At 41.1% G+C, this 240,085-nt stretch overlaps 2 protein-coding genes and 1 long non-coding RNA gene across 4 annotated transcripts; 2 read left to right on the top strand and 1 right to left on the bottom strand.

The window, feature by feature from the left end:
- The first annotated feature begins 35,969 nt into the window (after positions 1-35,969).
- On the top strand, positions 35,970-83,341 carry LOC145358869 (G-protein coupled receptor 54-like). Its single transcript, XM_080213222.1, has 5 exons — positions 35,970-36,210; positions 37,162-37,286; positions 77,609-77,744; positions 81,790-82,028; positions 82,930-83,341. Exons 1-5 carry the CDS (start codon positions 35,970-35,972, stop codon positions 83,284-83,286), a joined length of 1,098 nt encoding a protein of 365 aa, XP_080069348.1. The 3' UTR covers positions 83,287-83,341.
- Positions 83,342-122,844: 39,503 nt separating this feature from the next.
- Positions 122,845-129,468, bottom strand: LOC145358474 (uncharacterized). The gene is made up of 3 exons (XR_013889488.1): positions 129,188-129,468; positions 127,832-127,963; positions 122,845-124,914 (listed from the first exon to the last, which is right to left on the bottom strand). It is a non-coding gene; the product is annotated as an uncharacterized LOC145358474 (long non-coding RNA).
- A 3,843-nt stretch (positions 129,469-133,311) lies between these two features.
- On the top strand, positions 133,312-238,906 carry arid3a (AT-rich interactive domain 3A). Of its 2 annotated transcripts, none has more exons than XM_080212556.1 (7): positions 133,312-134,114; positions 183,239-183,311; positions 196,580-196,763; positions 198,105-198,349; positions 203,738-204,019; positions 222,977-223,066; positions 228,359-238,906. In XM_080212556.1, the coding sequence occupies exons 1-7, from the start codon at positions 133,422-133,424 to the stop codon at positions 228,511-228,513; spliced, it is 1,722 nt and encodes a 573-aa protein (XP_080068682.1). In that variant the 5' UTR covers positions 133,312-133,421; the 3' UTR covers positions 228,514-238,906. The 2 variants fall into 2 exon arrangements, with proteins under 2 accessions (XP_080068682.1, XP_080068680.1); XM_080212554.1 differs by having other exon boundaries at positions 133,340-134,114; positions 222,980-223,066.
- Positions 238,907-240,085: the final 1,179 nt, after the last annotated feature.

The following is a 240,085-nucleotide window of genomic DNA, read 5'->3' on the forward strand; positions in this document are numbered from 1 at the left end:
ACATTGATAGGATGCAAGACTGGGCGGAGAAGTGGCAGATGGACTTCAACCCAGATAAGTGTGTGGTGATTCATTTTGGCAGGTCAAATAGGATGACAGAATATTAAGGGTAAGACTCTTGGCAGTGTGGAAGATCAGAAGGATCTTGGGGTCTGAGTTCATAGGACTCTCAAATCAGCTTTGCAGGTAAAGGATGTGGTTAAGAAGGCGTATGGTACACTGGCCTTCATCAATCGAGGAATTAAGTTTAGGAGTCGGGAGATAATGCTGCAGCTGTATAAGACCCTGGTCAGACCCCACTTGGAGTACTGTGCTCAGTTTTGGTCACCTCATTACAGGAAGGATGTGGAAGCCATATAAAGGGTGCAGAGGAGATTTACAAGGACGTTGCCTGAATTAGGTTGCATGCCTTATGAGGATAGGTTGAGAGAGATCGATCTTTTCCCCTTACAGAGACGAAGGATGAGAGGTGACCTGATAGAGGTGTATAAGATGTTGAGAGGTATTAATCGAGTGGATTCTCAGAGGCTTTTCCCAGGGCTGAAATGGCTGCCACAAGAGGACACAGGTTTAGGGTGCTGGGGAGTAGGTACAGAAGAGAAGTCAGTGGTAAGTTTTTCACTCAGAAGGTGCTGGGTGCGTGGAATCGGCTGCCAGCAGTGGTAGTGGAGACAGATTCGATAGGGTCTTTTAAGAGACTTTTGGATAATTACATGGGACTTAGTAAGATAGAGGGTGATAGGTAAGCCTAGTAGGTAGGGACGTGCTCGGCGCAACTTGTGGGTCAAAGGACCTGTTGGTGCTGTACTTTTTCTATGTTCTATGTTCTATGACATTCTGCACCAAGGCCTTCATTGCATCATCTGAGAAATTCAGGGAGAATTCTTTGGCCTGTTACTTCATGTCTGCAGCTTCCTCCTGGACATTATTCTTCAAACAGTTTCATCCCTTCCCCTTTAAGAGGTGCAGTCTGGAATTAGTAGAGCAAGCTAACTTTAAAAGTACCAGCATTGCAGAAACTTGCGACCCACTTTGCATGCTGCCTGCATCCACTTTGAATTAGTGTGGGGTAATTGCACAACTTCATCCCCAGTTTCTTGGGTTGCTCAATTTAGTCCCTAGTCTCTCTCTATATTCGAGATATTGAGAGTGTTTAATGAACTACTACAACCTATATTATGTGGGAAGCCATCTACACCCATCAGATACAAATATTCCACTAGATATTAACCCAGAATTTTAACTTCCATTTGCTGGGAACATCTGAAATTTTTGACTGAGACAGGAATGTCCCCAGTAAACCAAAGGCAGGTTCTTCCATCACAATAATTAATTGTGTATGAATATTTTTTGATGTTTTAACCAAAGCACTATTTTTTAAAATTTTCTTTTTCATTTAAAAATATGTTCCACTAATCATGATATACTTGTTTAGAACTTGAGCAGCATGCAGTGCTGGACCTGCTGAGTACATACAGTACTTCAAAAATAGATTCAACTTTGATGTAACAGTGCAAGTGGGGGGCACATCAATGAAGTGATGCTTCACATCAGAAGAGAATTTTCTTTTATATGTGCCTAAAGGAGAAGTTTAATATAAACAAGTCTCACAGAATGGCATGATTTGAAGATGAATTAATCTGTGTTATTGTAAAATTCTTATGATTGAAGAGTGGGGAAGGCTACATTTCGTAGGGTAGGAATCTAAAAGTGAGTTCACAACAGCTCTTGGCTCACATTGCCTGGTCATTGTCACAGCTTGTTTATTTGCCCTCCAGGTGATGTATAGCAGCTCTGAGTTAACACCCTTATTGATTCTAATATATTAACTGATCTCTGCTGAAGACTTTTGCTGCAACACTGATTCCCTCTCATGATCCCGCACAAAAAGATCTCAATCCCACGAGGCTGCTCCTGACATCCAACAGTTGACCACTTCACATAGTTTTCCCACTGGAGAAACATCAAGAAGTGTCTCTGGAATAGGTTGGAGAGGCTGCATGTAGTACATTGTTTTCAAGGAGAAGCACTGGAATAAAACAGTAGGCACTTTACTAAGCATTTTTAGTGTAATCAGTTTGTTCCAACTTTGTTACCACCGTGCTCAGAATTTGTTTTTCATAGTGTAAAATCAGTCAATGCTCATGGCCGTATAGAAGCCAGTATTGTGTAGGTGGCCCATTATTTTGTGCACATACAGCTAGGACTGTTAATTCTGTGGGTGGCTCAAGTAAACAGGTCAAGAGTTTTTCTGAGCATCGTTGCTATTATAAGCTACAAAGATATTTCCATGGTAACATCCTCTGGATCTTTATCTGTCTCATGATATAGCCTCATTTATGATAGTTCTTCTCCTCACCTATTCCTTATGATCATTTTGTCTGAGGAAGCTGTGGAATGAAATTTAATGCCCTCCCCCTAAACTGTGTTTGGAGGTAGGAGGAAATTTAATTAGTTGGGTAGACAGATGTGGGCCCCACCGCCTTCCAGCCTCTACTCTAGATATAAGGCTCATGAATAGCCTTCATGCCCTGCCCCCAATTGAGGCCCTTAAGTGGGCAGTTAATGCTGTGGATAGGGCATACTCCATGCTGGAAGCGAGAAACAATTTTTGGTTTTGCTCCCGGCATTGTTCCTGGATAGGCCTAGACATAAAGACCATGTCTGCAGCAGTACCTCGGGATGGTTGGAACCACACTGGGTTTCTGGGAGGATCTCCTCAGTGACAGGACAAAGGTGGTTTAGGAAGATGTGGGGCAAGATCTTATCTGCAATGGACAAGAAGGAAATGCCCCAGTAATTTTTGCAATTAGATTTATCCCTCTTATTATAGATAGTAATAAGGATTGCATTCTTGAGATCCTGGCGGGGGGGGAGTACTCCTTGTTTCAGAAGCAGAGGATAAACATAAGGTTGTGACACAAGCTGGTAGCACTGTCATGGTAGACCTCTGCAGATATACCATCAAGCCCCAAGCTTTGTTAGCTTTTACCTGTTTGGCATGCTTAAGCTCATTGATGGTTGGTGGATCACCAAGGAAATCCTCCACAGGGTGTTTTTGATAGCTTAGATGGTTCCCTCTGATACAGTGGACCAAGAATTGTTCTTTGCCTTTATCAACTCAACCAATGTGTTAAATTGTAAAGTTCTTTGAATTGTCCTCCAAAGCAAGAGTGTGACAATATAATTGCCACTATCCTGAGTGGAGGATTTGAAACTGACACCTTTAGGATTAAACAAGATTGTGTGATTGTCCCAACTTTGTTCACCATTGACCATCATTCTCCATCTCATCTGATGGACAACATCCAGTATCATCTAAATGGAAAACTTTTCAACCTTGGTCACATACTGGCAAAAACAAAATTCATCACCCTGGACTTCCGTGATCTTCAGTTTGCTGATGACTGCTGCATGATGACTCATTTTGTACAGGAAATGTAAAGGATGCTTGGCTTCTTCAACACCTCCTCTAAGAGCCTTGGCCGATCTTTAAACATTACCAAGACAAAGGTCCTTATCAACCTTCCCCAGCCAGATAAGCAACTGCCATGCCACCCATATAGAGAGAGCTCTGGAAAATGCGCAGCACTTCCCATTTCTTGGCAGCCACTTCTCCCAAAGGGCTACTGTTGATGATGAAGTTCAGCACTGTGTCAACTCTGCCAGCCTTTGTACTAAAGTGAGACTTAGACAGTCTGTCAACTCCACATTGAGGTCCTTGAGATCTTCCATTAGTGATGCTTGGATCGAATCCTGGGGATCAAATGGGAACAATATTGGACCAGTGATAGTGTACTCCAAATCTCTCATCAAAGCCCTGCTCCTGTGGAATCAACTCCAATGGGCAGACCAGTGCATCAGGATGCTTGGAAACCACCTCCCTCTGCAGATTCTCCCAGCGCTCCATTGGCCAATGCTTTAAGGGTATAAAACAAAGGTATAAGAATACACTCAAGTTCACCCTAAAGCAAAGAGACATTAATACCACTGACGGGAAGGAGAAGGCTGCAAACTGCTCAGCATGGCTCCACCTGGTTCATCAAAGCTTAAGTCGCTTTGAGGCTCAGCAACTAGACAGTAAGGCAGAACAGCAGTGGCAGAGGAAGGAGCCAACCCAAAGCTGAGGATTCCTCTACCCCCACACAAGAATATGCTCCCACTGTGGAAGAACTTGTGGTTCAATAACTGGGCACCTCAGTCATCTGAAGTCTCACCAAGCCCAACGGACATCATCCTCAATTTCAAGGCATTGTTAATGCTGGAGGGCTAAAATCGAATCCTGTCAGGTTTCCATGTGAACTTCCAGAAGAAGGGGGCACACTGACTGTCACCTGCTGACACCTCACCCCTCCCGTCCTTTTACCACTCTATGACCCCGCAATTCTGAAATACTCAGGCAGTTACCGACCAATGCTCAGGCGTCGGGATTACAGAAAGGTCCTCCCAGTGGCCAATAAGATGCTGAAAGGCATTTAATGCTGGTGGAGCTTCCCAAATGAAGCTGACACCAGGCTGTTGTCAGCTCTTCAATCAGTGGATGAGACTCCATTGCCTGCATTAAATGCCATCTCCGATATGAATCAGAGCTATTAATAATTTGCACCATCATCACCCTGCTAGATGAATAAACCTTCAGTTAGATCCTGTCCATGACTCCTACCAGAATGCAATGGCCGAGGTGAAAATCTTATTATTTTTATATGAAAAGATGATTTAAAGAAAACAATTAGACACTACAATGAAGGGAGCATAGCATCTTTCTGATGAATGGACTACAACCCTCAGCTGCAGAATTTTACATCCTAAAATTTGAAGATTCCACTTCACAACATAAACAGCATTAGGCAGCATTGTGGCACAGTGGTTAGCACTGCTGCCTCAGCGCCAGGGCCCTGGATTCAATTCTGGCCTTGGGTGACTATCTGTGTGGTTAGCGTGTTCTCCTTGTTTCTTTTTTTTATTCATTCATGGGGCACGGGCTTCATTGGCTGGCCTGCCTTTATTGCCCATCTCTATTTGCCCTTGAGAAGATGATGATGAGCTGCCTTTTTGAAACACTGCAGTCCATGTGCTGTGGGTTGACCAACAATGCCACTAGGGTGGGAATTCCAGGATTTTGACCCAACTACTGCGAAGGAACGGTGATATATTTCCAAGTCAGAATGGTGAGTGGCTTGGAGGGAAATTTGCAGGTAGTGTGTTCCCATGTATTTGTTACCCTTGTCCTTCTAGATGGAAGTGGTCGTGGGTTTCCTCCAGTTTCCTCCCAGAGTCCAAAGATGTGCAGGGTAGGTTGTTTGGTCATGCTAAGTTGTCCCTTAATGTCCAAAAGACATGCAGGTTAGGGGGAATTAGCAAGATAATTATGTGGAGTTATGGGGAATAGGGTCTGGGTAAACTGCTCTGTCGGCGAGTCAGTGCAGATCTGGTGGGCCGAATCACCGCCTTCTGCAATGTAGAGATTGTACTGTCTAAAAGTTGATCTCAATGTTTAAACATTCCAATTAAGTCTGGCATATTTTTGACTCTGGACTCCATCTCCCACATGCTGTTTTGGATTGTTGAATATGAATTGCATGGAACAAAATGAACTACCAGAATTGCATAGAATAGAATTGCATTAAGGATTTTTGAAAGTATCTCACATAGATGCAAAAATGTTTTGAATCACTGAAGGAACAAGGATATTGCAGGAAGACTTGTTGAACTTATCTTCCTTCTCTGATGTAATGACACAATTGATTGTGGCCCTGCTAATCTACTGAAAGCTACTTACTGTCAAATTGCCGAGCAATGAAAATGCAAAGTAATGAAAATGAATGCAGTCACTGTTTCAACACAGTAGTGTATAATAAATATAACAGTATTTGCTTATTTTACACCAAATGATCTACATACAAAGTACATTACTGACAGACTAATGGTGAACAGAGCACAATACATTAGTATTGATGAATGTTAGGCAAAATGCATTAGCTGGCTTCTATTTATGAATTCTCGGAATTACTAATACACTTGTTTACTGTTTAAATTATACAGCTAAATAAGATTAAATTATCACCAACATCTATAAGCCAGTCAATTTAATATTGGTGGTGGAGAAACCACAAACTAGGACAAAATTAATTGTCACTTGGAAAACACGAGCAGCCAACAATTTGTTAGAGGCAATAAAAGTAGAAAGTGCTGGAAGTATGTATTGACAATGAGCATTTACAACATTTTCTGTTATTTCAAATTTCCATCATCTGTTTATTTTGCTTTTATTTTGTTAGAGGAAATTGCTGTGTATAAAGGCTTTCACAAATGTTCAATAAACTGCCACATATTCAGCTTTTTAGTAAATTGAAACTGTTGGGTAGATATAAAATTCGCCATGTGACAGAAAGCAGAGAGCAGTGATGAAGAATTGTTTGTCAATGTATGACCTCCAAAGGTCACTATTGGGGAAACAGCTTTTTTTTAGATATGCTTCTGACATGGACTTGGATATAGGGAAGGGAGCTGGTTACCTTAGTTGGCTAGATGGCTAGCATTTGGTTCAGAATAATGCCAGCAGTTTGTTTCCTGTTCTGGCTGAGAGTAGAAAGCAATGGCACTGACAAAAGCTGCTTAAAAAAAAAGGCTCATGGTGAAATATCAGCCTTTGGAAAAAGTACACACATCTTGCCACTCTTACCCAAAACAAGCATGACTCTGCTGGAAGCCTGTTCCTGTTGCCATTTCTTTACTTGCTGAAAGGAACTGGGAGAATTGACTACTTACCCAAAAGAGGCTCTCTATCACACTTGGATATATATAGAGCATAATTCCAAAGTTTGTAAATAACATAAAACTCAGAGATGCAGTGAGGGGGATAGTAGCAGACCTTTTGAGGACATATGTCAGCTGAAATTTAATGCAGAGAAGTGATATATTTTTGAAGATAGAAGAAATTCAATATAAATGTTGCAATTTTAAAGAAGGTGCAGAAACGGAAAGAACTGTGGTTCATTTATGCAAACCATTGAAGGTGGCAGGACAGGTTGACAATACTATTAAAAACATTGGATAGAATGACTTTATGAATAGATGAATAAAGTACTAAAACAATGAAGTTATGCTTAACAAAGTAGTGGCACCCCAAGTGGATTAAGGTGGATTCAAAGCAGTACACTTTCGGAACAATGTCTGGGCTTTGGACATGGTGCATGGAGGTTAAATATAATTTCAGTTAGGTGGAGGGATAGGGAAAAATAGGATTGTTCTCTTTACAGCAGAATTGGTTAATGGAAGATTTAAAAGGTGTTCATATTTGTAAAGTGTACTGGCAACAGGACAGTAACTAGAGGAAACAGATTTGAGTGAAAATGACCCAGCATATTGTTATCAAGTGAAATATACTGCTGAAAGCGTAGTGTGAGCAGATTCAATAGGAAATTGGATAAATACTTGAAGAGAAACCACTTGCAGTACTATGATTCAGGAACGTGTTGGTGGGACTAATCTTTCTAAAAGTCACCACAAGCTGTTGAATTTAATTCATTGAGCTCATGGTGACGGATGAACTCAGGATCCTCTTAGCATGAAGGTGGATCTTGACACCCTTTTGCATTGTTCCAGGTCACAGTTGGTTTGGTAGAGTCTTCACTGGAGTTTACCTTGAATATGACTGTTTTTATCCCCCCTTCCTTCTTCAAATGTTCGCTGTTTTTTGGCTAATAGGGTGATAGGGTAGGGGGTCACAACACCCAATGCAGTTAGGCCAGATCATCTAAGTTGTACATCTCTCTAATAGCAGGGAGTCTGGCTGAAACTAGTAAACACACAATCATAATGTCTTCTGGCTGAGTGCCTCCTGATTGGTTTCAGATCATGATGACTTCCCTTTTGTTAAGGGGAAGTGCCCCTGTTCGATATGTGGGCAGTTCTGGTATGTGTCCCTGTTGGCTTTTGACCTGTAGTAACCTCATAGAAGCAGTTTTTAGCTGTATTAATTTAAAATGGGCTTAATTTCTCAAGCCTTGTCCATTTGACCACAACCTGATATTGATGTAACTAAGATGCAATGACACATGAAGTAGCAGAGACCTTGTGCAGAATTCCTGAGATATACTTTTAGAGCTGCAAATAAATAATGGTTTTAACAAACTACAGTCTTGAGTGGCGTACTTAGGAAAAATAGACAATTTCCAAAGAACTCCAGCTAGATCTTGAACACATGACAAAATAGAAAGGGTCTGCCAAATCATCATCAACATTTACAACTAATTGTTGATTAATTTCTTCTAATTGTTTTAGTCATCACAGGAAACCAAAGGGTGGCTATTGGCTTGTATGAGCTGTCAACTGACCACATGACTTCAGTTTGCAACTCATGAACGAATGCATTGCATTCATACCTTGAAAACAATAAGAAATTTTATAGAGCAGACAATTGGTGTGCTGGAGAAATGATTCCGTTCTGGACTACTCTGGAAGAGCCCTGCAATATCTGCTGCATGCTGCACAACATTACAACATTGTCACTGAGAAGATACCCTTACTTCTATCTGTCAGACAAGATGCTGAGGAACAAGAGCACATGGAGGAGAAAACTGAAGAGGAGGAGGGTGAAGAGAGATGGCAACTTACAGTGCTTCTTTGTACTATGTTAAACATGAAGAACTCTTTTGAGGGCAATACCAATCACCATACCCATAATTCCCCATTCACCAACCATCCCATACTCACTATCATCCCTCTGACACAGATTATTACATTGTCTATTTGACCACAAAAGATAAGAGCCACACAAAAATAAATATTTGAAACAAAATGTAAAAGCAAAACTTTGTCATATTGCCTACAAAGATATGCAGGTTCGGTTGATTGGCCATGCTAAATTGCCCTTAATGTCGGGGATTAGTAGGGTATGTTACAGGGATAGGGCTTGCTTGTTGTCAATGCAGGCTCGATGGGCTGAATGGCTGCCTGTATTGTCGGGATTCTGTTCTACAAATGTCGATTAATTACCGCTGTGCATTCCCTTTGGTGCCTGTCTTGTGTGTGCCTTTGCTTGTCATGGTGCTTCTCAGCCAGGAGTTGGTAATCTGTGGCATTGAATTTGCATGCAGCTCTTTCACATCGTATTTGAAAATTGAATCACATTATCATGAAAGAAAACCTAAAATAAATTAAGTCTAGAAAATGACAAATCAAAGAACTAGAAGGCAAACCCATTTTCCTTCTTGAATTATTTATTTGCTTAGTCAAAAAATTAGTTTCTATGCTGTTGGGCTTCAAAAGTGGTATTGCACTTCAACAGCTTTAACAATTCATATTTTAAAAAATTAATATTTAATCACATTTGTGTTTTAATCTGTAGATACTTATGATTTTCAAGAAAGATTTGCATATGTCAGTTATGGGATAAAATATTTAATGTTAACAAAAAATTGAATTCTACCTGACAGTTGCCAAATTTATGCCATTGTTGCTACCCAGGAAAAAGCTGATGAAGCTAAATTTAAGATTTGGGTAGCATCAAGATTAAAGTTTGAAAACAAAAAAAGTGGTTTTTACCTATTCCTGGGATGTAGAAATTACATAGACTCCTCAGCCAGCACCTTCCAAACCCACGACTGCCATCATCTAGAAGAACAAAGGCAACAGACATATGGGAACACCACCACCTGGAAATTTTCCTCCAAGTCACTCACTATCCTGACTTGGAAATATATCACTGTTCCTTCACTGTCACCGGGTCAAATTCCTGGAACTCTTTCCCTAACATCACTGTGGGTATACCCATACCACATGGACTGCAGTGATTCAAGAAGACAGCTCATCACTACCTTCTCAAGGGCAATTAGGGATGGGCAATAAATACTGGCCTAGCCAGTGGCACCCACATCCCATAAATGAATAAAAGAAAACAAAACTGAAATTCAGTGAAAACCAGAGAAATTAAAGCAAATAACTTTTTACAGCATCAAATATGCATATGATATTCCTGGAATTCTTAATAAACATACTTTTCCTTTTATGGTATGCTTATGCCTTTATTCCTTAATTTTCCTTTGTCTTGCAATTCAGGCAAAAGAATGTTGCTAGTTCTTGTCCTATAGGTAGTGCTTCCGGTGGTTGTAATATGGTTCATGGAAGGCAACAGACTTTTAGTGGAGGAGACTGCAGATGGTCTTGTAAGGTGACTTCAAGCAGCTCTGGACCTAAAAGGTGCAGCTTCAGACTGCGCTTTCTTGGCATGGGCAGCAGCAGTGGAAAGAATGGACTTGAGTTCTGCACACCATCCTGTGCCAAGTTTGTGTTGGACTTCCCCATTCTCTTTGACATTGAATACAGGCTTTATGGCAGATGCGCCAAGCATTTTGGGTTTTTTTTCGTTCACGGGATTTGGGCATCTCCGGCTGGGCCAGCATTTATTGCTCATCCCTCCCTGATTGCCTTTGAACTGAATGGTTTGTTAGGCTATTTCAGAGGGTAATTAAGAGTCACATGTAAGCCAGACTGGGTAAGGATGACAGATTTGCTTCCTTGAAGGACATGAGTCACCAGATGGGTTTCTATGACAATCAACATTGACTAATTAGACATCATTAAACTTTTAATTCCAAATTTTTATTGACTTCAAATTTGACCATCTGCTGTATTGGGATTTGAACCCAGGTCTCCAAAACTTTATCCAGGATCTCTGGACTATTTGTCCAGTGACTAGAACATTACATCATTACCTCATGCAGGACATTCCTCCATACTCTGTCCCATTGAAATGTTCTTCTGAGTCCTCTGCAGCAGAGCTTGTATTTGAACCAGATCTCTGGTCAGCTGGTATCTTTGCTATCCTTACCTCATGTCCTGGCTGCAGAAATCTTGTGCCCAGCTTCTCACCAATTGCAGATCCTGCCTCCAATCTATCTTTTAAGTGCAGTGTCAACATCAGAGTTGGTGATTGCAAATGTGAAAATGACTGACAGTGCTCTCTTGGTGTTTTTCTTCTGGGTTGCATTTCTTGGGATCTGAAAGAAAAAAGCCATGGGGTAATGATGGGTTGAGAGGAGGGGTGGTGGGATGAGGTAAGGAATAAGGATACTGTGATCTTCAGTGATTTCAGTCCTGCTGCTAGGCACAACTTCATCAACGAGGTTCTGATAATTTTGAGCGCTATCTCCTCCATTGGAGCTCAAGCACCTCTCCTCCTCTGATTAGTATCTGTTGCCTTCGCATGTGTGCCGCTATCTCCTAAAAAGAGAGGGAATGCATCAGTGAGTATTATGCAATATATTTGGGTAATGTTGACTAATTGCAAACTGAGATGTGAATGTGAGGCTTGCAGCAGTGCTAAGTGCTAAAGTTGAATAAAGCACATGAATACGAGGATGAGTTTTGGTCGATAGAAGTTGCTGTTACGTCAATGAAGATGACATGATGAGATGAGTGGTGCAATGGTAAGATATAACATTTAAAAATGCATTGATGCTGACCACTTGTGTGAGGCCATTAAACTTCTGTCGCATTGTTTTCAATTTTGATTAACCACCTTCAGTGCAGTGTAAGAAAACCTGAGGATCTGTACTCTCCCATGTTCAGCCATTCTACTGACTTTTCCATGTCATCTGCTTCCACAGGATTCCCAACACTTGCTTCAGCCATAAAGAACTTTTTCTTTAAGCAATGCAGAATAGCTTCAAGTGGTTCTTGTAACTATCAGTTTTGAGGTGCCTGCTGAGTTGTGCAGTTAATCAACAGTATATTTAGCACCGGCTGCCTACACAAATCATTTAAGCGAGCAGGCAGCAGAAGATGGCCTGGATTGCATCCAATGAATGTGAGTTAATTGCAATGTTTTGGAGGGGCTATTCAATTTATCCCTCAATTTTTCTGAATTCTTGGTGCAAGCCTCTGGATTGCTAGTCGATGAGCATGTCCTCAACACTACTGTTCCCTATAATTTTAACTCTCTGTGAGGAAGCTGCCACGCTTACCATTCTCTGCATTTTGCTGAGCATTCGGGCAGTTTTAATCAGATGTACCTTTAGATTACTGATTTTAATTTGTTTTATACATAAGTTGAAAGAAATGTACTTTTTTGTTACTGTAACTCTAGGATTGACAATTTTGACAATGATAAAATTTTGTGAATGCTGAAGAAGATAGGAAGGCCGCAATGGGATAACTACGTATTACTACCTTCCCTTATTTGGACCAGATCAATAAACTAACAATTAGAATGCTAAACAAGTAAAAGTACTGCGCTACTTAGCACTATGCCATTGAGATTTTAGGGGACCTACGCTTTGTTTCTAATCTGTTTTCAATTGGTTTATCGTAACCAAGGTTAGGTGCTACAACTAGGTGTCCATGAATGGAAGGGAGAAAATGAGGTAGGATTTCTGTTCTGTTCTGATCATTATCCAATGATCTTTAATGATAAATTGGTATCACATGAGGATACAATTCAGTTTGTCTGTGATGTGCCACGGGGCAGAAATGTTTGCGTGCATTGCTTTGATCCATACATAGCCACTTGGATGATACGGTGGGGATTTTCCAGTGCCCACTGAATATATCCTAGTACTTTCATGAGAGTAGCGCGTGATAAAATTGACCAAAAAGAAGCATAATTCACCTTCCTTTGGTCGAGTTAAAGATGATAATACCCATGTAGAAAGATTTTAATGAAGCAGTGTCTGACTTAATTAAGAGCATCATCCAGCCGTGACCTATTAAAGCTGCAGTAATCACTTTCCAATGATCCAAAACACAAACAATAAAAGACAAACCAACACAGAACATCAAACCATTTCTAAAAAAGAACTATTTGCTAAAAACTTGTCACCAAGCCATAGCAACAAAGGTTTACATTCTTCTGAGTCAGATTGTCAGGAAACTTGTCAAACGTGCTTGTGTTTCAGTATAAAATAATTACCATCCAAAAGTGTAACAAAAAATTCACAAGCACAACATAATAACATTTAAAGTTTCAACTGGAAATTATAGGGGACATGCATCAATTTTCTATCAAAAGTCACTTTACATTCTACACCTGTTTCATTATGTTGAAAATGATGGAAATTTCTGAAGAAAATTATAGTTGTAAAATAATTATGAAACAAAATGTTACTTGTGCTTTATTGTGTCGTGCTAACTATTAACTTAATCTGATTTTGCACAGGGAATCTGTAAGCGTGGAAAGTTGAAAACATTCTTATACTGCCTGAAATCCAGATGAAAAATATATTTCAATTCAAAATATATTCAATGGCAATTTTCTATTCTTCTGATTAAATCAGCGCTGATAACATAGCTCATAACTTCCTTTTTGTTCCATGAGATGTCAGTATCACTGACAAAAGCAACATTTGATCCCTAATCGTAATTGCCCCAAAACTGATTGGCTTGCCATTTTAAAGGACAGTTAAGTCTAACCACAATGCTGTAGGTCTAGAGACATATGTGGGTCAGACCAGAAGGATAGCAGATATTAGTGAGCTAGAAGGATTTTCTTTAAGAATAATCAATGATAATTTAATGTTTGCATTACTGAGACTGACTTTATATTCCAGATATTTATTAACAAAATGAATTTCAATTCCACTTGTAGACATGATGGGATTTGAACCCATGTTCTCAGAACATGAGCAGAGGCCTCTGGATTACTAGCCTAGTCATTTTCACAACTAAACAGTGTATGACTGATTCTGACATTGCTTTTTATCCTTGCCAATTTCTCTGACCTGAAATGAAAATGGCCTCTTGCTGGTTTCAAGAGAGCTGAGTTTCTCTGGTTCATTAACCAGATACTTGTTCTTTGTGCATGGAGCTTGACAGAGAATGTCAGCTGGCAATTCAACAGCAGGAATCTCAATGCAAAGCTCAATTCTGTCATCATGATAAAATTCTCACATGGCCACTTTCTAGCTCTCTTCTCCAATCCTGAGACACTGAGACTCTGAATTGCCCTAATACTGCCACTAGATTTGCCAACTCTAATTGGAGGTGTAGTTTTAGAGTGTTCAGGGCTGAAAGAGTTAATGTGACGGACTGAAGAAACAGTACCACCCACATGCTGATGCAAGAGGGACTCATATGACCAGGAGTCTAGTTGGAAAAAGCTAATGACTTAGACTTGTAGTCTTGTACATCTATAAATAGTAACATTCTTTTAATAAACCAGTTATTGTCCAGACAGCTATGTCTCTGAATCTATTCCTTTGCCAATCACAATATGGTGGCAGCATTGAAGGACCCCAATCTCTGAAAGTCAACTTTGAAAAAGTTGGCAGTCTGACCTGAAAAAAGCATGAAAAACTGAAAATGGGAAGGCAATAGAAAATTGCCAGAAAAGCTCCTTAGAAGATGTGGCAGTTGAGAAGCAGGGAAGAAATGAACTGTTTTTACTAAGGCTACACCCCAGCATGTGATAGTCCTTGAACAATCCAGACCAGCAGCATCATAGATTATAGAATTCCTACAGTGCAGAAGGAGACCATTTGGCCATCTTGCCTGCACCAACCATAGTTCTATCCAGGCCCTATCCCCCTAACCCTGCTAATCCCCCTAACACAAAGGGCAATTTAGTATGGCCAATCAACCTAACCCACACATTTTTGGCCTGTGGGAGGAAACCAGAGCAGCTGAAGGAAACCCACACAGACATGGGGAGAATGTGCAAACTCCACATGGACAGTGACCTAAACGGGGGATCAAACCCAGGTCCCTAGAGCTGAGATTCAGCAGTGCTAACCACTGTGCCAGCATTTCACCTAATTCTGTGACAGTATTTGATTGTCTTTGAACCTCCGACTTTCGTTTTCAATTAGTGAAAACATTCTTGGCAAATGCTTTAGCTTTTGTTCATCTTGCACCGGTCCGTGTACAAAGGGCAGGAACTTAATCAACGTGAGTTTATGACCCACACTTACTGGGAATTCCTCATTCAAGGGAAATAATTGCAATTCCCTATCCCCATCACGAATGAGGTTCAACAGGTTACCTGCACCTGACGACGTAGAGTATACACATGCTGGTCCATTTAGTGTAATGTGTATGCAGCCCTAGACATCTAACGGCATCACAGACCTATTATTGCTCAATCTCGTGTGACTGTTCGCTACTTATCCTTCTAAAAAGTTGAATGTGGACCACTTGGGGGTCGCATAACTATTTAGCATGAAGAAGTCTCATAAGCAGAGTCAAAGAACTTGGTGATGATCAAAGAAGTCTAAACAAATCTGAAAAAAAACTTTCAAAGCTTTGAAGTTATGGCACATTGAGCAGGCAGCACTGGGAGAAATTCCATTTTAATGAGCGTGGGTCAATCCACCTCGCAGCTGGAGTCTAAGGTCAGTGCCATTACACATGGCAACCACTTGGCAGCAATTGAAAAAAATGGCTGCTCAAAATGATTCCCCAAAGGGAAGAAAGCAGTGAACTGGCCTAAATAATTACTTCCAGTGATTAATTTATAAATCCAGCAAAGTTAGGAACGACGCCAAAAAATGAACGACAGCGGGTTTCCATAAGAGCTTGTCCAGCGTGGAGAAACTCCATTACTGCAACAGAAGATATATAAATCAAGGCAAGCCTCCTAAGAGCTGAAAATTGCTACGGATTCCAAATTTACCTTGTCAATACGATTTGGACATATAGAAGAGACAGACCAGACACAGAGTTGGACATTATGAGTGAAATCTTGCTGAAAAATGGCAGAGTGGCCATGAAGAACTGATAGTTGCACGCTGACGGCACCGGCAATTTTTGGCCCAAATCTTATGGCTCATTGGTATTAATTTTATTCCCACAAGTTTCTGGTGTGTCCCCTCTGATTCACCGGTTGTGTAACAGCTTAGCTGCTGCAAGCACTGGGGAGCTCCATATAAACGGCTCCCCGGCACTTGTTCTGAAACAACTGCAGGGGATTGCAGTCACAAAGGCAGCACTGCGCTTCACAGAGGGAGCCCTCACCTGAGTGCTCGATGGAATGGCACAGCAGCAGGAATCCCTATACCATGCTCCTGGACACAGTCATCCAATAGGGTGACCACCTTTGCCGGAGACACTGTGGAAACCTTGTTCTATGCTTGTGCACAACAGAATAGGATGGGGTAGCAGTATCAGAAGATAATGATCTTCACTCAGTCATGACAAGTGAACCCCCACAGTTTCCCACTGGATCCCCTTGTACCCCCAATCCCTTCTCGCACTCAGCTACTTTGGTCTCTGCCAACACCAAGCATCAGTCCCCCCTTCCCTCCCATAATCACTATGTTCCCCCAGTAGCTGCTATGCTTCTCACAATTCAACTCCCACCCAAACCTCATGTGTGCCACATCTCATCACCCTCTTAAATGTCCACACTCCCATCTACAATCTTCCTCTCTGTGTCATTGCAAACAAACTAGAGCACAAAAGGTATCAGTGGGCAGAGCCGGCTGGAATCATGCCCAAGCTGAGAACCCTTTCATGCTTCGAGGAGTGAGCTCTGACTGGGCTGGGGAAGAGCATGGCTGTGCTGCTGGTGAAGTGGGGCTAGCAGAGGAACGTGAGAATCCTTGGCACAAATGCTGTCATTCCTCAAGTCTCAAGTGAGCAATGGTGTCAATGTTCCCTCCGTATCCCCTGTAATGGCATGTCCCTCCTCTTGCAAGTCGCCAACCGGAACAGGCCAGAGTATCCTGGTGCCCTTTGGCATCATTGGACTCCAGCACTTTGGAGAGGTTTTCTCCAACCCCATTGTGGAAAATGTCCCATAGCTGTTACCTACACTTAGCACCAGCGCAGATACTCACATCATGGAAGGTCCAATACTTAGGCAGGCTTCTGGGTCACTCACTAGTGCGCACCTCATAGCTTATGATACACAGCAGGTGGAAGTAGGGCATCCCACGGAACTGGCACTCAGAGGGTTGCCAGAGCCTAGGACTGTACTGAGCCCCAGGCTGATGATGTGCCCCTGAGCCCAGTCATCCCACAGCTGCTGGAGCTGCAAAGATCACAAGTCTCAGGAAGAGATGACAGTAGCCTTTGTCAGGGTGCAAGGCCAATTGGAGGACATTCATTGCCTTCAATCCAAGGAGGTGGTGCCATCACTGCAGCAAACCGAGGCCAACATTGCGAGGTTGCCGTCCACAGTGAAGACCTTGGTGCAGGATATGCATTCAATGGCAGGAGATGTCCACACCATGGTCAACGTTTTGACTGCAGTAGGCAGGCACTGATGGGAATGTACAAGCATCAGCGCCAGAGAACAGCAGGCCTTCTGGATCCTATTCCAGCTGCCCATTGATCCTATGGAGAATTTAGGGGCCCCCAAGAACCCAAAGGATAGAAGATTGGCAGGAGTTACAGCCTGGGCCCTCCAGCTAGGGGAGTCTGCATGTCTCTGGCCCATCTGACACCATAGCCCCCCCCCATGAGCAACATGCCTTCAGCCCCGAACACTAGGGAGGGCAGCAGTCCACTTGTGCTGCCCGAAAGCAGGCCTGGACCCTCAAGGTCTCGGACTTCGCAGGGGACGCCCATCAAAGTAATCTCAGGCAAAAGGGTGTGGACGTCAGCAGGTCACTTCAACTTCAGCTGTGGATCGTGCGTAGACCTAAACATAGTGGGAGGATGAGGAAGATTAAGAAACTGTAGGCACTTAGTGGGCACAGATAAATATAGGCACAGGTGAAGATAGGTCACCATTTTGTTCTGAATATTCATCAATAAATTTCACATAGTTCTCCCAAGAAGACTTGGCCCTGTCTGGTCATGCCACGAAGCTTGGGAAAAGCATTGTGCTTATCCAGCGCCTCATTCCTTTGGAGTATGAGAATGGCAGTGCAAGTAAGGCCTGCAAATGACCTACCCGACCCCTGTCTGTGAAGTGGCAATTCTGGGTCCCTGACTCCTGGCCCCACACTGAAACTATCCATGTCCCCCGAGTCCTCCCTGGTGCAGCCTGAGCAGTGCACACCATGAATGGTGCAAGCTGCCTGAGCGCTCCTCTCCAAAATCTACCTCGGAGGTGAAGGTGCCAGGTTAATGCTTCTGTTGTAAATAGCGCCTGCCCCTGCTGCATATCCGGTGTGGGGGCACATCCTGGACAGAGTGGTCACTAGTGATATGGTAATATATTACAATGAGCAGTCTCTGGTCCCTTGGCATATTTCAGGTCACTCCACTGGTGAGGAGTTGGGAACATTGAAACTCGGAAACTCACCAGTACGAGTCATGCTCTCTGGATTTTAAGCACAGGCTGCCATTCCTGCAGACAGTGTGTGGGCTCAAAATCACTTCCAAAGGAGGAAGTGATTTTTCAGATTCAGAATTGCATCTGGATTACATAATAAATCAGAGGCTGAAGAAACCAATACATTTATTGTACTCCATTGGTGCAATTGTTGATGATGTGATAGAAGGCCAAGGCATTAATGAAACATCACACAAATTCAGAGAGGTCTCAAAAACTTTTGATTTTTTTTTAACCTACGGAGTAATAAGATATGAGAGCCAAGTTTTGCAAATGAGTCCGGAAACCTTGCGAACCGGTGGATACCTTTACCAATGACCTATGTCGATTGGTTGAACTTTATGAATATAGTGAGTACTCTTAAAAATGAGCTGATACAGAACCACATCATTAACTAATGATACACTTTCTGACCCACTGCAATTCAAAGAAGATATAACTTTAGAGAAGGCAATATAGGTAGTCAGACAATTAGACATCCATCAGCAAAATAGGGCCATACCAAGAGGAAAGACAAATTCTAGTTCAGAATACCCCCCAGTGAGGGTCTAATTTATTAAGCAAAACATGCCAAAGACACTCTGGAGCTAAAAAGACCTTATGGAACAAAATCTAAACATGTCAATAAACTACGTCAGTGCTGTAACCACAAAAAGGCTCATAGGCACGAACAGTGTCCTGCAAATACTATGGGTAGTAAGGAGTAGTGATAGGCTAAATAAAGAGAAACTATTTTCATTGGTTAGGAAGTCTAGGTCTTCTGGGACATAGTGCAAAAATTAAAGCCAGATCTTTTGGAAGTGAAGTTTCGAAACACTTCAGCATACAAAGAGTGGTAGAACTTGAAACTCTCTTCTGAAAATGACAGTTAATGCTTGATCAGTTCTTAACATTAAAAACAAAGATTGATAGATTTTTGTTAACCAAAGGTATTAAGGAACATTCAGCAAATGTGGTTAGGTCACAGATAGACTCAAGAAGCTAAATCGCTCTGCTCCTATGTTATGAATCCCATTCCATTAGATCCTTTTATATTCCTCCCCCTTAAACATTTATCCCATTCCCTTTTAAATGATGGCCTTGTTTGCCTCGTTAGCTACTTATAGAGAACTATTCCATGGTCTAATAGCTCTGAATTGAAGACCATTTATTCTTCTTTTCTCTTGAACCTTTCAGTCAAACTCATCCCTATGTATTCAAGGTAATGTCCCCAAGTTTCATACCCCTTTATTGGTTGCTCATTACTTGATGCTGTCATCTCACTACACAGCTGCTGTTCCCAGAATATATTCACCTCCTATGTACAATGCAGTCAGTCCCCTTTAACAAGACCCAATCTCCTGATCTTTCAGGTCAAACCAAGTAAACAAACTTAAATTACGTTCGGACAAAGAAAAAGGGGGCAGCTCCCTAAAAAGAGGGGGAACAGCCTGAACAGAAACAAAAGGTACAAAGGAAACTTAAGACACGTCAAATCAAAATGTGATTATCGGGGTCTATAAGGCACCCCAGCCCCTGCGGTGCCCAACGGGCACGGGATCCAATCTCCTGGCCCCCAGTCTCCCCACCACCTCATTTCCCAAAGCCTCTCTCGCATCAAGTCTCAAAGCCTGCAACTCCAGAGAACCCCCACAACTCTCAAGGAACCATCACCCCACCCTCACCCGCACTTCTGATTCTTGACCTGCAATTGTTTCCATTGTTCCCAAGACACTGATCCTGACTCTGCCATCAATTATGATATGAAGCTAGATCTGAGAAACTTACATTGTGAAAATCCTCTGTTCTGCAAGCTACAATATCTGGAGACTTGGCATCCCTAATGACTAATTGGCTGAAACCAATTAATCTAACCATTTTTTATTATTTTATTTATTTATTAGTCACAAGTAGGTTTACATTAACACTGCAATGAAATTATTGTGAAAATCTTCTTGCTCATTCTTAGTCTATGTACCCACTAATGGGGAGTTGCAGTGTAGCTTCTGCAATTAATTTAGACCCGATATCTACCTAGTGTAACGCTAGTATACTTTGAAGAAATGTTTTTTTTTATCATGTTCTCTGCAGTGGTAAGCAGGACTTTTTAGAATTTTTTTTTAAATTGTTGCCGGTCTGTCTGCTAGGAGTCCTTTTATTGCTACTTTAGTAGCTTGAATGGGGTTTTGTTTATTTTTACTCTGGGATCTTTTATGAACTTGCATTATAAGGGGGAAGATTGACAAGTCAAAGTCAGGTGATTCCTCCCCAGGAAAAAAATAAGGATTCATTTTTCAAGTTTAGTTTAGACGGAAATGCACATCAATCTGAAAAGCAGTATTTCTCTCTCTCGCAACGTTCTTGGTCTTCCTGGAATAGAAAATCTACTATTGGTGGTTGGTGCCCAGAGTTGCTCTCTCTCCCTGGTGTTTTGGGAAATGAGGGTTTCAATTCTCCAAACAAAGGATTGAAGATATTCTGACTCCAAGCCTCAAGCTGTGTGTGCCTCAAGAGGACTGCAGAATTCAGCCAAGAACTAAATCCCAGTATCAAGTGAGCATTAATCTTTGCTGTGTTAAACATGCGGAAAGGGTTTTGTTTATGGGATTGGTTTGACTGGACAGTTCCTATATTCATTAAGAGTTTTAGTACATCATGATAATTTTTTTTTCTTGTTTATAATTGGTAAAGTTTATTGCCAATTTTATTTCTATACATGTTAATTGTAATGTTAAATAAATTGTTTGATAAAAGCTCCCTAGCGGGTCACTATAATCATACCTGAAATTAAAGATCTGATGCTCAACCTAGCTAAATTCAAAGTGCAAAACTTATGTTCCAGATGGACTTCATAGAACACTTTGGAGTTTCTGATCTGAATTATAACATTTGTGTATATTGTGAGATTGCTTGGCAGATTTTGTGATTTTTGACTTCTTTTCAAAAGAAACAACTTGGCAAAGGTTTACATTTAAAGCAAAGTGTATTCATATGAGTTAAAACAAAACTAGTGTAGATGGAGAAAGAACGACTACAACAATGATTTTAACAACAATAATGGCAATTAAGGGGATATTCTGGCTAAGAGTCAAGCATGCCAGTATTTTTGGTCAACTTATAATTACAAACAGATGCAGGTCGTAAGGTTGCTATGAGTCGTGACCTGGTCTGGGAACTGTGAGCTGAAGCTTCCTTGTTGACCAAATATGGGAAGTTGTTTATGTTGAGCTAGATACAATGGCATCGAGTTTTATTGGCTTTATATGGGCTACATGCAATTTAAACCAAGTATACTGACATTGTTTACAAGTAATTTCATTGGATGTTCAGTCATGTGATTGTTTTCCAGTTACACAATTGGTTGAATGCCAGAGAATCTTCTGGAAGCATGTGAAAAAATATGGATTAAAGATGTGCAGTCCATTGTCTCTCGTAATAATTGTAGAGATTTACCAGCACAGAAGTGTGCCCTGAGGAATATCTTCAGAGAAGACTACGAGGATAGATTCTGCACCAGGAACAGACCTGGCCAGTTATTCCTAAAAGCTCATAGTATCTATTTTCAGTTAACTAATTAGAAGTAATGTTCAATGAAGTGTTAAAGTTCAGTAAAAGAGTGTAAGTGTTGCAACTGTTTAAGTTTGAGTTGGTTATAAAGTGTTAAATAAAGGGAGATTGCTGAATGAATTAAAAGTCAACTTCTGTCTTTGTTTCTCTGGAAAGCTTGGATGGTATTTAATTAGTAGTCAAATAATCCTAAGGATTGAAGTAGGTCCCCACAGACTGCAAATAATGATGAATTTGTTCCTCTATCTTGATAATTGATAAACTCTCACATCTTTCAGGGGAATTTTCAGTGGCTGGTTGCCTGTTTCTTGCCTGAAAACAAGAAGATTGGGGACTTCCATTTGCTCATTTGATTCCATTTTCAACCAGAAAAATGGTCACTCCATGCTCCTCCCAAAACAGGTAGGATATTATTTAAAAATGCAAATTGGAGCCCTATGCCTGTTGCAATATTCCAATTGCAATGTTCATGTAGAAATGGGTGGAACGTGCAAATGCATTCTTTTCCCAGGCGTTGGGTGCTCCAATCAGGTCTCCTGAAGGCTCGAGGTCATTCAGAAAAGGTAAGTTTTTTGGGGAGCTCTTTGTGGAGCGAGGAACATTCTGCTGATTGAGCCTGGATGGTCTTTGTGGAGTGAGAAGGAGCAGACTGCTCCAGTTTCCAAAAAAATTTCCAGGCTACTTAAGGTTCAGTCACACTGCTACAAACCACAGGACTGGTGTCGGGGATTTGTACAGCTGCAGAAAGTTGTAAAGATAGAGTGGAAGTGGCTGTAAAGGGATTGAAACACAAGGATTAGAATTTTTGATTGGAGGCATTGGTGGGCTGGGAGCCACTGTATGTCTGAGGACATTCACCCTAGACAGTGAAAGAGGATGAGTGAATGGGACTGGGATATGAGATAAAATATTCCCAACAGAGGTTCAGGTAAGTTGACTTTTGCAGAAGTTGGAGTATGGATGTGCACCAAAAGAACTTCTACAAAGACCAATTTTTTTTGCAACCAAACCAGAAAATCAAGTTGCAATTAAAATCCTTTTTTTTTAATTCATTCATGGGATATGGGCATTGCTGGCTAGGCCATATTTATAGCTCATCCCTACTTGCCCTTAGAAGGCAGTGGTGAGCTACCGTCTTGAACCACTGTAATTCCTGAGGAGTAGGTATACCCACACTGCTTTAGAGAGAGAGTTCCAGGATTTTGACCCAGTGGCAATGAAGGAACAGCGATATATTTCCAAGTCAGGGTGGTCAACAATGATAATGCCATTTAATGTCAAGGTGCAATAGTTAGATCTTCTCTTGTTGGAGATAGTTATTATCTGGCACTTGTGTAGAATGAATGTTATTTGCCATGTGTCAGTCCAGGCTTGATATTGTCCATGTCTTGCTGCATTTGGCCATGGACTGCTTCAGTATCTGAGGGGCCACGAATGGTACTGAACATTGTGCTGTCATCAGCAAACATGACGTTATGATGGAAGAAAGGTCATTGATGTAACAGCTGAAGATGATTGGGCCTAGGACAAACACTACCCTGAAGAAGTCCTGCAGTGATGTCCTAGAACTGAGATTATTGTCCAACTACCACAACCATCTCCCTTTGTGCCAGATATGACTCCAACTGGTTGAGGTTTTCCCCTGCTTCCCATTGACTTCAGTTTTACTCGGATGCCTTGACATCATGCTTGGTAAAATGCTGTTTTGTTGTCAAGGACAGTCACTCTCACCTCTCCTCTAGAATTCACCGCTTTGGTCCTTTTTGAACCAATGCTGTAATGAAGTCAGGAATTGAGAGTGACCCTTGCAGAACCCAAACTCAGCAAGTTATTGCTGGGTAAGTACCACTTGATAGTATAGTTGATGACCCCTTCCATCACTTTACTGATAATTGGTAATTGGCCAGATTCGATTTGTCCTGTTTCTTGTGTGTAGAACATACCTGGTCAATTTTCCACATTGCTGGGTAGATGCCAATGTTGTAGCTGTATTGAAGCAACTTGGCTAGGGGACTAGCAAGTTCTGGAGCATAAGCTTAAGTGCTATTGCTGGAATATGGCATAGACGCAAGGCCTTTGTAGTATCCAGTGCCTTCAGCCATTACTTGATTTCATGTGGCGTGAATCAAATTTGATGAAGACTGACAACCATGATGTTGGGGACCTTTGGAAGCGGCTGAGAAGAATCAGCAAAGCTATTTAATTATCAAATCAAGTCAAAATTAATATCAGCAAAACTATTTAACCAACTTGAGTGAATGTGATTCAGCAAGTAGGATCTATTAGAGCAAAGCATTGTAAGATGTCATTGTAAATTATTGTTTCAGATAATTGGATCTTTCATTTGAATAGAAAAGTGAATACAAATTGTATAATTTCTGTTGTAACTCCCTGCTGGCTCTAGTCTTCTCAAATGCCAAAGTGAACATTAAAAATCAGAAAAGCAGTATTAAAAGTATTGCATCGTTACCATGGTAACTTGTTTCTAATTTTAAAATAATTGTTTAATCTGAGGTCACGTTAGTCTGGAGAATTTCTCCACCCACTTGGAGTTTTATTAAGCGTGCAACTTCTTATATTTCATCTTTCTCCACTTCCCACTCAGTTTTATATTTCATCCTTCGCTTTCAGCTTTCTTCGTGCTGTGAGGCTATAAACCCCGAACAAGAGGGCAGAGGTTTGCTATCTTCCTTCATTTTACTCATAAAGAAGGTCTCCAGATGATGCTTAAGTGCTTCCTCAGTATGTTTTGCAAAGAAACAAAAATGCAGTGTTAACATCAATTGCTGAACCATGGCTGATTTGGATTAGATTGAGGGAATCGCAGGCATGCCTTTGCAGTGCACCTGCATAATCTACCAGATCTTTCTCTGTGCTCAGCAATCATCAGAGTTCAATTTACATATTTGTCATTATTACAGTAGACACGATGACTGTCCTGTCACACTCTATAATGTATGTTCTTGATAGTTGGTAATATACCTGCTCTTATTAGTACTAATAACATATTCATTCTTGGAACAAAGAACAGTACAGCAAAGGAACTGGCCCTTTGGCCCACCAAGCCTGCGCTGATAACATTGTACTATCTAGTCCAATCGTCTGTATCCCTCGATTCCCTGCCTGTTTGTGTCTATCCAGATGAGTCTTAAATGTTGCTAATGTGTCTGCCTCAATCATCTCACTTGGCAGTGCATTCCAGGCCCCCATCACCTTTGTGTAAAAAAAAACTTCTCCTGCACATCTCCACTGAACCTTTTTCCCTCCCTTACCTTGAACTTGTGCCCCCTTGTAATTGTCATTTCTGCCTGGGAAAAAGCTTCCAACTGTTCTCCTTATCTATGTCCTTCATAATTTTAAAACTTCTATCAGGTCGCCCTCCTCAGCCTCCGTCTTTCCAAAGAAAGCAATCCCAGTTCATCCAATTTCTCCTCACAGCTAATACCCCCCATACCAAGCAACATCCTGATAAATCTTTTCTGTATTCCCTCCAAAGCCTCCACGTCCTTCTGGCAGTGTGGTGACCAGAATTGGACAGACTATTCCGAATGTGGCCTAACCAGTGTTTTATATACTGTAACATAATTTGCCAACTTTTATACTCGATGCCCCAACCGATGAAGGCAAGCATACCATATATTTTCTTCACCACCTTTTCCATTTGTGCTGCCACTTTTAAGGATCTGTGGACCTGTATTCCCAGATGTGTGTGTGTGTTTATGCTCCTGATGGTCCTGCCATTTATTTTATAGCTCCCACCTGAATTAGAAATACCAAAATGCATCAACTTGTATTTGTCCAGATTAAATTCCATCTGCCATTTCTCCCCCCATTTTTCCAATCTGTCTATATCCTGCAGTATTTTCTGACAATCTTCATCACTATCCGCAACTCCGGCAATCTTAGTATCATCTGCAAACTTATTAACCAGATCAGCTATGTTTTCTTCCAAATCATTTGTATATATTATAAACTACAGAAGTCCCAGCTCTGATCCCTGTGGAACACCACTAGTTACAGACTTCTATTCAGAAAAACACCCTTCTACCCCTACCCTCTATTTTCTATGACCAAGCCAGTTACTACTTCTTACATTTGGTATCATACCTATCCCTATTATAGTTAATAAAACATTTGACCTTGTTCTAGTTGATCATATAAATATTTTTGTTTTTTGTTTATTTATTAGTCACAAGTAAGGTTTACATTAACATTGCAATGAAGTACTGTGAAATTCCTCTCGTTGATAATAGTTGGTAATATAACCGTCCTTGTTACTTTTCAATAATGTGTCTGTGCTATAGTTGCTAATAAACTTGTCCTTGTTGCACTGATAATATATTTGTTCATATTACAATTGATTATATACTTGTCACAATTAATACCATATTTGTCATTATTACAGTCAATAACATACCATTCCCTTTTTTAGTTGATAATATTCACGTCCTTGTTAAGTTGATAACATTTTCATTGATATCTACCCCTTGACAGTTAATAATGATGTTCCTGTTAGTTAGTAATATACTTACCCTCATTACAACTGATAATATAATTGTCCTTATTACAGTTGTTATCACGCCTGCCTTTATGTTACAGTGGATACCATGCATGTATTTGGATTTAAGGAAAAGTTCTTTCTAACTTATTTGAAAATTTTGAGGAAGTACTAAGTAGGGTTAATGAGGTGGTGCATTTGATGTAATCTTCATGACTGTTAGCAATGCTCTTGAAAAGTTTCAGTGGAGCAGATTGGTTACTGAAATAAAAATTAATGGGATAAATGGTAAAATGATAAGTCGGATCCAAAATTAACTCGATGGCAGGAAGCAACAGTCGACATTTGTTTTTGTGATTGGAAGGTTGTTTCCAGCGGGTCCACAATGCTGAGTACTGGATCCCTTGCTTTTTGTGCTATATATCAATGATTTAGATTTAAATGTAGGATGTATGATTAAGATGATTGCAGATGATACATAATTAGACATGTGAATGATAATGAGGAAGAAAACTGTAACTACAGGAAGATACCAAGTTGACAAAAGAAATGGCAAATAGAATTCAATCTAGAGATTTATGAGGTAATGCATTTAAGAAGGGAAAATTAGGCAAGAGGACACACAATAAATGATAGGTTACTGACAAGTGCAGAGGTACAGAGGGACTTCAGAGTGTATGTCTGCAGATCCTTGAAAGCAGCAGGACAAGTTGTTATGAACTCTGTTGATGTTGCATGTGAGGGTGTCCCAAAACCCAGAAGAGTAACTTGGAACACCAGTTCTTTGTGATGTATATATTTTTATTAGTATAATGTGAGGAAAAATGTGTAACATAATGAGGAACAGGCCAATCATTGTGTGAACAATTAATAAAGAATATTTATTAACTTAAAAGAAAAACAAAAACACAAGACAATGACTATAATATAGTATGACACCTAATACTATACACATTTTACATGAACCTAACCCGTGATCCCCAAACTACCACGTTACCTGAACTCGGAGATACCCCTTTTTTCCCCAAACAATATCCAATATTAAATAATTATGAGCTAAATCTAGCAAAATAATTACCACACACAGGTTAAGGTGGCGAAGTCTGGGAAACAATCTTCTGGTTCAGTGAAGGTGGAAAATGGCTACTTCTTTTGGGAAATTATATCTTCAACTGCTGCAGTTCTAATGTTAGCTATTTCCACGCACCCCCGCTCCCCGCCAGTCGCCCCCAGTTAATGTTCTACAGTCATACTATTTATTTCCCCTAGATGTTATCCACCCTGTGGAGTTGTCTTTTGGCAGATATTTGTCAATTTCTTTATCTCTCCACTTTGAAGTTACCCCTTCCATAACTCCATTATTTTCTCTAGTCACGTATGTAGACGCTTGTTTTTCCACTGAGAGACTAATTCACATCTCATCATTTCTTCAGACATCTGCCTCTAATCAACTCCCTGTTTTATATTTGTTTATTCCTTGTTTCATTTTGTTTTTAAACTTATTTTTCCCCAACTCTTAACAAGATAGAAAAGATAGTTAGGAAGCCATATTAGATAATTTATGAGCTGGGACATAGAATGTAAGAGCAGGGAGGTCATGCCTGAATTGTACAAAACACTAGTTAGGCCACAACTAGTGTTCTGCTTACTGTTCTGGTCACCAAATAGTGGAGAGTATGTGATTGGGGATAAGAGGAAACAGATACAATTTAAAAGGATGTTGCGATAAACTGAAAAACTTCAGGCATGAGAAAAGAATGGATGGGCTGGTGTTTTATTTGGAACAATGATGGCTGAGGGAAGATTTAGTAAAGATGAATAAAGCTGTGAGAAGTCTTGATAGAGCAGATAGGAAGGATCTATTCCTCCTACTAGGCAGGTCAATAACCAGGGGACACAGATTTAAAGTAGTTGATAGAAAGGTTACAGGAGATTGAGGAGAAATATTTCAGGATGCTGAGGGTCTGGAACTTACTACCTGAAAAGCTGGCAAAGGAATAAGCCCTCATCACGTGTAAGCAAAGACTTGGATATACACTTGAAATACCATTACCTACAAGATTACATAAGGACCAAGAGATGCAAAATGGAATTAGGCTGGATAGCTTTTCTTGGTTGGCACAAAGATGATGGGCTGAATGCCCTCCTTCTGTGCTGTTAACTTGTATCATCAGCACATGAATGAAAGCAAGTACACTACAAATAACATAGGAAACACTGTGTAGTCAGTAAGAACATGCAGAATATAGGTTGCAAACAAAGGGATCAGCAAGCAATGGAATGAGGTAATTGCTCATGCATTGAAATTCTGGAGGTTAATCTACTAAACCATTCACCATAACATTATCTGTTTTTTATCATACCTATTACTCTTGTTTTTTCACAGACTCTATTTGCAATCACAGCATTTTATAATCAAGAGAAATCTGTTTATTTGTCATGTGTTAACCAACATCACATCTCAGTCGTATAGCAAAAAATAAAATATGCAGCAGACATTAGAAATGAATAATGACGTAAAATGACAGAGGATAGGAATGAGGAAAATACATCAGGAAAATAAATTAGCAATGCTTGCTCGTGATTCACAATCAGCTTGTACTTGTTTCTGTCAGGGAAAATGCCACACAAACTTTGGTGTGTCACATGTCCATGATTTGTGTGTGCTGCCCTGTGTGACTGCACTGTTGGCTGGCTGGCTGTATGCACAACAGGGGGCTCAGCAGAGTAAAAGGTTAGCAAGTGTTCCAGCCAGATCTCAGCACTTATAGGCTGTCCATTCCTCTTAAAGGCGAAGAGCAAAGAACCAAAGTGAGCTGGTCTGGACTGTCAGTGCTGGAAATGGAGAGAAGGAAATCCAGCAGCATGACAGAGAGAGAGAAAGAGCAACACCATGGTTCATGGATAGCGCTCCAAAGGGTGAGCAGGTGGTCAGTGAAGTGAATTCCTGGAGTTTGGCACGAGAACCTTAATGGAGTGCCAGAAACATTTAATGATCTTTTAATGATATATATTTTATGTATGTGGTGAAAAGTCAATGAATGAATATTTACATCACATCTCATACCACTGTTTCATCAACCTCTCATGTTACTCAATGCAGCACCTGCTCCACCATCACCCATTAATAGTTCCAAGTGCTCAGCACTCATGCCTAACATTTTAAGTCTCCAGAGCTTCTGCAGTACTGACACCTACGGTGCTATGGAGCCCAGTTTCACAGCATCAATCTGTGCAGTTCACTTTGTCAATGGCCCAAACATTGTAATCGGGTCATTTTCATTTTCGATGTTATGAAACAGCTATTTTTAAACATGTCACTTAATGTTTCTTCCCATTGTCACATGAGATCTTGTCATAAACAATGGCTAACATGCTGTGCAGTAGATTTGGGACTTCAGCAGTCTGCCGACTCAGTGGGCATATTTGCAGCCTTGTCTGTGCTGCTGTTGATGTGGGGCTGAGGGAGGCAATTAAGTGCAAATTGCACATGTTGTCAAACAGAGAAAGAATTGGTCTTGCATACATTCTTCCAGTTAACTCCAAAGCAAAGCAGGTAGAGACCTTGAAGCAATGCAACAAAATAATGAACACCATTAACAAAAGTTCTGAAAACCCTAAAATGTTTTTGGCCATTGAAGATTTAAAGCAGCTGCACATCTAATTACACTTGTGATGTCACAGGTCACTTACCTTTGCTTCTTTTACTTGTTATTTAAAATTAATTACAAGCTGCAGTAGTGGTTTTACTTCATTAATGTTGTATGCCTTTTGCTTTAAGATTGGACTATTGTGATTTGCTTCCATGAGTTTTAAATCATTTTTTATATTCCATTGTGATATGGTTGTTATCCATTTTAGAATTTGCAGCAGGAGCAACACAAACATAGAAGTTGCATTCCATTATTCTCATGGCTCACAGTGCTAGTGTGAAATGTACATTTGTAAAGATCTGCTGGGAAGACAGACTGATAGATGAATTCCACCACTGTCACTTAGATAAATGTATTGGCCAAGCTACCAACTGCTTTAAATGCTTTGAGGATCTTAAATGTTTTAAACATTTGGAATGAGATTTGATTATTTATACTTATGCTTTATTAAAATGAAATTTCATAATGAATGTTTTGAAATATAGTATTTACTATTTTACCCCAATTTCCTTTCCCCCTCTCCTCTTATCAGTATGCAAAAATTGGCTGCATACGTCTATCTCACCCTACAGTTCCATGATTGGCATTATTGGCGACCTCATAAATAGGCTCGAGCCATTTGTTCATCATGAAAGCTTGATGATGAAATAAGGCATATCAAAGACACGACGTGGGATAATTTCTACCGTGATCAGATTGACATTCGTTGTGTATCATGAAAATTCATTAATGGGCCTAAGACCATCATTTTCAGTCCATCTACCACATATTACCCTGGAAAGGTAAGGTCTCTCAAACATTTTGAGCAACAGGTGACACTAGCCGTTGCATGCTGTTACCACTTGTGTTGCCATTGCATGGTGTTCTCCACAAACAGGATGTTGCCGTCAAGCCAAAGAAACACTCTGCTGATTGCAGAAATGAGTAATGTGGTATTTGAATTTCAATGCTGGTGTGATTCCAGGTATGTAGGCCATATGTTCCAATGACTGGTGGATTGTATCAAACAGCATGTCCCTTTGGCTGTTCACCACATGCAAAGTACTGACCATACCCAACCAATTCATGCTTATAAAACTCAAAACATAGTGTCCGATATTAGATGTGATTATGTGATTGGATAACACTTGTTAAAAAATCCTCATTGTGCTAAAAATTACACTAGAAGTCAATTTAAAATCATTAGTCAAGTTGGCAGTGTGGCTCACTTACTCATGTTAGAAACTACAAATATTCACACACAGGGCTTGTGTTTTGCAAACAGAAAAAGCATGTCCTTGCATTGTGTCTTTCCAACTAAACAAAAACTGGGTAGGCAGCTATTCCCTGGTTCATTCTCCTTGATTAAGCATAGTTGACCTGCCTGTTTTGAATTTGAACAAAAGCTTGGAGTTAACTGTTCCCTGGTGCATTCTCCATGACAATGTGTTTGCCATTTACAGTCCACTTCCCAACTGATCAACACTGTTTTCATGCAGTATAAATTATTGTTCCCCTTACTATTGGCATTCCTGTGAAGTGTCCTGATGAGTGTGTTACGACTGGGATGGGTTAAAATGCACACATTATCCAGTCCCACTACTCCACAGATCATACCATTAGTTAAAAAGTTTAATTTACTCATCAAAATGGCCAGTTGTTTATCTTCACTTCTGTTACCCAGAATAAAAGAGACTTTAACAGGCTTTTTTCAAAACGAATGATGTTTTGTAAAACAAAACCTCTTTTTAATAAGTTGCAAGAACTGGTTAACACACATTTGTAATCTGGAAATATAATAATTAATCTCTTCTTAAAAACTCCCCAGCACAAAGAGACAAATAAATGACACATAAGTTGTCTCTGCAGAGGTGGATGGTTAGAAAACAACTTTAAAATGAAGATAAAATTCCCAGAGGTTCAACATTGTTGATCTGGAATTTCCTCATATGAAGATGGCTGCTGCTCCCAGTAGATGTTTGGAGCTTCTTACTAACAGACATGGAGGGGAATAGACAGTTGATCAATCCTTCTCGTCTTAGCTTTTCAGGTTTCCGAATGTAGACAGGTTATACCCAGATGAGGATTCTCTGGCTACAGGTTGATAGCTAGACATAGAACTTCAGGCAATGCAGGAAAACAAGCTAAGCAATTTTTTACTTTCTCACTTCAGTCCCAACTGAGCTCAGAAACCAGACTGATTTCAAAAAAGGTAGGTCCAAAAGTTAAAGCTCGTTTCTGTCACTGTAAATTCCAGTAAGTCACTGTGTTGTCAGTTTTTTCCCCCATCAATTAAAGTGATTGCAGTCCAAGTAGCATGCTGGTCAGGTAATTGCTATTGCCCCCAGTCCAAAGGTGAACTTACGACATTTTTGTAAAAAACACTCCAGATCAGCAAATGTCCAAACAATGCAATGTCCTCCCAAATTTTAAAAGAAAAATCCAGTTCATGAAGATATAGTTCCCCAACAAGTACAAGATGAAAAGCTTTGACATCATGTTTCTTCTTTCAGCCATTTTTTTATTATTTCATGGGATGTGGACATCATTGGCCAGGCCAACACTTATCACCCATCCCTAATTACGCTTGAGAAGATGGTAAACTGTTGTCTTGAACAGTTGTAGTTAGTTTAAGGTACTCCTACATAGTTGTTAGGGAAGAAATTTCAGGCTTTTGACCTAGCAATAGTATTGGAAAGCTTTTATAGTTCCAAATGAAAATGGTGTGCGACTTGCCTGTCACAAATGGTGGCGTTGCCACAAATCTACTATCCTTGTCTTTTTGGATGACTGAGGTCATTTGTCTTACTGAAACAAAAAATCCTCTCTTTGTCCTGGCTGTGAGACAGTTATGGCCTCCAGATGAGAATAGGCTCCGCCCCCTGAAATTTAATATTCTCACTGGTGGCCTCTGCAGTGCAGAGTGTGGGAAATTCTTGTCTGAACTCCCATTGAAGAAAACAGTGTGAATTACTCCAGTTTTCATGCAAATTTGACACAAAATTTTTTGGGGATAATTTTCCCCAAATATTTGGACTATGGCAGGGTGGGGCCCAGGAGATTTTAACTCCAGACACTTCAAGAATCAGGCAAATGATTGCTAAGCGTGGCCTCAGGATAATGACGAGTTGGAGGGGAAGCTCATTCCATGGGGCTCTTACTTGTTTTGGAGTTCAGAACAGTACTCCTGCTCCTCAGTTTACACAAGGAAAATGAAAAAAAGAGAAAATCTACATTTTTTTTAGGCTTCTTCTGGTCTGCCTGGTCTTCCAGTTAAGTTGGTCTAGTGGGGAACTTTGAATGCAAGTTTCCGATTAAAATTTCAGTCAGGCCTGATGAAGTTATCAGACCTGAATTGTATATTTAAAGACAGATCCCCAAAGGACAGGAGTCCCTCTTACCTGCTCAGAAGAACTAGTTAAAGTTGAAACCCATTGAAAGATAACATGATTGGTGCAGGTAAATCCCACAGACCACTATAGTTGCTCACCCATCTGGTTTCTGCCAGTCTAGGGTTAAAAATCAACCTGACTGATTTATTTGCAACAACCCACAAAACTGAGATGATTACAAATCTTTTTTAAAAACATTTTCTATGTATGTATTAAATTACAGTTTTAGTAAGACAATATTTCAAGAGTAAAATCATTAAACAAATGATGCAAAAAGCTAATTTGGCTTTTATGGCATTTCCCCAGGTTCTTCAAGTCACCCAGCATCCTTATGCACCTTAAGCTTTCCTAACCTCTTTGATTCCATTACTTCGCTGCTAGACAATTTCAGATATTCAGCATGCTCTGATTTTTTTTCTGGTCACCATCATAGCTGGAGCTACTGGGAGGATACAGAAAAGAGCAACCTGAATCTTTCAGGGGATAGAGGGATTGGATTATGATGAATAATTGTGTAAATTGGGCATATCCTCATGGTAAAGAGAAGTTTGAGAGCCGGTATGATCATTTTTCAGTTTTAAGGGGAACCATGATGTTAGAAGGTGAACTGGATGGTCCAGAATATTTTTTCTTTGTGCAATGCCCATATTCTTAAGGACTGTTTTAATTTCCGTTTTCACTTCTTAATATTGAAATGCAGGCTTACTGAATATGTGATTTTTGATACATAAACTGTCTTTGTGCGGTTCTAATCTTAACTTGACCTTCTGTACAAATAAGAGGGACACCTGTCAGAAGCATTGAATTCTTGGAAAATTGTTAGCCTTAACCTGATGGTCTGTTGTAAACCCACATCTCCATTAGTCTATGATGTTTGAGAATTGGGGTATTTACACCATGGAGGACAGCTGACAGAGAATCATAGAATCTCTACAGGGCAGAAGGAAGACATTTGGCCCATTGAGTCTGCATCAACTACAATTCCAACCAGGCCCTATCCCTGTTAACCCTACTTATTTATCCTGCTAATCCCCCCCACCCTCTGCCACCGCCCCCCCCCGCCCCCCGACACTAAGAGGCAATTTAGCATGGCCAAACCGCCTAACTTGCACATCTTTGGACTGTGGGACGAAACTGGAGCACCCGGAGGAAACCCACACTGACACAGGGAGAATGTGCTAACACTACACAGTGACATGAGGTCAGAATTGAACCTGGGTCCCTGGGACTATACTCATTTGAATTCAGAAGAATGAGGGGAGATCTTATAGAAACATATAAGCTTATGAAGGGAATAGGTAAGATAGCAGCAGGGACCCTGTTTCCATTGGCAGGTGAAACTAGAACTAGGGGGCATGGCCTCAAAATAAGGGGGAGCAGATTTAGGACTGAGTTGAGGCAGAACTTCTTCACCTAAAGGGTTGTGAACTTGTGGAATTCTCTGTCCAGGGAAACCACTTCTAATATTTTTAAGGCAAAGATAGATAATTTTTTGAACAGTATAGAAATTAAGGGTTATGGTGAGCAGGTGGGTAAGTGGAGCTGAGCCCACTAAAAGATCAGCCATGATCTTATTGAATAGCAGAGCAGGCTCAAGGGACCAGATTCCTAGCTCTTATGTACTTACGTGAGGCAGTAGCGCTAACCACTATGCCACTATGCTGCCCGAAAGGACCTGCTATGGATCGAGTCCTCCCCAGTACACTGGATTATTAATTAATTCCATAATCCTTGCTTAACCTTTCCAGGAAAAAAAGAATGTGTAAAGTCCAAAACAATATAATGTAAATTCAAATCTATAAATCCTAACACTAACCCCAAAATTACTGCAGGGATTTTGTTCCCTCTGGTCACACACCCATGTATGTGGAATTTCTTTGTAGTTACTGACTGAGTTATTAAAACAGTGCGATGAGATAATTGTAAGTGAAGGTATAACGCAGTGGAATCCCAAAAAGGCCAGCCTTACTGTCGATAACACATATCCTATAGGCATGGGTACTTAGATCTTTTTACTTTGTAAAGGGGCTGGGATAATTTGATAACAATTTGTGAATTTGGATTAATATAAAAGCAATGGGCAGATTTTTGAATAATTATGAAATAGCTCATAAGATACATTTATATAAAACGCGGATGAAAATAATATTGTACAGATTAAACAGATTCGTGAAAAAGATAGAAGAACTCCAGTAGCTTATTATTATTCGATTTTAAAGAAAGAGTTCTTTCTTTGCATTAGGGTTTGAGCGATGGCAGTTTAGATTCATCATCAGGGACTGAGCTTATATTTCTGAAGAGCGCGCCTCAAATCCTGCCCCTCCGCTTTGATTTCAAAGACACATCATCAATCGCGTCAAAAGCCCTATGTAAGAAAAACAACGGGTGCACTCGTCTGGCAGCGAGCCGGCCTTCCTTTCCTCCGATTCTTCCTGCCAGTGAGTTCTCAGTGAGATCGCAGATAATGTAAACATTGCACTGAACTGGTTCGGTTCCGTCAGTAAAGATGTCATTGACCAAGTGCTAAAGTCAGGGTAGCATCTGGACAGGTACCATCACCTACTGGACAGGTACCTCACCAACTGGAGAGGAAAATCTGTTAATCTCTCGGGAGAGGTTCATGATACTGATTGTTTTGTATGTGAGGTGGTTTTAATTACATCGCTTTTAATTCTCTCAGGAAGATGTTGGGCACCTCTGTGCTCCCCTCCACGAATGAGTCTTTCCAATATCTGAACATTTCATGTTTGGGGAATGTCTGTAGTAACACAACAGCCGCTCCGAGTCCCCCAGTGCTGATGGATGCTTGGTTGGTACCTCTCTTCTTCGGGATTTTGATGGTGGTCGGACTGGCTGGAAACTCGTTGGTGATTTATGTGGTAACAAAGCACAAGCAGATGCGAACAGTTACCAACTTTTACATAGGTAAAATCGACGAGTAAATTATCTCTTCTTCCTCTTCCGACTTTCCCCATATTACACGGGGTCGCCCTTCAAATCCACCATCGTTTTGTGATACATTTAGCGAGTGATTTTACAGTCAGTTACCCTTCCTGCCCTAATCCTCCCCATTTATTCGGTTTGGAGGGATCGGCATAGTTACACGCTGATTTGCCTGCACCTGGGTTGAGTTCTATATATAATCCATTTGGATTAATTTATAAAGGATAGTTTGTACTGTGAAATAAGAAGATTTATGTATGAGTGATGAAACAAATCTACCAAACTAATCTCTGCAGTCAGAGCTACTCTGATTTTAATGTAAATCTGGTGAGAAAGAAAAGGTATATTTTATTTCCAAGTAAATTAGGTAACCAGCTTCTGTAATAAAGACGAATTTAGTTTTGTAACTGTAAAATTTCCAAGGTAATGTTTTTTAAATTAAATCCGTAGACAAAAAATCAGAAAACGATGTTACATTTATAAATCTGAAAGAAAGAAATTTGAATAAATATCGCTTTTGATATGTAGGGACAGAGTCAAGACCAATCCTTCAATCTTGCTTAAAACCCAGCATGCAGTGCTCTGAGAAATAAATTCTAATTTATTTATCTAAATATGGTAATAATGAATATTCAACATTAATTTTTTCATATAAAGAAAGCCTTTTTTAAATCTTATATCAAAAATGTTATATAAAACAGCTGTTTATCTGACGTTAAATTGATTCCTATAATTAAATGCTAATCTACCTAGTCCCTTCTACTGTTAAATCCCATCTGCATTAAATATGATATAAGCTCAAATATTTAATGCCTCTCAATTATAATGACAATTCACAGAATGACTCAAGGCAGCTGTTTGGTCTGCAACTTGATTGATTTCTCAATCCTCTTTTAAATTGAAATTGCCCTGAGCCTTTGTCTCTTTTTACAGCAAACCTGGCTACAACTGATATTATATTTCTGGTGTGCTGTGTCCCTTTCACTGCAGTTCTATACCCACTTCCCAGCTGGATTTTTGGGGAGTTCATGTGCAAATTTGTCAATTACATACAACAGGTAAGTCTTCCTGTGCTTTGTCTGTTGTTCCTGACTGACCGAATATAGCTACATTTATTGGACCATGTAAAGTCCAAATTTTACTTGTCACAATTCTGGCATTTATTGATTTGGTGTATGCATCTTGACACATTTCAGTCATTTTCAAGTATTGTCATCACCAACATGTAAAGGTTATAGGGTTAGCTTCTTGAATGATGTGAGACACGATTTGCATCCATCCTCAAGAACATTTATCATCATCATGAAGGTGTAATTGATGAAAATTTTCTGCGTGTCATACCAGTTCTAGCAGTCCGGGGTACAGTTGTGATGTTTACACTTTGTCTTTACTCGGTTCATCCCCTTAAAGCTACTGTTTAAGTATTCCTTGTGGGGCAGTGGTTTAAAATCAGCAAATCCAAGTAATGGCAGTTGCTTGTTAGCCTTTAAAGGTGGATTCGACAAACTGAGTGAAATTAATGACATGTTTTGCATCTGTAACAAGGTGTACCACTTTGATATGTTATATCTATAGTCTTTCAGATATGCACTAAACAATAGGTAATGGATGGAACTCTCCCAAAAAAGTTCTACGTGTCGAATTTGCAGAAAAACTGGAGTAAATTATGCTTTTTTTCAGTGGGAGTTCACACTAGAATATCCACACTCTGTGCAATGCAGAAGTATCAGTGTGAATCTCATTAAATTTCAGGGGACGGGGCCTATTCACTCTGGAGAAGCTGAAGTCAGCGGGCCTCTGGGTATGCACAGTGGTGGTTTGCTGGCCAGCCCCCATCCCAGGTGGCCTCAATCTCCAGCAACCACCCCCGGTAGGTAACACATCCAGCCCACCCCAAACTACAGAACCTCTCAAACAGATATGCCTGCCCAATCACTGGCCTCCCTCCTCCTCACATCGATCCCCATGCAGAGTAAGAAGTCTCACAACACCCATGCAGAGAGGCATTGAGAACTCATACCCCCACTGATTATCCCAAGCCCTTCCCTCTATAGGCTCCATTCCCTTGGCACTGCTCGATGCCCCTGGGAATGGGCACTTTGCCCTTTGGACAGTGCCATGAGGCACAAGTTGGCACTGCCAGAGTGCCTATGCCCAGGGGCATCACCTCCCCACCACCTGACCTCCAGGGGGGCCTGATTGCTCCCCTTTCACTCCAGCAGGGTCAGGCTGTGAGTTCGCTGAAAGTGGGGAGCTAGTCTGATCTCTGTTGGACTGAAATACTCCTGGTGGAACGGGAGATGCTAGCGGGCTCACTAATCACATTAAAATCACATTAAAATAAGATGTAAAGTACTTAACTGGTGTTCCCACCAGTTTCCAGCACGAATCAGATGGCGCAAGGAGATGTGCGCACGACAGGAACGCATGTACAAATCATGCGCATTCATAGATGCGAGATTCTCCCATCATGTTGCACAAGAAAATTAGTGTGGCAGGATGCGAGAATCGGCTTCAATGTTTTGTAATGGATTCCAGGAAAAATACATTTTATATAGAAAATTTCCATGATCTGCACAAAAATTGTCAAAATTACAAAGGAGCAAAATGCTTTATTGATCTAATCAATTTTACTTAAGGATCTTATCTGAACACAAATTGCCTTTATCTCCAGCCTTTTGGCTAAAATCAAGCAGCAGATCAAGCCCAAGATCAGGTGCAATGCCTTTTCTTGTCAGCTTGGATCTTATATATTTCTATTGTGGAGACCATGGATTAGATTCACTTCAAATTTAAATTAGTTTTTGAAGCAAGCAAGAAAATGAAATAAGGATTTGCTCTGTCTACTCTGCGCATTAGCTTTGTAACTAGAAGAAAGGAATAATTTTTTAAACATTGTTACAAATTAGTTCAGTGATGCCATATGCTTCGTTAAGTGATATGGTTTTCTGATTCATACAGGAGTTGCCTCCACTGTCCTGTATCTATAAGGGTGTTCCAGAATATAACAGCAAATCACAAAGCATCCTGGTTCAGATTTCCACATCCTTCTTTCTCAGCCATAGGATACGGACATCACTGGCCAGGCCAGCATGTATTAATTATCCCTAATTGCCATTGAGAAGATGCTGGTGAGCAGCCTTCTTGAAACCACTTCAGTTGGTTGAAGGTACTCCCACAGTGCTGCTTGGTAGGGAATCCCAAGGCTATAACCCAGCAACAATGAAGGAATAGTGATATATTTCCATGTTGCGTTGATGTGTGACTTGGAGTGAAACTTTCGGGTTATGGTGTTCCTGTGCATATGCTGTCCTTCAACCTTCAAGGTGGTAAGGTTTCAGGCTTGGAAGGTGCTGTCAGAGAAGATGAGGTGTTCTTAAAGTACATCTCACAGATGGTACACATTCCAGAGGTAGTTAGATTTTCCCTAGATGGGGATGTCCATTGCCTGATACTTGTTTGGCATGAATGTTACTTGTCATTTATCAATCCATGCTTGGATGCTGTTCAGGTCTTGCTGCCTACAGGCATGAACTGCTACATTATCTGAGGAGTCATAAATAGAACTGAGCACTGTGCAATCATCCCAACTTCTGACCTTATGATGGTTATTGATCAATCAGCTCAAGATAGGTTGGACATATCACATTAAACTAAGGAACTCCTGCCCCAGTGTCCTGAGATGGTGAGTCTCCAACAATCACCATTCCATTGTGCTGGGTATTATGGTAACCAGTGAAGTATTTTCCTCTTGACTCCCACTGACTTCAATTTTTGCATACTCAATGCAATGTTGCCTTGTCACTCTCACATCACCATTGGAATTCAGCTCTTTTATCTATTTTTGGACTAAGACAGTAATGAGATCTAGAGCCAAGTGGTCCTGACTGAATCCAAGCTGAGCATCAGTGAGATCATTTTTAAAAAAATTCTTTCATGGAACGTGGGCAATGATGGCTGGGACAGCTTTTATTGTCCAACCCTAATTTTCTTTGAGGAGTCACATATATACCGGACCAGGTAAGGATGTCCCCAAAGGACATTAGTAAACCAAATAGGTTTTCATGGTCATTACTTAACTTTGAATTCCAGATTTTTAAAAAAATTTAAATGTCACTATCTTCCATGGTGGGATTCAAATTCGGGTCCCCAGAGATTACTCTGGGTCTCCGGAGTACTGGTCTGGTGACGACACCATTGTGCCATTCCCTCCCCATTATTGGTGAGTAAATGCTGCTTGATATCACTATTGATGTCACCTTCCATCATTTTGCCAATGATTAAGAGGAGGCTGATGGGTGGTACTTGGCCAAATTAGATTTTTCCTGGGAAATCTTCTATGTTGTCAAGTAGATGTCAGTGTTGTAGTTTTACTGGAACAGTTTGACTTGGGCGTTAACTATCCTGGAGCACAACCCTTCAGCACTGAAACTGGGATATTGTTGTGTGCGTAGCCTATAATGTAACTGGTGTGTTCATCTGTTTCTTGATACCACTTGGAGTGAACTCGTTAGGCTAAAAACTGACTTCTGTGCTGTGAGGATTTCAGGATGAGGCTGAGATGGATTATCCAATTGACATTTCTGGTTTAAGATGGTTATAAATACTTAAGCCTTGTCTTTTGCACTCACTGGTGCTGGGTTCCACCATTCTTGAGGATGATATGTTTATGCAGCCTCCTTCTCCAATTATTTGCTTAATTGTCCACTACCATGCATGGTTTGATGTAGCAGGATTGCAGAGCTTTGAGCTGATCCATTGGTTATGGGATTACTTAGCTCTGTGAATAGCATGCTGCTTAGCATGCATGTAGTCCTGTGTTGCAGTTTCACCAGGATATCTCACTTTTAAGTAGGGTAGACCATGAGGGCAAAGTCAAATATGTTTTTTCAAGGTCTGGTTTTCCTGCTGCAGATCCAGACTGGCACTTTTTCTTTCAGATCTTTGCCTGTTTGGTTAATATTGGTGCTATGCACCATTCTTGGTGATGGGCATTGAAGTCCCCCACCTGACTGAGTTCTGTGCCCTTGATGTTCAACCTGGAGGAGCATTGATTCATCTGTTGATGCAGAGTGGTAACTGGTAATCAGCAGGTACTTCTCTTGTCGAAATTTTACCTGATGCAATGGGATTTCATGGGTCTGGAGTCAATTTTGAGGGCTCCCAGGGTCATTTTGTCTTGACTATATCCTATAAAGTTGCCACTTCTGGGAAAGGGCCTATCCAGGAATATTAATATAGGTGTCTGGAATGTTGCGTGAAAGATATGATTATGTGAGTTTGATAATGTTAGATGGTTGCTTGACTAGTCTGTGGGATAACTCTCCCAATTTGGGCGTAAGTCCTAGATGTTCCTACAGTGAATAATGGAGGGGCATATGATGTGTTGTTTCTGTATGATGTGGGAACTTCCCGGTGACCATGCCTGCAGTAAGTGCAGGTTGCTGGAGGAGCTCCAGCTCAAGGTAGACGAGCTGGCCTCTGAGCTACAGACACTGAGGCTCATCAGGGGGAGAGAGGGTGCCATTGTCAATGGGGTGCAAGTGACATCCACCCCCCCTAGACTGGCTAACTCTAAGGGTCAGGAACAAGAGGGGGCTGCTGAGAGGAGGAAGGGGGGTGGGGAGCGGAGGCCTCAGCCTCTCAAACTGCATAACAGGTTTGAGGTTCTTGCTTCCAGTGTGGACGAGGACGAGGGAGGTGAGGTCGGTGAGCAAACTGCACACGGTACAGTGATGCAGCAAGACATAGGCAAAGGGAAGGTGAAAAGGAACGTAATAGTAGTTGGGGATAGTGGGGTGAAGGGTATTGACACTGTCCTTTGTCACAATGACAAAGTGCACAGAAGGGTGTGTTGTCTGCCTGGTGCTCGGGTCCGGGATGTCACATCTGGGCTGCAGAGGAACCTGGAATGGGAGGGTGAGAATCCGGTCGTTGTGGTACATGTGGGTGCCAGCGACATAGGCAAAATGCAAACTGAGGATCTGGGGAGGGAGTATGAAAAGCTGGGAATGGAATTAAAAAGTAGAACCGACAAGGTGGTTATCTCTGGGCTATTGCCTGAACCGAGTGCAGACGGGTGTAGGGTTGACAGGATTAAGGAAGTGAATGGATGGCTCAGAGATTGGTGTGGGAGGAATGGGTTTGAATTTATGGGGCATTGGCATCAGTATTGGGGTAGGTGGGACCTGTTCGGGCGGGATGGGGTGGGTCTGAACCGTGCTGGGACCAGTGTCCTGGCGAATCGTGTAAAGAGGACTGTAGACAGGGCTTTAAACTAATTGGGGGGGGAGGGTACAGGTAAGGGTAGAGGCCGAGGATGTCCCAATAATAAAGGGAGTGGGGGGCGTGAGTATGGTTGGTGGCGTTCCGGGAAATAGGGTCCAGGTGAAGGCTGGGATGAAGGCACTTTATCTGAATGCACGAAGCATTCGGAATAAAGTGGATGAGCTGGTGGCGCAGATCAGCACAAATGGATATGATCTGGTGGCCATTACAGAGACGTGGCTGCAAGGTGACAGGGACTGGGAGCTGAATGTCCAGGGGTATCAAGTGTTTAGGAAGGGTAGGCGGGAGGAAAAAGGGGGGGGCGTAGCTCTGCTGATTAAGGATAGCATCAGGGTGGTAGCAAGGGATGATATTGGAGCCAAAGAGCAGAAAGTGGAATCGTTGTGGGTAGAGATTAGGAACAGCAAAGGGAGGAAGACGCTGGTGGGTGTCGTCTATAGGCCCCCGAATAATGATCTGGAGGTGGGGCGGGCTGTTAACGCGCAAATAAGTGCAGTGTGCAGGAATGGGACAGTCGTAATTATGGGGGATTTCAATCTGCATATTGATTGGTCGACCCATGTTGGACGGGTGGGCTCGAGGAGGAGTTCTTGGAATGCTGCCGGGATAGTTTCCTTGAACAGTGTGTGTTGGAGCCGATGAGGGAGCGAGCTATCTTGGATCTGGTGTTATGTAATGAGGCGGGTGGAATTAGGGACCTTGCGGTGAAGGATCCTCTTGGGGAGAGTGATCATTGTATGGTGGAGTTTCTGGTGCAGATGGAGGAGGACAAAGTGGGTTCCCGGACACGCGTCCTTTGTTTGAACAGAGGGGAGTACGGTAGGATGAGAGAGGAATTGGCGAATGTGGACTGGGGGAGCGCGTTGGAAGGTAGGTCTGCTGAGGAGCAGTGGAGGATCTTTAAGGAGATCTTTCTTGGTGCTCAGCAGAAATTTATTCCGATGGTCAAAAAGGACCGTAGGAGGAGAGGTAATAAGCCGTGGATAACGAAGGAGGTGAAGGAAAGTGTTAAATTAAAAGCGGAGGAGTTTAGAGTAGCTAAGAGTAGTGGGCGAGAAGAGGATTGGGAGAGGTTTAAATGTCAACAAAGATTGACAAAGAAATTGATAAAGAAGGGTAGGAGAAACTATGAAGCTGGGCTAGTGCTTAATATAAAAAAGGATAGCAAGAGTTTTTATAAGTATATAAAAAGGAAGAGGCTGGCTAGGGTGAACGTTGGACCCTTAGAGGATGAGAAGGGGGACTTAGTGGTAGGGGATGGGGAAATGGCTGATGTCTTGAATAACTTTTTTGTTTCGGTCTTCACGGAGGAGGACGTGAATAATTTGCCGGGTGTTAGAGATGGAAAGGTGGTAGGACTGGAGGGTCTTGATGACATTACTGTTACTAGAGAGGCGGTGCTCGACAGACTGGAGGGGCTGATTGTGGACAAGTCCCCAGGACCGGATGGAATGCATCCGAGGGTTCTGAAAGAAATGGCGGAGGTGATAGTGGATGCCTTGGTGGTTATTTTCCAGACGTCGCTGGATTCTGGGGAAGCGCCGGAAGATTGGAAAGCGGCTAATGTTACGCCGTTGTTTAAGAAGGGCGCCAGGCAAAAGGCAAGGAATTATAGGCCGGTTAGTTTAACGTCTGTTGTAAGTAAAATGTTAGAATCCATCATCAAGGAGGAAATAGCGAGGCATCTTGAGGGGAATTGCTTGATAGAGCAGACGCAGCATGGTTTCGTTAAGGGGAAGTCGTGTCTGACAAATTTACTGGAGTTCTATGAGGATGTGTCTAGGGCGGTGGATAGAGGAGAGCCGGTGGATGTGGTCTTTCTTGATTTTCAGAAGGCGTTTGACAAGGTACCTCACAAGAGGTTATTGCAGAAGGTCAGGGGACATGGAGTTGGGGGTAGGGTGTTAGCGTGGATAGAGGACTGGTTGTCAAATAGGAAGCAGAGAGTGGGGGTCAATGGGTGCTATTCGGATTGGCAGTTGGTGACTAGTGGAGTGCCCCAGGAGTGCTGGGGCCTCAGCTATTTATCATTTATATAGATGATCTGGAGGAGGGAACCGAGTGTATGGTGTCGAAATTTGCTGATGACACCAAGATTGGTGGAACGGCAAATTGCATGGAGGGTGTGGAGAATCTGCAGAAGGATCTAGATAGGCTGGGCGAATGGGCCAGGAACTGGCAAATGGAATTTAATGTTGGCAAGTGCGAGGTGGTCCACTTTGGTAGGAAGAATGGTAGGAAGGATTATTACTTACGTGGAGAAAAACTGCAGCAGGCGACGGTGCAGAGGGACCTCGGGGTCCTTGTGCATGAGTCGCAAAAACCCAGCTTGCAGGTGCAGCAGGTGGTCAGTAAGGCGAATGGGATGCTGGCCTTCATAGTGAGGGGGATTGAATATAAAAGTAGGGAGGTCTTGCTGCGGCTATATAGGGCATTGGTGAGGCCGCAGCTGGAGTACTGTGTGCAGTTTTGGGTGCCGTACTTACGCAAGGATATTTTGGCCTTGGAGGGAGTGCAGAGGAGGTTTACTAGGCTGATGCCGGAGTTGAGGGGGTTGAGCTATGAGGAGAGGCTGAATAAACTAGGCTTGTACTCGTTAGAGTTTATAAGAATGAGGGGAGATCTCATTGAGACGTATAAGATGATGAATGGGATGGATAGGATAGAGGTGGAGAGACTCTTCCCGCTCAGAAAGGACAGTAGGACTAGGGGACACAGCCTCAAGATAAAGGGGGGGGCGGTTTAGAACGGAGTTGAGGAAGAATTTCTTCACTCAAAGGAGGTGAATCTCTGGAATTCTCTGCCCGTTGAAGTGGTGGAGGCTACCTCGCTAAATATTTTTAAGACGCGGGTTGATGGGTTTTTGATAAGAGAGGGGATTAAGGGTTATGGGGAGAGGGTGGGAATGTGGAACTGAGCCACGACAGATCAGCCATGATCTCATTGAATGGCGGGGCAGGCTCGAAGGGCCAGATGGCCTACTCCTGCTCCTATTTCTTATGTTCTTATGTTCCTAGAACTATACAGGGTATTGATATGTCACCACCTAGTGCAGTCTTAGTCTCCTTTATCTAAGGAAAGACATACTTGACCAAGAGAGAATGCAACCAAGGTTCACCAGACCAGTAGTTCTCAAACTTCTTTGTCCACATATCACTTTGTTGGGGTAAACTAGCTCATGGACCAGTCCTATCTCATTTTCCATCATCTGCCACTGCAAAATAATTAATCAATATTCATGAGAACTTACGGAAATGATAAATATGTTGCTGCTTTTTCACAAATTAATACATTTATGTGAAATGATTTTTTAAAAAATCAATATCATAATTATTAATGCATACCAGAAACAAAACTATAGAGATTTTAAGCTTGCCATTACATGTAGTAAGTATTCCTTCTTACATAGCATCTGTTGACTAAACAATATATGAACTACATTACTTCATATGTCATTACAAAGTTGATAATTATTGCTGTATAATAAGAGCTCTAATGCATTCAAATAATTGAACACACTCTTAGTTTTGAACATCTTATGTGGCCAATCCAGACGTCCAAGCACAAGATAACCCAAAACAACACCTAAAACCCATTGACCACATGGCTACTCAGTAATTAAACTAGGCTATTTTGAACATTTAGACTTAATTCCGGGTACCCAGATGTCTCGACCACCACTGAAAGAATCAATCAAGATGTCCTAAGAGGAAGGGGGACATGCAGCATTGAATTGCCATGAAAATATAAATGCTAAAAGATGAAAAGCTAGTCCACAGATTCACATTTAACAAATCCATCTTTAGTGACCCCGAGTGTGAACAACAATGGCCAGGTATTGAAAGGCAGAATTTCCAGTCATTACTTCCATAGAATCTACCGAGGCATCAAAAACTTACCGAGGCAAGAATAAAGTATGCGCCGCTGAAGGAAAGCATCTGCCTCACTTCATGTGTCAAAAGAAGTGATCTTCTCCGTTAAGTGTGATGTGAAAACAGGCAGGGTGAATCAGCCTGAAACGTACTCCTTTCTTGTATAGCGTGGATTTGGTTGTTAAATGCTGCTTGCATCCTTGCCAGATTTGCTCTCAAATCCCAGTAAGTTCTGATTGGATGGTCTTGGTAAGTGACATCATGGTGCTCCCTCATCCACTGAAGAACAAGCTCCTTCTCTTTCTAATGATGGAACCATACTACAATGGCTGATGGTGGGGTTGTCTGAGTGAGATTTCAGTCAAAAGGTACGGTGGGGTCTTTCAGGCTCCAGGAGTTTGGGGAAAGTCTTCTCGCCCACCACCTTTTGGAATAAATTTGACATAAACTGTGTGGGTTTTGGCCCGCGGTCCCTTCTGGTAGTCCAACAATGCATACTTTTTGTCATCTAGATCTGCTTTCCAGGTCATCAACATTCACCCATAGCAAGATGCTCTCCTTAATCACCACCTTGATGTCAGCTTGGGCTGCAGCATAAAGATCCTGTTGCTGTGGTCTGAGATGGCTATCTTGATGTTGATAAGGGTGCTGGTATAAGAGCTAACAGCTAGATGAATGGTATCAAGAAAGGACTGAATTAGACCTAATGACTCCTCCAGAGTCAAACTCTGTCGGGATTTATTGACCTCTGCATCAAGGATTTTGCTTCGGGTGTCAGTCGTCAAAGGCATGAGGGAGCTGGTTGCCAGCTTATCTGAAACCATCTCGGCAGGTGTGTCCTTATCAACTGAGTTTTTGCTGCCTGCGAGCTTTAAATTCCGAGGCATATTTGGATAAACTTGGTACCAGAGTGTTTAGATTAGTTTTGCAGCAGCAAATAAAAGATATAAAGGTAAAGTCACCAGGACCATAAGCTGCTCTTCCTTCTGAGGGGGAGAGCTGAAAGGTGTTGATTTAACCTGAAGATCATCATATCTCAGGGGGAGGGGCAAGGTTGAGAAGGCAGGCCTTCATGAATAACCTCAGCGGTACTAACCAGCTGTCCAGCTAACTGAGTTAACTGACCCCCAAATAAAGCTGAATAAAAAATTAATCAGCATAGTGAAAAGTAATTTGAAAAAAATCGTTGGGAGAAACATCATGTATACTTCCTCTACTTCGCTCAGCCAAAAATCTGATATTTATTTTTACAGGTCAGCAGCTCCATCAGACAGCATGGCAGTATCTGTCCCCCTGAGGGAGCACACTGGAAATGCCCACCATAGTCATTCTTGAATTTTGAACATTCATACTGCAACAGAATATGTTTATTTGAAACATTCTAATATATGTTACAAAGTCAACATTATATCTTCTGAGAAATTAATACTTACCTTACATCTACATTAATCCAACAAGATCAACAATTACATGAATCTTATTTGTGGAATTATATTGTTGCTGATCACACTAATGACAACTTACGCACGCAAGCTGGTGCTGATCTAGTTGTGTAACATCACATGAGTGGTCTGGATAAGGATTCAGGCCTGTTTTCCTGAACGGTCTCAGCCATGGCATTGTGTGCCACTAACTTGGCATTTTGAACCAGCCTGTGACCATCTGAAGAAATCCTTGTAGAACACCAGTGATCTGCAGACCACATTTTAAGAATTACCACACTGGACTTGTTTCTGGAGTGAGGGAATTATTCTATCAGGAGAGATCGAGTATACTGCACCCATATTCCCTTGGAGTTTTGAAGAATTTTGAAGAGTTTCAAAACATATGAAATCCTTAAGGTGCTTGACAGAATAGCTGCTGAAAGAAACATTTCCCTGGCCAGTAGATCTATAACACAGGGTCGCAATCTCAGAATAAGAGATGAACCATCAAGTAATGAGATGAGGAGAAATTTATTCACTCAAATGGTTGAGAATCTTTGGACTTCTCTACCCTGGAGAGCTGTGGATGCTGAGTTATTTAGTATATTTAAGACAGAGGAATTCAGATTTTTGGGTACTAATAAAATTAAGGCATATGGGGATAGTGCAGGAAAGTGGAGTTGAGGTAAACAATCAACCATAATCTTACTAAAAGGTAGATCAGGCTCAAAGTGCCAAATGGTCTCCTGCTCCTATTTCTGTCGTTTCTATGCAAGAGGACTAAATATTTAATTCCACAAAGTTATGCCTTACACAACCAAAAGCACCTAACATAGAAACAAGAAGCAGGAGCAAGCAATTTAGCCCTTCAAGCCTGCTCCACCATTCATTTTGATCATGGCTAATCATCAAATTTAATATCCTGATCCCTCCTCCACCACCACCCCCCCATATCTCTTGATCCCTTTAGCCCCAAGAATTGTATTGAATTTGTTTTTGAAATTAGACAATGTTTTGGCCTCAATTACATTCTGTTGTAGTGAACATTCACCAGCCTCTGTTTGGAACCTCAGTTCTAAAAAGTTTATCCCTTATCGCCAAACTCTGACCCCTCGTTCTGGACTCCCCCACCATCGGGAACATTCTTTCTAAATCTACCCTGTCTAATCCTGTTAGAATTTTATAAGTTTCTATGAGATTCCCTCTCACTCTTCCAAACTCCAGTGATTATAATCCTAACTGACTTAGTCTCTCTTCATATGATAAACCTGTCATCCCAGGAATTAGCCTGGGAAACATTCACTGTACTCCCTCCATAGCAAGGACATCCTTCCTCAGATAATACTCCTGCATACAATACTCCAATACCGTCTCACCAATATACACAGTTGCAGTAAAACATCCTATCCCTATACTCAAATCCTCTCACTATGAAGGCCAACATACCATTTGCCTCCTTTATTCCCTACTGTACCTGTGCGCTTTCAGCAACTGATGCGTGAAGACACCAAGATCTCAATGAGTATCTACCTCTCTCAAATTACACCTATTAAGATAATAATCTGTCTTCCTATTATTGCTATCAAAGTGGATAATGTCACATTTATCCACATTATACTGCATCTGCCATGCATATGCCTACACACTCAGCCTGTTCAAATCACACTGAAACATCTCTGCATCTTCCTCACAGTTCACCCTCCCACCCAACTTTGTATCATCTGCAAATTTGGAGTTAATATGTTCAGTTCCTGCTTATAAATTATTAATTTATAATGCGAATAGTTGGGGTCCTAACAGAGATCCCTGCGGAACTCCACTAGCCACTGATTGCCAATCAGAAAAAGACCCATTTACTTCCCATCTGCTAACCATCTCAAGATATTAACTGCAATCCCATGTACTTTAACTTTACACAGTAGTCTGTCATGTGAGACCTTGTCAAAAGCCTTCTGAAAGTCTACATAAATTACATTCACTGGTTCACCTCAGTCAACTTCACTAGTTACATCCTCAAAGAATTCCAATAGATTCATCAAGCATGATTTCCCTTTTGTAAATCCATGCTGACTTTGTCTGATTATACCACTGCCTTCCAAATGCTGAGATATGAAATCCTTGATAATGGACTCTAACAATTTCCCAGTACTAGTTAGGCTCACTGGTCTATAGTTCCCTGTTTTCTCTCTGCCTCCCTTTTTGAATAGTGGGCATACATTAGGTACATGACTATTGGCACTGCCTGATCCCCACCAAGTTGAAGGGACAGCGATGGGAGGTCATGGGATTGGCCAGCAATTGGGAGGCTGGCAGTGCAGGGCCACTGCTCACATGCTGATCTCGGCACATGCGCAGTGGCCTGCTCAGTGCTGACATTGGGAGAATTTTCCTGATTTATTTTGAATAATATTTTGAAATCTTTTAAGTCAATCTATGAGGATGTTCAGGGCCTTAGTTTAGTTTTATTTATCTAAAAAGACTTTGTTGTTAAAAGCATAAAGTCTCCTTGGCCAGGGCAGAGGTTCACTCTTTTCAGTCTGACGTGACATGCTTTTATAGCATCTGTCTGTTTTAAAAAAACATAACTGTCTGATGTTCAGAGATCAAAACAGTTTGCTAGCACCAAGGTCTAGATACCTTCCTGAATAACCAGAGATGTTTAATGAATAGCCTATTGTGTGATCTCTGAAAGAAACCACTTCTCATTTTGCACATTAAGTACTCCTAGTTTGCCTACAGATTCACAACACAGCATTTGAAGATGATCAGGCAGTATTTGCACAAAACACATTTTAAAAATATTAGGGCAAAGTCTTCTCCATCAGGAATTTGTTTTGTCTAAGTTGCATCTTGTCTGTGATATGAAGGGCAGTATCATGAGCCTGTGTTCTCCATCCATGCAAATGATGACAGGGACTCAAGATCCCAATGACTGGATGTTGTAATGGACATGAATCTGATTTACATGCATTTTCATGTATTTTAATATAATAGACGCCCCTCCCCTCCGTATTTTGACCCTTACCATATCTTCAAACCATGCCAACAGGTTGGTTCTATGCACCCTTGATTTTGTTTGACGCAGTGTGGTAAAATTTGGAGGGAAAACTTATTGGTTTCTTTGGAGAGAAACATGCTGGTTTTCTTGCCAGAAACAACATTCTGCCATTTTGTGGAAAAACTTCACCCTATGTGCCCAATTTTACCATTGCGTTGCACATGATTTTGGACGTGAAAACTTGGCAAAATCAGGTGTGAGGCGAGTAGCACGATCCGCACGTGCTTCCGCACCGGTTCCCCCTTTACAAAAGCTCCAAAATGACCACGATCGGGACCATGCCTGAAACAGGTGTGACAGTCGTTTAAATGCACTTGCATGAATTTAATGACTTAATTGCTGCACGCCGAACTTTACTGGCACATCCCCCTTTACTTATCAAAGCATTCTTTTTTGATAAGATTTAGCCCAATGTAAATACCTACATTATTGAATAGGTATGCATACAAATACATACATATGATGCTGAAATCATTTTTGGGTCCTGATTCCACTAAAATATCCCTCTGATACCAATTGAGAAGCACTTGTAAAGGCTACTTTAGCTGTAGCTGATAGTTAAGTTTCAATTATTGATGCTTTGAATCATCATCATGCTGGAGACAGTGAAAAAGGTGATGCAAGGAAAGAATATGGCATTCTGCAGCAGGAAAAGGAGGGAATTAGAATCTGTATTCGTGTTATAATTTTGGAATTATGCATTAGATCAGTTTCTCAAAACCATCAATAAGTTGTACAAATAGCCCTTAGTACAACTTCAAAACTTTACACATCACTCTCTCACTTCTTGGAAGAATCCCAAAAGAGTTTTAATGAAACTGAATTCAAAGCAAAAGGAGAGCTGCCTGATGTAGACTACAGTGCATAAATAAACACAAAAGGGTTAGAAAAGAAATCAATGCTGATTTAAGCAATTAATGCCTTCTCCAAGAGACAAATTTTGGGCAAAATTCTTTATCCCTATGATAAGAGCAAATTACTGAGTATGGTGGAATCTGAAATAAAAACAGAAAATGCTGCAAAGTCTCAGTAGGTCTGACGGTATCTTGAGAGATAGAATAGAGCCCAACGTTTCAGGTCTGGATGACCGTTTGTTCGAGCTTTGTCAGCTCTGATGAAGAGTCATCCAGACTTGAAACATTAACTCTGTGCTGTCTCACAGATACTGTCGGACCTGCTGAAATTTTCCAGCATTTTCTGCTTTTGTTCCTTTATCCCTGTGATGGATGTACTTCAAACAAATTTGAAGAAAAAAGCAATCATATATAAAAAGTTGCAAACAGTTTTTTGTTTTTAGTTCATTTACATGTTGGAGAAGAAGTGCTATGTGAAAGTGCAAAACTTCTGATAGAAGCCTATGCAGAACATAAGAACATAAGAACATAAGAACATAAGAAATAGGAGCAGGAGTAGGCCATCTAGCCCTTCGAGCCTGCCCCGCCATTCAATAAGATCATGGCTGATCTGTCGTGGCTCAGTTCCACTTTCCCGCCCTCTCCCCATAACCCTTAATCCCCTCTCTTATCAAGAACCCATCAACCCGCTTCTTAAAAATATTTAGCGAGGCAGCCTCCACCACTTCAACGGGCAGAGAATTCCAGAGATTCACCACCCTTTGAGTGAAGAAGTTCCTCCTCAACTCCGTTCTAAACCGCCTCCCCTTTATCTTGAGGCTGTGCCCCCTAGTCCTACTGTCTTTTTTGAGCGGGAAGAGTCTCTCCACCTCTATCCTATCCATCCCATTCATCATCTTATACGTCTCAATGAGATCTCCCCTCATTCTTCTAAACTCTAACGAGTACAAGCCTAGTTTATTCAGCCTCTCCTCATAGCTCAATCCCCTCAACTCCGGTATCAGCCTAGTAAACCTCCTCTGCACTCCCTCCAGGGCCAAAACATCCTTGTATTATGATGTTAACCTCACTGGGGAAATGAAACACTTGCATGATTATGTTAAGGAAACTTATGCAGATAAAGGTTATTTAAGCCATCAGGGCTTATATCAAGTCATCATCCAAGATAAGATTCAGTTGACATTCCTTAATATAGAAACAACATTGCAACTATTTCTGAGTCAAATGTTCAGAGGAAAAGTCATTTTCATGACTGAAAAACATCAAAAATGAACTATGGACAACAATGCCCCAAGGAAAGCCACCTTATGTATTGAAAAACTCATAGCTTATCAATTGACATCATCAATGACTTTGCTGTCTAAAACCATGAAATAAAATGTTTAAAATGTTTTACCTAATGTGATGTACAGACACACTGCAGGTTGTATTACTGCTTCCAGTTAGTAATTTGCTGATTTATGTTACAGCTTTTTACTTGGTGTCAATAAAAGAAATTCATGTGTAGTAATTAAGAAAACATGAACATTTTTTAATTTGGAAGTATATAATGCAAAGGGATATTTTGTAAGACATATTTTAGTTAAATTATAATTTATTCTTTATGCTTTTGCCTTTGATCAGATTCATGTAAAACACCTTCATATTTATATTTTTAGTGTCCTTTCTGTGAGAACAATAAAGCATTATTTTTATTGTAAGGAGCCTCTTAAACTTGACATAATTTAGGGCCTCAGCATATCATTATCTGGGTGCCAATCAAATGGGCTGCTTTGTCCTGGATGGTATCGAGCTTATTGAGTGTTGTTGGAGCTGCATATATTCAGACAAATGGAGAGAACAAAGAACAAAGAACAAAAAACAACCCAGCACGGGAAACAGGCCCTTCGGCCCAACGAGCCCGCGCCGCCGCATCACCCTACACCTATTTTACCCTGCGTGTCTACGAATGGAACCCCTAACTTAGCCAGATTCAGGGGAGAATAGTGTCAATTTGGTAAACCAATCAGCCTGAGAGCACATCTTTGGGGTGTGTTCAATCACACTCCTGACTTGTGCCTTGTAGATAGTTGATGAGCTTTGAGGAGTCAGGAAGTGAGTTAATCACCACAGTATTCCTAGTCTTTGACCTACTCTTGTTGTCGCTGTATTAATACGGCTGGTCCAGTTCACTTACTGGTCAATAGTAACCTGAAGAATGATAGTGGGAAATTTAATGATGATAGATGATCTTATTGAATGGTGGGGCAGGCTCGAAGGGCTGGATGGCCTACTCCTGCTCCTATTTCTTATGTTCTTATGTTCTTATATTGCCATTTTAAATGTATTTATGTCATCACTCTTCCCATCATTCAATATCATATTTATTTGTTCCATCACCTTGATAAATACCAAAGCAAATTAATTATTCAATATTTCTCCCATTTCCATCCCAGCCTTTTTTATTGATGTGCCTGTAAAATATTTTCAATTTTTGTGTTCCTTGACAATTTAACTTCTTAATCCGCTGTGTCTTACTCAATGTTTTTTGATTTCTCTCCTAATCTCTTCATATTCACTTTTATCATATCCTCTGTTGCTAACTATATGTTTAATATATTTATATGCCTCTTTCCTAATGCTCAGTTGGTCCTTTATATGTTTATTCATCTACGGTGTCCCAGAATTATGTAGAACCAAATGAAGAACCGAATATTTTGATATCAAAGGTAAAGAATACTTTGAAATTGATGAGTACAGGAAAAGCTCCAACCATAGAAGAAGTAATAACAGAACATCTAAAAGCCCTTGGCTTTCGAGGTGACAACAGAAATTTATGATCAAATCTATACCAAAGCATACATACAATGGGGGCAATTCAGCAGCGGTGCAGGCCAGGAAACTCAAGCGGAGGTTGCATAGTTGGCTTCTCACTGGGCGAGTCTCCAGTCGCCAGATTTTTGGCACTGTTAGCTCCAAACGTTTTAATATCACTAGCAGGCCAGGGCCTCTCCCCCCACCCCCACCCCCACCAGGAGTATTTCACTCCAATGGGATTTATCATAGCTCCACACTAGCAGGGAGCTGGTGGCCCAATCCTGCTGGAGTGTAGGAAGCCCATCGAGGATCACCAGGAAGTTGGGCAGCTTGGCCCCCTAGCACTGCCTAAGGGGCAAAGTGGCAATGCCCAGGAGGCACTTTGCACTGCCCACCAGGCATTGGGTAGTGCAAGAGGGCAGAGCCAGAGGGGTGGGACCTAGTGGGAGCCTCCTAGGAGTAGCGATCGGTAGGTGTGGAGAGTCCTGGTCCCACTCTGCACTCATCTGTGATGGGGAGGGAGGCCAGCAATTGGGGGTGGCCATAGGGGTGGGGTTGAAGCTGAGGAGGGGAGGGGAAGGGGGAGGGACTGCGGGGTGGAGGGTAGGGGCAGGGGTTAATCAGGAGATTGGGACAGCTGAGGGGGTGATGGAGGGGTAATTGAGATGGGCTGGGGTCGAGCCTGTCCCTGACACATCTGGGGAGACAGCGATCGGGGCTTGGGGGGACCCATGGGGCAGTAAATCCCTGGGGGTCATGGGGCTGGCCAGCGATCGGGAGACCAGCAGTGTGGGGCCACTGCACAAGCGCTAATTCCAGCACTGACAGATTGGCACATGCGCAGTGGCCCACTCAGCGCGATGCTGCCGGCCTCACCTACAGGAATAGGCCCTGCCCACAGCTTTTTAATGCGTGCACGGTGTGGTGCGTAGTGTGTAGGAGATTCATTTTGATAGTCCTGCTGAAAAAACCAGCAGGATTTACTCCAGTTTTTACACAAATTCAACACTTAGGGTGGGATTCTCCCAAAAAAATTCTATGTCTCATTCTTCCCAACACTTGATTGCCTCCAGCTTTCCTGTTCAAATGTTGACCTTTAGATCCTCAGTCTTTGTCACCAGTCTTCTACCAGTGCTGCCATGTTATCAGTTTATGGTAGTGGATAAGTGGATATGTAAGAGTGGTATAATTGATTATTTCTCTATCTTCAATAAAGTGCATTCTCTCTAATCACATGATTTAAGTTGGAAATTTGTCACCCGTCATATTTGCATCCAATTTGTAGGAGGGGACATTGTGCCCTATTTATCAATAGATTTGGACTGCAATTTTTGAAAGAAAATGAGAAAAACCTTTTCAATCTTAGTGGCATGGTGGTCACTGGTTAGCACTGATGTCTCACAGAGCCAGGGACCCAGGTTCAATTCCAGCATCTGGTCACTGTCTGGGCAGAGTCTGCACGTGTCTGCATGCGATCCTGCCTGTGTCTGCATGGGTTTCCTCCGGGTGCTCTGGTTTCCTCCCACAGTCCAAATATATGTGTGAGTTAGGTTGTCAGGGGATTAGCAAGGTAAATATATGGGGTTACGGAATAGGGCCTGGGTGGGGTTGTGGTCAGTCCAGACTCAATGGGTCAAATGGCCTCCTTCTGCATTGTAGGGATTCTATGATTCTATGTTCCAAAGTGCTTTCTAGTCAAATATTACTGAAGTACAGTACTAACACAACAGCCAAATTGCACACAGTGAAATCCCACAAACAGTAATGTGATAATTATCAGATAGATAGTCTGTCTTTTAGTAATGGCAATTGTGGGATAAATATTATCCAGGACACCAGGGGGAACTCTCCTGCTGTTCTTTGAATAGTGTCATGAGACCTTTTATGTCCATTTGAGAGGGAAGCAGAACTCAGGTTCTCGTTTCAGCCAGTTATATGACACCTCTGCTAGCATATTGGAGTGACAGCCTAGATTTCATGCTCAGTTCTCTGGTTGCCACATGAACCCATAATCTCTTGACTCTAAGGCAAAAGTGCTCCCACTCAGCCACAGCTGCTGCAGTATTCACAGGACAGAATGAATGGTAATGGATCAGTTGTTTATTTTAAATACTATCCCTTGCTTTGGCGCAAACAATAATCAAACAGGGTGTAAAATGGACCCAGTTTTTGCTGACCTTAAAAATGCAAATTCATCTTCCATGATTGGTAAGGACTGAGTTCTGCTTAAAAGGTAATTTTTTTAAAAATTCAATAATTAATTCAGAATGACAAATCTTTTGTGAGTGTTCTGAAGCTTTTTCTGTTGCTTTGGAAATTTAAAACATTTTCTTTGACAGATATCCTATTGCTACTTCTGCCTGTTTAAGACAAAAGCCTAATTTTGATTTTACATAGAATTCAGCCTCATAAAAAAGCTTTTAAACCATGTAAGTGGCTTTTTTAAAACAGTGAATACCCAGTGGATTTTTAACACCTCTGAAAAATTCTCCCTCCCACTAGCTTACTCTCAGACAGAGTGAGACAAAGTATGAGCCATTTTCAGCCCCCATGCCCTGGCAATCCAGCCATTGAAGCTCAGACAACTCCTCCTCTACACGGTAAATCAGTTGTTATATTCAGGTCGGGTACAGAAATCCAAAGAACTTGTCAGTCACATAGTTTCCATTATTGTATGGTGTTTTTTTGCTTAGACATTTGATAAAGTCCTTCATAAGAGATTTGAAACTCATGGAATTGAAGACAGGTTATTGACCTGGTTAGGAAATTGGCTGAGTGGCAGGAAGTGGAAATGAGGGATAATGGACAAAAATTCTAATTGACAGGACATAACAAGTGGCATCCCATAGGGATCTGTATTGCTGTCTTAGCTATTTTTCTGTATTTATTAATTGAATATTGGTATAAAGAGTCATGTATTCAGGCAGTGTTGATAGAGGCAAATGCCCTTCCATATGGTTTTTTTTTGGTTGGGATTATTCATCAGCTACCAAGATAAAGATGTTCAGCCATACTGCATGTGCATCATGTTCAATAAATTTTTTCTTAGTATGCTCTGTTAATGCATGCTTTCCTAAAATTCTACTTTAGGTACAGACACAAAGTAATTATTCACAGTTAACAATCTTGTTTGCCTTTTTCTTCTTTGCATTTACAGTTTACGGTTACCTATTTTCAAGGAGGACAAATTATGCCAGATCACCTCTTTTTTGCAAAGTCCTTTTTGTTGATTTTGATATCTCTTGCAAGTTTATTTTGACATTCTTTTTTGTAGCTCTTATTATCTATTGATACCTTTTTAATGTTATTGGTATCATTCCCATTCACCATGATCTGTGCAATGTTTTGCATTTTCCTTTGTTTTTGTCCCTAAATTTGTTTGTTACTTATGGCTCTTTTGTTTTGGCAAAAAGAGCAAATAAGAATTTAAACTGGTCTTGTATCATGTTAAAAACTTACTTGGACATCTCCCACTGACCATCTGTTGATTGGCCCATTGACAGATTTGTCCATTTTAGGGTGGCCAGTCTTTGTCTTATCCTGTTGAAGTCAGCCTTCCTAAAGCTAGAGTCTTAGTAGTCACCTCGTGTTTCTGCCTTTGAAACTCTGCATTGAAATCAGTCATATTATAATCACTATTAGATAAATCTCCATGCATTATTAACTTGTCAACCAATCTGTCTCATTACTTATTAAATCTAATATAGTCTAACCCATTATTGGTTCTGGAGCATATTGTTACAGAAGCTAAAGAATTTTGCTTTTTTGTGACACAAGCTTTTCTGCTTACCCCAATCTATATGCAGTTAAAATTCTCCCATTAAAATCACTGCCTCTGCTACATGCTAATGGCTTAGACAACATAAAAACATAAAAACTTTCTTTAAGTGCTATATTTTTATCATCTGTGAGGATTGTTATGAATTCATTTCTTTTCTATGTCCCTGTGTGCTTAGTTAGCAGGCTATGGAGATTCTAACATTTAAGGTACAGGATGTTTCATTGCATGTTACATTTGATTCCTGCCTAGCAACAAAGGTGGGACCCTCTTGGAGTGTTTTAATAGGTCACCAGATCAGTCCAATGGGTCAATGGGCAGTCAGGTTTTTAGTCAGTTAGCAAGCAAGTGTCCCAGGTGAGGGATAAAGACAGGGACAGCAACGTGTCCCAGTTAAGTTAAAAGAAAGGAGCAGAGGAACTGGCTCCAAGTTAGAGAAAAGTTTCAGGGAGCAGACTTTAAGTGAAGTGGGTTGGAGAGAAGTTCAGAGGATCCACAATGGCAGTTGAAGGCTGGTGACTCTGTACTGTGGACCATTGAGGTAAAGGACCCCTTTTGGAGCAGTGGTGTTCTGTTTGGCACGAAGGGCTAAACCTGTTATTGTAAGCTAGTGTTTCAGCACACTTTGGAATTGAGAGAAACTGGGGAGGTGGGGTTTCTGGCTGTGCTCACCCCAAAAGTGGAAAATCCTGCCCAAGTTCCATGGACCTTTTCATGGTCCACCCACCTTCGCCCAGTACGATTCCTGCGGTGGGCAGGATGGGAAAGTTCCCCCCTGGCTCTCAGAAGACAAGACTGAAACCCAGCAAGGTTGACCATTGTTGAAGCTCTCCAAGCTGGAGTGAATTTTGAAGAGAATTCCAAGGCAAGATCGTGAGTTCCAGAGTTTCAGTGAGATTGATTGATGTAGCATGGTGTGATTGACCACAGTTGGTTTCTTAATTGTGTAAAAGCTGAGGGTTGAAGTATAAAACTCTTCTAATTAAAAACTTTTAAGTTCAATCTTGTATTTTTTAACACAAGGGTCCTCAATTATGCTTGACGTAACAAGGTATGAGAAACTAATATTGATAAGTCAAGTAAAAAAATTAAGAAAGATCTTACTCATGCAAAGCAGTGAAGAAAGCATTGAGGTTTCTTATCTCTCAAGATCTTAGGAATTTTGTTAAGATGCTGGCGCGGGCTCATTGGGCCGAAGGGCCTGTTTCCCGTGCTGTGTTGTTCTTTGTTCTTTGAGTTCTTGAGGTTGCCAGCAAAGATGATGACCAGAATTTTCCAACCCACTGCAAGTGAGGGCAGACAATCTGGCACTCAGCCAAATCTTAGCTCACTGCACTGGACCAGAAAATCCCACTGACCTGAACGTCTAGAAAATTCCACCTGATGTCTTTCTCTTTTCTTTCTTTAGAATGATGTTGAACTGTGACTAGAAGTGTCATACTCCAGAACCATGGTAACACTGTACCAACAAAGACTATGATTTCCTGACTTTTATCCCCCAGTATCATTGTTCCTCCTACCTTATTTGGAAATTGTCCAAATTCACCTCTTCCATTAGCTTAGGATGCAAATCACCTTATGTTACCCCGTGTCTGTAACTGGAGCTATGTAAACTGAAGACTAAAGTTCAATTCTTGTTTCTTTGGGCCCATCAGTTTAAATTCCATTGCAAACAAATGATGCATTTCCTCTTGATACAGGGCACCTACAAACAAAGTCACATCTTCTGATCAACATATTTCAACCCAACCCACAAATGTAAAAACCATTAAGAATAAATGTTAAATATACTTCCTAACATATCATATTATCAGAAAATAAAGGTTTCCTTCTGGTATATATCAATTAAAGCAATGCATGGTCTGTTTAAACATAAGGCGCTATTCTAAGAACAAACTATTTTTAGCCATTTCTTCAAACAGAGCTCTTGATACAAACTTTTCGGCATCTTAAATCATAAAATGTTGGACGCCATTCTCGCAAAAAAATTCTAAGTGTCGAATTCACTTAAAAGCTAGAATGAATCACATTGTTTTCTCAGTGGAAGTTTAAAAAACACTCTCCCACATTCTGTGCATTGCAAAGTGCCTCTGTGCAAATTCTGCTGAAATTCAGTGGGTGGGGCCTATCCCCACAGAAAAGGCTGACAGCATATGCGCTGAATGGGTCATTGTGCATGTGCCAATCTGTCAGTGCCGAGATCGACAAAACTGCAGTGTTCCTGCACGGCTGGTCTCCCAAATACTGGGCCCCACAACACCGCAACATTGGCCCTCTCAACCCCCACCCCCCTCCACCCCCAATCCATCGTTGGCATCCCCAGCTCCCACATTCACTTTCGGCCACTACTACAGACTAATCAATCCCCTCACTTATCCCCCATGAGGCTCCCACTGGGGTCCACCCCTAGCACTGCCCTGGCACAGGTTAGCACTGCCAGGTTAGCAGAAATGCCCCAGACACAAGGTCTGATATTCTACATCCAGGTGGCTCTTAAGTCAACATGGCTGCAAACAGCACCATTTGGGAAGTGCAAGGTTCCACTTCCTCAACGTCCAACTCGTCTGCGACCACAAAATCTGCATCATGCAGGTGTGTGCCTGTTTCCCGGGGATTGGCCTTAACAGTTACATCGTGCAAATCCCAGCTGTCTTTGGGAGAGAGTGGCGGCTGAAGGGTTGGCTCCTCGGGGACAAAGGGTACCCATTCAAAGGTGGCTAATGTCGCCAGTGTAGAGGCCATAAACACCTGCAGAGACTCGATACAATGACGCTCATGTTTCAACATGCATGTTGGTGGAGCAGGCAGCCAGACTGTTGAAGATGTGATTCTCGTGCTTCGACCGGTCAGGGGGTGCCCTACAATACAGGCCCCAGAAGGTCTCCTGCACTATTGTGATCTGCTGTGCTCTCCACAACCTAGTGCTGCAGAGGGGAGACAACCCATACTTGGAGGAAGGAGATGGGCAAGTGTTAGATATCCTCGATGAAGATGATATTGAGGAGTGCAGAGGGCCTGATGATGCTGAGGTGGAGGAGGAAGTTTGTTGGACAGTGGAAATGGCCAGAATTGGCCATGGAGCAAGGGATGGCCTGATCACCTCTCATTTCGGGAATGAGAGGGAGTAGCAAGTGGAGAGGGCTCCCACAATAAGTGTAAGGTCCAGCTAATGATATAGTGCCACCACTATCTAACCGTTTGGTTACACATTTTCAATGGCAGGGAGCTCCAGCAGAGGATAGAAACACAAATAATAAACAAAGTATCTCAGCAGCTCACTCAATCTCGAAACTTCTAGCTTTCATATTATTTTGTCATGAACTTCCCTGCCACATGGTACCCTTTTTTGTAGCCTCTGCAGATGCCTGAGCAACATCCTGATGCTCATCATCACCACCCCCTTCTCCTTTTTCATCATCAGAGGAGATATCTAGATCCCCCATATCTCCTTCAGCCCAAACATCCTCCTTGTAGTGCAAGTTGTGTAGGGAAAGGCAGATAATGATCATCTGGGACATATTTACTGCACATTCACAGATGATGGCCAGTGCTTAAACATGCGCATGTGGAATTAATACTGTGAGAGAATTGAATTTATTGGAATTCATTATTGGACTCTAATGGGTGCCCAAATTCCACACCCTTAAATGCCCAAGGCCACTGAAGTAACTAGCAGCAAGATGGAATCCAGGATGCTTCCAAACTGTAAAAATGAACATAGATTTATAAGTGCCAAAAGTTTATAGAATGGTTGTACGTCCATGCCACCCATGTGACTTCATTACTTCTCTATCTTTTTCTATTACTATGTCTGAGTGCAACCCTGACAACCACAGCTGAGGTGGAGGCAGCCTGCTTGCTGACTGGGATGCCCTGTTGATTGATGACTTTAGCAGGCATCCTCTGATGGCCCGAGGCCTAGAGGGCACTGGCCTGCTAAGGGTGATGTGGAGATGCTGGCGTTGGACTGGGGTAAACACAGTAAGAAGTCTCACAACACCAGGTTAAAGTCCAACAGGTTTATTTGATAGTAAATGCCACTAGTTTTCAGAGTGCTGCTCCTTCGTCAGGTGAGTGGGGAGTTCTGATCACAAACAGGGCATATAAAGATTTACACAGTTTACAGAATACTGATTAGAATGTGAGTCTGTACAGCTAATCAGATAATCAAGTCTTAAAGGTGCAGACAATGTGAGTGGAGATAGCATTAAGCATAGGTTAAAGAGATGTGTATTGTCTCCAGACCGGACAGTAAGTGAGATGTTGCAAGCCTAGGCAAGTCATGACGGTTACAGATAGTGTGACATGAACCCAACATCCCGGGTGAGGCCGTCCTCATGTGTGCGGAACTTGGCTATCAGTTTCTGCTCAGCAACTCTGCGCTGTCATATATCATAAGAACATAAGAACATAAGAAATAGGAGCAGGAGTAGGTCATCTAGCCCTTCGAGCCTGCCCCGCCATTCAATAAGATCATGGCTGATCTGTCGTGGCTCAGTTCCACATTCCCGCCCTCTCCCCATAACCCTTAATCCCCTCTCTTATCAAAAACCCATCAACCCGCGTCTTAAAAATATTTAGCGAGGCAGCCTCCACCACCTCAATGGGCAGAGAATTCCAGAGATTCACCACCCTTTGAGTGAAGAAGTTCCTCCTCAACTCCGTTCTAAACCGCCCCCCCTTTATCTTGAGGCTGTGCCCCCTAGTCCTACTGTCCTTTCTGAGCGGGAAGAGTCTCTCCACCTCTATCCTATCCATCCCATTCATCATCTTATACATCTCAATGAGATCTCCCCTCATTCGTCTAAACTCTAACGAGTACAAGCCTAGTTTATCCAGCCTCTCCTCATAGCTCAACCCCCTCAACTCCGGTATCAGCCTAGTAAACCTCCTCTGCACTCCCTCCAAGGCCAAAATATCCTTGCGTAAGTACGGCAACCAAAACTGCACACAGTACTCCAGCTGCGGCCTGACCAATGCCCTATACAGCCGCAGCTAGACCTCCTTACTTTTATATTCAATCCCCCTCGCTATGAAGGCCAGCATCCCATTAGCCTTCCTGACCACCTGCTGCACCTGCAGGCTGGGTTTTTGCGACTCATGCACAAGGACCCCGAGGTCCCTCTGCACCGTCGCCTGCTGCAGTTTTTCGCCACGTAAGTAATAGTCCTTCCTACCATTATTCCTACCAAAGTGGACCACCTCGCACTTGCCAACATTAAATTCCATTTGCCAGTTCTTGGCCCATTCGCCCAGCCTATCTAGATCCTTCTGCAGACTCTCCACACCCTCCGCGCAATTTGTTGTTCCACCAATCTTGGTGTCATCAGCAAATTTCAACACCATACACTTGGTTCCCTCCTCCAGATCATCTATATTAATGGTAAATAGCTGATCATGAAGGCTGCCTTGAAGAACGATTACCCGAAGATCAGAGGCCAAATACCCACGACCACTGAAGTGTTCGCCAACAGGAAGGGAACAGTCCAAGGCAGCCTTCATGACATACGACAGCACAGAGTTGCTGAGCAGAAACTGATAGCCAAGTTCTGCACACATGAGGATGGCCTCAACCAGGATCTTGGGTTCATGTCACACTATCTGTCACCCCCATGACTTGCCAGGGCTTGCAACATCTCACTTACTGTCCTGTCTGGAGACAATCCACATCTCTTTAACCTATGCTTAATGCTATCTCCACTCACGTTGTCTGCACCTTTAAGACTTGATTAAATGATTAGCTGTAAAGACTCGCATTCTAATCAGTATTCAGTAAACTGTGTGTGCCTTTATATGGCCTGTTTGTGATCAGAACTCCCCACTCACCTGACAAAGGAGCAGCGCTCCAAAAAGCTAGTGGTGTTTACTACCAAATAAACCTGTTGGACTTTAACCTGGTGTTGTGAGACTTCTTACTGCTAAGGGTGCAACAGGTTGCCTGACTTGCTGGATGTGATGGGGTCACTGGTAACGGTGAGGTTAAGTGACAGGGTGTTCTTAGGATGGCCTGGGCTGAAGCCCGGGGAACACCTGGCGAGCTCACACTCCTCCTCCCTGTGAATTTCTGGTGGCAAGTCAATGACTCCTGGAGGAGAAGGGGCATCTGGAGAGAGGTCGAGAACTCTGTTTCCCTCTTGCTTAGCCATTGCTGCACTGCACCCACAGAAAGATCCATGGAGTGCCAGTCCGAGTGCGTATTTGGCAGTCACTGTACATTCTGCTGGACCCGGATCTCCAGGGCAACCTCCATTCTTTCCATTGAGACAGCTAAGTGCTCAAGTGTCATAGCCACAACAGCAGACAGAACATGAAAGGACACCTCCAGCCTTTGGACCAGTTTGCACAGGGCCTCTGACAGCTCAGCCTGATTGTTTTTTTACTTGCCTCTGCATCTCCATTAGGTTTCTTATGGCTGGGTGCAGAACCTCATCATCTGTATGGAATTGAACGGGGACCTGATCTCCAGCAATCCTCCAAGTCTCAAAGATCTTGGCGTCACCTTCTCTCCCAGCTGTGGACCTGTGTCAGTGATGCGATCACTGGATTGTAACCCCAAGTCTATTCTAGAATGCGCACCCACTGAATTGAATGTCTCTGTGCTGGTGGAGGGTACAGGTGAACACAGTGATGGTGCATCCTCTGAGGCTTTTGAGATATCATCCTCAGAGGGTTGAGGCTGGTTCTCCTGCTCCTGGAGCTCCATCCAGACCACTGGATGATTAGATAACAAGGCCTCCTGTTGCCATCCCTAGGAAACAGCACCTCCACCTTTCCTGGACAGTCTGGGGGATGGCATGCAGGGAAGTTTTGCTGAACTGTGGGACTATACGTTGTCTTCTCTGTGACATTCTGGTCTTGGCAGAGTTTTGAATAACAGCCAAACCGATGTTCCTGACTCGTAGTAAATAATTGACTGTTCAAGTGCCCTTTGAATATGGCACCTGGATCTTCAACCCCATGAGGTAACAGTGGAGATGGTGACTTTCTGCTCTCCCCCGTCATCTGTGAGCTTCCACCGATGCATGTCCAATGATGCTGAACAGAGCAAGATCAAGTCTGGTCAACTGTCCCTTCCAACCCAAATCATTCTCACTTCTGTGCCCGCTGCCAAACCTGGAGTCCAAAGTGAAATATTCCAGTCATGGGAATTGCAGCAGGCAAGTGATGGACCATGGGAAGGTCTGTTGACCTCGGGTGGAATTTTCCAGCTTAAGGGTGAGTGCGGCCAGAAAATCCCGCTAATGTAAGTGAGCTTGTTTGTTACAAAAATAACAACTACCACAAAAATAACAATTACTAAATCCTTCAATCCAGTAATGTTAAATGGAATATGTTTACCAGCAGATTTTTCCACCCTTTGTCGAGATTCTAGTTCTTGTGAGTAGTTTCTGACTGTAAAATTTTCCAATTAAAGTAAGTCTCAAAACAGCTCAAAGAAAAAATAAGAACGGTTTTGAGCTGTAGTGGTCTGCTTGATGTGATATACATTCTATTCTTCTACCTCTTTGTGAAACCATTATTAGCGAATGAAGGTGTACAAGAGGAAAGATGCATCATAACAGATAATTATACAGGTATTTTAAACATTATGCTTAATTGCAGCTGCTAAAAATATGTTTTAAAGCCCAACAACTGAAAATGAACGTTAAACTGACCCATTAATATGTGAATATATGTACATGTGTGATGCAGTAACAATGATTTATCTACCATTGCTAGTCTACTTTTGGATTAACAGCAGATCCTTTTGAACCTTCAGCACCTTTCCGAACAGTGGTAGATCTAGCTTAGCATGCACTGAACAAAATCTGCACATTAAATTGTGACATACAATTGGTTAATTTTCCTTTTGTGTCTGTTGTCTTGTTAATCCTTACTGAGCACAGTAGCTAATTTATTTAGTATGAGTTGGTCAGTATTGGAATGATTAATTAATATCCTGACAGACATGGTGGTTAAACAGTCTGACAAAAGAATAAAGGACTTATAATAAATGGATGTCAAATTATGATTCTAACTCTTATCAGTCAATTTGATATGAATTCTTATCTCACTCACTTATATATATGTATTATATACATATATATTACGTGTGTATGAAAACCATAAAGACAAAGGAAGTGTCATGTACAGTATTATGCACACTGTTGATACAGTATTCAATTTTGTCTTCCAGCATTGTGGTTAATATGTTTCAGCAAGCTGTCTTAATGCTGGAGAGAAACGTTTGGTATATTATTTAAGTGATGAACAGTGACAGACACTGTTTACACAATGTCTATTCCTCAGTGATTCTTCTGCAATCTCAAAAGATTTATGTGGAGTATCAACCTAAAAGAGCTGTTATTTTTACATCAACAACCTCTGCTTCACCATCTGTGAAAAGATGGTTTCAATTCTGCAGTGTTCACAATTTCATTCAGAGAAAATACATAAATATGACTGCAGAAATGTTGCCATGTAAGGTTCTAAGACCATTTTCTAGACAGTCTATTTGACAGTAGAATTAAATATTACTTTAAGTTCCTAGAATTCCAATTTTTAACTTGAAAAATGCCATTAATTACATTGCTTTACGTGTTTACAGTAAGATGCAGCTTTTCATCCAGTTGAACTAGCAACAATTGTGTCTATTAATCATATCTTATTTACTAATCTATTAGCCACATCTGGATTTCCCATTATTCTAGTGACAAATATACTGGATAATACTGCATTGCATTTTTAATGCTAAGATAAAGAGTAACTGCATGGGAAAACTCATAGGTTTTCATAACTAGGCTATGATTTCTTAGGACTATCTGTGCTCTCAACCAAAACCTGCTGGTACGTAAGACATTCTCCAGTACATCAACCAGACATGTGTTAAGTAAAATTAATCATATTGTTAAGGATATCTCTAATGGTAAATGCCAAGTTATGCAAATTCCAGAAGGGAAATTTGAAACAGCTACCCTCAACTGTGTTTGCAATTCATATAAAATGAAGCAAGGTTTGAAAGTGATGTCCCTGGCTCTTTGTGATGATTTTAACAGAATAAATACTTATTAAGAAATAAAATAAAAAACAATAAAGTAAAATAGAAGTACACAATGGCTTTAAACAGTATCACTAATTCAAACAGTTCCAACTGTCTTGACTTAACCATCTTCAGAGCCAGCTCTCCCCAATCTGTTCCAAAACACCTTCTAGATTTTAGGATCTATAAAAGTCAGTAACTTTACCATACAGTGCTTTTACATCTCTTGGGATTGCTTCTGAGGTAAACCAGCAGCTTGCTTTTCAAATCAGACTTCCTCACTTGCTGCGAGACAAACAACTATTCCTGTTGTTGGCTGAGATCTAAAAAAAAGTTCAGTATCTTCTTAAATACATTTTCCTTTGAACGCTCCCTTCTCTGACCTAATTTCTTTAGAAACATGCTCTTGCAAACTTAATTACCTTCAACTCTCTAATTTAGCTTTTAGAGTTAGAAGGGAAGAAAACTTTCTCCATCCATCTTCCTGACAACACCTTTCCTTCACACCTTCCATTTTTTCCTTTGAATCCTTAACAACCTATTCATATTTTGTTCATGTTCTGCACCCATTCTTACTCTATTGCCTTCAGTAAACATCTTTTTGCAGTGTTGCTAGGCTCATTTAAATACCAAATGCACTAGTTCCATTCTGTCATTCTGTCCATGCCTTAATTATCTGACTCGCTTTTTCTCACAGTTTAAAATATATAACCATATTGTAATCTACAGAAAATATTCCAATTTCCTGGATTTCCCTGATATGTTTCCACAGCATTATTTACTGAAAATATTTTCCTCAGAGCAGCAATGCTGCAAATCTTTCTCCCAAAGAGTAATATTTGAAACTGGCCATGGGAACTGTAATGCACAGTTGACCTCTGCCCATTCATTGTTAGGCAGATAACACAGTATATTTCTGCTGCTTGGTGGTTTACATTTGTGCTGTGTGCAGCCAGTGTCACCCATACAGTTCAATAACTGCATGCATCAACAGGGGCTGTTAGAACATAAGAACATAAGATTAACATGCATGCGTGGCACTACTTAAAGGCAGCAAAACCCCTTAAGGAAGTGCTGCCTTATGACTGCAGGAAGCGGTGGGAGTAATTTGAAAGTTGAATCTGTGCTCTGATATTTTGAGGAATGGTTAAACATGTGAGACAGCAAAAAACAAAATTTTCAAACTCTATATTGGAGGTCTTGATAGAAGAGGTGGAAAGGAGGAAACATGCCCTTTATCCATATGGCATGGGGTTGTGAGCAGGAAGTCCTCCAGACAGAAGCTCAGAAGGCATGGGAAGAAGGGACAGAGATCAATGCCAGGAATGTTTTCCAACATGAATGGAGTGCAAGAGTTTAATGAACTCATTTATCAAGGTGAGTACCTCATCTTCAAATGCCATATCCTGCCAATTGCTTCAGCTGCTCATCCATTGCTTAATTCATCATCAGCAATCCCTAGCAATCAGTACACAACCCTACAATTAATATGTTTTACCTCACCCTCACAGTCTTAACACTCTTGCAAGCCTTCACTCTCACCCACATCTCACACATTCTGGTAGATACTGAACCACATCACTCAAGCACATTGCAGAACATTCACTTCTTTCTGTTGTGTCAAAAATTCTCCCTTGTTGCTAATCCATGCAGATTGTGGAAATCTGGGTGGCAGAAAGTTGGGTGTGCCATTATAGAAAGAATTGTAAGCTACACAAAGACTGACAGGGACAGAGATGTGTATGCTCTTTCTGTGGCCCCTAAAGGACACTCATGAACAACTTCCTTCTTTCTTGTGGGAGAAGCTGGTAGTAAAGAACAAGAGATATGCAAGTATATTTCAAACCCCATGGAGGAGATGGTGCACACCATCTAAAACTGTGGAACCTGAAATGATCAATGATGAAGGTATTGACAGAATTAATTCCCCTGTTCTCAACACAATCCTGTCTCATCTCTTCGTGTTTTCAAACATAGAAGCTGCAGATGGCATAAGCACGAATTTCTTACTTTGTCCTTGGCCCTCACCACAATGTAACTCTTGTCCCTTTTCCAAATACTCAAGAAGTGGAGCTTTCCCAGTGAGTGGAAGAAGAAGAAAACAATGAAGAGCAAGACACTCTGTCAGTCAGTCTTACAGTTACAGTCACCAGCTCAACTATTGACCCTGCATCTATTTTAGAGATTAGGATAAAGATGGGATCTGCTTGTGCTGAGACACTGGGGAAAATGTGGACAGGAGTCAGAAAGGATAGTGCAGGTGCAAGCTGACTAGACAGTGAGGTCGTACCCTCATTCTTCTACAGAGGAATCAGATTAGGACTTTGATGGGTCAGGTTGCAGATGGAGAATGTAGGAAAATTCTTGGTGCACTGGAAAACCCACCAAGTATGCAGATAATGGATTGGATTTCACTGCACGGTAAATTGCACACTCCCTGGAAGGAAAGTTGGTCCTGAATGGACAAACTTTTAAAAAGCCTTTCTCACAATGATAGCAATGCTGGCAGGCTAAACAGTGGAAGGAAGTGTCACTGTAGAGACCAGCAGTTCAGCATGGCCAGAATCAGTATTGACTGCTGCCAGAACTGCAAACTTCTCCAGGAAGAACGGCAATGAAGACCTAAAAAGTTACCTTTGCACTCTGGTCCACCTACCACTGTTCAACATTGTATGGCTGTGGAGACAGATTGAGCAGCTTAATTGCCACTTAACTGGGCACTTAAGGGCCTCAAGAATCTTAAGGATGGGCACCTATTGGGCACCTTAACTATCTCTGACTCCACCCCACCAGGGGGTCCTTCACGGGCCAATGAAGAGTGTCTGAAAGAAGGCTCTCCACATCTCTGGTGCCTACATGGAAACTGCCAGGGTCTTTTTCTCATTTTCTCCATGAATTAGAAGATCACCCTATGGCTGACAAAATGCCAGTGGAGACAAGCAGAGGCCCTTACTTGGGTACTTCAGAGACTTAACTGGCCTCTTGGCAAGAGGGATGTTAGCCACCTTCCTGACTACTGGCAAGATGACATAGCAGCAGAAAGATGAAAGGCATTTCCCCCCCACCCCCCCTGCCCCCCACCCCACAGATCAGCCATGATCTTATTGAATGGCGGGGCAGGCTCGAAGGGCTAGTTGGCCTACTCCTGCTCCTATTTCTTATGTTCATTGCCTGCCTTCGCCATTTTACAGCTCTCCTACCTTCTGGTCCACTCTCAGAATCAATGGCCATCCCTGTGGGAGGAAGGGTGCCATGACACCTGCCCTCATCAACATACTCCCCACACCCCCTGACTGGTCCTGCCTGATGGCTCCAGACTGCCCCAGAGGCCGCTTATCAGACTGTGAGACGCACATTCATTGCTGGAACTTCCTTCTCCAGGTGCAGCCCCAGCGTTGGCCATCTCCTTCAGTGGTGCTGCTGAGATGTTAGCCCTTGGTCAAGAGATCTTGAGAATGGGCAGTTATCCTTAACAGAGGTTTAATTGGCTGCTGCTGACAAAGTGCAGCCCCTGGTCCTATTCAGTAACGGAAAGGAGGGGTGTCACCTCTCTGTCCCCACTTTTTGGCTTGCTGGCAGGATCCCTGCATCTGGACTAAGTTCAATTCTTTACTGCTTCAGAAAATTTCTACCTTGATCACATTTAGAATATTTTGGCATGAAGTATTCTTTAATGAACTTGTTTATTTTTGACATAACCAATTGCAAGGAGGTTTTTTAGGCTATGGACACACCTGGGCTTAGCAAAACTTTTTATTTATCTAAAGATGCTAGGAAATGGCTAATTACTCATCTCACTTAATTTTCCAGAACTAATTAATTGCTGTCCAAATTGTAATTTTGTGAACATATTGCTGGAGTATCTGCCAACAATGTAATAGTATCTGAAATTTAACCAACAGACCTAAAGAGAAAGACAAGAATCTGGATGACTAGATAAGTCTTCAGTAGATGTCATGGTATACATGGGGCCAGCTACCAACATAATCATATAAATTGAGTAATGTGATAATCAACTTTTAATCTGTTCAACTGCTTTGCTTTATATGTGTCACATTTTTTATGAGCAACTGTGAGGAACAGACCCTGAGAAATTAGACTGTACTTTACGGAATCCAAATGATCTATAAAAGAGATCGACGTGAAGCATACATATAGAACATAGAGCAGTACAGCACAGTACAGGCCCTTCGGCCCTCAATGTTGTGCCGAGCTATGTCCAAACCCAAGATCAAGCTATCCCACTCCCTACCATTCTGGTGTGCTTCATGTGCCTATCCAATAACCACTTGAAAGTTCCTAAAGTGTCCGACTCCACTATCACAGCAGGCAATCCATTCCACACCCCAACCACACTCTGAGTGAAGAACCTACCTCTGACATCCTTCCTATATCTCCTACCATGAACCTTATAGTTATGTCCACTAGTAACAGCTACATCTACCCGAGGAAATAGTCTCTGCACGTTCACTCTATCTATCCCCCTCATCAACTTATAAACCTCTATTAAGTCGTCTCTCCTCCTCCTCCACTCTATAGAGAAAAATCCCAGCTCCCTCAACCTTTCCTCATAAGACCTACCCTCCAAACCAGGCAGCATCCTGATAAATCTCCTCTGCACTCTCTCCAATGCTTCCACATCCTTCTTACAGTGAGGTGATCAGAACTGAACACAATATTCCAAATGTAGTCTCACCATCGTCTGGTATAGTTGCCTCATAACCCCACGGCTCTTAAACTCAAACCCCTGTTAATAAACGCTAACACATTATAAGCCTTCTTCATGGCTCTATCCGCTTGAGTGGCAACCTTCAGAGATCTGTGGATATGAACTCCAAGATCTCTCTGTTCCTCCACATTCCTCAGAACCCTGCCGTTGACCCTGTAATCCGCATTCAAGTTTGTCCTACCAAAATGAATCACCTCGCACTTATCAGGGTTAAATTCCATCTGCCACTTTTTGACCTAGCTCTGCATCCTATCAATTCCTCTTTGAAGCCTGCAAGAGCCCTCCACCTCATCCACTACTCCACCAATCTTGGTGTCATCAGCAAATGTAATTAGTTAATACTGTCCATTTAATTTTCACAAATACAGCATACTTATGCTCTAAAAGATCTTGTGGCTTGTCTTTTATTTGTAATTCCAGCCTTTCGTGGAACGATAATCAAGCCCAGAGTATAGCGATTCTCAAATCAATAGGTTGTGAACTCTATTCCATAGTTTCTAACCTCAGTTGGATTTGTGAAAGGAAGACCTATGCGCATTGCAACAGCATCCTCTACAGCTTATCTGGAGAACAGCACTGGATAGAGACCAATGAAAATAGCTGTAGTAATTTTCCCACTGAATCAGTGAACAGCTGAAACATATGGAGAAGGAAAATTTAAGATCTAGCTGACCTCAGTGAAGTAGTACTGTGGTAACTACAATTTTCCTGAATAAGGAGGGAAAAATTAACTAACCGGTCCTACTTCAGATCTTTATCTTGCAATCACCAGCTACAAAGAGGATGTTAGATGAGGAGAGGGTTGGGCTTTCTTTTGATGCCCACCATGATTGAAGAGCTCTATCAATATTCACTGTCATGGTACACATAAGTAATATGTATATTCCTGGCAAATGGGAGAAACATGGATTTAATTGTTATCAGTGACTTGGTTAGAACTAAGTTTGGATATGAGTTCCTCAATCCACCAGGGGGACAGATGAATACACTGTTGACTAACATATAAGGGTTTCCTCTTTGGTAGTAAAGCGAATATGTGAGAAACCTGCTAATTTTGTAGAATATTTTATCCCTTCAGTGGAGCTGTGAAGATGCATTGACCCCAAATTTTCACTCCTGAATCGAGAGTGAGAAATGGGAAAATTTTCAACTCTACAAACCTCACTTGGGGGAAAGTGCTCTGAATGGTTTGAATTTTGTTCCAACAGGAGTTAGGCTTTCTGTTTCCAGAAAGAGTTTGGAGGCAGTTGCAGGGATTGTGTGGTGCAAAGTGGACTTTGCGAAAAGGCCTGTTTGACGATCCAGAACTTCATTCCAGTTGTAAAAAAAGAAATAAAACAAAAATCAGTCCTCTAGCCCACACCACCACCTTCACCCCCATGCCTCATCCATGTCAACCCATGCCTCTTCATGCCCCTGACACAGCACCATGGCTCCTCCTACCCTACATACCACCTTATGCCAACTAAGTTAGGGGTCATGGGTTTTAAACGAAAGGAAAAGATGTGGGGAGGGTTTTCCCAGAAAAAAATTGTGTGTCCAATGGGCGGGAAAACAGGCGACATTCCAGCCGTTTTTTGGGCGTACTCAGTTGAATGAATTTCCAGCAGCTTGTGCTTCACAGAGTCTGCTGGGGGATTCACTCTGATAAGGGAGGAGGGGCCTAATCCCACCTGAGAGGCTGGATGGCATCAGTGCACTGAACAGACCACTGTGCATGTGCCCATCTGTCAGTAAGGAGATTGGTGCATGACACAGGACACTCCCATCACTGGCCTCCCGATTGCTGGCCCCCTGATGTCATCTCCCAATCCCCCACCTCAATCGCTGGTTTCCCAATGTCATCTTCCACCCTCCCACCCCCACCGATTGCCAGCTTCCCTGAACCCTCATGATCGCCGGCCTCCCCAACTCCCCCACCATGGCCAGCCCCAAGATCCCCTTCCCACGGACAACCCTTGTTGCCTCCTCCCTCACCCACCAATCCATTATGTAGAGTGGGTCTCCCCCCCCACCACTGATCAGGCCTACACCCCTCAGGCTCCAACCCTTTGGCACTGCCCAGTGGCCAGTGCCAGGGTGCCCAGTGGGCACTACCAGGGTGCCGGGCTGGCACTGACCAAGGGTCAACCCCTCTACCCCTGACCTCATGGAGCGGCTTCAATAACCTTTGCCCCAGTAGCGAGATGGTCACATCTGGGATGGGGACCAGCTTTAATTCTCACTGGTGGCAACCTCTCCTGGTGGGGGAGAGGGGGACAAACATTAGCAAGCCTGGATGATATAGTCCCAGGCTCGCTAATGAGATAGAAATTGAGATTTCTACATTGTAATCAGCCTAGCGCTGATTTCCAATTACGTTTAAAAAAGCAGTCAGCTGGACGCCAGTTGCAACCCCTGCTACAGGCCCCCCACTGACATTTCCCGGACCACTGCACTACTCAAGCAGTGCAGCAGGTGGGAAAATTGCACCCGATCTACACTTAGATTCAACCCAGCAACAACATATTTATTCTAGGAGCTCTGGCCTGTACAGAGTAAAAACTGAAACTAAAAGTAGGAACCTCTGAAACAACCTAATGACAGCACCATCAAATCATGTGACCTCTCTTAAAGCAATCATGCATCTATTTAAATATATAACAACCCTCCCCCTTTACTTCTACCGTCATGACAACAAATTACTACAATGTTATACATATTCTAGATACAGTAATATGCATTATTATTCAATAAGAAAGTCATCAGGAAGATGGCTATTTCTCTTTGGTTGCACATGATGTTCTGGAATTTGGCTGTCCTTGACCCTAGAAATATGATTTGGAACTTCCGTAAATACTTCTACTCTTAGAACTAATTCTACATCATTCTCAAGTGATAAAGGAACAAATACAAAGTCATCAGACGACTCAGATTCAACAAAGTCTTCTGTAGAAGTATTCACTCACTAAAGGGACTAAAGAATTTGTTACTTTCGGAGATGATTCTGAAAAATAATTTTCAGATAACAACAATGGGTAAAACAATTGTCAAACTAGTTCACCTTCACTTTGAACCATGGTAAGAAGTCTCACAACACCAAATTAAAGTCCAATTTATTTGGTATCACGAGTTTTTGGAGCACTTCATCATGATACCAAATAAACCTGTTGGACTTTAACTTGGCATGGTGAGACTTATTACTGTGCCCATCCCAGCATCTCCACACTTTGAACCATGTAAGAAATTGGACCTGTTTTTGCTAAAACTATATGCTTTGATGAAGGGTCATCTGGAAGCAAAAGATCAGCTCTTTTCTCTTCTTACCAATGCAGTCTGCTGAGATTTTCCAGCATTTTCTCTTTTGGTTTGCTAAAACTATGGCTGGTACCCATTTCTCAGTTGTGGCACAATTACCTGCTCAATCTCCTTGTCGAAATGAGTGTTGTTTTACTTTCACGTCTTGTCAATCAACTTGAGATTGCTGTTGACTCTCTACTATCTCTGATGTTTTTGAAGTTAATAACAAATTAAACATAGTTCTCAACTTAAGATGACAAAATTACTGCGGATGCTGGAATCTGAAATAAAAGCAGAAAATGCTGGAAAATCTCAGCCGGTCTGACAGCGTCTTTGGAGAGAGAACAGAGCTAATGTTTCAAGTCTGGATGATTCTTACTCAGTTGTTACAGTTTTCAACTTTTTGTCTAAGAATAGGAACATAGATGAACTTTCGATCGTCACAAGAACAGTGTTTCTATAAGATTCCAAAAAACTATTCACACCAAATGATAATGAAACTTGCTGTTTTGAAGCTTTTAAAAATGTTTAAAGGATTGTACAAATCTTTCAGCTAATTCACTAGTAGACGGATGATAAGGTGTGGATTTGATATGCTGAAAACCATTTACTTTGAGAGAATCTTCCAACTCTTGTGAAATAAACCGTGAACCATTATCGCTAACAATCTGTTCTGGTTTACCAAATCTTACAAAACTTTTGTCCAGTTCTTCAAAGGTTTGTTCATGTGTAATAGATCTCATGATAGCAACTTCTGGTCTTTTGGACTCTGCATCAATTATGACAAAGAACATGTAACCTTCAAACAGACCAACAAAATCTACATGCAATTGTTGCATGGCATTTTAGAGCATAAACGAGACAATGGTGGTATATTTCTTATTCGTGTGCAGGATTGACACTGTCCCACTTCTCCTCTGATCTGAGCATCCAGACCTGGCCACCAAAAATAGCAACATGCTAATTCCTTCAATTGGACTATACCAGAATGAAGGACATTCCATGCAGATTAGGAGGAATGATCACACTGGCCCTGCCAAAGCTGGGACAGTGCCCAGGCGTCACCAGGAGATAGTGCCTGAGTAGTCCTCGGGCACCACCCTCTCCTTCCTGAATGATGCACTAACATGAGCTCCTCTAGGAGGTCTGCCCACCAGATTCATGTCATGGGAAACCAATCGTAACTCATGCTGTTTTGCCGATGTAAATAGATCTTCTTATGGGGGCGCGATGATCCAAGCATAGAGGCCTGATTTGACTTGTAAATACAATATAATGATGCTTCCAATGTTGAACATTGGGATCCCTATTAGGTCACTAGCAGGCATGGGGACAATTGTGTCACGCTTTTAAGTCAACATAGATTTGGGGCTCTTGTGAGATTTTACATACCTGTCGCCAACCCCACCGAAGAAGGACAGGAGCGGAATATCCCCACTATGTTTTGGTTATATTAGTCTGGCCCCACCAAAGATGTGACCTTATGTTTTGGATTTCCTTCACTAACCCCATGCATATCTCCAAATTACTCTCCTTCTTTAAGGCAGTCTATAAAGCTCACCTCTGTGAACAAACTTTCAATACCATATACATCACCTTCCCACTTGCAAGATGATTTCAGGCCGGTTTTCACAACTGGTGCCATTTACAAGCACTGGATTTCTGGTGTGATCAGCCTCTTGCTGGAAATGATGGAGACCTTTTTCTACAGAGGCTGCAGAGTAGTTAGTTTTACATTCCATAGACAATGCCTGGAACTTTCTGGCTGTTCACACCAGCAGGATCTTTGGTTCTGTCAACAGAGCACCCTCGCTGTAGGTTTCCCGATGGCATGGGATGGAGTCAATGGGCAATCCCATTGACAGTGGTGGGACCAGAAGATCCTGCAGCAAGCCAAAGATGAGAAAGACTCCACGGGGAGGTCATAGAATTATGCCCAGCAACTCTCAATTCTTGAGGTCAAGACACCCCCAGGAAGGCACAAAGTTAATTTATTAGGAACAGCCACTCTGTTTCCTAATCTGCCCCTTGATAGCATCCCTTGTGCCTGCTGCTACTCGTAGTTGTGTTGCTCCAAGAGCCAATGCTGATGAGAGCTGTAATTCCAGATTTGGGGATTGTAAATTTTGGATGCAGTACTGAATTATGGGTTTGGACAAATGATTACCATTCAAGTTTGTTTAGACTCATTCACTCACTGCCTTTATTCGCTCAGCATTGCACAGTTCACATCTTAGACCCATTGGTATAAATATTTTCTGTTTTTCAACTGTGTCATTGCAGGTATCAGTACAAGCAACATGTGTTACGTTGACTGCAATGAGCGTAGACAGGTGGTATGTAACAGTATATCCACTCAGATCCTTGAGACAGAGAACGCCCCGGGTCGCTATGGCTGTTAGTCTTGGAATATGGATCGGTAAGTGAAAAAGCCAAGGACGAAATTGCTTAAAGGGCATTTATTAATGGGAGTATTTAGTTAGTGTTTTTTTCAGAAGAATGTACATTCAGTCCTCATACACTAAGAAATATTTTCATTACAGAAAAGGATACTATGACAACAATAACAACAAGTTCATTAATGTACCTCAGAGAAGTGTAACTGGTTTTCCAACATTTTAAGTTTACTAATTTAAGAGTTAAAATGTAACTTAATTTTTTACAGCTACCACAAACAAAAACGGAAGATAAATCAATCTTTTCTCAAGTTAAACAGCCTAACACAATTTTGTCTTCATTCTTGACAGTCCTCACTCTACACCTTCTAGATGCAGGTTAATCTAGATAAAATGTCACAGAATCATAGAATCTACAGTGCAGAAGGAGGGCATTGAATCTACACTGACCACAATCCCACCCAGGCCCTGTCCCCATAATCCAATGCATTTTATCCTAGCTCATTTCCCTGACAAAGAACAAAGAACAAAATCAGCCCAGGAAACAGGCCCTTCGGCCCAACGAGCCCGTGCCACCATCTCAACACCACCAGTCCCCCTCTCCACCCATGACCCCTGTCTAATGTTTTATGGCCATCCAGATTGAGGGAATCTGATTTACGGACAATTTATTCCTGCCAATCAGCCTAACAGCACATCTTTGGGGTGTGGGAGGAAACCGGAGCACCCGGAGAAAACCCACGCAAGCACGGGGAGAATGCGCAAACTCCCACAGACACCGGCCCAAATCCATGTGTCTGCACAGCAATCAGCGATAGTCACTGAGCTGTCGTCTTGCCCAGTATCTGGTCCAGTTTAGGCACACACTAACGACAAGAAGCACTAGGCCAATCTCGAACAACCAAGAGCAGCCCCAGTACGACCCATCGCGTGTATGCCCCTCATTGGACACGAGGCGGACCGACTTAAAACCTGTGAATGAAAAGAGAAAAAACATTATTATCTTACCATATCCATTTACATTACCAGGGACGCCCCAATGCTAATGACCCTTATTTAAAACAATCTCCTATATCCACCCATCTCCAACCCACTCATGTGCCTGTCTAAGTTACTCTTAAATGACTCTAGTGTGTTTGCCTCCACCACCTTACTTGGCACAGCATTCCATACCCCCACTAACCTCTGTGTGAAAAACCACCCTCTAATATCTGTGTTGTACCTCTCCCCCCTCACCTTAAGTCCATGGCCCCTTGTCCTACGTGTCTCTATCATAGGAAATAGCTTACCTCTGTTTACTCTATCTATGCCCTTCATAATCTTATATACCTCTATTAGATCCCCCCTCAGTCGGCGTCTTTCAAGGGAAAAGAACCCCAATTTCGTCAATCTTTCCTCATACCCCAGTCCTTCCATACCAGGCAACATCCTGGTAAACCTCCTCTGCACTCTCTCCAGAGTCTCCACGTCCTTCCGGTAGTAAGGCGACCCAGTGGCACATCGGTTAGCACTGCTGCCTACACAGCGCCAGGGACCTGGGTTCAACTCCTGGCTTGGGTGACTGTCTGTGTGGTGTTTGTGAGTTCTCCCTATGTCTACATGGGTTTCCTCTGGATGCTCCAGTTTCCTCCCACAATCCAAAGATGCGCTGGTTAGGTTAATTGGCCATGCTAAATTACCCCAAGCGGAATTAGAAGGATAAATATGTGGGTTTATGAGGGTAGGATCTGGATGGGATTGTTGTCAGTGCAGGCTCAATGGGCCAAACAACTGCCTTCTGCACTGTAGGGATTCTATGATTCAGGTGCTATAAAAATGGGACTAAAAGAATTTAAATTGAAAAGTTAGATTATGGTAGGAATTTAACTTGTATTTGGTCGAGTGCAACAGGAGGCAGGGAAAGCAACATTGACCAGTGGCTTTCTTCGCTGTACCATTGGGAACATTAAAACTTAAAGGGCATCACACTGGTTGGGTGAGCTCTGATTGAGCCCATCACACCAACAATTTAGGGGGGAATTTTCTGCTCTCGTTTTCAGGAGGTGGGAACAGTGGCAGGGGCGGAGAAATCTGTAAGAGTCCCAAAATGATTTTTATGCTGGCAAGAGTTCCCCAATTGATTATTCCCACCAACCCAACAGTGATAATTTAAATCCATTTAAATTTCATTATCAGGCCTTTTTGTCTAACTGTTCCCCTCCCCCACTGCCCCCATTGGATTGTCCATCACGTCAGTGTGAGGGCTGTCAAAAAGCTCCAGGGACCAGACGCTAAACTCAATAAGCCAACTCAGTATGCCGAAAGATACCTGCAGATTAAAGAAACATATTATGCTCCTGTGTGACAGATTGAGCAAAGGAGGTCGGCTGTCTTTAACTGCAGACAGTGCACAGCAGGCAGCCACCATCTCAGGATATCAAGCTATTCCGGAGTCAGACCTAGAAGAGAGAATGGCAGACCCTGCAGCAGGCAGAATGTCCCCTAACCGCACATACATAACGCAGAAACAAAAAGACCCTGCTTACAGCTCTTGCTGATGCTACGGAAGAGAATCAGGCCAACTTGTACCAAGCTTTCACCTGGCTCAAAAGTGGCGTCTAGCTGTTGATCCAGTTGATTAGACTGTGGCAAGACTTGAGCAAAGATCAGATGATGTGGAGATGCCAGCATTGGACTGGATTGCGCACAGTAAGAAGTCTCACAACACCAGGTTAAAGTCCAACAGATTTATTTAGGATCAGAAGCTTTCGAAGCGCTGACTCACCTGAGGAAGGAGCAGCGCTCCTTTGTGATTCCAAATAAACCTGTTGGACTTTAACCTGGTGCAGTAAATCTTGACAGGTCCCCACAACGTGCACCTGGTGAGCAGAACCCGCTGGAGTCAGACAGGTGTGTACAACCCCCAGACTAGACAGACTAGGGGGTTCTGCTTCAGTGTCCACACCACCATGGTATCGTGGGATCCTTGCTTTTTTTATCTAAGAGGCTCAAAATATTACAAAAAAAGCTGCTCTTGGGTCTGGCAGTTTCCACCCCGTTTTCCTGCCTGCTATGCCACTCGGCCAAATAATTAGAAAATTCCGCCCTTTAATTCTTCAAAGCTCAGGGCACTATTTTTAAGGGCCACTCCAGTGCACAAAAGTTCACCAGGGACCCCCGCCCCTCCCATGATACTGCTTGAGAACTGGCAGTGGCCCCATCACTACCTGGACACTGCCCCGGCACTGCACTATGGCCCTGCCAGTGCTGGGAGAGTGCCCTGGCATTACCAGGAGATAGTGCCCAGGTACTGCTTAGGCACCACCCTCTCCTTCCTGAATGATGCACTCATCTGAGCTCCTCTGGGAAGTCTGCCCACCAGGTTCATGTCATGGAAGACCAGTTGTATTCATGCTGTTCTGCCCTTATGCCAATGTAAATAGACCTTGTTATGGGGATGCGATGATCCAGGCACAGAAGCTTGATTTGACATGTAAACATAATATAATGATGCTCCCAATATTGAACGTTGGGATTCCTGTTACATCACTGGCAGACATGGGGACAATTGCGTCACGCTTTTCAGTCAATGTGGATTTGGGGCTCTTGTGAAATTTTACACACCTGTCACCAATCCTACAGAAAAAGAATGGGAGCAGAATATCCCACCTATATGTTGATTATATAAGTCTGGCCCCCTCATAGGCATCTGTGCATTAAGCTGCCTGACGTTATGTTCTGGATTTCCTTCACTAACTCCATGCATATCTCCAAATTACTCTCCTTCTTTAAGGCAGTCTATAAAGCTCATCTCTGTAAACAAACTTTCAGTCAACCCTTCCTAATCTTTCCTTCTGTGGCTTGGATTTCACTTTTTGTTTTGCCAGATAAGCACCTTGGGATATTCCATGTTAACGTAACTATAAATGTAAACTGCTGTTCAATTGATTCCATTGGCTTTTATTGACAATCAGTTAAAGTAATAATGGATTCACCTCTGGAAATGGCAAAATAACAATTGTAAACTCTATAAATGTGGTATAAATTATATGTTTATATGAAATAGTGGCTTCTTGTAATCTATTGCAGGGTCCTTCATTGTATCCATACCAGTGGCTATGTATCAGAAGATTCAAAATGGATACTGGTTTGGGCCCCAGGTCTATTGCAGCGAATCCTTCCCTTCAGCTTCTCATGAGAAGGTTTTCATTCTACATAACTTTTTAGCTGTCTATCTTCTCCCATTGGTCACAATCTGTGTGTCTTACACTGCCATGCTGCATCAGATGGGGCGACCAGCTGTGGAACCCATTGACAATAACTACCAGGTAGACTTTATTTGTGTGTACTATTAATTAAAAGGGAGCCCCTGTGCTTCAAATTGCTTACCAATAGTGCCAGAGGAAATCCAACTGGTTGAACTAAATTACATTTTTTGATTAAATCTTCACTTGCAAATAGTTCCCTGAGTGATCAAATGAATAAATATGCCAATATATGATGCCATAAAGAAAAAAACCATTGGTTAAAGTCTGTGATGCAGTGTATAGAAGATTCTTGCTTTTCACTTACACAACAATTTTTCTGCATCAAGAGCAAGAGGAAAAATCAGAGAGATAGAAAAGAATTAAAAGGAAAGAGGGGAAATTAGAAAGCGTGAAATATTGCATGGGATGGAGGAAGAAAGGAAAAGTCAACAAAATAATTTCCTTTTTTCACATAATGCTCACAGAAAATATATTCTTTAAACTCACACTGATAAATATTATTTTTAATTCAGTTGGAGAAATAGTGTAATTATGGCCTAGATTTGCAATTAATTTGACACTTACTGTAACTAATTAGAATAAATGATCAAAATCAACCATGAAATATGTCTATCAGAACATCTACACTAAAGATTCTTGAGTCCTACCCTATTCTAAAATTAAGTTCTAAAGTTAAGTTTTTACTGCAGAACCCAAAGGGTCAGTTTTGACTAAGGATAAGGCCAAAGGGACATGTAAGAATGAATGAACATCCTAAAGTTTTGCTGGGCTGCCGTTGAGAGATCAGTGAATATTTACGCAGAACTTTCCATTAGAATGAATTACTGGAGTGTAATACCTGATCATGTTGATTATACAGAGTCTGTGGAAGCATACGTTTGATGGATTGATTGGTCTGTTCTCATCCTATGCTTTCATATGTTTTCATGTTCTTATCACAGACTACAACTGTATTTTGCAGGTGCAACTTCTTGCTGAAAGGTCAGAAGCCATGCGCACAAAGATCTCCAGGATGTTGGCAGTTATGGTCCTTCTCTTTGCTCTCTGCTGGGGTCCCATCCAGTTATACATCCTTTTCCAATCTTTTCTTCCAAACTTTAACAGGAATTACTACACATACAAAGTCAAGATTTGGGCCCATTGCATGTCCTACACAAATTCCTCCATAAATCCCATAATATATGCATTCATGGGAGACAACTTCAGAAAATCATTCAAGAAGGCATTCCCATTCATCTTCAAACAGCGAGTTGGGAACACAAATAGTGGAAATGCTGCTGGCAATACAGAGATGCATTTTGTTTCATCTGGAACATAAGAAAATTGCACATCTTGGAATATGTTACTTAAACATTTGAGACTATTTTAATTGATTCTGGAGGATATGATAGGGAGACTTCATATCAAATGTATGTTAAAAATCTATTCTCTTTGATTAAGTGCCAGGCACCCATGAATTGAGTCTTTCACATTTTAGTTTATGTAGGTAAACTAAGTAGTTGGGCCTACACAGCCTGGAATGCTAGTAACATCAGTCTGTTTACATATAGAAAGACCTTAGGCAGAATTCTCTCATAATTGCAAGAGTAACGGAGTGATCCAAGCCATTCTCCCAGGCTCCACACCGGAATCCTCCCAAACTCAGTCACTTTTTCGGAGAGTTGGAAGTTCTGCGCTGGCTGTTGGGGGGGTGTGTGACGTGGGGGGTGGGGGCATGGGAAGGTGGGCAGGCACTAACCAGTGAACCCAGCTTCAGAGTACTCGGGCACTGTTTCACCAGGGCACCCCAATCTCAGTGCTATAGGAAACTCCTTCCCTCCCCCCATGGACATTGGGATCCCCACCCCTCCTTCCTGATATGGGTTGCCAGCATAAGGGTCCTCCCAATGGGTCCTCCTGTCTGACCCTTGACATGCGCCTCTCATCATGAACCCCAACTTAATCCACCCATGCATGACTGCTCCACCCTGCGTTGCCCCCACCCACATCGCCCCCACTCTGGCCCCACCCCCTTGGCAATGCAACTGCCACACTGGTGGTGCTCAACTGGCACCACCAGGGTGTCCAGTAACTACCGCCAGTATACCAGGTGGGCCCTGGCAAATGGGCACTGCCCAGTGAGCACTGTCCAGCTATTCCCCCAACCACAGGAGGGCTTCAATGGCCTCCAAGATTCCGGTATGACCACTGCGACAGGTCTCTGGTAGTGGAGGCCAGTAGTGATTCTCGTCATTATTGTACTGCACCCGAAGGGTGGAGACTTCTATGCACTGGGAGTTGAACTTCTGTGCGCTGGGACTACGCATATTTAAATATTACGATCCAGTTTGTGCCATTAAGAAGGGGCCAGGAGAATCAGAAACTGTTTGATGCCATGTGGCGTGAAACCGATTTTAGACCTGCATGCTGTTCTCTAGGATTGGTGTGATCCATGCTGACATTGAGGTCAGAGGATTTTGAAAAACATTTTATTGTATTGATCCTTGCAGTCTGGCATCCCTGATGGCTTAGGGAGTAAATGTGCCTCGCCATGTGTAACTAAGGTATTAAATCCAGGAAGGCCACTGAATTAATTCCTGGACTTTGCTGAGATTGATGGTATCTGACAAGTTCATCATGAGATGTTACAGTTTGCTCAGGACTGCTCGTCTCAGAATTCTTTACTGCTACCCTGATGTAAATTGTGCATGTTTACAGATATCCATTGAATAAGGATTAGGCATGTGTCCCTTGGAAAAGGAAATCCCCCTCTGCCCCACCGCCCTCAAAGACAAGGGCCTCTCCCAATGGAGCTCCCCAGAGGGATCCCCTGCCACTCCAACTGGCACTGCCTCCAGCACTCTGATATTGCCCCCAACATTGCCCTAGCAGTGTCAGGGTGCAAGCGGATAATGCCATGCTACTGCCTCTGGGTATCCTTCTCCCCTGGGGAGCTTTACTTACCTGTGCACCCCTGGCACAGTCTCTTCGGCTAGTTCCTCTTTTTGTCTACTTGATGTAGTTCCCAATGTAGGGGAACGATACAGCTGGGAAGCCCTTTAATTATATTATAATTTATTTAAATGAGGCTCCCAACCTTTATGGGTGAAAAACTTATTATGTCACTAGCAGGGATGGGGAAATTCTGAAAACTAGATCTTGCTGGCAGGATTCTTGTTTTTTTCACTCTTGCAGGATTTTGGACCCAGGTCATCATTTCAGGTGTAAAATCCTGGCTCATACCTTTTTCAGTCCCAGATCTTTAATATCCATTAAACACAAACCACTCCGCACTAATGGAGGGATCTTCCAGTCCCACCAATATCCAAGGAGTTTTGCGTGACCTGCACCCTATGCCAACGGGGAACACGCCACGAGGGATCACTATCATTGGGACTGGATGATCCTGCTAACGGGAAGGGCCAGAAAATTTAGCACTAGTGGAGGGCTATGTGTTGCACAGTTTATCCCTACACTGTCCCAAATAGATAATTCAAGAAACAACTGAAAGATTTGAAGAGAAAGTTTCTTTGCAGGTCAAGAAGAAAGAAGGATCTTGAACTTATGTACAACTTTTATGACCTTAGAACATCCAAAGCACTCTCAGAAAATTAAATACTTTAAAGTATAGTCACAGTTCTGTGAATTAAAAAATATTTCCTCTCCTGATCTCTACCCATTGTATGTATCATTTTGTGTACAGAAAGGTCCAACAAACAGCAGTGTGATAATCGCCTGAACATCTGACTTAGTGATGCTGTTAAGGATAATTATTGCTCAGAACACCAGAAATCCCTGCCTTTCTTAAAATACTGTCAGCGGATCTTTTGCATCTGCCTGAGAGGATAGACAGACCCTCAGTTTAGTTCCTCACTTGCTCCCTTGCTACTAAAGTATCAGCTTGGTCAAGTGTTCAAAAGTCTCAAACTTTCTGTCTCAGGCAAGAATGCGACCTATCCTCTGAGCCACACCTACCATGTACATAACACTGTGTCCTTTGGAGAGTTCTCTGTTCTAACCTGTCTTAGTGACAGAAAATTACTAGTTGTATTTATTATCTGTGTATCTTGGTATACATTGTGTTATGTACAATAATAGACATGAAGTATGTTTTGTATGTTAATCTTTCAAATATATTCATTAGATGTTTTGCTGCATAATGTAATTCAGAAATTAAAATAGAATTTTAAGTCTCTGGTTGAATGTTCAATCCATTCTATCATGAAGCAAATTACGGCTCAAATAAAAATTAGCTGTCATTATTGATCTATGAAAGATTCAAAATTCCATTATTTAAAACTGTTGAGTTATCTAACCCAATTCAAGCTGGCAGCAAGATTCTCTAAAGGGGCAAATTCAGAAAGTGTTTCCTCTCCTGATTGTTTGTGGATGTTAGAAGGGGCAAGAATCAGATTTAATATGTTACTCTTGTGCACATGGTCAAATAGACTTTGGGTCATGAGCAGGGAATTTAGGAAAGGAATCACCACAGAGTTAGATTGCATTTGATTATTGATAATTCTAATGCGCATTGCTCAAATTCTTAGAGAATCATAAGCACAGAAGGAAATGATGTTACCTGTTGTGCCTGTGCAATTTCTTTAAAACAATTATTCATTTAGTCCACTCCCCAACTCTCACCCTTTTCAAATTTGGACTTAAAGAATACATAGGCAAATAATTACATTGGCAGCACTGAATGATGGATATCTTTGAGGTGGAAAACCTGCAGCTGGAATGATTGTCTTTGTGACTGAAATAATAATAATGACATTACTGTGATGATAGTTTCAATCTGTTCTTTGTTATTGTTTTCCATTTATCAAACAGGAAGTAGCATTATAAGTCTTTATCATATGGAAACTTATTTTTGCACTGCATGCAATTGACTCAATTAACTTCTCATGTTCTGTTGATATATTGTAATTTTGGCTACCTGGGCTGCTTTTTTCTTGTTTGATTATAATTTTAATGATTGTGCAAGTTATGCATTGTGAGAGAAATCTGGCTTTTAATTTGTTCAGTGCAGTAACAGCCTTTTATTAATCAATTTAGATAGTGAATAAACTCATATACTTCCATCTGTTTTACAATTTTATATGTTTATATATGTACCATTGCTGACAGTTTATTTATGTACTAGCATGGTGGCACAGTGGTTAGCATTGCTGCCTCACAACTCCAGGGACCCAGGTTCGATCCCTGGCTTGGGTTACTGTCTATGAGGATTCTGCGTGTTCTCCCCATGTCTGCATGGATTTCCTTCGGGTGCACCAGTTTCTTCCCTCAGTCCAAAAGATGTGCTGCTTAGATGCATTGGCCATGCTAAAATTCTCCCCCAGTGTACCCAAACTGGTTCTCCAGTGTGGCAGCTAGGGATTTTCACTGTAACTTCATTGCAGTGTTAATGTAAGCCTACTTGTGACTAATAAATAAACAAAATATCCATGGAGTGAAAAAATATATTTGTGATTTATGATGCCCAGGCTCACCCCACTAAATTAGTAAAGGACATTGAGCTAGAATTATTTGTGCCATGGAGAGACTATGGATTCAGATGATGCAAAAAGTTTAAAGGGTCATCTTGGTTGAGGTCTAACGCACTTAAAAAATCAGGAAGGGATTACATTATCATTTTTTACATTGCATTTTTACATTGCTTAGAAAGGATAGCAGAACTAGAGGGCACAGCCTCAAAATAAGGGCGGGGCAGTTTAGATCAGAGTTGAGGAGGAACTTCTTCACTCAAAGTGTGGTGAGTCTCTGGAATTCTCTGCCCATTGAAGTGGTGGAGGCTACCTCGCTGAATATATTTAAGTCACGGGTAGATAGGTTTCTGATAGACAAGGGAATTAAGGGTTATGGGGAGAAAGTGGGAAAGTGGAACTGAACCACTTCAGATCAGCCATGATCTTGTTGAATGGCAGGGCAGGCTCGAAGCGCTAGATGGCCTATTCCTGCTCCTATTTCTTATGTTCTTAAGTGCCTCATGTAAATATCTGACACAAAAATAGTTGTGTTAAGTGAATAGTAATGGAAAATTAAAATTTTATCTGAGGTCTATTTTGAATATGTCAACATCTCTGATAAAAATAACAGAAATATTTTATGAATATGTTAGGTCTGTGTTCACTAATATGGACAACACTAATCTCTAGGCTAAGATTTTTTATTACTGTTTAAGATGTGAAACACCTTCACAAGATGACAAGACAATAATGGACAAAGAAGACCTTGTGGTCCATCTTACTTTCTCCAACCAGAACAACCTCAAACTACCACCATTGCACTATCAAATCACTTCTTCAGTGACACTGGTGGTTTTGTCTCCACCACTAAGTTTACACTGAAGTGTACTATGTTAGATCAATATTTATTTAAGAATGGGATTGAAAGTTATTAGGAAAGGCATAGATAAGCAAATATAATGTGAAACATAGAGATGAATTTTCCAGGCTCTATGGTTGTGGGCTTGGAGGTTGGACTGGAGTCTGGGAAAATATTATTGAGCCGCTTCGGGATGGCTCCCAATGCATTCCTACTGTCAGGGAACTTGCCCTGGGCAGGCTGGATAGTGGATCAGCCGCCTGTTACACAAGGGCAGGCAGCCAATTAACATTGTTAATGCCCCAATTAGGGGAGATCTCATAGCCACATAAAACAGTTGTCCTCTTTGTGAAGGCAGGGGAACCATCTGTCCCAGAGACTCGATGCCCCAATTACAAGACCACAGATCAGAAAGACCGCTCCTATCACCCAAATGAACTACCCAGAGGGTCTCCATCCAATTCATGGAGTCCATTAGCTTTGCCCCTGAAGAGTTTTTAATTTAAATATACACTGCTGAAGATGCCTCCATGATGGTCGATTGCCCACTTGGTGAGGCTGCTGAGGTGCTAGAATTGCCAGTCCTCTGGTTGGGCCTGCTGCATTGAAAGCCCTTAGTAGAATGGCGAACATATTGGCAGACAATCAGGAGGCCATCTCCTGGAAAATTGCTGAGCCTGTCACTGGAATTAAGGATGAATCACTTGTGAAATGCAACGTTAAAATTTATATGTGATTTAGACTTTGGACTGAAACACTGAGGCAATTCTCCCAAAAGTGCTAAATTGGTAGGACAACTGTTCTAGACCACAACTGTTTTCTCAGTTCAACTCCACACTTGAATCTTCCCACTCTGTGCACTGCACAGATCACAATTGTGAATATCATTGAAAATCCAGGGGGGGCAGGCCTATTCACACTGGAGTCTGACAGTTCTGGAACTCTGCATGCGCAGTGGTCCTGATATGTCAGTCTCCCCATTTGCTGACCAGCTTGATTGCTGGCCAGCCTGGGACCCCTGCAGTGCTGCCCCTCCAGCCCTCCGCACCTCCCCCCCTCCCCCCAACAATCCCCACCGCCACAGCCTAATCACAGTCCCCACAACAATTCCCAGGCCAGCCCTGACCCTCCCTACCCCAAAGCGCCCTGATGTCCAGCCCGCCCACCCCCAGAAGTGGTGATCCCCCACCCCCCTCAGCCCAAGCAGATTCCACCCGCCCCCAACTCAACCCCTGGACATGGGCACTTTGTCCCTTGGATGCCCATGCCCATGGGGCACCAACCCCTGCCACCCAATCCCCTGGCAGATCCCGATTGCCCCACTTCATTCCGGCATGGTGTTCCAGCTAGTTCCCCGAATGTGGGGAGCTACTTTAAACCCCGCCAGATTGAAGTACTCCTGGGGGGGTGGGAGATTCAGTCGGGCCTGGCAGGTTCCCTATAATCACATGCAAAACATATTTGGCATTTACGTGTGACAGCATGAAATACACCCCCTTGATTTTTTTCTTAGCTTATTGTAAGATCTGGAGGGAAAACTGAAAAGTTTCTCTGGAGAGAAATAAATTGGTTTTCTAGTCGGAAACAACACTCTTGTCATTTTTTGGTAACATTTCACCCATATTATCCTTCTTTACCCTATCAAAATTGTTCATAATTTTGAACACCTCAATAAGGTCATTTCTTATTCTTCTCTACTCCAAGGAGAATAAACCCAGTTTCTCTAATCTTTCCTCGTATCTAAAATTCCTCATTCCTGGTATCATTCCAGTAAATCTTCTTTGCACTCTCTCTTGGCCTTTAACATCATTTCTTAAATAAGGTGCCCAGAACTAGACACTCCAAATATGGTCTGTTCAATGATTTGTAGAGTTGTAGCATCACTTCCTTGCTTTTATAGTCTGTGCCTTTATTTATAAATCCAAAGATCCTATAAGCCTTCTTAACAACTATTTCAACTTGCCTGGTCACCTTCAGAGAATTATGCACTTGAATCATGAGGTCCCTTTGCTATTCTCCTCAAAGTTGTACCACTGAACATGTATAATCTCCCCATGTTTCTTCAACCAAAATAATTTGCCTGTTAATTCATGTTTAACTCATATTAATTCTGGATTTTTGAGTATCAGGTAATATTTATCGTTGACTTTGTTGACTCTTGTATAGTAGAAGTTCTTGGGTTCTAAATGGAATCTTTAAGCTTCATTCCTTTAAGAAATAACTGGAACTTCATATTTCTTCTATCTAAAAATACTTACTGGCCTCTACTGGGGTTACAACAAAATCTTGAGTGAAGAAGCGGATTTATTTTAAACCTTCACTTATTTGAAACTCAGAGCAAAGAAACATTTATTTTATTTCCATGAAATTGAAATTCAGAGGCCATCTCTAGTTATAAAGTTGTTAGGAAACAAGATCTCAACTGATAAAATTGACTGCCTTATATGGAACTGAGCCAAGATAACCAGGATGCTTTCAGTCTATCACATCTGAGGATTGTACTTGGGGTAGTAAAATTGTTTAGCACCCACTGCTATGAGAAAAAGAGATCACCTGTTCTTTGTTTCTCATCATTGACTCACAGTTCAGAATTTTAATGCCCTGATCAGTACAGGAATCAGAGCAGGCAAGGGGCAACAATGGGGAGGTCTGTTGACCTCGGGTGGGATTTTATGGTGTTGGGACAAGCGAGGCCATAAAATCCCGCTTGTAATTTCTGTTGGAAAGTGGGCATATTAGGCATTGGATAGGAGCAATTTATATTTTTCCCTCCATAACGTATCTTCTTCTAAAATTTAAGTGTGTATTTTTTGATTGCTGTTACTGAGAACATTAAAATAACACCACTGAGAAAAACTAAGCTTCACTGATAGATACTAGAAGATGCCCAGAACCTGTGCAATATACATAACAAGTGTAAACAGATTCTGGAAATGAGGAAGCAAAAACTGGATAGAGAATGAGGTTAATAAAATATTTTTATAAAGGACAGAATTAAGGGTAAATACATACCATTCACTGTAGCTATCCATTAACTCTGTGGTTTTCAATTATTTGTGTGTTGTAGAGCTTCTGCAAGTATTGACAAACCCCCAGATACCTGTTCTTTTAACTTCCAAAAGTTAGGGCCAGATGCCCAAAAGAAAACTTTGCTGTGATTGCTGAAAATTATCCTGTTATGTTTAAACAGGAATATTTGAAACAATGATTGAGCTGGCCAGCAAACGAGAAGATAGCATGTTCAGTGAGTTGGTCACATTGTGCATGTGCAGAGGCCCACTTATTTCAGCCTCTCCTGCATGAATAGGCCCTGCCCCCTGAAATGTAATGGTATTCACCCTGGTGACCTCTGCAGTGCACAGAGTGTAGGAGATTCTTCCCTGAACTCCCACTGAAAAAAAGTGTGAATTAGTCCAAGTTTTCAATGAATTCAACACTTAGAATTTTTGTGGGAGAATCACTCTCTTGATTCCAGATTTTGTTTTATTGAATTCAAATTCCACCATCTGCCTTGGCAGGATTCCAACGTGGGTCCCCAGAAGATTAGCTGAGTTTCTGGATTAATAGCCTAGCGATAATACTATTTGGCCACTGCTTCCCCTCTGAAGATTATTCATGGTCCAGAAACCTCAGTTTGAAAACTCAGAATGGGATTCTCTGGCCTTCCATCAGTATTTTTCTCGGTAGTGAGTGGTGGTCCACCGTTCACTGATGGCGGGATCAATAGGTACTGCCTCATCTTCAGGAGGAGGGATACTTGAGGGCAAATGAGAGGTAGAAAGAAATCAAACTGGGATGTCACAGCCAGCAGGTGAGTGATTGGCTGGTGACTAGTAATTAGTTTTTCTTTTCCTTTTTCTCTTTGCATTGTAGTAGTTGTTGTAAGTTAACTTAAGGGTTAAGTCATGACAGGAGATCCCAAACCCACGTCATGCTCCTCTTATGCAATGTAGGATTCAGGGACCCTTCCTGTGTCTCTGGCTCCTTCATGTCCAGGAAGTGGGTCCAACTGCAGTTCCTGTTAGACCACTTGACGGCTCTGGAGCTATGAATGGATTCACTTTGATGCATCCCCGATGCTGAGGAACTCGTGGATAGCACTTTCAGTGAGTTGGTCACACTGCAGATAAAAATTACTGAGGGAGACTACCAGACAGAGGAAGAGTAGCAAGCCAGTGCAAGGGTCCCCTGCGGTCAGCTCCCTCCAAAACAGATATACCGTTTTGGATATTGTTGGGGGAGATGGCTCACCAGGGGAAGGTGGCAGTAACCAGGTTCATGGCACTGTGACTGGCTTTGCTGCACAGGAGGGCAGGAAAAAGAGTGGCAGAGCTATTGTGATTCAACTGTAAGGAAAATAGGCATTTTCTGAGGACATAAACAAGACTCTATTGATGGTGTGTTGCCTCCCTGGTGCAAGGATCAATGATGTCTCGGAGCGGCTGCAGGGCATTCTGGAGGGGGAGGGTGAACAGCAGCTGTTGTGATGCATATAGGCATCAATAATGTGCTGCTTAGGTGCAATGAATCAAATAGGCACCAGAGTGTGGCAACTATGGGAATTTCACAGTAACTTCATTGTAGTGTTAATGTAAGCCTTATTTGTGACTAGTAAGTAAACTTGTAAAACTTTACGATATAGCTAAAAAATGGGATAAGATCCTACAAGCTGAATTTAGGGAGTTAGCAGTTAAAAAAGTAGGACCTCAAAGGTAGTAATCTCAGGATTGAAACCAGTACCATATGTTGGTCAGAGTAGGAATATCAGGATAGCTAAGATGAATATATGGCTTGAGGTATGGTGCAAGAGGGAGGAATTCAAATTCTTGGGACATTGGAACCGGTTCTGGGGGAGGTGGGACCAGTCAAATCAGATGGTCTGTGCCTGGGTAGGACAGGAACCAATGTTCTAGGGGGAGAGTGCTTGTGCTGTTGTGGAGGATTTAAATTAATGTGGCAGGGGGATGGGAACTGATGCAGGATGTCAGAGGGAAGTAAAGTGGGGACAGAAACAAAAGGCAGTAAAGGGAAAATTGGAAGGCAGAAAACCAAAGACAAAAAACAAAAAGGGCCACAGTACAGTACAGAAACTGTGGACAACTCAGTGAATGGGTCCAGTATGGCTAAAAGAAATAAAACACAGGGAGAGTGTACAAAACATGACAGGACAGATGGCCTGAGGTGTGTTTGCTTTAACACAAGGAGCATGACAGGTAAGACATGACCTTAAAGCTTAGATTACTACATGGAATGATGGTGTTGTGGCAATCGCAGAGACTTGGATGAAAGAAGGGCAGGACTGGCAGCTTAGCATTCCAGGATTTAGATGCGTTAGGTGAGATGGCGAGGGTGATAAGAGATGGGTGTTTGATTGATTAGTGAGAATGTCACAGCTATACAGAGGGAGGTCACCTTGGTGGGATCATGCAGTGAGGCCATATGGGTAGAACTCAGGAACAGGAGCAGTGCAATCACACTTTTGGGGTCGTACTATAGCCTTCCAAGAGCCAGCATGAAGTGGGGGAATTGATATGTCACAGCCCTCGATATACACAGGATCTGCTCAGATGAGAAGGATCGTAACAGACATCTCCAGATGTTGAAAGACGCCCTCATAAGAACAGGATATGATGCTTGACTCATCAATCGACAGTTCCGATGCACCACAGCCAAAAACCGCACCAACCTTCTCAGAAGACAAACACGGGACATGGACCTTTTGTTGTCCAGTACTTCCCTGGAGTGGAGAGGCTATGACATCTTCTCCAGAGCCTTCAACATGTCATTGATGAAGATGAACATCTCGCTAAGGCCATTCCCACACCCCCACTTCTTGCCTTCAAACAACCGCACAACCTCAAACAGACCATTGTCTGCAGCAAACTACCCAGCCTTCAGGAGAATAGTGACCACAACACTACACAACCCTGCTACAGCAACATTTGTAAGATGTGCCGGATCATCGACATGGATGCCATCATGTCACATGAGAACACCATCCATCAGGTACACAGTACATACTCTTGCAAATCAGCCATTGTTGTCTACCTGATACACTGCAGGAAAGGATGTCCCGAGGCATGGTACATTGGGGAGACCATACAGATGCTACGACAGTGGATGAATGAACATCATTTGACAATCACCAGACAAGACTATTCTGTTCCTGTTGGGGAACACTACAGTGGTCATGGGCATTCGGTCTCTGATCTTCGGGTAAGCATTCTCCAAGGTGGCCTTCACGACACATGACAGCACGCAGTCACTGAGCAGAGACTGATAGCCAAGTTCTGCACACATGAGGATGGCCTCAACTGGGATCTTGGGTTCATGTCACACTATCTGTAACCCCCACAACTTGCCTGGACTTGCAAAATCTCACTAACTTTCCTGTCTGGAAACAATACACATCCTTTTAACCTGTGCTTAATGCTCTTTCCACTCACTTTGTCTGTACCTTTAAGACTTGATTAGCTGTAAAGGCTCACATTCCAATCATTATGCACATTTGCATCTTTGTGCCCTATTTGTGATCAGAACTCCCACCCACTTGATAAAGTGACAGCCTGTTCCAAAAGGTTGTGGCATTTGCTACAAATAAACCTGTTGGACTTTAAGTTGGTGTTGTGAAACTTCTTTCAAGATGTAAAAACAACAGGGTTGTTGTGATGATTGATTTTAACTTCTCAGACATAGTCTGGAAGCTTGGATGGGCCAGGGTTTGTTCAGTGTATCCAAGAGTGCTGCTTGAGGCAATATGTAGATAGTCCAACTCAGGAATGGGCTATCTTAGACCTGGTTCTGGGAAACAAGCCCAGACAGGTGATTGATATCTCAATGGGGACCATTTTGGGAACAGTGATTACAATTGTATAAGTTTCAAGATACTTGTAGAAAAGGATCAAAGTAGACCCTGAGTGAAAGTACTAAACTGGGGGAATGCTAACTCCGACAGTATAAGGCAGGAGCTAGAGAATGTAGACTGGAAGAGGTTGTTTGAGGATAACTCCACATCCGATATGTGGAGTCTTTTAAAAGTCAGTTGATAACAATTCAGGACAAGTATGTCCCAGTAAAAATGAAGAATAAAGATGGCAAGATTCAAGAACTTTGGATGACAAGCGAGATTGTGAGCTTAGTGAAAAAGAAGGGGGCATATGTAAATTTCAGGAAATTGATAACAGGCAAGGCTTTTGAGGAATAGAAAGAAAAGGTGCTTAAACAGGGGCTTAGGAGGGCTAAAAGGGGCCATGAAATGTCTTTGACAGGCAGATTAAAGAGAATCCTAAGGCTTTTTACATGTATATAAGGATGACGAGACTAGCTAAGGAAAGGGTAGATCCACTCAAGGACAGTGGAGGGAATTTGTGTTTGAAGCCAGGCTTGGATAAAGTGGATAGTCAGTCTTTTTCCCAGGGTCAAAGGGTCAATTACTCAGGGACATGGGTTGAGAGTGAGAGGGAGTAAGTTTAAAAGAGATAATAAGGAGCAAGTTTTTCATACAAAGGGTGGTGAATGCCTGGAACAGGCTGCCAGAGGAGGTGGTGGAAGCAGATTCTATAACAATGTTCAAGGGACATCTGGATAGATACATGAATTGGCAGGAAATAAAAGGATATGGACCATGTAGAGGCAAGAAAATATTAGATTAGAGAGGCATCTGTGTCGGCATAGACCTGGTGGGCCAAAGGGCCTGTTCCAGTGCTGTCCAGTTCTTTGTTCTTTGCCCTTGTCAACGGAAGTTCCCATTAAAGCTATCTCACTCACACTACCAGGAAACCCACAGTAGGGGAAGGACCAGAGAACCCTGCTGGCATGAATGGCCAGAGAATTCTGGCCATTTGCTTTAATCATTACAATAGAGCTTTATCTTATTTGCAGGTTGTTGCAATTTAGCTAATTACCAAACCTTATTTTATATCTCAGAAGGTGACGTTTCTGAAATATCACGGCTATGTTGTCATCTCATATGCAAAATTACAATGCATGCATGCATATACTCAAGAGGCATTATAAATTGGGATGAACTTGCGAAGTTTCTCACTAACCTGAAAAACATTTTGTATACTAATAGCTTGCATTTAAATAGCATCTATAATGTAACAAAATGTCCAAAGATGCTTCATAGGAACATAATCAAATGAAATTTGACAGAGTTGCATAAGGAAATATTTGGGCTTAGAGCTAGGTTTCATGGAATATCTTAAAGGAGAAAAGAGATGTAAAGAGACTTAGGGAGGGAACTTCAGAGCTTAATGCCTCAACATCTTAACTGCAAAGGGTGGAGAAATTAAAATTTGGGACGCACAATAACTTTAGTTCCTGGTAAGTAGAAGTATTACTTCACCAATATACTTATCATATGTTCCAGTCCTAACTGTCACCATGAGAGTCTGTTATCAGTTACTGCATCATCATGCAATCTCACACTGCGTATGTGATTGCAACAATTGCCTATCTTGATTATCTCACTTAAATTTTAAGATTTATTACTGGGAGCATCTTGTAAAAAATAGATCCAGGATATGTAATACTGAACTATTTTTTATATAATGACTTTATTAATTTTTTTAAAATTTATTCATGGGACATGGGCATCGCTGACTAGCCAGCATTTATTGCTTATCCCGAATTGCCTTTGAGAAAGTGGTAGTGAGCTGCCATCTTGAAACACTGCAGTCCACATTCTGTGGGTTGACCCACAATGCCATTAAAGAGGGTATTCCAGGATTTTAATTCAGCAAATGCAAAGGAACGGTGATATATTTCCAAGTCAGGATGGTAAGTGGCTTGGAAGGGAGCTTACAAGTGGTGGTGTTCCTATGTATTTGTTGCCCCTGTCCTTCTAGATGGAAGTGGTCATAGGTTTGGAAGGTGTTCTCTAAGGATTTTTGGTGAATTTCTGCAGTGCATCTAGTAGATAGTACACATAGCTGAGACTGAGTATCGGTGATAGAGAGAATGGATGTTTATGGATGAGGTGCCAATCAAGTGAGGCTGCTTTGTCCTAGATAGTGTCAAGCTTCTTAAGTGCTGTTGGAGCTGCACCCATCCAAGCAAGTGGGGCATATTTCATCACACTTCTGACTTGTGCCTTATAGATGGTGGGTAGGTTTTGGGGAGTCAGGGGTGAGCTACTCACCTCAGTATTCCTAGCTTGTGACCTGCTCTTGTAGCCACTGTGTTTATGTGGTGAGTCTCTGATCAATTGTAACTCCAAGGATGTTAACAGTGGGGATTCAGTGATGGTAACACCATTGAACGTAAAGAGTGGTGGTTAGATTGCCTCTTATTGCTGATGGTCATTGCCTGGCATTTGTGTGGTACGAATGTTACTACTTATAAGTATTTTGTAATGTATAGCTGGAATATTCAAGGTAAGTGACCTTTTGTTTTTCATTTTACTTTGACAATCAAAAAATTTGTGATAATACACAAGAATTTCCAGTCTTGTCAGTGGCAGCCATCATGGAGAGTGCGAATTGAAAACGTGGAGTTTGGCCCAAAGCCTGTTTCCCCATTCGGCCATATTGGGAACTGCATTTATATTGATTTGAATATCATGAATGTTCATTAAAAAGGGAGCTTGCCAAAATCACACCACCATTCCAGGTCAAATGGCCACACTGGTGGCAAATTAGACTGGCATAATTCACAACCAAATATAAGTGACATACAGGTGGCAAGTACCACTTTACTCGTGACCTTGAGATATGTTTGTCTACTTTTCATTGCGCTGTGCTCACAACTGCTCCTACGCTATGCCAAGTCTTTGCAGATAAGACCTATGGGAACTTAAGCGGAGGTCAGAGCCAAGGCTTATGTTATAATTCAGGTCAGAAACCTCAATGTCCTATGAAGTCAGCCTCAATCATGTTTTGCACTTTGAATTTGGCTAGGGTGAGCATGAGATTTCACTTCAGGTATGATTCAACTGATCCATTACGGAGCTTTTATTTAAGTATCGAGTCAAAATTAGCAGAAAATTAGCAATAACTTTTATTAATTACAAACAAGAAAAATAAACAATCATGAAATTGTGTAAACCTGAACAACTAAACACCACTCCAATGAATCAAGTCCCATGAACAAAACCTTTGCTACAGGTTTAACACAGCAAAGACTAATGCTCTTGTGCTACTGGAATTTAGTCATTTGGTTGAACACTGCAGTTCTCTTGAAGCAAAAACAAACAAGCTTGGAGTCAGAACAGTTTCCAAAACATTGGGGAGAGACTCTAGTCAAGTGAACCACCAGCAGTAGATATTCTACTCCAGGAATGCCAGGAACCTTGCATCCAGCGAATAGTAGGATTTCCAAAATGAGAGACAGAGAGAGAGAGAGAGAAAAAAACATTGCTTTCCAGGCTGATGGTTACCCCCTTCTAAACTAAACTGAACAAATGAATCCTTAGATTTTTTCCTGGGGGGATCCACCTTACACTGACTTGTCAATCAATCTTTCCCCTCACAATGCAAAGTCATAAAATTTGATTTGATTTATTATTGTCACATGTATTAGCATACAGTGAAAAGTATTGATTTTTGCATGCTCTGCAGACAAAGCATATCGTTGTGGAAATTAAAAAGTTCAGATTGAAGGTTCATAGTTTGGAAGTTAAATTGTGTGGAAGTTAAAGTGTTCAAATTAAAAAAATCATGCTTTCTCTGTAAAGTAGTGGAAAATGTTTATCAGCTTACTGACATTCAAAAGGAGTCAGTGTCTGCTATTTCTTCACAAGCCCCATAACATTTTCCTTTTTTGGCCTTCACCAGAGGGTGAACAAGACCAGATTCTTTTCTTAACAAAAACCAAAGGCAAGATACGAGGATATGCTATGCAAATGAAGGATTAGCAGAAGTCAATTTTTTATCAAGTGAGAAAGGGAGAAAGGCCGGCATTTAATTGGTAAATATGTACATCTATGAAAGATGTGAAAAGTCTCTTGTTCCTGATTTGCTGTATTTGACAATAATTGCTGAGCTGTTTCTCTGTAACCTCAGAACTGCTCTGGTCATCCAGTATTGGCCATTCTCTGGTCATCCGGTATTGGAGTTCTCCTTGTGCACAAGTAATTAAAGACCTTGCATTGGATGCATGGTGTCCAGCGCTGTTTGTGTTAAGAGTCGACTGTGTGCCTTTAGATTGCTAATACCAAAGAGAACACTAACACTGTTCATAGAGAAGGAAACCAGAGAGTGCAGAATGTAGTGTTACAGTCACAATTAGGGTGTAGAGAAAGATCAACTTAATGCAACGTATGTCTATTCTTCCCAACTGTTTTCCATTCCCTGACATTCTTAAAGGACATTGTTGTAAAGAGAGATTGAAGATGACTGCAAATACCCCTGCAAGCTGATCTGTGCAGGATCTGAGTGCTCGTCCGGGTACCCCATCTGGGCCAGTCATTTTCCATGGTTGACCTTTGAGAAAGTTGCTGCAATGTGATCCCAGATACAGGTTCATCCAGGGCTTCCAGGGTGGAGAGCATGCTCGAAACAGGCATAGAATGCATTGAACTCATCAGGGAGGGGTGCGTTGGAGCTGGCAATTTTACATGCCTTCATCTTGTAGCCTGTTATGTCTTGCAGATCTTGCCATAGGTGATAGGGCTCTGTGTGGCTAGCCTGGGACTCTAAAGTAGTCCAGTACTGTCTTTTGGCATCCTCAATGGATTTTCTTGTATAGGTCAGGGTTGCCTGAATTGAATGCCTCAGACCTGGTCTTCAGCAAGCAGTGGATATCTCTGTTCATCCATGGTTTCCAGTTGGGGAACATGCAGATTTGCTTCTTTGGCACACAGTCTTCTAAACACTTACTAATGAAGTCAGTTACTGAAATGGCCTTGTTCAGACTGGTCGCAGAGTTTTTAAATACTGACCAGTCCATTGACTCCAAGCAGTCCCATAGAAGATTATCCGATTCCTCAGATCAATATTGCATGACTTTCTTTGATGGATAAGAACCCTACTTTCTCATCCTCCATCTGCATCAGAAATTCAATCATACTATGATCACTCGTCCCAAGAGGATCCCTCACAAGAAGATCCCTCATTCTACCTGCCTCGTTACACAGCACCAGATCTAAGATAGCTCGCTCCCTCGTAGGTTCCATTACATACTGTTCAAGGAAACTATCCCAACAGCATTCCAAGAACTCTTCCTCAAGCCCACTTCGTCCGACTTGGGTCATCCAATCAATATGCAGATTAAAATCCCCCATAATTATCACTGTTCCGTTTCTGCACGCATCAATTATTTGCCTGTTTGTAGCCCACCCCACCTCAAAGTTATTATTTGGGGGCCTACAGACAACACCCACCATCGTCTTCCTCCCCTTACTATTCCTTATCTCCAAGTGCTTTGAAAGGTTAGTCATAGCACAAATCAATTCTGGCCTCCCAGATTGCCTGGATCCACTATAGTTCACCTATGGCTGCAACAGATCCACAGCAAATGCCACCTCCCTGGTCCTGCACTCAATCCTGGAACACCTAGATAACAAAGACACCTATGTCAGATTCCTATTTATTGACCACTGCTCAGCCTTCAACACCATTATTCCTATGAAACTCTTCTCCAAACTCTGTAGTCTGGAGCCTGGCTCCTTCCCCTGTGACTGGACCCTGAACTTCCTAACCCACAGACTGTAATCAGTGAGGATAGGCAACGACACCTCCTCCATGATCATCCTTAACACTAATGCCCCACGAGGCTGTGTCCTCAGCCCCTTACTATGTTCCTTATACATGTATGACTGTATGCCAAATTCCTCTTCAACTAGATTTTCAATTTTGCTGACAACACCATCTTAGTGGGTTCGATCTCAAACAATGACGAGATGGAGTACAGGAAAGAGATAGAAAATTTGGTAAACTGGTGCAAGGACAATAATATCTCCCTCAATGTCAACAAAATAAAGAAGATTGTCATCAACTTGAGGAAGTGTAGCAGAGGATATACTCCTGTTTACACCAATGGGGACGAAGTAGAAATAGTGGACAGCTTCAAGTTTTTAGGTGTCCAGATCACCGAAGCATATCAATGCCTCTATGGCAGCACAGTGGCATGGTAATTAGCACTGCTGCCTCACAACACCAGAGATCCAGGTTGAATTCCTAGCTTGGGTCACTGTGCAGAATCTGCACATTCACTTCATGTCTGTGTGGGTTTCCTCTGGGTATTCTGGTTTCCTCCCACAGTCCGAAAGATGCACTGGTTTGGTTCATTGGCCGTGCTAAATTCTCCCTCGTTCTACCTGAATAGGTGCCTGAGTGTGGTGACTAGAGGAGTTGCACAGTAACTTGATTGCAGTATTAATGTAAGCCTACTTGTGACACGAATAAATAAACCTTCTCAGAAGATTAAGGAAATATGGCATGTCCGCTATGACTCGCACCAACTTTTACAGATGCACCATAGAAAGACTTCTTTCTGGTTGTATCAACCTTGGCATCGCTCCTGCTCTGTACAAGACTGCAAGAAACTACAAAGAGTCATGAACAAAGCCCAGTCGATCACTCAAACCAGCTTCCCACCCATTGACACTGTCTACACATCCTGCTGCCTCGGAAAAGCAGACCCCACGCACCCCAGACATTCTCTCTTCCACCTTCTTCCACCAGGAAAAAGATTCAAAAGTTTGAGGGAATGTACCAACCATCTCAAGAACAGCTTCTTCCCTGCTGCCATCAGATTTTTGAATGGACCTACCTCGCATTAAATTGATCTTTCTCTAAACCCTAGTTATGACTGTGATACTACATTCTGCTCTCTCTCCTTTCTTTCTCTATATACAGTATTCATTGTTTGTATAGTGCGCAAGAAACAATACATTTCACTGTATGTTAATGCATGTGACAATAATAAATCAAATCAAAGCTTTCAGTTGAGGAAAGCCAGCTTTCACCTCTCCAGGAAGAATTAATTTTTGTCAGCATCAATTTAAGAACATAAGAAATAGGAGCAGGAGTAGGCCATCCAGCCCTTCGAGCCTGCCCCGCCATTCAATAAGATCATGGCTGATCTGTCGCTGCTCAGTTCCACTTTCCCGCCCTCTCCCTATAACCCTTAATCCCCTCTCCTATCAAAAACCCATCAACCCGCTTCTTAAAAATATTTAGCGAGGCAGCCTCCACCACTTCAATGGGCAGAGAATTCCAGAGATTCACCACCCTTTGAGTGAAGAAGTTCCTCCTCAACTCCGTTCTAAACCGCCCCCCTTTATCTTGAGGCTGTGCCCCCTAGTCCTACTGTCTTTTTTGAGCGGGAAGAGTGTTTCCACCTCTATCCTATCCATCCCATTCATCATCTTATACGTCTCAAAGAGTTTAGAAGAATGAGGGGAGATCTCAAACGAGTACAAGCCCAGTTTATTCAGCCTCTCCTCATAGCTCAACCCCCTCAACTCCGGTATCAGCCTAGTAAACCTCCTCTGCACTCCCTCCAAGGCCAAAATATCTTTGTGCAGGTGCGGCGCCCAAAACTGCACACAGTACTCCAGCTGCGGCCTCACCAATGCCCTATACAGCTGCAGCAAGACCTCCCTACTTTTATATTCAATCCCCCTCGCTATGAAGGCCAGCATCCCATTCGCCTTCCTGACCACCTGCTGCACCTGCAAGCTGGGTTTTTGCGACTCATGCACAAGGACCCCGAGGTCCCTCTGCACCGTCGCCTGCTGCAGTTTTTCGCCCCGTAAGTAATAGTCCTTCCTACCATTATTCCTACCAAAGTGGACCACCTCACACTTGCCAACATTAAATTCCATTTGCCATTTCCTGGCCCATTCACCCAGCCCATCTAGATCCTTCTGTAGACTCTCCACACCCTCCGCACAATTTGCCGTTCCCCCAATCTTGGTGTCATCAGCAAATTTCGACACCCTACACTCGGTTCCCTCCTCCAGATCACCTATATAAATGGTAAAAAGCTGAGGCCCCAGCACCGACCCCTGGGGCACTCCACTAGTCACCATCCGCCAATCCGAATAGCACCCGTTGACCCCCACTCTCTGCCTCCTATTTGACAACCAATCCTCTATCCACGCTAACACCCTACCCCCAACTCTATGTCCCTCGACCTTCTGCAATAACCTCTTGTGAGGTACTCTAGCCTCAAAAGATTGTTTTAGTTGTCAACTGGCATCAAACTTTATTATTGAAACTTAAACTGACCCTCCTTATTTTGTCCATGATAAATCTCAAGAGCATAAATACTTGTATTATTGTCAAGTTAATTTTTTAAACTCCTAGTTTGACAAATCTGAAAAGTAACAAAAATATATTAACGATTAATAAAAAAAGGAAATTGGGAGCAGAATGTGCATTTAAACTGCAGAGTCCAGGCTAATGAGTTTAAAAACCCTCATTCTGAAAGTAATGAACCTTGAGGAAGACTCCAGAAGTCACTTGTCCATACAAAATATAAATGTATTCTTTCAGAACAGTCTATCCTTTAAAATGGAATATTGGAGATTTATTCCCAAGTATGGTATAGACAGCTGGCTTTAAGAATTCAATCAGATTTTCCAGGGAAATTCATTTCAAGGAATGAGAAATGAAAATGCCTAACAGCATCAGAGACCCAGGTTCCATTTTGGCACTGTTTGTATGGAATTTGCATGTTCTCCACAGGCCATGGAAGGTGCACTGCCCCACAGCAGCAGACTCAAAGCAGGCTGTGGCCCTCCAGAGGACGCCTCTCAAGGTAATCGTAGACAACAGGGCATAGTAGTCAGCAGGCTGCTTCCATCTCTTGTGTGGATGTTGGGGCTACACTGAGATGTAGTTGTAGGGTACAGAAAATTAAGAGGTACAAAGAGCACAAAAGTAGCACAGGTATCCACAATCTAGAAAATGTGTAAAAATATAAATAGATTTTGACTCATTCAACTTCTGTGCTGTATATGCCTCCCTCGTTAATCAAGTGTCACAGATGCCCCCTTCCTCTGAGATGGCCCATCGTCTGCTTCAGTTCTAGGGTATTTTGAACCATCTCATTACTGTCTCTAACCATTTTCTGCACAGTATCAACATGTGTGCAGAGTCTGTCTAAGGACGTTGTGGCTGGCCAAGGCATCTGAAACCTGCTTCAAAAATTAATATAATATTGCCTCATGAGTTGAGAACCTGGAGGTTGCTTTAGTTCCCCGATGCTTTTGTGTTGTAGAGTGCTCAGTGCTGATCTTACAGAATTGCATGGCAACACACTTGGAATTGAAGCATCATTCATTAGCCTCCACGTACTTCTTGTCAGCCTTGAGTGTGCTTTACATATGAACACAAACTTGGAGCTCTTCTGCCTTCCTATCATGCCCACATGCACTTCTGAACATCATCCCAATATTAGTCCACTGAAAAGTGTTATTGATTATTGCTCATTTTTTTACTACCAGATCAGCTTCAAGCCACTTCGGTGACCGTCAAAGTCCCTCCTTTTTGTGCTGCAGGAGCATCATGTGCAAGCTTACTCTCTTCAATCCCACTCTCCGTCCTCCTCCTTGATCCCATCATTATAGTAATTGCAGCCCCTGCCTTTCCATTGAACCATTTGATGTTGATGTCCTCATGCCCCATGTAGATACAACCCCTCCCCATCTTGAGGGCTATTGTACTGTGCTTGTAGAGATCCCCACCCATCATGAGACACCCTACAATCATCCCCTACAATCTCTCCTCATTTACTGGCTGCAGTTTCCTCCACTCTCTGCGACTATGTCATCTAAGGCCCAGTATCAAGCCACCAACCCCCAGGACCAACGTGTGTGAGGGCCTGAGCATGTCTTGTACTCCATTCCAGAACTAAATGACACAGGAATGACAGACCTTTCCCCTCCCTGGACTGGGAGTGAAACAAGCATGCCAAACATAGTCCTAAAAATTGTGGCACAGATCTACAGGACTAACTATGTTTTGCGGCCCTGACTACCCATGGCTATATTGCCTAAGACTGACTATGCGTTCTGGACCTGATAATTCCAAACCTCCCCCCCCACCCTACTTGTGTCAGTGTTCTCTCTTTTCCAGTTATTCCCTTATTTCCCCCCCATCCCGCAAACCCTGCCTCCCGTTAGGTTTCATTGTTCTTTCTTCCCCAGTCATTGTCCTGTCTACCCCCTCTCTTTGCTTCTGCCTTGTCTCAGCGACACCCCGCTCCCAGTCGTGCCTTTGCCTTCCAGCCCCTTCCACCCTTCCTTCCTTACACACGCCCCCAAACCTTAAGGCTGGTCTTGCATGGCAAGTGTGACATTAGTGCACCTTTAAGAATTTTCTTTAAATCAGGTTCTCTGCAGTTGTAAGCAGACCTTTTAGACCATAAGACATAGGAATAGCATTAGGCCATTTGGCCCATTGAGTCTGCTCAGCATTCAATCATAGATGATATTTTTCTCATCCCCATTTTCATGCCTTTTCCCCATAACCCCTGATCCCCTTATTAAACAAGAACATATCTATCTCTGTCTTAAAGACACTCAATGACCCGGCCTCCACAGCCTTCTGCAGTAAAGAGTTCTGCAGATTCACCACTCTCTGCTTGAAGAAGTTCCTCCTCATCTCTGTTTTAAAGGATCGTCTCTTTAGCCTAAGGTTGTGCCCTCTGGTTCTAGTTTTCCTACTAGTGGAGACATCCTCTCTGCGTCCACCCTATCCAGGCCTCGAAGTATCCTCTAAGTTTCAATAAGATCCCCCTTCATTCTTCTAAACTCCAATGAGTACAAACCCAAAGTCCTCAATTGTTCCTCATACAATAAGCTCTTCATTCTTGTGAACCTCCTCTGTACCCTTTCCAAGGTCAGCACAGCTTTCCTAAAATATGAGGCCCAAAACTGCTCACAATATTCCAAATGGGATTGACCAGAGCTTTAGATAGCCTCAGAGGTACATTCCTGCTCTTGTATTCTAGCCCTCTCGACATGAGTGCTAACATTGCATTTGTCTTCCTAACTGCAGACTGAACCTGCACGTTAACCTTAAGAGAATCTTGAACAATGTCTTTTTGTGTTTCTGATTTCCTAAGCATTTTCCCATTGAGAAAATAGTCCATCCCTCCATCCGTCCTTCCAAAATGCATAACGTCACACTTTTCCACATTATATTCCATCTGCCACTTCCTTGCTCACTCTCCTAACCTGTCCAAGTCCTTCTGCAACCCCCCTGCTTCCTCAATACTACCTGTCCCTCTACATATCTTTGTGTCATCTGCAAACTTAGCAATGGTGCCTTCAGATCCTTCCTCCAAATCATGAATGGTATATTGCGAAAAGTTGTGGTCTCAGCACTGACCTCTGAGGTACACCAGCAGCCTTCCTGAGAATGACCCCTTTATCCCCACTCTCTGCCTTCTGCCAGTCAACCAATCTTCTATCCATGATAGGATCTTACCTTTACACCATGGGCTCTTAACTTATTTAACAGTCTCCTATGCAGCACCTTGTCACAGGCCTTCTGGAAATCTAAGTAAATCACATCCTCTGGTTCTCCTTTATCTAACTTCCTTGTTACCAAAGAACTCTAACAGATTTTTCAGACATGACCTCCCCTTGACAAAACCATGCTGACTCAGTCCTACTTTATCATGCACTTCCAAGAACTCTGCGATTTCGTCTTTAATAATGGACTCTAAAATCTTGCCAATAACTGAAGTCAGGCTAACTGGCCTATAATTTCCCATCTGCTGCCTCCTTCCCTTCTTAAATATAGTGTTACATTAGCTACTTTCCAGTCCTCTGGTTCCCTCCCTGTCCCCAGTGATTCCTGAAAGATCACCACGAATGCCGCCACAATTTCCTCAGCTATCTCTTTTAGCACCCTGGAGCGTAGTCCATCCAGTCCAGATGATTTATCCACCTTCAGCCCTTTCAGTTTCCCTAGAACCTTCTCCATAGTGATGGTCACTACATTTACCTGTATCCCCTGATTCTCCTGGAGCTCTGGCATCCCACTGGTGTCTTCCACTGTGAAGACTGATGCAAAGTAACTGTTCAGTTCCTCTACCATTTCTTTGTTTCCTATTAATACTTCTCCAGCCTCATTTTCTAGTGGCATAATGTCTAATTTTGCCTCTCTTACCTTTTATATATTGAAAAAAACTCTTTCTATCTTCTTTTGTAGCTAGCTAGCTTACACTCATATTTCATCTTCTCTCCCCTTAATGCTTTTTTAGTTATCCTCTGCTCTCTTTTAAAGGCTTCCCAATCCTCTGGCTTCCCACTAATCCTTGCCACTTTGTATGCTTCCTCTTTTGCTTTTATGCTGTCCTTAACTTCCCTTATCAGCCATGGATGCCTCGTCCTCCCCTTAGCATGTTTCCTCCTCTTGAGTTGAATTTCTGTTGTGCCTCCCAAATAACTCTCAAAAACTCCTGCCATTGCTATTCCACTGTCTTCCCTGCTAGGCTCCCTTTCCAATCAACTCTGGCCAGCTCCTCCCTCATGTCTTTGTTGTTATCTTTATTTAATTGTAATACCATTATATCAGATTCCAACTTCTCCCTCTCAAACTGCAGGGTAAATTCTATCATATTGTGGTCACTGCTACCTAAGGGTTCCTTCACTTTAAGCTCTCCAAAAAAAATCTTAGACATTCCACAAATTCCTAATCATGGCATCCACTACTTACCTGATTTTCCTAGTCCACCTGCATATTGAAGTCCCCCATGATTATTGTAATATTGTGTTTTTATATGCCTTTTCTATCTCCTGATTTATTTTCTGCCCCACACGCTGACTACTGCTAGGAGGCCTGTATATAACTCCCATCAGGGTCTTTTTACCTTTGCGATTCCTCAACTCTACCCACGGGGATTCTATGCCTTCTAATCCTATATTGCTTCTTGCTATCGATTTAACCTCATTCCTCACTAACAATGCAACCCTGCCCCCTTTGCCCATTTGCCTGTCCTTTTGATAGGACACATATCCTTGGATATTTAGATCCCAGCCCTGATCCCCTTGCAGCCACGTCTCTGAGATGCCCACAACATCGTACTGGCCAATTTCAATGTGCGCAACAAGTTCATTTATCTTGTTCCATATACTGTGCGCATTTAGCTACAACACCCTCAGTGTTGCATTGACCACCTACCTTCTCATACTTGTCACCATTTTGCTCTGCCTGAGGTTAGATTCTTGCCACCTTCTATACTCTCTGTTCTATTACATGGTATGGAAATTTTACTAACCTCTCCTGAGCCCTCAGCTTCATTTCTGCTCTTCTACCCTCTTCTTTAACTTTGATTTTCCAATTCTCCTTACAACTGAGTCCGCCTCCCGTGCTAATTATACAATTCACCAGGACTCTGGTCCCAGCATGATTTAGATAAAGAATGTTCTATTGGAACAGGTCTTCTTCCCCAATACTTTACAGTTTTTTTTCTCTCATTGTTGCTGGGCCATCTGCTAGAAGTCCTTCTATTGCTACTTTAATAACTTAAATGGGGTTTTGTTTATCTTTACTCTGGGACCTTTCATGCATGGAAGTGTGGAAAATGTGCAGGCCTGCAGGTGAGAGTGAAACAACATGATTCCAAGGCTCCCCTCCCCAGCATACTGCTTGCAAATGTCCAATCTCTGGAAAACAAGCTGGATGAACTTAGAGCCAGACTCACTTTCCAAAGAGAACTGAGAGACTGCTGAGTACTGTTTCATGGAGACATGCTCACTCTTGCTTCAACAGACTGCGCCCTACAACCACAGGGCTTCTCAATCCATCGAATGGACTGGACAGCAGCCTCAGGCAAGGTTAGGGGTGGTGCAGTCTGCTTCCTAATCAACAACATCGTGGTGTCTAGATGTAGCAACACAGGCAAGTTTCTGCTCCCCAGACCTAGAATTCCTGACGCTAAAATGCCGCCCCTACTACCTTCCATGGGAGTTCATCTGTTATCCTGACGGCAGTTCACATCCCACTCCATGCAGATGTGAAGATCGTGCTGCATGAAACATACACAACTGTAAATAGGCTTGAGACAAGATATCCTGAGGCCCTGTTCATCATGGCCGGGGACTTCAGTCAGCCAAGCTCAAGAGCGTACTACCAAGTTACCACCAACGTGTTTTCTGTTCCATCAGAGACGCAGGTATCTTAGACCACTGCTACATAACTATCACAGTAAAAAGTCTGACAACACCAGGTTTTAGTCCAACCTATTTATTTGATAATATTCTCACTAGCTTTCAAGGGGACAGCCTCTTCGTCAGGTGAATGGAGAGTTCTGGCCTCAGACAGAGCATATAAAGCACAGACAGTTTAGAGATTACTGATTAAAATGCGAATCCTTACACCTAACCTGCTGTTCAAGACCTGAAGTGGCTGACAATGTGAGTGGTAGGAGCACTGATCACAGTTTAAAGAGATGTGTATTGTCTCCAGACAGTACAGTAAGTGAGGTTTTGCAAACCCAGGCAAGTCACGGGGGTTACAGATAGTGCGACATGAACCCAAGATCCCTGTTGAGACCGTCCTCATGTGTGCGGAACTTGGCTATCAGTCTCTGCTCAGCGACTCTGCGCTGTCGTGTGTTGTGAAGGCCGCCTTGGAGAATGCTTACCCGAAGGTCAGAGGCTGAATGCCCGTGACCACTGAAGTGTTCGCCAACAGGAAGGGAACAGTCTTGCCTGGTGACTGTCGAGCGATGTTCATTCATCCGTTGTCGTAGCGTCTGCATGGTCTCCCCAATGTACCATGCTTCGGGACATCCTTTCTTGCAACGTATCAGGTAGACAATGTTGGCCGAGTTGCATGAGTATTTACCATGTACCTGGTGGATGGTATTCTCACGTGTGATGATGGTGTCCATGTCGATGATCCGGCATGTCTTGCAGAGGTTGCTGTGACAGGGTTGTGTGGTATTGTGGTCACTGTTCTCCTGAAGGCTGGGTAGTTTGCTGCGAACAATGGTCTGCACATAACTATCAAACATGCCTATGCTCTATTGTCACCCACACTTTGGTAAATCAGATCACAAGGCTACGCTCCTGCTCCCAGCTTACAAGCAGAAGCTAAAGCAGGAGAATATTTAAGTCATGGGTACATAGGTTTCTGATAGACAAGGGAATTAAGGGTTATGGGGAGAAAGCGGGAAAGAGGAACTGATCCACTTCTGATCAGCCACGATCTTATTGAATGGCGGGGCAGGCTCGAAGGGCTAGATGGCCTACTCCTGCTCCTACTTCTTATGTTCTTATATAAGCACTTCATAACGTTGGATGTCAGAGCCACTGAACAATAGTCATTAAAGCACACTGCTTGGCTTTCCTTTAGTACTGGGATGATAGTTGTCTTCTTGAAGCAGATAGGAACCTCAGATTGTTGAAAAGAGAGGTTAAAGATGTCAGCGAATAGCCCCATTAGCTGGTCTGCGCAAGATCTAAGTGCTTGTCCAGGTACCCCATCTGGGCCTGTCGCTCCCTGTGGTTGACCTTCAAAAGACTGCTCTGACTTCTGCAGTAGTGACTTGGATACAGGTTCGTCCGAGGCTTCCAAACTGGAGGGTTGCTCTCACTGACCTCTTGCTCAAAACAGGCACAGAATGCATTGAGCTCATCAGGGACAGGTGTATTTGTACTGGCAATTTTACATGCCTTCATCATGTCGCATGTTATGTGTTGCAGACCTTGCCATAGTCCGTGGGGGTCCATGTGGCTAGCCTGGGACTCTAGCTTGATCTGGTACTATCTTTTGGCATCTTTGATGGATCTCCTTAAATTTATATCTGGTTTCTTATGTAGGTCAGGGTCGCCTGACTTAAACACCTCAGTCGATAGCCCTGTTCATCCATGGTTGGTAAACATGTGGATTTGCTTCTTTGCTGCACAGTATATCAGATTTTCTTTGTATGGATGTTAGGGAACACTGGTATACACAGAAAATCCCTTGCAGCTGTAGAGCTGTGCGTGGTTTAAAGCTTCATTAGTTGAATTTAATAGGTATACGGATATGATATTCTGGGAAGAAGATACTCAAAGGATAAAGCAGAAGTTGGATGAAATGCTAAAAATCACTAAAATTATGTTACCATTCAATGGAATCGTGTATTTTATGTTTGTTTGTTCTGTACTCAGGAGTCTTTGTTGCAAAATAAAAGGGCAGAGACTATCATGCACGCTCTACAAAGGAACAATAATGAACACAAAAGCTGACACTCAATATTAACTAACTAGTCATTTATATTATATGAAAGTGCTTGCATTTATATAGCATCTTTCACACCCTCAAGGTGTAAAATAAGCTCTTCACAGCTGGTGGACAATTTTGAATTGTATGCACTGTTGTCATGTAGACAAATGTGGCAACCTATTTAATTACTGCAAGATCTCAAACATATGAGTATCCAATTTCTTTGATGGTGGAACTGAAAGAGGAATATTAACCAGCATACTAGGTGAATTATCTACTCTTCTATTTCTGTTCTACATGCTGATAGTTGATGACATCATTCAAAAACTCGGGCCTGAATTTTACCACCCTCCTGGAGATCAGAAGGAGACACGTTTGAACCTGTAAAATTGGGGGGAACCATGTCAGATCAATTCCCCAACTACATCCCATCATTGGGGAATTTTATAAGTAGTGACATCGCCTATGGACCTATGTAAAAGATTACAGTCTCCATAGAGGCAGCTAACTTTAAAAAGGTAATTTGAACTTCCAGTGCTGAACAGATGACAAGATTTCACTTTTTAAGATGTTACAGTAACAGAGACCAAGGGCCCAATTTTACCAATAAGCACGCCCATTTTCAGGTGCGAGAACTTGATAAAGTCAGGTGTGAGGCAAGTAGCGTGATCCGCACCCACCTCCATCCCTGTTCCCCCTTTACCAAGCGGCTAAAATGACTGCGATCGGCACAGCACCCAAAATGGGCGCGATGTCAGTTTAAATGCATTCGCATGCATTTAGATTGACTTAATGGGCTGCACGCCCAAACTTACCTGCATTTCCCCTTTCACCACCATGTTCACACATCCAGATTCAAAACAGACATGGTCTGCAAAAGTCTGTTTCAGATGCTCCGGCTTCTGAGGAGATCAGTTCAGAGCTTCCAGCAGTTGTCTAATTCAGGTCGATGGTGGTGGGAGGAGGTGGGACTGATCACTGTCAGGTGGGAGTAACGGAGGGACGAGGAAGGAGGCAGGTCAGATGGATCTCTGGTTGGGGGTGGGGAGGCTGGCCAGATGGATCTGTGGTGAGGGAGGAAGGGGGGGGGGCATGTCAGATGGATCTCTGGTAGGGAGGGGGGAGGAGGAAGGAGGTGAGTCAGATGGATCTCTGAGGGGGGAGGAGGAGGAGGAGGAGGAGGGAAGCAGGTCAGATGGATCCCTGGTGAGGAGGAGGAGAAGGAAGGAGGTGAGTCAGATTGTTCTCTGGTGGGAGAGTAAGGAAGGCAGGTCAGATTGCTGTATGGTGGGGAGGGAAGGGAGGCAGGCCAGGTGGATCTCTGGTGGGGGAGGAGGAGGAGGAGAAGGCACTCAGATGGATCTCTGGTGGGGCGGGAAGAGGAGGGAGAATGATCAGATCGTTCTCCGGTGGTGGTGGTGGTGGTGTGGGGTCATCAGCTACGACTCTGAGTGCGATCAGTGGGGAGCAAGTGGGGCAGAGGACTGCAAACGGTCTGGGTAAGGGGGGAGATGGCTGGATAAAGGGGGGCATTTATGTTGTGGAGGTGAGGCAATGTCTGTGGGGGCCGATGTGGCAGGGGAATGCTTTTAAATTTTTTTTACTGCACAGTTGAAGATGCAGTTTTTTGGGCATGATACGCCCCGCCTACAGGCTCCTGGAGCGCGATTCAGGATAGCTGCTTTTTTTTCGGGCAGAGTGTGTATGGGGACACCGGAGAACAGGTTTACAAGTCGGATCTGGATCACTCCCAGATTCAGCACTTAGAATCAAAATGGTAAAACTGGGCCCCTAAAGTACCATTTTTGTAGGCAATTTACTCTTTAAGCTATAGAACACAATTTTTAAAAACTGTAAAATCCCTCTATTAGGTATATGTTACCCTGTTCTTTAATTAGACAATCAATTCTCTTAGAAATTGTCTAAAATAATTCTTGCTTCCAGAATGCTTACTTCTAAACTTTTCCTTTCCTAACCTGGAAACCTTAAATTCCAAAACTGTCTTTCATGGTGTGAATTTTCCGAGAGACTTCTCCCTCTTGTTAAAGCTTCCATTTTCATTTAAACTCCTCACAAATTTGGCATTTCCAATCCGAGCATGAGCCCTCTCCTTGCATTCCTGCATGGTGAAGCACAAACATTTGGTCTCGAGTAGCTCACTCTCAGCTAGGTCCTGTCAGTCTAACTTTGTGAGTGAGTTTTCAGGAATATCTTGGATCCTTCTCTTCTCAGACCTAATCTCTATAGAGTGTGAATTACAGGAAACTCATATCTAGAGAGAAATGTTAATTATCTTCTTTATCTTGGAAGTAAATAGACAGTTTAAAGCACAACTGTTTACAGCCCAAAATTCCAGGATTTTGGAAATTCATAGTTTATTGACTGTTAACACACAAGCTGCTGTCATTGTCTCCAAATGTAAACAACTTTCATCTTCTTTTCTGTCAAAAATCGGGTCCTTTTTAATCTCAAACAATCAAACCACTCAGGCTTTTGGTTGGGTAGTCTTTAGAACAGGTCATGTGACACCTTTCATTTTACCTTAAATTGAAAACACAGGGGGCAATCTGTGAGCCAGTAAGATTGTGAGAGAGCTGAGCAATCGGGTTCGCCCATGATAGATGCTGAATATATGCAAAAACATAATTTTTGGGGCTGAAAAAAATGTTGACTTATGCATCAGGTTGATATATTCACTGTAATCTATGGTATATATTTTGGAGAAAGGGAAAAAAGGCATATTGATAAAATGCGATGGATGGTACATATTCAGGAAATGTTTGACACTCTGCTGGTGATACGGCGCTATTTTCCTACCCATAGGTGGCTCGTAAAATTCAGCCCCATGTAATTGTGATATAAAAGTAGATTGAGATATCTGAGCCCTATGATAATCACATTGTCCCAGAATTGTAATTCCAGATTTAATCATAATAGTTGAACAGAAAAGGGTTCAGAGGTAAACATAGGGAAGGTTTTATCATTTGAAAAAAAGAAAATGTTTTAGCAGGAAAATTTATCAGAATTAATAACATTAAGAATTAGTAAGAAAAATTGATAACTTCTAAAAACATAATTGTAGTAACTATATATATTGCATGTTGCCCCTGGCAGTTAACCACAGGAACCAAAGTATTATCTACATTTACAGGCAGTTTATCAAACCACAAAACTACAATTTGCATCTCAGAGGAGCAGGCTTACAAAACGTCAGAGATAGCATTTGGGCTATTTCATCATATTACATACAGATATTATAACGTCTAGAGGGATTTGGCAAGTTATTTATTTGCAATAATATCAACCTAACAATCATAGGCCTATTTGTGAGATTAATTTTTAGGTAGTTGTTTTGGTGACTAGACACAAAAACATATTATGGTATTTACATTTGGATATTGTACTAATTGGCTGTTTTTTTGAAATTTACTTATTGTTGGAAAATGTGGCAAGTAGGACATATGAGTTGCAAGTTATCCTGATGGAAGTGGACACCCATGCCAGTTTGATGGAGTTTGAAGACCGCCACTTGAGTGCAGATGATGGCATTGCCTCCCTCAGGATATATGAGAATACAAGTAAACCCAGATCTGCCTGCAATACAGCCCTAAAGCAAAGCCAAACTTTGACTAGACGGTCAACAGTCCCTTCAGAATCCCTCCTGGTGAGACATTGTAATTGTTGTCAGTATTCAGAGTCGGAGCAGCAAACTAAGCTTTCAAGACCTAGATTTAGGAAATCGACACACAGGCGAACCCACATCCGAAGTAGAAAAGTTAAACTGCATAGCAATGTCCAAATTTGATCCAATTAAGATAATCATAAGATTAAATAGGTACAGCACAGTCGTACCAGTGGTCAAAGAATCAGTGTTCAGTAAAATTCATACCCTTATCTTAACTTTAATCAAGACTGAGAACTTGCACAGGGGAACCTTGGAGTCGTTGGCACAATCTTTGTTCTGTCCTTTACAAAAGGCAACTGGTTCGGAGCCTAATGAGGTGAAACTGGTCAACAGAAATCCACCTGGACTGAGTAAACATCTTCCAGTTAGAAAATGGTCGCTTGAGTGAAGTCCTGCTCAAATACTCAGATGTTTTCCGAGAAGGGCTAGGAACAATAAAAGGAGCCAAAGCAAAATTACATGTTGACCAGGACACAGTCCTGTGATTTTGTAAGGCCCACCCAGTACCATTTGTTTTAAGAGAAAAAGTGGAAACAGAAATTAGAAGACTGGGGCAAGAGGATATCATAACACCTGTCCAGTTTGCAGAATGGTCAGCACCGATGATGCTTATTTTGAAGCCAGATGGTGCAGTGATCTTTGAGGGGACTTTAAAATACCCAATTTCCCTGGATTGAGGATTTATATCCAAAGTTGGCAGGGGGACTCATTCTCAAAATTATATATCAGTACGTTTATTTGCATTTGTAGCTGGGTGAGGATTTGCAGAGATATCCCATAATCAATGCCCTAAAGAGCCTCTATCACCACTCAAGGTTATCTTCAGAGGTATTGTCAGTCTGCTCAATCTTCCAGAGAATATATTACTAGGTTTATCTAGCCTTTTACCCAGTTTTCATTATGGTAAAATAAAGTGGAACACACCTACAAAACATGGAGGAAGTCCTTACTCATTTTTCAAGAGCCAGTGTTTGCTTGAGGAGGGAGAAATGCATCTTCCTGGTTCCTCAAGTGACCTATCTGGGTTACAAAGTGGACAAGTCAGGTCTACATCCTTTGGAGAACCGGGTGCCGGCAATTAAAGATGCCTCAGCTGCTACCTCCATCCTGGAGTTAGGATTGTTTCAAGGGCTGGTGACGTACTATGGAAAATTCACACCAAACCTCGCCTCCATCTTGGTTCTATTACATCAATTGCTTAATAAAAGGATCAAGCTTGGGAATGGTCTGCTCATCAAGACCTTGCTTTTAAGAAAATAAAGCAACAGCTTGTCAAATGTCTTAGCACATTACAATCCTAGAAAAGAGCTATTGTTAATCTGCAATGTGTCTCCATAAAGCATTGGGGCAGCATTTGCACATAAATGACCAAATGGAGAGGAAAGCCCAATAACACATGTCTCCAGGACCCTGGCTATAGCAGAAAGAAAGTATGCCAGCATTGAAAAAGAATTGGTGATAATATTTGGAGTGCACAGATTTCATCAATACCATAATGAGCAGAAATGTAAGATTGTCACTGATCACAAGCTGCTACTTGTTCTCATTATGGGACGTGTAAGAGAGGATAAAGCAATACCACTGATAGTATTGGCTCGGATCCAGCGGTGGGCATTATTGTTGGCAGCTTACAACTATCAGTTGGAGCACCTGCTGGCAGGCGGCCTTTAGCAGACACCTCACTGATGGTACCCCAAGTAGAAGAATCATAGAATCCCTCATTGAGCCTGCACCGATAACAATTCCACCCAGGCCCTATCTCTGTAACCCCACATATTTACCCTGCTAATCCCCCGACACTAAGGGGCAATTTAGCACGTCAACCTAACTTGCACATCTTTGGACTGGCAGAGGAAACCGAAGCACCCAAGGAAATGCATGCAGACACATGGGGAATGTGCAAACTCCATACAGTCATCTGAGGCTGGAATTGAACCTGGGTCCCTGGCACAGTGAGGCAGCAGAGCAGCGACAGTAATGACTATGAACTTTCTGGATACCCTCCCAGTGGCCACACAATATATCTCTTTGGGTGCAAAAGAACCCTGTCCTCAAAAGTTATTGACAGGTGAAACAGAAAGGTCAGTACAGCCCCATTTTCACCCTTACTGGAGTAGAAGAGAGCAGCTCATGGGAGAAAATGGAATACTGATATGAGGGACATGAATGGTTGTTCCGAGTCAGGGTTGCCGTCCATACAGGTTGAAGTACATCACAGCCCAGGAGTGTCCAAAATGAAGATGCTGGCCAGGAGCTATGTTTGGTGGCCTGGAATGGATGCAGTCATAGCCAGTGTCATTGCCCAAAATTCCAGCAAGGACAAAAGTTGCCTCCAGCAGCCCCCCTATACCCATGGGAATGGTAAAGTAGACCATGGACTTGGCTGCATGTGGATTATGCAGGTGCATTCATGGCCTGATGTTCTTGGTCATTGTGGACGCCCATTCAAAATGGTTGGACAGACATAATGAATTCTGAGAGTACAACAATAACGGTAGAGAGGCCTCGCACCTCATTTGCAATGAATGGGATCCCAGAGGTGCCAGTCTCTGACAATGGACCGTCTTTTGCCAACCAGCAGTTCACCCAGTTCATGAAATCGAATGGGATTCAACATATCAAGATGGTACCATACCATCCATTGTCAAATGGCCTCACGGAGAAAGCGGTCCAGGCATTAAAAGCTATTTAAAAAAAAACAGCCAGCAGCATCAATGGACACCAGGTTTTCCCATTGGTTATTTGATTATAGGGCAACCTTCCCAGGGCACTACAGGAACAGCACTTGCAAAATTTCTCATGGGCAGACGGCTCACCACCAGATTAAGTTTACTTTTCCCAAACCTGGGGTGGGAAGGTGAAAAAGCAATAAGAAGCCCAAAGCAAATGCCAGGACAATAGCAACTGGGGGAGACAGTTGGAGGCTGGTGAAAAAGTGTAGGTAAAGAATTACACAAATGGTCCCATCTAGTTACCTGGAATGTTTGAGTCTAGGATGGAGCCGGTATCCTACAGAATATATGTAGGTAAGGCTTTCCTGAAAAAACATCTGAATCAGGTGTGGACCTTAATCACAGTTCATCCCAGGGCCAACTATGGCCAGTGGTTCGGGAACCGAGGAGAGTCCTTCCAGACCAGCCAGCCCCCACCTCTGTTGCCTGTAATTAGGACCTTGGTCTCCGAAATGGACACTGCAGATGAAGCTATGCCTACTCCTCTGCTACCTGAGAAAGGGGGTGAACTATAATTCCGGTGCTCATGCCATAAAAGATGGGTGCCAGTTAGGTACACTTCTCCCATGTTGGATGAGACAGGCCCCGTTAGATACACTTCTCCCATGTCAGGTGCCAAGTTGGGGGATCTGGATCCAGCACTGAAATGTTGCAAGAAGCCCATGTGAGTAACACCAAAAGCCTCTGACCTCGTCCACGCTGGGATTCTCTGGTGCTGCTGAAATGAATGGAGTTTTGCTTGTGCGCCAAATTCTCCTGGCAGCAGAGTACAGACAAGATCGGAGAATCCCGTCCTAAATAAGTAGTGTGGAAATCATGATAGAGTAGATTTCAAAAGAATAAACTGCAGCAGATGCTGGAAATATGAAAGCAAAAACAAAAAACATTGGTAATATTCAACAGTCTGACAGCGTCTGAGGAGGGAGAAAAGCCTGACAATTTCAGGATGGTTATCTTTTATTGTGGAGTTAAGAGGACTGGGTTAATGTTTCAGATTTGAGATACCTGCAAAATGTCGTAATGTTTAACCCCACCAGCCTCTTGCCATAAATGTTGCCTAACCTGCTGAAGTTTGTCATCATTTTCTTTTTTTATAATAAAGGTAGACAAAACACCATTTGGTGATCTCATATAGTTTGATATCATATTTAGATAGCAAGGAACTCTGGTCAATTTTTGTGCTACCTGATTCATCAATGCATGTTAAAATAACATTTTAAAGCAGATAAATTGGTTCAGTAATTTGAAATTTCATACTTCGCTGCTAAGAAATAGGTTCAGATACTGCTGGTGGAATGAAATTCTTCTGTCTCTGCTGGCTGTGGAGTTACATGAAATATTTCCAACCCAAATGATCCCCATAATTTAGCAGAAAATTGGAAGTTAATCTGAGGGCAGGCCAAGCATGGGGTGAAAATTCATAATACTGCATTTGGGGTGTTTTTCTTATTTTGAGTTTGAAACACAGTGTTGGGTCGGAGTACAAAATTTTTTTTTCCTATATCTAAAGTGTTACTTTCTAAATTGCGAGCATTTGATATGGCAATTTGTATAAAAAATGTGTTCTATTCTTCTTTGTGGTAAGGACAAAGTAATTGCCCTCTTCAAATATCTCGTTCAATCAAGTTAAATATTGCAATTCTGATTTTACTCTCGTGTTCCATGCTGAATTTGTCAGGATGTCTGAAAAGCAAGCCATATAAACGATAATAACATTACTCTGAAGATCTGTTTGATTATCTTATCAGGTATGCCAGGTTAGGAATTCTCACTTTAATTGAGGTGCATGATCTTGCCTCAATGTATTCTAAAAGTATTTTGAAATCCTTCAATTACTTATTACTAATGAGCAAGAAATCTTTGCCTTATCTTTTTGCATTAAAGTTCTGTTAACATTGCTCTTCCTCCTGACAATTCCTTCTATCTATTGGAACAGGTGTCAGTTTCAAATCTTCAATTATGTTGCTGACATTATTCTGCTCGCTACAGGAGTTGGTGGATCATCTTCCTCAAGTTAACTGGAAATACAGTCTCCTGGTCAATGTTGATCAGACAAAAGGTGATGTAGATGGGTGAAAAGATCTACAAGATTCTGATTAACAGAGCTCAGTTTGAACTGCTATCTTGGGTCACTCATTACACAAGGTGCAAAGATTACCAAAGAAGTTTGGGCTAGACTTAACAAGGGTCATGACATTTGAACACGGTCAAAAGCTGCACAATTAAAACAAAAACTTGTCTTCTGAAAGTCTTTGTGTGGCTGGTGACAACGTATGATTGTGAAAGCTGGCTCACCAGGTAGCGAGATAAGGCTTAAATAAGAGTAATTGAAATTAAAGCACTCAAATGGGTATTACATGTGTCATGGATGGCCAAACCATCAAACAAATGGTTTGGTATTCAAAAAAGCTAGTGTTAAGTGGAACTTGTTTGAGGAAGTAATATCAAGGAAGCTCACGTATTTTGAAAATGTGATACAAATAGGAATGGGGTATTTGAAAATAACATCTGGGAAATAGGCATAAGGAAGAACCAAGATGGCATGGTTGGATAACATCAAAACGTGGACTGGCCTCTCTATGGGTCATAGAAAACAGGAAGCAGTGGAGAAAATTTGTTCACAGTGCAGTCTACCATCAGAATGAAGACAAATGAAAGGCAAGAGAAAACTGGAACAGCATGTAACTTATTCCTATAATTGTATAATCTACGGGCAACAAAACACATGGTTATGATTAAATATCTCCTCACCAATGCCAATAATTGAACTTCTTGCAGGAGGAGACTGCTCATAAGAGACAGACAAACTGAACAGGAGGAGGACCCTCAAATTCCAACACTTTTCTGGATGCTCAAAACAGAGAATTTGGAGTAGAAGGAAATGACTACACATTGCAGAAAATGCATAGTGCTAAGTTGGGTCTTGCCTGCAATTGAGTTGTCTTAGCCCAAGCTTATGAAGGTTCCTGTCACAATTTTCTTGAACAAGCAACAATTTAGGAGCAGAGTGCAACAGTTAGCCTGTAGAAGGAAATACTGGGATGATTACCAGTCGTACAAAACTCGACAGACTGGAGGGGCTGATTGTGGACAAGTCCCCAGGACCAGATGGAATGCATCCGAGGGTTCTGAAAGAAATGGCGGAGGTGATAGTGGATGCCTTGGTGGTTATTTTCCAGACGTCGCTGGATTCTGGGGAAGTGCTGGAAGATTGGAAAACGGCTAATGTTACACCGTTGTTTAAGAAGGGTGCCAGGCAAAAGGCAGGGAATTATAGGCCGGTTAGTTTAATGTCTGTTGTAGGTAAAATGTTAGAATCCGTCATCAGGGAGGAAATAGCGAGGCATCTTGAGGGGAATTGCTTGATAGAGCAGACGCAGCACGGTTTCGTTAACGGGAAGTCATGTCTGACAAATTTACTGGAGTTCTATGAGGATGTGTCTAGGGTGGTGGATAGAGGAGAGCCGGTGGATGTGGTCTTTCTTGATTTTCAGAAGGCGTTTGACAAGGTACCTCACAAGAGGTTATTGCAGAAGGTCAGGGGACATGGAGTTGGGGGTAGGGTGTTAGCGTGGATAGAGGATTGGTTGTCAAATAGGAGGCAGAGAGTGGAGGTCAATGGGTGCTATTCGGATTGGCGGTTGGTGACTAGTGGAGTGCCCCAGGGGTCGGTGCTGGGGCCTCAGCTATTTACCATTTATATAGATGATCTGGAGGAGGGAACCGAGTGTACGGTGTCGAAATTTGCTGATGACACCAAGATTGGTGGAACGGCAAATTGTGCGGAGGGTGTGGAGAGTCTGCAGAAGGATCTAGATAGGCTGGGCGAATGGGCCAGGAACTGGCAAATGGAATTTAATGTTGGCAAGTGTGAGGTGGTCCACTTTGGTAGGAATAATGGTAGGAAGGATTATTACTTACGTGGCGAAAAACTGCAGCAGGCGATGGTGCAAAGGGACCTCGGGGTCCTTGTGCATGAGTCGCAAAAACCCAGCTTGCAGGTGCAGCAGGTGGTCAGGAAGGCAAATGGGATGCTGGCCTTCATAGCGAGGGGGATTGAATATAAAAGTAGGGAGGTCTTGCTGCGGCTGTATAGGGCATTGGTGAGGCCGCAGCTGGAGTACTGTGTGCAGTTTTGGGCGCCGTACTTACGCAAGGATATTTTGGCCTTGGAGGGAGTGCAGAGGAGGTTTACTAGGCTGATGCTGGAGTTGAGGGGGTTGAGCTATGAGGAGAGGCTGAATAAACTAGGCTTGTACTCGTTAGAGGTTAGAAGAATGAGGGGAGATCTCATTGAGACGTATAAGATGATGAATGGGATGGATAGGATAGAGGTGGAGAGACTCTTCCCGCTCAGAAAGGACAGTAGGACTAGGGGGCACAGCCTCAAGATAAAGGGGGGGCGGTTTAGAACGGAGTTGAGGAGGAACTTCTTCACTCAAAGGGTGGTGAATCTCTGGAATTCTCTGCCCGTTGAAGTGGTGGAGGCTACCTCGCTAAATAGTTTTAAGACGCGGGTTGATGGGTTTTTGATAAGAGAGGGGATTAAGGGTTATGGGGAGAGGGCGGGAATGTGGAACTGAGCCACGACAGATCAGCCATGATCTTATTGAATGGCGGGGCAGGCTCGAAGGGCTAGATGGCCTACTCCTGCTCCTATTTCTTATGTTCTTGTGTTCTTACAAAACAACATTTCATCTGCATTACATCCAGAGTGCTTGTGTAATGTTATTGCATATTGCAATATTAGGCGAGAGAAATTATCTGGTTGACAGTTGGTAAACAACAAGTCCATTTGGAGTCTTCAAATAATGTTATCCTGTTTCATATCATACAAATTGAACTAATTAAATTATCAAAGGAACAAACAATGCTTATCAGTGATGCTATTTATTCAGATTTGCCTCCTTTTTTTAATGACATTTTTTGTCTACATTACCTGATCTCTTCCAACATACATATACATTTTTTGAGCTTTTATTGTTATCCCGTCACTATGGTTCATTCTTAACAAGTAGATGTTATAAATTCCAGGTTTCCAAAGATATCAGCAATAAAATTTATGAACAAATTTTTAAAGTTAATTTTATATCAAAGTATGAGGAGCCCAGCATTTTACTGATGGATGCAGATGATCTCTGAATAGTTTTTACTTGATATAAAATACAGGCTTTGACAGGTAATATGATCAACATGCAAATAATGTTCAATTGTTATGTATCATTAATTTACATGCATCTTTTATAAATATTGTGCAGCAGATAATTGTCAATTGATAAACAGTGATAAAGCATCAGGAGATTATGTTATCTAAAGTTTTTTTCCCTTGATTAATTGTGAACTGTGATAAAAATCACGATTGATAAAAAGGAAAGGATTTAAGGCTTGCCTTAATCAAAGTTATATTGAGGGCAATTCAACAATATCATGATTATCAAAATGACTTGGTAACTTTTGTAACGATTATATCTACATTTGCTAATATGAAACTCTATTACAGCTAACCACAGTGCCCAGACCTTTATCAGAATTTGTAAGCAGTTATTTCTTATCTAACCACCAAACATTTTGCACATCAAATGATAAAATTTATGAAATATCACTGATATCTTTTGATCCAAACACAAGGATGTCATCATCCTTGGTAGACCTTTTCTAATATTTATCAGTTCCATGTAAATTCTTTGTAAATAATAAAATGAATTCCTAAGATTAATGTATTAATTAGTCTTACATTTTAGTTCGAATATCAAGTTTATTGCATTTGCAACAGCTTTTGAGTCTTTTTATATTTATTACATAACCTGCTCTTAAGTATCACCTTGCATTTCAATAATAAATAACATTTTTGCTATATCATATTAAACTCATCAACTGATCCCATATCTACATTTACAGTCACAAATATTAACAAAAGAAAATTGCAAGAACTCAGCAATTTGAAAATTGTATGTAATTAGGACCATAGTCATAAAAGCATAGAATGAGAACATTCAGCCCAATGTAACCATGCCAGTTCTCTGCGGAGAAATCCATTCAGTTCCACTTCCCCACAAAATCCTTATAGTTTTCCAAGTTTATTCCTTCAAATGCCATTCAATTTCTTTTTGAAATCATTCAGTGTTTCTGCTTCCACTGCCCTTATCAGCAATCATTACCACAGTAGTAGTACACAGGGTGAGTCTCCTCACACTCCCCCTGCATCTTTTGCCCAAGATTTTAAATCTGTGCCTCCTAGTCCTTGCACAATTAGCTATTGGGAAGAGTTTTTCTTCCTTGTCTACTTTTTGTAAGCCTGTCATAATAATGGACACCTCCATCAAATCTCTTCTCGGTCTCCTTTGCTTCCAACAAGAACAAACAGCCTAGCCAACCTACCCTTGTAACTAAAATCACCCATCCTTGGAACCTTTCTGGTAAACCTCCTTTGCACTCTCTCAAGATATTCACATTTTTCCTAAAGTGTGGTGACCTGAACTGGGTGCAATACTCTAGTCGGGGCCGAAATAGAATTTTCAAAATGTTCAGCATAACTCGTCTGCTTTTGTATTCTCAGGCTGGAATCTTACCACCATTCACACCAGCTGGCCACCAAATTCTCTGAACTCACTGCAGCGGAAGCGTACCATGAATGGCAGGTAAGACCATGCCCAATGTCTCTATTTATGAAGACCAAGATCCCATACGCTTTGTTAGCTACTCTCATATGTCCTTACCTTCAAAGATCAATGTATACGCACTCCCATTAATTATAGAAAAATGGTTATGTGCCTACAAATGGGGGACATTAATTGTACAGATATAAACAGGCTTTCCAGAACCAACATTTTAATTTAATTTTGATAAATTTTCTTTGCAGTTTTGTTTAAGATACAATACCCTTTTTAATGTGCTCATGCGGAGGGAACATGGATTACTCACTTGAGACTTGAAGAATGACAGCATGTGTTGAGGACTGTCTCTGCTGGCCCCACTTCACCAGCAGCACAGGCAAGCTTTTCCTCCTCCCTGGCCATGTTGAGGACTCGCTCTTCAAACGTGTGAGGGTTCTCAGCTCAGGCATGATTCCAGCTGGCTTTATACGCTGATGCTTGTAGTTGTTTGTCCTGCAATGATACAGAGGAAAATGGGAGTGTTGACATTTAAGATGATGATGAGGTGTGGCAGGCATGGGGCTTGGGTGGAAGCTGGAATGTGAGGAGCATAACAGTTACTGGGGAACATGGTGCTTGTTGTTGGCAAAGGCCATTGTGGCTAAGTGAGAGAAAGGGTTGGAAGTGTGAAGAGCACTGCTACCCCAGTGCTTGCAACAGTCAAGGCATTGCAGGGCAGGTGAATCAGAGGGAACACATTGTTGTAGCAGCATGAAAAATCATCAATAGTAAGGTATAAGATTCAGCCCGAAAACACACTGCTACAATTGGTGAGAAACACTCTGGGCGGGATTTTCCGGCTGCGCTTGCCCCAGGACTAGAGGGCACAGCCTCAAGATAAGGGGGGAGCAGTTTAGAACAGAGTTGAGGAAGAACTTCTTCACTCAAAGGGTAGTGAATCTCTGGAATTCTCTGCCCATTGAAGTGGTGGAGGCTACCTCACTAAATATATTTAAGACGTGGGTAGATAGGTTTTTGGTAGGCAAGGGGATTAAGGGTTATGGGGAGAAAGCGGAAAAGTGGAACTGAGCCACTTCACATCAGCCATGATCTTATTGAATGGCGGGGCAGGCTCGAGGGGCTAGATGGCCTACTCCTGCTCCTATTTCTTATGTTCTTATCTTCTTATGTAAGACCAGGACCTCCCTCCCACCTGAGGTCAACAGACTTTTGTACGGTCTGCTGAATTTTATGTTTTTCCCACTACAATTCCCATGGCGGGCAGGATGGGAAAATTACACCCTCTTTTCCATGCCAGAACTAATACTCTGCTGTCTTTTTGGTAAGATTTTGCCCATGGGCTCTCATACACAACATGCCTTATCTGTGTGTATACTGCAATATGAAATCCTATTACCACGTATAGGATTTGAATTCTGATACTGTGTCACTCTTAGCATGGTGAGAATCTTTTTTTTTATGAACAGTTTGGTGGCATGGGCTCCTCATTTACAGTCACTGGCCTTCATGTGAGGAAGTCAGGCTGTGAGTGACTTTGCACAACATTTGTTTCCAATGCAAGACACATGATTATGATGGTGAGGGTTTCAGTCATGAGTGTGACTGCATCCAAGTCATTGATGTTAATTTTCTCCCTTCTGGGAGATGGGTTGCCCCTTGTGAAATTGAGGAGTCAATGTACAAGGTTGTACTTGTGCTCCCAGGTGCCAGAAAGAAATTTGTGCTAGATAAGGGTATATAACACTTGAACAAGACGACAACTATCATTCATGTATCAAAGAAAAGCTGAGCAGCTTGCCTTAATAACTCACGCCCGGTGGCTCCGACATACATCATTATGAAGTGCTTCGAAATGTTAGTCATGTCACAAATCAATTCTGGCCTCCCTGTTGCCGTAACAGGTCCACAGCAGATGCCGACTCCCTAGCCCTACATTCAACCCCTTGAGAATTGAGGAATGACAGCAAGCACATGTGTTGAGGATTCTCACATATCTCTAACTCCCCTTCGCTGCAACAGGTCCACAACAATGCCATCTTCTTGGCCCTACATTCAACCCTGGAACACCTGGATAACAAAGACACTTATGTCAGACTCCTTTTTATTGACTACAGCTCAGCCTTCAATACCATTATTTCTACAAAACCATCTCCAAACTCCTTGGCCTAGGGCTCAACTTCTCCCTCTGTGACTGGATCTGGACTTCCTAACCCTCAGACTGCAATCAGTAAGGATAGGCAACAATACCTTCTCCTCAACACCAGTGCCCCACAAGGCTGTTTCTTCAGCTCTTTAATGTACTCCTTATTCAGTTATGACCTTGTGGCCAAATTCAGCTCCAAGTTTCAAGTTTGCTGATGACACCACCATAGTGGGTCAGATCTCAAACAATGATGAGACAGAGTACCAGAAAGAGGTACAGAATTTGGTGAATTGGTGCGACGACAATAATCTCTCCCTCAATGTCAGTAAAACAACTTCAGAGGAGTAGAGGAGGACATGCCCCTGTCTACATTAATAGGGATGAGGTGGATGTGGTCAACAGCTTCAAGTTTCTAGGTGTCCAGATCACCAACAACCTGTTCTGGTCCCTCCACACTGACGCAATAGTTAAGAGAGCCTACCAAAGCCTCTACTTTCTCAGGAGGCTAAGGAAGTTTGGCATGTCCGCTATGACTCTCTCCAACTTTTACCATAGAAAACATCCTTTCTGGATGTATCATAGCTTGGTATGGCTCCTGCTCTGTCCAAGACTGCAAAAAACTACAAAGGATCGTGAACATAACCCAGTCAATTACACAGAGCAGCATCCCATCCACTGACTCCACCTACACTTCCTGGTGCCTTGGAAAAGCAGTCAGCATAATCAAGAACCCCATCACCCTGGACATATATCTCTTTCCCAACAGAAGAGAGTAAAAGTCTGAGATCACGTGCCAACTGACTCAAGAACAGCTTCTCTCCTACAGCCAACAGACTTCTAAATGGATCTACCTTATATTAAGTTGATTTTTCTCTGCATCCTAGCTATGACTATAACACTACATTCTGCACCCTCTCTCCTATGTACTCTATGAATGGTATGCTTTGACTGTAGAGAGCACAAGAAACAATACTTTTCACTGTATATCAATACAGGTGACAATAAATCAAATAAAAAACAAAAAAAAATCAAAAATCAACACTTTGTGCAAAGGAACACAGGCGATAGGCATGGTACCCTCACAAATTGAAGCCACAGAGGCCAGAGGGAGGGCAGAAGATCAGGAGGGAAGGTGAAGGTTCTTTAGACGGAAATACTTCACCAGAGACTGGCTGAAGGCAATTGTGATATTATCAGACCTTATGAGAATCAATTTTGCGACCATTTGGCGACGATCCCCTCCTGCACTGTCAGTCCTGGCCATACCTCCCAGCTGCTCTGTCATTAGCAGCCTCCTCATTCTCATCCGTTTTGGAATCTTCTGAAAGGACATTATCTTCCTCTCCTCCTCATCTATCTCTTCCTCAGGAGGTTAGAGCTCTGCCCATGACCCATCATCTACAAGGTACAAATCAGGAATGTGTCAAAACAGTCTGCATATATCGAGAGTATGGCTTAAACAACACTCAAGAAACTTGACACAATCTAGGGTAAAGTAGCCTGCTTGATGAGCACCCCATCTGCCATCTTAAACATTAATTCCCTTGACCACTGATACATGGTGGCAGGAGTGTACCATATACAAAATGTACAGCAGCTATTCAACACCACCTAGAAAGCCAAGTGAACACCACCAACTACAAGTTCCCCCTCCAAGTCACACAATATCTCAACTTGGAATGACATTGTCAGTCTGTCAATGCTGCTGGGTCAAAATCCTGGAACTCTTCCCAACAGCAATGTTGGTGGGATATCCACACAAGCTACAGCAGTTCGAGCGGGTGGCCCACCAACATCATCTCAAGGACAATCAAGTGTGAGCAACAATGCTAGCCTGGTCAGCAACACCTCATGAAGGAAGTAAAAAAAAAATGTTCACTGATGTAATTTATGGTTTCTCAGTTGCTGCTTCTACTGAGATTAAATACAGTCCTCATCTGGAGGCCTCCTACACCTCAGCTGGACGACTATGTCTGATTCTGAATGCTTCCTCCCTGGTGTGAAGGAGAATGACAGCCCTTGACATCAAGGCCACATTCAACCAAGTAAGGCATTAAGGAACCCTAGCAAAACCAGAATCAATGGGTATCAGGGAGCAAACTCTTCGCTGGTTGGAGTCATAGTTGGTACATTGGAGGATGGTTGTGGTGTTGGAAACCATTTACCTCAACTCCAATGACATCTCTGCAGGAGTCCCTCAGGATAGTGTCTGAGGCCCAACCATCTTCAGTTGCTTCATCAGTGACCTTCCCTCCACCATAAAGTCAGAAGTGGGGATGTTTGCCAATGATTGCACAATGTTCAGGACTCCTCATGTATTGAAACAGTTCAAGTTCAAATGCAACAAGATCTGGACAATATCCAGGCTTGGACTGACAAATGGCAAGCAACATTTGCACCACACAAATGCCAGGCAACGACCATCACCAATAAGAGACAATTTAACCACTGCACCTTGACATTCAATGGCATTACCATCACTGAGTCCCCCACTGTCAACATCCTACGGGTTCCCATTGACCAGAAACTCAACTGGACTTGCCACATAAATAGACCAGAAACTCAACTGGACTTGCTACAAGAGCAGGCCAGAGGGTAGTAATACTGCAGTGAGTAACTCACCTCCTGACTCATTTAGCTGTTCCTTCACAGTCGCTGGATCAAAATCCTGGAATTCCATCCCTAAAGGCACTGTGGATCAACCCACATGGACTGCAGCTCAACGTCATCTTCTCAAGGGCAGCTAGGGATGGGCAATAAACGCTGGCCGCGCAGTGACGCCCATGTCCCACGATTGAACGAGAAAAGGCATTGGAGAGTGTACAGAGGAGATTTACAAAATTGATTCCAGAGATAAGGAACTATAGCTATGAGGTTAGATTAGTGAGGTTGGGGCTGTTTTCCTTGGAGATAAGGCAATTGAAAGCAGACTTGATTGAAGTATTCAAGATACTGACGGGTATGGACAGGGTAAATAGTGAGAAACTGTTCCCATTTAAGGCCACTTAAGGTACAGATTCAAAATAACTGGCAAAAGAAGTAAAAGCGATGCAAGAAAGTTTTATTCACCTTCTTGATAGGCTGGAGGTAGGTTCAATTGAGGTGTTCAAAAAGGGAATTGGACTGTGATCTGAAGAAAAAAATGTGCAAGGTTATGGGGATAAGGCAGGGGAGTGAGATTACACAAAATGTTCTTTCTGAGAGACAGTGCAGACTTGATGAGTCAAATGACTTTCTTCAGCACTGGAAAGATTCTGTGATTCTCCTCATCAAATCAAAGTTGTTTAATTCAAATATTCTAATAATTCCATGCTTTAAGCGTTCAATGTCCTGTTGTTGTATAATTTACATTGCTTAAATGATTTGTTGCATAATTCACACTTTATCAGGAGTAAATTTATCACAGTCCAGGACTGGGGTAAATGGATGCCTCCGATTCCTGAATAATGAGTTCCTATTTTCAGTAAGGAACAAACAGTTCAAGGAGGTCACTTTCATAATAACTTCTACCCAGTCATTCTACAGGAGCGTTTGAAGTCTGGGAGCAGTCTGACAGGCTGGTGTGTTGAGACCTAAAGAAGGAATGTGAAAACAGTACAAAAGCTCTTTTAACAAAAACAAATGCTAACGATCATTTAGTCATTGCTTGAGTGAACAGAGTGGAAACTACCTTATTTTTCCTTCTTTATTTCCTTCACTGTTGTCATACATTTTTATCCAGGAAGAGAGAACCATCTTTGTCACTCAATAATTCTGTTGATCCATTGCAGGAGGATGTATCTCACCACAATGCAAATCTTTCACCTCGTGATCACAGTGATCTGCTGCTGTATGATGCCATCTAGTGATTTAATTAAGAATTGTTGCTATTTACTTTGAGGACTGGGTGGTTAGTGTGAGACAGAAATTCATACCAATATTGTTGACTTAAACATTGTCATAGAAAGAATTAACCTATATTATTATTTATTGATGATGGTTCAACATTTAGTTTAATTGTCCAAAGTATTAACTTTCTGTTGAGAACTACATAGCTTCAAGAAAGGGAAAGGGAGAAAATAAGAATCTGATCATTACTGAGAGCTCTTTCAATTAATTCTTAATTTTAAAGCACCGATGAAATTGTCAGTTTTATTGTGCCATAATATGTCTGGCACAATATGAACATGTTACTTACTAAACACAAGACAGCATTTCAGATTTCCCCCATCAATATTTTTCCCTACTTTTCCTGAAGGTTCTGACTGATGCAGCAGTATTGTTCTATTGATACTGATTGCCCTCATGAAAGTGCCCGTTTTCCATATGAAACCTGACAGAGTGTTTTAGCGCAATATTTGATCATGGAAAGATCCCTAGCCAATATGGGAAAAGATGTCAAGAGACTTACAAGTCAGCAATGAAAGGTCAATGGAAAATAAACAACTTATGAGTTACATGTCAGTGTCACTCCAGACATTTGAGCCTTACACTCATTCTACCACTTACAGTGAACTGCTGATGAGTGTTGTACTGTCAGAAGTAACATATTTTGGTCTCTTCTCACGTGGACACGAGAAATAGAATGGCTCTGTTCTTCGAAAAAGTTAGAATAACCAAAACATTATACTCAATTTTTAAGGCCATGATGTCTGTTGGAAAGTTTATTCTATTTGTTCTAACGGAAGACTTTTATCTGCTGTGCTTTTTGTCAACAAAATGTTAAAATATCTTAATTAACTTCACATGACGGGGGATTGGGGTGTCACTTTGCACTTGCTGATATAATTACAAAGAGAACCAATAAACCTACGCGTATGTTGCCTTTATCTAAAATGAGACAATCTCTCTCTTTTATTACATTATCTTCCCATGGTACACGCAATGAATGTTGAGAAAAATTGGGATTGTAATGTCTGTGAAAAAAATGTTCACGTTGATTCATATTTCATGAGTTATACATTTAGTGTTCCTAAGTAATTAATTTTCTCTAAACAATTTTCAATGGCTTATTTATAAACCATTAGGTTCATTCATATTTCATGTGCATGGGCCAAAAATGATCAACTAACTGCTCAGAGAAACAGATGATTTTTGACACTTCAGATTGATCATTGCTTTTAGATGAGATAGCACAACCAAACTACTAAGGAAGAAAGTATTTGGCTTTACTTAGTTGCCCGAAACATTAGTTCATTTTAAAAACAAGACTGGCATTTACATAGTGAAAGAATTCTCCAACATCATAACCCCATTGCCAGTGAGACTGGAGAACTTGGTACTCAGCCAAGCCTCCATTCACTGGGGACCGGAGAACCCTAGACGTGGGAGAGGTGAGAGAATTCCAGCCAGTGTCTTTTACAACTTTAGGACATTGCAAAGCATTTTACAACAAATTAAGTAGTTTTGAATTGTATTTACTATTGCAAAATAGGAAATACTGCAGCACATTTGTGCACGGAAACTTCCCACAAACAGCAATGTGATAGTGACCAGATAAACTGTTTTATTTAGTGATGTGAATGAGGGATAGATATTGGGTAGGACAATGGGAATAACTCCCCGCCCTTCTTTCAAATAGTGTGATGGGAACTTTTACATGCACTTGAGAGAGCAGAGCAGGCCTTAGTTTAACATCTTATCTGAAAAAAAAGTACCTCCAACCAAAGTGTAATTGGAGATTTTTAAGTTCAAGACTCTGGAGCGGAACATGAACCCGCAAGCATCTGACTCAGGTGACAGAGCTACTCACTGAACCATGGCTGACAATTCTGGAGGCACAAAATTGGGTTTACTATTCCTGGGCAAAGCTCCACTGTGTCTGATCCTGAAGGCTCTGGAATTACCCCCTTTCTGTGAAAATGTGCCAAACTACTGCGGATGCCGGAAATCTGAAATAAAAACATCTGCGAAGAGAAATAATTAATGTTTCAGGTCAAGGTGATCTTTTGTTTTTATTTATGATAGAAACTGGTCTTTGGTTGTAGCATAAAATCAGACAATAGCAAACTGACAACCCATTTTACACCATGACCATTTGTTTCTTCAGTTAAAGGAAAACAGAATCAAGCATATTGGAAAAAAGGCTGCAGATTTGCTACCACCCGCTTTCATGCTACTGGCGCAGGCTTATCTTGCTCCATACAAGAATGATCATTTGGGCAAAGTATTAGAGGTTGACAGTAAAACTGTTCATTGTTCAGGCAAAAATTAGTAGAAGGGAAAATGACCAAAATAAAGAACTCAAGGTATAGAGCAAAATGAGGAAATGCTAAAAATATGTAATATTTAGAAATCTTAAAGGGAAGGTAGGTTAAATGTCCTTTGCTTTCTTTTCCCTATTCTGATAAGGGAATTTACCTTTTATGTTGACAATCTATTCAATCTTAATTTTATTTTTCACCAGTTGCAGTTTTTCCCCCATTGCATTTGCTGTCATCTATAATTTGTGTTGTTTACTGCTTTCAAGGTTATGTGGTACAGGCAATCATCTCAAGATGCAGAATATAATTGTGTACCTTTTCCCAAGACACTTTGAATTCCTTGCCACCCAGCCATTTGCAAAAAAAAACCGGTTTACATTTATCTCTACCACGGATGTGAAATGTCTTACAACATTATTTCTAACGGCTTTTTCCGCCTCAGGGAGAGTCGAACACCTGAAAGCTAATCTATATGAAAAGTTGCGGAATCTCTAACCCAACACCCCTCCCCCTTCCAGCGTTAGAGACTCTTAAGTAGTGACTGAGTCAGTCAACCCGCTCGTTGATTATTACTCCATATCAACATCACTCCCTCGCAAACCGTTTGACAGAACGAAAGCAAAGGATACTTACCAGCGGTCAGAGGGAGGGAGAGAGAGAGAGAGAGAGGGGCCATGAAGTTGCAGGCGGTGATGGAAAACCTGCAGAGGCAGCAGCGTGCGCGGCTCGAGCTCGAGGCCCGGCGGCAGCAGCAGCACGAACAGCATCACTATCAGCAGCAGTCTCCGCGCGCGCGGCTCCAGGCCCGGCAACTGCAGCAGCAAATTCAAATGGAGCAGCGCGAGCCCCGCAGACCAACGGTCGAGACTTCCAACGACAACAAGACCCTGGCAAATGCGCAGCAGCAAATCGCTGCACAACAAACCGCAGCGCTGGCCGCCATGAGAGCGGCGGCGGCCGCCGCAGGGGCTGACGCTTCGGCCCAACGCGGCAACGACGAAGAAGACGAGGAGGAACTGGGGATGGAACGGGGCGAAAGCCCGAGGCTTTCCGAGAGTAGCGAGGCCTTGTCTGGGGGAGAGGAGATGGAGCGGGGTGAGGAGGAGGCTTCGGAGCAACGCTATCCCGATCCTCTAGGGTCCGAGGAAGACATGGCTGCTGAGGAAGAAGAGGAAGAGTTCGAGGACGAAATGGCCGAGGAAGGGGGTAGTGGAATCAAAGAGGAGCCGGGGGAACATCACTGCAGTGAGGTGCATCGTCTGCCCGGGCAGCGGCGCCCTGTAACCGGGCTCCCTTATCAGCCACACCCGCAGATGCAGCAAATCCAGGATCAGGCCGAGTGGACGTATGAGGAACAGTTTAAGCAGGTATTTACAAAATTAATGTATTTTTAAAAATATATATTGTATTTTAATTCGGTAACAGCATAACGATTATGGTCTTAAGTCCACATATGTATTTTTTTAAAAGCGAACACTTTGATTATCAAAATTAGATTCTTGCATTAATAAAATGATTCAAAGTTGTATTTAATTTGAATTTAACTATATAAGCATCCTGTGGATCTTTAAATGTTGAAAACGGGGGGAAGGGAAATCAGAAGGAGGAGTTGGCAAATTGTGTTTGGCCCCAGACGTTGAATGTTAAGCCTGTGCAATAAATGCATACACGACCACATCCAGTATGCAATCCCTGGATGGCATTTAGTAATATACTGGATGGCAACTGCTTTCTTTCCCTTGTTTGGATGAAATATTTAGGACACAAGATGAGCGCAAATGATTTAGTTTGCCGAAACTTAGGGGAGAAAATATTTAGGCGCGTGATAATTGCTGAGGTGACAAGTTGATATATTTACATAGAATGGTTTTTAAGGCTTGTCATGCAGGTAATCATGAAAAACATATTTTGTGAAAATAATTTGATGTGTGGCTAATTATCATGTCTTTTAAAAAATATTTTTCTCCAGTTTTTGCAAGCTGAAGATTTTATTCATAAATTCTATTAGGTTGTGTAATTAGGGTAATTTGATTAATGCATTCCACTTGATTTATGAAATCTGTTGTTGGTTTGTCCTCTTAACTAAACCAAAACAAACCTTTTGCTGCAGTGTGTTTGGTAAGTGCTATATATTCAGTTTTTTTCTTGATTAATGCTGTTAAAATCCATTTATTTTTCATATTTTGTACACAGAAAGTTGTTAACATTGTACTACTTAAGTAAGTAATTGTATTGAAGTATTATGTCATTTTTAGCTTCTGCATACTGTAGAAAATTTCAAAAGCAGATGGTTTTTGGCAAAAGATCAAAAGTTGAGTTTGCCAGGTTTTCTTTGGAAACCATCCAAACCATTTAGTGGTTTGTATGTTTGGTAGTATTTAAGCAAATGTTATGGAATAAATTTAAGGTTTAGGAGATTATTTTAATGGCTGCAGCAAGAATGTAAATACAAGGTGGATCCTTGCCAAATATTCAATACAGTTTGCCCTGTTTCATAGCGCAAATTGTAAAAGCTTTAGCAAAAATATGACTGACTCTGTGATGATTTCAAGAATGTCCAGTGGACTTTAAGTTAAATTGTTATATTTGCATCTGTAATTCTGGGTAAACACTGCGAACCTAGGCAGTTTGTGATTTGTGACTAATGTGCTTTGTAATGTAGACCTTTTCACATCATAATGATTCCAAATAGATATTTGAATGTTGATCACAAGCAATTATACAACTGCTGATAAATTGAGATTTTAAAAAGAGAACTGAATTGTCATTTAATACATAAAATTGAATTATTGTCAAACTCACTTGAAATCTTACCAGAAATTTGAACTTTTGAATTCATTCATTAGCTTTGTTATTTTGGTTAAATGTCAGGACTACTGTACAAATGAAAACAGGAGCGTACAGTTAAGTTGTATGATAGTGTTGTGGGATGTTTTTTTTTTCACTCAACTAATTTCCAGACTGGCTTTGAATTTGTTCCCTATCACTCCATAATCTAAGACAGGAAAGAGGAAGAAATCAAGAAACTATATTTCTTGGTCTGTTCAATACCAGTTGTGAAGGATTATTTGAATTCATCATTGAGGCTAGAGTAACTAGTATTTGAACAAGTATGAACTGATCAAAGAGAGATGTCATGGATTTGTAACAGTTCATATTGATTTTCTTGAGGAGGTCACTAACAAGCTGGCCAGTCTGTTGGTGTTGCCATTAAGGACTTCCAGAAGACATTTGATGTGGATTCCATACTAGAAAGTATTACAAAAATAAATGTGCCTGGAACTGATGGTAATCTTGGGACTAAGATTTGTTTCTAATGAGAGACTGGAAACTATTGAAGAGCAAATTGAATTGAAGGTTTGACACAAGTTTTTTTTTAAAAAAGTCAAAAAAACTAATAAAATGTTGGCCTTAATGTCTTGGAATGCAAAAAGGAGAAAGTGACACTTCAGTTGTGAAGTTCTTTGGTCAATCAATATCTGGAATATTATGATTAGTTTAGCACACTGCATCTCAGGATAAGTTGGCATTTGAAGGAGGATGCAGCATGAAATTTTTTCTAAAGTTAAATAATGAGAACAGGCTTCATAAGAGTTGTATTTCCTTGAGTTTAGATGATTGAAAGTGCTCGGTTTTATTTGTGAAGTTATATATGGTGCAATGGCAGTGTGGGATGTTGTGGCTGCTCTGTGGCTATTGTTCAGTATCACAAGGAATTTGAGTGAGGTTGGCTATTTAGCCAATCTTAATTAATTCACATAGGAAGAAGTTACAGTTCTTCTATCTTACTTTTAAAATTATTTCTTGTGCTTTTGCCACTGTACCACATGTTGACCATGTTTTGTGTGAAAGATGTTTTGACGTTAGTCTTGCCTTTAGCTAGTCAGCACTCATGTCCTCTTGTCCTAATCTCAGTTGAATTTGTAGTATTCCTTTAGCTGCCTTTGAAAAGTTACCACATGGATGCCCATTTACTAGCCTGTTAAGCTTGAGTGTCTAGCTGAATCCCTTGCTTGAGTGTTTCCCCTGTTTCTCAATGACCAGAGCTGCACACTATAGTTGAGGTGTGGTCTGACCAGAGTGCTGTATAGTTTGAACATAGTTTCCTCTGACTTGTATTTTGTTATTTTAACTATGGCTCAGATTCTGTTAGTTTTGCTAGGTCGAGAGCTTCACGATTTTAGGTGCCCAGGTCACCAACAACCTGTCCTGGTACCCACTGCCAACTCTATAGTTAAGAATGCCCACCAACCCCTCTATGTTCTCAGAAGACTAAGGAAATTTGGTATGTTGGCTACGACTCACTAACTTTTATAGATGCCCAATGGAAAGCATTTCTGGTTGTATCACAGCTGGTTGTAAGACAGCAAGAAACCACAAAAGGTTGTGAACGAAGCCCAGTTCATCATGTAAACCAGCCTCCCATCTATTGACTCGGTCGACACTTCCTGCTACCTTGGAAAAGCAGCCAGCATAAGTAAGGATCTCATGCATCCCGGACATCCTCTCTTCTGTCGGGGAAAACATACAAAAGTTTGAGGACACTTACCAACCAACTCGAACAGTTTCTTCCCTGCTGCTGTCAGACTTTTGAATGGACTTGCCTTGCATTAAGTTGGTCTTTCTCTACACCCTAACTGCACTCTCTCGTTTCCTTCTCTATGAATGATATGCCTTGTCTGTATAGCACGCAAGAAGCAATACATGTGACGATAATAAATCAAAATCACAATAGATTGGGCTACATTCAGGATCTTTTGTAGTTTCGTGCGGTCTTGAGCAGAGTAGAAGTCATATCAAACTGTGATGCAACCAGAAAGAATGCTTTCTATGGTGCACCTGTAAAAGTTGGTGAGAGTCGTCGCTGCCATGCCAAATTTCCTTCGTCTTCTGAGAAAGCAGAGGTGTTGGTGGGCTTTCTTAACTATAGTGTCAGCATGAGGGGATCTGGAGACCTTAAAAACTTGAAGCTTTCAACCATTTCTATTTTGTCCCTGTTGATGTAGACAGGGGCATGTTTGCCACTACGCTTCACCAGTTCACCAGATTCTCTATTTCGACACTATTCATGAGTTGCTATTTCTCCTTCCTATTTTGTATTTATTTTGTATTTATTTTGTATTTATTTTGTATTTATTTTGTATTTATTTTGTATCTATTTTGTATTGTTTTACTGATTTGCACATTTTGTTAAACCTATTTCACTGTCTTTTGCAAGTTTGACTAGTTTACTTTGTGCGAGTCCAAGTCAACGATGTAAAATATTGATCCCCACACTGAGTCTTGGTACATCCTACTCAGTCCTGTACCTATCCCACATGGTCCTACAGCCAGTTTCTTATCCACTTCCAAATTTTATTCTCGAACCCCACAATTTGGTACATAAATAGTAACCTTTCATGTGGAACTTAATCAAAGGCATTTTAGAAGCCTACTGACATTATGTTTTACTTAAAGAAATTGATGAGGTAAGATAGGAATGGTTTTCTCCTCTTGATGTTTAGTTAATTTTGCAAAGTTAAAATGAGGGGGAGTGTATATTTTTATAATTTCTGAATATGGGCACCATAACCAGTCCATTAATGGCTCCCCAGTGACTCCCTCTTAATTTAGTTACTCTGTTCCCCGGCATGCTGAATAAATAATATCAAAACCTGGTAATTAATTAAGTTTAGACTCTTTCAGCTCTTGAATATGTATCTTATTTGTGTTGAAGTTATGAATTTTGCCTTGGTAGTATTTTTGGAGATGGGCATATTGTTCCTGTATTCCCTTCTGAATACTTTGCAGAATCAATTATTCAGAATATTTTTAGTGTTTCATGCTCACCATTAAGTTTCAGGCCTGTTACATCTTTTATTGCCCTCTTTACTAATAGCCTTTTATCTTATTGCAATTCTGAAGTTACATTTTGGCTCTGTAGCTATGCTTTTTTTTCAAGGTTTACTTACACCTCTGATCAATGTTATTGCACGTTTCTGCATGTTTCTTTATATATCACAGTGAACTCATTTTCCCTGAAAGATTTGGAGAGTCAATTTTGCCTTTAATTTTTAACTTACTGCTTAATTTATTGTTAGGATCATAGCAATGTATTATTCCAACATGCTCAGCATTGTTCCTTTTTAACGATGTTCCATTTGTCCTTTTATTGAAGAATTAGTGAGCATCCCCTTCCAATCCACTTACTTTAGGCACTCTCTAATTTTATTTTAAAATTAACCCTTTTAAACAGCTCTTCTGACTTGTGATCTTTGTCATTGTGACAATGTTATATTTTAACATTGGTCACTGTCCCAAGGGTTACTACAATTTTCATTTCCTATAAGAACTAAGAAATAGGAGCAGGAGTAGGCCATCTAGCCCTTCGAGCCTGCCTCACCATTCAATAAGATCATGGCTGATCTGAAGTGGATCAGTTCCACTTTCCCGCTTTCTCCTCATAACCCTTAATTCCCCTGTCTATCAGAAACCTATCTACCCGTGACTTAAATATATTCAGCAAGGTAGCCTCCACCACTTCAACGGGCAGAGAATTCCAGAGATTCACCATCCTTTGAGTGAAGAACTTCCTCCTCAACTCTGATCTAAACTGCCTGCCTGCCTTCCTCCTCATCCTCATCCTCATCCTCATCCTCATCCTCATCCTCATCCTCATCCTCATCCTCATCCTCATCATCTTGAGGCTGGGCCCTCTAGTCCTGCTGTACTTTCTAAGCAGGAAGAATCTCTCTACCTCTACCCTATCTATCCCCTTCATTATCTTATATGTCTGTTTGTGTCATCAGCAAATTTCATCACCCTACACTCAGCCCCCTCCTCCAGATCATCTATATAAATGGTAAAAAGTTGAGGCCCCCGCACCGATCCCTGCGGCACTCGACTAGTCACCAACTGCCAACCAGAATAGCACCCATTGATACCAACTCTCTGCTTCCTATTAGACAGCCAATCCTCTATCCATGCTAGTACCTTACCTCCAACTCCATGCATCCTAACCTTCTGTAGCAAACTTTTGTGAGGCACCTTATCGAACGCCTTTTCGAAATCTAAAAGCACCACATCCACCAGCTCCCCTCTGTCTACCGCACTAGTCACATCCTCATAGAAATCAAATAAATTTGTCAAACACGACTTCCCCTTAACAAATCCGTGCTGCGTCTGCTCGATCAAACTATTCTTTTCTAGGTGCCTCACTATTTCTTCTTTGACAGATTCCAGCATTTTTCTAACTAGAGACGTTAAACTAACTGGCCTATAATTCCCTGCCTTTTGTCTGCTACCTTTTTTAAACAGCGGCGTAACATTAGCTGTTTTCCAATCTTCCGGCAGTTCCCCGCAGTTCAGCGAATTTTGATAAATAATTACTAAGGTATCCGCTATCACCTCTGCCATTTCTTTCAGAACCCTGGGATGCATTCCATCCATTCCGGGGACTTGTCTACCTTCAGTTCCATTAGTCTATCAAGCACTACCTCTCAAATGACAGTGATTGCATTCAGGCCCTCATCTCCTACCATCCTTCTATCTTTAATATCCGGTAAACTATTTGTGTCCTCCCCCGTGAAGACCGAGGCAAAAAACTTATTTAAAGCCTCAGCCATTTCCTCATCACCCACCGCTAAATCCCCCCTCATCCTCCAAGGGTCCAACATTCACTCTAGCCAGTCTCCTTAATATATTTGTAAAAACTTTTACTGTCATTTTTTATATTTAGAGCTAGTTTAGCTTCATACTCTATCTTTCCTTTCTTTATTACCTTCTTAGTCGTTCTTTGATTTTTAAATATTTCCCAATCTTCTAATCGCTCACTATTTTTAGCTGCTCTGAAAGCATCAGCTTTTACTTTAATACTCTCCTTTATTTCCTTAGATAACCACGGCTGGTTATCCCTTCTCCTACAGTCCTTCTTTATCATCAGAATATATTTCTGCTGAGTACCAAAAAAGATCTCCTTAAAAATCCTCCACTGTTCCTCAGCTGTCCTACCTACCAACCAATCTGTGCCCCCAATCTACATTCGCCAATTCCGCTCTCATCCTATCATACTCTCCTCTGTTCAAACAGAGGACACAGGTTCGGGACCCTACTTTCTCATCCTCCATCTGCATCAGAAATTCAATCATACTACGATCATTCGTCCCAAGAGGATCCCTAATTCTACCTGCCTCATTACACAGCACCTGTAGATTATTCATCTTTGGACAATACGCCTGTATAAATTAACTGTGCATTTTCTACATTTATAGTAGTGCCTACACTTAAAAAGTACTTGCGTGGCTTTGGTATGTCCTGAGTTAGTAAAAAAAAATGAAACAAATGCAACTCATCATGCCTTCCAAACAAAGAAAAATGAATCATGCTGGACCTTTCTCTTTCAGTCAGATTGGAATTGCATCCAGGTTCAATCATGTCTATCTTTCTGCAGTCCCTCAAAAAACTGATATATGACTGAGGGTTTGATCAGTTCAAAGCACAATTTTTATCTCTACTTGAAACTTCTATTAATCCATAATTAGATTTGCTAAAAATAACGTTATCAATAAGAAACAAAGGCATCTGTCTTGGTGCTCTTCCAATATTTAGAACTTGAACTATCTCCACTACTTTCTGTGGCTCTTTCTTTCTCACCCTCTTCATTCGTGACTGCGTATTTTAAAGGTCTCTCAGAGAAAAATTAATTTTTGTTTCACTTTCCTTTCATACTTTAAGATTGATACTGGTTTGAAGAATATTCTCTGCATTGTTCATTTTGTTCAAGTATTAAGATTGACATCTTACTCCTAGTTCACCATTCCTTCTCTTTGCAAATTTGTTGTAAATACCCAATTCTTCGAGAAGATAGTCATAGAATCCCTACAGTGCAAAAGGTAGCCCTTTGAGTCTGCACTGACCATAATCCCACCCTATCCCCATAACCCTATGCATTTACCCTAGCTAGTCCCCCTAATACTAAGGGGCAATTTAGCATGGCCAAATTACCTAACTTGTACATCTTTTGAATTGTGGGAGGAAACTGGAGCATCCAGAGAAAACCCATGCAGACGCTCCACACAGGGAATCGAACCTGGCAGCAGTAATAACCACTGTGTTACTGTGCTGCCCCAGTCCACCTTACACTATCAACTGTAGCCTAATTAAAATTTCATCACTATATGTGAAAGATGTGAAAATGAAATGCTCAAGTTATCCATTGCTTTGAAAGTTATGGCTTAAATGATGATTGCCAGTTATGGTTTGGATATAGTAATTCCATTGACGATCTTGTTACCTTTGTTACTCTGTATATTTCAGTGAATTATCTGCGATCATTGTAGATTTTTAAAAATTTTCTGACAATGCAGGAGGATGTATATATCTAAACAAATTGCCATTGTTAACTAGTGAACTTAAAATGGTGGAATTTTCTGGCTGTGCTCGCCCCAAAACTGGAAAATCCTGAATGAGGTCAATAAACCTTTTGCATGGTCTGCCCCCTGCCTATTGTGAATCCTGTGGCGGGCTGGATGGGAAAATTCCACCATGTATGTTTACATGCAAATGTCCATTTATTCAACGTCCACTTGAAGCAATGTAAAGTACTCCCAACCAAGCAAGCCTAGTTGGGGAAACAGTGTCCCTTGTTATAATTTTTAGGTTCATGCCAAATGACTGTATGCTTACCATTCCATAAAAGACATAAGAACATAAGAAATAGGCGCAGGAATAGACCATCTCGCCCCTCGAGCCTGCCTCGCCATTCAATAAGATCACGGCTGATCTGATAGTGGTTCAGTTCTTTTTACCCGCCTGCTCCCCATAACCCTTATTGATAAGAATAAGTCTCTTATGAAAATATCCTTTTATGATGCATCCAGCATAACCTGATGTGCTAGTATACATGCAACTTTACATTTTTTTTAGCTACAATGTATATGATACAATGTTCCTATTCAAATGAATGAAGCTGACTCAACCTTCAGCCATCCAACTTTATACACATTTGAACTTGTGAAGTCAGAAGTTCCTTTTTCTTTTGAGGGCTCCAAGTCATTGTTTATTTGCATTTTAATGAAGTTAGAAACATGTACCACATGCGGATGTTTTTGGAGTTCAGAAAATAAGGTGGAATTTGCATTTCACTATTGATGATTAGGAAGATAATTTAATCTTCTGTCTCCGTTTATCTGCTGTTTGTTCTATTTGAGTAAAAAAGTCTGACAACAGGTTTAAGTCCAACCGATTTATTTGATAGTAAACTCACTAGCTTTTGAGGTTTCCCTCTTCTCCAGGTGAATGGAGAGTTCTGACCTCAGACAGAGCATATAAAGCACAGACAGTTTACAGATTACTGATTAGAATGCGAATCTTTACACCTAACCTGCTGTTCGTGTCCTAAAGTGGCCAACAATGTGAGTGGAAGGAGCACTGATCACAGGTTAAAGAGATGTGTGTTGTCTCCAGACAGTACAGTAAGTGAGGCTTTGCAAACCCAGGCAAGTCACGGGGGTTACAGATAGTGCGACATGAACCCAAGATCCCTGTTGAGACCGTCCTCATTGTGCGCGGAACTTGGCTATCAGTCTCTGCTCAGTGAGTCTGCGCTGTCGTGTGTCGTGAAGGCCGCCTCGGAGAATGCCTACCCGAAGGTCAGAGGCTGAATGCCCACGACCACTGAAGTGTTCGCCAACAGGAAGGGAACAGTCTTGCCTGGTGATTGTTGAGCGATGTTCATTCATCCGTTGTCGTAGCGTCTGCATGGTCTCCCCAATGTACCATGCTTCGGGACGGATGTCCTTTAGGAAGGATGTCCCCAAGCATGGTACATTGGGGAGACCATGCAGACGCTACGACAATGGATGAATGAACATCGCTCGACAATCACCAGGCAAGACTGTTCCCTTCCTGTTGGCGAACACTTCAGTGGTCGTGGGCATTCAGCCTCTGACCTTCGGGTAGGCATTCTCCGAGGCGGCCTTCACGACACACGACAGCGCAGACTCGCTGAGCAGAGACTGATAGCCAAGTTCAGCGCACATGAGGACGGTCTCAACAGGGATCTTGGGTTCATGTCGCACTATCTGTAACCCCCGTGACTTGCCTGGGTTTGCAAAACCTCACTTACTGTACTGTCTGGAGACAGTACACATCTCTTTAACCTGTGATCAGTGCTCCTTCCACTCACATTGTTGGCCACTTCAGGACAAGAACAGCAGGTTAGGTGTAAAGATTTGCATTCTAATCAGTAATCTGTAAACTGTCTGTGCTTTATATGCTCTGTCTGAGGCCAGAACACTCCATTCACCTGAAGAGGGAAACCTCAAAAGCTAGCGAGTTTATTATCAAATAAATCGGTTGGACTTAAACCTGGTGTTGTCAGACTTTTTACTGTGTTTTCCCCAGCCAGCATATCCACATCATGTTCTATTCGAATCAGCATTCGACATTTTAACGCTTCTCACCCATGTCATCGTCCTGAAGCTATGTTCAGGGTTTTATACTTCCTCAGTAGCTCTATTTGTATTGCAATAAACCCTTTAGCTCATTCCATTCACTTCAAAATAGATTTTTCTCACTCTCTCTTTTACAGATTAATGACTTCCTTCACTAATCATCCAATGCTGCCCACTTTTTTTCTTTTTTTTTGGGATTAACTTTCTCCAGGTTGCTCCTCTGACAAATTTTACAGTCCTTTCAAAGTGCAGTGGCTGAATCTTTACCTATTGAACCTCTTTGTAGCTTTCAATGAGCCTTTGAAAATCCTGCTTTCTCACTTGCTTGAATATATAGTTTCTTCATGCCTTTTAAAAATACGACAAAAAGCTACCTTTTGCGCTTGCCTTTGATTTTACTCTTTGTTTTTCAACTTTGTTCATGGGATGTGAAGTTGGCAAGGCCAATCTTTATTGCCTATCTCTAATTGTTCTTGAGAAGGTGGTGGTGATCTACCTCCTTGAACTGCTGCAGTCCCTCCAAATGTGCTATCAGGAAGGGAATTCCAAGATTTTCACCCAGTGACAGTGAAGGAGAAGCTTGGATGGTGTGTGAATTGGAGGGAGCTTGCAGTTGTTGGTGTTCCCATGAATGCTGTCCTTGTCCTTCTAAGTGCAGAGTTGCTGGTCTGGAAGGAGCCTTCGTGTTTTGCAAATTGGAGATGGTACACTGCACTGGTGGTGGGGTGAATGTTGAAGGTAGTGTATGGGATGCTGATTAAACTGGTTGCTTTGTCCTGGTTGGATTTGAGCTGCCTGAGTATTGTTGGAACTACACTCATTCAGGCAAGTGAAAAATATCACATACCTGAGCTGTGCCCTTATAGTTGGGCAGTCTTTGAGAATCAGCAGAGATATTACTTACCACTTATCAACACAAGCCTGAATGTTGTCCAACTCTTGATACATGTGGACATGGACTGCTTCAATATCTGAGGAGTTGTGAATGGTACTGAACACTGCAATCATTAATGAACATCCCCACTTATGGAGGGAAACTGTTAAAGCAGCTGAAGATAGTTGGTCCCAGAATACCTACTTGAGGAACTCCTGCAGTTGATGTCCTGTGGCTGAGATGGTAGATTCCCAACAACTATCATATTTTGTGCAATTTATGACTACAGCCAGTGGACAGTTTCCCCTGGTTCCCATTGACTTCAATTTTACAATGACACTTCAATGCTAAGCTTCTACAAAAGCTGTTTTGTATACAAAAGTGGTCAGTCTCATTTCAGTTCTGGAATTCAGCTCTTTGGCCATGGTTGGATCAAAACTGTAACATTTGTGGCCAGTGGCCCTGGCAGAACCCAAACTGAGCATCAATGAACAGTTTTTTTTGCTGAATAAATGCAGCTTGATAGCACTGTTGACTCTTTTCATTTGCCAATATTTATGGTCCCGCTATCTCCTCTGACACATTGAACTCCTTGAACCATTTAGCTACAGCTGTTGCCAATTATCTTGGTTTGTTATTTTAACAACTCTTAACTCTCTTTAAATCCGAAGTCTATCCAGCATTTAAATATCGAAACTGATCTACTATATTTCTGGTCAGGATAAGTTTTTTTTAAACGTTGATAAACACCCCTTTTATATATCCATTTTATGGTTTTGCTATGGTGTTGGATGATCTGTTTCTATAAAGTTAGGGCATTATAGTAAATGAACACCATATTGTGCGCTCAGAAAGAAACTGTCTCCCTTTGATCACCAATCTTTTTTCTATCATGCAATTTCAGCATCATCCAGGCACTTGTTGCCCATCCCTAATTGTCCTTGAAGGTGGTAATGTATCACCCTTTTGAACTGCTGTAATTCATGTGGTATAGGGACACCCACAATGCTGTTAGGAAGGGAGTTCCAGTATATTGGTACAGTGAAGGAATGGTAATTTTACTTCCAAGTCAGGATGGTGTATGGCTTAGAGGGAATTTGCAGGTGGTGCAATTCCGATTTGCCAGATGCTTCAGGTTGTAGATGTGGAAAGTGCTGTCAAAGGAATGAGCAAGGTTTTCAGAACCTAGGTATGATTGTTTTATTATTATTAGTGTATGTTCACACTTTTTTTTCCGTTTTTGAGGGTGGTGGGGAAGTGGTGGAAGAATTCATGAGCTGATTATCAGCCTGTTGAACTGCAATATGAGTGCTCCTTTCATGGTCAACAAGTCCTGCCATTAGACTTGAACCCAGGGCTTCAGGTCTAGAGGCAGGGATCTACCAGTGTACTACAAGACCTCCTGTGAAGATTTGTTAAAGCTGCAGATATTTTGACCCTGTTATTAGTCTTGTCTGCCGCATGGAAAGTTGTCAAGAGTTTTGATTGTCCCAATAAAGTGTGAAACAAATTTGCCTCTATCGTGGAAAATATTAATAAAGAACAACACAGCGCGGGAAACAGGCCCTTTGGCCCAACGAGCCCGTGCCGCTATTAATCATAGAATGGTTACTACACAGAAAGAGGCCATTGAGTCTGCACCAGCTCTGTTGAAGAACAATCCAGTTCAGTCCACTGCTATTTTTCCTATTCAAATGTTTATCTAATTCCTTTGTGAAGGCTCCTGTTGAATCTATATTCACTGCATTATCAGACTGTCCTTTCAAAATCCTAACTACTACTTCTTAAGAAGTATTTCCTCATTTCATGGATGCCCTATTTCAACTGGGGCTGAGTAAGTGTCTTATATAAGTTTATCATAACCTCGTGGCTTTCATATTCTCTGTCTCTATAAAGTCTTTAACGTCTCCTACTGCCTTAGGATTTTTGATGTAGCTGAGGCCCTAGCAGCAAAATTCCAAGAAAAAAAATTCTAATTGCTGCACATACATAAGAACATAAGAAATAGGAGCAGGAGTAGGCCATCTAGCCCTTCGAGCCTGCCCCGCCATTCAATAAGATCATGGCTGATCTGTCATGGCTCAGTTCCACATTCCCGCCCTCTCCCCATAACCCTTAATCCCCTCTCTTATCAAAAACCCATCAACCCGCGTCTTAAAACTATTTAGCGAGGTAGCCTCCACCACTTCAACGGGCAGAGAATTCCAGAGATTCACCACCCTTTGAGTGAAGAAGTTCCTCCTCAACTCCGTTCTAAACCGCCCCCCCTTTATCTTGAGGCTGTGCCCCCTAGTCCTATTATCCTTTCTGAGCGGGAAGAGTCTCTCCGCCTCTCTCCTATCCATCCCATTCATCACCTTATACGTCTCAGTGAGATCTCCCCTCATTCTTCTAAACTCTAATGAGTACAAGCCTAGTTTATTCAGCCTCTCCTCATAGCTCAACCCCCTCAACTCCGGCATCAGCCTAGTAAACCTCCTCTGCACTCCCTCCAAGGCCAAAATATCCTTGCGTAAGCACGGCGCCCAAAACTGCACACAGTACTCCAGCTACGGCCTCACCAATGCCCTATACAGCCGCAGCAAGACCTCCCTACTTTTATATTCAATCCCCCTCGCTATGAAGGCCAGCATCCCATTAGCCTTCCTGACCACCTGCTGCACCTGCAGGCTGGGTTTTCGCGACTCATGCACAAGGACCCCGAGGTCCCTCTGCACCGTCGCATGCTGCAGTTTTTCGCCACGTAAGTGATAATCCTTCCTACCATTATTCCTACCAAAGTGGACCACCTCACACTTGCCAACATTAAATTCCATTTGCCATTTCCTGGCCCATTCGCCCAGCCTATCTAGATCCTTCTGTGGACTCTCCACACCCTCCGCACAATTTGCCTTTCCTCTAATCTTGGTGTCATCAGCAAAAAAAAATCCAAAATTCTATCAAATTAATCAAAACAACAGTTTTTCTTTGAACCATTTCAACCTTTGTCAACATTCCCTGCTGTTTTATTTTAAAGCTTCTGAGTTTTAATGGCCGTCCTGTCATTTATCTATATTTTCAGGTTGCGGCTTTGAGAGAGAGAGTTGTCAGCCTGCCTTCAAGTGTCCAAATACACGAGATTGAGCAAATAGGGTGGCAACCAAACTGATTTTGAGTCCACACAAAATTCCTCTCATCACCAAGCAGCTGCAACTCTGATTTTTGGTAAAGAATTTTAAGCCCTGTCCTTTCACTTTTTTTTCTATCACAGTTTTTCTTTAGCTGGGGGCCCTGACAAGTAGAAATCCTTGTCCAGACTTAATTTCAATGCACCTATTGTTGTATAGGAACAATCCTTCAAACAGAACTAAGCAAGAGTTAATAGTCCTTTTAGCATATTCTATGGAAAGTACAGCCTGAATAGTTTGAGTACATTAGTTTGAGTACAAATAACTTTCCTAATTTAAAATAAATTCATAATTTCAAAGTCATGTCACACTCTTTCCTATCGTTTTTAAAATATGTTAATGAAATTTAAAATCCATCCCTGGTTAGATAATGCATTTCTAAGACATAATACCAGAAAAATAACAATAGTTTATGAATTGTCAATGACATGCTTGGATTTGGAGCCTGTATAAACTATTACAAGTTTCATTTTTAATTAAAATGTGGAAAATATACTATTTGTTGAAGGAAGTTTGAACGCCATTTGTAATGAAGTGAATTCTTGTATCCCACTGGGCAAGAGCATTTGTACGAATTTTCTGATTGGTCATGCTTGATTAAGGGAGCCAAATTAAATGGGGTAAGAGTACCATAGTTTATACTTAATAAAAATTGTATATGTGTACAATTTATGTGATAATGAATTTCCAGTGGTACTGGTTATGATAAGGCATGTATCAAAAGCACAATATATTATTCTGCTGCTAAAGTATTAGCCTGTAAAGTTTGTTATGTAAACTCCAGGTAAACGAGTAAGAGTATAGACATCTTGTGGTAGCTTGGGCGTTTTGGAGTTCTTTAGAGCTCCTTTATTTCTTCACGATATTCTTTGTGTGACACAGAAGTGTGATGGGTAGGAAATACATGAAAAATCATGTTTACAATAATTGTAGATAAATATGGCTTTTTTTTTAAAAAAGTTCTGTAACCCCGTTTTTACTATTGAAATTTTCACAAGTTTTGTTTTGAGCTTGAAATTTCCTGTTTTATAATCTCTTCATTGCATAACCCCTTGCAAAATCAAGAGCATATTTCATTTTCTTAATCTTTGTGATCCTTTGCTTATTATTTCCATCTTCCACTGAGATTGTCAATAACTGTTAAGCATCTGTGATGATTTCATGGACAACTGCCCTTGCTCAATAACTTCACAGAACCGATTACCTGCTTTGACTGAACCATCACATTAACTAAAAATTCGTTTAAAATATTTTTAGGACTATACCAGAAATCTTCAGTGCTGCTTCTGGGCATTTTCTCAGTCATTTTCTTCTAGATAAATATGAGCACACTTCAGAATTATATAGGTGATCCTTAATTTAAAAAACTGCATTTTATGTAGCACCTTTCATGATCTCTGGACATCCCAAAGTGTGTTAAAGCCAATTAAGCACTTTTAAAATATAATAGCTGTTGTAATGCAAGAAATGCGCCAGCCAGTTTTTGCAAAGAAAACTCCTTCCAACAGTGGAATACATATTGACCAGCATAGACTTTTGCACTGAAGTCTAGTAAGACTTGATTGTACTTCCTTATGTGTAATACCAATTGACCCACATCAGAAGAAAGTGATTATTTTCCCTCATCGTTGAACAAAAAGGGGAAAAAGCACTTGTGTTGAATCCTGATTAAAACGTAAATCGTCTGTTTAATGGAAATTATTATGTATCAGGACAAGCATTTTTTTATTGTCACATGTATTAGTATACAGTGAAAAGTATTTTTTTTTGCATGCCATACAGACAAAGCATACCGTTCATAAAGAACAACAGGAGAAGGTGCAGAATATAGTGTTTCAGTCATAGCTATGGTGTAGAGAAAGATAACTTAATGTGAGGTAGGTCCATTCAAAAGACAGCAGGGAAGATGCTGTTCTTGAGTTGATTAGTATGTATCCTCAAACTATTGTATCATTTTCCCAACGGAAGAAGGAGAAAGAATATATGGGGTGCTTAATTGTGCTGGCTGTTTTTGCGAGGCAATAGGAAGTGTAGACAGAGTCAGTGGATGGGAGGCTGGTTTGAGTGATGGACTGGACTTCGTTCACAATCCTTTGTAGTTTCCAAGCCGTGATACAACCAGAAAGGATACTTTCTGTGGTGCGTCTGTTAAAAGTTGGTGACAATCGTAGTGAACATGCTAAACTTCCATAGTCTCCTGAGAAAGTAGAGATATTGGTGGGCTTTCTTAACTATAGTGCCGGCATGGTGGGACCAGGACGGTTTGTTGGTGATCTGGACACCTAGAAACTTGAAGTTCGCGACCATTTCCAATTCATCCCTGTTGATGTAGACAGGGGCTATGTTCTCCACTTTGCACCCTGAAATCAACAATTTCCTTCGTTTTACTGATAAATTCTTAAGTTACACAGTTGTAATTATAATAATTTTACTGTGGAGAAAATTACATCAGAATGGCCTGGTTAAAAGAAAAATTTCCATTTGCATCGTGTCTTTTAGTGGAATGAGGGAGAATCACATAATTTCAAGGAACATCAAATCATTGAAAGGGAAGTTTTTTAAACTGCTTTCCTCCAATTAAGTGGGGCAATATCTTATGCCTGTTGAAATTAAACAACTGAGGAACAATATCAATTAGAATTGAACAAAAAAGATTTCAGAATGTCCAGTTAATTATGATATTCAAATTAAATACTAACATCAAAAATGACTAAATCCAAAGAGATTTATCAAATATGCTATTGTTTACAATCTAGTAGTTGTTGTAAAAATTGATGTGCTCTGAGTAAATGGTATAACTCTCATATTTTCATTCTTATTTTTTAAATAGTTTTCTGCTGGCTGTTGCGGTAAAGTGTCCAATATCTGGCTTTCTGTCAGCATTATACCCTGTCCAGAGCATTTGTTAAAGCTAACATTTGTGTAATAACATGAAATGTTCGCTGCCTTATTTGAATATCGTGAATGAGGTTAATATGGCTTTCTATGTTGAAACAATTAAAGGCATTGTCATAATTGCTAATCATTTGTTGTTCCCAATCAAATAGAGAAAATAAAAAGAACTGAATTCCCTTTATATAACTATACAACACGTGCATTTGTTTAGAGTTGACCCATTCGCTGGATACTTCGAGCAAGCTTTCATGATGCAGAGTGAGCATAGATCAATAGCAACCGAAGCTGAAAAATTCTGACCTAAGTGGATGCACACTGTTGATCTTTGCTGGTCTTTCTGGGGCACCTGGCCATGGAAGCTAGAACACCACGTATATTAAGTTTAAATGAATGACCCGATTAATCTTGTTTTTGTTTAAGTTTCATTGGTGTCTGCTAAATGATATATAACCATGTACTTGAGTTGGAATGAGGCAATAGATGTAGGAACACTGGCTTTTAAACCTTCAGGCTTGTGAAAGTAAAACAGGACCAGACCAGTGGATAAGAAATATAAATATAAGTTGAATTGAACTGCTTGGCCATATCATAGTCATTCAGATACATAAACAGGCCATATGGATCATCAACTCTGTCTGTTCACTGTAGAGTAGGCTTTCCCAGTATACTGCTTGCAGGCCGCAATCTGGCCCATGGCCTCACTGTTCAAAATATGGGTAAGTTAATTGAAAGATCTGTGAGAATCTACTCCTCGAATCACACACCGTTTCTTTCCTGTGTTTGCTGCTGATTAGCTCACTGGTGAGCCGATCAGCAAGAAATTGAGGGAAACGGCCTCTGAATGAAGGAGCAGCAAGCAGTGATTATCAAGAATCATAGAGTCCCTACAGTGTGGAAGAGGCCACTTGGCCCATCAAGTCTGTACAGACTCTCAGAGAGTATCTTTCCCAAGCCCTCTCCCCCACCCTATCCCTGTAATCCCAAACATTTACCATGGCCAATTGATCTATCTTGAACATCTTGGGACATTAAGGGGCAATTTAGCATGGCCAATCCATCTAACCTGCACATCTTTGGAATGTGGAAGGAAACTAGAACACCCAGAGGAAATCCACTCAGACATGAGAAGAATGTGCAAACACCACACAATCACCCAAGGCCGGAATTGAGCTTATATCCCTGAATCTGTGAGGCAGCAATGCTAACACTGTGCCACAGAGTGTGTTGACTCTACCTTCGGCCATGCTCTCTCTTTCGTTCTCCTCCATAGGTGCTGGCCCCCAAAAGAAGCGCAGAGGTTAAGATGGCAAAGTGGCTGGAAGCCACGAGGAACAGCAGAGTCATAACAACAGCACCTACCTGGCAAAGCTGGAGTCTCTGACAGCCAAGTGAGAAAGTGCATCTCTCCATAGCTTCCTATTTACAAAGGCCATTAGAGGAGGAAAACCCAGGCGGAAGGGCAACCCACTTCCAAACCCCATTTTCATATGACTTCTGCCAAGGCCAGCATAGTGTGTGCGCCACTGGAGGCAGACGCAAGGTCATAGTTAAATCAAACGCCTTAGCTTTGCCTCATTCCCTACCCCTTTCCTGCTGACCAGGATTTGGGGCAATTTGGTCTTTCTAGCTCTGCCTCATAAGCAAAAATGGTTTTATTGGTTAGCTTTGCTGTTTGGCACTTTTTACTGGTCATTGTTATTAATTACTCTTCTAAAACAAAATTGTTGTTTTGACTTGTTTGTATCTTGATATTCATGTTTAATGGTGTGCCAAACCTTCTCTTGCATCAGTCCCTTGAGTGGAAAAAAAAGTTGAAATATGGCTTCCCACGTGAAAAGGTTGGACAACCATGCATTAGAGCAATCCTGTAATCCCTATTCATCTGTTCTATCCTGTAAGCCCTGTTTTAAATCATCGATTATCTCCCATTTACATCACCTTTTTGTAGGCAATGAGTTTCAAGCCATTGTTGCTTGTGTAAGGAAAGATTGGGCGGAGAAGTGGCAGATGGACTTCAATGTGGGTAAATGTGTAGTGGTCCATTTTGGCAGGACCAACGGGATGCAGGAGTACAATATCAAGGGTAGGAGTCTCAGCTGGGTTGAAGAGCTGAAGGATCTTGGGGTCTGGGTCCATAGAACTCTTAAATCAGCCTTGCAGGTGGAGGATGTGGTCAAGAAGCCGTATGGTGTACTGGCCTTCATTAATCGAGGGATTGAGTTTAGGAGTCGGGAGGTAATGCTGCAACTTTATAGGACCCTTGTTAGACACCACTTGGAGTACCGTGCGCAGTTCTGGTCGCCTCACTACAGGAAGGATGTGGAAGCTATTGAAAGGGTGCAGAGGAGATTGACAAGGATGTTGCCTGGATTGGGAGGCATGCTTTATGAAGATAGGTTGAGGAAGCTAGGTCTCTTCTCCCTGGAGAGACGAAGGTTGAGAGGCGACCTGATAGAGGTTTATAAAACGTTGAGAGGAATCGATAGGATGGATTCTCGGAGGCTATTTCCCAGGGCCGAAATGGTCGCTACGAGAGGACACAGGTTTAAGGTGCTGGGAAGCAAGTACAGAGGAGATGTTAGGGGAAAGTTTTTCACTCAGAGGGTGGTGAGTGAGTGGAATCGGCTGCCGTCGGTTGTGGTAGAGACGAACTCGCTGGGGTCTTTTAAAAGACTTCTGGATGAGTATATGGGATCTAATAGGATTGGAAGTTACAGATAGTTCTATGTCTTGGTAGGTATAGATGTGATCGGTGCAACTTGTGGGCCGAAGGGCCTGTTTGTGCTGTAGTGTTCTATGTTGAACATAAGAAATAGGAGCAGGAGTAGGCCAACTAGCCCTATGTTCTATGAAAGATCTTCACATCCTTCCTAAAAGCGTAAATCAATATCTCCTATCCTTTGTCTTTTGTATCTAAGCCTGTCATAGTCTTGTACACATCTATCAAATTTATTTTGCTGCAAGGAGAACATCCCCAACTTCACCAGCCTAATCTTGTAGCTAAAATCCATGGCCTTGGAAACATTCTGGTAAATCTCCTATATGCCATCTCAAAAACTCTGAGCTTGAGTTCATGAATGGCACCTGGCGTGTAGTTATACACATGCTTACACAGCTTGCAGTGTTTTTTAAGTGTATTGGTGACTGCAAATCGATGACTACTGTCAAACAGTTGTGAGATACGAGGCCAAGTCACATAATAGAGGACACGAGTAAAAGTTAAGTCAGAAAACTGTGATTAGGTGATGTTGTATTTGGATTTTAAAAGCTTTAAGATTGTCAAAAGAAGAAAGGACTGTAGAAAAGCTTACGATTTGATTTTGGATAGTTTAGATTTATTAGAAATCTGCAAATTTTGTAGACCATGGTTGAACATTGCTGCCTGCTCAATTTGAGCAGCTTCCCAGATGTGCCAAATCCAATGGGAACCTTCACATTCTGATCTAATCTAACAACATTTATTATTACTGAAATATTTGGTGCAAGGACACAGACTTGCTTAACCCTATTGAAGACTTAAATGATTTAAAAGAGACAGCATCTACACATCTGTCCAAATGATCATGGATAAGGACTTGCCAGCATAAAGGCCCATAGATAAGTTTCTTCCATTTTCTGAGCTAAAACAGTTCCTAAAGTGGTTTTACTGTGTCACAAATATATTGCAAACTGTTCAATTACTTGGTTTAAATTTTATTTCTATTCAGCTGGTACCCATATGCTCAATGAGCCTGGTGACAATCCTAATCAATAAAAGATTGACAGGAACATGGGCTTTGTGTATTGAGAGATTTTGTGATTAAAAATGAAGACAAGCAGCTGTTTTTCCCCTTCATTTTCATACCAACAGTATGGATAGTGATCAACCTTCATTCAAACTTTTATATTTGTGACCTAATAAATATTATGATTGGGACACTTGAGAAAATGCTGCAAGCTGTGAGTGTCTATTTTTATGGTTGGGATGGCTGAGCAAGAAAACAGCTGGTATGGTGGAAGCCAGCAGAAAAAGTTGACATAACTTAGTGCATGGATAGACAGAAGCATGTTAAAGCAAGGGGATTATATTTCCAGAGTTCAAGTACTTGTTTGTGAGACATTTTGGAGAAAATCTGCCTTAGTTCCCTATCAGTGTGCAAATATGATTAAGTTCCTCTCTTCAAAGATTTGTAATGATGGGTTGGTTGTGAAAAATGATGGACTTTTTTTTCCTTATATTGAAAATTAAATGTGGAAATTGACTGTTGGCTAGTATACAATGAAACCTTAATTTTAAAACTTTTCCAGGGCTCGTAGGGAGATATTTGAACATCAGCGGTATTAATTGTTAGCCACAGATTAATAAGAAGTATTTAGTTCATAATATTGCAGTGAAGATCATGTGATATAGATTAGTTTGCTTCCCTGTCTCCATTAGTATTTCAGATCAGTTTGAAAAAAGGAACGAGCATGGCAGAGAATGTTGCATGGAAATTGCAAAATTAGAGATACTACATTAGATACGTGGTTGGCTAATTTATGCAAATCTTTAATATAATGAATGGAAATTTTTTTTAACGTGCAGGTTCAGTCGGCAGTTAGGAAGGCAAATGCAGTGTTAGCATTCATGTCGAAAAGGCTAGAATACATCATGAGGAATGTACTTCTGAGGCTGTGGTCAGCCTCCATTTGGAATATTGTGAGCAGTTTTGGGCCCAAATCTAAGGAACGATGTACTGGCCTTGAAAGGGTCCAGAGGAGGTTCACAAGAATGATCCCTAGAATGAAGAGCTTGTCATAAGAAGAACAGTTGCGGACTCTGGGTCTGTACTTGTTGGAGTTTAGAAGGATGAGGGCGGAATCTTATTGAAACTTAAAGGATATGCAAGGCCTGGATGGAATGGACACGAAGAGGATGTTTCCACTAGTAGGGAAAAGCTAGAACCGGGGGGTGGGGGGGGAGAGAGAGAGAGCAACCTCAGGCTGAAGGGACGATCCTTTAAAACAGATGAGGAATTTCTTCAGCCAGAGAGTGGTGAATCTGTGGAACTCTTTGTCGCAGAAAGCTGTGGAGACGAGGTCATTGACTGTCTTTAAGACAGAGGTAGGTTTTTGATCGATGAAGGCGATCAGAGTTATGGGGAAAAGGCAGGAGAACGGGAATGAGAAAAATGTCAGCCATGATTGAATGGTGGAGCAGACACGATGGGCTGAGTGGCCTAATTCTCCTCCTAAGTCTCATGATCTTATGTTTTTTTCATGCTGCAGGCATATACATAGGAAGATAGGCAATTGGTACCTTTAAAGGGCCTGGTCAGACTAATGCCAATAATCTTGCAGTTATTGAGAAACACAGGGAATTGACGTAGCAGGACAAGTATTATTAGGAATATTATGCTGAGTTGCGAATTATTCAGATTACTCAGATCATATTACACTGAAATAATTTTTGCACTGAAGGAGGTAATGAGGGTTTGAAGGTCCAGCAAGCTGCTTTGAAAATTACTATTACGTGGTTGTTTAAAAATAATTCTAGTCACCTAATTAATTCACTAAAATAAAACAATTAGATCCATGTTTGTTACTAATTACATATTTTTATGATGATACTGATTTTTTTATATATATATAGTTGCTTAATATGACAGTTTGTTAGGCTGTTTATGGGAGATTAAGCGTAATGATGTGGAGGTGCTGGTGTTGGACTGGGGTAAACACAGTAAGAAGTCTCTCAACACCAGGTTAAAAGTCCAACCAATTTATTTGATAGTAAACCCACAAGCTTTCGGAAACACTGTTCTTTTGTCAGGAAGGTTCCACACACCTGACGAAGATTTTTCCTTCGCAATCTTGTTGATAGTAAAGGGAGGGCAGCTGATAGAGGACATTTATGGGTCAGGATAGGTTAAATGCAAATTAATTCTTCCATTGATTTTTCTCTTGTAAAGCGCATTAGCATCATCTTTGCAGCATAAATGTTGAAGTATAATAATACAGCAAAAAAATATTTCTTTGGTTTAAGTTTGACTGCCTTGCATTTCCACTGGTAAGATTTACCCCCAAACAACTGACCAGTAAGTAGAATATATTAAAATGCTGACCATTGCAGTAGCTTTGGCAGACCACACATCAACTGGGAGCTTTCTGTCGGTAATTTTCACAGCTAATTTCTAGGATATAAATGATGGCAATTAGAGACAAATTATCTTCTGATTACCTGAACTGTAATTGGTGCTTCAATATACAATGCCAAATACAGTTTAAAATAATACCTTTTAAATTCATATCAAATACAAAATTTAAGTTGAAATTCATCTACCATGGAAAACCACAAAAGTATTCCATTTAACCCTTGTTTGTGTAATTAACACTTTCCCTATAAACATTAACACTGCTTAAGTAAGCTTAATATCAATCACTACTGAAGGCAATCAATTAGAAATAAGTAGGGCAAACATTGTCTTACGTAAGCATATAATTGCATATAAAATTGTTTAGAATTGACTCGAGTTTCATGTGTTGAGAATATAGCTCTAGTCTTAGAACATTTAAATCATACTGTGTATAACGGCTTTCGAGGTTAGCCATGTTTTATATACAACTTTCTAAATTGTTGTATAAGATTTTCTCCAGCTGTACTATACACTTATTGTTTCATAAAACTAAAGAGAATAGCCATTAAATTGATACTTATTGTTTTGTATTCAAAATATTATCAGGATGTGGTTACTTACGTGCTAAATGCATCTTCTACACATTTTAATATTCTAAAGGTACCAAAGGAATGCGATTTCTTTGGTGGGGGAGGATAGGTGTAGAATATAGATTCTGTAATGCAGCTGTCTCCTTAACTGACGAGTTGGTTAACCCTGTAAATGGCTTCCAGTCTTTCAAACTGAAACTCGATGATGCAGTGCGACTAGATCAGGACAAAATGAACCTCCCTGCAGGCTGTTTTAATTGAGTACTGCTATTTTGTAAAAGCGAAGATTCTATTTTTGGATTTAGATTAATTTTATCAAAACTGAAATGTGATATTGGACAGCTTCTGAATTTTTAAAGAAAAATCTAATCACGGAAGACTGATATTATAATTTGTTGGTGTCTGATTTCTTTGTTGTGATTTAGGCCTCGAACCCCTTTGCGAGTATACCAGGAAGTAATGGTTTTTTTTGTTTTGGTATACTTTCTAATTATGTTTTCATCTCATGAATCCTCCCTTGGGAGGACTGAATGACATCTGAGTAAAAATTATCTCTGGCTGCTCACAGCTCAGAGTGCTTTACTTCCAAGAGGGTGTAATTTTGGTGAGTTTTGTTATACTATCATTGTTTTCTTATTTCATTTTTAAAAATGTCTTTTAAATCCTTTTCCTTCTCCATTCAGTGAGGCCATTACTGCTATATATCTTAACTATCCACTTAACTCCATGTTTGCACCATGTAATTTTTACATCCTTGTCTAGCAAAATCGATCTATCTCTAATTTAAAATTACTTCAGCTAACGTCTGCTGTTTTTTGAGTTTATACTTCTATCACCCTATGCTGAAGAAATAGAACTGTAGAGCCCCTACTTTACAGAAGAAAATAGATTACCTTATGATACCTGAGTTGAAATCCATCTGCTACAGTTTTGCCTACTCATTTAATCAGCAATCTCCCTTAGTAATTTTATGCTTCCAGCTAGACTTCAACATCAACTTTGTCACACTACATCACCAATTTTTGTGCCATTGGTAAACTTGGATAAATTACTCCCTGTTTTAACTAAGCCATTAATACATTTAGTTAATAGTTGAGGCCCCATCACAGGTGCATGTGTGACATTATTAGCGGCTTCCTTCTAATTTAAGTGCATACCTATTATCTCTATTTTGTCTTCTAGCACCAAACCAAGTCACTGATTTGCCTCCAATTTCATGAACTTGGATTTTAACAATGTCTTTTATTTAGAACTTTATCAAAGATCTTGTGGATATAACTATATCTATAGCTATTCCTGTGTCTTTTACTTTAGTTACTTCCTCAAATTCACTTAAGTTTGTTAAACATGATCTACCTGATACAAATCTATGTTTGCTGTCTAATCAGTCACCTTTTCCCTCTGGTTGCAGATTGCTTTAAGAGCTGATCATGTGATTTGGTGTTGCTATCATTAGGATTTTGCACAGGCTGCTATTTTCTTTTCAGTTTGTCGTCTATATAGGCAACAGCCCTTACAATAAACCTTGCTGTTATGGTCTATGTGAGAAAACCACATTCTTTTCTTTTTGTTTAAAACCCACAACTCCTAACATAGTTAGGACTTTACAAAAAGAAAATTGGCAATGAATTTAAAATTAATTCAGCTAACGTCTGCTGTTTCTTGAGTGAGTTTCCAAAGAAGTTTGGAATTTTGCTTCACTGAAGAAAGATCCTAAGTTAGAGAGAAAAATTATGGGTCCTCATAATTAGAAGGCTGGGGGAAAAGTAAACAACAGGATTAAACATTAAAGTGCCAGTGAAGTGAAGACCAAGTAAGAAAAAAGCTCTGTGATTTTAAAAGATGAGTTTTTTCCAATCCAAGAATGGTGAGATTCTGGGCAGTATCTGGCATTTTTGAAGAGAGGGATGTTCTGCAGTACAGCTGGAACCATTTGGGTTTTAAAAAAACCATCAATTCAGCAATCTCCAAAGTAAGAAGGGGAGTACTGACAAGACAGTAAAGTTTAAAAAATTGTATATACTGAGCAGTCACTAATGCTTGCAAGAGAAATTATGGGTCAATTAAGATCCATGGGATCTTTCAATTAAGAAAATTCCAATGCAGAGCGTTTTCACTACTTTGTACAAGTGAATAAAATTGCCAAGAAGTTGCTTGTACAGCATTCCTCAGTACAATAGGAAGTGAAACCTTCTGTTTGCTCCAAGCATGGTTCATCTGGCAAAGCCAGGAACCCAAATTTGCAATGACTTGACAAAGATCCTTGCAGAGCATTGTTCTCTAAAGCCATTGATAAACATGGAATAGTTCTAGTTCCACCATAGGCAACAAATAGAAGACGCTCAGTTTGTGACAATCTTAAAAAGGCTTACATAACATTGAGAGTCATTAGGCAATGCTCTTTGAGACCAAAGTTTGTGGGCTCCAAAATGAGACTACTCAAAGAAGATTGCCTGCTGAACGTGCTTTGACAGCAGTAGAAATCTCAGTGTCAGTGTAACTGCCTGCTAAACAGGGTTCACAATTAGGTACAGGAATGAATATCTGCTTGTAGGAAACTTCCCATTTAGAAACGTAACATAGAAACATAGACAATAGGAGCAGGAAGGGGCTATTTGGCCCTTCGAGCCTGCTTCGCCATTCATCACAATCAACTCAGTAGCCTAATCCTGCTTCCTCTCCATTACCTTTGATCCCATTCGCCACGTGCTATATCTAACCACCTCTTGAATACATTCAATGTTTTGGCATCAACTATTTCCTTGGTAATGAATTCCACAGGCTCACCACTCTTTGGGTGAAGAAATGTCCCCTCACCTCTATCCTAAATGGTCTACCGAATCCTCAGACTGCAACCCCTTGGTTCCCTCACCATTGGGAATATCCTCCCTGCATCTACCCTGTCAAGCCTTGTTTCCCCCCCCCCCATTTGTCTGAACTCCTGCAAAAGCAATCCTAACCTAGTCAATTTCTCCTCATACGTCAGTCCTGCCACCCCTGAAATCAGCCTGGTAAACCTTCACTGCACTCTCTCAAGAGCAAGGACATCCTTCCTCAGAAAAGGAGACCAAAACTGCACACATTATCCTAGGTGTGGCCTCACCAAGGCCCTGTATAATTGCAACAATGCATCCCTGCTCCTGTACTCAGTCTTTTATCTACGAAGGCCTACGTGTCATTTACCGCCTGCTGCACCCGCATGCTTACCATTAGCGACTGGTGCACAAAAGATACCCAGGTGCTGCTGCACACTTCCCCTCTCTCAATTTACAGCCATTCAGGTAGTTATCTGCCTCCTTGTTTTTGCTTCCAAAATGAATAACCTCACATTTATCCAAATTATACTGCATCTGCCATTGATTTGCCCACTTGCCCAACCTGTTCAAATCAAGCTGAAAGACCTCTGCATCCTCGTCACAGTTCACCCTCCCACCTAACTTGGTATCATAAGCATTTTTGAGATGTTACATTTTGTTCCCTCATCCAAATTATTTGAAGTCAAAACAGCAACATGCATGTCACAGATGTGCCAAAGTGGGCCATGCAGCGAATTGATGCTGGTGCAAGACAGTCAATGCAAGAAGTGACAGAATGGGTGACATTGCAAAAGTTTGTTGAGCTAGACCAACTTCCCCTCTGGGCTTTTTGAATGTGTAAAGTAAACTAACTTTGAGTTAATCCTAATTTGATTTTGCTGTGGATTATTAGTAAAGTTGGATCACAAAAAATGAGGGATTGGAAAACAACGCTGCCTATTCTTTTAAAACTAACTCAAAACACCTTTTGCTTATGAACAGATGATAAATTAGGGCGGTTGAACTATTTTTCGGCTTTTTTAAACAATTCAGTTTTTGCTCAGTTTAATGCAGTTATTTTTGATTTTAAGTGAAGCCTGTGATTTAGAGTTCTTCCATGTATTAGCCTGTTTTTCATCTTTCAGTTGGCCTGTTTTAACTTGGGTTATTTAAGTTGATGTAGGATGATATTGAAGCTTACAGCCCCCAAGCTTTCTGATTCGATTCTTGATCCACACGAGTTAACTGACCTCAGTGCAGCATTTGGGCTCCTGCGATAGGTCTGTGTCCCAGGGTTAAGATGGGAAGAACAAAACCACCATGTCCATACTTAAATGTATGACCAAGTCATAAAGAGGCGAGATAAAAATATTTTGGAACTGTCAAGGATTGCTTTCTCATTAAGCATGCTGAGGAAAATACCAGAAAAGTTACTATTGGATTTAGTTTTTTCTTAGTTCTTTGTAATCCTGAAATGATAATTGGCCTCTGATCCAGGCATCAGTGATCACTGCGCCATCAGAATTCAGTTGGTTAGATAAATTAATACTGAAGAATGTGAGTACCAGATTCCCGGAAGGCTCAACTTTTCAAATGTATGGGAAGATTTGGGGAAGATCTTTGGGATGTAGTGTTAGGTGAATGTACTGGAGTACAAGGGAAATGAAGTAGAGAATGTTTTAGTGTATATGCTTAGAAATTGTTTGTATTCCACCAAAGAAAAGGAAGTTGCATGGTAAATTGAAACCTAAACGATTTAACAGGGATGTTAGAAGTGAAGTTGAGAAACCTTTCATCAGGTATTACAAAATAACTATAAAGAGTTGTGACAATATAAGGTGCACTCAGGATGCCTGACTTCACTATTAGAAATTATATGAAGGCTGGAAAAATTATTGCAACATCAGTGATTTAATGCCACATCTTTTTTTCCCAATAATATCCAGAAAACCAGGAATGGATTAAAAGCCAGAAATAATTAAAGACTGGAGTTTGCCTTCTGAGAGATTTAAGAGAGGATTAGTTTTGAGAGCCATAGTATGGCTGATTTGCTATCTTTTCAAATTTAAAGATGATTCTTAAGTACTCAAATTGATTCTATCAAAAATTATTTTAACTAGGATTATAGGACTCTAATCTGAGTCTGTTAGGCATTATACCATTTCCTCTAAATTGACGGAAGTGGGAGCTATATTGTGTAAGTCATAAGGTTCAAATGTTTGATGGCTCTTTGAGGTCTGGATTAGTTCTGGTAGACTGAAGGGAAGTTCAAGTGAGTGAATGATTTAAGAAAAGGGGAAGTGGAGAATTATAGGCCTGTTAGCTTAATGTTGGCTTAAGGAAGATACTCTGAGACATTTTAAGGTATTAGATTTATAGTCATCTGGAGGGGCTTGGTGTAGAAACTGGAGACCTTGCTTTACCAATTCTTTAAAGAAGTACCTAAATTAGTGGGAGGCAATTACCTGTAGATGTTTAGCACCTAGATTTCCAAAATGGTTTTGCTATAGTACCATATCTTTATGAAATCTTGGGTCATTGTGTGAGACTGGTGGTCAGATGATTTTTATGAACATGATGCACAGAATTTTGGGGGAAAATATCTGGAAATTAATAAAAAATCAAAAGTTTTTTACAATTGCGCTAGGAAACTTGAGTTTTGAAAGAAATGATTATGAAACTGCTGGTAATTTTTGAATTATCTTCCATTTAGTTTACGTGTATCGAAGTCTTGAAATGCTGAGTCGCTGTCCTCAAATAATTTATGCAGCTCCTGCACTGTTTCATTGTCATGTCTTTGTCCATGTAAATGTCTTCACCAGAGATATTGTATACATCTTCACTACCCACCTTAGCAGTGTCATCATTCCAAAGTATGCCAACTTCTGAACCAGCTGTGGCTTTTGTGAAACAACACTTGATGCCACACTGAATCAGAGTTGGACCACTTGAATCCTAGGCTTCTTTGATCCATTGGGCAATGAGCAAAAGGTCTGGTTTCCTTTTGTGCTCCAGAGGGAAGCCATTCATTTCACTTTTTCCACATCCTATTTGAATGGCTGCAGCTGATACCTGTCACTTGCACCTGGCTTGTCATGCTTCTTGGGAATAATGATCTGTGCGATTATCATCAAATATTTTCTTGATGTGTGACATTTCATTTGACCAAAAAGTGATCAACACATAAATCCAAGAGGACCCTGTGCTTCCAATTTTTGGTTAAACCTTCACCCACCTTTTTAATTTTCATGGGCGGTCACAACTTTTAGTCATATGATATTCTTTGGGAGAGGTTTTAAGTTTGAAGATAATATACAGCAGCATTTTTAGCCCATATCCATTTGGCCTAAGCACGATGGTAAAACTTTTTTTGCTCATTGATGTTTAGATGATCAGTCTTCCTTTTATTGCCAAAGTTTGACTGAATGGAATGCCGAATGTGGTCTGGTCTGTTCTGGGGGTATTGCTTTTGCAGCCTTCTGATAGAAAGCTGCTGTACTCATTAGCTTGCCATCAAAATCATTGTGCATGTATAGCGTGAATGTAGTGCACTGACATGTATGTAAAGAGGAATTGCCATTTTGGAGGTACTTTGAAGATATCCTTGACATCCAAAGCTTCTGGTTGTTGAAACTTTGACTGCATTCAGAGACTTTAGTTTGTTTGTCTTGGGTCTTAACCTTGTCTTTTGACTTTCATGAAAATTTTAACGTTGATTTCATATGCCACTGCTCTGTCAAAGTGGTTCTCAACAACTTTTACCACGAAAGTTTAAAGGCCATAGTGTAACTTGCTCTTTTTGCTACATATTAAAGGTTAGTATGAAGAATCCAGCCGTATCAATAAGCAACTGGGAGCCAGCTGCTTAGTAAACCAGAGTGAAATGGACCCTTCTGTTATGGCTGTAATTCTACATATTGTGTATTCATATTTCAATTTAGAATAATTTATATTTCCTTCTTGCTGTATTTGATTGCAGGGTATGCATATAAAAAAAACTTCAATGTATTCGTTTCTGGTATCAGCGCAGGCATGGATTGGCTGTTACAATGAAGCACATTCTGCCAGGAATTTTAAAAAAGCAAGTAAAGCAAAAGGCAGATAGGGAAGGACAACTTTAATAATTGCACCGCATTTTACATTTTTTTTTAATTGTTTCTATATTGACGCAAAAGCATTCTGGGCTAATCCGTTTCATAGTCATATTTGCTCATTTGCTTTTGTCAATAAAGGGTTACTTTGATCAGAACATTGCAAAAGTCTAGTTACATATTAGACATGATAATAAGGCAATTTTGACTTTTCATCTCTGAAAGCCTGTATGATATTTAGAAAATTATGGTATCCTGGGTTGGCAATTGTTCACGATTTGATGGGCAGAGAAGGTTGTCATTAATAGGAATAGATCTCCATGGAGAAAATTATAAATAGTCTTGCAGGGCTTCATTTCAACACCATTGCTCTATGAAAAATAACTCAAGTGGATTAATGAAAGAATTCACAAGTTTGCAAATAATGCAAAAAATGCCTGAATTGTGAATATAGATCAGAAGAGGTTGTAGGTTGATTTTACGCTAATTAGTGTAATGGTAATTGAATAGCAATTTAAGCGTTTTTGAGGGCAACAATAATATCTAAATAGAAGAGTATTTTAAGGTGATAGTACTGGGGTCAACTATTTAAACTGAGAAAGCAGGGAATGTGTCCGGGTGTTAAGAAATTTTACGTGGGTTAAACTGTTTGATTTGATTTATTATTGTCACGTATATTAGCATACAGTGAAAATATTGTTTGCGCGCTATTCAGATAGAGCATTCTGCTCATAAACGAGAGTGCACAACGTAGTATTACAGTCATAGCTATGATGTCATAGCAGTCATCTCTAGTTGTACAGAAAGATTAACTTAATGTGAGGCCGATTCAAAAGTCTGGTGGACGCAGGGAAAAAGATATTCTTGAGTCGGTTGGTATGTGAGCTCCGACTTTCTCCTAATGGAAGAAGAAAGTGGAAGAGAGAATATCCAGGGTGCATGGGGTCCTTAGTTATGCTGGCTGCTTTGCTGAGGCAATGGGAAATATAGACACAGTCAATGGATGGGAGGCTAGTTAGCATGATGGATTGGGCGACATTTATGGTCTTTTGTAGTTTCTTGCAGTCTTGGGCAGAGGACAGCCATACCAAGCTGTGATACAACCAGAAAGAATGCTTTCTATGTTGCGTTTGTAAAGGTTGGTCAGGGTCGTAGCTGACATGCCAAATTTCCTTAGTCTTTTGAGAAAGTAGAGGAGTTTGTGAGCTTTCTTAACTGTAATGTCAGCTTGGGGGCCCCAGGACAGGTTGTTGATGATCTGGACACCTAAAAACCTGAAGCCCTCGACCTTTTCTACTTCATCCCTGTTGATGTAGACAAGGGCATGTTCTCCTCTACGCTTCCTGAAGGTGATGACAATCTCGTTTGTTTTGTTGACATTGAGGGAGAGATTATTGTTGCTGCATCAGTTCTCTAGATTCTCTATGTCATTCCTGTACTCCTTTCTTGTCATTATTTGAGATCTGATCCACTATGGTGGTGTCATCAGCATACTTGAAAATTGAGTTGGAGGGGAATTTGGCCATACAGTTATAGGTGTATATGTTACAAATGTGAATCTAACAGGATTTGGGAGCTGGTAGTGAGGATTGAATCTTTAGGAGCAGGAATAAGCTGCTCTGCATTCAATATGATTGTATAATATCGTTTTCCCCACATATTCCCATATCCCTTTACATCATTGATGTTTAGAAATTATCAGTGTCTTAACATACTCAATGACTGAGCTTCCCCAGCCCTCTAGGATAGAGAGTTCCAAAGAGTCACAAACCTCTGAGTAAAAAGATTTCTCTTCATCTTGAACCTAACTGGCTTTTGGTTTTATAATGTTTCAAGAAGGTGATAGACACATTTTTGAAAAATGACATGATCATTTCCAGGGGGTGGGGGAGACAGATAATTCTAGGAAATGACTGGTTTTGGTCCTGCTATGGTCTGTTTGATAGAAGGGTCAAAGGAAACCTTTGAGCACGACTACCGGGTAGACTAGTGAAGTTGATTACAACAAAAAAGTAAGTAGTAATGCCCTGATATTTCAAAACATAACAACTAAATTTGTAAGCAGACTTGGGTTAGACACGAAGGAGATCTTTCTTTTCACAAGGACATTGTCCTCTAAGTTTAACGTAGCTTGCAGGTTCTCAGCAATCCTTAAAGTGACACAGAAGTATGATTTACAAAAAAAAAGTCATTTATAGGGTGATTACATTTCCTGAAGCTTCTTAATTTGCTTTTCGTGATCATAGAGGAATTTTCCAGGGTTTTCTTATTGGCTAGTGTGTGCTTTCTCTTTATTTTTGCAGTGTCTATCGACACTACTGTTAGCCAACCAGTGAGTTGCGCTATTAGTCAAAAGGTTGGAGGGAGGGTGGGATTCACGACAAGAGGACTCATAACAATGATCTAGTTTATAGCAAACAAAGTCTATTTACTCAGCAAACAGAGACTATTTAAACAGCATACTACAACAAACTGTCTACTCAGCCTATCTAAGAAGAGTCTTCACAAAATACAGCATGCAAAACTACAGTAAAGTCTCCCTTCAAAAGCAAGGTTATTTTTCCAGCAAAATGGAGCAAGTGGAGGTTGGTTATATACAAATTGTGTAAAATTACTCCAATACATTTACAACAGTGCCATCACTAATTGTGATCAATAGGGGAATTAACCAACCATAGCATTCTGGCTGGAAATTGTAATATTTTATGCAAACCTTTTTGCCATTCCCAGTTGTATTGCATCACTAAGACAAAAGTACTCGGGTTTTCTGAGGCTAAAAATGTGCCTGGATGGAATGTACTTGATAGATCTGATGGTCTTTTACGTTTATATGAGAGGTTTAGATGCGCTGTGTTGCCTAATTGAAGAATTGCTTGCTAACACTATTAGTTGAGCTGAAGATAAAGGCAAAATGTGGTGAAGCTATCCCAACATATGATCATCAATAATTTTTTTTCGCTTTGTTCATTTGTCTAACATTCACAGGATGCAGGCATTGCTGCCAAAGCTAACATTTGTCCATGAACTCTTTTGAAGGTGCTTTTATAGTTCTGTTAGGCAAGGGATTTCAGGATTTTGAACCAATGACTATGAAGGAATGGTAATATATTTCCAAGTAAGGTTGAGTTTTTATTCTATCACCAGGATGTGGGTATTGCCAGTTAGGTCAGCGTTTATTACCCTTGTGGTTGTGAGCTGCCTTCTTGAACCACTGCAGTCTATGTAGTGTAATTATACCACAGTGTTGTTAGGGAGGGAGTTCCAGGATTTTGACCCAGAAATGCAATATGGTTCCGGGTCATTATGATTTGTAATTTGGAAGGCAACTTGGAGATGATGGCAGTTTCGTGCCTACCGTGTTTACCCTTCTAGGTGATCAGAGATCACGAATTTGGACTGGCAAAGAAGCCTTGCCAGATTGCTGCAGTATACCTTATAGACGGTACACCCAGCAGACCTATTATGTTGGTGATGGAGGGAGTGAGTGTTTAAGGTCATGTTCAGGGTGCTGATCAAACTGGTTTGTCCTGACTACTGTCAAGCTGCTTGTATGTTGTTGGAACTACATTCATCAAGGCTAGCGAAAATATTCCATCACATTCCTGACTCGTGTCTAGCAGCTCCAACAACATTCAAGAAGCTTGACACCATCCAGGACAAAACCTGCTGATTGCAGCCCCTACCACATGCATTCAACTCCTCCACCACTGACGAACAGTGGTAGCTGTGTATACCATCTAGAAGATGCGCTGCAGGAACTTGCCAGGATTCCTTAGACAGCACCTTCCAATCCATGACCACTACCATCTTCAAGGACAAGAACAGATATCTGGGGACACCATAATCTGGAGGTTCCCCTTGAAGTCACTCAACATCCTGGCTTGGAAATATATCACCATTCCTTTACTATAGTTGGGTTAAAATCCTGGAATTTCCTCCCTGGCAGCACTGTGGGTGCATCTACATCTCTGACTGCAGCAGTTCAAGAAGGCAGCTCACCATCACCTCCTGAAAGACAGCGAGGGACGGGCAATAAATGCTGGCATAGCCATCGATGCTCACATCCCATAAATTAATATTCCATCAAAAAGCTCTGGACTGGGAGAAGGTGCAGTTTGAATCATCCATCCAGTTAAGCCAGAAAGGTCTTGGGTTGCAAAAGACAATCTTGTTTCTGAAGATTTATTGGATTTCCACAGAGAGAAAAGAGTTTAAGAGGTCATGTGATATACCTTAATAAAGCAACAGCAGCTTTATTTTGAGTAATGTTACTGGATTTTTATAATTACACCTCTTTAAGGGAGCGTTCCCTGGAAGGGGTTTACTTGTGAGTTTGATTGAGGAGGGAGTCTTTTGGAGGAATGTTTTGTAAAACTCTAGGCAAATTGGACTCGCCTGATTCCCCATCCTCTTCCTTCAACTCCTCATCCAACAAATGATTAGCCGCCAATGACTCATCCTCAAAAAGAGAATTCCCCTCTCTATAGCACCAGAGTCTTGTCTGCTAAAGTTTTCTTTTCATGTTAATAAACCTTTTTAACTTTTAAAATCCCAAAAATGTTACTGGGCTTCTTTCTGCTGTGATCAGTACTTTCCTCATTTTCAAAGTATGAAAAAGAAGGGTATTTCATAAGCCAGTTTCCCTCTGGGATTTGGTTTGCTCAGCAATTAACATCTGCTGTGGTCATAGCAATGAACACTTGCAGTCATCATCAGTGAATGTCCCCACTTCTGACTTTATGAAGGGACGGTTATTGATGAAGCAACCAAAGATGGTTTTACTGTGTTACATGTAGAGATAAAAGGTTGCTTTAGTCAAATGTAAAATTTTATTGCAATAGGAACAGTATTGTTAGCACATAGAAATGTATGTTTACTACTTTCAATTCTGCAGGTAAGAATTTCAGTGTTTCTGCAGCATTTTACGTGCATTACCAATTCTACTGTAATGAATATGCCCTGTAACGTTGCACAGCTGAGGTGAATAAGAGAAAGTGCAATAGTTCTAGTGGAGTTTACCAAGGCTGGCAGTCCTGCAATTTTTTCCCTCATGGTCAGCAACTGAGACAGTGGAAAAATACTAAACTAAAATGAATCAAAAACAGAAATTGCTGGAAAATCTCAGCAGGTCTGACAGGTATTGATTTCTGTTTTTGTTTCAGATTCCAACATTTGCAATATTTTGCTTTTATCTTAAATAAAATGAGGGGATTACTCCAGCTGTTCATGAATACCTTTAGTGATGCTAATTAGAGAATTATTAGTGGAGGCACAGAGTAGGTTGCTGATTGCACACTTCTAGTATTATAGGTAAAGGGAAAAATCATGCCTCACGAGAGAAAACAAGAGATCAATTTGAGTTCTTCAGTTTTTCTTTAGTGTCTATTAGAATTTATATGCTAATCATTTCATTTTTGGTGTAAATACTATTAGCAGGCGACATCTGTTGGGTATTTTTAGAACTAAAATTTTCATTTTTTGCGCTGTGATCCTATTATCTGGTCAGGGGATTTTAGGTAATATAAAAATAGCAGAAAATACTGATTTTAAGATTTTGTTTTTTTACAGACTGAGTATCATACTGAAGATAGTCACTGGAGTGTGCTTAGTGTTTTGCAACTGAGTAATTTGTGATTTGTTTTCAGCTTTTATCTTTTGTCTCTGGACGCAATTAACTTCTAAAAGTTGAATGTAATTAATGAGCCTTATTCCACAATCAATATAAATAAAAACTCAGATTTTATAAGATGTTTTAATTCTTTTGTAAAGCATAACTTTAATCTTTAATAAAATGCCTGATGTATATATGGTCTCATGTTGCTATTTGTATTTCTCTATGTTCATGGCATGTTTACTCTCGTTCTACATTTTACTCCCTTTATCAATTTTTTGGTTTACTCTCATTCTACATTTTTCTCCCTTTATTAATTTTTTGGTTGCCTTTGCTGGCTTCTGCAAGACTTGTTACTGCTTTTTGTAATGTTGTGAGCCACCTCTTGATCTAATGCTATTCCCAACTTGATGAGTAAGCCATAAGTAGTCCTTTCTTGTGAGTTTTAGTTTCTCATAGACTGCATTTTTATTGGACATTTTGCATCATTTCTCTAGATGTTTTTCAGTGTTCATTTACAATCCTACCTTTTTTGTCTATTTATCCAATTTATCTTGGTCAGTTCCCCCCTCAAAACTATGTAATTGCCTTTGTTTGTGATTGGAGAACGTCACTTTCAAATTTAAGTTGGAATTCAATGATATTGTGATCACTATTTCCCAGTAGATCTTTTATATCAACGTTAATTACCCCTGCTTCATCCCTACTTCCAAAGCGCATTGGTCCAAGAAACTGTCACAAAAATTCTATAAACTCATATTCTGGACCATTCTTGCTGACTTGATTAAGCCCAATCTATGAGAGGAATAAGTCCCCACAATTCTTACATTGCCTTTGTTAAAAGCTCCAAAGATTTCTTGTCTAATGCTCTGTTCAGTTGTACAACTACTGTTAGGGGACCTATAAAGTATTTCAGATTGTGCTTCCTGACTCTTGCTATTTCTAGTTCCTGACCCATATTGACTCTTAATGATCTTCTGAAGCCAAATCCCTTCTCTCTAAAGTCCTTAAGCCATCATTTGCTACCTGGACTATCCCCCCTTCTTTGTCATTTTGTTTGTCTTTCTGAAATGTTATGTATCCTGGCGTACTTATTTCTCAACGTTGATTGCCTTGTAACCATGATTAGATTTAAATCATTTACCTCTTTGTGCCATTAGTTCATCTATCATTAGTGATGCTTCATGCATTCGGGTAAAGAATTTTTAATTTCCTTCCTGCAAAAAGGTGCAGTGAGAAAATGAGTACATACTTTCATGAGTGGGGGGATGGAGACAAAAAACAAAGAAAAATTACAGCACAGGAACAGGCCCATCAGCCCTCCGAGCCTGCACTGAGCACTAATTTAAAACCCCCTACCCTTCCGGGGACCATATCCCTCTATTCCCATCTCATTCATTATTTGTCCAGATGCCCCTTAAAAGTCACTACTGTATCCATTTCCAATACCTCCCCCTGCAACAAGTTCCAGGCACCCACCACCCTCTGTGTAAAAATAAAAAATCTGCCTCGTACACCTCCTTTAAACCTTGCCCCCCGCGCCTTAAACCTGTGTCACCTAGTAATTGATTCTTCCACTCTGGGAAAAAGTTTCTGACTATCCACTCTGTCCATGCCTCTCATCATTTTGTAGACTTCTAACAGGTTGCCTCTCAACCCCTGTCGTTACAGTGAGAACAAACCAAGTTTCTCCAACCTCTCCTCATAGCTAATGTCCTCCATTACAACATCCTGGTAAATCTTTTCTGCACCCTATCCAAAGCCTCCACATCCTTCTGGTAGTGTGGCGACCAGAATTGAAGACTATATTCCAAGTGCAGCCTAACTAAGGTTCTATAAAGCATCAACATGACTTGCCAATTTTTAAACTCAGTGCCCCAGCTGATGAAGGCAAGCATGCCACATGCCTTCTTGACTACCTTCTCTACCTGCATTGCCACTTTCAGTGATCTGTGTACCTGTACACCCAGATCCCTTTGCCTATCAATACTCTTAAGGCTTCTGCCATTTACTGTATAGTTTCTATCTGTATTAGACCTTCCAAAATGCATCACCTCACATTTATCCGGATTAATCTCCATTTGCCATCTTTCCGCCCAAGTCTGCAACTGATCTGTATCCTCTGATGTCCTCATCGCTATCCGCAAATCCACAAACTTGCTAGTCAAACCAGTTATGTTTCCTCCAAATCATTTATATGTATATTTCAAACAGATGGAAGCGTTTGTTTCCTTTTTGCTTTTTCTGCCTTTCTCACCTTATAGGAATTGTTCTTGCTCTACTGCAGGGGAAAGTGCTTGCTTTTTGAGTATTTGGTACATGGCTAAGGTTTCTTTCTATTTCTAAGGTTTAAAATGTACAAATTGATGGTAAAGTTAATAAAGAAAAGCTATGTAAGTGAATATAATTAGGTAATTAATCAAAATACATTAAGGATGGCATGACAGATGATGTGACAAAGTTGAAGCATGCAGAGCTTCTGGATGCCATTGTGATCCAGGGCAAGCATCATTATGAAGTGCTTTGAAAAATTAGCCATGGCAGGCATCAACTCTGGTCTTCTAGATTGCTTGGATCCAGAGCAGACGCCATCTCCTTGGCCCTACACTCAACCCTTGAACACATGAATAACAGGGAAACATGTGGGATTCCTATTAATTGACTAAAGCTGAGCCTTCAACAGCATTATCCCAACAAAAAACTCATCTCCAAACTTTTGTAACCTAAGGCTCGGCTTCTCCTTCTATGACTGGATCCTTGACTGCCTAAGACTGCGATTGGTAGGATAGGCAACAACACCTCCATGATCATCCTCAACACTGCTGCCCTGCAAGGTTGTGTCCTCAGCCCCTTACTATACTCCTTGCACATTAATGACTGGGGGGCCAAATTCTGCTCTAACTACATTTTCAAATTTGCTGACGACACCACGTATTGGGTCAGATCTCAAGCAATGACAAGATGGAGTACAGGAAAGAGATAGACAACCTGATGACAATCTCTCCCTCCAAGTCAGTAAAACAAAGGAGCTAGTGATCGACTTCAGAAAACATACTGGAGGACATGCCCCGTCTCCATCAAAGGTGAAGAAATGGAAACTGTCGAGAACCTCAAGTTTGTAAGTGCTCAGAACACCAATAATCTGTGCTGGTCTCTCCATGCTGACGCTATAGTTAGGAAAACCCAGCAACGCCTCAGAAGGCTAAGGAAATTTGGTATGTCTACGACTCTCATCAACCTTTACAGATGCGCTGTGGAAAATACCCTTTGTGGATAAATCACAGCTTGGAATGGCTCCTGCTCTGACCAAGACCTCAAGAAAGTACAAACGGTTGTGATCGTACCTAGTCCATCCATTGGCCTGGTAGCCTCCCATTCATTGATTCCTGCTGCCTCAAAAAAGCAGAAGCATTATCAGGGACCCATGCAATCCAGACATACATCCTTCCATTGAGAAAAAGATACAAGTCTGAGAACATGTACCAAATGAATTGAGAACAGCTTCTCTCCTGCTGCCATCAGACTTTTGAATGGACCTTTCATGCATAAAGCTGTTCTTTCTCTTCATCCTATCTATAATTGCAACACTATATTCTGCACCCTGTCCTTTCCTTCTGCCGGTTGTATTCTATGAATGGTAAGTCAATGCCATATAGACAATGGTTTTGTATGTATGGCATGCAAAAAACAATACTTTTCATTGTATCCCAATAAATGTGACAAAATCAAATTAAGCACATCCGCAGTAACTGTTTGCAGCTTGAGGAACTTCAACTCAGTGTCACTGAGCTGGAGGCTAAGCCTTAGACACCATGACACATCAGGAAGGGCAAGTTACCTGGATGCTTTGTTAGAGGAGAGAGTCGTGCCACTGAGGATAGGGTTTTCTGAATTATTCAGTGGTCAGTGACTGGAGGATGTGACTGCAATTGAGAAGGGGAACCAGAGGGTAGGAGTGTTAGCCTCTATAATTGTCCAATAGTTTTTATGTTGTCTCAACTTGTTTGGATGAGCAAACTGACTAAGGCACTGTGGTACAGGGAGCTATTCAAGTGGGGGGGAACAAAAACAAAACTAGTAGTAATAGGGAACAGTATAATAAGGGATTGACATTATTCCCTGCAGCAAAAAGAGAGTCAGTCCAGACTGTGTTGCCTGCCAGGTGCCAGGGTTTGGGACATTTGCTAAGGGATGGAGCGGAACTTGCAGTGGGGAGGAAGGATCCAGTTGTAGCTCTACATGAGAGTATGAGGAGTTAGGCAACAAAATTTAATTAAAAGCAGGATCACAAAAATAATTTCTGGATTATTACCTGAGCCACGTGCAAACTGGCACAGGTACATGAGATTAAAGATGAATGTGTGTCTCGACTAATGTGGGAGTAGTGGGTTCTGATTTGTGGGTCACCTAGCACCAATTCAGGGAAAGTGGAGGCTGTATCTTTGGGCTGATCGGTTCCTGAACCATGCAAAGACCAGTGTTCTTACGAGCCATGTAACTTAAGTAGAAGGGGTTTTAAATTAAATGGGCCAAGGGATCAAATATGGAAAATGTGCCTTATCAAAGAGAGACAAGGTGAGAGAGAAAAATATTTAATGTGGGAAGTGAGGGTCAGAGAATGGCAGCAGGGGACAGAGGCAAAAAAAAAACCGAAGATCAGATGTTTCAAAGATAACAAAAAGATAAAACTGTATCTGTGCATAGCATTCATCCAAATAGACAAGTAGATAGCACACACTGAAGTAAATAAATATGACCTGATAGCCATTACAGAGTATTGATGGATATATGACATTCAAGAAGGATGTGAAACAAAATAAAGGCAGCGAGGTATTACAGATAATCATGAGTGATATTTTTGCAGTGGTTAGAGAATGCCTTTGGTTTAGGTGGAAATCAAAAATCGTAGGGGAAAGAAACCACTCATTGGAGTGGTCTTCAGGCCCCCTAACGGTAACCACAATGTAGGAGAAAGTATACAAGAAGAAATATTGCGTGCTTGTGATGAAGGGATGGCATTAATCATGAATGAATTTAATCTACGTAGAAAGATTGACAGTAGTAGCCTGAACGGGAAGTTCATAGAATGCTTTTGAGACACTTTCTTAGGGTCGCACATTTTGGAACTAATCAGAAGCGCATGTTATATTAGACTTGCTTTAGTGTAATGTGATGGGATTAATTAATGACCTCAGAATAAAGGCACCTGAGGTAGCAGCAACCACAGTACGATTTGAATTTTACATCCAGTTTGAAAGAGAGAAGAATAGGTCTAAGACTAGTATTTTAAACTTTAATAAGGACAACTATGTGGACATGAAAGCCAAACTAGCTGAAGCGAACTGGGAGACTAGGCTGGGGATAGGTCACTAGAGAAACAGTGGTGGATGTTTAAGGGGCTATTTCAAAATACATACATTTGCACTACAAAGAAAAATTCTAAAGGGAGAACCCACCAACAAGAAAAAAACATCCAACTTGAGGAAAAACATATAACTGCACAAAGATAATCAGCAGGTCAGATGATAGATCAGAATATAAAGAATAGCAGAAAACTGAAAGAAGTAAAAAACTAAAAGGTTAATGAGAAAGAAATTAGATTTTGAGATGAAGATAGCTAGAAATGTAAAGACAGATAGCGAAAGTTTCTACAGGTATTTAAAAAAACAAAAGAGTAAATAAAGTGAGTTGTTGGTACTCAGAGTTTATAATGGTTAATAAGGAAATGGCAGATAAAATAAACATTTAGTTCTTGTCTTCACTATAGAGCAGGAATTCACAACCTGTGTGCCACGAAGTCCCCTTCAGTGTATCACAAAAAAAATTCAAAATGATTTAAAATTCATGTATTTAAGTTAAAACTAACCTTTTGTCTTCAAGTTTGTGATTGGCATCTGCAAGATTCTATGAATTTTGAGTGCATGCGCTGGCTGAGAAAGAGCTGCACAGCTCTATCAAGGATAAATGAATGATCCTGGGTATATCAGGATAACAAGCGAAAATTCACCATGTGCACTTGCAGGATTGCCCTCATCAATGTGATAAATCGCATAACAGAATCAATTAAGCGATGGAATTACAAGGGATATGTTCAATGATTGACGAGGATTAACAAAGAACTGCAAAATATGACTAAACCAGATGGTCTGCAAAATTTGCCTCAGAATCTCTCAGGATTACCTCAATGGATGTGATAACTCATGGCACAGGCTCAATTAAGAGTTACAATTCCAGGGGATACGTTCGAGGATTAATAACAACGAAATGCAGCATATGACTCTGAACAGGATAATCAGCGAAATTTGCCTCGTGGCTCAGTGACAGGATTATCCCTGCCAGTATAAAAAAGCACAATGCAGGATAAACATGAGGAAATAATTACACTGGGTTTAATCCAGGATTAATGAGGAACTGCAGGTTGCAAATTTAAATCACTACCTTTCACGGATTCTAAAAAAACTGAAGCCTTAACCAGATTGTTGAATGTCCAAACTGATTACCTTCATGGGTGACATTCAGGACAGCAGGATAGTGCGGGTCATACTGAATTGCAAATGCCTTCAAAGGCTTTTTGACCACAACAAAGCCACTGACCAGTCCTAGAAGAATGAAACTTTGGTCCTATCATAGCTGACTCCCACCAAACCTGGAAGGCTCATTCTCTAGCAATCCCTGAAGCTATGGAAATTATGACAATAGGCTATGGACATTCATTGGCCCTAGGTCTCAAGGATCATCACTGAATATTTTAAGACAGAGGCTAATATGTTATTTTTAGGCAAGGGAATCACAGGGTATTGGGGGGGGGTAGATAGGAATGTGGAACTCAAATCACAAACCGATCAGCCATGACCTTATTGACTAAAGGTATGGTCTTAAGAGACCGAGTGGCCTGCTTGCTCCTATTTCATATGTTCATTTTTTTTTACTTCTGTTCTCTACAATGATCTTTTTTGTCGATGTACCATTTTTGTTTGACTCCCTGTTCTTTCCCATTCTACTTGTCTTTACCCACATTACGGTACTTCAATGCCTCGACACTTTGGATTACTAACTCCCATCTTTGTTAGTTTAAGGCTCTATCCACAAACCTAGTTAAATGATTGGACAGGACATTGGTCCCAGTCCAGTTCAGGTGTAGCCCACCCCAGTGGAATAGCTCACTCTTCCCTCAGTACTGATGCCAGAGCCCCATGAATCAAAACACCTTCTTCCCACATTACTCATTGAATCACAGTTTTATTTCTCTAATCTGCTTGACCTTATGCCAATTAGTGTGCTCAGGTAACATCCGGAAGTCATCAGCTTTGATGTTTTGTGTTTCATTTTGGACCCAAGCTCCTCAAATTCTCAGCAGAATATCATTCTTAATTCTATCTATGTCATTGATTCTTGGGTGGACCATGACAAATGGATCCTCTGCGTCCCCTTCTCTAACTCTGCCTGCTGAATCCCCTTACCTACCTGACTTGCTATCACACCCTGTGGTCCCTGACCAGCAAATCTAAAGAGCTGTGCAGTCTAAGGGGTGTGACTGCTTCCTGGTAGCAAGTGTCCGATGAACTTTCCTCCTCCCTGCTGCATCGCATTGCAGTGTCATAGCTCAACCTCCAGCTCGTAACTCTTGAACAAAGCTCCTCAGGCTGTTGACACTTGCTGCAGATGGGTTTACCCTGGATCACACTGGTATCCAAGAAAACACTTATTCTGCAGTCACACACATCATCTGTCCTGCCATTTTTATTGTTAGTTTATTACTTCAATACATTAATAAACCCTATTACTCCCAATAAGCTTTACCAACATTAGTATAAAACCTCACTACTGATACAGCCATACAGTTGCCAATAATTTTGTACCAGTTCTTAAAAGATAAACAGCAAAATACTCACCAACTAGTTGTTTCCCTGTGATGTTGGTTGATTTTTTACGAATGCAGGCAGTCCACAGACTGAGCCCCACCATAAGCCCCACCGGGTTGCTTTGTTTCACTTCTTCTCGTGCTCTTTTAAACCTTTGGGCCCCGAAACTTAATGGTTTCTTACCAGCAAAGACAGCAGCATGCACGTGCTGATGGTGTAATAAATTGCTCATGTAATATAGCATTCCACAATACTTTATCTACAGCAAATGCAACATGATTGCTAGAAATAAGAAGTAAAAGGTATAAGAAATAAAATAAATACTACAAATAAAAAGGGGTGAGCAGTTAACAAGTAGATTTTTAATCCAAATATGATTTCCAGTTAGCAGACGTTTGTCACTTGGGTACTTTGAAAAGTAACAATCAGTATTATTTTCAAAGCTTCTGTAACCATGTCACATCAAGTACATTTTGCAAAATTGTTTTTTGAAATATCCATGTCAACTATGAATTCTGCTGGCCCTGAATTTGTAGTATTTTAATGGCAAACATTGACCATATCCCTCTGATTCTGATTACCAGCTGCAGGATTTTCAGGAAGGACTGATTGATGTGGAAACACTGAAGTTGCAGTCTGCCATTCACCTGTGAGCTCTCTAAAAAACATGAAATAAAATTGTCTGGCAAGAACTTGCTCTTTCTCGTACTTGTAGAAACCCCATTTTACAAAGTTAAGCCTTACTCGGTGAGCTGTAAATGAGCTTTTAATGGTGATATGAGAAATGATGCTGCTGCCTGAACGTCCGATTAAACCCTGAAATCATATTTGTGGACTGTTGTTAAATGTTTCTTTTATGAGTAATTATTAGATTCTTTTTAAACAGATTTTTGAAATAATTTTAAATTAACCTTCATATTCTTCCAGCTTCTATTTTAATTGCATGTGTATGTCTCAGTCTTAATTTCATTCTGTGCAAAGTTTTACAAAACTGGACCAATTATTAGTGCTTCACATTTTCTGGACAGCTGTCTGTGGGAATTCTTTAATATGATTGGTTGATTGGACAATATAATAACATTATTCCAGGTGGATGCTGGTGATGCACTAAGCTATAATTAGTTGTCTGTTCATCATCTTCAAGGCACAATTCAGGAGAATGATGAAATACTCATCTCTTGTCAGGATGAGTGCAGTTCTAATACTCAAGAAGCTTGACACATCCAGGTCAAAGCAGTCCCTTTGCCACCCCATCTATCACTTTAAACATTTACTCTCTTCACCATGTGTGCAGTGAAAGCAGTGTGCACCATCCACTGCAGCAACGCAATAAGCTTCCTTCACTAGCACCTTCAAAATTGCAGACCCTACCTACCACCTCGAAGGACAAGCACAGCAGATTCATGGGAACACTACAAGCATAAGGTCTCCCCCCCCCCCCCCCCCCCCCCCCCCCACACACCTTCCAAACTAAACCCCTATACTATCCTGAATTGGAACTATGTTGCCATTGCTTCATTGTTGTCAGATCATGATCCTGGAACCTGTTCCCCAAAAGCACTGTGGATGTACTTGCACCACATGGACTGCAGCGATTTAAGAAAGTGGCTCACCAGCAACTCCTTTAAAGGCAGTTAAGAGTGGGCAACAAATGGTGGCTGGACTAGCAATGCCCACATTCCGCAAAAGAATAAAAAAATTGAGAATGATAAAGTTCTTGCCACAGATCTTGCTAGAACTCTCTCTTGCCATATATCTTGCTAGATCTCTCAGCACAGCTTTCACTGAGATTAATGGTGTGTGTACTTGCTTTGATCCTGACGACAAAATCCAGGGTGATTGTGACTCTTTTCTCCGCATCCCTGGAAAAAAACAACACAGTTAGCAAAATTAGATTTGTGATGTCCCCTTCCATTCTTTCTGCATTTAAGTGATGAAGCAAATAGATTAATTGTAAACTACCAGCACAGATGTTAAAAGGCAAGTTATACTTGACACAATAGAACTCTGAGGAAATAATGGAGTTTATTAATTTAAAAAAAAGTTGTAGATATTTTAAGATATGGATTTTCAAAAAAAAATTTGGGAGCCTGTAGGAAGTTTCTGATTAAACTTTAGACACAAAGTGATTGGGAATCTGATAAATATATATACAACAGGATCAAAGTAGCAGTTGATGGATATTTTCAAGACAAGTGGCATGCAAACAGAGATATCCATAACTTTTTTTTGATTAAGTATAAATTTTGTACACGTTAAGAAACCTAACTTCCTGTTACCAAAATGCTGCCTACGTACTTTGTGGATTGTCATGATTCCAACCTCCATTCAGTGAATGGGAATCTTTTTGTCCGTCTGTCAGCAGTTTCAGTTTTAGTATCAACATCTATGAATATCTGCTGAAACTTAATTTTTGGGGCCTATTATTCTGCTTTTTCTGACTTTTGATGTAATACTTACATTTTTGTTCTTCCATTTTCCATCTTCATTTTTCTTTTATCTTTATTGCAACTCCATTTTTCTTCTGGGCCTGCTTATCCCAGACTGTAAGCAAATTACATATTGGGTCTAAAGGGTGCGATATTAAAATTTATAGATGACTCCGAAATGGAGATTTGGTTAACCGTGAAGAAGCCTGAGTGATATGGCTATGGGGATAAGGTCTGGGTGGGATTGTGGTTGGTGAAGACTAGATGGGCCAAATGGCCTCCTTCTGCACTGTATGCTTCTATGCTTCTATGATTTAAAGAGAAGATGCAGGTTAACAAATTGCACAACATGGAGAAATGTGAGGTGAAGGAATGTACAATTAATTACTCATTACTCATAATTACTCATTTTACATATTATGCTAATTAGGATGGAGCAAATGAACTTTTGTTCACAAAAAAATGTTGCCTGAGAATTTTAAAGGAATGAAATGTGGGTTTAGTTAGGCAGAGTCACATGATTATGTGGTTAATGGAAGGAGGTAGGTCTGTAGCAGAGAAACAGCTTTTCAGTTCTGGCTAGGTTTGTTTGAAGACAGTTCTACGTGCTGCTCTGAAACTCATTCCTCTCTGAAAATTTCAAGACTGTCTACGCTCATTATAGCAAGTATATTTCTAGGCACTAACTATATTTAAAGTGGCATTATGAGACTAAGAAGAATGTTGCTTATTTCAGTGGTAAGTTAGAAATTAAAGCTGTTTCCTTTAATTTTAAAATATTGTTTAACTGTTAATAGTTAAGCTGCTTTTGTTTTGCTGTTAAAAATCCCTAATTTGTCAGTGCAATTACTTAAAGAGCGAAGCCAAATAGTAAATTTGTTGGGGTCTAGCCTTGCTTTTTGGGGTTCTGGTTCAGTACCCGAGTGGGAGGAATGGAGGTGGAATTTTCCAGTGGGGATCTGCAGCAGGAACCAAGCGATAAAGGAGATGATGGAGTTACAGTGCAGTGCAGAGTTGTGTTACCATGTGACCACTGAATGCCAGGGCTGTGGATTGGGGTGAATGATGAAGCTCACAGACTGCTTGCAAGGCCTACAGGGGAGGACATATCTTCTTGTTCAGCCCAGAGGATGCTCTAAGAGGATTCATTCTTCCATATTTAGCTTGACCTTCTGGCCAGTCAACACATCTGAGACTACTAGAATTTCCATTGTTTTCAAATGAACATTATGTTGTGACATCACTGATATCATCAAACTGCAACTTTTGCATATAGACCATGACTTTTGTGATTCCCACTTCTCATTAGCAGGAGAATTCCTGATGGCTAGATTACCTCCATTTAAGATTTATAGCGAGGGGGATAGAATATAAAAGCAGGGAGGTCTTGCTGCAACTGTACAGGGTACTGGTGAGGACGCAGCTGGAGTACTGTGTGCAGTTTTGGTTGCCGCACTTGCGGAAGGATGTATTGGCCTTGGAGGGAGGGCAGAGGAGGTTCACTTGGCTGATACCGGAGATGAGGGGGCTAGCCTATGAAGAGAGACTGAATAGACTGGGTCTGTACTTGTTGGAGTTTAGAAGGCTGAGGGGGGATCTTATAGAGACATATAAAGATAATGAAGGGGATGGATAAGGTAGAGGTAGAGAGATTCTTCCCATTCAGAAAGGATAGCAGGACTAGAGGGTACAGCCTCAAGATAAGGCGGGGGGTGGGGGGACAGTTTAAATCGGAGTTGAGGAGGAACTTCTTCACTCAAAGGGTGGTGAATCTCTGGAATCCTCTGCCCGTTGAAGTGGTGGAGGCTACCTTGCTGAATATATTTAAGTCATGGGTAGCTAGGTTCCTGATAGACAAGGGGATTAAGGGTTATGGGGAGAAAGCGGGAAAGTGGAACTGATCCACTTCAGATCAGCCATGATCTTGTTGAATGGCGGGGCAGGCTCGAAGGGCTAGATGGCCTACTCCTGCTCCTATTTCTTATGTTCTTAAGATTGTGACAATTGAAAATTGGCGTAATATATTGCTGATATATTTTTATTTTTAACCTGTAACTGGACCCTTGCCAGTCTAGGTAGGTATGGTGGGGAGGGGTTGGGAGGAGCACGTGGAGTGGGGGAAGATAACATGGTGGCCATAGTTTCAGGATAACCACTAGAAAAGTGAAATAAGAGATTAGAATAAATTGTCCTCAAAGCGTTACGTGGCCACTCAATACTTTATTCAGTGGTTATGGATAAAGGCACTATAACATTTCAAATGCTTATCCAGTTTTATTTTAAAAGGAAGAATAAAAAATGTGAGCGAAAGATTAGATTAAATAATTGTAGTTGTGCTTGAAACCTGTACAAGGTACAGTGATGAAACATCTTCCTGACTTGTAAATGTCAGATTCTATTTTGCTGACCAGAACAAGTGGGAATGATTGCTTTTAAAGATCAATTTCCATGGTATATGTGAAAGAATTCCATGTTATTTATTTATTCAGTGCATGTGCATGTTACTTTCTATTTGCTTAATGACAAATTACTGTGTTAAATATCCAAATGCGTACTAGAGACTATCTTTAGTCAATCCCGTTGGATTTGGATCACTTGCGTGATGTAACTTGTCTGTTTGTAATTTTAAGAATTATGTTGTGTTCTTTTTCAGCTCTATGAGCTAGACAGTGATCCAAGAAGGAAAGAATTTTTGGATGACCTTTTCAGTTTCATGCAGAAGAGAGGTAAAGATGTTCATTTTTCTCCTGTTTTCTCTTTTCCTCTAACTCCTACTGGTTGGCAACCTGCTAATTTGTATTATTTCTTCATCTGAGCGCCAATCCAGTAAGTACTGGCTGGCAGGCTATTCAACTGTGTTTTTTATTCACTTATGAGGGTGCTGCCAGCTGAACGAATATTTATTGCCCACCTCTAATTGCTCTTTCTAGGCCATTGCAGAGTCACATGTGGACCAGACCAGATTAGGCTGGCAGATTTCCTTCCCTGTAAGACATTAGTGAACCAGATGGATTTTTGTAACATTTAATAAATGTTGTATGGCTATCATCAGACTTTTTTAAATTCCAGATTTTTATATAAATTTAAATATCACAGTGGCATTTGAACCCTGGTCTCCGGGGTTTGTCCAGTGACTACCACTATGCCACTGCTTTCCCACAAGTTGGGGGCTGGCAGTTACACGGATTGTGTCCTCAGTGATGTACATAGATGGCATTTCAACATGAACCTCTGCATCCAGGAAGAATGGTTAATTTTCTTTGTCTTTATTATCCTTATCGAACTCTGGCCAATTGTAGCTGTCACTGCAATGGTTGTAGCTAAAATTGAATCACACCCAAACTAGGGATTGAACCAAGGTGTCAGTTTTGAGCAGTTTTCTGATCATAGCTAGCTGACAACTTGAAAGCTTTTGATATCTGAAATCTTTAACTATAACTGCATAAAATGCCTCACTGTGTATGCTTCAACACCATTAGTCCTACGAAACTTATCTCCAAACTCCGTGGCTTGGGCCTTGGCTCCTCTATCTCTGACTGGGTCCTGAACTTCCTAACCCACAGACCACAATCAGTAAGGGTAGGCAACCACATCTTTTCCACGATCATCCTCAACACCAGTGTCCCACAAGACTCTCTCCTCGGCCCCTACTATACTGCTTATACACCTATGACTATATGGCTAAGTTCCCCTCCAACTCGATTTATTTGTTTGATGACACCACCATCGTGGGTCAGACTTCAAACAATGACGAGACAGAGTACCGGAATGAGATAAAAAATCTGGTGAACTGGTGTGATGACAATAATCTCTCTTCAATGGCAACAAAACTATGGAGATTGTCATTGATTTCAGGAAGTGTAGAGGAGAACATGCCCCTGTCTACGTCAACGGGCATGAAGTAGAAATGGTCGAGAACTTCAAGTTTTTAAGTGTCCAGATAACCAACAACCTGTCCTAGTTACCCCCACCTATGCTGGCATTATAGTTAAGAAAGCCCACCAATGCCTCTACTTTCTCAGAAGAGTAAGGAAACTTGGCATATCAGCTACGACTCTCACCAGCTTTTACAGATGCACCACAGAAAGCATTCTTCCTGATCGTATCACAGCTTGATATGTCTCCTGCTCTGCTCGAGACCGCAAGAAACTACAAAAGATCATGAATGTAACCCAGTGCATCTTGCAAACCAGCCTCCCATCCATTGACTCTGTCTACACTTCCCACTGTCTCAGCAAAGTAGCCAGCCTAATTAAGGGCCCCATGCATCCCAGACATACTCTCTTCCATCAGAAAAAAGACACAAAAGTCTGAGGTCATGTACCAACCAACTCAAGAACATCATTTTCCCTGCTGCCATCAGACTTTTGAATGGATCTACCTCACATTAAGTTGATCTTTTTCTACACTCTAGCTGTGACTGTAACAATGCATTCTGCACTCTTGTTTCCTTCTCTAGTGATTGATATGGTTTGTCTGTACAGCAAGCAAGAAACAATACTTTTCACTATACTAATATCTGTGACAAATCAAATCTTAAACGATTAAAAATCCAAGATATTACTGTTTTCTTATCAACATGTTTTCCTTTGTAAATTTTAATGTGTATTTATTAGTGTCACAAGTGGGCTTATATTAACATTACAATGAAGTCACTGTGATAATCTCCTAGTCACCACACTCCAGCGTCTATTTGGGTACACTGAGGGAGAATTTAGCATGGCCAATGCACCTAATCAGCATGTCTTTCGGGCTGCGGGAGGAAACAGGAGCACGTGGAGGAAATACATGCAGACATGGGGAGAATATCTGCAGAGTTTGCACAATGAGCCAAACTGGGAATCGAACTTGGCTCCCTGGCGCTGTAAGGCAGCAGTGCTAACCACTGTGCCGCCCCCAACAAAATATTTGAGGCGATGCTGGTGCTTGTAATAAGTATCTTTGTTGCAGATAATTTATATTACATAACATAATCGTACTACGTTGTTTTGAAAAACAGATCCATACTTGGGTTGTTATGAAAGTGCCAAAAACCATCTCTTGTTAAAGTAACATTGTTCTTGAACTCTGTCCTTTTCAGAACTCTGCGTCTTGGGAAGAGCTGCTTTTCACCTTTTAGATTGGATTTAGAGAGCCCCAGTATATCTGTGCCAATTCCTGGTATTCTTGCTATTAAATCTGCTTTTTATAGTCTGATGATAAATTCATTAAACTTAGTTTTACTTGGGAGTTTGCATGTACTTGTACACAGCAGCAGACTAAGTAACATAAATACCAAACAAAATTCACAGATATTGAAATCTTGGAATTCAAATTAGACAAATAACATATTAGTAGTTAGAATGCTGTATTTAAAAAAAAAAGTCAGACCAAGTCTGGCAAAATATTAAAAAGACAAAATGCCGCAATTTCAAATTTCTGTTGTAAGATCCTAGCAAATTGAATCTTTCTACTGTTGTCGTGTTACCCAATGCACAATGCTTCCAGATTCAGGGCTTGGCCTAGCACATTTTATTGCCATGTACTCTGGAGATTAGAAATCTTCTTGTTTTGGTTTCAAAAATGTCTCTGGGAAAATTTCCAATCAAAATTTAATTTATATTAAGATTTTGTGCCAGTAGTGAATTTGTAGTATTTATAACATTCTGATTTGTGACAGAATTTGTTTTTACAGTAATTAATGTCAGAACTTCCTTGTCAGCATCTTATTTTGTAAAATATTTAATCTTGTTTTCCTCAGTTTAAGATTGCCATTTGTGTAGTCTACACCAGCCTACAGCCATTAGAAAATCTGGTTAACAGTCTGTAATTGTTAATCCCAAAATGAGTAGTGGGACTTACCTGAGGTAATGGAACTAGCATATTTAAAGCTGAATAATTTGTATTTGGCCTGCAAATGAATTGAACCTCTTAGCCACAGTGACCCATAGTTGCCTTATAGTTTTAATTTTTCTGATGTGTGGATAGAGTCAAACCATAGTGATTGTTGGTGTCCTTGGAATTACTTTCTGGGTTTTCCCGTTTCCCACATTTTAAGTTTTTAATACATCAATTATAAACTAACTCCCACCCCACACCAATGGTAGGAAATTTTTTTTGAAAATCTGAAACATACCAGAAAATATATTGATGACAATTTTTAATGCTTTGTGTATGTGCGCCCTATTGAAGCTGAAGACTGAAATGTTAATGAAGAATCTTTTTTCAGTAAGGTGCAGCATAATATGCCGATTGCCATTTATTATAATCCATGGCAATTTGACATTTGCAAATGTTTCTACTCTTGATCAGTGCCTTTTTTGGAATTATAAATTAGTGGGCCTTTGTCTGATAGGGGATTTGTTCTGGATGTTCAATAACATGTCAACAGTAATAGGCTTAAGTGTGAAAATGTTGTCTTGGTTGAAGCAGGACAGATATGACTGTGCCTAATGAGGCCACAGTCCAGCAAGATTTAACATTTTCAGAATAGGAAAGGAGGAAAAGTGGATGATCATGTTTTATTTGTTTTGTTAACATTTAGATGATAAATTGATTTTTCAAAACATTTTTACAAATCCTTTTTGTGAAGATAGTCCACATTTGTACAAACAAGAATTGATACAGTACAGCATAATCATTTTTACACATACAGAAAGAGACAAGGGAGCAGTTGATTCGGATTATTCATTACAAACGGCGTCTCCAAAGATGCAAACAATGAAAAGATATTTTAGAGATGGGGGCAAACAGGATAACAGGCTAAAGCCATGTGTACATGTCATAACAGTGCACACCCTTGCTTACAGGATATTCGTAACTTAAGTTCCAGGATTTTCAAAATAGCTACTGCCGTTGCACGTTCAGCCAAGGAGAATACAGGATATTGATAGAGGTATAGAAAATGCTGATCAGCCAAAGATTCTCACACCATACTTAGGTGTGCAGCAAATCATACTTTCTCTATCTCCAGCTATATCAGAGATGCCATTCATAATGTCCTTTTCCAGGATATGTGCTCTATTTGCACCTTCACAGGAATCCGTCAGAGATTCTTTGACCCCAAAATAACAAAAATACAGAAACAAACTACACTACACTCCTCTCTGGAGCTGAGCCAGTACTTCAAAAAACTGAGAAAGAGAGCAGCAAGGCAGTACTAATAGAGGACTCCATAGTGAGGGGTTCAGACAGGCGTTTTTGCGTTCGCAGACGGGAGTCGCGGATGGTGGTTAGTCTCCCTGGAGCTGGGATCCGGGATGTCTCTGGACGCGTCCCAGACATCCTGAAAGGGGAGGGTGAGGAACCGCAGGTTGTGGTTCATATAGGTACTGCTGACATAGGCAGGAAGAGGGAAGTAGTCATGAAAAGGGATTATAGGGAACTGGGTAGGTAGCTGAGAAAGAGGAATGCGAAGGTAGTAATCTCAGGATTGCTGCCTGCGCCGCGGGAGAATGAGAGCAGGAATGGAATGAGGTGGAGGGTGAATGCGTGGCTGAGGGACTGGAGTAGGGGGCTGGGATTCCGGTTCCTGGATCATTGGGACCTCTTTAGGGGCAGGTGTGACCTGTACAGTAAAGACGGGTGGCACTTGAATCCCAGGGGGATCAATATCTTGGCGGGAAGACTGGCTAGGGCTACTGGGGGGATTTTAAACTAGAAAGGTTGGGGGGAGGGAACAGAGATGAGGAGACTGAGACCGAGGAGGTTAGCTCCTGGGTAGGGAAGGACTGTAGACAGTATGAGAGGGAGGTTAGATGGGTGGTGGAGAAGAGAAATGTCCAGACCAAGGGGCTGAGGAGTGTCTGTTTTAATGCCAGGAGTGTAGTAAATAAGGTAGATGAGCTTAGGGCGTGGATTGCTGCTTTGGAATGTGATGTGGTGGCCATTACAGAGACTTGGATATCTCAGGGACAGGACTGGGTACTTCAGGTGCCAGGATTCAGATGCTTCAGGAAGGACAGGGTGGCAAAAAGAGGTGGTGGAGTGGCACTGTTGATCAGGGACAGTGTCATGGCTGCAGAGAAGGAGGATGCCGTGGAGGGACTACCGACAGAGTCATTGTGGGTGGAAGTTAGGAACAGCAAAGGGTCGATAACTTTGCTGGGTGTTTTCTATAGGCTGCCCAATAGTGACAGGGAAGTTGAGGTGCAGATAGGGAAACAGATCCTAGAGAGATGTAGTAATAATAGAGTTGCCGTGATGGGAGACTTTAATTTCCCAAACATCGACTGGAATATCCCAAGGGTAAGGGGTTTGGATGGGGAGGAGTTTGTTAGGTGTGATCAGGAGGGTTTCCTGACACAGTACGTGGGTAAGCCTACGAGAGGAGAGGCTGTACTTGACCTGGTGCTGGCTAATGAACCAGGACAGGTGTCGGATCTCTCGGTAGGAGAGCGTCTTGCGGATGGAGATCATAATTCTATCCCCTTCACGATAGCATTGGAAAGAGATAGGATCAGGCAGGCTAGGAAGGTGTTTGTCTGGAGTAAGGGGAAATATGAAGACATCAGGCAGATAATTGGACGAGTAAACTGGAAGGAGGCGTTCTTGGGGAAAAGTACAGAAGGAAGGTGGCGGATATTCAAGGAATGTTTGACTGGAGCTCTGCACAATAACGTTCCAATGAAACAAGGAGGTTTTGGTAGAGCGCAGGAACCGTGGTGCACGAAGGTTGTGGTGAATCTAGTCAGGAAGAAAGGAAAGGTGTATAAAAGGTTCAGAGAGCTAGGAGATGTTAAGGATCTAGAGGAGTATAAGGCTTGTAGAAAGGAGCTTAAAAAGGAAATTAGGAGAGTGAGAAGGGGTCATGAGAAGGCCTTGGCTGGTAAGATTAAAGAGAATCCCAAGGCCTTCTACAAATATGTGAAAAGTAAAAGGATGAGAAAAGAAGGGATAGGACCTATAAAAGGTGAAGGGGGAAAAGTCTGTGTGGAACCGGAAGAAATGGCAGAGGTGCTTAATGAGTACTTTGCCTCGTATTCACGGTGGAAAGTGACCTGGGAGGTTGTACTACAGGTTTGCGGCAGTCTGAAAAGATTGATTATGTGAACGTTAAGGAAGAGGATGTGTTAGAACTTTCAAACTCTATCAAGATAGACAAGTTGCCGGGACCGGATGGGATTTACCCCAGGTTACTGTGGGAGGTGAGGGAAGTGATTGCAGAGCCCCAGGCGATGATCTTTGCGTCGTTGATGGAGACGGGAGAGGTTCCGGAGGATTGCGGATGTGGTTCCTATTTTCAAGAAAGGGAGCAGGGATAGCCCGGGAAATTACCGACCGGTGATTCTGACCTCAGTGGTTGGTAAGTTGATGGAGAGGCTTCTGAGGGACAAGATTTATGAGCATTTAGAGAAGTTTAGAATGATCAGAAATAGTCAACGTGGTTTTGTCAAGGGCAGATCGTGCCTTACGAGCCTAGTTGAATTCTTTGAGAATGTGACTGAGCACGTTGGCGAAGGAAGAGCAGTAGACGTGGTTTATGTGGACTTCAGCAAGGCGTTTGATAAGGTCCCTCATGCAAGACTTCTTGAGAAGGTGAGAGGACATGGGATCCATGGGGCTTTGGCCTTGTGGATCCAGAACTGGCTTGCCTGCCGAAGGCAGAGTGGTTGTGGATGGGTCTTTTTCTGCATGGAGGTCGGTCACCAGTGGAGTGCCCCAGGGATCTGTTCTAGGACCCTTGCTGTTTGTCATTTTCATAAATGACCTGGGTGAGGAAGTGGAGGGATGGGTTAGTAAGTTCGCAGACGATACGAAGGTTGGTGGTGTTGTAGATGGTCTGGAGGGATGTCAGAAGTTGCAGCGGGACATAAATAGGATACAAGACTGGGCGGAGAAGTGGCAGATGGACTTCAACGCAGATAAATATGTAGTGGTCCATTTTGGCAGGACCAGTGGGATGAAGGAATACAATATCAAGGGTAGGAGTCTTAGCTGTGTTGAAGAGCAGAGGGATCTTGGGGTCCGGGTCCATAGGACTCTTAAATCGGCCTCACAGGTGGAGGATGTGGTCAAGAAGGCGTATGGTGTACTGGCCTTCATTAATCAAGGGATCAAGTTTAGGAGTCGGGAGGTAATGCTGCAACTTTATAAGACCCTTGTCAGACCCCACTTGGAGTACTGTGTGCAGTTCTGGTCACCTCACTACAGGAAGGACGTGGAAGCTATTGAAAGGGTGCAGAGGAGATTTACAAGGATGTTGCCTGGATTGGAAGGCATGCCTTATGAAGATAGGTTGAGGGAGCTGGGACTCTTCTCCCTGGAGAGACGAAGGTTGAGAGGTGACCTGATAGAGGTTTATAAGATGTTGAGAGGAATAGATAGGGTGGATTCTCAGAGGCTATTTCCCAGGGCTGAAATGGTCGCTACGAGAGGACACGGATTTAAGGTGCAGGGAAGCAAGTACAGAGGAGATGTTAGGGGTAAGTTTTTCACTCTGAGGGTGGTGAGTGAATGGAATTGGCTGCCGTCGGTGGTGGTGGAGGCGAACTCGCTGGGGTCTTCTAAAAGACTTCTGGATGAGTATATGGGATCTAATGGGATTGGGGGTTACAGATAGGTCTATGGCTTAGTAGGTATAGAAGTGATCAGCGCAATTAGTGGGCCGAAGGGCCTGTTTGTGCTGTGGTGTTCTATGTTAACACCAATAGTTCTAAGGTAGTTTTCCTCACCAGCTGTGAGGACTTGTTGGACCATACTTGCAACGTCTACACTAAACCACCCACCCATCACTTTGCAGTGACATTACTAGTTATGGTAAATAAAGGATACCATACAATATATACCACCATTATAAATAACAAAGGTTATAAGAAGAGAAAATGGATAAATATCATGCAGTCCTAGTGCCATACAAGCTATCCAGTGCAAGGACATAAGAACTAGGAGCAGGAGTAGGCCATCTGACTCTTTGAGCCTGCTCTGTTATTTAATAAGAACAGGGCTGATCTTTTCATGGACTCAGCTCCACATACCTGCCCACTTGCTATAACCCTTAATTCCTTTACTAAAAATCTATTTTTGTCTCAAAAACATTCAATAAGGTCGGTTCAACTGCTTCACTGGGCGGGGAATTCCACAGATTTGCAATCCTTTGGGTGAAGAAGTTTCTCCTCAACTCAGTCCTAAATCTGCTTCCCCTTATTTTGAGGCAATGCCCCCTGGTCCTGGTTTCACCAGTAGAAACAATCTTGTTGCTTCTATCTTATTTATTCCCATCATGATTTTATGTTTCTATAAGATCCCCCCTCCCATTCTTCTAAATTCTAATGAGCATAGTCCCAGTCTACTCAGTCCCTCCTCATAAGTCAATATAGTGAATCTCCTCTGCACCCCCTCCACTGCCAGTACATCCTTTCTCAAGTAAAGAGACCAAAACTGTACACACTACTCCAGACGTGGCCTCGCCAGCACCTTATACAGCTGCAACATAACCTCCCTATTTTTCAACACCGTCACTCTAGTGATGAAAGACAAAATTCCGGGGTGAGGTAGCCAATTGGATACAAAATTGTCTTGATGACAGCAGACAGAAGAAGTTGTACAGGGTTGTTTTTCAAACTGGAGGCCGTAGTCATCAGTGTGCCTCAGGGATCAGTGCTGGGTCCTCTGTCATTTGTCATTATATTAATGATTTGGATGAGAATGTAGGAAACATGATTAAGTTTGCAGCTGACACCAAGATTGATGGCATAGTGGACAATGAAGAAGGTTATCTAGGATTGCAGTGGAATCTTGATCAGTTGAGCTAGTGGGCTGGCGAATGGCAGATGGAGTTTAATTTAGATAAATGTGAGGCAAGGTGATGCATTTGGTAGATCGAACCAGGGCAGGACAGCTAATGATTAGGCACTGGGGAGAGTTACAGAGCAAAGAGATCCGGGGGTTCAGGTTCACAGCTACTTGAAAATGGAGTCACAGGTGGACAAAGTGTTGAAGAAGGCATTCAGCATGCTTGGTTTCATTGGTCAGAACATTGAATACAGGAGTTGGGACAGCTTGTTGAAGTTGTGCAAGACATTGGTAAGGCCACACTTGGAGTACTGTGTACAGTTCTGGTCACCCTATTATCGAAAGGATATTATTAAACCAGAAAAGATTTAGGAGGATACTATCGGGATTTGATGGTTTGAGCTATAAGGATTAGTTGGATAGACTGCGACTTTTTTTCTGTGGAGCATAGGAGGCTGAGGGATGATCTTGTAGAGATCTATAAAATAATGAGGGGCATAGATCAGCTAGATAGCCAATATCCTTTCTCTAAGGTAGGGGAGTCTAAAACTAGAGGGCTTAGGCTTAAGGTGAGGGGGAAAGATACAAAAGAGCCCAGAGGGGCAACTTTTTCCTCAAGAGGGTGGTGAGTGTCTGGAACAAGCTGCCAGAGGTGGTGGTAGAGGTGGATACAATTTTGTTTTTTAAAAAGCATTTAGACAGTTACATGGGTATAGAGGGATGTGGGCCAAATGTGGGCAACTGGGACTAGCTTAAGTGTTTTTAAAAAAAAAAATGCGTGGCATGGACAAGTTGTGTCAAAAGGCCTGCTTCCATGCTGTAAACCTCTGTGACCCTAAGAGATCTAGGGGTACAGGTTCATAGCTCCTCGAAAGTGGCGTCACAGGTGGACAGGGTGTGAAGAAGGCATTCAGCATGCTTGGTTTCATTGGTCAGAATATTGAATACAGGAGCTGGAACATCTTATTGGGACTTGGAATACTGCGTATAGTTCTGGTCATCCTATTATTGAAAGGATATATGAAACGAGAAAGAGCGCAGAAAAGATTTACTAGGATGCTATTGGGATTTGATGGTTTGAGTTTAAGGGGAGGCTGGATAGAGTGGGATTTCTTTCCCCTGGAGCGTAGGATGCTGAGGAATGACCTTATAGAGGCCTATAAAATAATGAGGGGCATAGGTATCTTTTCCCAAAGGTAGGAGAATCTAAAACTAGAGGGCATAGGTTTAAGATGAGAGGGGAGAGATACAAAACTGTCTTGCTGGGCAATTTTTTCACACTGAGGGTGCTGAATGTTTGGAATGAGCTGCCAAAGATGATTGTATAGGCGGTACAACTTTGTCTTTTAAAAAGCATTTTAGACAGTTACATGAATAAGCTGGGAATAAAGGGGTATGTGCCACACGCAGGCATTTGAGACTAGCTTAATAGTAAAAACTGGGAGGCATGGACAAGTTGGGCCAAAGGGCCTGTTTCCATTCTGCAAACCTCCTGACTCTCTCATCACCTGCAAACCAACTTTTTTTGAATCATGCACAAGGACACCCTCTGCACAGCAGCATGCTGCAACATTTTACCATTTAAATAATAGTCCATTTTGCTGTTATGCCTATCAAAATGTATGACCTGACATTTACCAATATTACTTCATCTGCTAGACCTTTGCCCACTCAAATTATCTACAGCCCTCTGCAGACTATGGCCTCTGCAGATTTTGCTCTGCCGTTCATCATAGTGTCACCTGTGAACTTTGAAACACTACACTTGGTCCCCAATTCCAAATCATCTTTGTAAATTGTAAACAATTGTGGTCCCAACACTGATCCCTGACATACACGACTAATCACTGATCGCCAACCAGAAAAAGACCCATTTATCCCCACTCTTTGCTTTCTGTTAGTTAACCAATCCTCTATCTATGCTAATGCATTATCTGTAAAGCTAATGCATTATCTGTGATCGTTCCTTCCAAGAGGATCCCTAACTGTGAGATCATTAATTATTCCTGTCTCGTTACACAGAATGTGGAGATGGACTGGGGTAAACACAGTAAGAAGTCTCACAACAACATAAGAACATAAGAAATAGGAGCAGGGGTAGGCCATCTAGCCCTTCAAGCCTGCCCCGCCATTCAATAAGATCATGGCTGATCTGAAGTGGATCAGTTCTACCCTCCCGCTTTCTCCCCATAACCCTTAATTCCGCCGTCTATCAGAAACCTATCTACCCGTGACTTAAATATATTCAGCAAGGTAGCCTCCACCACTTCAACGGGCAGAGAATTCCAGTCACCACCCTTTGAGTGAAGAAGTTCCTCCTCAATTCTGATCTAAATTGCCCCCCCCCTTATCTTGAGGCTGTGCCCTCTAGTCCTGCTATCCTTTCTAAGTGGGAAGAATCTCTCTACCTCTAGCCTATCCATCCCCTTTATTATCTTATGCGTCTCTATAAGATCCCCCCTCAGCCTTCTGAACTCCAACGAGTACAGACCCAGTCTATTCAGTCTCTCTTCATAGGCTAACCCCCTCATCTCCGGTATCGGCTGAGTGAACCTTCTCTGCACTCCTTCCAAGGCCAATATATCCTTCCGCAAGTGCAGCAACCAAAACTGCACACAGTACTCCAGCTGTGGCCTCACCAGTACCCTGCACAGTTGCAGCAAGACCTTCCTACTTTTATGTTCTGTCCCCCTCGCTATGAAGGCCAACATTCCATACGCCTTCTTGATCACCTGCTGCACCTGCAGACTGGGTTTTTGCGACTCGTGCATAAGGCCCCCCAGGTCCCTCTGCACCGTAGCATGCTGCAGCTTTTCGCCTTTTAAATAATAATCCCTCCTACTATTATTTCTGCCAAAGTGGATAACCTCACACTTGCTAACATTATACTCCATCTGCCAGGTCCTCGCCCACCCGCTCAGCCTATTCAGATCTCTCTGCAGACTTTCCACACCCTCCACGCAATATGCTTTCCCACTCATCTTCGTGTCATCAGAAAATTTCGTCACTCTACACTCAGCCCCCTCCTCCAGATTGTCTATATAAATGGTAAACAGTTGAGACCCCAGCACCAATCCCTGCAGCATTCCACTAGTCACCAACTGCCAACCAGAATAGCACCCATTGATACCAACTCTCTGCTTCCTAATAAACAGCCAATCCTCTATCCATGCTAACACCTTACCCCCAACTCTGTGCACTCTAACTTTGTGAGGCACCTTATCAAATGCCTTTTGGAAACACCAGGTTAAAGTCCAACAGGTTTATTTGGTAGCAAAACCCACTAGCTTTCGGTGCGCTGCTCCTTCAGGTAAGTGGGAGTTCTGTTCATTATCAGGGCATATAAAGACACAAACTCAATTTACAAAATAATGGTTGGAATGTGAGTCTTTACAGGCTATCAAGCCTTAAAGGCACAGACAGTGTGAGTACCTGTGTGTGAGCAGAACTCCCACTTACTTGACAAAGGAGCAGCACTCCAGAAGCTAGTGGCTTTTGCTACCCAATCATTCTGTTGGACTTTAACCTGGTGTTGTGAGATTTCTTACTGTCATTACACAGGACCAGATCTAGGATAGCTTGCTCCCTCATAGGTTCAATTACATACTGTTTGTGGAAACTATTGTGGATACATTCTGTGAACTTCTCCTTAGGACTGCCTTTATTGACCTGGTTTGATCGATCGACACGTAGGTTAAAATCCCCCATGATAATTGCTGTACCATTTTTACATGCATCAGTTAATTCCTTGTTTATTGCTTACCCTACCATCGTGATATTTGGTGGCCTATAGACTACACCTAATTAGTGACCTTTTTCACCTTGCTATTTTTAATTTCCACCCAAGTGGATTCAACCGTTTTCTCCATAAAGCCTTTGTCATCTCTCATTACTGCCTTGATGTCATCCTTAAATATGGAGCTCCCTTACCTTCTGTCCTTCTAAATAGTCTGATAAATATCACATGATCCACAGTGTTATCTTCCTAATTTATCAAGTGTATTTATTTTACATTATTAAATTGGGCCATCCCAACTCATACACATCAGGTATTCTAATCTGAATGTGTTATTACCAATCTACCACTGATTGGATTACCATAATATGCATTTTGCCCTATTATCTCAACTGTTAATAATGAAGTGAATTGCATTTTCAGTTTATTTTTCACTCTCATTAATTCTAATTTGCTGCCCAACTTTCAATGCCTTTTTAAAGTTAACTCGAGAAATCAAAATGTTGTTGGCATTAAGGTTTTATTAAATCTACCTCTTGTTTTTAGGTACTCCAGTCAATCGGATTCCCATAATGGCTAAGCAGGTTTTGGACCTCTATATGTTGTATGCGTTGGTCACTGAGAAAGGAGGCCTAGTGGAGGTCATTAATAAGAAGCTTTGGAGAGAAATTACTAAAGGCCTCAACCTACCCACCTCTATCACAAGTGCTGCCTTTACGCTCAGAACTCAGTGAGTTAAAAATGATGGCTTAAAATTTGCTGGAACATTTGGTATAGTTTTAAAACTAGGTGTACTATTGGTTAATGTCCCTTTGAAAATACAAATGGCATGCATTGTTTCATCACTGTTCTTAAATAATTAATCATCTTTACCGATGACCAGCTCTCCAGGGACAGTGGCAGACTTGGCTGCAGTATTCCACTGCCTTCTGCATAATCTGTTGAACTGACAGGGAAAATGTAAAAATTCCATTGTTATTTGAAGAACAGGGATTACCCTGGTTGTTATTCTCCTTGCTGTTTGTGGGACCACTTTGTGCACAGATTGACGACAGCATTTCTCTATACTACAAAAGCGATTTAATTTGCTATGAATTACTTGGGATTGTTCTCAAGTTGTGAAAGGCATTATATAAAAGCAAGTTTATTCTTTATAAATCTGTGTTTCTAAAACATCTAACCCAATATTTTGTTGTCTCAAAGTGTTAGTACTGTTCTACTTATTTGATCTTGGTTCAAATCCTTCCTGAAGGATACTATTATGATAAACTAGAATAGCAAAAATATTTTTGTTCCTCCATGTTTATGATGCCCAAATAAGCACTGTTTGCGACTAAATTCCATGCTGTCGAAAGCCAATTCATCTTGTATACACTGGTATAAGAGCTGATTATGAAACTGTTAGACTCGGAAACCATACTTACTTGTTAGGTTTTCTGTGACTCTAGAGATCACATTTCTACTGTACATGCATTTTGAGGACATAACATCTCTCTGGATTTCCTCAGGCAAAATGACATGCACAGGTGATGTAATTATAGCAGCCTGTTTGCATTGGTAAAAACGAACTTGATAGTCCAGTATAAATGGGATATTGAGCATTTTATGCATGCTTATGTGCCACCCTCAATACAATATTCAGTCACTTAGTCCTTTCCTTCTCTCAACTAGGCAAGCCAAATATTTCTCATTTGGAATGACAAGTCACATTTTAAAATTTAAATATACTGTAAATCTGGTTACTTCCACATGGTTTTATTCTCATGATCATTTGTTTTAACGTCTTTCCAGAATGCAGATGCAATGGATGAAAATTTAAAAGTATGTAAAAATTTTCCCTAAGTTGCCCATGTGAGAATTTTGGTTCAATCTACAGTAAACTGCTTTAATGTCAATCACTTTATGAAAATAGGCCTAGTTCCATGCTTAAATATGTTTGTAATTGGTATAGCTGCTGCTGATTTAGCTACTCTGAAGATTTACCTAATGTTGACAACTGTACTCATATTGTTAACCATCCTAGAATTTTAAATGTAATGTTCAGATATAACTAGTGTCTCTGTTTTTGCAGATATATGAAATACCTCTACCCATATGAATGTGAGAAGAGAGGTCTTAGCTCTCCTAATGAACTGCAGGTTGCTATCGATAGCAATCGACGAGAGGGTCGAAGACATGGCTTTGGATCAACTCTTTATAACTACTCTTCTAGTGGGACATCTTCAGTGCTATCCTCTCCCAAACTGCAAGTGCCTACACTAAGTCTAGCAACAACTAATGGCAGTCCTATAAACCAGATGGTAAAAATAAAGAAAGGTATTTACATTTATGATTGTTTTATAAGAAGTAGCACTTGTAAGACTGGAACCATTGCAAATCTGTCTTTAAATTAGTTTTTGAAAGGAACGGTTGTTCTGATGCACTGTAGCTTAATTATTACAAACAGAGAATTATACTGAATGTCCCAACAGATCTGTACCGATATCTATGCTACCACACATTTATGCTCAGTAAACTTTGCTTTGACAAATGGGAAATGTTCCACCCTTTGGTCATAAACTGAATTTATAGTTTCCTGTCAATATATGCAGTTTAATTGCATTTTTCTTCTACTTACTGCCACTTTTCATAGTTATTCCTCAGTTCCTCCTCAACTGTGGGGTTCTTACTTGGGTATGAAATGGGTGAGAAAATGGGAGGGTTTTCCTGCCCATTTGTTCAGCAAGGTAAGTCATAGTAATTCATGGCACTCTACGGCCTCTGTATTGCACAATGTGAATCTTACCGGGGAAGATCCCGCCCACAATGTTTTGGCCTCAACTGCTTTTTGAGATAGAGAATTACAAAGGCTCACCACTCTCTGGTGGAGAAATTTTTCTTCAGTCCTAAACCGTTTACCCCGTATCCTTAGACTGTGAGCCCTGGTTTTGGACTCCAGCACTATCGGGAACATCCTCCTTGCATCTACCCTGTATAGTCATGTTAGAATTTTATAGGTTTCTTTGAGTTTCCCACCCCTCATTCCATTAATCTCCAGTGAATAAAGTCCTAACTGACTCAATCTCTCCTCAGATATCAATTCTGGCATCCCAGGAATCAGTCTGGTAATGTTCACGGCACTCCCTCCATAGCAAGAATATCCTACCTTAGATAAGGAGACCAAAACTCTGCACACTATTCCATGTGTGGTCTCACCAAGCCCCTGTATAACTGCAGGTAGTCTCAAATCCTCTCGCTATGAAAGCCAACATTCTCCTCTCCCAATCTATAGCCATTCAGATACCCTGGCTTCCTGTTTTTACTATCAAAATGGATAACATTGCATTTGTCCGCATTATACTGCATCTGCTCACACACTCAACTTGTCCATATCACACTGAGGTATCTCTGTATCCTCCTCATAGCTCACCCTCCCACCCAGCTTTGTATAATCAGCAAATTTGGAAATATTGCATTTGATTCCCTCATCTAAATCATTAATATACATTGTGAATAATTGGGGTCCGAGCACTGATCCCTCCAGTGCCTCACTAGTCACTGCTTGCCACTTGGAAAAAGGCATGTTTATTCCTACTCTTTGTTTCCTGTCTGCCAACTAGTTTTCTATCCATCTCAATCTATTACACCAATCCCATGCACTTAATTTTTAATTTAATTAAAGGGGCAGCTTGAGGACACATAAGCCCACAATTTAGTCAAATTCCAATATTTGATGAAACAATGTAACTTTTGACCATTGAACGTGGGATTTTTATTGTTTCTTTTCCAAATGGTACAAAATTTGCACAATGTTGAAAATGGTGGGCTATTAGCACTGCAAAAAATAAAGGATACAGCAAAAAGGCATTATTTGAAATTGCTTTTCCTTCTGATAAAAGCCCCATAAACACTTCTATTACTAGTGTGATGTACTTCCTCCCTGTTTGGATGAGGAAGAGAGCTGTAGAGAGGATGAGCTAGCCAACAACTGCACTGTGGTACAGGAGGCCATTCAAGAGGGGAGAGCAAAAAGAAAAGTGGTAGTTATAGGGGTCTCTATAATTAGGGGGATTGATAGCATCCTTTGTAAACCGGATCGTGAGTCCCACTTGGTAAGTTGCCTGCCCAATGCCAGGGTGAGAGACGTCATTGACCAGCTTGAAAGGATATTGGAGGGGGAGGGTCCAGTTGTTGTGGTGCACGCTGGGACAAACAATATAAGCAAGACTGGGAAAGAGGACCTGCTTAGGGATTATCAGGCATTAGGTGCTAAATTTAAGGAATATGTCCTCCAAGAGTTATAACCTCTGGATTACTATCTGAGCTATATGCAGATTGGCAAGGGATGAGAAAATTAAGAAAGTGAACATGTAGCTAAAGGAATGGTGTGGGGAGAGAGGGGTTCCATTTCATGGGGCATTGACATCAGTAGTGGAACTGGAGGGATCTGTACCATTGGTTCGTGAGAAGACTGTCCCAATCTGGAACCAGTGTTCTAGCAGAAAGGATATATAGGGTGGTCACAAGAACTTTAAACTTGCAAGTTGGGGGGAAGGGAAGGGTAAAACTACGGAAAGTATAATGGTTAATAGGAAGCAATGCAGCAGGTTAGCATGTGGAGAGAAAGTTTCAACTATATTGAAAATTACAAGAAGTTAAAACTCGTGAGCTGTTATTAAGAAACTAGCATAATGGACTTTACCTAGATACTTGTAGCATTCGAAACAAGGTAAATGAGTTGATGGCACAAGTCATCACGAATGAGAGTGATTTAGTAGCCATTACAGAGACATGGTTACAGGATGATCACAATTGGGAGTTAAAGGGATATTGGATTATTTGGAAGAACAGACAGGAAGGTAAGGGAGGTGGTGTGGTTCTGATATTTAAGGATGGTATCAGGGTGATAGTGAGAGATGGTGTAGGTTCTGTGGAGAAAAGGGTTGAACCCATTTAGGTGGAAATCAGAAATAGGAGAAAATAATCACTGGCCATAGTCTGTAGGTCACAAAATAATAACATCACTGTGGGGTGAGCAATAAACAAGGAAATAACTGATACATGTAAAATGGTATGGCAGTTATCATGGGAGACATGTCGATTGATCAAACCAGGGTGGAAAAGGCAGCCTTGAGAATGAGTTCATAGAATGTATCCACAATAGTTTCCTTGAACAGTATGTAATAGAACCTATGAGGGAGCAAGCTATTCTAGATCTGATCCTGTGTAATAAGACCAGAATAATTAATAATCTCACAGTTAGGGATCCTCTTGGAAGGAGTGATCACAGTATGGCTGAATTTAAAATACAGATGGAGGGTGAGAAGGTACTATCCAATACTAGTGTCTGGTACTTAAAAAAAGGAGACTGCAATGAGAGGAAGGAGGAATTGGTTGCAGTAGACGGGGAGCAAAAACTTTATGGTGGAACAATTGAGGAACAGAGAACTTTCAGAGCTTTTTTTTAGTGCTCAGCAAACTTACATACCAGTGAAAAGAAAGGACTGTAGGAAACGGGATAATCAGCCATGGATATCTAAGAAAATAAAGGAGGGTATCAATTGAAAGAAATTGCATACAAAGTGGCAAAGATTAGTAGGAAACTAGAGGGTTGGGAAATCTTTAAAGGTCAACAGAAAGCCATGAAAAAAAGCTGTAAAGAAAAGTAAGATAGATTATGAAAGTAAACTAGCTCAGAATATAAAGATAACAAAAGTTTCTATAAATATATAAAGCAAAAGGTAAACATTGGCCCTTTAGAGAATGAGGAGAGGGATTTACTAATGGAAAATGAGAAAATGGCCGAGGCATTCAGCAAGGTCTTCACAATGGAAAACACAATAAACATGCCAACATTTGTTGACAAGAAGGCTATGGCAGATGAGGACTTAGAAACGCTCATTATCACTAAAAAAAAAGCAGTGTTAGTTAAGTAAATAGGGCTAAAAGTAGGCAAGTCTGATGGAAAGCATCCCAGGGTATTAAAAGAGATGGCGGGGGGAAAAGCAAATGCGCTAGTAATAATTTACCAAAATTCGCTGGACTCTGGGAACATTCCAGCAGATGGGAAAACAGCAGATCTGATGCCACTATTTAAAAAAGGAGGTAGACAAAAGCTGGGTTAGTAGGCTGGTTAGCTTAACTACTTTAATGGGGAAAATGCTTGAATCTATCATCAAGGAAGAAACAGTAAGACTTCAGGATAGAAATTGTCCCATTGGACAGATACAGTGTGGGTTCAAGAAAGACAGGTCATGATTAAATAATTTAGTGGAATTCTTTGAGGACATTACGAGCACATGGGTAATGGGGAACCGGTGGATGTGGTGTATCTGGATTTCCAGAAGGCATTCAACAAGGTGCTGTACCAAAGGCTGCTGCATAAGATAAAGGTGTCTGGTGTTACATAACGTATTAGCATAGATAGAGAATTAGTTAACAGAAAGCCAAGTGTGGGGATAAATGAGTGTTTTTTCTGGTTGGTGATTAATGACTGGTGATGTGCCTCAGGGATCAGTGTTGGGATTGCAATTGTTTACAATTTACATAGATGATTTGGAGTTGGGGACCAAGTATAGTGTGTCAAAATTCACAGATGACCCCAAGATGAGTGGAAGAGCAAAATGTGCTGAGGGGACTGAACATCTGCAAAGGGATAGAGATAACTAAAAGAGAAAGTGCTGGAAAATCTCAGCAGGTCTGGCAGCATTTGTAAGGAGAGATTCCTTACAGATGCTGCCATACCTGCTGAGATTTTCCAGCATTTTCTCTTTTGATTTCAGATTCCAGCTTCCGCAGTAATGTCCTTTTTAAAAGGGATTTAGATGGTTTGTGTAGGCAAGGGTCTGGCAGATGAATTTTAGCAGATGTGAGGTAATCCATTTTGATAGGAATAACAGCAAAATGGACTCTTATTTAAATAGCAAAAAATTGCAGCATGCTGCTGTGCAGAGGGACCTGGATGTCCTTGTGCATGAATCACAAATGTTGGTTTACAAATGCAGCACGTAATTAAGGAGGCAAATGGAATTTTGTTCTTCATTGCTGGAGGGATGGAGTTGAAAAACAGGGAGTTATGTTGCAGCTATGTAAGGTGCTGATGAGACCACACCAGGACCACAGTGTACAATTTTGGCCTCCTTAAGTAAGGATATGCTGCCACTGGAAGGAATGCAGAGGAGATTCATTAGGTTGATTCCAGAGTTGAGAGGGTTGGCTTATGATGAGAGACTGAATAGACTGGGACTGTACTCATTGGGGTGTAGAAGAATAAGTGGGGATCTTTTCTATTCCCTTCATTATTTTATATGGTTCTATAAAATAGAAGCAGGAAAGTTGTTTCCACTGGCGGGTTAAACCAGAACTAGGGGCATAGCCTCAAAATAAGGGGGAACAGATTTAGGACTGAGATGAGGAGGAACTTCTCCACCCAAAGGGTTGTGAATCTGTCCAGTGAAGCAATTGAGGCTACCTCACTGAATGTTTTTAAGGTAAAGGTAGATTTTTGAACAGTAAAGGAATTAAGAGTTATGGTGAGTGGGCAGCTAAGTGGAGCTGAGTCCACAAAAAGATCAGCCATGATCTTATTGAATAGCACAGCAGACTTGAGGGGCCAAATGGCCTACTCCTGCTCATAGTTCTTATGTTTTAATTCTTATTGCATTTTAAAATTTTCATTCTTTTTATCAACATTTGTAAGTGCTGTGGTCTCATTTTATTTTGCAGAGGAGGATTCGGTTATTCCACTACCTTTGGGAGGTAGGCTTCCAATCTCACTGACTGGTCACCAGGTCGTGGCAGCACAGGCTGCTGCAGCTCAGGCTGCAGTAGCTGCACAAGTTACAGCATTAGATCAGCTGAGAGAGAAACTGGAGTCTGGAGAGCCTCCAGAGAAGAAGATGGTAATTGGGATGGATGAGCAGCAGCGGCTGATGCAGCGTGCTATTCAGCAGAATCTACTTGCCATGACAGCCCAGATACCAATGAACATCAGAATCAACAGTCAAGGTATATTGAGCTGCATGAGGTATTTTTATTGCCAAGTCAGAGAATGTACAATATTGAAGATGCTATCTGTTTCAGTCATTGGAAAACTCAAATGTAGAGCTAAGCTTTACTTCAAGGGAAAGTCTAAGTTTATTTATTACTGTCAGAAGTAGGCTTGCATTAACACTGCAACAAAGTTATTGAGAAAAGCCCCTAGTTGCTGCACTCCGGTGCCCATTCAGGTGCACTGAGGGAGAATTTAGCGTGTCAGTGCACTTAACCAGCATGTCTTTCGAACTGTGGGAGGAAACTGGAGCACCCAGAGGAAACCCCCACAGACACTGGGAGAATGTGCAAACTCTGCACAGACAGTGACCCAAGTTGAGAATCGAACCTGGGTCCCTGGTGCTGTGAGGCAGCAAAGCTAACCACTGTGCACCATGCCACCCAAGAAACTGGAGGGAAAGTACTTATGATCGGAGTACTTTTATTTCATCAAGAGAAAAAAAATTACTGGCAAGAATTTTCAGTTTTTAAATCCTCGTACTTCCCACTAGTTTAGAGTATATCAGGATGGTTACCCTTCTTTGCTGGCCCATGCCTTGGTGATATTAAACAAAGAACAACCCAGCATGGGATATTGATGCAATGAACCTCTGAACAGCAGCATTGGCAATAGCGGTGCATTTTTAAAATCAGTCTTTGCAGATCTGGTGGATGCTGAATCCTTTGCATCTCAAACTAGTAACATTGCTTTCCAGGTTGAAGTGTTTCTGAATTAGCTTTGAGGATGGCAAAAATCGCAGCCACATCATTTCTAATGGAAATACTTAGAATGCGTGGATGTGTTATGTAGGGATGTTGCTGAGAACCCTCATGGGGTAGAGACTTGACTGGTATATTTCTCAAAGCTCAGAATTTGGACATTTTCAAAATTCTTGTAAGCAAATTTTTTTTCTGCAACATTGGATTGCCTTGAACCATTACTAATTTTGTTTAGACTTACTGTCTGCAATGAATGAGAAAGTTGTGATTTTTTTTTTTCTGATGGTGATGGCGATTATTATTTTTGTTGTAACTTGCGTCCGTTACCTGAAACAGTTTAAGTTTTAATGCTTCCAAGTCTAGTGGGATCCAAGCCTCATTTGAGAATATGGACACAGAAAGAATGATCAGTTGTCAGAGGTGTTGTATTTTGTTAAACTTAAATCCTTCAGTTGGGTGTGTTACGAATGCAAGGTTATAAAGGCAAACAGAATGCCTTGGAAAATGGAGATGATGTGAACTTGTATTGAAATTTTCTGGACTAAAAACGGTTATCGTAGGGAGCCCAGGTTAATACTTATTGAACCAGCATTCATTATTTCACACCTGAACACAGACGGGCAGCTGCCTTGCCTTTTTTTTTGACTTCTCTCAGGCAGTTTGTTTGAAAATGCCCTGGACATAGAGAGAACAAGCAAGATGGGAGCAGACTACAAAGAGGAAAAGGGCTGTGTTTTCTTTTAGCTACCAGACAGAATCCTGGGAAAACTTGTCCACTGTTCAAAGAGAAGGGATCCACAGTGATTTAAAAGCGTTGAAAATTTTGACTGACAAGGATGGGGGAAAAATACCAGAGTAGATTTTATTTTTGTTGGTTGTAAACTCTTAGAGGGTTGAGGAAGAGGACCGTCAGTTGCTCAACATTATGATTCTGCAAAATGGGCATGAATCCATTGGAAGCTGAGAGTAACTTTAGCCATTTCCTAAATAGACTCCAATTCTGTGGCGAGCATACTAAAAAGTATACATGTGGCATGGGGTTATGGGTTGCATTAAGATATTATTAAGCATTATCGTTTTGGTAGTTTAGTTGCCTGCTCAGTAGGCAATGAAATAAGAGTACTCTGATCATAAAGTATTTTCCCCCGTAGTTTCTTTGGCTGGCACAGTGGTTAGTATTGCTGCCTCAGCACCAGGGACCCAGATTCAATTCCCAGCTTGGGCCACTCTGTGTGGAGTCTGCACGTTCTGTATGGGTTTCCTCTGGGTCCTCCAAAGATTTCCCCCCTCAGTCTGAAAAACATGCTGTTTGGGTGCATTGGCCGTGCTAAATTCTTCCTCAGTGTACCCGAACAGATGCCGGATTTTCTCAGTAACTTTGTTGCTGTGTTAATGCAAGCCTACTTGTATTTAATTTGTTTGTTTGTTTGATTTTTGTTTGTAACAGAAAATATCTTTAAACTTGAAATCTTGTCTTGCGATTCCTTTACATTGGTCACTGGGAATTCAAATTTCTTTGGAATAGTAATGGGTCTCCAAAGGGATTGTAACAAATTAGCGGCTTTTATGGGGTATGAATCCAGAACCTGGGATTGAGTAGATTGAATTTGCCAAAGTTTAAATGAACAAGATTTCTGTTCTTTTTGCTGTATGTATTGAACAGTTAACGTGGCTACTCTGGACTTTTCTGACGTCACTGGAGGCGGCAGCACTTTATCTCTAGTGAGATGCATCCGTTGCTCAAGTACCTCTAGGAAAGGAAGATTTATCTGCGAATTGAAGGAGAAATATAAAAACTTGAGTTAGAATTGTAACAAGCATGAGAAAGGGAAAACCTTGACTTGGAGGGGGAAAAAATGAGGAAATTTGATACCGAAAGAAAAGTTCAGATTCCTGGCAAACTTCACAAGTCAGATTTAACTCTGCGTTCTGACTTGGCAAGAAATGTTACCTGATGCCTAAATTCAGTGAGGAAGGAGTTCAAATGTATTTTGTGTTGTTTGTGAAGGCTGCAACCTTGAACACAATTCTTTATTATCCTTTATGTTCTTGTCTTTTCCAATAATAAATTTTTATCCTGTAAAGCAGACAAAGTTCTTAGAGAAATAGCGTCATTGAATCCCTACACTGCAGAAAGAGGCCACTTGACCCATTGAGGATGCACAGGTGCTCCTAAAGAGCATCCCACCCAGGCCCTTCCCTCTGCCTTATCCCCATAACTCCACATGTTTGCCATGGCTAATCCACCTAATCTGCACGTCTTTAGACAATGGGAGGAAACCAGAACACCCAGGGAAATCCCATGCAGGCACAGGGAGAACATGCAAACTCCACACAGTTAACCAAGGCCAGAATTGAACCTAGGTCCCTGATACTGAGGCAGTGGTGTTAACCATTGGCCACCATGACCATCTCAATTGATCATTGTCATTGGTGAGGGGAAGCTGTCTCGGAGGTACATAATTTAAAAATGTATTCATTAAGGGTATTAATGGAAGTTGTTTAACCGTTCTGTTGCATGAAGTTAATTTGAAGTGTGGTTTAATTTCTAGTATATTAGCTGTAAGATTGTATTCAAGTTGTCTATTAATGGTATAAATTTTATATCAAGAAATTACCTCAATGGAGATAAAGTTCTGCCATCTCCAGTGATATTAGAAAAGTCCAATAAAGCCACTGAAATTGAAAATGTATAAGAGAATCAAATGACATACAACAGTTGTCTCCAACCTTTTTAAACACAAGATCACTTTCAGCATCAAACTGCAACACGAAATGTTTCTTAAAAATTTGACTTCTTATAATCCACCAAAATATGTTTGTGCATAACACTCACCTATTCTTAGTGTGCAAGCACAGATATCATACCCCATGATAGGCTACTGCAGAAAATGCAGATGCATGGGATTGAGGGTGATTTAGCAGTTTGGGTCCGGAATTGGCTAGCTGATAGACAGAGGGTGGTGGTTGATGGGAAATATTCAACCTGGAGTTCAGTTACTAGTGGTGTGTCTCAGTATCTGTTTTGGGGCCACTGCTGTTTGTCGTTTTTATAAATGACTTACATGAAGGATGGGTTAGTAAATTTATTGACGACACCAAACTCGGAGGAGTTGTAGACAGTGAGGATGGATGTTACAGTTTGCAGAGGGACATAGATAAGCTGCAGAGCTGGGCTGAGGTGGCAAATGGAGTTTAATGCGGAAAAGTATGAGGTGATTCATTTTGGAAAGAGTAACAGGAGTACAGAATATAGGGCTAATGAAAGGACTCTTCGTAGTGTCGACAAGCAGCGAGATCTCGGTGTCCATGTGCATAGATCCCTGAAAGTTGGCACGCAGGTTGATAAGGTTGTTAAGAAGGCGTACAGTGTGTTAGCTTTTATTGGTAGAGGGATTGAATTTCGGAGCCGAGAGATCATGTTCCAACTGTACAAAACTCTGATGCGGCCGCACTTGGAGTATTGTGTACAGTTCTGGTCGCCGCATTACAAGAAAGATGTGGAAGCACTGGAAAGGGTGCAGAGGAGGTTTACCAGGATGTTGCCTGGTATGGTGGGAAGGTCTTATGAAGAAAGGCTGAGGGACTTGAGATTATTTTCGTTAGGGAGAAGAAGGTTAAGAGGTGACCTAATTGAGGCATACAAGATGATCAGAGAATTAGATAGGGTGGACAGTGAGAGCCTTTTTCCTCGGATGGTGATGGCTAACACGAGGGGACATTGCTTTAAATTGAGGGGTGATAATTATAGGACGGATGTCAGAGGTAGGTTCTTTGCTCAGAGGGTAGTAAGGGCATGGAATGCCCTGCCTGCAGCAGTTGTGGACTTGCCAACTTTAAGGGCGTTCAAATGGTCAGTGGATAGGCATATGGATAACATTGGAATAGTTTAGGTTAGAGGGTCATTAGATTCGTTCCACTGGCCGGCACAACATCAAGGGCCGAAGGGCCTGTACTGCGCTGTAATGTTCTATGTTCTATACTATCTCTGACTACTGCTGTAAAGTGTGGATCGTAGTTTGAATGGCCAGTCTCATACATCCCATCAGATAGACATCTGAGAGAACAGTGCGATACTTGAACTGGATTTTCATCTGGGGGGGGTGGAAAGCACCCCATGGAAGTATGTGGAACCAAAGTAGGCCTTTATCTTGAATGCCCATGATGTCAGAAGAGGGTATTTCTTGCTGTTTACAAGTCCCCAAAAGTCTTTGTCCCTTAACCTAGCTTTTATCTCTGTCATTTTGCATAGTGATTATTTCCATTTCTAGTCCACTGCTTTGTTTGAACACCTGCTGAAATTTTGCTGTCAGTTCTCCAATGTGCACTTGAATAAAAGGATTTGAGACAAACATAATGATTTGTTTCACCTTGTCTAACTCCTGAAATAGTTTGTTACATTCCTTTTCCAATTTGTTCAGGTGGTCACAGAATTTGTTTGGGTGGAACTCTTTCTGTTTGACCTGCTGTTGGGTTTTCTCCAGATTTGGGATGTGTTCAGTAATTTTATTCTTTAATTGGGAGGACCACAGGCCCACTTTCAACTTGAGCACATTCACTGCATTGATCGTGTGTGGCAAGTCTGCAGTTCATGGTTCAGTTAGTTAAATTTTCAGCTTGTGTCCATGAGAAATGCAAAATCTATGCGTTATCTGACAGCTCGCTGTTCACCTCATTTCTTGATTTAAGAAAGGTGATCATTTCAATGAGCAAGTCTAAAAATCTCTGGACCACCTTTCCTTGACTTAAGCATCTGACATTTGCATGAAGGATTAGCTCCGCAGGTGGCATCAAGCTAATCGAGTAGCAATTTGAACAAGCGATGTTGCAGAGCTCTGGCACGACTTGAGTTGATGCTCGTGACAACTGTCATTACATGAAAAAACTCAGTAAGCTTTCTTGCTAGTGCTTATTGGTGGATAACACAGTGGTAATTGACAAAGGAAGGGAATTGAGGATCATTTCTGCAAAATGTTACAAAGCCTGCATTGTCACCCAGGATTGACAGCACAACATCAGTTCTGAATGAAACCAGTTTCTTGATTGTAATGTTTTTCTCATTCATATGCCTATCAGATTCATTGTAGGCATCCTCACATCATGTCAGTTCTTCCAGTGGCAAAAGAATAAGGAAGTCTTTGTTTAATGTCATGGGAACGAAAACAAAGAATCAGCTGGGCTGTATCCATCATGTCTACTTACTCATCAAACTGCAGCGAGAAACATTCACACCTGATAAGTCTTGGTGGATTTGCTGAGAGACATCCTCAGACAAAAATTCCACACTTCTGATTACTGTTAAAGCACCAAATGGCATGTTCTTGATGGCTGTAATAATTTCATTTTTGTTTCAAGTCTTTGATCAAGGTGCAGGCTGTAGTCATCATAGTCTCTGATAACTTGGTGAACAGCTCCTTATGTTTTGCGAGCTGATGGCTAATGTGAAAAGATGCCTTTTTGCTAGCCTTGCCTTTAGTGACAGATTTTGAAAAGTATGACTGTTGAGTTTGCAACTTCCCTTTAACTCCACAACTTTCTTTGTCCGAATGACATTGTCTAAAGGAAAATGTTCTTGAAATTGGAAGAGTTTTTTTTTCAATATATGAAAGGTAAGAGAAGCAAAAATAGCTATTGGACTGCTGGAGAAGTAATAATAGGAAACAAAGCAATGGCAGAGGAACTGAATAGTTACTTTGTTTTAGTCTTCATGGTGGAAGACACCATTGGGATGCCAGAGCTCCAGGAGAGTCATGGGACACAGGTGTAGCGGCCATCACTAAGCAGAAGGTTCTGGGGAAACTGAAAGATCTGAAGATGGATAAATCACCTAGACCAGATGGACTACGCCTCAGGCATTGGTGGTGATTTTTCAGGAATCACTGGAGGCAGGGAGGGTACCAGAGGACTAGAAAGTAGCTAATGTGACACCGCTATTTAAGGGAAGGAGGTAGCAGATGGGAAATTATAGGCTGGTAAGCCTGACTTTGGTTGTTGGCAAGATTTTAGAGTCCAATATTAAAGATGAGATTGCAGAGTTCTTAGAAGTGCATGATAAAGTAGGACTCAGTCAGTAGGCTTTGTCAAGGGGAGGTATGTCTGAAAAAGCTGTTAGAGTTCTTTGAGGAGGGTAAAAAGGAAGTGAGATAAAGGAGAACCAGTGGATGTGATTTATTTAGATTTCCAGAAGGCCTTTGACAATGTGCTGCATGGGAGACTGTTAAATAAGTAAAGAGCCCATGGTGTTTGGAGTAAGATCCTGGCAAGGATAGAGGATTTGCTGACTGGCAGAAGGCAGAGAGTGGGGTTAAAGGGATCTTTCTCAGGATGGCAGCTGGTGATTAGTGGTGCGCCTCAGGGGTCAGTGCTGGGACCACAACTTTTCACAATATACATTAATGATTTGGAGGAAGGAACTGAAGGCACTGTTGCTGAGTTTGCAGATGATGCAAAGATATATAGAGGGACAGGTAGTATTGAGGAAGCAGAGGGGCTGCAGAAGGATTTGGACAGATTAGGAGAGTGGACTGAAAGGTAGCAGATGGAATACAATGTGGAAAAGTGTGAAGTTATGCACTTTGGAAGGAGGAATGGAGGCGTTGACTATTTTCTAAATGGGAAATTGCTTAGGAAATAAGAAACACAGAGGGACTTGGGGATCCTTGTTCAAGACTCTCAAGGTTAACATGCAGGTTCAGTCGGCAGTTAATAAGGCAAATCCAGTGTTAGCATTCGTGTCGAGAGGGCTAGAATACAAGAGCAGGGATGTACTTCTGAGGCTGTATAAGGCTCTGGTCAGACCCCATTAGGAGTATTGAGAGTGGTTTTGGGCTGTGTATCTAAGGAAGGATGTGCTGGCCTTGAAAATGGTCCAGAGGAGGTTCACAAGAATGAAGCACTTGTCATATGAGGAATGGTTGAGGACTCTGGGTCTGTACTCATTGGAGTTTAGAAGAAAGAGGGGGGATCTTATTGAAACTTACAGGATACTGCGAGGCCTGGATAGAGTGGATGTGGAGAGGATATTTTCACTAGTAGGAAAAACTAAATCTAGAGGGCACAATCACAGGCAAAAAGGACGATCCTTTTAAAACAGAGATGAGGAGGAATTTCTTCAGCCAGAGAGTGAACATAACAACATAAGAATTAGGAGCAGGAGTAGGCCATCTAGCCCTTCGAGCCTGCCCCGCCATTCAATAAGATCATGGCTGATCTGTCGTGGCTCAGTTCCACTTTCCCGCCTTCTCTCCATAACCCTTAATCCCTTGCCTATCAAAAACCTATCTACCCGCGTCTTAAATATATTTAGCGAGGCAGCTTCCACCACTTCAACGGGCAGAGAATTCCAGAGATTCACCACCCTTTGAGTGAAGAAGTTCCTCCTCAACTCCGTTCTAAACTGCGCCCCCCTTATCTTGAGGCTGTGCCCTCTAGTCCTACTGTCCTTTCTGAGCGGGAAGAGCCTCTCCACCTCTATCCTATCCATCCCATTCATCATCATATATGTCTCAATGAGATCTCCCCTCATTCTTCTAAACTCTAACGAGTACAAGCCTAGTTTATTTAGCCTCTCCTCATAGTTCAACCCCCTGAACTACAGTATTAGCCTAGTAAACCTCCTCTGCACTCCCTCCAAGGTCAAAATATCCTTGCGTAAATGCGGCGACCAAAACTGCACACAGTACTCCAGCTGTGGCCTCACCAGTGCCCTGTACAGTTGCAGCAAGACCTCCCTACTTTTATATTCAATCCCCCTCGCTATGAAGGCCAGCGTCCCATTAGCCTTCCTGACCACCTGCTGCACCTGCAGGCTGGGTTTTTGCGACTCATGCACAAGGACCCCGAGTCCCTCTGCACCGTTGCATGCTGCAGTTTTTCGCCATGTAAGTAGTAGTCCTTCCTACCATTATTCCTACCAAAGTGGACAACTTCACACTTGCCAACATTAAATTCCATTTGCCAGTTCCTGGCCCATTCGCCCAGCCTATCTAGATCCTTCTGCAGACTTTCCACACCCTCCGCACAATTTGTCGTTCCACCAATCTTGGTGTCATCAGCAAATTTCGACACCATACACTCAGTTCCCTCCTCCAGATCATCTATATAAATGGTAAATAGCTGAGGCCCCAGCACCAACCCCTGGGGCACTCCACTAGTCACCAACCGCCAATCTGAATAGCACCCACTGACCCCCACTCTCTGCCTCCTATTTGACAGCCAATCCCCTATCCACGCTATCACCCTACCCCCAACTCCATGCCCCCTAACCTTCTGTAATAACCTCTTGTGCAGCACCTTATCAAACGCCTTCTGAAAATCAAGAAACACCACATCTACCGGCTCTCCTCTATCCACTGCCCTAGACACATCCTTGTAGAACTCCAATAAATTCCTCAGACACGACTTTCCCTTAACGAAACCGTGCTGCATCTGCTCTATCAAACAATTCTCCTCAAGATGTCTCGCTATTTTCTCCTTGATCACGGATTCTAGCATTTTACCTACAACAGACGTTAAACTAACCGGCCTATAATTCCCTGCCTTTTGCCTGCCACCCTTCTTAAACAATGGCGTAACATTAGCCGTTTTCCAATCTTCCGGCACTTCCCCGGAATCCAGCGAGGTTTGGAAAATAATCATCAAGGCATCCACTATCACCTCCGCCATTTCTTTCAGAACCCTTGGATGCATTCCATCCGGTCCTGGGGACTTGTCCACAATCAGTCCCTCCAGTCTGTCGAGCACTGCCTCTCTAGTAACAATAATGTCATTCAGGCCCTCCACTCCTACCATCTTTCCATCACTAACACCCGGTAAACTATTCACGTCCTCCTCCGTGAAGACCGAAACAAAAAAGTTATTCAAGGCCTCAGCCATTTCCCCATCCCCTACCACTAAGTCCCCCCTCTCATCCTGTAAGGGTCCAACGTTCACCCTAGTCATCCTCTTCCTTTTTATAAAAACTCTTACTATCCTTTTTTATATTTAGCGCTAGCCCAGCTTCATAGTTTATCCTACCCTTCTTTATCAACTTCTTCGTCATTCTTTGTTGATATTTAAACCTCTCCCTATCCTCTTCTCGCCCACTACTCTTAGCTACTCTAAACGCATCCGCTTTTAATTTAATACTCTCCTTTACCTCCTTCGTTATCCACGGCTGATTATCTCTCCTCCTACGATCCTTTTTAACCATCGGAATAAATTTCTGCTGAGCACCAAGAAAGATCTCCTTAAAGATCCTCCACTGCTCCTCAGCAGACCTACCTTCCAATGTGCTCCCCCAATCAACATTCATCAATTCCTCTCTCATCCTATCGTACTCCCCTCTGTTCAAACAAAGGACACAGGTCCGGGAACCCACTTTCGCCTCCTCCATCTGCATCAGAAATTCCACCATACAATGATCACTCTTCCCAAGAGGATCCTTCACCACAAGGTCCCTAATTCTACCTGCCTCATTACATAACACCAGATCCAAGATAGCTCGCTCCTCGTCGGCTCCAACATACACTGTTCAAGGAAACTATCCCAGCAGCATTCCAAGAACTCTTCCTCAAGCCCACCGCGTCCAGCATGGGTTGACCAATCAATATGTAGATTGAAATCCCCCATAATTATCACCATTCCATTCCTGCACGCAGCATTTATTTGCGCGTTAATAGCCCGCCCCACCTCTAGATCATTATTTGGGGGTCTATAGACGATACCGACCAGCGTCTTCCTCCCTTTGCTGTTCCTAATCTCCACCCACAACGATTCCACTTTCTGCTCTTTGGCTCCTATTATCATCCCTTACTACCACCCTGATGCTATCCTTAATCAGCAGAGCTATGCCCCCCCACCGCCCCCCACTTTTCCTCCCGCCTGTCCTTCCTAAACACTTGATACCCCTGTACATTCAGCTCCCAGTCCCTGTCACCCTGCAGCCACATCTCTGTAATGGCCACCAGATCATATCCGTTTGTGCTGATCTGCGCCACCAGCTCATTCACTTTATTCTGAATGCTTCGTGCATTCAGATAAAGTGCCTTCATCCCAGCCTTCACCTGTACCCTATTTGCAGGAATGCCACCAACCTTACTCACACCCCCTACTCCCTTTATTATTGGGACATCCTTGGCCCCTTCCCGTACCTGTACCCTCTCCTTTACTTTAGACCCTGTAATTTCACCTACCCTTGCACCCCCCCCCCCCCCCCCCCCCGCCCCAAATTAGTTTAAAGCCCTATCCACACGATTCGCCAGGACTCTGGTTCCAGCACGGTTCAGACCAACACCATCCCACCTGAACAGGTCCCACCTACCCCCAATACTGGTGCCAATGCCCCATAAATTCAAACCCATTCCTCACACCAATCCCTGAGCCACCCATTCACTTCCTTAATCTTATCAATCCTACGCCCATCTGCACACGGTTCAGGCAGTAACCCAGAGATAGCCACCTTGTCGGTTCTACTTTTTAATTCCATTCCCAGCTTTTCATACTCCCTCCCCAGATCCTCGGTTTGCATTTTGCCTACGTTGTTGGCACCCACATGTACTACAACGACCGGATTCTCACCCTCCCACTCCAGGTTCCTCTGCAGCCCAGATGTAACATCCTGGACCTGAGCACCAGGCAGACAACACACCCTTCTGTGCTGTTTGTCATTATGACAAAGGACAGTGTCAATACCCTTAACCACACTATCCCCAATTACCACTACATTCCTTTTCACCTTCTCTTTGTCTATGTCCTGTGTCTGCATCACTGTACTGTGTGCAGCTTGCTCACCAACCTCACCTCCCTCGTTCTCGTCCAGACTGGAAGCAAGAACCTCAAACCTGTTATGCAGATTGAGAGGCTGAGGCATTTGGCCCCCACCCTCCTTCCTCCGGCCCCCACCCTCCTTCCTCCGGCCCCCACCCTCCCCCCTCCTGTTCCTGACCCTTAGAGTTAGTCAGTCTAGGGGGTGTGGATGTCTCTTGCACCCCATTATCAATAGCACCCTCCCTCCCCCTGATGAGCCTCAGTGTCTGTAGCTCAGAGGCCAGCTCATCTACTTTGAGCTGTAGCTCTTCCAGCAACCTGCACTTACTGCAGACGTGGTCTCTGGGAGTGACCCTGGGGTCCACCCGCTCCCACATCATACAGAAACAGCACATCACATGCCCCTCCATTATTCCCTTTAGTAATACTGAACACCGTTTTCAACTCAAACTTACCTGGCCCTTTTCTCTAAAGCGCTTTGATCTTAAGCCCTAGCAGCTCACTCTGCTTCCCTCTCACTCCGCTGCCCGCTGTCTACAGCAGGCCTCCTTTTAAACCTAGCGTGGTTTAAAAGACTGAAAGAGTGGTGAAGCCTTGGAACTCTTTGCCACAGAAGGCTGTGGAAGCCAGATCATTGAGTGCCTTTAAGATAGAGAGAGATTGGCTCTTGATTAATAAGGGGATTAGGGATTATGGGGAAAAGGCAGGAGAATGGGGATGAGAAAAATAATTGAATAGTGGAACAGACTGGATGGGCCTAGTAGTCTAATTCTACTCCTATGTCTTATGGCTTTCAAGGATACAGACAGCTTTGCACACACAATGTAGGTTGTTGGTGCACGTATCTTAGTGTTTGTGGGAGAAAGGTGTTTGAAGGTACTGATGATTTATACAAAAATAAGTGAAATTACATCATTCAGACACCATAAATGATGCTGAATGTTACTTCAGCGCACAAAAAAATCCATCAAAACTTATTAAATTAATTGAGAATTCCAACTCTTTATCTGTAGCCATCTTTTTTAAAAAAAAGTGGCTGATATCGTTTGCAGCTTTTTCATTCAATTCAGTTTAATTTCTGTAATTCCATTTTAATAATTTTTCTCAAATGAATCATATTTTTCTGTGACCAGTGATGATGCTGAACACGTTCAAGACAATTTGGGATCAAGTAAGGGGAGCTGAGTCCACAATAAAATTAGCCATGATCTTATTCAGTGGCAAGGCAGGATCGAGGGGCCAGATGGCCTACTCCTGCTCCTAGTTCTTGTGTTCTTATGTTCCTATGTTCTTAACGTGCTAAATCAGGCTGATGAGGAAGCCGCCCTAACTGGCTGAAGAATTTCAACAATTCCTGTGCAAACCATGATGCATATAATCAACAAGTGCTCTAACCTGCACTGAATGGCTGACTCGCTGCCCCACATCTGGCTGATTAAACTGCCAACTGGCTGAAGAATTTCAAATTTGACATCAAGCTGTTCATACCATAGTAGTAATAAGTACTTTTGAAATGTAGTTGCTGTTATAGGAAACACTGCAGTCAATTTGCTCACAGCAAGCTCTCGCAAACAACAATAATGCCCAGGTGATCTGTTTTTTTTTTCAGATATTGATTGAGGTATAAATTTTGGCCAGGACACTCTTAACTGTTAATTGTATATAAATTTTGATAATATGCAGATGGTGGGCATTAACTGGGGATTCACTTGTGCTCCTATTAATAATAGACAAACTGAGGTTGTTGGATTAGGAAGTCCATGTTTTGTAATGTGTATGTCTCTAAATGAAAGCTTATAAAAGTGCATAAAGATTGACTCAAATTCTATCCTTCCGTGCTGGGCTGTTTGGAGCAGAATGATAACTTTGCTTGTTGTCTTCAAAATAGTGTGATGGAAGCTTCAGAGAATAAATGGAGCCTTGGTCCAACATGCTGTCCAAAAGACAGTAATTCTGACAATGCAGCACGAGTTTCAGCATAGATTTTTGGTGTTCAAATCCAGGAATTTGATTTGAACCACACAACATTCTGATTCTGAGGCAATAGTGCTACTAACTGAACCATGACTGACACAATGATGGTATACCATAAAGGAGGTTGGAATTGTTGACTATATTAAACACTGAAGAGCTATCCAGGAGGATAGAGGGATAAATGCATTGCAATCATTAAGAGAGAGGAGAAATGTGTTTATATAACATCTTTCATGGTTTCTAAGTGCTTTGGTTAATGCATTACAATTTAAGTGTAGTCCCCACATAGCAAATAATGAATTAATCTGTTCATGTTGTATTGATTGAGGGATAAGCATTGGCTAGCACAGAGCTATGGCATCTTTCCTCTTTGTTCATCCTGCAAGGCAAAGATAACGATGTTCATCATCCTAGGTGTTAGATTCTGGTGGGATTTGCTAAGGCAAATCTGTGCCTGGAAGGTTCAGGGTTTATATCTGTTTATTGAAAAAAAATCATAGTGGAGGTCCTAAAATGTAATGATAAATAAAACATATAATTCATAACAAAGTCATAAACAATCATGAAGCTAAAATAAAGTATAAAATAATAGGATTGTGTAATTATGAACATTTCTATATAATAATTACAATACATTGCAAAATGTAGGTCTCAATATAACAGAATAAAAATTAAAGGTCTCTTGCACGCTGCACTTTGTATAAAAGTCCATAGATCATACGTTGTCAGGTTTTTTTCATTTACATTTATGATTTTTATAACTGTGGAGAATTAGACAATCTTGTGGTCCATTCATTCTGTAGGGAATGTAGGAGTAGAGTTAAGAGAGAAATCAGGAGGGCAAAAAGGGGACACGAGATTGTTTTAGCAGATAAGGCAAAGGAGAATCTGAAGGGCTTCTATAAGTACATAAAGGGCAAGAATAACAAAGGAGAGAATAGGGCCTCTTGAGGATCAACAAGGTCAGCTATGCGCGGATCCACAAGAGATGGGTGAGATCCTAAATGAATATTTTTCATCAGTATTTACTGTTGAGAAAAGCATGGATGTTAGGGATCTTGGGGAAATAAATAAATGTCCTGAGGAGCGTACATATTACAGAAAAAGAGGTGCTGGAAGTCTTAAAGCACATCAAGCTAGATAAATCCCCAAGACCTGATGAAGCGTACCCCAGGACATTGTGGGAGGCTAGGGAGGAAATTGCGGGTCCCCTAGCAGAGATATGTGAATCGTCGCTAGTCACAGGTAAGGTGCTTGAAGACTGGAGGATAGCAAATGTTATGCCTTTGTTTAAAAAGGGCTGCAGGAAAAAGCCTGGGAGCTACAGGCCAGTGAACCTCACATCTGTGGTGGGTAAATTGTTGGAAGGTATTTTGAGAGACAGGATCTGCAGGCATTTGGAGACGCAAGGACTGATTAGGGACAGTCAGCATGGTTTTGTGAGTGGAAAATCACATCTCAAATTTGATTGAGTTTTTTGAAGGGGTAACCAAGGAGGTAGATGAGGGCAGTGCTGTTGATGTACTTGTCTACATGAACATTAGCAAGGTATTTGACAAGGTACCGCATGGTAGGTTGTTGCGTAAGGTTAAATCTCACAGGATCCAGGATGAGGTACCAAAATGGATACAAAATTGGCTTCTTGACAGAAGTTGCAGAGGAGGGTTTTTTAAACTGGAGGCCTGTGACTAGTAGTATGCATGATGTGGAGATGCCAGTGTTGGACTGGGATAAACACAGTAAGAAGTCTCACAACACCAGGTTAAAGTCCAACAGGTTTATTTGATAGTAAACTCACAAGCTTTTGGAAACACTGTTCCTTCGTCAGGTATGTGGAACATTATTTGTCATTTATGTTATTGATTTGGATGAGAATATAGGAGGCATGGTTACCAAGTTTGCAGATGACACCAAGATTGGTGGCATAGTGGACGTGAAGAAAGTTACCTCCAATTGCAATGAAATCTTGATCAATTGGACCGATGGGCTGATAAATTAAACTTCATCTGCCATTTAGATAAATGCGAGGTGATGCATTTTGGTTGATCGAACCAGGGCAGGACTTACTCAGTTAATGGTAGGGTGATGGGGAGAGTTACAGAACAAAGAGATCTGGGGGTACATGTTCATAGCTCCTTGAAAGTGGAGTCACAGGTGGACAGAACAGTGAAGAAGGCATTCAGCATGCTTGGTTTCATTGGTGAGATCGTCAAATACAGGAGTTGAGACGTCTTGTTGAAGTTGTACGAGATATTGGTAAGGCTACACTTGGAATACTGTGTACAGTTCTGCTCACCCTATTATAGAAAAGTGTAGAAAAGATTTACTAGGATGCTACCGGGACTTGATAGTTTGAATTACAAGGAGAGGCTGGATAGACTGGGACTTTTTTTCTCTGGGGTGTAAGTGGCTGAGGGTTGATTTTATAGAGGCCTTATAAAATAATGAGGGGCCTAGATCAGCTAGATAGTCAATATCTTTTCCCAAAATTAGGGGAGTCTAAAACAAGAGGGCATAGCTTTAAGGTGAGGGGGAAAGATACAAAAGTGTCCAGAGGGGCAATTTTTTCACAGAGGGTGGTGAGTGTCTGGAACAAGCTGCCAGAGGTAGTAGTAGAGATGGGTACAATTTTGTCTTTTAAAGAGCAGTTAGATGGTTACGTGGGTAAGATGCGTATAGAGGGATGTGGGCCAAATGCGGGCAATTGGTATTAGCTTAGGAGTTTAAAAATAAAGGATGGCATGGATGAATTGGACCAAAAGGTCTGTTTCCATGCTGTAAACCTCTAAGACAGTGACTCTATAACTTGCTTGTAATATGTTGTTACTTAATTCCATCTCACATTTGTTTGGTTGTGGCAAGAGATGGTAACAATGGGAGGTGGAATTTGAAAGTTTTGTGGTGAAGTCCAGTCATAGCTTTTTCTACCTTTCTGCAAAGAAAAATTTATTCAGCTTTTTGTTTGTGTCAAAATAGGTTGGGTATGGCTTACCATCCATCAGTTTCCATGCTCATTTCTGAATACTTTGGAGTTTGTTCACATGCTCTGCTGCATAAAGGATAGAATACCACAGATCGAGTGAGATGCTGACGCAGATTTCTTCTTGCTTTTCCTGTCTACCTATGATATGTGTTTGCTTTTGAAGAGGGACACCTTGTTTTTTATTTGGTCGTGCCAGATGTAGCAATCCTGGGCGAACTTCTCCTAGAACTCAATATTTATATCAAAACTCTTAAGTGAAAGCCTTCAGAGTGTCCTTGTATCAGTTCATTGTGGGAGTGCACCCCAGGCTTGAGCTCCCCGTAGCAGATTCAGTTTGGTAAGTGAGTATCAGCATACTTGCTATATGTCCGATGCAACTCATTTATTACTGTCTAACTATGGTGTGGATGCTTGGCATGCCAGCTTGGGTAACTATTTCAGTGTCTGGCATTTTGCCCTGCCATGTGATCAGAAGTTTCCAAAGGTAACTTGAGGGAAAGTGGCATGACTATGGTACACAGTTGAAAGTTTCATATGCTAGAGCAGAGTGAGCAGAACTATTGCTCTATAGACTTTGTTTGATAGGCAGACTTACTCATCTTCATTCCAAGATTATGTTCAAAGTCTGCTGAAGGTTACATTTGCTTTGGCAGCTCTTGCATATGTCTCATCATCAATACGGACAGCTCAAGAGGAAGTGTGCTGCTGAGAGAAATGAATTTATCCACAACTAACAGATTCAGGTCATGAATTGAAACCCTGGTCTTGAGCTTTCTTGGGGAAAAGTGGTACTTCAGTTTTCTTCGTGCTGATTGCAAGACCAAAGTTGTTCTCCAACAACTGCTACATCGCATGTCCAGCTCTGAACTCGTAGCCAGTGCAAAGTCATTAGCAAACAGGAAATTGGAAAGTATGTCATTGGAGACCTTGGTCTTTCTTGGAGTCTTTTCTCATCCATGCAATATGCAATTTTGATGCTTGGATTGGGGCAACAAGGAGGCATGGCAGGGAAAAACATGCTGAAGAGGGTTATATAGTCTTGTTTAACTCCACTAGTGACTACGGATGGGTGAAAGGACTCACCATCATCCAGGACACATCAAACACGCTGTCATGGAGTTGTTGAACCATTGCGATGAATTTCTTAAGGCAACTGAGTTTCTCCGTTACCTTCTAAAGGCCTTGGTCGGGTCAACAAATCTTGGTGTAGAGGTCCATGATCTGTTCTATTGGCATTTCTCCTTAAGTTGTCTCAACCTCAAACAGCATATCAGTGATTCCTTGACCTTTTCTGAAACGGCACTGATTTTCTGGTAATAGATCCTGGTCTCAGTTGCAGTAGGCAGTTCAGGATTCTGTTGAAGATTTTGTTGCTGAAGGAAAGGAATGAGATTACTCTGTTACAAGATTGGCGAGCTCCTTTCTAGTGAAGGCATTTTTATATTCTTGTAGGATGATTTCTTGCACTCTTGTGTTTCAGTAACTAAATATTGACTTTTTACCTTGTAGATCTCCACAGGGATAGCATCAGTTCCTGGAATTATGCTACTGGACAGAAGTCTAATTGTATTTTTTGTTTCTAATAGTTTTGGAAGCTCTTCAAGAAAGCAGTTAATGGCAGCTTGTTTATTGCTTCTTAATTGATGGATGAAGGTCAATTGAGAATGTCATTCTCTGCCCATCTTTCTAGAATTTTCTCTGAGCAGAGTTGATGAACCAATGGAATGGGCCTGTAGACAGATTTCAGAGCATCATAGAACCTTTTCCAACCCATGTGGTTTGCATATGACTGATCATCTTCTGATCTAGCCAAGTGTCTTGAATGTGAGCTTGCATTGGGACAGACCTGAAGATTTTCAGTTGGAAATGTGCTTGGATAATGATGACTTATTGAGGTAAACTTTGCAGAGGTGATTTTTCTTCTCTTTTATATTCACTTGAACAAGTAGGGTTTAATGTTTATAAGGCAAAATACTGCAGATGCTGGAATCTGAAACAAAAACAGAAAATGCTGGAAAAACTCAGCAAGTCTGACAGCATCTGTGGAGAGAGAATAGCGAGAATAGAATTCTCTCTGCACAGATGCTGTCAGATCTGCTGAGGTTTTCCAGTGTTTTCTGTTCAGTGTTTAATCTGGATGGCAGCATGTCCACCAATGCAGCACTCATGTCAGATAGTCAGGCAGTGAAGAACAGAACTGGTCTTTATACACCTAAAGCTTTTCTTTACAGGGATACACACAGCATGCAGCTTCAACCAACAATCCCACTCTCAACTTTTTCCTATATTTAAGAGCAAAGGTGAGTATCCAATAAAACACATCACTTGAATACAATTAACCACTCAATTGATATAAAACTAATGCTTTTTATTGCACTGAAAGTGTTCATTTAGATTTTGAGTGGGGCATGAATGTATTTTGATCCAGGACCGTCTTCAGAAATTACAGGTTATTATTTTGTATCCATTAATCATCATGAATTGTTAATATTACTTTGTTTATTTTCCAGCAGATCGCCAGGAATCAGCATTGAATCTTACAACAAATGGCATGAGCAGTATCAGTATGTCGGTGGAGATCAATGGGGTTGTTTACACAGGTGAATCTGAAGTTTCATGCCAAACAAATTGAGTAATACAAATGCAATTTGTGAAAACTGCATAGAAAAACCATCTTTTCGATCTGTGACTGTTAAATGTGATGCTGGATTTCTTTTCTATTTCAACCAGTCTATGATGGTGTTTGACTTGAGTCTCCTGCCATCTTTTCCCATATCGTAATCTTTTCTTCCCTACTTCCATAAACGTTAATCCATTGTCTATTAGGTTCACTTCACTCCCTATTGAAGCAAGTTCCAAATTCTAGCTATGGCTGAAGAAGTTTCTTTTGAATTCCCTGTTCAATTTCTTGCTATCTGATATCTTGTATTGATGTCCTCTAACTGTACTCTTTCCCCAAAAGAGGGAACCTTCTCTCTATCCATACTATCAAAATCTTTCATAATTAAAGATCTCTATTAGATGCCCACTCAACATTCCTAAGAAACCAGCATGTCAATCCTTTCTTCATAGGCATCCTTGTCAATCTCTGCAATCTCTCCAGTGCTTCTATGTTCTATTTATAGTATATAATACTAAAGGTCAGTAGCAGCAGTGTGTATCATCTACAAGGTGCACTGCAGCAATTTACTTTAGACAGCACCTTCCAAAGCCATGACCACTTGCATCTAAAAAGACAAGGGCAGCAGATACATGGGAGCACCACCACCTGCAAGTTCCCCATCAAGCCATTCGCCATCCTGACTTATACCCTGAAATATATCGCCATTCCTTCGCAGTCACTGGATAAAAATCCTGGAATTCCTTCCATAAAGGCATTGTAGGTCAACCTACAGTACATGGACTACAAGAATTCAAGAACCTTTTCAAGAGCAACTTGGGATGGGCAGTAAATGCTGGCCAGCCAGCAATACCCATGTCCCATGAGTGAATTAAAAAAAAGTAAACAAGAACTGCAGTCTTAACAGTCTTCTAATCAAGGTGTATTACAAGTGTAGCATCAGGGCAGCACAGTGCCAGGGACACAGATTTGATTCCCATTTTGGGTCACTGTCTGCACGGAGTCTGTATGTTCTCTCTGATTCTTCATGTGTTTTCTCCGGGTGCTCCAGTTTCCTCCCACAGTCCAAAAGATGTGTTGGTTAGGTGCATTGACCATGCTAAATTCTCCCTCAGTGTACCTGAAAGGTGCTGGAGTGTAGCGACTGGGGGATTTTCTCAGTGACTTCAGTGCAGTGTTAATGTAAGCCTACTTGTGACACTAATAAATAAACTGTAACTTTAAAAACTTTATCACCTAATTCTGACCCTTTAGAAATAAAACATATTGAATTTTTTTAATAGCTTTGCTAGTTTGTGATTGTGTTTGTATTCTGAGATCCCATTGCCTAGACTAGCACCCTCCAGTTGCCATGGACAAAATGTTTGTTTGTATTCTCTTAATGTCCAGGATCGGTGTATTTTGTGATGAAAGAAGTGTTCTCTTAGGAGTTTGGGTCTCAGTTCAATAATTCCAGTAGCAAGCTTTTGTGAAAAGGTTATTTATTCTCTCTCACTAACTTTGAATTAGATACATCGTCACGCTCACATGTGCCGTGAGCATCTATGCTCTTGTGGTAATGTACTGTTACAGTTTATAATCCTAGTCTCTAGTTTCCAGTCTCTCTTCTCATGTGGCAGCCCTGTAATTTCTTGGATAGTTGCTCACACATACGCTCGCTGACACTCATTCGCGTGTCACTCACACACATGCTTGCTCACGCTCCCACTCATATACATGTGCATGCACTCACTAGGGCACGTACACTCGCTCTCACATTCATGCACGCGCTCACTAATATGGCAATGTACTGTTACAGTTTATAATCCCAGTCTCTGATTTCCGATCTTCCTTCCCATGTGGCAGGCCTGTAATTTTGTGGATAGTTTTGATGCTTTAAAGTTGAAGCATGTGAAGTGAAGTATTCCGAACAGGCTGTGAGATCTCTTGTAGTTGAATTTCTGCACAGTTGATTCTCAGATGAAGGTAAAACAGGTTGGGGACTGTTCTCTTTGTTTGGATCTCCCCCTTACAAGGTATTGCTGTTTAGTACCTTCGCTATTTGAATACTTGTAGCTAGTTTCATTTGTGATGGAACTGTCTGCAAACACCTTTTGCTGATTTTTTTTTTAATGCAGACTGAAAATATGGCCATCTTATCATGTGACCTTTGTAGTTCCAAGTCATTTTCCATACAAGAATGGTATTCATGTTGATTCCAGTATCCTATGCCATGGTATAAACCTTCAGGATTTGAGGCAGTCAATATCTTTGTTTCTAACCCATTCACTTTGACAGTATCCTTTGGATTGGTTTCAGGAAAGAGTATTGATTCACATCAGTCTTGAATGTTCCTTTTCTCTCTGGAGATAAATGGTTTCAATCCACAAAAGAAGTCAGGTGACCCTCAGTCTTCCACGTACTGCATTCCCATTGTCTACTCTCTCTGCTACCACCTCAAAACAAAATCAATAAGGTTGGTCAAGCAAGATTATCCCTTTAGAAATCTATGCTGACTATTCATTATTGTATTTCTCATTTCTAGATATTTTTCTATTCTCTCCTTTTAATACTGATTTAATTCTTTTTTTCTATCACACGTTAAGCTGACTGGCCTACAATTTCCTTAACGTTTTTCTGCCAGTCCTTTTTAAATGTAGGAATTACATTGGCTATCTGCCAGTCTTCTGACACAACATCTTTTTCTAACATATTATTAAATATGAGTAGTAATGCCTCTACTATTTCTCCCCTAGATTATTTAAAAATATGTACAGACAATCCATTTGAACCAGGAGCTTTGTCCACTTTTGAATTTGTTCAGTTTGTTTAATACATCCTTTTAAAAATTTTAATGTACTTTGCACTACTTATCTGAACATTCAGTGTTATTTCTATATGTTTCATTTCCTTAATTTAACATTTCTGCCATCTCTCTATCATAACCTGTCTGGTATGATCCTGCGTGGCCTTTAATGGTCATATTTGAACTCCAACCTTTTTTCATTGCTATGTCTGTAAAACATCTTGCTATTTTGGGGTTTTGTATTACATAATGATTTAATTTCATATGTCTTCCTTCCCTTACTTTCTTTTGTCTTCTCTCCTAATCCCTTTGTATTCTGTCTTACCTTGCACTCCTTTGCTTTCTCTATGTGCCTTTTTACGAACAAACTGTTGCCTGATTTCACCCATTGGGTCTCACTAGCCACTACTACCTGAATGTTGCCCTATTTTACTTCTCTATCTGCTCTGGTTCATTGCTCATTACTAGACCTAGTCATAGGTTCTTCAAAATTTCTCATTGAATTTATATTACTATCTTATATGTGCCCTAGGTTTGGACACCTTCATCTCTGCATCTACGCCATCAAACCCCTTGATAAATTTAAAGTCCTCATAACAATCTCCTCTTTGTCTTCTCTTTTCTGGAGAAATAGAGTGCCAACCTATTCAGCTCTCCTCTCTTGATAGTTGTAACTTCTTGGTTCTAGCATCATTTTTGTACTGTAGGGTAAGGGAATGAAAGATGAGTCAAAGCCACAGAAACAAGGGGAAAGACTGCTAATGGCAGTCCATAGAGAAAATAAAAGGTGTGAATTGCATTCGCTGTTCCCAATGTAGTCTCCCCTCTCAGAGAGACCAAACGTAGACTGGATAATCACTTTACTGAGCATCTTCAGTCTGCCCAGTCAGTACCCTGACCTTCCCGTTGTTGGCCATTTTAACACGCGATCCTGTTCCTATGGCCACATGTCTGTATTTGGCATGCTGCAGTGTTCTGGTGAAGCTCAATGCAAACTGGAGGAACAGCATCCCATCTTCCGGCTAGACACATTACAGACCTCTGGTCTCAACATCAAATTCAACAACTTCAGATGATTAGCTCTACCCCACCTCAACCCCTTTGTTTTAATTTTATTTAATTTTTAACCGTTCTCTACCTTTTTATTTCTTTTATTGTCTTTTATTTTTCTTCTTTCCTCTCCCCCCCCACCCACTCTTCCCCTATTTTATCCCCCTTTCCTTACCTTTTCCCTTTCTTCTCAATTTTACCTCCTCCCCACCCCCAATTTAGCCATTCACACCTTTTATTCTATGGACTGCCATTAGCAGCCTTTCCCCTTGTTTCTGTGGCATGCCCTCACACTACAGTATAAACATTTCCCACTTTTTATGCCTTTTAGCTTTGACAAAGAGTCATCTGGACTCAATGTCAGCTCCTTTCTATCCTTACGAATGTTGCCAGACTCTCTGGCATTTTCTCTTTTTTGGTTTCAGATTCCAGCATCTGCAGTAATTTGCTTTTGTTATTTTTGTTCATTGTCCAGTTCTCCTTATTATAAGACCAGAACTGTATACATAAGTATTGTCTAATCATGATTCCATACAAGTTTATCATAAATCCAATGTTTTGTTTGCAAATTGTATAGCTTTGTTTAGCCAGCATTGCTACTCTTAATGATTTGTGCATCTGTACCCCAAATCCCTTTGAGTTTTTATCCCATTTTCCATGAATTAGATAGCCTCCTTACGCTTCTTACCAAATTCATGTGTGTTCATATGAAAATTAATTTGCTATTTATGTGCCACTTCTGCAAGTTTGTTCAAGTTGTCTTGTATTTTGTCAAGTCTCATTAACCCCAATTTGGGGTCATGCAGAAATTGTGCACCTGATTACATAGTCCAAATCATTTATCTTAATGGTGAACAACAGTGGTCTCAGCATCGATCCTTGTGGAGTACTACTTCACACCTTTTACCAGTCAAGTATCTACTATTTAACCTCTACTTTTTTCTGTTTATTAGCCAGTCAGCAATCCATATTTCTATTGATGTCTCTTGATTCCACATTGTCCTCTGACCATTGTCATGGGTATGCCTCATCAAAGGCTTTTTGAACATTTATTTATATTACATTCTTCTCTACAATTTCTTCTAGAAATTTGTTCTATAACTGCCAAATAAATTACATATTTGCCACTTGATTTTTTTATATGCCAAACATGTTTTTTAAGCAAAGCTTTCTATAAAGTTATCTGTAGTTGTAGCTTTGTTTCCCAAAATGTTTTCTTGAACTTGTTGCACTAGAATTAAGTGCTACCAAACAAGTTAATGTCTCCCGTTTTTCTTCCATGGTGTTGGGATCCTATTAGAATGTATATGGCTATTCTGATGATGATTATTTCTCTAATTATTCTACCTGACTGAGATCTGCAGTGCAATCAAGTTACAAATTGATGACAATTTCCAGGATTTTAAATTAAATATGTATTTTACCATTTTTAAACAGGTGTTCTGTTTGGTCAAGGACCTGGCATATCTGGTGTATCCAGCACCAAAGGAAATTGCAGTAAAAATAACAGTTCCCAAGGCACACCCGGTCTGTCTGTACCTCGTACACCTACCTCCTCATCATCACATACTTCGAACAACTCTTCACCGTGAGACTGCAGCAGTAATAATGCCAACTTCTTGAGCACAGTGCATCACCGCCAAACACTTTAAAAGGAGTTCTCAGGCTTTTAATTCTCAAGGAAAATAACTTTTTTGATAACAAGAGGTTTCAATAAAATGGCCAAAGCTGAGGGCCAGCAGTTAAGCATAATCCAACTCTGCTTATAAACTTTCTTGGGTTACTGAATGAGATCCAGGAGCAGCTAATGTACTACTAATACCTCAAATATCTATTTAATCTTTAATCAAGATTTTACATTGGTTACATTTTTCTTTTTGGCCAAATTCAGCATTTAAAGAATATATATGTATTTCCATGATGCTATTTTAATTGAAATTTATAAGTGAATATTGATATTTTTTGAAGGAAAAAAAATTTCAATTACAACTACGATATTCTTATTACTTTTGGTATGTTCATTTACTGCCGAACAAAAAAGGGATAAGCTGTTTCAACGTTTATCCATTTATATAGATCATTCTTATACATGTAGCAATACACAGACTTTTACAGCTGTTCAGCATATTTATTATATACAGTACTTTTTAATATATTTTACTTAATTTCACATCACAGGACTCTAATACAGTGGAGCAATCTTGAGATCATTTTTTCTGGCAAATATAATTAAGAGCTTAAAGGAGCATTCCATTCTAATCAAAATCTGGACCATTATAAATAGTAATTGATGGGGGATGGTAAATTTTAAACAGTGCTGCTCTTGTGGTGTCTCCTTTAGTTCTGATGGTATATGTTTGCACAAAACTCCAACGTGCTTATACTTCTCTCTTGAATGCACCATTTTGAGTATTAATTTAGCAGTTCTGGAACTGCAAATTGATTCAGGTTATGTGCTATGAGCTGGAGCGTGATTCATTACATTTTCTTGAAATGACAACTGATTTAAATTTTGGCTTGTCATCCTTCAGGGATATTAGTCAGTTTTTAAAATTACATTTTGAAGGCAGAATGGATTTCTGCTAGCTAATTTCCCTAAAGTTTTGCTATGACAATGAAGGGAAAAACTAATTCAAATTTACTGTCTGCCGCTAAATATGTATGTGGTTTTATTTTGTAAATGCAATGTTGTGGGGTAGACTATTTTCAAAATATGCTAAGGACATCTAACAAAAGGTACTACTAGTTATTAAATCACTATTGATTGCAAAACGTACCTCAGCTAAAGCATTAGCAGTGCAATAAACAACATTAGAAACATACACAGACTTGTAGTCACAAAAGCTTTGTGCAGACATTGATTTTATAAGTTGGATCTTAAGTGTTCATGAATGGTATTGGATTTGCTAGTCATTGATCTTTAGTGAGCTCCACTGCATTTACTATAGTATTTAATGTGGCATTCGAAGTAAAACATTTATACAGAAATCAGCTTTGTCTTCATACTGTGAAAATATACATTTTTTTAGAGTGTAAGCCAGTGCATCACGACTGAACCAGACATTGAATGGAAAAACTATTCTGCCTGAAGTTGTATAAAATATATATCTATAGATATATATCTACATCTGTCCTAGGATTCTGCAGTTATTGTTGCAATGAGTGAAAACCTGCCTTATGCAAGTGTTATTCTTTGAGAGGATGTAGTTAACAAGTCCAGTATTTTATTTGTAGATTTTCAACCAAGTGCTTTTATTCCACACTGTCAAAGCAATTGTTTGTCAAACAACAAATTTTCCTTTTCCACTTATTTACACTTACACTACGGTTTATTCCTATCAGTAGCCAAATGTGATGATGTACTGCCTTCATCTTTACAGTGCTAAATATAGCATGGCAACATGCTGAAATTAATTTTGTACCATTGCATTGAAGTTAATGTAAAGCAAATGTTGCTGGAGACAAATGTTTACTTCTGATGCATGTTACTGGGTTTTACTGGATATACTCAGTAGGTTGGGAGTGATGGGATGAATTCATAATCTGGAATTATTGAAAGCTGGTATCAGCTTCTTGAAGAAACTATTCCCATTAAAATAAATACAAGAATAATTAGTTGTAACATATCGCAATGCTGATAACATACTTTCGTAAAATGTGCTTTCTTTACTCGTCTGGTTTCCTACAGGTTGTATTAGAGGTAGTATTTCATTATGTTGTCCTATCTCTGAATATTAGAAGTCAAATATAATTTACTTTTCTAAAGTATGATAGAAATGAGATTTTTTTGCAGTCACTGGTGATGGTTATATTGTGCAAATACTTTAAATCAATTGGGTTTAAATCAATTTAAAAGATTAGTGAAAAATAATGTACAATGGCTTTACAATAAGTCTGATGTTGCTGCATAATGTAGAAATACTTAGACAAGTCACATTATCTGAGGCATTTTTAAGCTACGAGTATAACTAACCCTACACGTGGAGTTTTTTTTTATATTACCTTCTGCCAAATTTCTCCCTTTCTGCCAATTTTTCTCTTCCTCTTCTAATAGCCTTATCTCTTGTTGGATATGATTCAATAGGTAACCAATATATGGTCAGTGTTGGAAGGCTGTTTGACTGTAGTGAGCATCATAGTGAAACCTGACCCAATCAATCTGCGCACTTGGGCTTCTAGGAGTTGCCAGCTAGTAATCAGTGGTTAATCCTAACTGAGCATCAAAGCCATTTGTAATTGAGCAGATTGTAATAAGTTTCCTTAGATTTTTACGTTGGAATATTTTTGTCTGCAGGACTAGGACCTGCTAAGTAAAGAAAGATTGTGCATTTATGTAGGACATTTCACTTCCTGAGGTTTTCCAGAGCACTTGATTGTCATTTTATTTTAAAGTAGTTACGGTTCCATAATCAATGCAACAGCTAATTTACACAATCTCTTGCGAACAGAAAAACTGTATGTTGACATCACTGATGAGGCCAACATTTATTGCCCAGCCCTAATTACCTTTGGTGATGAATGGAAAGCTACCACCTTGGCTACAACTGAGTGGATTGCTAGGCCATTTAGGAGAGCAGTTAAGAATCAACCACATTGTCATGGGTCTAGAGTCACATACACACCAGACAGATTTATGAGAGCAGATTTCCTCCCCCAAAACATATTGGGCAACACTCTGATTTCATCCGTGGCCATCCTGATGCCAGCGAGAATGGAGAATTTGGTGTTCAGCCTGAATTCCATTCATTGCAGCGGCACCGGAGAATCCCAGCCATGGATGAGGTTAAAGGTTTTCAGCGATTATTGAATCAGATGTGTTTTTACAATAATCCAGTAGTTTTATAGTAATTATTAATGATATCAGCTTTTTTCCATAGACTTATTTAATTAACTACTTAAATTCCACATTTCAGGATCAGTAGTACTGCTCTCTAGAATTTTAGACGATTAGTTGAACAACTATGCTACCGTACCTTTGTGATGAATGATTTAATTTCTTTAGTGGTGTTCGCTAAAGAATGCTGGCTGGGACACTGGGAGACCTCTGTTACAATATTGCTACACTTTTTATAATCCTCTTTTGAACCAGCGGACAGGGCCAATAACAACCTCCAACAATGCAACACCTCTTCAGGACTGCACAGAAATGTCAGTTAAATTGTTTGATCTAGTACTAAAATAGGGTTTGAACCAGATTCTTCTAGTTACTCAACTATTCAGTATTTTAGTTAAGACTTGCTTGTTTCTAGGTACTGGTTTTTTGGCTGAATGTCAGATGTTTATGACAGGAGATATTGATCACTGGGCACAGTAGTGATGCTTAAATTAGTGTTCTTAAGGTAGTTGTAAAATTTTCATTTATCGTATATTTCCAGCATTCTGTATGCACACTTAAAGCAGTGGATATGCATTAAAAGTATTAGAATATTTTATTTCATGTAATTTTTTTCAGGTTTACATAATTAAACTAATAATGCAGTTAAATTTATTAAAAATACTGTTGATTCTGAGATGTAAAGATATGTATCTTCATAAATTTTGTCTTTTTACTCTGGCACTAACAGTTGTAGATAACTACCTCATCATCCTTCAATGATTATGAGATTCTATTTGGGAGTGAGAAGAATTCACCGAACACGTTATTAGCTTGCCAGGAAGGATGGGCCTGGGCAATTGTTTTGCCCTAGTGGAGCTGCTTTGGGTTTATTGGGGTGAGGGAGGTGGGAGGATTAGGGGCAAGGAAGGTATTACAATGAGACCAGAATCTATTTGCCCTTGGGATCTTGACCTTTTTACATTGCAACAAGATAGCAGTAGGAAATAATCTATTAAATATGCAATTTCCTGTCCCTCATAATAAAGCTTTGCTACACTCGACTTTTATTGCTGTGATGAAATGATAATTTATGTTCAGAGATAATAGTGCAGGGAGGTTATATTGGCTTTTTAAAAAAATCGATATGTTGTTGTAGTTGACCTAGTGACCTAAGCCTTTTGGGGATGGGATGGATACTCAGTTGTTGCTGGCAAATGTGGTTCTTGCTTTTGTATGGTGACAAGCTCTGCGAGATTGATTTCTTTTTGTAATCTATTGCTTGTACAGCACTCAGAAATAGCGATAAATTAGTAACTGAATCATATCTCAATCTTTGCCTACTTGGCATTTGTAGTGAGCTGCACTTTTGACATTTTGGGCTCGATTCTCTACTGGGTTTAATAAATTACATAGAATTAAAAGAACATACAACACAAATTTCATCTCTACCTTTCCCTAGTTAGTTTGAGTAGTGAGCTGTAGCTTTAACATTTTTAGACATGATTCTGCTTTTGACTTTAATAGGTTTATGCTGGTTTAGTTCTGCCATTTCAGGGAACAGAACTTCATTCAATGTCTGTTTGCTTGTTGGTGGCCAATTTTCAATATTTGTCCCAACCTTTTTTAATAAGACAACCTTTCTGATCTCTTTGGGATGTTTACTACTTCCAATGATAGAATTTTTTTAAAAATTCTTCAACTGCTTATCTCGAAGGTTTGGTGTGGTTCCTGTGTGACATGTAAATGTGATGAAAAATTTCTGATTGCTATGTCTAATTAAATTTCTCATATTTGATTTTGCTAGAAAAAATAGAAGGAATTTTGTTTCTGTTTATACTGTTGACAGTGATTAGAGAAAATCTTTTCCTTTGCTATCAGAAACTCGCTTTTTGAATGATGTGTAATTGATAACGAGAAAGAATGGAGTTCAAAGGCATTTGACACAGGGGGAATCATAGTCTAATTAAGTACAGCTTGCATAATATTTTTGAACATTTTTACTGAATGAGTTTTTTTATTACACGTCCTTTTCTGCTTTCAAAATATGTATCATATATTAACTTTTTTGATTTATAAAGCATAAAATTAAGTTCCTTAATTGTGCCTTACACAAAATATACCTCTGCTTCTCCACAAGAATATTACCATTTAAGTATTGAGATACTAATAAACAGCAGTTGGCTTCAGATTTTGGATTTGATAAGAATTATAGGTTCAAAATTAGCCTTTAAATAAGGTTGCAGCTGATCGCTGTCAATCTCAAACCCAAAACCAAAAGCTGCTACTTCATCAAGAGCTTTAAACATCACAGTGGATTAAATAGTAAGTTGTATTGTGAAAGCTGTGTTCAAGTAATGAAAAGAAAGTAACAAATGTGCAAGTTAGGCAAATTGAGCTCAATAATAATGGAAATACATATACTGCCAAAAATTGAAGCATTAACTTTTGAATAATAAAAGCATAGATTTCAAATTGGCCCTTTTGGTGAAAATGTAGTAACTACAAAAGATTACAACCATTTTAATAACAATAAACAACATACTATAAGCACTTTCACCTGTACCCTTCTTTGTTTTTGATATTTCTCTTTGTTTAAGTGTGCTCTGCGCTGCAGAATCATTGAGGAATATATGGTATTAGAACTGTTACTCAGATTCCTTGATAAGAATATGTAGCATGTGTTGTGGTACCAAGCTATAGACATCAGAAGTTAGTTCTGCCAAGATGACATTTGGGGCATGACTAGTTGGTCTTGCAGCCCCTGGACTGGGGATGGGAGAAACTCAGAAAATGTTACTGCTGAAATGGGCACAAGGGAAGGAAATGATCTTTAGAAACTCTTAGCATATATACTCTCTCAAATAAACTAAAGGAAATTGTTAATTGCTGTACCACTTAAATGACTCTGTATGGACCCAGTAATCAACATAAACCTTAGAAATTAAAAATCTTTTTAGACTTTAGAAATAGAAACATTTTCTGTAAGCAAAATCCTACCCATTCTAGAGCTACCCAGTTAAAATATATATAGTATTCAAATCTGAACTTCAGGTAACTTAGTCAGTTTAGTTCAGTAATGTAAATGGTATTACCAGGGAAGTTTAGACCAGAAAGGTTTCTGTAACTATCTTAGATTTTTTTGAAATACTGTTAGAAATGCCTTTTGAGGAATTAATCAAGTAGTTAAGGGCACCACCCAGATATTGCACTAGGCCATAAAGACCAGTAGGTCCATGTTTCTGTTAAGTTGCCAGATCTCAGTTGGTTCGGAGTGGGAGGTATTACATGAGTAAGGTAGAGAAGAAAACAATGACAAAGATTTCTGCTTCTGATGTGCTTGATTTCCTTTGGAAAGGCATGTATTTTTTCATTCGTTAAAGAAAGGGTTGGCATGCCTGCGAAAGAGACATATCTCAGTGAGAGAGGGTGAGAAGAAGATTTTTTTTTTAAACTGTTGCATGTTTTCATATTTTTGTATTTTTATTTGTTAACATTGCTTTAGGCATGAGGACGATTTACCTCTATTATGCATCTTATAAACCCTGTGATTCACAAGCCACTCCTTATTGAAATACACCCAAGCATAAAATTGCTTATGTAGAGATCTGTCAGATGGAATCAGCATTGCTCATTTCAGTAAACTAATAAATATTACAGATGACCTGCATTCCATACTTTCAAGTGATTGATTTCACGCTTCTCCAATCACATTTTTAGTTTACTGTTTTGGAGTTCAAAGGCATTTGACACAGGGGGAATCATAGTCTAATTAAGTACAGCTTGCATAATATTTTTGAACATTTTTACTGAATGAGCTTTTTTTTTATTACACGACCTTTTCTGCTTTCAAAATATGTACCATATATTAACTTTTTGATTTATAAACCATAAAATTAAGTTCCTTTTACAATTGATAAACCTGGGCAAAGCCACCAGTCTCAGCAAATTCTCAAAACCATATTGCAAGTAATTTACAATATAAAAAAAGTGCTCAGGGTTTGTGTGTAGTTGTCTTGTATATGGCTTTACAAGACAATTATCTGTGCACATTTGTGCATCAGTAGTTGGTAAACTCTACTCCCAGAAGTTGGCAACAGGAACAGCTTATTTATTTATGTATTTTTTTATTTAAGTGACCTTAAAGCCCAGTACGTTGAAATCCTGAATCTTGCACATTGTTGACTTCAGTAGCAATGGAACGTTAACTGTTCCAGAAAGTAATAGAGATTAATGTATCAGAGTTCCTTTTACCATTAGCACATTATATTCTATGGACATGGGCTGTTTTAAAATGGACATTTTTAATGACACAGCAGTTTTGTAATCCACAATTATGTGAATGGAAATATGAATATCAGCCTTACAGATTTAAATTTGCTTTTTTTTTTCCAATTGAACTTTGCACAATAATGGGTGAATTAAAAGTTTTTTATTTGCAGATCATTACAACCTTAAAGGGGATGATCCTGGGGGTATCTATTTTGGCTTTTAAAGGAATGTTTGACTGGGACAACTTAAACGTGAATTTGCACTTCCAGTCTTTTACGAGCATTTGATAGTGAAATTATGCTCTGACCGTAACATTTGTTTCTCGAAAACTGGTCACCTATAATCAACCGATCACCTATGGATCAAAAGATTCAGATTGGTAGTCAATTTGTTTATATAAATAAATTTGGTACCTACAATCTGAAGGCAGATTTCTTTATAACTATGTAATGCATGACTACTGTAGTGGCATGAAGCAGGTACCAATAAAATATGTTGTCATTCAGGCTAATTGTAGCCTGAATTACACAGCGAGTACACATGGAGAATTGCAAAATATGTTACGGCCTCTTAAAGTCCAATTCACTGGGCCAGGTAGCCTAACTCTCTTTTTCTTGCTTTATTTATAATGCTTTATTGAATGTTGTTACAAACCTCTGAATATATATGAATCCTAATCTGTTTTTGTATGAAATGTATTTTAATATTGAGTTACAGGTACTGTTTAACATACCTCACTGATACAGTGATCAACATGGTCTTGCCAAACAGTTGCAGTTACTTTCCTTTATATACTTGTCTTTTATGTGAATGGTTATAACATCTTTGCTTACAAATCCTTCAGATTCACTTACTGGGAATATAATGGTGATTCCCAGGACTTAAGATGTTGGCAATAAGTTGTGGAAAACGTAGGGGTTTTAGTAGAGGCATTAAATGGACAGCAGGGGTTTCAGTTGGCATTGGAAAGTACCTAAAGATAGGAAATAATTGTAGAAGATGTAGTTAAAGTACATTTGCATCAAACTTTTGATTTCAAATTAATCTGAAACAAAACTAGTATAGTAAACTAATTTGCAGTGATAGTATTCATTCTTATAAGTGGCTTTAAACACGTTTAAAATCCAAGCTTTAACTTTTTTGGAAATTATTTTAATTTTAAACCCTTTGGCATTAGCTACTACCCATTAGTAAGAATTAGAAAGATACAAAAAAACTGCAAGTGTTATGAATCTGAAATCAATCCATCAAATACAAAGGTCTATCAAAAAGAGGCTAATGTGTTCAGTATATGCTATCTGTCAGTGATTCTCTTTCCGACCATTTAGCTAGGTTGGACGTGTAAGCCTTCAATGTACAGTAGGGCTGTGTATAATAAGTTGATATGAGTCCATATACAGTTACTGTATTCAACCCTAAAATTAATTTTAAAAAGCCCATCTGTCTATAAATGCATAAAGGTTCCCTTTAGCCAATCCCCAGAGTTGATTCTCATAGGCTTTTTGTGGATCTGTATACATCTAAACTTGCTCTGGTAGGACTGCCATCAAACCATGCTTGAAATATTTACCTGTACTGTATTACGCAGTTTTACATCTTTGAACTATAGTATTGTTGAATCATGAGTGAATTATTTTAATTGCAATCAAAACAAGTCAGTTGTTTGAATGGCTTCTTGCACTCTGTGAAGGAAAGTCATTACTCCGATTTTAATGGTTTCTTAGAAGTTTTTATTGTTTTAATCATTTGATTCAAGTTTTGAAATTCTAGCTTTTGATTTCCATATTTTCTCCATTTGTTGTATTTTCATCACCTGCTATGAATTTCTTTAAGGATAAGGATTGCTGTATACCAAAGACGTAAATGAAAACACACTTTAAGGAAAGCAAAAGCACTATGGAACGTACTGCTTTGATATTGTCAACTTGTACTTCTGTGTACAGGCTAATAATTATGCTGTGCTGATAGAATTAGAATGAATGACTAATAAATATGTACTTTGTCTTGATGTGCTGTTTACAATCTAGTACTGTCTTTTAGAGACTAGATTGTGATTCTCAGGGGTTTTGAAAACATTAACTGCTGTATATCTTCCAGTGATTGTAGAAATCAAATATTTACTCTAACTTGTAACTATTGTGAAGACCTATCTTACCTCGTGCCCTTTTTTCCTGTTTTTGTTTAATGTTTTGCCCTATTTGTGGGAGTTCTATGTCAATAGTTGACTCGGAAAATGAGAAATTCTAGTAGTTAAATTGGCCTTTAAATTGGTATGGAGAACAATTGGAGTAAACATCTCCAGTTGATGTGATACAAATGTGCACGCTCTAATGAAAAGTCATCAACCAGGAACACTGTTGCTCTTTCCACAGATGCTGCCAGACGTGATCATTCCTAAAAGGGTCTGTAACATCTTACACATTAAGGAATGATGAAAAATAACAGTAAAGTAAAGGGGATATATTAATGTAGATCTTTTATTCCCTGTGATGAAGATGTAAAGAAATTAATAAACTCCCGCAAATATAGCTTTTAGGTTTTCTTTGTTCTGGGATAGTTTCTTTGGCTTCTATTTTAAATGTTGATATACTATCATGTATCTGTTTTAAAATGTCACTTATTCTAACGGGTTAGAACAGGAAATATATGTCTCAACTCAGGAAAGCCTCTTCAATTTATGCAAAGCTTCAATTATAAAAATGTGATTTATATGTTACCTTCACCGCCTTGTTTTGCGTTCACTTTTCTCAATTGTACCGGTGTATGTGATTGATCACTAGTGGTTTACATTTTATAACAACTTGTATTTAACCCTCTGTACATTTAAAAGGATAAAAATGAGAACGTAAGATTTGACAATATTGATAATAAACTAAAAGTTCTGACTTTTCTTGATTTCACCTTTTGACTACTTGTGCAAATGTGTCCTCATGTAGCATAGTGAAGTATAGTCAGAAATATTGACAATCTGAAGTAGCTGGTCTTGGCATTAAATTGTTAATGGTAACTAAATACGTTCTAGACCATGCACCCACTTGAATTTTACCACAGCTACTTTGTTTTTATAACAGTGAATTCATCAAAGTTATGTGATAACCATCATGTGTGTATCTCGCTACTGATTTTCTCCAGTGAAACTGCCAGATTAAATATGGGCAAAAATACTTTAACAGGTACACACCAGCACCTAAAAATGAAGTGAAATGTTTATATCCCTTTTCTCATTTACTGGGTTGGTTATAGAATCACAGAATGGTTAAGTGCACAGGACGCCATTCAGCTCATCATGTGTTAGCCTTCTGGAGGAACAATTCATCTAGTCCACTCTCCTACCTTTTCTTTGTAGCCATGCAATGTTTTTCCTTTTCAAATTATGATTAAGTTCCTTTTTGAAAGCTTCAGTTGAATCTGCCTACACTAGTACTCACTGTGCATTCCAACCATTCACCATGCATCTTTTGCCATTTATCTTAAATCTATGCTCTCTATTTTTTGAGTCTTCCATCAGTAGGATCAGTTACTATTTGTCCATACCTGTCATGATTTTGTATACCTCTGTAAAATCTCCTCTCAGCCTTCTCCAAGGAGAACTGTCTCAACTTTTCCATTATTTCTAGGCAATTGGTGGAATCCTCTCTCATAACTCACATCTTTCCTGAAGCGTTGTGCCCAAAACCAAATGGATTACTGTAATTGAGGCAAAATTAATGTTTTAACATAATTTCCTTACTTTTGCACTCTACGCCACTATTGATAAAGCCTAGGGTGCTGTATGCTTTATGACCCATGCTCTCAACTTGTCCTGCCACTTCCAATAATTAATGTATGAATACACCCCAGGCCCCTCTACTACTGCAACCCATTTAGAATTGAAACCTTTTATTTTATATTGCCTTTCCATGTTCTTTCTACAAAAATGAAGCACACTTAAGAACATAAGAAATAGGAGCAGGAGTAGGCCAACTAGCCCTTCGAGCCTGCCCCGCCATTCAATAAGATCATGGCTGATCTGTCGTGGCTCAGTTCCACATTCCTGCCCTCTCCCCATAACCCTTAATCCCCTCTCTTATCAAAAACCC

The sequence above is a fragment of the Carcharhinus amblyrhynchos genome, chromosome 26 (genome assembly GCF_965287045.1).
Source record: "Carcharhinus amblyrhynchos chromosome 26, sCarAmb.v2.hapA, whole genome shotgun sequence".
Lineage (NCBI taxonomy): Eukaryota > Metazoa > Chordata > Chondrichthyes > Carcharhiniformes > Carcharhinidae > Carcharhinus > Carcharhinus amblyrhynchos.

Bases quoted from the DNA above. Each gene is read 5' to 3' on its own strand.
- arid3a (XM_080212556.1), top strand. From the start codon at position 133,422: ATGAAGTTGCAGGCGGTGATGGAAAACCTGCAGAGGCAGCAGCGTGCG. The intron at 134,115-183,238 runs GTATTTACAAAA...GTTCTTTTTCAG, and splicing joins ATGAGGAACAGTTTAAGCAG to CTCTATGAGCTAGACAGTGA. The intron at 198,350-203,737 runs GTATTTACATTT...TTTATTTTGCAG, and splicing joins GATGGTAAAAATAAAGAAAG to AGGAGGATTCGGTTATTCCA.
- LOC145358869 (XM_080213222.1), top strand. From the start codon at position 35,970: ATGTTGGGCACCTCTGTGCTCCCCTCCACGAATGAGTCTTTCCAATAT. The intron at 77,745-81,789 runs GTAAGTGAAAAA...AATCTATTGCAG, and splicing joins TAGTCTTGGAATATGGATCG to GGTCCTTCATTGTATCCATA. The intron at 82,029-82,929 runs GTAGACTTTATT...TGTATTTTGCAG, and splicing joins CCATTGACAATAACTACCAG to GTGCAACTTCTTGCTGAAAG.